Below are 288,358 nucleotides of genomic sequence, written 5' to 3' on the forward strand. Positions count from 1 at the left end.
TCTCTCTCTCTCTCTCTCTCTCTCTTCTAATGGAGTACTCCTCACATTTCCCATTTATGTCCCCTGACCACTTTTGAATTCCCAGCAATGTCTATGCTCAAATTAGGTATTCATCACATTCTGAACATAATGAATGCCTTCATATTTTAAGACTTTTAAAGACTTTCCATTATATGCAACATGACAGTGCTCTTAGAGTGGCCCATATCATGCTGCACAAATTTTTTTTTGCCTGATTTCCTGCTGCCTGTAAGCACCCCAACCTCTACATAACAGTCTAATGTTTGTGTTTCTCAATGTATTTGATTCTCACACCTTCAAGGGCTCTACAAAGGATGCATCCTTTCTTGGAGCAAACTGACCTCAATCTGTCTATTTGACAAATGCCCACTCAATCATTAAGATACAGTTCAAAAGTCACTTCTTTGTGAAGCTTTCCTTGATAGCTGTAGTTGCTTCTTCCTCTGGGCCCCATGGGTACTTGTTCACACTGGAGAACTTGCTTCTTGTGTGGTAATTACCCATGAGCAGAATCTTTCTCTCACATTAAACCATACATCCCTGCTGGACAGGATGACCATGGCTTACTCAATTGTATATCTCAGTTGAGTGCACAACAAATTAGCAGGTGCTCAATTAAATGATGGCAAAGTGGGAAAAGAACACTAATGATTATACACACATCTTTATTTACAAAGCACATCTACCTGATCATCGTGAATGAACTCCCCACCAAATTTTCCACCTCTCTAGTGGATTATTTGTTGTGTTTCTGTCACTGGCTGAAGTGTTGTAGAGCCAACAGGTTGCTTGATGGCTTTGCTACAACAATTGAAGGGGTAGCCCTGTTCTGAGCATAAGCAGGTAATAAAGATGGCAAAATTCTGAGGCATGGAAAAAAAGCTAAATGATAGCTTAGAAGGAAAAAGATGGAAATGAGTAGAGGAAAGTTTGGGAGGAAAAAGAGCTAGATGACCTCACAGTTTGTAGACACAGAAAGAGTAGTTGATGAGCTAGAAATGGAAGAGCTGGGGACCACTGGACAGGGGTCCTGAGTAAGGGAAGCTGAGCTGTTCTATGAAGGTTCTGTTCTCCCCTCCCAGTCTGCAAAAGGCAGTGTGGTGTGGGGTAAGCCTCATTCAGCAATGCTTCAGCCACATGAAGGCCAAGAAGACATGTTGGTATTTTATTAATATTAACAAAACATCAGGAAACAAAGAAGTCTCATTAATTTGAATTCTACTAAAATAAAATTTGTGGTATTTTAAGAGAATGTGATAAAATAAAGCTTTATGCGCTGTGCAGAATTTACTATGCAAATTATAGTATAAATAATTAATCTACTTAAGAAAATCAACTGCTTTCAAGTACCCTCAAGTACTTTAGAAGCACTGATTACATAAAAACAGTGATTAATTTTCTTCTTCAACAAGTGACCCAGTATGTTCTCCATAAACATCTATCAGACTACAGTTGGTATAACATATTTTAAATGATAAATGTGTCTGTAAGTAACAGGACTGCCTTTCTTGAAAGGTATTACAACTTTTCTCCCACGCAAAATCACACTCTACTCGGAAAACACTCATTCGTAGGTTTAGCCCCTTCACTGTTTTAATATATATTGAACCCCTGCTCAATTCCAGGACTTGTGCTTACCAGCTGGGGCTGCAGTAGAACCAAGCTCAAATCTATTTGCAAGTTGCTAAGAGTTTAGTTGGGAGTTTTATGTATGCAAAAATGTCTCTGATACAAAAGCTAAAAACCTAAAAGTTCCACAAGGGAGAGGTATGCACGAGCTCTTTGGGAGTTCCAAGGAGGCAAAGATTAGATTAATTAATTCATTTCCTTTGTTTATCCTTTCTAGGATTTTGAATTTCAGGGGCCATACAGATTAAAAGTATAAGATATTCTCTACCCTCAAGGAGTTTACAGTCTAGAGCAGGGTTGAGTAGAAGAGATTGAGAGCATGTGACAGGGACATGCTGATAATTAATTAGTGTAAGAAGTGGATGATCTCCTACTGCCTGAACTGAGTATTCCTGTCTCCTCAGCAGCAAGGCTGTGTCTTGAGGGATAGATAAGAATTTATCAGACATTGGAGAATGTCTCCTCCACTTTCCCCATCCCCTGCAAGGAAAAATAACCCAGTGAAAGGAAGTAGCATAGAAGATTTCAGAAATATTTAGTAGATGGTGAAGCCATATGATGGGGAAATGAATGGTGATTTGATAAGTAAAGCTGGAAATGTCTCAGTTTTCATGATAGGAATAGAAGTTTGGGGTTGTTATTCAACCAGATCTGAGGAGAATAAAATCTGAGGTGGTCTCGGGCTCCTGCCCAGCTCCCCCATAGTGACAGAACTGTCTGTATCCAGCAAGCCATGAGCACAGTTCATTCATCACCACACTTGCTTAAGTAACCTCTCATACACTTGCCATTGACTTTGGGGGTGAGGACATCAGGTGAAAACCATGGAGGGGCACCTCATAGTAGTTTTAACTGCTTGGTAAATTGAATTAAGCATTCACAGAATCCAAAGAACCATTCTTCCCTACATTTCCCTTGACTCATTCAGATGTTACCCTTTCCCTGATTTTATTGGTGGTGACCCCAAATATGAATTGGGAAGAGTACTCTCAATGTCAGAGTCACCTAACTCCTCCTTGGGGAAATCCACTTCTCCCCACCTGCACTGATATATCATCTGGCCTCGCCTCATAATAATACAGGCCTTGCTCACTTTAGTGGGTACTTTTTCTACCCATAAAAATCATGTTTATTGGGCAACATATGGAGATTCATACCCTTTAAAAGTTTACAGTCTGAAAGAAGAAATGATGATATGAGTGAGAATAAAGAGAGCACCTGAAGGAAGAAGCGGCACATTTTTAAAAATTTTAAATAGAGTATGGAGAAGGAAGAGAGGGGGGAATGCGATGTGGGGATAAAGCATGGAGGGGACACGTGGCAAACCTGCCACCAAATGAAAACTGCAGTAAGGATTGAACAAGCAAAAAAGCTAAAAGCAAAATATAGATTTGAACACAAATGAGCTTTCTTTATCCTTTTTCTTCTTTATGCCTTAATTATAGACTGAATTTTATTCCCACATATGCTGTCTTGGTATTTTTACACTGAAGGTTATCATCAACCAATATTTCCTTTCCAAAATAATGTTTCCTGTAAAAGTTTACAACAAAGACATCCTTTCCCTTTTTTGGGTGGTTTATTCTGAATGAATAAAATATATTTGATTTGTGCTGGGTTTCACAGGTGCTGGTGTCATAGCTGTTGGGCATCGCAGGTGCTGACTTCTGATATTTTCCATGCAGGTGATTTTATAAATAGTCACCAACTGGTGTAGTTCTATATTTCTGTAGATTACATTTATTATTGTTGTTGGGATATTTTAGTAAAGGAAAATATTTGGGGAGATTCTTGGCTGTCTTCTAATACTTCCATTTTACAGATGTATTATAGTTTCTTCGATTTATTTGCTTACTAATTCTGGAAATATAAGTCAATGTTTTAGATATTTTATCACTATAATCCTTCAATGCACACCAGGTCCTGGGTAATGTAGATACACACAAAGACAAAATCCTTCCTTTATACACTGTCCTGAAACATGGAAGCATGGAGTCTAGGGCATTTCTTGTAACATTATAATTTTATGAGCTTGTCTGTTATTTACCAAGTCTAGAAAGAGTAAGATATGGAGCCAGTTAAGTTGGAGGCAAAAAGTGGCAGGATAATTTACTGAGGTACTCAGTTGTGTTTTGTTCTTTCTGCTGTAAAAATGAGGAGTTATTTTTCTCTTTACCATCCCAAGAAGCTTACATTTCTCATTCCCATGCCTGGTCTTCAAACAGCCATGTGATTGTAAATGTATCTATCTTATTGGACTGTCACAAACATTATTTTGCATCACTTAGTTGCAAATATGCAAGTGAGATGGTGGTTTCTATGGTGGTCCCTCAATATCTGAGGGGGATATTTGTTCCAGGACCCCTGCGGATACTCAAATCTCTTATATAAAATGGCATAATACAGTGAATATAGTCAGCCCTCAGTATTTGTGGGTTCCCCATCCACGGATATGGAGGGCAGACTATATTTGTATAATGAACCCATCCAGCACCGCTGTTTCTCAAGGTTCAGGGAAGCAGAATCACTTCTACACATGTGGGAGCAGTTTTACCTGCTGGCACCCTCTAGCAGAAACCTTCTTCCATTTTCCTGTACTCTCCAGACAGTCTGTAAGAGGGGTAATCCCATGGGTGTTCTGCAGCTTCTATTTTTGGTTCTCTAACTGAAACTGTTATTGACCACCTTAGACTTTGGAACCTAGATTCAGAACATGAAGCTTCTTAGAATGGGGGAAGATGAAATATCTCTCCTTCATTTCTGCAGTAGAAATGACAAAACATAAATATCTCTGTATAGTATCCTTACACAAAAAGAAAGGGAAGGTACGGCACAGGGAATACAGCACAGGAAAGATACAGCACAGGGATAATAACTATAAATGGAATATAATCTTTAAAAATTACAAATTGCTATGTTGTACACCTGAAATTTATATAATATTGTACATTACCTACACCTCAATTAAAAAAAAAAAGCTAAAAAATAAGGGAAAGGTAGTACAAAAGGAACAGAAAGTTAGGTTCTACATAAACTATCAACCGTGTAGTTATAACTGGGAGACTAAAGTTAAGCTGGTCACAGTGACATTTTTATGTGCAAGGGAAATTTTTGTGTACAGGAAAAAATTATTTAAAGTTACTTGAATTTGAAGTTAATACTGAATTTATTAAAGTATAAATTTTACAATGTAGTTTTCCTTAACCCCTTAAATTAAACTTACAAATATTTTTATTTATAATAATCATATAAAATAAGAGCAATTATTTTTAAGGGATCCTTTGAATAATTTTTGCTAAATTCAAGTTTACCAAATCTAAGTGTGAACCCCATTAAACAATTTGCCCTATTTACTAGCTTAGTTAATCCCCTTAAACATTAAATTGCATGTATAAATTTGCTACAATTAATTTAATGTCTAAACACTTCACATGTCTGATTTGGTGGACTTAGAACCCTAACAAGCAAACCCTTCCAAATATGAATATGCAATTTCCTATAAATCTAGTTGTTTGTAAGTACATTTATAATTTCAAACTTTTTATACATATCAATAGTTTTAACAGAATTAATAAATTTTATTTTAACTTTCAACTTAAAAAAATCACAAGTAAAATTATTTTTACATTTGGAACTGGATTTCAGATTAATATGTTGGATTTTCTAACATTGCTAACTTTTCTCACACATTACAACCATTAAGAAAAATCAAATATGGAAATTATCTTGACTTTCACACTGAAGTACTAGTACTATGCATTTAATTTATTTCATTTCTATATTCTAAACTTTCCCATGGATAAAAACTATCTACTCATGGGGCTCCCCTGGTGGCGCAGTGGTTGAGAGTCTGCCTGCCGATGCAGTGGACACGGGTTCGTGCCCCGGTCCAGGAGGTTCCCACATACTGCGGAGTGGCTGGGCCCGTGAGCCATGGCCACTGAGCCTGTGCGTCCAGAGCCTGTGCTCCACAACGGGAGAGGCCACAACCATGAGAGGCCTGCATACTGCAAAAAAAAAAAAAAAAAAAAAAAACTCTCTACTCATGAAGAGAATAATTTGACTCATGTGAGTGATGTAAGGTTTATTATTAGCCAGTGATATTTGAACAGGACAGAGGTCTCAAAAGTCATGTGTTTTTAGAGTGTTGCCACTTGTGGCACAGATGGGCACATTGTGTACTTCCTATGATCAATATAACTGCTGGGGACTCAGATTCCTTCCATTTCAGTGAAGTCTGGTTTCTCCTAGATTTAAATTCCCCCTGCATACATCTTCATTCCTACAAATGGTGCAGAAAGCATTCTTCACTACTAGATTGGATTCTTCCTGTCTAGCTTTCAGGACACTTAAAGGCCATTTAATATTTCTCTTTTGTAGAAGAAACCCTGCACTCCTTGTACAATGACAGTTAACTGTATCACAAACCTCTTATATACCTTCTGAATTCTCTATTCTTAGTTTTCCACATCTTTTCTCTCGGCCTAGGCCCCATCCCTAAGTATTTTAGTATCATCCATTGGGTTGTGTATACCTCACTACCATCATCTGACTCAGAAGTCACCTGAATATACTCACGCTACTGAAAAATATAGAGAGGTCTGGGGTGGTCTTCATAAACTGTGGGTGAAGTCTATATCCATAGAAATGAGTTTGTGGGAATATTGTTGGTAAGAATGTAAATTGGTGCAGCCACTATGGAAAACAGTATGAAGGTTCCTCAAAGAAGTAAAAATAAAGCTACCATATGATCAAGCAATTCCACTGCTGGATATATATCTGAAGGAATATAATCACTATTCTGAAGAGATATCTGCACCTCTATGTTCATAGCAGCACTGTTTACCATAGCCAAGACATAAAAACAACTTAAGTGTCCATTGGTGGATGAATAGATAAAGAAAATGTGGAATATGTTTACACTGGAATATTATTTAGACATAAAAAAGAAGGAAATCCTGTCATTTGCAATAACATGGATGGACCTTGAGGGCATAATGCTAAGTGAAATAAGTCAGACTGAGAAAGACATATATTGTCTAATTTAGACATATGCAGAGTCTAAAAAACTGAGCTCATAGAAACAGAGTTCAGATTCATAACTGCCAGAGGTGGGGAAAGTGGGGTAGGGCAATTGGATGAAGGTGGTCAAAAGGTATAACATTCCAACTCTAAGATAAACAAGTTCTGGGGATGTAATGTGCAGCATGGTGACTATAATTAACAATACTGTATGTACATTTGAAAGTTGCTAAAAGGATAGATCTCAAAATTTCTCATCACAAGGAAAAAACGCTTTTAATTATTTGAGGTGCTGGATGTTAACCAAACTTATTGTGTTAATTATTTTTTAATACACACCCACACATATATCAAATTGTACACTTTAAACTTACACAATGTTATATGTCAATTATATCTCAGTATATAATTGACATATATGGGAAAAAATGAAAGAAATAAGTGCATGTGGAAATGAGCAGAGCAAATGATAGAGCCTTGAATGTTGCTGAAGTTTAAAAGTCAAGAGAAGGAGAGGGCAAAAGAAACAGAAAGAGAGGTTAGAGATCATGGGAGAAGGTCCAGGATTAACAAGAAAAACAAGAATGGAAAGAGCTTCAAGAAATGGAGGCAGATGAATAGTTGCAAAGAACTAAAAGTCCTGTGAGATTAAGAATGAGAAAAAGTCTTCAAGATTGGAAAGAACCTAATTGAGAACTGGTCTTGATTTAATTGATGTTCCTGATATTATTGCCAAGTTACCCTCTCAAAAACTAAATGATGGAAATGATTGAAAGTTGACTTCTTGAAGACATTCTAAAGTAATTAGTTGATATTGTTCAAGGCTGAAAGGTGGTCATAATTGCCTTTAAGCATATGAATAAGAATGAACAGTTATTCACCAAGTTTTGCAAAGTGCTTCATGAAAGCAAACATGTTTAAAGCACTTACATATAAGAAAGAGCCATTAAACACAGAGAAGAACACCTTAGAAGCTGTGGAGTATCTGGCCTTAGATGTCTTCAAAAAAAAGCATAGAAAATCACTAGAAGTGTATGTGTGTACATGTATGTATGATCATTTCAGGAAAGCAGGAAAGTGAGATGACATCTAGATTCTTTTAAAAGCCTTATTATTAATTCTTACTTATAAAGGAATTGAATAATGTATCTGAAATGCCAACCAGAATTCCTAGAACACAAAGAGTACTCAAGTAATACTAGTCATCTTGTCACCAGTTCTAGATATTCCTTCATTCATTTCAAAATTTATGTGCATCCACTGTCCTAGGTACTAGGGATAAATCATCGAACAACGTATTATACCAACACTCCTTATATCTTAGTGAAGGAGACAGATTGAAAAAGTAAACAAATATATGAATTAATTACAATTTGTTAGTTGTTATGAAGAAACCAAATAAGGGACAGACATGCAGAACCCCTGAAAGGATAGTGAGGATGACTCCTTCAGAAAGATCTTTAAGAGTGATGCAAACTGATATTTGGTATAAAACCACCTTGACTTCTGTATAGGAATAGATTTGAAAAGGGCACAAGTGGAAGCAGGAAAACTAGTTAAGGAGCTGTTCTAATGATCAAGTTGAGAGGATGGCCACCAGAGCATAGATGAAGAGATTTGAGTTAGATTTGGGAGGCAATATTGACAGAACCTGTTGAAATACTGCATGTGATGAAAGAGAGAGTTGAGGAAAAGAGGTTTATGCCATAGGCAACTTGGTGCCATAGACAGACACAGGCAATCAGGCAGTAGACAAGATCTAAGAGGAGTGTGGGATGAATTGCTGAGTTAGCATTTGCACTCACTGAGGTTGAGGGACATGGAAGACATTTTTGTTGTGATGTCAAACTAGAAGAAAGGTGTCCTATGGAGTTAAAGACAAGAACAGCTGCATTCAGTAATAGAGCAACTTGCAGGTATTCATAGAACAATATGTCAACATATGAAAAAGTGGACACAATCTATTTATGTAACAAGACTACACAGAGTAAACATTTTCTTATCTTGTGTTCTCTATGGCAGTTTAGCACTAGTTACAGCTAAACTGCCATAGAGAACAAAGTTTAAGACTGTAGCCAGAGCTCTGCTTATTCTCCTTTTGCCAGGACAAGGCTAGCTGATTTGTAAGAATTTCAAGTTGCTCTTAGTGAATGACTATAGTCAATAGTGCTTTCATCTAGGGAAAAAAAAAGTCTACTCTTGGCTTGTGTTGAATTTTAACATACAGAGCCCAGCATGAATTTGTAACTTTAGTACACTAGATATTTTTTCTTTCTGGTACAAATATGCTCATGTATTAGAAGTTTTATTTACATTTGACTTGCCTTCAGTCGTTAGACAGAAAAATTAACTAAGGCTCCAAGTCTGAATTGCACCTTTGATAAATGTAGTCACTGGGAATAAAAGATTAGATGTAGTGAATTTATACCAGCTAGAGAGGCTGGCTATGTTTTCATTTTTCTCAAGGCTTTCAAATCATTTCCTTGAACAAAATCAACCAGCTATGCACTTTGAGCACCTTTTGCAGTACTTTTTATGAGCACATTTTTTAAGGTCCATTAAGCCAACATTGTACTTTTACATCTGTATTTTAAGTTTTCCTTTCCTTTTTATTTTTCATGCACAGTTTGGTAGGTAAACACAAATTATTCAAGTGCTGTTTCCATCTGAAATCCTAATACTGAAAACTGGTTGGAGCTAAAAGGACTTCCATGAATCAGTAATAAGCACAGGGAGGTGATGATAAAGTAGATCTAAGATGCCACTGATCTTTCCTAAATAGGCATACATATCTAGGAACAAGGAAAGATAATAATCTTGCTGTACATGTAAAAGAGTTTATATATTTCAGATCACATCTAACTTGTGTTCTAAAGGTCCTTTTGGTACCTTTAGTAAGTACCAGTATGAGTCAATCTCATGACATTCCACAAAGGCAAGCACTGTCCTCACTTTACAGATTAAAATGCTGAAATTTGGAAAGATTAAGTAATCTGACTAGAAAATGACTGGAGCAGGATTTAAATCTAGTCTTCCTTCCTCTATAGCTTTTTTAGTTACTCTACATTACTATATAGGGAGGCTAGATGCCAGCACCAGCCCATAGAATTGGATATAATCCATAAGGGAATTAACAATAGTACTACAGTTACAGCTTTGGAAAACCTAGCTTTATTTCTGGGTTTGGGATTTACTTGTGGGAGTGGGAGCTGGAATTTCTCTGTCCCTAACCCCTGTTGTGACCCCAGCAGCCTGGGACAGCATATCCACTGGGGTTGAAGGTAGACCAAGTGAAGGGTTGACTAATGAGATAGGAGACAGATACCTATTGATTTCCAGCACACCCTTTCTTAGAAGTTACTGAAGAAGATGTTCCTGCAAAATAAGGGAGAAAACTCAGTTCCCATCCAAGAACCCTGGGACTTATGGGTCAGTCCTTCATGCCAGTGTCTGCTGTTGCTTTGTGCCTAAGGCCCTTGGCCTATTCAGAGTAGGGCAATTCCACTGGTGGTTCTTTCCTTCCCTGCCCATTCCCAGAAAATCATCACAAACGTTCTCCAAGCAACAGTACACAGTGTGGTTTCTCATAGTCACCCAGGCAGGCAGCTCTTGCTGGGATCTTGCTGCCCCCAGTAGTGTATTTCAGAAGGCTGAGGTCTTGGCCACTCAGAAAACCTGTAACCCAGGTCCCCTTCCCAGGCTACAGTTTTTGGTTCATTCCAACCTCTACATCTTGTCAAATCATGTCATTTCAGTCCTTTATGGTCCTGGCCTCAAGTTGCAGACTGGTGGTATTAGACTAGCTCTCAACAGAAAACATTCCCATCTACTGCCTTGTGTTTAAAAAAAAGTTTAAAGCTACAAATATTTAAAAATTAATAGAGTTAATGTAAAATGTTGGGTTTCATACTTCTTTTAAAATCACAGGAACTCTAGCAATATTAAGTCCTCAGACCTGGATGGCAACAGCTAGATTCAGCTGAATTGGGTGAGCTTCCTTTAAGTGGGGCAGATACTTCCCAGTTACCACAGTACCTACAACTCCCTATTATCTTATACCCTAAGGGCTCTACTCACTTGTTTCAGGCAGGGCCCTGGAGATATTTGAGTTTGCAACCTCTCCCTAGACCTTCAATCCACAAAGCCCAGTTTATTTGCCTCCTGCCTGGTGGATAAAGAGAGTTCACTTTGAGATACAAAGTCCTTGTTTCCTCTTGAGAAGGGTAAGAGAAGAAAACACACCCATTACTTTTCCACTCATCCTACCACATACAACAGAAGAAACTTGCTTAGAAAAGATGAAACACTTGCATTATGGATACATAACTCAAGTGAGAGTTTGAATTCAGGACTTTCTGCCTCCAAAGTCCAAATGTTTTCCATTAGACAATGAAAAAATGCATTATGAAATAAAGTAGAAGTTAACATTTTTCCCAAAAAGATTTTCATGACTCTATCTGCAAATATTTAAGTTCACCTACAAAAAGAGAAATTCAAATGATTACTTGCCAAAAGGTTGAGCAGACTGTCAAAGCTTGTGGTCTTTTTAAGTTGTCCCAGCCTACCACTTGACAACCAAATTATAATGGAGTCTACAAATATTTTCATTATCTATATCCAATTGATTATATTCCAAATGACTATAATCTGAAGATCGCTGTGTGTATGTGTAATATCAAACACACACACACATAAATCTTTCCCATGGTTGATGTTGCTTTCCCAAGAAGGTGTCTTCCATTAAAATGGACAATAGCCAGAGTATAATATAAATTTCTCTAAAAATATATCATTAGATTTTACTCTTAGAATATTAATGATGAAGGATTTAGACTTTTATATTTGTAGTTTTGGTTTTATGGCCAAAATATAGAAGTTTTAAGAACTTTTAATCTTTTCAATTTTACTTGATAATGACACAAACCTGCTATTGGTTCAAATAAGTCAGAAAACAGAAACTAAAACATTTTCATAATATCTTAAAAAGTTCCCTCCAGAAAGATTTCTTCATTGTTAACAATCAATGTTTCACCAAATATCTTGACAGTTGACATACAAAATTTATCATTACAGATGGTAATCCTAAGTAATCAATAAGACTTTGAATTGTGTACATCATGGTCTATTTAATAAAGTAGGGAAGTATACAACTCATTTTAGAAAGAATTAACTACAAAATCATTAAATTTGTCTCAGCATACTGATTTTTTACAAATAATTCTAGCTTTCTAAGAATTCACTATAGTTGAGGTTGTTAAGAATTTACTATGACACACTTACTTTCAGGTTGCATATGTTGGTTTGACTATTAACAGCGACGAAATCTTTCTGGAGGGAACTTGCATCTACATTCCACAAACCCCTCCCCACATACATCACATGGCTTGTATGAGATTAGACACCTTCTGCAATTCTTGATATTCTGTGCCTTTGCATCAACTCACTGATGCCTTTATAAAGTATGCTCTAAGGGACAAAGAGTCAGTTACAAGGGAACCCCCATGAGGCTATTGGTTGATTTTTCTACAGAAACTTTGCAGTCCAGAAAGGAGTGGCATGATATATTCACAGTCTTTAAAGGAAAAAACCCTGCAACCTAGGATACTCTACCCAGCAAAATTATTATTTAGAATAGAAGGAGAGATAAAGTATTTCTCAGACAAGCAAAAACTAAAAGAATTCAGAAATACTAAACCTACCCTAAAATAAATATCGAAAGGTCTTTTCTAAATAGAAAAGTAAGAATCTATAGGAAAGGGGAAATCACAATAGGAAAGGCAAATATATAAAAGGATTGAAGATCACTTAAATAATAACATAGATTAAAAAACAATCAAAAGACTTTGTAAAAGTGATTATAACTACAATTAACATCAAAAGGATAAACATGAAGATGTAAAATAGGACATCAATATCACAAAATGTGGGGGAGGGAAATATAAAAACGTAGCTCTTTGAGAATGTGTTTGAACTTAGGTAACTATCAGTTTAAAGCACGTAGATATAGCTATGGGTCAACATACTTGAAAACTAGGGTAACCACAAATCAAAAACATACAATAGATTTGCAAACACCAAAAAGAAAGGAATTCAGGCATACTACAAAAGAAAAACATCAAACCATAAAAGGAAAAACAAAAAGAAGAAATAAACAAAGGAGAAATACAAAATCAAGTGAAAAACAAGGTTTAAATTGGCAATAAGTACAAGCCTATCAATAACTACATTAAATATAAATGGACTAAATGCTCTGATCAAAACACATAGAGTGGCAGATTGGATTTAAAAAACAAGAATTGACAATATGCTGCCTACAAGAGACTCACTTCAGGGCAAAAGAGACACAGATTGAAAGTGAAGGCATAGAAAAATATACTTCATGTAAATGGAAATGACAAGAAAGTGGGGGTAGCAAAACTCATATCTAACAATATAGACTTTAAAACAAAGGCTATAAAGAAAGACCAAAGAAGGACATTATATTCAATACAATAACAAAGGGATCAATACAAGAAGAGTATATTATACCCATTAACATATATGTACCCAGTATAGGAGCACCTAAATATATAAAGAAAGTAATAACAGACATAAAGGGAGAAAATGACAGGAATACAATAATGGTAGGAGACTTTAACACCCCCATTGACATCAATGGACAGATTTTCCAGACAGAAGATCAATAAGGTGAAAGAGGTCCTCAATGACACAATGGGCTAGTTTGACTTAATTGATGTCTACAGGACATTACATCCAAAAAAAAGACTTGGAATACATATTCTCTTTAAGTACACATTAAATGTTCTCTAGGATAGACCACATACTAAGTCACCAAAAAAAGCCTAAACAAATTTAAGAGTATAGAAATTTTCTGAAGCATCTTTTCTTATCACAATGGAATGAAACTAGAAATCAACCACAGAAAGAAAAACAGGAAAAAAGTAACGAACACATGAAAGCTAAACAACATGAGACTAAAAAACCAATGGGTCACCGATAAAATCAAAGAAGAAATCAGAAAGTACTTCAAGACAAATGACAATGAAAACACAACCATACTAAATCTATGAGATGCAGCAAAAGCAGTGCTAAGAGGGAAGTTCTTAGTGATTCAGGCCTTCCTCAAGAAACAAGAAAAATCTCAAACAACCTAATCTACCACCTAAAAGAATTAGAGAAAGAAGAACAAACAAAACCCAAAGTCAGCAGAAGGAATAATAAAGATAAGAGATGAAATAAATAAAATAGAGATTAAAAAAAATAGAAAAGATCAATAAAACCAAGAGCTGTTTTTTTGAAAAGATAAGCAAAACTGAAAAACCTCTAGCCAGGCCCACCAAGAAGAAAAAAGAGAGGATCCAAATAAAAGAAGAAATGAAAGAGGAGAAATAACTGATACTGCAGAAATATAAAAATTCATAAGAGAATACTATGAACAGTTATATGCCAACAAACTGGACAACCTAGAAGAAACAGACAAGTTTCTAGAAATATACAGCCTACCAAAATTGAGTCAAGAAGAAACATAGAATTTGAACAAACTGATCACTAAAAGTGAAATAGAATCTGTAAAAAAAAAAAAAAAACCAAAAGAAAGAAACAAACAAACAAACTCCCTGCAAACAAAAGTCCAGGACCAGATGGCTTCACTGGGGAAGTCTACCAAACATATAAAGAAGAATTTATACCAATTCTTTTCAAACTACTTCAAAAGACTGAAGAAGAGGGAACACTCCCAAAGTCATTTTATGAAGCTACCATCACCCTTGATACCAAAACCAGACAAAGACACTACAAAAAAAAAATTACAGGCCAATATCTCTGATGAATATAGATGCAAAAATTCTCAACAAAATATTAGCAAACCAAATCCAACAGTACATAAAAAGGATCACTGAAGAAATCAAAGAGGAAAGCAAAAAATACCTAGAAATGAATGACAATGAAAACACGATTACCCAAAACCTATGGGATGCAACAAAAGCACTTCTAAGAGGGAAGTTTATAGCAATACAATCCTACCTTAAGAAACAAGAAACATCTCAAATAAACAACCTAACCTTACACCTAAAGCAATTAGAGAAAGAAGAATATAGAAACCCCAAAGTTAGCAGAAGGAAACAAATCATAAAGATCAGATCAGAAATAAATGAAAAAGAAATGAAGGAAACGATAGCAAAGATCAATGAAATGAAAAGTTGGCTCTTTAAAAAGATCAACAAATTGATAAACCATTAGCCAGACTCATCAAGAAAATAAGGGAGAAAACTCAAATCAATAGAATTAGAAATGTAAAAGGAGAAGTAACAACTGACACTTCAGAAATACAAAAGATCATGAGAGATTACTACAAGCAACTCTGTGCCAATAAACTGGACAACCTGGAAGAAATGGACAAATTCTTAGAAATGCACAACCTGTCAAGACTGAATCAGGAAGAAATAGAAATTATGAACAGACCAATCACAAGCACTGAAATTGAAACTGTGATTAAAACTCTTCGAACAAACAAAAGCCCAGAACCAGATGGCTTCACAGGCAAATTCTATCAAACATTTAGAGAAGAGCTAACACCTATCCTTCTCAAAATATTCCAAAATATAACAGAGGGAGGAACACTCTCAAACTCATTTAACGAGGCCACCATCACCCTGACACCAAAACCAGAAAAAGATGTCACAAAGAAAGAAAACTACAGGCCAATATCACTGATGAACATAGATGTAAAATTCCTCAACAAAATACTAGAAAACAGAAGCCAACAGCACATTAAAAGGATCATACAACATGATCAAGTGGGCTTTATCCCAGGAATGCAAGGATTCTTCAATATACACAAATCAATTAACGTGATACAACATATTAACAAATTGAAGGAGAAAAACCATATGATCATCTCAATAGATGCAAACAAAGCTTTTGACAAAATTCAACACCCATTTATGATAAAAAACCCTCCAGAAAGTAGGCATAGTGGGAACTTTCCTCAACATAATAAAGGCCATATATGACAAAGCCACAGCCAACATCGTCCTCAATGGTGAAAAACTGAAACCATTTCCACTAAGATCAGGAACAAGACAAGGTTGCCCACTGTCACCATTCTTATTCAACATAGTTTTGGAAGTTTTACCCATAGCAATCAGAGATAAAAAAGAAATAAAAGGAATCCAAATCGGAAAAGAAGAAGTAAAGCTGTCACTGTTTGCAGATGACATGATATTATACGTAGAGAATCCTAAAGATGCTACCAGAAAACTACTAGAGCTAATCAATGAATTTGGTAAAGTAGCAGGATACAAAATTAATGCACAGAAATCTCTTGCATTCCTATACACTAAGGATGAAAAATCTGAAAGTGAAATTAAGAAAATACCCCCATTTACCATTGCAACAAAAAGAATAAAATATCTAGGAATAAGCCTACCTAAGGAGACAAAGGACGTGTATGCAGAAAATTATAAGACACCGATGAAAGAAATTAAAGATGATACAAATAGGTGGAGAGATATACTGTGTTCTTGGATTGGAAGAATCAACATTGTGAAAATGACTCTACTACTCAAAGCAATATACAGATTCACTGCAATCCCTATCAAACTACCACTGGCATTTTTCACAGAACTAGAACGAAAGATTTCATAATTTGTATGGAAACACAAAAGACCCCGAATAGCCAAAGCAATCTTGAGAAAGAAAAACAGAGCTGGCGGAATCAGGCTTCCTGACTTCAGACTATACTACCAAGCTACAGTAATCAAGACAGTATGATCCTGGCACAAAAACAGAAATATAGATCAATGGAACAGGATAGAGAGCCCAGAGATAAACCCACGCACATATGCTCACCTTATCTTTGATAAGGGAGGCAAGAATATACAATGGAGAAAAGAACGCCACTTCAATAAGTGGTGCTGGGAAAACTGGAAAGCTACATGTAAAAGAATGAAATTAGAACACTCCATAATACCATACACAAAAATAAACTCAAAATGGATTAAAGACCTAAATGTAAGGCCTTACATCATCAAACTCTTAGAGGAAAACATAGGCAGAACACTCTATGACATAAAACAGAGCAAGATCCTTTTTGACCTACCTCCTAGAGAAATGGAAATAAAAACAAAAATAAACAAATGGGACCTAATGAAACTTAAAAGCTTCTGCACAGCAAAGGAAACTATAAACAAGATGAAAAGACAGCCCTCAGAATGGGAGAAAATATTTGCAAATGAAGGAACTGACAGAGGATTAATCTCCAAAATTTACAAGCAACTCATGCAGGTCGATATCAAAAAAACAAACAACCCAGTCCAAAAATGGGCAGAAGACCTAAATAGACATTTCTCCAAAGAAGATATACAGATTTCCAACAAACACTTGAAAGAATGCTCAACATCATTAATCATTAGAGAAATGCAAATCAAAACTACAATTAGGCATCATCTCACACCAGTTAGAATGGGCATCATCAAAAAATCTACAAACAATAAATGCTGGAGAGGGTGTGGAGAAAAGGGAACTCTCTTGCACTGTTGGTAGGAATGTAAATGTATACAGCCACTATGGAAAACAATATGGATGTTCCTTAAAAAACTAAAAATAGAACTACCATACGACCCAACAATCCCACTCCTGGGCATATACCCCGAGAAAACCATAATTCAAAAAGAGTCATGTACCAAAATGTCCATTTCAGCTCTATTTATACTACCCAGGATATGGAAGCAACCTAAGTGTCCATGAACAGATGTATGGATAAAGAAGATGTGCCACATATATACAATGAAATATTACTCAGCCATAAAAGTGAATGAAACTGAGTTATTTGTAGTGAGGTGGATGGACCTAGAGACTCATTCAGAGTGAAGTAAGTCAGAAAGAGAAAAACAAATACCATATGCTAATGCATATATATGGAATCTAAAAAAAAAAAAATTCCAGTGTCAGCTGGTTGATTAAAAAAAAAAAATCAGAGAGCCTGGAAATAAGCCCACACATCTATCGTCAATTAATCTACAACAAAGGAGGCAGAAGTATACAGTGAAGAAAAGACGATGTCTTCAACAAATCATGTTGAGAAAGATGGACAGCTACATGTAAGTCAATGAAATTGGAACATTCCCTCACACCATATACAAAAATAAACTCAAATGGTTTAAAGATATACAAAAATAGACTCAAATGGTTTAAAGACTTAATATAAGGCATGACACCATCAAACTAGAAGAGAATATAGGCAGGACATTCTTGGACATAAATCATAGCAATGTTTTCTTAGATGAGTCTCCCAAAACAAGAATAAAGAAATAAAATCGAAAATAAACAAATGGGACCTAATCAAACTTTAAAGCTTTTGCACAGCAAAGGAAACTGTTAGCAAAATGAAAAGAAAACCTACAGAATGGAGAAAATATTTGCAGACATTGCGACCGACAAGGGGTTAATATCCAAAATATACAAACAGCTGATACAACTCAATATTGAAAAAAATAACCTAATCAAAAAATGTGCAGAAGACCTAAATAGATATTTCTCCAAAGGAGATATACAGATGACCAACAGGCATGTGAAAGGATGGTCAACATTGCTGATTATTAGAGAAATGCAAATCAGAACTACAACAGGGTATCACTTCACACCAGTCAGAGTGGCTATCATCAAAAAAAATCTATATAAATAATAAATACTGGAGAGAATGTAGAGAAAAGGGAACCTTCCTACACTGTCGGTAGGAATGTAAATTGGTGTAGCCACTATGGAAAACAATATGGAGTTTCTTTAAAATCTAAAAATAGAGCTACCATATGATCCAGCAATCCCACTCCTGGCATATATTCAGAAAAGGTGAAAACTTTAATTTAAAAAGATACATGCACCCCAATGTTCATAGCAGCACTATTTACAATAGCCAAGACATGGAAACAACCCAAGTACCTATCAACAGATGAATGGATAAAGGAGATGTGTATATATACAATGTAATATTACTCAGCCATAAAGAGAAAGAAATATTGCCATTTGCAGCAACATGGATGGACCTAGAGATTATTATTCTTAGTGAAGTAAGTCAGAGAAGGATAAATATGTGATATCACATACGTGGAATCTAAAAAATAATACAAATGAATCTATATACAAAACAGAAACTGACTCACAAATGTAGAAAACAAACTTGCAGTTACCAAAGGGGAAAGGGGAAAGGGAGGAGGAGGGATAAATTAGGAGTATGGGATTAACAGGTACAAACTACTAATAGTACTTAAAATAGATCGTGCAACAAATGTTTGCTGTGTAGCACAGGGAACTATATTCAATATCTTATAATAACCTATAATGGAAAATCTGAAAAAGTATATATATACATAACTGAATCATTTTGCTGTATACCTGAAACTAACACAATATTATAAATCAGTTATACTTCAATTAAAAAAACATACATTCACCTTATTTTGGATTCAAGGAAGACACTAGGGATTATTCAAGTATGGAAGACCACTTACCCCATATTGTGTTTTTTGAGTCCTTATGTTGTCTGCCTCTTAATGTGTTAAGTTTTGTTTATAAATTGACTATTAAGTAGGTTCCCAAGCAATTAGTTGTCACCTCTCAATTTCTTGCTATTTTCAATTTATCAGACTCAATAAATCTTTTTTCTTAGTCTTAAAGGTTTTTATATGGAAATCAGACAATCAGGATTACAGAAAATCTGAAGGCTTGTTTAGGAATAACCAGCACAGGCTTTCATTTTGGCTCCTAAAGGCTGTAGTTTGTTCCTAGTCTTTGGCTAAATTCTGGAAAGATGGGTTGCTTAGTAAGAGAGTGCTATATAACTGACTTGTTATCTGTATTTGGTTACAATGTGTATGTTATGTGTATTGAGATATAATAATTAATATTTCCCTAATTCTAAAAATATTAATGCATAAATGTACATAAGTAGAAATGAATAAAAGGAAGCTTGTGACCTGAATACATCATTTTTCAGCTGTGACTGAAATAAGTAGGACAGATAGGATTTCGAGGAAATCTCAGGTACAAAGTTTCTGGATTGGTTCCTGGACCATAAAAAAAAGTGATAATTGTGGAAAAACTGATGAAGCTTAAATAGGATCTTAGCTTAGTTAATAGAATTGTATCAGTGTTAACTTCCTAGTTTTAATAAGCATATTTGTTGTATAAGATGTTAACATTAAGGGGAGCTGAATGAAGAGTAGGTAGAACTCTATACTATTTTTCATAAGTCTAATATTATTTCAAAATAAAAAGCTTAAAAATCATAATGAGAACTCTCCAGGAGAGAGTTTGAAATTTAAAGCATGATTTAAAAAACTTAATGATTTAATAAAATGACTTAAAGTAAGAATGTGTATGATGAGTATCACACTAGCATCCTGGAAGATTAAATGGAAACTGTATCTCAAAACACAGGCAAAAATACAAAATAATTGGAACCCTGAGTGAAAAAAATAAATGATTTGGAAGACATATCTAGGATACAAAATATGTTATTAATTAGTATTCTAGAAAAAGGAAAAATAACAGTTGAAGTATAAATAATAGAAGAAAAATACCCTGAGCTACAGAATGGCTATAGCCTTTAGACTGACTCATCAAGGCTGTAGAAGAATTAATGGTGGGGAAAACACACATGCATCTAAATATACCCCATCAAAATTTCCTGAACTCCAAGAATATAAGTAAATATTGCAAGATTCTAGATAAAGGGACTAATGGTTATTTTCATTAGAAAGGAAAACAAACTAGCATATGAATTCTCAATAGCAATGCTAGAAACTAGAATATAGTGAAGTAACATATGTTGGCTACTTAGAGGAAATGACTCCATTCTAAGAACCTATAACCAGAATATATTGATATTTTATTCATCTGAAAATAAAAGGACATCTCAGGCATGTAAGGATTTTGAGAGCATGCCCCACTAAAGGGAGTTTAAATCAAAACAGCAGTTGAGATAGGGAATGACAAAGACTGCAAGAAATTGTGATAAACAATGATATTCATATATGATATATATACAAACACATATATCAAAATTCACTGGAGGGGGTGATGAAAATGTGAGTAGCAGTTGCATTATGAGTGTGTTTTAAACTTCTTTAATCAAAGTCCTATTATGTCAGGAGATATTTGTGAGCAAATGAAGTTAGAAGAGTAAAAAAAGTGAGTCTAAAATACATTTAATTAAGGAGTACAAAATTCCTCACAGGTATTACTTGGAAACATTATATTTGCAATGATTATAGTTTTGGAAAGGTTGTTTATTTATTACTTGCATGTGGCCTTACTATTTTCAGCTCCCTGAACTATCAGTTTTACCTTTTATATTTTAGTTTCTATAAGACTTTCTTGATTCAATTTCTATATTTTTGTTGATTTCTTGAAAAGCTAATGGTGTGTGGTTTTTTGCCCATAGTTCTCATTTAGCATGAATTATAGAAAAAAATGATTTTTTTATACTTGCTGTTCACATAAAATAAAGGCAGAAGATTTTTAACCCTATAGAGAGCCTCTGCTGCCACATGACCGTGACCACCTCCATCTCCCCCTCAACAGTGATAGATGAAATAGTTCCAGAGAGTTAAGTGGAATTAACTTTTTGTAGCAAAGTTTAGGATATTGTTACTTTAGTTTGCCTGAAGGCCAAAAAGATCATTTACCCCCAAAAGGTAAATACGCAGCTACCTCATTGGTAAAACTGGGCCCAATCTGTGGTTCATCTCTAGTTTTACTCTTACCCTATAAAAATCTGATAGCTAGAATCTGATTCTGGCACAGTTGTTGCCCACATGATTACAACCATTTCCATTTTGGAGACATAGAAAGACTTCAGTGGAGGCCTAATTAACCCTGGGATGGAAAATGCCATCTGGAGTTCATGGACAACCAACGCAGGGCATTTAGAAACCTTGATTAAAGACCGCGGTAGAGTTTCCTTTCCATGAAGCAAAACAAAGCAAAGCAAAAATTAAGTTCACATCTATAAGTTCACTAGTTAATTTGATACATCAGTAAATAAAGAAACAAGACTGATTCTTGGATGTTTGCACAGCCTCTAGTTTTACTTTTTTTTCCTAAGGCAACAACTTTAAATTTATGGATTTAATTATTAATTCAATAAACACTTACTGGACACCTCCCATGAAGCTTATACTAATTGGGATGAGGAATCATTTGTTGCAATATGGGGAAATACAGTGGTGGGCATCTAAGAGATCGGGAAGGGATAGGTTCACATGCCTGAGCAATATGGGCTTATTTTCCTTTCTTTCTTTTTATTGTATTTTCAAAAATGTATTCATTGTTTAAGATTCACCCAGTAAGCAACACCTAAAAACTGCCCTCATGCCCACAGCCACATGTACACCTCCACACTTACCACTACAATCCTGATGGCCTCCATCCTATGAATTTATATACAGATAGAAGCATATAATTTTTATATTTGTGATCATACTGTATGATTTGTTCTGTTTGATTTAATGATAAGAGTACTGGTGATAATTCTATAGGTCTTATTCATCCTCTACGTATAGGTCTTATCCTTAAAAAAGAAACTACTATAGGATGCTTTTTGATGGGCATTTATTTTATTCTGTTTTGTTTTCCTATGATGTACATCATTGTAAATATATGTTTGTGCACACATGCAAATATTTTTAAAGAATAGGTTCCTTTTAGTGGACTTGTTAACTGAAAAGATGTTGCTCATTTAACATTTTGAGGGGTCTTGTCAAATTGGTTTCAAACAGGCTTTACCAGTTTACACTTCTATCTATGGTGTATGAAAAAGCTGGTGTCTTGCATCCTTACCAATGCATTATACAGTATTATTCAGTCTAACGGAAATGCAAATTGTTTCAATTTGTATTTCCTTGATTATTCAGAGGTCTTTTTTGCTTTCTTGGACCATTCACATTTCATCTTCTTTGAATTGCTTGTTCATATCCTTTTCTTATTTCTCCGTCCAGTTTTCTTTTCTTTTTCTCATATCAAATTCTTAGACCTTTTTTAAAAACATATTTCTCAATATTAACCTTTTGTCTGTTAAATATGGCACTCATCTTTTTGATTTTGGTCCTTATGGATGTCTTGTAATGCTATAAGATAAAATCAGTTGTCTTTTCCTTTATGGCTGTTGCGTGTAGGCAATTGTTTAGGAAAACCTTCTCCATCTTAAGATCATAAAACTGTATTCCTTTATTTTCTTCTTACGTCTAGTGAGTTGTGTTTTTAAAGAGTAGTTAGGTCAGCTACATAAAGAAGGTTTAGAAAGCTTTTCTGAACATTTATTTGAAGCAAGTTTCCTTGTTTTTAGAAATTGAACAAGAAAGAAAGAGAGTACCTTGTCCTTTTAGCTTCTTGAGGACATAGTCTGTGTCATATCCATTACTACATTTAAGTTTGAACTCATGTTCCCTCTTCTTACCAATTTCCTCTTCCGGTCTGCTGGGAATTGAGGGTTCTCTAGTTAGTTATCTGAAAGATTTCATCCTTCTCACATTTTCTGACTTCTCCTGAAGATTGTGAGACCATGATCCTCTTTAAACCTTCAAGAATGAAGCCTGCTTCCTAGGAAAATCCACAGTCCCTTCAGGGGGAAAAAAAAATGAGAAAAAGAAAAGAAAACATCATAAGGGCCTCCTAAGGACTATAAGTCTAAGACATACAAACGTAAGATATTTTCTTTGCTACTTGTTAAAGAAAGGGACAAAAGTGAAGTGAAAGACCCTTCCTTGCCCCGTTTTAGCGAATCTAAGCAAAACTAACTTCTCTACCCCTCCCTCTGAGTGGAGATCTAATAAAAAAAAGTCAACACTCAGGCATGCTAAAGTAGCAAGTGGCACCCCATCAATTATGTCAGAATTTACTACTTGTAGGTAAAGCTCATTTTTAAAATTGTTGTTCTCTCTGTTGTTCTCCAAAGTCCTGATCTTGAGATAAGCAAAATACTAAAATCTAGAACAGGAAATACAAGAGTCCTTCATCTTGGAACTCTGCTTAATAACCTAGAAAAATCTTTTTGATTAATCTCATTTCAACGGCTTAGTACACTGCATTTAATTTATCTTCAAGAACAAAGTGTTCTGTTTTCTGCATCGTTTCTTCCATCATCTATGGGGCCACTAAAATAAAGGGGAAGAAAAAGAAACTGTTTTAGCAAAGTATTTAATAAATTTAAACAAAAACATGACCTTTATCTTGTCTAAAGACACGAACAAACAAGAAACTCCATGAACAAATCAGTTCTTCATGTAAGAATGGGAAATCGTCAGGAATATTGCATTCCCCTGATTTAATATCCAATTCTGAGCTCCTCTAGACAACCATTCATGAGACAGCTTTGAGCATTGGCTCGGCTTTCATAAGAGGGCCTCTGACTCCCCTGGCCTCTTTAAAAGTGAGCATTGAAGTAAGTCTGATCCCGGTGTTACAGTCACTTGTCAATATCAAATGAAACCTCTGCCACCTACACAGTGTCTGCCTTGTGCTATGTCTTCCTGACTGCTGAGTCCTTTAAGCCATTTGCTTTAAACAGCTGAACCACATGCTGTGGGCTGGGTGCAGAGTGCACTTTTGCTGCCAACCCTCAAGACTAAGAGCGTATACTTCCCAAATTGTCCCAGATAACCTCTTAAAAAAGGCTTTAGTCTCATCATGCTATAAGTATTTGTCTGAACTACTGAAGGGTGATGGAGCTAACATATTACAGAGAAATTAATTAATGGTCACAAGTAACCATTACAAGTCATCTTCAGAGAATGCTTTAGTCTTAGTTCCTTTACACTGTCTGTTAGGATCATATGATGACAGTGATTTTTAACTGTAGAATTCAGTACAAAATATACCTGATCTATTACTTATATGTAAGAGAAATCTGCATTCCACAATTAAAATAATAATGCCACAGCTCATTTTTCTCCTGAAATAATTCTTGGATATTTATTGAATCATGATACTGTTAGGATTTTTAAGCCATTTAGATAGAGGCTCAGAGAAAAAAATTTTGAATCCTCAAATTCCCTAAAATTCATAGCTAATAGTCACTCATGTCACTTAGGAAACTTATTCCTGCTCCTCTCTACTTTTATGTAATGTTGCTTTGGCACTATTCATTTTAAATTGATACTTCCATTTTAGCATTCAGTTTTGTTTGGGGATTTATTTCTCTCATCAGTTTTTAACAACTTTCTTGAGATACAATTCATATACTGTACAATTCACCCATTCCAAGTGTACAAATCAATGATTTTTAATATATTCACAGAGTTATATGACTATTACCACAATCTAATTTTAAAATGTTTTTATTAAATCAGTAGGAAACACTGTACCCATTAATAATGAATCCCCATTTACTGCCCCTTCCTCATTCCCAGCATAAGACAACCACCAACGTGACTTTTTGTTTATAGCTTTACCTATTCTGGACATTTCCAATAGATAGAATCATACAACATGTGGTCTTTTGTGACTGGTTTTCTTTCACATATTTCAAGGCTTCTCCATGTTGTAGCATGTATCAGTACTTCATTTCTTTTTACTGATGAATAATATTCTATTGTAAGAATATACCACATTTTATTTATACACTCACCAAGTTGACAGACATTTGAAGTCTTTCCAATTTTTAGCTATTATAAATAATGCTGCTATAAACATTCATGTGCAAGTTTTTGTGTAGATGTATATTTTCATTTCTTTTGACTATATACCTAGGAGTGGAATTGCTGGGTAATATGGTAACTTTACATTTAGTATTTTAAGGCACTTCCAAACTGGTTTCCAAAGCTGCTGTACCACTTTACATTCCTACCAGCAGTGTATGAGTGTTCGAATTTCACCACATCCTCTCCAACACTTGTTATTATATGTCTTTCTGATTAAAGGCATCCTAGCGGTTATGAAGTGGTATCTAATTGTAGTTTGGATTTACATTTTCCTAGTGACTAATGATGTGTATTTATTTTCAAGTGCTTATTTATCACTATTATATCTTCTTTGGAGAAATGTCTGTTCAGAGACTTTGCCTTTGGGGTATTTATTCTTTTCATTATTGAGTTGAAAGAGTTCTTTATATTTTGGATACAAGTCCCACACATCTTTGATTTGCAGATATTTTCTCCCACTCTGTAAATTGTCTTTTTACTCTCCTTTTGGTGTTCTATGAAGCACAAAATTTTGATGAAATCCAATGTAGCTATTTTTTTTCTTCTGTAGCTTATGCTTTTAGTGTCGTGTCTAAGAAACTATTACTTAACCCAAGATCATAGTGACTCACCCATATGCTTTCTTTTAAGAGTTTTATAGTTTTTGTTCTCACACTTAAGTCTTTGATCTACTTGAGTTAATTGTTATGTATGGTATAAGGAAGAAGTCCAAGTTTGCTTTTTACATGTGAATATCCAGGTTTCCTAGTATCATGTGTTGAAAAGACTATTTTTGTTCCCATTGAATTATCTTGGCACCCTGTCAAAAGTCAATTGACTGTAAATGTAAAGGTTTAGTTCTGGACTCTCAATTCTGTTCCATTAATCTATATATCTATCCTATTCCATTATACATTATCTTGATTACTATAGCTTTATAGTAACTTTTTATTCAGCAAGTTTGAGTCCTTCAACTTTGTTCTTTTTCAGGATTGTTTTGACTATTCTGTGCTACCTGTATTTCCATTTGAATTTTAGGATCAGTTTGTCAAGTTCTCCAAAAAAATCATCTAGTATTTTGATAAAGATTTGAGAGAATCTGTAGATCAATTTGGGGAGTATTGACCATATTAAATCTTCTGATTCATTAATATGGGATGTATGTCCATTTATTTAGGTCTTCCTTAATTTCTTTCAAAAATATTTTTTAGTTCGTGTATAAGTTTCACATTTCTGTTGATATATTCTTAATCTTTTTTTATTGTATTGCACATTAAACTTTTTTTTAATTTCATATTTAAATTGCTCATTGCTAGTGTAGGGAAATATAATTGACAATTTTTTGGGTTACAATTGACATTTTAAATATTAATCTTGTATCCAGAAGTCTGCTATATTTGTCTATTAGTTCTAATATATTGTAGTGGATTCTTTAGGATTTTCTAAATACAAAATCATGTTATTGGTGAATAGAGATAGTTCAATAGATATGTTAAGAGAGTTGTTGGAATGTTGGGACAGGGGTGATCTGCTGCCCTCTGGATAGCATGGTTGTAGATATGAAGCCTAGAATTGCTATAGGCATTTTTCCCACCATAAAGTAAATTAGTCTGATCAATATATATGAAGGAGGACAATGACAAGAAAGTTGCTGGAAACCTGATGATGTCTTAACCTCTGAAACAAACAGCACTGAAGTCTTCCCTAATCATGATATTTGCAGCTACAAGAGCCAAGAAATACCCCTTGTTAAGAGAACTTGACTTGTGAACAAAAGTAACCAATAGTTTTGACTAATTAAAACATTTTTGAGAAGCACTCGTTCTAAGGAACAAGGGTAAAACACTGTGTCAGATAGTGTGTTTTGTCATTATATTTGTGTAGTATATATCTGTTGTGTTTTTTTCTGTTATGTTGTATCATGTATGTCATTTTGTAGCATATGGATAGAAATAATAGAGAAAAAGTGCTGCCAAATTTATAGCTAAAAAATAAAACATCAACAACACAGAATAAAAGTCATTTTTAAGAAAAATCTGGCTTATTGGATGAGGATGAATATGTGGAACTTCAAGATTTATCAACACTTAGAGTGTTTTGTTGCTGATGACATTATGTTTAATTCTACTTAGAAAAGCATGCTTTTCACCTTTATATGAGTGGGCACCAGCTCTCTCCTTGCCCTAAAGTAATTATTTGGGAGTAGGAATTTACAAATAGTTCCAGAAAGGGAAATAGTAATATAAAGATAGACAAAGGATGATTAATTGATTTCCTGAGCCTGTTTGGCAAGAGGTAGGAAAGAAAAAGGAAAACATAGAGGGTTGATGTATAACCTATGGGAATGGAATTAACAGGAAAAGAGAAAAAAGAGCTAATTCATCATGGATCCTAATCCTGTAAGAGAAGAGAAAATAATGATGGGACAATACATTGGATTTCAGAGGGAAAACAAACTTCAAGGACTTTTGTAGCATCATTATGTTTGAGCACTGAGCCACCATGAAACTTCGGAGATCACCAAGTGGAAGCTTTGACTTCCATACTTAGGAATGGTTTTGCACATCCTTGATCCCACTTTTGGTAACTCTCTACTCCTGCTGTAAGACACACTGGTTTATCTCTGCCTGTGGCATAGAGCCCCACCTCCTTTCTCTGGTTCCCTGCTCACTCTTTGGCACAAAGGGAGATGCAATGAGAAGACAACTCTGCCAGAGCACAAGAGCCGAGAGCCAGGCTGGATCCCTGCAGGACTGCAGGAGAGTTCCTCTAAGCCACAGGGCAAAGAGCTTGAGCCTCTTTCTTCTCACTTATTACATAAAAAGACAAAATGGACTCTGTTAGTGCTAATAAGTAGTCTTCAATGGCCTTCAGCTTTTACTATGGACATTGGCAAAAATGAGAAATGCCCAGGCTGCCAGCAAAGTCAGCAGAAGACTGTGTCTGAATAGAGTAGAATCTTAATTTTTTTAATACTTTTTAATTGGGTACCTTGGACCTGCATGCATACAGCACTGCCATTTCATCCACACTTGTATTAGATCCTCATGAATTATTCTGTTGATCAAATGAAGTTAACGAAAGGGCAGTAGTTAAGAATCTCAGAATCCCAACCAAGCCAGTGAGGATATGTTCATGAGGTCATTCAAAGGCAGTGAATGGTAATGATAAGCCACTGCTGTCCATTCCTTGACTATTAGTGGAGTACCACCTGTATGAGTTGATAGAGTCAATAGGTAATTTTTCTGCTATGGAGGAAAGGCTAGAGGAGTGTTAAACAGACTCATCAGACAGACTCAGAAGAATGTACTTGAAGTCTGGCTTTTTCTTGCTACTCACCAGCTGTGTGACCTGGGGTAGCCCACATCTCAGGATTATCCTTACCTGTAAAGTAGAGATGATCATAAAAACTTCCCTACCTTGCATAGGGTTCTTGAGAAATGCAAATAAAGTAACACATGAGAAACTGCTTTATAAACTAGAATGTGCTATCCACTGTCTTTTTTATGACTTTCTATTTAGATTCAGATGTGTGTTTCTAGTTGCCAAGGGATATTTGTTTATGTAATCCGTAGACTATTTTAAAAAGACTTATAGTCAATAATTTCAACCTGTTCACCTATTCAATTGTGTAACATTGTTCAATTCTGCTAACAAAACTAGTATAAGTTCTATCTTTTTTTTTTTTTTTTTTTTGCTGGCACTACTGAGACTTTTATAGATATGCTAATTAGCTGAGAAATGGTAGGAGGCAAGGATAAGGGTAAAACAAATTTGGAAGAGTTAATGAATAGGCCCTAACAGGATAATTAATCCCTGAATAATGGTGGTATTACTTAACAAGACTATCATCAATAAGCTCATTCAGGTCTTGATACTTTCTAGTAATAATGTGGAAGCAAAAGAATACGTGTAACAATGATATTCTAAAATGTACATTTCTTATGAAGTTAGGATGACAATACGTGGTTTAAGAAGAAGTGTTTTTCATGAGACATGTCGGGAAGCAAGGAGCGACTCTGACATTATCCCAAGTCCCCATTTGCACTGACTGCTAAGCAAACTGAGTTCAGAGAGGCTGTGTCTTGTCACAACCCCTGTGGTTGGCACCACCAAATAATTTACTCAACCAGGCAAAGAAAAAAGAAAATCCCAGAAAAACATTTACTGTGTAGGTCAAAGTATCCCTCAGAGCACTCAGTGTGGGAAACAGATGCCCTGGACCCCTGCATCAGCTGTTCTGACTGCCTTTGCAGATAGATCAGAAACATCCAAATTCAAAAGCAATCTTTCTAATCCATAAGGAAAAAAAAAAACAGGGAATTTTTACAAGAATGTGACACTGGAAATAAAGGTATTTAACTGATAGTATTTGAAATGTATTTTGTGGATGAGTATGACCTCTGGTGTTAAACTAGAGAAATTCCAGCACTTATATATCTTAATGACAGAAAGAGAAGCACATGCAATTTTCCAAGAGCTTATTATTGGAGGTTATAGGCCCTTGTATTGTCGCCTTTCTTTCAATCTTTTGTAATTCTCTTCCTCTCCTTCCCTCCTCACTCTCACAAATATAAATGAGTGTTTACTATGTGCTAAGTACTATCCACATGGAAGAATATTGTCTTTGTTGTTCTAACTGCTTAACTTCACATGTTGCATCTATAATCCTATATATGGGGAAAAAAAGCAAAATTATGGTATGCTATATGAAAAGTTTACAGATAAGCTTAAAATCTATTTGTTAATTTTATAAAGAAAAGAGGATTGATGAAAAGGAGAACTTCTTAAATGTGCCCCTGTCATAACCCAATAGTGTAAAATGCCCCAAACAATAAAGTTATGAGGATTCAGGCTAAAAGTAAAACAAAGTTGTCGGGGCATCTTGTCGCTTTTCATCACCATACTAATAGTGGATTATTGTACTCTCCAAATACAGACATTTATTAGCAAGAAGATTTTTTGAGTGTGTGTGACCAGATGATTCCCTGAAACAGAAAGATGATAAATATCTGACTGACTTGCTCTCCTCTTTCTCCATCACAGTGGGTTTTACATTACTATATTATTTCATGAGCTTTTGTAAGGCACTGGCTAGGTGGAAGCACTGGTAATCTGAGTTTTGGTATTCTGACAGCTCCTCATTTTGTTTGCCAAATCTCCATTTCTTTCTTACCTTGTGCACCCTTTCCTCCCCTGATCCCCCTCTGTGAGCAGTGGTTAACTCCATCATTGTCGTAAATCTCAGCAAACACTCTGTTTCTACATGACTAAAGGCACTGCACCTAATCCGGTACTAAGGCATAGAGATATACATGGCAAAAGATACAATAATTTTTTCCCTGTTATTTTATCTATGGAACTTGAAGCTTTGAATTTGCTATTTGAGAAAGTCAGTTTGACAATAGAAGATGCAGCCATTACTTTTTCGTGGTTTTTTGCAGCCATTACTCTTTAGAATGACATTTTAATAACTTTAGAACCTTATATCTAATTTTGTGCTGGTAACAATTATTGTGATATTTGGAGAGGGGATTGATGTAGTCGTTCAACAAAATTTACCAAAGGCTAATGAAAGTATTAATTTACCGTGATAAATGTATTTGATGTATTTAGGTTTGGAGGGATGAGTCAAACTTTTTCACTTAGTCAGCTATGTATAACGATGAGAAGAAGCTCATATAATTTGTTATAAAGTGAAAATGAATGTATTTTGTGCTTGAGTTGAATTTTGTTTCACACCAGAAGGTGAAAATATTTTAATTTGGAAGCTTTCATTGTAATTTCAAATTACTCATTAGAATTGTTTTTAATAGTCATGTTCACCACACAATTCATGCAGATCTACTCTGCTACCACAAAGATTCTATGATCAAAATTCTAAACAAGTTTTATTAAGTTACCAAAAATCATAATGGAATATAAAAATAAAATGCTGTCTCCAGTTTTTAGCCATTCAAATTCTATTTTTGACGAAGACTACAGAGAAATGCAAGTTCTATGGGATTAAAAGCAACCCTCTCCCTTTTTTTCTTCTGGATCTGTTTACTTGCATGCACAAAAAATTAAAATTGCTTAACTCATATCCAAAGGCTATCCTAAAATGAATTATTCACTCCAAGGCACTGAAAACGCAAACTCTCTCTTAGGAGCAGGTACGTGGTAAGCAACTTCAGGGTAGCTGCCGAGTAGAATATCAAGAAATTGGATCCAGCTGAGAATTCCAATTACCTAATGAGGGTGATCGGCTTTCACTTTAATTTCTAACTCGTTAACTTCTATCATACAAATCATGCTTTAAAATCACGATTTAAAAGGGAAACAAATATTCAACTGGCCAGTGTATTTCATTCCCTTTTCTGGAGACGGGAATCTCAACTTACAAAGAAATACAAACGATAATGACTTAAGATGGAGCAGTAACAACGAACCCTTGAAAGGGTCCCCTACCGCTTTGTGTTAGTATATCGCCCAAAAGAAGGGCACATCACGAGAAATTAGTGAGACACAAAGCGTAATTTTTATTAGTTTATTAGCAAATAAATAAATATTACACCTAACTCTAGCAAAACTCCAGCACTGTCCCCAGGCAGCTATTATTCAGTCCGAGTTATTATTAATAATTTCCTAGCCAGGCTATGACTGCCGGTGTGAATCAGCCAGCGCCAGGCCCCTCTCCATCCGCCGCCCCCGCCGCAGTCAGGGCTTGGCACAGAAGATGCTAGGTGTTTGCGCCACAGTGATCTGCCTTTGCTTTGTGTCTGTGCTGCAGGTGTGGAGGAGGAAGAACAGAAGACAAGCTGGTGGCCGGCGGTCGCTGAGCATTCCCCAGCCCCTCGAGCAAACCTCTTCTCCATGGCAGGAAAAGCCCGCGGACCTACCCACTGGGGCGGCCAGAGGGCGTGAGCGCCGTAGCCCAGGACCTGGCGGCCGGGGGCGCCAGCCCCTCATGTTCTGCAGAAGGCGCAAATGTGAGCAAGCAGTGGCGGGGAAAGCCCTCCGCCCCCGCCAGGGGGACCCGGGAAGCCCGCGCGGGCTCCTCCCGCGGACGAAGGGGATCCCCTCCTCCGGCCCCGCCCCCATCCTCCCCAGGCCCAGGCGCCAAGGAGGTTAACCCTACCCGCGCCGCTGCGCATTAGGGCGAGAGCACCGCGCAGCCAATCCCGACTCCCCGGCGCCAGAGACCAGCGGCGTGGGGGAAGATCGGTTAGCCGGGCCCGTTCGGGTCTCGCAGCGGCCAAACAGGGGCTCAGGCCCCGGGGTTCTCACTAAGCCCTGCTGCACTGGCTTAGCTAGTCGTCAAACTTTTTCTCTCCAAAGCGGGTGCCCCCGCAGTTATTTGGCGGGCAGCCGGCAGCCCACTCTCAGCGGGACAATTAGGGAGAAGTGGGCGTGGGGCGAGGAGGCTGCTGTTCTGCAGCTCTAAGAGGCGTGCATGCCGGTGGAGGAGTGGCCCGGGTTCCGCACTGTTCCCTCGCCTGACCCCCTGGCTGGGGTGGCTCAACGTGCTGCAGTGCCCGGTGCAGGGGATCTAGACTACGCGTCCGGCACTAGTTAGGGGGGTGGTGGCACGGGAAGGAGGGGACGCCTTTTTTTCCCTCCTCTCTCTGCAGACCCGCTGCACTACCTGGTGGTGCTCACGGGTGCTCCCAATCAGCAGGTGGAACCCCCGCCCTCACCCTGTCCTGGCCTGCGCTTCCGAGGGTTTTCATCCTGCGGATTCTCCCCCCCACCCCGCCCCCATCTCTCTCTCTCTCACACGCTCCCCTAAACCGCGCGCACTGCAAACTCAGTCTTGGTCCCCGCAGGTGATGTCATGCCCATTGTTTTGGTGAGCCCAACCAATTGGACGCGCCGCCTGGATTCTACCGGAGCCGGCATGGGCCCTTCCTCGCACCAGCAGCAGGAGTCTCCGCTCCCTACCATAACGCATTGCGCAGGGTGCACCACCGCCTGGTCTCCCTGCAGCTTTAACAGCCCTGACATGGAAACCCCATTGCAGTTCCAGCGCGGCTTCTTCTCAGAGCAGCCGCCACCGCCACCGCTCTCCTCACACCTGCATTGCCAGCAGCAGCAGCAGAGCCAGGACAAGCCGTGCCCGCCCTTCGCGCCCCTCCCGCACCCTCACCACCCCCCGCACCTCGCGCACCAGCAGCAGGGCAGCGGCGGCAGCAGCCCATGCCTCCGGTGCAACAGCTGCGCCTCCTCCGGTGCCCCGGGGGCGGGGGCGGGGGATAACCTGTCCCTGCTGCTCCGCACCTCCTCGCCCGGCGGCGCCTTCCGGACCCGTACCTCCTCGCCGCTGTCAGGCTCTTCGTGCTGCTGCTGCTGCTCGTCGCGCCGGGGCAGCCAGCTCAATGTGAGCGAGCTGACGCCGTCCAGCCATGCCAGTGCGCTCCGGCAGCAGTACGCGCAGCAGCCGGCGTCCGCCTCCCAGTACCACCAGTGCCACAGCCTGCAGCCCGCCGCCAGCCCCACGGGCAGCCTCGGCAGCCTGGGCTCCGGGCCCCCGCTCTCGCACCACCACCACCACCACCACCACCCGCACCCGGCGCACCACCAGCACAGCCAGCCCCAGGCGCGCCGCGAGAGCAACCCCTTCACCGAAATAGCCATGAGCAGCTGTAGGTACAACGGGGGCGTCATGCGGCCGCTCAGCAACTTGAGCGCGTCCCGCCGGAACCTGCACGAGATGGACTCCGAGGCACAGCCCCTACAGCCCCCGGCGTCTGTCGGAGGAGGTGGCGGTGCGTCCTCCCCGTCTGCAGCCGCGGCCGCCGCCGCTTCGTCCTCAGCCCCGGAGATCGTGGTATCTAAGCCGGAGCACAACAACTCCAATAACCTGGCGCTCTACGGAGCCGGCGGCGGAGGCAGCGCTGGAGGCGGCGGCGGCGGTGGCAGCGGGCATGGCAGCAGCGGTGGCACCAAGTCCAGCAAAAAGAAGAACCAGAACATCGGCTACAAGCTGGGCCACCGGCGCGCCCTGTTCGAGAAGCGCAAGCGGCTCAGCGACTACGCGCTCATCTTCGGCATGTTCGGCATCGTGGTCATGGTCATCGAGACCGAGCTGTCGTGGGGCGCCTACGACAAGGTAAGTGCTCCAGCCCTTTGCTCACCGTTCCCGGGCCGCAGAGCCGGACACCGGGTGGTTGGGATGGGCGCTGGTGGGAACTCTCTGCCTGCCAGTTCCAAGCTTTTCCCGGACAATCGGAGGTGCCCGCCGGGACGGCGAGCACCGCTGAGACTCGCTCCCGTAATCCGCAAGGCAACTCTGGAGAGGAAGCTTTTCCGCGCGCAAAGTTCTGGAGGCAGTGAATGCCCAGCGAGTTTGGGCACGTTGAAGAAGTGATTTCAGGAGTCGGTGAGGAAAGCATGCTCTGTTCCTCTCCTGGTGCTCACGATGTCGGAGGCCCCTTTCAAACCCAAGCGCTTAAACTCAAGGATAACTTCCTCTCGGGTTTTGAGAGCCACAAGCTGCGCTTGGGTCTGTGTTGTCGAGGACCCCGCTGCTTGGCCTTCCGGGATCTCCTCTCTCACTTTCCTGTGAGGCCAAGTGATCTGACAGATCACAGAGCCGAGACAGGTGCCCCTACCCCCATCCTCCTCCTGGGAATTCAGGTCCCCTTGCTGGGGATTGACCGACCCCCCGGATCTTAAAGGTGGTTAAAAGTGCTTCTTTTTTTTTTTTTTTTTTTTAAAAGTGCTTCTGTCTGTGTTGCAGGCGTCGCTGTATTCCTTAGCTCTGAAATGCCTTATCAGTCTCTCCACGATCATCCTGCTCGGTCTGATCATCGTGTACCACGCCAGGGAAATACAGGTAACTTCGGGGTTCTGCTGTTTATGAATGACTCCAGCCGGGGGAAGTGCAAGGCAGCAAACGCTTTTTCCAAGCTCTCGTGTCCTTGCTTGAGGTTACAGAAGACACACGCTGTATTCTTACCTTAGCACCTGACCTGTTCTTTCAAGAAGTTAAAAACAAAACAAACAGTGCAGCATGTAAATGTGCAGTAGTTTCCAGGATGTATTTGTTAAGCCTTTCAGATTTTCCCCTCTCTTCTTTAGGTAGATCTACTTCTCCATATCAGTCACTGTATTTGTTTTGCTCAAGGCCAGTTATATACTAGCCTTAGTCCGCCAGGTAAATGTGTATTCTTGTCTAATAAACATTTAACAAGATGGGTGGGTCATTATGGAAGATTGTGCCCATGTGTATCACCTTCCATAACTGTAGCTTAGAGAAGAAAATAGGCCCGTGATATTCCTTGCTAATGTATATCAATAAGACAGGAAGAAAACTCTAACCTTTTCTATATCTTACTGTAAAATTGAAGGAAAAAATCTGTTGTAAATTAAGAATACAAATTCTGTATATCTGGTAGTTTGGTAGATTTTCAGGTACAATCATTACATTATTTATTAAAAATGTCACTTAAGAGCAAAGGCCACTGCCCTTGTGAGTGAACTTGTTAGGAAAATGTTTGTTTTGTTTAAATGTAGCCAGGAACTCTATTGTTAGATTTGACTGTTACCATTTCAGAATAGTCCGTCTAAAATTCATGGGTTGTCTTTTAAGTTGTTTATTTTGCTGTAGCTTTCAGTTAAAGGAATGTTAAGGTTTGGGAATAAAATAACTAGAGTTTTCAAAAATTAAGAGAGATTGAGATTTTCCAGTTTAGAACTTACACTAATATGCTTTTTCTGATTTTTTTTGGATCAGGTGTTAGGCATTTGGTGGAACTATTAAACCCTCGAATTTAGGCTGCTTTCCTTTAGGAGTTGCCGTTGAATTTAAATAACTTAGTATTAATTATAAGTTAAATTAATTTTAAGTTAGTAATTTGCAAAAACGTACTAAATATGGAAGAAACCAATTTTAACTATTGCTCAAGCAAAATAAAGATACACATGACCGCACATGAGGGGGGAGAAATTACTTCATCATGCTTTCAAATTTGCAAAGACTTTGAAAAGTGTGATTTTGAAGGAAGGAGGATAGAGAATAAGAATTAGAAAGAGTGAGAATATTTAGAGGTAAGTAATAAAACTGCACTGCCAAAACAAGGCAAACGCGTTTGGACCCTTTAAAATTTTAATAATTCACACATCTTTAATTACTCCTCAGTTTACTATTAAATAATTACACATCTTTAATTCAGCACTAATGATTGTGGGCTTTTGAGATTCTTTCAAACATTTTAAAGTAATACTAAAATGTAACTTAAGCATCATGAGAGTATCTTTTCATTTTGACTTGAAGGGTAGACACTTAAGGCTAGGGAACAAAATAGGTCTAATGGCCCTTTGACTTGGTTTACAGATGAGGTACCTGCAGTCAGAAGAGGTGACCAGCTTGCCAGATTCCACAGTTAGACAGTGCAGAGCGTGACCAGGCCTGTCCTCCCAGCTTCCACCCAGAATGCTTCCTGCTGCACTCTGCTACTGCTTGTTAGCAACCCTGAACGTGGACATGTCTTTGTCTGTGGTTCCTCTCTAAATCCATACATTTGGTATTTGAATAGGGTTAGACTTAAACGGTTTTTCTAAAATCTTCTTAGGTATTTATAAAAATCAAGTAATTTAATTTTTTTTTTTGGCTTCAAGACCAGAGTAGTTTTATTTAATCCACCCTAGAAAGAGACCTTGCTGTTTTGTTTTTTTTCTTAATTAAACATCAGCTTTCGTATTATTCCTGTTCCTTCTGAAAAACACACAGCAAAACAAGCATTCAAGGCGGAGGACATTTGATGGTATTAACACCAAGAACAAAGTGTCTTCCTGAAAATGCTAACCTTTTAAGAATTATGGGGAGATTTTTTTGAAATAACTTATAGGAGTTTGTGAGGACCAAACGTTGGCCATTAACATTGGCCAGATGTTAATTACGTGGTGTAAAAAATTTTTGATAGCATATTAGAACTCTTAAAACTTAGAGAAAGTAATGCAAATAAAAGAAGTCATATTTTTAAAGATCATTTCACACTTGAAAGAATTCCACCCCTGGCTAATTTTGAGGACCATTTCTGTTATACAAATGCATAGATATATTGATTAGAGTACGAAGAGCACGGGTGATAAAAATGAAGACATGAATTCCCCCTCTAAGGGTTATAAGCACAGTGAACCTCTTTATTGTTGGGGCAACATAAACATCACAAAAAGTTATATTTTTATAATTGGAATTATCTGACCTGATACATGGTTTCTGCTAAACCAACCACACTTAAGATAATTTCAAAATGGATGCTCAGGTAATATCATTTAGTTGTTTTGGATGTAGCTTTTACATTCAGTGTTTAATCTAGAGTGATTTTTGTTTTCCTCAAGCTGAAGTTCCAAATTCTTACCTGAGATGCTTTTTTAAAAATATGAAATGGAAAAGGACCAAATAAATGTGGAGACCCTGAGCTGGAAATCAAGAACCAGAAAAAACATGTTCTAATTTATCCAGAGAGTAGTCAGTGATTGCTGCTGAAATAGTTCACTCTGAAACACAGTAAAATCAAGTGCATAGGCTAATGTATCCATGTGTGGAAAATGATGAACTGACCCCTTTTTAACTTATTGATGTCACTGCTATAGATGTACTTCTTTCATAAGTTTTAAGCAAATCGGTACTTCTCAGTTTACTATTAAGAATTCTAAGTATATAGATTAGCTTTGAGTTAAGGAACTCAATGCAGGGCTTATGCTGCTGTTCAGAGCATGTTCTTGGGCATAGCATGCAGTCTAATGTGACACTTCCTCTTTTTCTTTTTAGCAGAGCAGTATGATGATTGGATAGTGAGAGCTAGCTAGCATGGGTTTCTGGTACATGGTAGGATTTCTTACTGCATTCAGGAAAAGTAAGTGTTATAGCCAATGTTCTGGCTCTCTGCCCACCGGAATTGCTTTAACGAAGCTTGGGGAGGCCCTGACATTTCCATGGAGAACCTTGGAAAGCAAGTCAGTGTGACCTTTTATAAAATGTTTATACACAGTCTATCAAAATAGATGGTTCAGGTGAGTCATGGACAGAAGTGCTTGAATTAAAATAGTGTGATGGAGAGGCTTTGTAAGAACTTAGCTCAGTACATTTCAGCTTTGGTGTCATTTTTTCAGTACCACAGACAGCTCAATGCACCAGGCTATAGTTTGCTCATTTCACTAATTACTTTTACATCCCCCCAAAACAAAAATGAAATTACTTTTTTGGGGGGAGGGGTCAGAAAGCTTATATAAAATCAGATTTAGTGGGAGCAGATTTTCAGCTAAGTAGATATTAGATTTTTTCTAATAGACATTTGGCCTTACTTTCTATATTCATCAGTAAAGTCAAAAAATGATGAATAGATACATAAAATAAATTTTAGCAAATGCCTTTGTATCACAACCTTCTGACAAAGGAAAAGTACTATGGGGATTGCTTCATACAGTTTGGAAAGGTCACTTGATACTTTAAGTAGCTTCCCCACCTCAAGTCCAAGGTCAAATAATAGGAAAAACAGAGGCATGATTTCCTGTGACTTTTCTTTTTCTCCCCCCTCTTCTGTAGGGTTGGAAGCATTTGTTTGATGGAATAAGAACAAAACAATGTTCAAGTACTCTTTAAGATCTTCAACATCCAATAAGTTGAATGTAGATTGCACTTCATCTTTTCAACTTTAGTGTACTCGACTTTCTCTTGTGGAAGCAATTTTAGTTGAAAGAGTTGTTTAGTATTTTGAGATAGGCAAATACAAGATTCTAAGTTGGGAAGAAAACCCCCCGGACTGTGATCTTTCTGGTTCTCATGGGATTTGGCAGAATGGAGAGTACTATACTTTAAAGTTGAAAATGGTTTTATTTCCTTGGTTTTGTTTTGGTAATAATGTAATTATAGAATAAATAGCACTAAGGGAAACACTGATTTTCCCCTGGTATCTCTTGCAGTGGAATAACTCTACACATTCTCCCTTAAGTTAGCTTTTCAGAGATGGATGATATACATCTAAAAGTGGAAGAGCAGAGATGAAAATTACCCCTTACCTGTGCATGTAGGCCACACAAAGGGGGAAGGAGTGAGTGTGGGCAGGGACCTCAGCAACCTCTGAAGTCTCCTGGACTGGTTGAGGAGGGGTGGCTACGTGCCCACTGAATAGACTCTGGCTCACCTTGTGGAGAATGGAAAAGAATGCTCGCTTTCCCACTCCTGCAGAGAGCAAGTAGATGCTTCCAGACCATGCAGAAAATACTGCATATAGCTATTATTCTTATTAATAAAATAATAATGACTACACACAGTGAAAATAACTAGTACAGAAGAGCTTAAAATAAATATGATAGTCACATTCTCAATCCAGTGTTTCAGAGACAACCACTTTTAAATTTCTCATACATTTCTCCAGAATTTTCAAAAATGAATATTTAGTTGTGTTTAGAGACACACATACTGTGCTTTTCTTGCTTAATATACCGTGAAGGTTTTTTATTGTCAGCACATGGAAACCCATCTCATTCTTTCTTAGCAACTGTTTATTATCCCATTTTATGGATGCACTGTGGCTTACTGTTAAGCTTTTGCTGTTGTAAGCCATAATAAAAATGAACACTCTTGTATACTATTTAAATCTACTAATTAGAGGATACACATATGGCATATATCCAGCAGACAGATTGCTGAATCAAAGGGAGCTTGTATTTTAAATGGAAAGTACTGCCCACCAGCCCTTTAGAAAGGTCTTCAGAGTTCTCATTCTCGGCTTCCCTACACATTATTTCCCCACAGCATTGTTAACACTGAATGTTATAAAAAGGAATTTTAAATATCTTTGGCTTTGTAAAGTTTACTATCTTCCTGAAAAATCATTGTTTTTTTTTTTTTTGGTGAAAAATTCAAGGACAAAACTCATGGCCTCATAGGCTTATTAGCAACATTTTGCAATATCTAGTGGTGCATGATCTAATCTGCTGACAAAATGACCAATCCTTGTAAAGGTGCCATCAGAAGCAAGTATTGGCCATATTTTTGGGTTTTTTACTTGAAGAAAAGTTAGAGATGAAGGAAGCTAAAAGAGTAGAATGAATGGTCTTTGACTGGTCTTTAGGTCTCTCGTATATCTATAGTATGAGGGAGAGAAGAGTTAACTCTTTGACTGTAAGACTCCAGAAGATCATGAAGTGGATACCTTGCCTGAATTGCTTTGTTGTGTGGTGGTCAGCTCCACAACCGCTGTCTATATTGCCAGCAACTTCTACAGAGTTGTAATGAGACCCTCAGTCCCTTTGACTTCGTGTATACCCTGTAGTAACGAAATCACTCAGGACCAATTTTCTCTGCCTGCCTGTATAAAGATCTCTGCATTATTAATGGGTGTGACACTAAATAAAGCGATCCTGGTGTGTTTACAGAGCAGCATCACAAATGAATGAAGAGTGGAACTTTAGGTTTAGTGCAAGTGGGTTCGCTTGATCTGCCAACTCGTTTCTGGGCCACGTTTTGTACAGCTCGGAAAGGAGACCACTGTGGGCTGTCATTGTCCCAAACCACATCTGGCAGGGTGGACAGAGGGAGCCTGCACTGATTTAACTTCAGGAAGTTACTTTTGGTCAGGGTACAAAGTGGTTTCATGGGGCCATTTTAGTGAGAATTTCCTCTCATTAGGAAATATGATGTTTGCTACTTTGGGAGTATATGTTTAACCTGAAACTCCTTTAGAATTCTCTTTATAGAACTGCAAAGTGTGTGGAGAGGACCTGAATTGTTATCTGGCCCAGGATCCCACCCAGCATGGAAACTCCCTTTATGTCATCTCAGATAAAAGTGGCCACCCAATTTCTGCTTGAACCCTCTTCCCATGATGGTCAGTTTGTCTGTACAAGGCTGTCTATTCCATTGCCAGGCAACTCTTAATTTTAGGAAGATTTTCCTTATGTTGGGAGTGAAGTCTGGTTTTATTCCTTCCCATATTCAACATTGAAAAAGTTTTTGAGCTCTGCTAATACAATGAGGAATAAGACAGTAAGGTTCCTTCCCTCTTGGAACTGACATTCCAAGCAGGCGGGGTTAAGGAGAGAGACAAAAATTAAGTAAAGGAAGAAAATCCTTGGAAGTTGTGATAAGTGTCATAAAGGGGCCATGAAAGGCTGTGATAGAAAATAATTGGGGGCAGAGCGTTATACACATCAGACAGGGTGGTCCTGGGAGCAGTCTCTAAGGAAGTGACTTTTAAGCTGAGACATAAAGGAAAAGAAGTTACCAGCTATTGGTAGAGTCTGGAGGAACAAACTTTTCCAAGCCCTCGTGGCTGAAAGGAGTTTCCTGCACTTTTACAATTGAGAGCGAACCAGTGTGGCCCAAGCAGGGCGACGGTGATTCTGGATGGGGTGAGAGTGGATAGGCAGGGGTCTGATACTGAAGTGTCCTGAGACCATTACAAGAATTTTGTGATGTTTTCTTCAAAGTGCATGAGGCCACCATTAAAGCACAGAAGAGTCATGATCCAGCTTATTGTTTAAGCAGACCTTTTGTTGAAGCTCTGAGGAGATTGGTCTGGAGACCCTTGGCAAGTCACATTTAGAGATGATGCTCACTTGGCTTGGGTAGTAGTGATGGAAGTGAAAAGAAGTGGTCTGATTCAAGATCCAGGTTGGAGGTAGAATGGACATCTTAGTGATTGGGTATGACAGGTGAGGGCAAGAGGTGATGCTAAGATGATTCTCAGGGTTCTGGGTGGAGCATCTGAGTGTGTTATGCTGACAGGGGAGAACTCACATTGAAGGGTAGCATGTGGAATCAGGAATGCTTCTGGTGGAAATGCTTCTGATTATACAAGAGAACCCTGAGTTCAGAGAAAAGGTGTGGAGTGGAAATTTAAATTGGCCAGTAATCAGCGTAGAGACTATTTAAACCCACAGGAATTGATAAAATCACTGAGAGAAAATAGAGGAATGAGAGAAGAGGGTCGAGAGCAGATCAACCTCTGACATCTAGAGGTTGTGTGAAGCAGGAACTAGAGAAAAGAGATAAGAATGACTTGTCCTAGAGGTGGTAATGGGAGTGTTGGAAGGAGGGCACAGAGCTGTTTACTGAATGCCATGAAGTCAGTTAATATCGGGTAGAGAGGTGCCTTTTGGATTTGGCAAGTTCAAGGTCGTTGCTGACCTTGATGAGCAGTTTCAGTGGAATGGTAGAAACAGAACACAGACTGTAATTTCCAGTATAACAGTAATTTGATTCCCCCTCTTCCCAGAATTACAGAGCAAACATTTAAATATTGGTTAGGTCCCTTTAAATGCCCAACTAATTAAATAGTCCCCGTTTCTTTGAATTTTCCCAATCAGGCTTAGAATGTCCCTGATCATATTCTTCTGGACTTACTCTGTTTTGTTGAATTCCCACTTTGAGTAAGGTCAGAAATGTACTCAGTACTTTCAGATGGGATCTGCCAGTGTACTTGTTACCTCCGTTCAACAAAAATCCTCCATTGTGCCGACTGTTATTTAGTCTAAAATGGTCATTGCGTCACCCAAACTGTTGCCAAGTACACTTGTAAAATTGTTACTGAACTGAATGTAGGGCTTTACATTTACTGACTCTGTTAAATAGCATCTTGGTTTCAGGTGAGTGTTTTAGCCTGTCAGAATTATTTGAATCATAATTGTGATGTTTATTTGACAAACACTTACTTAGGTTTGGAAAATGCTGTGTGTGTAGGGGGCTCTGGCATTGGAAAGACCCACATCAGTGCTAAATTCTGTTCCAGAAACATGGTCAATGTTAGTGGCTGTTACCCAGTTTTCACACATCCAACTCTTCCTAGCTTCTCACTAGCCATGACTTTGAAAAGTGTAGCTTGGGTACCCATGCCGAAGGCACGGTCAGAGCTGAGAAGTAGGACCTTCTTTGTAGTTAGCCATCTCTTCATCCATGATATTTGGTTCAGCTTTTCACGTACTAACAACTCTCTGAACCCTGACTATCAGCCAGCCTACGTTTCTCTACAAGAATGTCATGAGGACTGTCAGATCCCTTGCTGAAATCCATGTATTCTGTGCAGTCTCATGATCTGCCAGTCTATTCATGATATCCAAGAAGGAAACAAGACTGATGAGCTTATCATTTTAAGCATTATAATATATTAGGCTTCATGACCAAATGCCTTTTCTCTTAAAAATTTTGTTTTTTTCTCCAGATCATAAAATTAGTAAATATTTATGTTAGAAATCTGTAAAACATAGATAACATGAAAAAGAATATGTTAGTTTAATCTTACCACCCAGAGATAATTATTATTGTGATATAATGTATTTATATGAAGTAGATGGACCTGATATTTGCTATATATCGGGATAAGGAAATTTAGTCTTCTTTTCATGTAATTTTCTATTCATTTCCCCATGCCATTAAACATTCCAATTTTTTTTGCATCATATAGCTATAAGCAATTTATTTTTGGACCCTTAAGAAAAATTAGAAAGACCCTATTTAAAATATTTGTGTAATAAATACCTTTGCAGATGAACTTGTGTAAGCACCTCTGATGATTTCCTAAGGAAAAATTGCCAAGGCAGAAATTACTTAGTTAAAGAATATTATTTAAGGCAATTGAGAGATTGTCAAATGGTCCTTCCAAAGGTTTATATCATGCCTTTCATTTTTAAAGTACTTACAAACCACTTTGTTAAATAACTGACTTGATTATTTTCTGGAGTGTCTAGGGTCCACTTACTGATTAGTATTCTGAGTACTGTCCTACTTTGTGAATCTAGAAATGTGCTTCTCTGGAGTCTCCTATAGCTTCCTATTTCTCCATGATTTTGGTTTCTAAATCTTGGCTAACCAGGTTTGTAAAAGGGTATTCCTGCTTAATAATTAAAGTTTATATAGAAATGATGCAAAAGCAGTATTGGAAGATAACTTTGTCCACAGATATTCCCAGTCTTTGTTATTATAGGAAGCTGTAAAAACCATAATTTCTGAAATTTTTCTCTACAAACTTTCCTGCTGAGCAAAGCAAAGCAATGCAATCAGACTCTCCTTTGAGTTGTTTACTGTTTTTGCAGCATTGCCTCATGGCTTTGTGTGCTGCTTCTGGAGCCCAATCTGTCTGGGCTTGTACCCAGCTCTGCCACTAGTTAGCTGTGTGACCTTGGACATATTACTTAATCTCTCTGTACTTCACTTTCCTTGTCTGTAAAATGGGGAATATAGAGTACCTCTCTCATTGGGTTGTTGTGAGGATTGAGTGTATATATTTGTGTGTATATATATATAAAGCACTTAGAATGCTGCCTGGCATGTGGTGAGGGCTATTTAGGTGTCAGCTGCCGGTTATTGTTAGCTATTTCGGGGTTCGTTGGGGTGGAAGGGGAGGAATTGGAGCCCAGCTTCTCTGGGCTCTGGGCAACAGTGATATTTTTTTCTTCTTTTACAAGTCGTACAGGAGGGAACAGGAAAAAAAAAAAAAGGTGTGCATTCAAACAGTGTTCATTAGTTTACTCACACTTAATCTAGAATAGGGGTATGTGTGTGTGTGTGCGTTCTTTTTAATAAAAACTTTGATCTCCATTAAGGACAGCCAATATTTTTTTAAACTTAGTTTAGATTTTCCCTGGGGCAAGTTGGCCGTCTGAGGAGGTAAGTGTTCATTTTGGTTGTAAGGTTTCAGATCAGTAAACTAGTGTTAGAGTACTATAATGTTAGGGGTCGCCATGTTTTACCAAAATAGCCATTTCTCCTATAAACACACCATAGGTGTGGCTTCTGGCTGGAAGCTTTGTGAGCTACATTAACTCCTTCAGACATCCAGGTCACAGCCGATGGCATCTCCTACTAATTAGGACCCTGGTGACTTAAAAGAATTAAGTGCAGCGCCCTGAAAAGTAAGCAAAGGGAATAATTTGATAATGGAAAATTCTGGTATTAAACCCCTGCTGAAAGAATGAGAGGTAATAAACAGCCAAAGGCATATGTATAAAGGACTGTAACTGACAGCATTTTCTGTCTGTATTCATTGTAGGTGTACAGGATATTTAAATAAAAAGCATTTTTTTTTCTTTTTCTGGATTAGGTTTATCTCTGGAAAGAGTTTTGTTTAGTATGCCACCACCCTCAACCATGCTTGGAGTACCTTGATTGGAAAGAATTGAGAAGAATTTTCATGTGTCAATATGACAAGTAACATCTCAAAATATACTTGGTTCAGTGATTGGGTTTACTTTTTATCAGACAGCTTATATCTTCTCTTCTGTTTCATTTCAAATGACCATTAGTTGAGTCTGTATTATCTCTCTTTTTGAACAATGTGTTATTGTTGGGTGAGTTTTTTTCTTTGCTTTTTGACTTTATAAAAACACATTGAGATTCAGACAGTATAACCGTTGAACTGAACTGTGTAGACAAGTGTTAACAGCCAGTGTTTCACATCTATAATTTTGTCATGTGCTTTCTTGGAGATCTGAGCATCTTTACCTAGTTATGTATCTATCCATAATGGTTATCAAGAAGGTATTAAGATGGGGTTGTTTCCAAGCAATCTGACTATTGAAATTTGGATATGCATCCACTGTTGGTCTTCTTCACTGAGATAGTCTTCTTTCTATCAGGAAGTTTTGGTCTTCCAAGGAAATTTCATTCGGTATTTATATATTAGTTTTGACACATGCATACTGAATTTTGGGGAGGAGGCGTTAAGCACCATAGTGTGGTTGTCGTGGTCTTGGGTAGTGCTTTTTTGAGGATAGCGTCTGCTGTCAGGAGGAGTAAAAAATACACAGGTGCTAATCCTTAAACTGCTTAAATTTTTGTTGAGTGAGTAAGGGAAATTATATGCTAGTATTGGATTTATTTTTAAGGTCACAGGTCATTTAAAATATTGAAAAATAATAATTAGGCTGAATATTTATTCAAGTTGCATACATATAAAATGATGTAAAAGTGATGGCTGCAGGCTTTTTTATAGTCACCTCATGCCTTTTCACAGGTATATCTAGTACTTCCAGACATACACCCAAGCAGAGTTATTGACTGAACACTTAATTTCTTTTATGTGGATTTAGCTATGAAATTTTAAGACGAAAAGTCTTGGCTTCTAGAAACTTACCTTAGGTCAATTTTCATACTGGTAAATCCTCCCATATTTGGAAAAAAATGTTTTTTTTATCAAAGAGCATGAATTGCTTTCTGTCCTTCGAAGCAAAAACAACTGAAGATATATTTATTTAGTGAACATGCTGTTAGTTTTAAGCTTCAGCTTCTTGCTTAAACCTGTGGGTAATATTGTAAATTTTAATGCTGTCGTTGAAAATTATTTTGAATAGAATTTTACTTCTTTCCCATTAGTATTTTAGTCAAGAACCCTCACTATTTGTTCGCATTTGTCAATGTCAGAGAGGGTACCTAATGAAAATGCATTTGGGCAGACTTTCAAAAATTAAGCAGTAGTGATACAAAGAGAAATCTCTAATTTGCTTGTTTTGGGGGTAAAAAGCAACAATACTGTATTAAGGCTGAAAACTATTCAAAATATCTTTGATTTGGAATCCACTGGCTGTTGTAGATTTTTTAAATATCATTTTTTAAAGGCTTAGTCTTCCGTATTTTTTTTTCTTTCAGCATATCTGCTTTACACAGTCTTTTTTATCCTTTTTGACAACTATTCCTATTTTTTGGTTGTTACATTTGGGCCATGTTCTGCTTCACATCTCAGAATGTGTCCCTTGGGTGCTCCTTACATTGGGGGATGAAGATCCATCCCACTCACTGTCATGTTCACTGTCTCGCTTAGTCTGATGCTGTATACACAAATTACTTCAGTGGCAGCTATTTCGAAATCATGAATCCATTAAGTGTGTCTCTTTGCAGTTTTATACAGCTGGCCACAGAGGGAAAGCGGATGTGTGTTTAGGACTTAGTCCCTCAAGCCCATGTCAGAACGTCTTGAGCAGAGACCACACAGCACAATCAGTGGTGAGCATTTTCTCTGCAGCGTTTTCCCAAAAACAAGAGGTCTTTTCTGCACTATTGTGCAGGAACACACGTCACCACAGCAAGATGATCGATGTGATGGAGGGTGGGATGAGGGCTCATCTTCAAGACCTGAATTATGATATGTTGCCACATGGGAACCAAATGCAACAAATACAAAGGAATAGGATCAGATCGGGTGGCTGACAGGGTGGAGGTGACGAGCTCAGATACCCCGGTGATATGTGCTCTAGCTAAATTCCCAGGCTGAATACAAATTTTTATTAATTGGCTCTCATTTCCTCTCTCCTCTCTTGGTATAATGATGACCTGTACATTTACAGTGGGATCAAAAAAGTTGATGACTTTCACCCTTTTTTCTTAAACACAGTGGGGAAAATTACAATGAAGTGCTACAGGTCTGGTCCTCTTTACCAAAAAGATAAGAACAGCAGGATTTTCAAATCATCTCATTGACTTGTTTTAAATTTGCCCATTGGTTCATTTCTTCTGAGGAGCATCCCTTCCTACCCAGCAATCTCTGAGGTCCCTGCTGGGTGTGTTTACATAACCCATCCCTCTCAGCTCCTCCAGCTTTGTTTTTTTTTTATTTTTTTTTTTTGTTTTTAACATCTTCATTGGAGTATAATTGCTTTACAACGGTGTGTTAGTAGTTTCTGCTTTATAACAAAGTGAATCAGTTATACATATACATATATCCCCATGTCTCTTCCCTCTTGCGTCTCCCTCCCTCCCACCCTCCCTATCCCACCCCTCTAGGTGGTCACAAAGCACTGAGCTGATCTCCCTGTGCTATGTGGCTGCTTCCCACTAGCTATCTATTTTACACTTGGTAGTGTATGTATGTCCATGCCACTCTCTCATTTTGTCCCAGCTTACCATTCCACCTCCCTGTATCCTCAAGTCCATTCTCTAGTAGGTCTGTGTCTTTATTCCCATCTTGCCCCTAGGTTATTCATGACCATTTTTTTAGATTCCATATATATGTGTGAGCATATGGTATTTATTCTTCTCTTTCTGACTTACTTCACTCTGTACGACAGTCTCTAGGTCCATCCACCTCATTACAAATAACTCAATTTCGTTTCTTTTTATGGCTGAGTAATATTCCATTGTATATAAGTGCAACATCTTCTTTATCCACTCATCTGTTGATGGACACTTAGGTTGCATCCATGTCCTGGCTATTGTAAATAGAGCTGCAGTGAACACTGTGATACATGACTCTTTTTGAATTATGGTTTTCTCAGGGTATATGCCAGTAGTGGGATTGCTGGGTTGTATGGTTGTTCTATTTTTAGTTTTTTAAGGAACCTCCATACAGTTCTCCACAGTGTCTGTATCAATTTACATTCCCACCAACAGTGCAAGAATGTTCCCTTTTCTCCACACCCTCTCCAGCATTTATTGTTTGTGGATTTTTTGATGATGGCCATTCTGACCAGTGTGAGATGATATCTCTTTGTAGTTTTGATTTGCATTTCTCTAATGATTAATGATGTTGAGCATTCTTTCATGTGTTTGTTGGCAATCTGTATATCTTCTTTGGAGAAATGTGTATTTAGGTCTTCTGCCCATTTTAGGATTGGGTTGTTTGCTTTTTTTGATATTGAGCTGCATGAGCTGCTTGTAAATTTTGGAGATTAATCCTTTGTCAGTTGCTTCATTTGCAAATATTTTCTCCCATTCTCAGGGTTCTCTTTTCATCTTGTTTATGGTATCCTTTGCTGTGCAAAAGCTTTTAAGTTTCAGTAAGTCCCATTTGTTTATTTTTGTTTTTATTTCCATTTCTCTAGGAGGTGGGTCAAAAAGGATCTTGCTGTGATTTATATCATAGAGTGTCCTGCCTATGTTTTCCTCTAAGAGTTTTATAGTGTCTGGCCTTACATTTAGGTCTTTAATCTATTTTGAGTTTATTTTTGTGTATGGTGTTAGGGAGTGTCCTAATTTCATTCTTTTACATGTAGCTGTCCAGTTTTCCCAGCACCACTAAAATTCAACACCCATTTATGATAAAAACCCTCCAGAAAGTAGGCATAGAGGGAACTTTCCTCAATATAATAAAGGCCATATATGAGAAACCCACAGCCATCTTCGTCCTCAATGGTGAAAAACTGAAACCATTTTCACTAAGAGCAGGAACAAGACAAGGTTGCCCACTCTCACCACTATTATTCAACATAGTTTTGGAAGTTTTAGCCACAGCAATCAGAGAAGAAAAAGAAATAAAAGGAATCTGAATTGGAAAAGAAGAAGTAAAGCTGTCACTGTTTGCAGATGATATGATACTATACATAGCGAATCCTAAAGATGCTACCAGAAAACTACTAGAGCTAATCAATGAATTTGGTAAAGTAGCAGGATACAAAATTAATGCCCAGAAATCTCTTGCATTCCTATACACTAATGATGAAAAATCTGAAAGTGAAATTAAGAAAACACTCCCATTTACCATTGCAACAAAAAGAATAAAATATCTAGGAATAAACCTACCTAAGGAGACCAAAGACCTATATGCAGATAATTATAAGACACTGATGAAAGAAATTAAAGGTGATACAAATAGAAGGAAAGATATACCATGTTCTTGGATTGGAAGAATCAACATTGTGAAAATGACTCTACTACCCAAAGCAATATACAGATTCAATGCAATCCCTATCAAACTACCACTGGCATTTTTCACAGAACTAGAACAAAAAATTTCACAATTTGTATGGAAACACAAAAGACCCCAAATAGCCAAAGCAATCTTGAGAAAGAAAAACGGAACAGGGGGAATCAGGCTCCCTGACTTCAGACTATACTACAAAGTGACAGTAATCAAGACAGTATGGTACTGGCACAAAAACAGACATATAGATCAATGGAACAGGATAGAAAGCCCAGAGATAAACCCACGCACATATGGTCACCTTATCTTTGATAAAGGAGGCAAGAATATACAGTGGAGAAAAGACAGCCTCTCCAGCTTTGTTTTCATTGGGGAATCTTCTGTGGGAACACATGCTGTGTTTTGAGATTTCCAGTCGTGTCAAGATTCTCTGTCTGACTCTGAACCTAGGGAACGAGTTGAGGGTACGTGCTGATCTCTAATACCCTTGGGTGCATCACTGTTGTTGGAGGGAGGACAAATAGGCACAGATATAACATTTTCTGGTCACGGTGCATCATATCTGGCACTTGTACTTGGGTTTATGTTGAATGTTAAAACTTTATGTAAAGTAGAAGAGCCACTGCCTCAAGGTATTAGATGCCATCTTTCAGGGCCTGTCACTGTCCACCAGAGTGTGGGAGGCAACACAAAGTATGCCCCACCCCCCAGAGGAAAGTGTAGGAGGAGTGGTCATATAGACACCTTCTAACTGGATAACCACATATGCTTCTGGGAAGCAGCCCAGGGTGGCGTTTAACTCTGGCTGTGGATCCAGACAGATTGGGGTTAGAACTCAGCTTCACCCTGGGTGACCATGAGAAGAAAATTTGACACCTCTCAGGCTCATTTTCTTTATTTGTAAAATGGAAATGAGAATTATACCTATCTCACTAGATTGCTTTGAGGATTCAGTGAGACAGTCTTTATGAAGAACTTTGTGTGATACCTGGCACATTGTAAATGGCACATTCAATAAATGTTAACCCCTTCTATTACTACTCTTCCACCATTGCTATTATTAAGCAAATATTATAGCCCAAGCAGGGAAGCAGAGCCTAGAGTCTAGGAGGATCTCAAAGTGGGAAGGGGGTTGGATAATAATGTATATTTCAAGGTAGTTGAACCACGTTCTGGTTAAGAGGGAGGTTGGGCAGAGAAGGCAAATACTTGATTAGTTAGGGCAGGGGGTTGGCACACTATAGCCCTTGGGCCAAATCTGGTCTCCTGGGTAAATCCAACCTGTTTTTATAAAGAAAGTTTTATTGGCACACACCTGTTTACGTGCTGTATACAGCTACTTCTGCACTACAACTTGCACTACGGGCAGAGTTGAGTGGTTGCAACAGAAACCATTTGGCTGCAAAGCCAAAACTATTTACTTTACAGAAAAAGTTTGCTGACCTTTGAGTTACAGCCCAGGATGGTCAACAAAGACAGAGAGAAATACGCATAGGACTGTCTCTTCTGCCTTTGTTTCATAAGTTACTTTATTCCTTGCTCCAATTTTAGGCTTCTTAAGGTATGTGATGAGCAGAGGTTCAGGTAGACCTGCTCGCACCTGCGAAGTGCAGATTTCTGTAGGGTAGAAGTCTTATGCTGTGATACAAGCCCTCAGTCTCCCTGTACGATCTGCTTTCTGGGATTGAGGTGAATGGCCTGTGGGAATTAGAGTTACATCATCACAACTGAGTAAAATGGCTGTGGTAGGAACTATCAGTACTTTCATGGAGAGTCTGAGTGGGAGCCTCAGAACTCAGAATCCTTTCTGGTAGAGGCCAGTGATGAGACATTGGGCCTGTGTGATCCTTGGTGCTTTGTAAGTTAGTCTCTGAAAAGCTAGGCTGGGGGTGGTTTACATTCTTATGACCCTGTCGGTGTTTGCTGACCTCAATTAAGAAAGGAGGCTCATTTGTTTCAAATTTTGAAGAAAGTGTTTTAACTCCACATTTTATCAAAAAAAAATCACAAATTAATTGGGGAAGCCATACAGAATGTTGGCTTTTTTCTTTAGGTCTGGAATTGTGGCTGTATGTATAATTTATTAATTTGTGGATTTCTGTTCCCCAGTGATTAAAGTTATAATATATTTCATGTGAATCATCTCCATTCTCAGCTGCCTGCTGGACAGCTCCCCTTGGAAGCCCCGCACGCCCTTACCCCCTTACCGTTCGCCCAATCCTCCCTCTTGCCCTCTCATGCTTGCTATCTTCCAGAAGGCACTACCAACCACCTAGGGCCCCACTGAGGACCCTTGCTCTTTCCTCCACTCCTCTCCCCTCCCCACTCCTCACCCCCAGTAGAGTCACCGGGTCCTACAAGTATTTCCTCCTTAGTGTCTTTTGAGTTACCTCTGCTTTCTGGTCACATTCTCAAGGGCCTAGGTTTTGTGTTTCCTGAACTTCAACTTTTCCCAGATCCTCCTACAATCTCTACCTTGTTTACATATCATTAATATTTTATGTTTATATTATTTATAGTATGTATTATATATTATCTGTGATATATATTATATACAATTACATGTACATATATAATTACATATATTGTATATTGATATGTGTATAATATATACTTATATTATGACAATAAAATATAGAATATAACGTACATATAATAATCTAACATATTAGAAAATATATAATATATAATTCAATAATATACATTGTATATATATTATAATATAAATATATAATATATAATAATATATAGTTATATATAATTTATATAAGTATGTTTAAACAACATATAGTATATATAACACATTATTTATTCATATTTTAATATTTGTATTATCTTATTTTTATACTATGTTAATATTTTTCTTTCAGCTCCCTTCTTTTAGCCTCATCTTAAGTAATAATATCTATGAAATTATGTTATAGTATAATTACATATGTGTTCTAATACATAATGAATTAAAACTGTAAGTAAACAACACACAGTCTAGAATCATCTCAGAGGAACATGTCAGAAGAAACTCCTTTTGGGAATTTCTGCCTTGGTTGTTACCCTTATTGTTTTTAATGTGTATGAATGTAGCCTCTCCTCCCACCCCCCTGCTTCTTTCTGATGGTCCATTCCCCCACTGCTACATGGATGTCTGTCCCAAACATAAACCTGATCCTGTCACAACAGTTCTAAAATCCTTGCATGGCTCTCTGTTGTTGTCAGCGGGGACATTTTTTAATGCAGATACTTCACAACACGGTTCTTGTGACGTGGCCCTTGTCTGCCTGTCAGCCCCGCCCAGCCCTGTTTTTATCGCCCAAATAGACCACTTCTGCTCCAGCAAGACTGAATCACTTGCAGTTCTGAAGGATATCACACTGTTCCATGCCTCTGTGCCTGAAATGCCTTTCCAGTTTATTTTCCTGAATCCTGCTGGTGCATGAAAATTCAATTCAAGAATCATCTCTGCCAGGAAGCCTTCCCTGCCCAGCCCCTCACTCACCTTGACTTGTCCTCCCTCCTTATTTTTCTGGCTGCCCCTACTATTTAACACAGTAATAAAAGCCCTGATGACAAATGGAACTTGATTCAAACCCAGTTTTCCCTAATTTTTACCAGTTCCCTCTGACAACCTATCAACAGCTCTGAGCTTCAGTTTCTCATCTGTAAAATGGGGAGAATAGAGCCTATCTCGTGAGGTTATGCAGAGGATTATACTGAGATTACGTGCTTTGCCCAGAGCTGGACGCATAGTAATCACACAGACGGTGGCATTATTATTGTCTTTATTGTACTTGCCATCACTAATCATGACCTCTGTGATCCTCAGTCTCTCATGTATCACTGGGGATAAGGCATCATGGAGTTTGAAGAGGCAGTCAGGCTGGGAGAGAACTGTGAAGTGCCTGGCACAGCATGACCTTCAGGACCCATTCATGGGGGTCATTATTACAACAGCATTTATCAGGCTCTGGCTCAGACCTTGTTGGCTCCCTGAGGGCAGATGTCGTGTCTGATTCTCCTTCCCAGGGCTGAGCAGCCCAGTGAACAGACCTGCAGTGGGTGCATCTAGGGTTCATACATCTTGCTGAGATCCCTATGATAGTGAGCTAGGGTAGTCATCTCATCTGTCCCTGTAGGGTCATCCGTGAAATGGGGATGGCCATCACTACTGCTTTTCAGTTCACTGAAGGATAATTGACCATGTGTGTAAACCAACCAGTCTTAGAAAAGATGGTATGGCAATCTAATACTAATAATAGTTTAATTAATGTGTCTTATCTTAGCATAAGCTCTTTCTAATCTATTGTATTTTCCCACCATAATTTCTATATCACAAAAGAAGTTTAGCTTTCACTATTTGTACTTCATTTTGACTTTAAATTATTAAAACCAGATATTAAAATGAGCACAAGTATAGTTAGATATCATTGTGTGAAGTTGTAGCAGTGCATTTGTTTCTATTCCTCATAACTCTATCAAAAGAGACAGATTTTGTACATTTGGCTGAAAGAAATGTGAAAATGAACCTATCCAGATACAACAATGCTGTGCTTAGGAAGCACTGGTCCTTTTAGGAGGGGGTTGTGAATCACGAGGCTCTAAGAGGTGACAGGTCAGCTTCCAGTACTTCTGTTTGATGGCAGAACCCTCCTCTTTGGGTCTCCCTCCATTCCCTACAAGACGGTGGTGGTGTTTTCCGCTATGCTTGTCCTCTTTTACTTCTTGATCCTTATGAAACACGCTCTTTTTCAGTTTATCTCAAACACCACCACCTCTGTGAAGCCTTGTCTGATTATTTCAGACACTTAATTTTTTTCTTTTTCTGAGCTATGTTTGTATTGATTACCATTCTGTATAGTTGAGTATTTAAGCCTCCTCGAGTTGTTTTCTATGGATATGCTTTACCTTCTCACGGGCAGTTACACAGCTGTTTGCCCCCAAGCTGCTCCATTGTGTGCTGTCATCCGAAACTCTTGTGGACCTAAACCAGAGGAGGAGCGGGGCAGGGGCTAGCTTGCCTCTGCCATCCATGTTTTCTCCTGACAGTGCCAGGCCAGTGCTGGCCAGTGGTAGGAGGTGGTGGTACCTATCCTTTGATTGTGTAGATTTCTCTGTAATCTGATATAATGTGATCATGGCCTTGGATCTGGAGACCTGTACTTGCAAGAGGATGCCAGATTATCATCCTATTAAAAAGTGGGCCATGAGGTTAACGTCCTTTCATGTATATAGCTTTTCCCATATTTTAGTCATGGTTCAGAAATAGGCTTGGGAAATGGTTGCACAGTGAGAAGCAACTTAGAAGCCCAGGGTATACGTTTCCTTTTGGTTTTCCTTTATTAATAATCTGCAACCCTTGCCTTCCATGACTGTTAAAACACGTTTTCCAACTTTTCAATTAGTCTTATTAGGTGACCATCTCTGGCATCCATAATATCTCCAAGCCAACTGTCAGTTCTGATCCTTCTATGATATACAGCCACTTGGGAGCTTTAGTAACTTAAGTAAATTGTTGTCTGTAGTGGATGTTCGCCAGCCTGAACTCAAGTTATAATTGTTCGATGTATAGGTATCTACACACGATTATTGCTACCTCTGGGGAAAATAGTAAATTTCGTCTTATGTTTATTTTCGTGTTGGCATTTATGTGCTCCATGTCCATATGATTACATTAGGAGACTGCTTTCTATGCAAGCTTTCAGGTGCTTGCATAGATGCCTCTTTCTCTGGATGTTAGAGACAAAAAGAGAAAGTTAACACAGAAAAGTCACCTAGGGGAGAATTTCTCTCCCTCTCAGGAGTCAGTAGTTCTCTTGTCTAATGAGAGACTTTTGTTCCCCTTGCCCATTGGTTCAGCTTTCTGCCATAAAACTAAAGGACAGCTGGCATCTGCTCTCACATTACTGGTCATATGTCCATCCCTGGAAATCGGCCACTCCCAGGATTAGCAGCTCACTCTGTTAACCCCATGCGATTGGACTTGTTCATGTTCAGAGCTTCTCTCTGGGCTGTTTGTGTTTAATAGCATGTTCCCTGGCTTTAAAATGGTTGGAATAAACATTTCATGAATGTGTGAACCTCCTTGAGTGTAGCCATTGAGGTCAATAGGAACAAATAAGTATCTCAGAAAAGAGTTTTCCAAATTGCCCAGGTGTTAAGCTGTAATAACCAATCTGTGACCTTTAGTGGAAGAACCATTTAGTTGAGTTTCATGCAGTTATTGGAAGGGTTTGGATAGGGTTTTTTTTAGTCCAAGTCTCCTGTTTCTGAATTTGAGCTTCCAGCCTACAAAAGTCTGTATGTTTTGCCCCTGTATTTTATTATTGTTCTTGCACTCATATGATATTTGATGATTATATCAAAAATTAAATATGATGGCTAAGTTATTGATGAGATGAAAGCAGTAATCTTCAAGGAATATGCAAAAAGATTGACTGCCTGAGGATGAATATGGTCTTAGAAGGAAAGACAAGGCAAAGGGGAGATATTGGAAGACTTGATACTTAATCCTTTTGAGTGGATATGGGGTAGGAATAGAAGACCATGATTAATGTGGAAATTGTTGAGCTATGTAAAACAGAGGTCAGGGTTTGTTAGCTACATGCTTAATAGCTATTCTTTGGAGAGGTCAAATAGCTAGTATGTATCAGAATAACCAATATGTGCTCCATACCTACTATGAACAAAGACTGTGCTGAGTATATTTATATACATTGTCTCATTTTATCTAGATTATAATTCTTATCCAGCTAGTGAGTAGCAAGGCTGAGAATGCAATTCAGATCTAGGACTTCAAAAGTTCTTTTCTTTTCTTTTTGCAGCATGGCCCTTACTTTTAGTTGTGATTTTATCTGAAATATATGAGAAAAATACTATTTTCTGTGTCAGCTATAACCATGAAATAAAGCAACCACTTCTTGAAAACGTATGATGTTCAAACATTTGGTTTACTTTAATGTAGATAAGGGAGATTCTTCCTCTGAATTTTACATTGTGTTACTTTCACTTCACCATAGTTGATACAAGGAGACTGTGGTAGAACAATCTTTATCCGTAATTAATCGTTCTAGAAAATATGTCTTATTTAGTATTTTTCATCTGTCTCTAGGGGTTGTTCAGAAAGAGCCACAGTGTTGGGATAGAAGCCAATGTTCAATTATCCATTAAAGTGAAGTAAAGGATAGGAAAGAACACTGATGAATGTAATAAAATTTTATGATATCCGAGTCTGTGCCTTATCTGTGCTCCACTCTGGGATTCCCATCTTAATGCCCTAATTCAGGTCTCACAACTTTTTCTTTGACATATTTCCCAAGTGTAGCCCCATGTTCAACCAAACCAAGTGGCACGGTAGTTCAGGGAAAGATTTATTGGGAAGCAGACATGTATTCTAGGTGCATGTGGCCAATAAGTTTCCTCTCACACATCAAGTCCTATCAGTTGATTGTCACTGTAGGACAGCTTTGAGATTGATTCTTGAGGCCACAAAAGGGCTGTACTGGTGAGGATCTGGATTGATTAATCATGTCTGCCATGAGTATGGGATGGGGAAGTGAGTGGTGGCCTGTGTGACACATACATGCCATCCCGTCTCAACTATTTTAAATGTATAATTTATGTTCACTTCTCTGTACAAATAAATTATGAATCTCTGAGTAAAGAAGCTATTCAGTTTCAAAAATAATCATTAGGGAATCTTAGTTATGCTTTTTTTACATGCACAGATTTTTCACTATCTTAGGAAGTTTATTTTCATAAATGTGGAATGAATTTGGTGTGGTGAAATGCTCTACCTCATAATATTCAAGGTGTGCAGATATGTTGCCCCATTTGCTATTGTGGAAATTGGAGTCTAATTTAATCAACTGTCAGGCAATTGGTGTTCTCTCTCCTGCCTGCCTGCCTTTGTTTCCTTCCTTCCTCTTCTTCCTTCATTTCCTTCCTTCCTCTTCTTTTTTCTTTTCTTCTTTCCTTCCCTCCCCCTTTTTTAATCTTCTCTCTCCCTTTCTCCCTTTCTTTACAACATTGAACAGAAGTTAAACCCTGGTCATTAAAACCTTAAATTTTTTTCTTGTACTGTTTCTGATTTGAAATGTACAAGTACATATTCATCTTGATTTATATAACTGATACCAACCATGAGAAGCACCTTCAATGCAAATAGCGAATACTGTGGAAGGAAAGTCAAAATCCTCATGGCCTGTAAGTTTCTTCACGATCTGATCTTTCCCACCCCTTCAGCCCCATTATTCATTAACAGCCCCCCCCACCTCTGTACACACACATACACACACACACACACACATAAATACAAACACACACATCAGTGGAACCATCCCAAACTGTTTGGAGAGCCAAAGCTGTACTATTCTTTCAGCTTTCTGTGCTTCTGTGTGTTATGTGCTACACCTTTTGCCTGGAACATACTACTTTCATCCATCTGCCTTTGGACCCAGCTCAGTTTTCCCTCTTGTGGCAAGCTTTTCCTGGCCTCATAGGCTGACCTAGTTGTCCTTCTGTATTGCATCTTTCCATGATCCTACTACTATGTAATACTATCATAAACCATGATGACTCACACAGGTAATATGTGTTCAGCCTTTTCTGTGTGCCAGGGACCGTGCCAAGGGCCATACTTGCATTGTCTTATAGTCATATGATAACTTAGTGAAATAGCTATTATTATTTTATTGAGGAAAGTGAAGTATAGGGAAATAAAGAGACTTGCCCAAGATCACAATGCTTGAGTGCAGTGGAGTCCTTTGAACAAAATTTTACCTGCTGATTTACATAGATTTTTCTCCCCTGCATTGTTGTGAGTTCCTTGATGTCATGGGCTGTCACTGATTTCTGTGTCTCTGCTAGCAGCTGGCATGTCATATAGGCTCAAAATGTTTGCTCCATTAAATTTGATTGAAGTCTCATTTGTAATAGACTACCCCATCATTCATCTCTGCAAATTTTAGAGTGTAGAAACATATAGTAAACTGGTTTTCTTTCTTTATGTTTCCTCCGATTTTTGTGTATTCTCTGAACATTTAAAAATCATGTATCCTCAATTTCACTTATTGGCAATAACCTTAAGTTTTGAATTTAATATGTTCAGAAGAGTTATGGAACTGTAAAATTCCTGTCATCTGAAAGATTGAGCGAGATTGTTTTTCTCATTCTTAATTTCTTTTTCTCTAAAATAACCACCTAAGGAATATAAGGAGGGACAGCTGATATTGTGTATAAGGCAAAGAACTAGTTGGCTAAAATAACAGATAATATTTTCTTTCTGCCTCTCAGATTTATTTTGTCAGGAATTGGTTCCACTCTCTATTTACCACCACTGATTTATCCACAAGGTTGGTGGTTCTGCTTTTTGATAGAGAACCTCCCTTAAGAAGTAGGTAGGTTTTTATTTTTACCTTATTTTCTACAGCCTGCCTTTATGATGCAGTATGATGTTAGGCCAGTTGGCAGTCATGTAATAAGTCCTGAGTATGTGTCATTCCCCAGAGCATTAGAGTGAAATGGACCTAACAGGGACTCTGGAGAACACCAACTTCATTGTGACCCCTCTGGTTATTTCATCTTTATTGGAGCACTAAACAAGAATATTTGTCTGATTTGAATCCAAAGAATACAAATGTATAGTCTTTATTAAAAATCACCAGTACCGGCTGTGACTGACTGTTCAGAGCTAGTCCCCATGATTCGGACTTAATTACAGGCATGGCTAGTTGTGACAGACTTGCCACCTAAGGTCTACCTTGTTATGTTTTCAAATCAGGAAAATAACTTTTTTTTTTTTAGGTGCTAAGCTCTTTTTTTTTTAACATCTTTATTGAAGTGAATCAGTTATACATATACATATGTTCCCATATCTCTTCCCTCTTGCGTCTCCCTTGGAAAGTAACTATTAATATAACAACAGTCATGAAAGAGTAAAGTAGAATGTTTTAAAAAGGAAGTTTTGAGAATTCAACACTAAGCTACAATTAAGAGTTTTTGCTTAACCTTGAGTGTCATCAGACTGGGTTTAACGTGTTTCATAAAGCTCTGTGCAGCTAACTTTGAGGGCTGAACTTAGAAAAATAAAAATAAACAACAACTAAAAAAGATTCTTCCTTGTGGTTTGTACTCAGACTTGGGACTCTTGTTTCTTACACTGCTGGGATGTGTTCGCAGTTGCCAGGACTCTGAGCAGCTGAGCGTGTAGAATCTTGCTGGTGACTTTCTTCTTTCACAGCTTCTCCACTGGTTTCAGCTCCAACAGAGCCTTTTGTTGTACATGAGAAAGGGAAGAAAGGACGCACATCCCAGCACTGCGAGGGAGACTCTGAGCCAAGATTCCCCAACATTTCAGAAGGGATTCTTCCCAGAGACTCTCTAGGTTTTGCCCTTCAGCAGTAGAAGTTTTTTGTTTCTTTTCCCCTCAGATTGTATTTATCATAGGTGAAACAGAACATTACAGCCAAACTCAAAATATTCTTTATTTTCTTCCAAGTCTCATTTTTTTCCCCTTCCTTCCATAGAGGCAAATGCCATTCAGAAATGTGTCTACATATTTCCAGTCCATGCTTTGATGTGTGCACTAAATATATGTGTATTTATAAACAATCTATAGTAGTTGGAATTATTTAAATTTCACAGAGATGTTATGCTGTGTCTGTCATTTTACCACTTGCTTTTTTTCACTCAGCACTGTATTTTGGATGTCTAGTCTCGTTCAGCTACATTAATTACAGCAACTGTTCTTTTTGTACCAATTTCTGACATTTACCTTGAGTTCATTACGTTTTTTCATGACTTCTGTCTTTCTCCTTTCTTTCCTTATGTTGGGCGATGTGAGGATTTTTAAAAATTTATTTTTTCTCTAATTTTTTCTTAAGTTTGTAGCAAATATATATATTTCATGGTGTCTGAAGTCAATCAGAATTTCTCTCCTTCTTTCATGCAATGTAATGACCCTTGGAGGCCTTCATTTAATCTCTCTTCCTCCCTCCATCTATGTCATTGGTGTCCATTTTTCAATTTATATATCGCTGTTCCAACCTCATCAAAATTAGTCATTATGATGATGTTGATGACTAATTATTTACAACCAATTTTTTATTTAGATTTACTAGCATGCTTACCTGTTCCTTCCCTCTTCCAACTCCTTTCTGGGTCCTATTTCCAGAGCTTGTAGTAAATCCTTTAGCAGCCATTCTGCTCTTCATCTTTATGTCTGAAATGTCTTTCACCTTTTTTCCCCCAAAAGAGATTTTACCTATGTATAGAGGTATACAGGCTGACTCTTTTTTCTTTTAGAACTTTGAAGGACATGATAATCCCTTATTCCATACCAACTTCTATTGTAACAGTTTAGATAGAAATTTTTCTGAAATTGAGACAGAGGTATAATGATTCTACATACCCCTGCCTTTCAAGAGAGCATCAGTTAAATCTCAGAGAGCCTTTGTTCAAGGAAGCACGGTTATCTGGAACGTGAGATTGTGTGTGTCGTAATGCCATGATGTCCTTTGGATGATTGAGCTGTACAAGATTGTTTTGGTCTTTCATTAAATGAGTTAAGACTGTGGGGTCTTTTAAGACCTTGTGTCTGCTTCATGTGTGTGTGTGTGTGTGTGTGTGTGTGTGTGTGTGTGTGTATTGTGTGTTGTGTATATCTTTCCTCTCTGCCAGGACTTCTTACTACAACTGATTTACTAAATATAATAATTCTCTTCCTTCAATCTGCTGTTTCCTTCCTTATTGTATATTCTTTGTTTCACCTTAGTTGAATGTTAGTGCCCTAGATAACAAAACTTGTCAATAATACACGGGTTTCTTTGATATTGTTGCTAGCATTGTCTCTGTTTTCTTCCTAAAAATTGTTTTATAACTGGGTAATTATACGATGCGCAGCGGTAGACTTATTATGGACACAAATTCTGAAGCGGGAGTGCTTGGGTTCATATCTCAGACCCATACCTCAGCACCATATAACCCTGGCTTGCTCCCTAGCCCCTCAGTTCCCTCATTCCTAAGAGAGAGATGAAAATTTTATCTACCCTTTTAAGGTATGTATTTAAGATGAATTAATACACGTCCAGGTTAAAGCAGTGCCAGGACCTAATTAACATGTGGTACGTTAAGTACACTTTAAAACAACTTTTAAGTTTCATCTCAAGTACTGTGTGCAATTTGAGGTTCTATACAACCAAAGTTACAACCAAAGTTTTTAATAAGTATTCTGGATGAAGACTATCTAACTTGGAGAAAAGCTAAACAAGGAAGCAGTCTATTTCTGTTACCACAGGGCATTGAATATAATGTGCAAATTTATTTAAGTATTTGCTTCTGCCAGTGAAGCAAGGGGTCTGAGGAGCTACTGTCACCTAAGATCATCAGGGAGTAAAGATGTGACACTTTCAAAATCATAATGTAAATTAGTGGGTAAGCATTTGCTTTATAAATGTTTGATTTGCATCTAACTTTTCAGTTCAGCCTGATGCCCCCATCAAATAATGTGGATTCTGGAGGACCTGAACTTTAACTCCAGGCTTTTCAGTAACTCACCATGTGACTATGACCAAACCCTTTCAATTGCTTGTGCTTTAATTGGACTGTTATAAGGGCTAATGGGCTAATACATGTGAATGGGCTTTTAGCTAGTTTTTTAAGTGCTTGAAATAACTAAGGTGATGATGCTACATTTTAGCCATGTAGCAATTAATTGCTGTAATGCTTCAAGTGAAAATATACAGGTTTTATTTCAGATTAAATTTTTAGAATCAACTGATTCACTCATATTCAATTATTTCCTGGCTTTAGGACATAACACAGTTATTTTATTTTACTTGTGGTTTGTCCCCTATCAACTCCCAAAATGATTTCAGGATGCTTACAAAAATTTATGGACAGTTAACATAAGCATGTCAATGAAATGTTAGTAAAAAATTGACCATGGAGGAATTTTATTCCAGTTTCTTGTTTGCTCTAATCTTGATTTTCCTCCTTTCCAATACTATAATCAGTGATGTCAGTGTCTGTGTCCACCTCTTCTTACCCTTCTTTCAGTTAGGTAAGAGTACATTCATTGGAGGCCACCTGTTCACCCAGTACTGAAATGAATTATGAAAGAAACTAACATTTGTTGAGCAGTCTCATCCAGTTGTCCTTCAGTCCCATGAGAGAGAGTCTCTAATTAGATCTTATCAGATGATGAAATTCAGGCTTAGAAAGTTTAAGTGGTTTTTCTGAGGTCAGAGCTAGTCAGTGGTAGAAGGTCAGAGTGAAGCCTAGATCTGCCTGAGTCTAGCCAGGTTCTAGAGCACAGCCTCCCAAGCAATACACCTTTGTGCTTTCTGTCATATCACTTGGGCTGAGAGAACCAAAAGGAGAAAAATAATTATTCTATCACTGTGGAAGTTCAAAACTAATTTTAGACACAATTTGCATGAATTTCAAGACACTGTGACTATAATTACCCAATAATACATGAGCATGTGTAAAATGCCTGAGTGGCCCGGAGAAGATGTGGGCCCATTTGTGAGAAGCCACGTGAAAGGGGGTTAAGATTTTAAACAAGTTTTAAGAGCAGTAGGGCATGGGTTTATGATAACCTTATATCATTGGACCCCACTGGACAAGTCTAGGATCTTGGTTTGTAGACAAAGCCCTAGTCTAAGTCAGAAGAGGATAATTTCAGAAACTTGTAGCTGGATAAGAATTCTTTCAAAATAGGTACAATTGAAGTTTCTAGAGCTCCTCTCAATAATGACTTTGCTCTAATCTCTCTTTCTTTATGAACTTCCCTTCCTCCTCTTCCATGACTTTCTCATTTTCATATCACAAGTTAATATTTAATTCATGTTCTTGCCCCATTTGAGGATCTGTGGAATATTATTACTTATTCATGGGGTCATTTTTACTGGGGTCTGCAGAGTGGGTGATTGCCTCATAATAATCATACAAGGTTGATTTTATCTTAATTTTTTTTTTTGTAGATGATAAAGCTGAGGTTTAGAGAGATTAAGTATCTTGCCCCCAAATCACTAGCTAGTAAGTGGTCAAGTCAGAAATTAAATCCAAGCTTCTCTGGCTCCAAAACATGTGTGTGTATTTCCTATGAGTCACACTATATGATATTCTGAGCAGTTGGTTGATATTTAAAAGGCATGAACAAAAGCCTCCCACCCAGAAATAATGCTACCACTCAATAATTATTGTGCCTTAAATTCCAGTATTTGAGATGCATCCCTTTGGAATTATTGGCTGCTCTCTCTATTAAGTGTTTAACTTAATGATTATTCTTTATTTTTATAGACCTTTACATAGCACTTTAATGTATATTAAATTAAATGTAGCATACTTTTAGCTGCTCAAATAACAGAAAACACAGCTAACAGTGGCTTAAACAAATAGGGTACATGGTTGCTGGCTCAGTGGCTTAAGATATCAGGGCTGCGATAACCATGATCCTTTTGGCCTTTTTCTTATTGTCACAAGATAGCTGCTGCAGACCCAGGTATCACCTCTATTTAGGGACAGAGGAAGGGAACAAAGAGTGCTTTGCCACCAGATGTCATTTTTATCCAAAAAAGCAAAGACATTCTAGTAAGTCCTCCAGCAACCTTTGGCTTATAACCTCTGGTCACAACTACATCTCATAGCTACACATACCTGAAAAGAGTCTAGATATTTCTAGAATGGAGATGGGCAAGAGAGAAGAGGGAGGGGAATGGCACTGGCTTAGCCAGGGAACAGTGTTGGCCACAATGTATGCTGTGTGTTCATTTCATCATTATAACACTTTCAGAGATGGCTAATAACATTATCTCCATTTTACCGGTCATGGAAATAAGTCCATGAAGTTTAGATGACTTCCCAAAGTCATATAACCAGTCAGACTCTCTGGAATCTGAGCCTTGGTTTCCTGCATTCCGGGCAAGTTCTTTACACCCTTCACCCAGGACGGAGTTAGCAATTCAGTGATTAATATTTTACTGTATTAGTTTTGAAATCCTCCTCCTTGGATGCAGAAAACTCTCAGGGCAGCATGAGTGCACAGGGCTGCTGGCATGAGCAAGAGGCTCCACAAGTGAGGAAAGACCACAGGGTGGGTGATGAGGGAATGACAGACATCAGCATTGCTTGTTTCTTCCCAGTTGGCTCAGGAATGAACATTGAATGTGCATTCTGGACATAGCTTTTCTGTTTTATCCTCCCACAGTCCTGGGCTGAGAGCCTTGTAGGAAATCTCAGTGAAACCATGGACATCTTCTCTCTTCCCCTGTTTGTCCTTTGACCTACTCTGTGGAAGGCAGCTGTGGTCTGAATTCTATGTTGACTTAGTCTTGGCAATGCCTTAATGAAGAAATCCTCATTATTTGTCTTGCCTCTCTAGTGGCTTTTCACTCTATTTCATCCAAAAGCTGTTTCCTGAGGAAGGAGCTTCTTTTTTGGATGAATACATTTTGTGTGTTTTCTTTTGGGCCATTATCCCCCAAATATCCTAGAACTCAACTTGGAAGTTCATAGTCCTGAGTTATATGAAGAGTCCAGGCAATGGCAGTGGAAGGGATGGGTGGGTACTGTGTACTAGTCTATGATGGAGCCTCCTCTGTATTTTCTCAGTATCTTCTTCACACCTTTGTTCTAGCAGTTTCCACCAGCACTGTAATCATTCATTTATATTTCACTTCCTTATCAAACACCAAGAGGCTTTTTAATCTTTGTATTCATAGAACCTTACAAATAGAAGCATTCAGTAACTGAATGGAAAAGAGAGCTCGGTTTTATTGAATATTTGGTTTAAAGGTTAACCAAGAAATCTTATCTTTGTTCATCCTGTTGAAAACAGTTGTGTGAAGTAATGGTTCAGCATCTTGCCTTGGTAAGCAGAATATTTTAGATAAAAACTGTATTCAGTGTATTTGGTTCTGTAGATTGCTGTTTTGAATGTCAGTTACTGTTCTTTAGTTTAGCAGGTTTGCACAAGTAAACTATTTGTTAGGGTGCATTTGAATGTCTCATGACCTCAGTCATCCTCATTTTCCCTTCCTCTCTTCTTTAACAATCATTTTCCCTTATTTTTGTTATTAATTAACTTACATTTATTTATTCACATGGTTCCAAAATGAGTATTAAAAATAATTAAAAGTAAATAAAAAAGTAAAATAATTAAAAGTCTCCCTTCCATCTCTCATCCCCAGCCACTCAGTTTACCTCCCTTAAGCAACACTTCTCATTAAGTTCTAGAATATTCTTTCAAAGATATTTTATGCACATACAAAGATGAATATATGTTCTTCCCTTAACAAAGCTATACAATTAGTAACATATAGAATGCCTTTTTTGTTTGTTTGTTAAACTGAGTGACTTTAAGAAAGTAGACCTGCTTTTGCTGCATCCCATAGGTTTTGGATCGTCGTGTCTCCATTGTCATTTGTTTCTAGGTATTTTCTGATTGCCTCTTTGATTTCTTCAGTGATCACTTCGTTATTAAGTAGTATATTGTTTAGCCTCCATGTGCTTGTATTTTTTACAGATCTTTTCCTGTAATTGATATCTAGTCTCATAGCGTTGTGGTGGGAAAAGATACTTGATATGATTTCAATTTTATTAAATTTACCAAGGCTTGATTTGTGACCAAAGATATGATCTATCCTGGAGAATATTTCATGAGCACTTGAGAAAAATGTGTATTCTGTTGTTTTTGCATGGAATGTCCTATAAATATCAATTAAGTCCATCCTGTTTAATGTATCATTTAAAGCTTGTGTTTCCTTATTTATTTTCATTTTGGATGATCAATCCATTGGTGAAAGTGGGGTGTTAAAGTCCCCTACTATGATTGTGTTACTGTCGATTTCTCCTTTTATGGCTGTTAGTATTTGCCTTATGGATTGAGGTGCTCCTATGTTGGGTGCATAAATATTTACAGTTGTTATATCTTCTTCTTGGATTGATCCCTTGATCATTATGTAATGACAATGCAGACACGATGACCCAAAACCTATGGGATGCAGCAAAAGCAGTTCCAAGACAGAAGTTTATAGCAATACAATCCCACCTTAAGAAACAAGAAACATTTCAAAAAAACAACCTAACCTTGCAGCTAAAGCAATTAGACAAAGAAGAACAGAAAAACCCCCAAATTTAGCAAAAGGAAAGAAATCATAAAGATCACATTAGAAATAAATGAAAAAGAAATGAAGGAAACGATAGCAAAGATCAATAAAACTAAAAGCTGGTTCTTTCAGAATATAAACAAAATTGATAACCCATTAGCCAGACTCATCAAGAAAAAAAGGGAGAAGACTCAAATCAATACAATTAGAAATGAAAAAGGAGAAGTAAGAACTGACACTGCATAAATATAAAAGATCATGAGAGATTACTACAAGCAACACTATGCCAATAAAATGGACAACCTGGAAGAAATGGAAAACTTCTTAGAAATGCACAATCTGCCAAGACTGAACCAGGAAGAAATAGAAAATATGAACAGACCAATCACAAGCACTGAAATTGAAACTGTGATTAAAAATCTTCCGACAAACAAAAGCCCAGGACCAGATGTCTTCACAGGCGAATTCTTTCAAACATTTAGAGAAGAGCTAACACCTGTCCTTCTCAAACTCTTCCAAAATATAGCAGAGGGAGGAACACTCGCAAACCCATTCTATGAAGCTACCATCACCCTGATACCAAAACCAGACAAGGATGTCACAAAGAAAGAAAACTACAGGCCAGTATCACTGATGAACATAGATGCAAAAATCCTCAACAAAGTACTAGCACACAGAATCCAACAGCACATTAAAAGGATCATGCACCATGATCAAGTGGGGTTTATTCCAGGAATGCAAGGATTCTTCAATATACGCAAATCAATCAACGTGATATACCATATTAACAAATTGAAGGAGAAAAACCATATGATCATCTCAATAGATGCAGAGAAAGCTTTTGACAAAATTCAACACCCATTTATGATAAAAACCCTGCAGAAAGTAGGCATAGAGGGAACTTTCCTCAACATAATAAAGGCCATATATGACAAACCCACAGCCAACATCGTCCTCAATGGTGAAAAACTGAAACCATGTCCACTAAGATCAGGAACAAGACAAGGTTGCCCGCTCTCACCACTCTTATTCAACATAGTTTTGGCAGTTCTAGACACAGCAATCAGAGAAGAAAAAGAAATAAAAGGAATCAAAATCGGAAAAGAAGAAGTAAAGCTGTCACTGTTTGCAGATGACATACTATACAAAGAGAATCCTAAAGATGCTACCAGAAAACTACTAGAGCTAATCAATGAATTTGGTAAAGTAGCAGGATACAAAATTAATACCCAGAAATCTCTTGCATTCCTATACACTAATGATGAAAAATCTGAAAGTGAAATGAAGAAAACACTCCCATTTACCATTGCAACGAAAAGAATAAAATATCTAGGAATAAACCTATCTAAGGTGACAAAAGACCTGTATGCAGAAAATTATAAGACACCGATGGAAGAAATTAAAGATGATACAAATAGATGGAGAGATATATCATATTCTTGGATTGGAAGAATCAACATTGTGAAAATGACTCTACTACCCAAAGCAATCTACAGATTCAATGCAATCCCTATCAAACTACCACTGGCATTTTTTACAGAACTAGAACAAAAAATTTCACAATTTGTATAGAAACACAAAAGACCCCGAATAGCCAAAGCAATCTTGAGAACGAAAAATGGAGCTGGTAGAATCAGGCTCCCTGACTTCAGACTACACTACAAAGCTACAGTAATCAAGACAGTATGGTGCTGGCAGAAAAACAGACATATAGATCAATGGAACAGGATAGAAAGCCCAGAGATAAACCCTTGCACATACGGTCACCTTATCTTTGATAAAGGAGGCAAGAATATACAGTAGTGAAAAGACAGCCTCTTCAATAAGTGGTGCTGGGAAAACTAGACAGGTACATATGAAATTAGAACACTCCCTAACACCATACACAAAAATAAACTCAAAATGGGTTAAAGACCTAAATGTAAGGCCAGACACTATCAAACTCTTAGAGGAAAACATAGGCAGAACACTCTATGACATAAATCACAGCAAGATCCTTTTTGACCCACCTCCTAGAGCAATGGAAGTAAAAACAGAAATAATCAAATGGGACCTAATGAAACTTAAAAGCTTTTGCACAGCAAAGAAAACCGTAAACAAGACCAAAAGACAACCCTCAGAATGGGAGAAAATATTTGCAAATGAAACAACTGAGGAAGGATTAATCTCCAAAATTTACAAGCAGCTCATGCAGCTCAATAACAAAAATCCAAACAACCCAATCCAAGAATGGGCAGAAGACCTAAATAGACGTTTCTCCAAAGAAGATATATAGATTGCCAACAAACACATGAAAGAATCCTCAACATTATTAATCATTAGAGAAATGCAACTCAAAACTACAGTGAGATATCATCTCACACTGGTCAGAATGGCCATCATCAAAAAATCTAGAAACAATAAATTCTGGAGAGGGTGTGGAGAAAATGGAACACTCTTGCACTGTTGGTGGGAATGTAAATTGTTACAGCCACTATGGAGAACAGTATGGAGGTTCCTTAAAAATCTACAAATAGAACTACCATATGACCCAGCAATCCCACTACTGGGCATATACCCTGAGAAAACCATAATTCAAAAAGAGTCATGTATCAAGATGTTCATTGCAGCTCTATTTACAATAGCTAGGACATGGAAGCAATCTAAGTGTCCATCAACAGTTGAATGGATAAAGAAGATGTGGATAAAGAAGGTGTGGCACATATATACAATGGAATATTACTCAACCTTAAAAAGAAATGAAATTGAGTTATTTGTAGTGAGGTGGATGGACCTGGACTCTGCAATACAGAGTGAAGTAAGTCAGAAGTAGAAAAACAAATACCATATGCTAACACATATATATGGAATCTAAGAAAAAAAATGTCATGAAGAGCCTAGGGGTAGGACGGGAATAAAGACACAGACCTACTAGAGCATGGGCTTGAGGATATGGGGAGGGGGAAGGGTAAGATGTGATGAAGTGAGAGAGTGGCATGGACATGTATACACTACCAAATGTAGGGTGGATAGCTAGTGGGAAGCAGCTGCATGGCATAGGGAGATCAGCTAGGTGGTTTGTGACCACCTAGAGGGGTGGGATAGGGAGGGTGGGAGGGAGATAGTTGCAAGAGGGAAGAGATATGGGAACATATGTATATGTATTACTGATTTCCTTTGTTGTAAAGCAGAAACTAACACACCATTGTAAAGCAATTATACTCCAATAAAGATGTTAAAAAAAAAGTAGACCACTTTCTTAAATAGTATATAACAATTTTATCATCTTTTTTTTAACAGCATACTATTCCCTTTTGTAGACATCTCTAATTTGTTTAACCCTCTTTCCTGTTAGTGGATATTGAGATTGTTTCTAGTCTTTTGCTAATATACAATCAGTGCTGTAACAAATGATCATACATGTTTGCTCTCACATGGGTAAATATGTCAACAGGACAAATTTCAACTAAGGAAATGAAATTGCATGATCAAAGAATATGTACATTTATGACGTGATAAATTGCCCTCCCAGGGTTTATACTGATTTACATTTCCACCTACAATGTATGAAATTTCCTGTTTCTCCACACCTTCACTAATATAGTGTGTTTTAAAACTTTTAGGTATTGTTCAATATGACAGCTCAAAAACATGGTATCACATTTTCCTCTTATGACTGAAGTTGAGCACCTTTTTTTTAATATAGGTTTAAGAGCTATTTTTAGTTCCTTTTCCATGACCTGCTGTTTGTATCCTTTGTTTATTTTTCCTGTTAGGCTGCTCATCTCTTTCTTAAGGATTTATAAGAAATTTTATACAGTTGGGGAAATTCGTTTTTTGTGGTAACAGTTGTGAAGAGTTTCTGCATGGTTTGGTGTTTGTCTTTTTTATTCTCTTTGTTATAGTTTTGGCCAGGTGCAGAAAGCAAAAGATTAGTGTAGTCAATCCAAAAATGTATCAGTATTTTCTTTTAAGACTCTGGTGTTTTTGTCAGAGTTAAAAGGCCTTCCTAACCATAATAGAAAAGAATATGAAAAAGAAAATACATATGTATGTATAACTGAATCACTTTGCTGTATTCCTGAAACTAACACAACATTGTAAATCAACTATACTTAAATAAATAAATAAATAAAAAGGCCTTCCTTTTAGTGAGCTTGCAAAATAATTCTCACATGATTTCTTCTAGTATGTTAATAGTTTCATTTTTACATCTAAATCTTTCCTCCGCCAGGAATTTTTCTTGATGTATTTGCTATGAGGCATCCTTTCAACTTTATGTTTCTCTAGATGGCTGTTTAGTTGTCCCCAAATCATTTTTTAATAAACTGTGTTTTCCCCACTGATTTGATTGTCTGCCTTTATAGTCCTGTGAAATCCCCAGTGTGTTGGGTCTAGTTTGAACTTTCTTTCCTTTCCCATTGGCCTCTCTGTTATTTTATGTGCAGTACCACATGGTTTCAATCATTAATTTGTTTAATAATCTATCAGAGCTGCTTCTCCCTATTACTGTTTCTTTTCAGAGTTTTTTTGGCTATTCTACCTATACTTACTTTCTTAACAAATACATGCCTAAATTTATTTTATTCAGAATGATTTTCAAGCACCACTATTTTGCTGAGCACTGCTGTGAATTCTCTACCAGAAAGGAAACCCAGGATATGTAAGACACTGTCCCAGATCAGACCATAGAGCTTTCAGCCTCCTTGAAAAGGAAAATCATATGTCAAAGGCAGCTGAGGCTTCTGCAGCTGAGCCCCTCGCTCTCCTGAGCTGGCTGAGCAGAGTTTCCCATGCCATCATGTGACCTGATCACTATGTCAGACCTCTCCCACCTTCTTCCTGCTGATGACTCTCACTGCCAGTTCACCTGGGACAATGAGCTTGAAGTAGATTATTTTTGGAGTATCTGAGCAAATATAAAGCAGTTGCACTGGAAAGTTCAAGCTTGGGGTGGGATATATTCGTAGGGCATATTCTGTTGTGCCTACAATTTACTTTACTCTGGCAAAGACCATTAACCACAGCTCTAGAATTAAAGTAGATGAAACTGTCATGCTTTTGCCCTAAAATCTTTCTTCTTTTATCAACATCAAAATGATAAATGAATATAGAGATGGTTTAATGTGTCATTTTGATTACTTTAACTCCCCCACAAGTTAGCCTAAAAGAGATCATATATATATATATATATATATATATATATATATATATATATATATATATTATATGGATCATATGGAATGTAATGGAGTATTTTTACAGTTGGATTTTAACTCGACATGGAATCAGATGATGAAAACCTGTGATGTTTAGAGTGTTTTCATTTTCTGTATAGAATATTGAGTACATTAACATAGCTCTGAATTTGGTAAATATTATTTTACAGTTAATAATTGACAGCCCTCACCCTTGACTCCAAAAATAACACTTTCTTTTCTTCCTACTTCACAGAAGGGCTTGACCTTCCCGCTGCTCTCCACATTTGGGGTTCCTCAGGACTTGGCCTTGTGTCCTGTCTTCTTCATTTTCTCTAATTTTTCTTTTGATCTCATAAAACTACCTAAATAGTGACACCTTCCAAATTTATTTCAATAGTTCAGACTTCTCCTCTGAGTGACTTGCATATCTTGCTGCCTACTTGGCATCTATACTCAAATGACAGTGGCCAAAATGGAACCTCCCCCCTCCTTGTATCTGACCCATTATATTCAGGAAGTGGCACAGACATCCACTGTGTTTGACAGAGTAGAAACTCAGTTGTCTATGATTCTTTTTTTTTTTAATCACTCCCACATTCAGCCCATTGGCAAATTCTAGCAAGATCTCCAAACTATATTTCTAGTGCACCCACTATATGCATTTCCATGGCAACCCCTACTCACCCTGGTCTAGGTCGGGGGATGCTAACTACAACTAATCAGATGCAATAGAACTTCCTAACTAGTATCCTCCCTTGTAAACTCTGGTTTTCCCACAGCAGTAGGATCAGCCCTTTTATCTGTAAATCACATCATGTCATTCCTCTGCTTAATACCTTTCAGTGGATTCCCACTGCACTTGGACTGAAAACCAGTCTTGACACTATGGCCAACAAGGTCCTGCATGTCTGGTCCATCTTTGGCTCTTCAAGCTCATCTCCTTTCACTCTGCCCCTTGATCGTTAACTTTCAGCCACTCTGGTGTTCTTTCATTTCCTTAAGCATGCTAAGCTTTTATAGCCCATGGCCTTTACATGTGCTATTTCCTCTGCCTAGAATGTTCTTCTCCTGGCAGTTTATATGACTGGCTTTTCTCTTTGTCCAGGTGTTGCCTTAAATGGTACTTCTCAAAATGTCTTCCCTGGTGACCACATCTGCTGTCACCACCAATTTATTGTTCTTTATTTCATCTCTTATGTGTTTCCTTCATCACAGTGTCCACAGGCATAATTACTTCATTAAATTGCTTTAGGACTGCTTTTTTGATTTCGTCTTTCTTTCCTGGTGAAAGTTAGTTCCATGGGGCAGACTCTCTGCTCTAAATCCTACTGTGTGGCTAGTACGTAGCACAGTGCCTGGCACATAGTGAGTATTCAGTACACTGGATATTTAGTAAATAAATGAATAAACTAAAGGAGTAAGCAGCAATTAAGGGTGGGGATTATGTGAAGAGTAGAGGAAATATTTCTTTCTTAACTTTGGCATTGAAGTATGTGCTGTGATAAAACCAAGAATTAAAATCATTTTAGGTGTTGATTAAACCCCTGATAGTAGAAAGCAACTACATGATAGAAATTTTCTCTGGGGATGTTACTGAACTTGTTATGGAATTGCACAATTATGCGGCTGCAATGCCTTAACATTTAATAGGATGTGTTCTGTATCAATTTGGAAAATGTCATAGATTTATTTCGCTTACGTTCTGCATTAGTATTCTCATCTCCCATGTATCATTAGTGTTAGGACCTGTCCAGTGATTAATCAATATTAACTGAGAAATATCAAGGTAGTTCATTTTCCAGGTGTTTATTATTCTCTACTAGGTAGATGTGGATCATGTCCTCAAGGAGCCTCACAGACAAGTAGGGGTGACAGTCTGACAAAAAAATCCTATTGTCCTCTGTGGCAGCATCAATAAGAGGCACATACAGGGATCATGGTATAACAAAGGGGGGAAGTTTTGCAGATTTGTCTGGGGCCTGGACAGTGTCCCAAAGGAGGAGGCTGTGGAATTGGTCTTAAAGGAATAAGAATTTGCTAGGTGGAAAGACTTTCCAGTCCTTAAGACAGAATGTACAAGGACATAGAGGCACAATTAAGGTAGTATGTTCTGAAATCTGCAACCAGAGGAAAATGTAAGAAGAGTAATGGGCAATGAGATTGAATAGATAGGCAAAACCAGATTGCCGAATGGGGGGCTTGGAATGGTTTTAATCTTGACGGCAAGATTATATAATTTACATTTTCAGAAGGTCATTGGAGGATGGAGGATGGCTTCCAGTAGGAGGAATCTGGTGGTGGAGATAAAAGGCAGGGAAGAGATCACCTAGGAAAGTACAGAAAGAAGAGTCAGAGATGGACCTCAGTGGAGCAGGGGCACTTGAATGGGGAGGAGGAAGGTGCTTTTTAAGGAAACTGAGATGGATTCTTCAGCATGGCAGCAAATGAAGAAAGCAATATGTCACATAAGCCAAGAGAAAAGATCTTTTTTGGGAAGGAAGGAGTGATTTATATCAGACAGATCAAGTGAGATGAAAATTAAGATGGAAGGACCAGATCTCATAGTTAAGGTATTTTGAGTGACCCTTAGCAAGAGCTATATTGGTGGGGTGATGAGGATAGAAGCCCCATGGGGGTGTTGAGGCATGAAAGAAAAGTGAGAAAATGAATACCGCTTAGGGCAGACATAGAGCCAGTGGGAGTCCTTGTTTGTTTGTGTTGCTTTGATTTTAATGAACAGTACAGATTTGCTTGTATACTCTGCTGAGAGAGAGAAAGCACAGGAACTAGGCTGTCAGTGCAGGAGAACTGGGTTTCGTGTAACATTGCTTTAAATAGGTGGAACAAAAGAGAAGGGAAATAAGGAGAAAAGGTAAGATGTACTTGAGTTTGTGGCTGAAGTATAAAGTAGAGGTATTTCTGATACTGGGGGAAAGTGTACTGACAGGGGAACAAAATTGGCTCTAGAGGAGAAAGACGATTTTTCAGGGCAGAAGCTATAGGGAGCTGGGGCATGATCACAGGGATGCTAAGTGTTCAGCTGAGTTTGAAGGCGCAGGCATGTGGTGACCCCAGCCCACCTGCAGGTCTTAGATGTAAAGTTACCAGGGCAGGTCCACCAGAATATAAAGGAGGAGGCTGCTGAGAATACCGATGACATAATGGTTGAAGTGATGGTAAAGAATAGAGAGAGCCAGCCTAGTTAGGGAAGTGAGCAGAGGGGTCAATGAAAAGGGGCCTGGAAAAAGAGAGTAGCCTGAGGTCAGAGGAACAAGTGCTCTTATCTAAGTGATGGGAGGAGGGCCAGGCCTGGAAAGGTATGAGACTGGAAGTAATATCTGAGAATTATACATTTCTTTACCACTTACCTGGGAAGGTACTCATTCTGCACTTAAGCTGCTGTTGCCCAGAATGGTGTGGGCAAAGCCTGTCTTGGAATTGTGCTCAGCCGGAGTCTTGGTGCTTGGTCCTTCTTTTGGGGGTGGATTTGATTTTTTGCCAAGTCGTTAAGAGCCATGTTTGGTGAAGAAAGTAGACAAACTGGGTAATACCATTTTTGGTAGAAATGGAAATGTAGATTTAAATAACAATACTGTTTTTCTTATGTGACTTATACTAGGCCCTGATAGCAATTTACAAAGAAAGCAGTGATAGCATCTCTAGAATATGCAGAGCCTCTCAAAGTAACTAGTTGGAGGGATGCATTCTTTTGGACATAAACACCTTAAAAGATTTTGGGGTCACATTCCTTTAGAGTTATAAAGTACCCAGTAAATACTTACTGAGATAAAGTTTAGAAGATGTCTACCATTTTTTCTATACAATCTTTTGTATATCTTTATTAATGAAATCCTTTATGCCAACGTGATATTGAAAGTGGTGAACTGAACAGGAATATTTATATAGCCAACTTGGCAGCTTTATTTATGATCTGTTTCTTTATTGAACACTGGAAAATCTAATTTGTACTGTCTGTTAGCATTTATTTATCAAACACTTTGAGGTCCCTAGATGAAAAGATATGATAAAGGCATACCCAAAGCCATTATGTTGCCATAACTTAATTTGTTAAAATTTTGACAAGGGATTCTGCTTGTTCTCTAACTTTCTGAAGTACCAGAAAGAAGTGATCATTTTTGTCCTCAAATTCCTGTCCTTGCAAAGTAGCGCTGATGGCAGTGTTTGAATAACAGCATGGGCAGTAGCTAGGACCTGCAGAATAATTACCCTAGAATGGGAATTTGTAACCATTTAAGTGGTGGGAAAATGACTCTTTTTTGACCCCAGAGGAGCAGAGATCATAGAATCTAGTCATCCTGGGGGTCTGCTCAGCCACCTTCCTTTGCGACTCACTTACCTGAAAACACACTGTTCTCACTTGGGTTGCTTTCATCTCATGCTTTCTACATAAGTTGGCTACTTACCAAAAGGCAAAGAATATGTCATCTTTCTCAGTGGGGGAGCACTGTCGGCATTCTGGGCAGACAGGTCTTTTTTGTGCGTGGGACTCTTAGAATCTCAGCCTGCTTGGCACCGCTGGCTTCCTGGCTCTAAATGCCAGTAGCCTTCACAAGTCACTGCGGCAGTCAGAAATGTCACCACACATTTCCAGATGCCTTTGGTTGTTTATGGACTAGAGCCTGGGGGACTTGTTTACTGAACAACCAGCAAAGACAGGAAACATTCTTTTCTGTTCCTTTTATGGTCAGTTGGTCTATCTATCTATCGTCTATCTATCTCCTTTTTCTTTCTTTTCATTTTCTTTCATTGTGGAGTGAAGAATGACAGAAATAGGAAAAAGGAAACTTTATTAGAGAAAGAAAGATGGAAAACAAATTAATAATCCAAGGGAAGGCTATGGGAGAGCAGAAGAAAAGAGATAAAAAAATAGAGCAGGAGCGAGGAAGCTGGAAGAAATGTTTTTGCCACATTTGACTATGGTCCCTTGTGATTTCCTCTCAGAAGCCAAGAATAAGATTTCCTTTAAGAACACTCAGGCATTGTTGCATTATAGGGTATAATTGATTGCAGAGGCCCTGTAAATAGATTTCACTGGGAATATGGCTAGAATTGTGCAAGGTTTAGATCCAGACCCTGAAAGAGAAGAGCAACTTGTTATAAGGAAAGTCCTTCTGACTTCATCTAAGGAGGAGATACATTACTGACAGGCCCAAGCCCCTTATTTTAAAATGATGTCACTAACGTGATTGTCCAGGGGCATGGACTCCAAAATATCTTCGGCTCCTGTATAGCAAGTTTGTAATTTTAATTGTTAACAAAATAAAGTTCTCCTTTTGTGCCAATACCAATTTCTTAAAATGGTGTACCTGGCTAGCATTTATTTATTTATTATTTTTAAATTTTTTTATTTATTTATTTTTGGCTGCATTGGGTCTTCATTGCTGCACGCGGGCTTTCTCTAGTTGTGGTGAGCAGGGGCTACTCTCCGTTGCGGTGCGTGGGCTAGCGTTTAGAAGTTATGACCTAGAGCTCGCCATGATTGCTAAAAGTCACCTACCTGTTATGTATTTTAAAAATCTGCACTAACACTTGTGGACCATTCATGCCATACTGAAGCTGATTTTCTACTTTATTTTTTCAGTTGTTCATGGTGGACAATGGAGCAGATGACTGGAGAATAGCCATGACTTATGAGCGTATTTTCTTCATCTGCTTGGAAATACTGGTGTGTGCTATTCATCCCATACCTGGGAATTATACGTTCACATGGACGGCCCGGCTTGCCTTCTCCTATGCCCCATCCACCACCACTGCTGATGTGGATATTATTTTATCTATACCAATGTTCTTAAGACTCTATCTGATTGCCAGAGTCATGCTTTTACACAGCAAACTTTTCACTGATGCCTCTTCTAGAAGCATTGGAGCACTTAATAAGATAAACTTCAATACGCGTTTTGTTATGAAGACTTTAATGACTATATGCCCAGGAACTGTACTCTTGGTTTTTAGTATCTCATTATGGATAATTGCTGCATGGACTGTCCGAGCTTGTGAAAGGTAAGTTTGTTTCTTTTCCTGAGAACATAATTTGTCTTATGGTGTCCTTGAAAGTGGGAGAAAGAATGCATTTTAGACTAGAGGTATGTAGAGACTCACTCTTGAAAATCTGGGGTTCTCTAATGTGCTTCTTTTAAATGAGTGTGACAGAACTTTTCTTAAGATACCTTGCATACAGCAATGTCTTGATGATTATGTATTTTCTTTTCTAATTTAATCAGTTTTCAGTAGAGGGCTGCCTTTATAATCCTTGTCAAAACTTGGAGACCTACAAATTGCATAGGAGACTTCCATCAGAAACATTTGTTTAACGGTAATACTGAATCATTTTGGCACCTCTTTGGTTATAGTATTGATTATTGTTGAGACAGAAATCCAGTGGACAAGTGGGGATGCAAGATGTCTGAACTTCAGGGAATGTCTCAAAGTGGTTTGTTGATTGTAGTGCCTATTTATAATAGTGTTCACGTGATTACTGATAAGGGGCTTATAGGTGTATATTTGGTTTTATTGACCTCTCAACAGTTAGTGAAAAGAGACTGTGTGTATTTGTTTTATTGTCTGAAGAGCTCTGGTGGTGTAGAGCCTACACATGGTCTCAGAACTCAGAAACTGTTCAGTGAGTCTAGGTTAATCAGTTAGAGCATCTGTGATGTTAACCTTGCCATTTAACAAGCAAGCAAAAATAGATTTGTTATGTAAACAGGAGGAACTCTATCATAATGAGGGGGGAACCTCTTGTGACCTTGGTGAAGAAAATTCCAGTTGAAATTAACAATAGACATATAGGAATGACTTAGGAGTTTATAGAACTGTTAAATATTAGGATGTTGGTATTTGTAGTAGCCAGGTATTTTTACATTTAGTTTTTGAAAATCAAACATTCATATACACACACACAAATAGTTTAACAAAGGAAATATCTGTATGAGAATTGTTGCAAAAATAGCAAACTCAGAACACACCTCACCCATTTCTACTTTCCAGAGGCAATCACTTTAAATTCCTTCAGCCATTTCTTTAGTAATTGCTTTCCATATTTCTAAATGGCATTGCTTATTTGCTACCTTTAGATTTTTCATCTAGATTTTTAGGGAAGTTGGGAGTTTTAGTTTTCTTTCACTTTCATGTACATACTTTCCCTAATCTACCCCCCCAAAAAGTAATTTTTCTTCTCAGTAAGTTATGTAAGCACCAATAATCCATATTGCATATTTATATTATTATGACTATGTGAATTGCACTTGTAGTTGAACTATGTAGTATATTATAAACACTTTGCCTTTTCTGCACATTTTAAAAATTTTCTCTGGAATTAACAATTGCCTCTTTTTTTTTTTTTTTTTTTTTTTTTTTTTTTGCGGTACGCGGGCCTCTCACTGTTGTGGCCTCTCCCATTACAGAGCACAAGCTCCGGACGCACAGGCTCAGCGAGCCCGCTCCGCAACACGTGGGATCCCCACGGACCAGGTCACGAACCCGTGTCCCCTGCATCGGCAGGCGGACCCCCAACCACTGCACCACCAGGGAAGCCCCCAATTGCCTCTTTTTATTTGCTCAGTTTTCTATATTGGATTTATATATTGGGGAAAATCTATCCATTTCACCTTGAACTTGAATTTCTGGAGACTTTGTAAACTGCTTCTCCATCGTATTGGGGATTTCCTTTGCCTTGTTTGTATGTTGAGTACCTTTTTTCTTGAACCTCATTTCTCCCTCTTTCTTCATTTATTCCCTCATTTTGGAAACTCCATCTTCCAGTAGCTTCTGAGGAAAGGTACTAGGTAAGAGAGATATTTTTTGAGACCTTTCAGGTATGGCAGCATTCATTCTTGTCTCTTGCTTCATTGATCACTGGGCTGGATAGAAAACTCTAGATTGAAAAGCTCTTTCTCGAAGAATATTGAAGACTTCATTTTCTTCTGGCATCCAGGGTCCTGTAGTCTGATGCTATTCTCATTTTTTAATCCCCCCCTTTTTTTTTCCTGGAAACTTTTAGAATCAGTGATCTAAAATTGCGCCAGGGTATATCATGGTGTTATTCTATTTTAATCCAGTGGGCCTGTTCAATCTTGGAATTAATTTCCTTCAATTCTTGGAACTTTTCTTGAATTATTTAATGATTTTTGTTCCTGTTTTTTTTGTTTATGGATATCAGCCTTCCTCTATTAGTTTTTTCTTATTTCCTTCTGTATTGTCTTCCATCTCTGTTTTCCCTTCATATATAGAGTTAACTTCAATTTATCTTTCAAACGCTTTCTTTTGGAATTTTACTTCTTCTTTACTGTGTATTAATTTTCAGAGTCCCATATTTGATCCTCAAACGCCCATTTTTTAAACTAGCATCATGCTTTTTTTTCATAGATGTACTGTTTTATTTCTCTAGAGATATTAGAGATAATGTTTGAAATTTTTTTCCCTTTATATATTTTTTGTTTCCCCAAAGATGTATTTTTCTGGGTTTTTTTTGTTTGTTTGTTTTTCGTTTTTGTTTTTGGCTTCTGTCTGTCTTAGAAGCTTTCTTTAAGTATTTAAGTAACCTTAGCTGTCCACTCATACTTAAGATTGAGGCACTAAAGACCTATTAGAAGCTTTCTGTACACATCTAGAACTTGTTGACTGCGGACTTCACTACAGGGTAATTTGGGTGGGTGCATGGAACACCGGTTTCAGTATCTTTACGTATTTTTATTTTTTTCTGAACAATCCGACTGGCTCATGGGAAGTGTTTTTACTGTCCTGCCATGAAAGTGGATGCTTAGGTGGCAGTGTTCTGGGAACTGAAAGACGGGGCAAAGAAGGGGTTTCAGCAGTTAATATGTGAACGTGTATTGTCTTCCTAGTTGCAATGGAATAGGCTTACTCTCTCCAGCGCTTAACGCCCTGCAGTCAGCCCATAGACCTTGTGTTTTACCTCTCCAGACAATATATTTGCAGACTTCTTCCAGGTTGGCAAAAGGCATTACCAGTTACACAGAGTGGAAGAGGGAATCTAGATGTCTAACTGCTTTTATGCAGTATTTGAACCTGTCCTCACGTTGAAAGCTCTGTCATTTATCTCCTCTCATAGAGGTACTGGTGCCGAGAATTCCTGAGTCTTTTGTGTGTGTGTGTGTGTAGGCAGGGGCAAGGTTGCTGGTTCTCAGTGCAAATATGATTGCTTCCTGACTTTTCCCCACTGCTGGTCTAGAATTCTCTTTTCTCAAGCTATCACTGGTCAGTTGGCTTTCTAGCTACTTTATTACCGTATTGGCACTCATAACCCCTGTGGGGTTGTGCTTTTTTTGTTTGTTTTCTAGTCATTTTAAGGGGGTCTAGGGAGGGAGCTGAGGCCAGCATGTTTGGTAAGTCCATCTGCTTTTATGAGAAATTTTGTAATGACAAGTTTTTAATATTATGTACCTGAATCTCTTTTAGAACTTCTCTACATAAATATGGCATTTGAGGGATTAAAGTTTTTCCTTTTAAAGAAAGGTAGACTGCTTATGGTAATGCTTTGTTTCCTAGCAATCATGGTATTTAGAGGCTTGTCATATTGTCTGGAGCAGCTGTACCTATAAAGTTTCAAGAATAAATATGGAAAACCTTAGTTGATATACCTATTAGTTTATGAAGATTACTCTTCCTTAAATGTCGTGCACAACAACATAACAATGGAGGTAAAAGCATAATTGAACAACACATACACTTATATGGGTGGTCCCTAGTGCATCTGCTTCCCAAGGGCCAATTCAATAACACAGCTTCAAAATCGTGCACATGTCGTTCATTTTCTTTTCAAAATCGTTCATCTTAGCTTTTTAACCCATTGTCCCTAAACACGGAAAGCCTGAGGCAAGCTGTGCCAAACCTTCTCACATCCCAAAGTATGTGTGCTTTTTAACGTGCTGAGATTGTTAGATGACGGATCATCCTTGTTTTCACATAAAAAGGCACAAGAAAGTGAAAATTGTCTGTTTCGTATCAAGAATGAGAGTCTGCAGCCAACAGTTACCTAAAGGGAACAAATCCATGGGTTGGGGAAGGGAAAGAGCCCACAGCCATGATTGGGACAATCATGGGATTTAGTCCCAGTAGTGCAATTTAGGGGCTCAGTGACCTCGGGTCAACCAGCTTGCTTCTTTTTGCCTTGGATTCTTCATTGCAAAACTGCATGGATTGATAAGCTTTTCTCTTCCAAAGATAACGTTTTATAATTGTACAAGTGTTGAGAAGAAAATCATTAACCAGCATTGTGATAGTAGGAGATTTTCCACATTCTGTTTTTCATTAAACTTCCCATTTTGCTACACACAATCTCTAGACTGTAATGTGTAAGATACAAAGGTATTTTTAAAATTTACTTTGTTTTTCCAAGTTAATTTTGAACATGCTGTAGCCTGCATCTTTCATTTCCTTAGATGTTTACTCTCTGGCCTTCCTTCTGGCCATCCATCCTTCTCTCCTTCCTTCCTTTCCTTTGTGAAATCTGCAATACTTAAATATAATACACAACTCACTTATTATTTGGTTTGGAATTTGGATTTGAATGAGCTCCACCAGGTCCATCTTTGATTCATCCAAATATTCTTTCCCTATAAAAGGGGATTCACACCTGACAGAAATTTTCTTCTCAGCTTATTAGAATAACTCTAAAAATATTTTTTAAAGGAGAGAGATTTTGAGAGAGAGAGAAAGGCAGATGGCTTTCTGGAGCAGTTTGTTTGGCAAACCTATCTGTCTCCTTCTACTGAGCACAGCACATCTAGAGGTTTCTGGAAAATATTATCCACTAACCCTGGCAGATCATGTACCTCTGATTTACCTATAAGTTATAAGAACTCTTCTTTTCTTTTCTTTTTCTTTCTTTTATTTTTTCCCTCTCTCCCTCCCTCCCTCCCTTCCTTCTCCCTTTCTCCCTTCCTTCCTTTCCCCCTTCCTCCCTTCCTTCCTTCTTCCTTTCTCCCTCCCTCCCTTACTTCCCTCCCTTACTTCCCTCCCTCCCTCCCTTCTCCCTCCCTTCCTACCTTCCTTCCTTCCTTCCTTCCTTTCTCCCTTCCTCCCTCCCTCCCTTCCTTCCTTCCTCCCTTCCTTCCTTCTTCCTTCCTCCTTCCTTCCTCCCTTCGTCCTTCTTCCCTTCCTCCCTTCCTTCATCTCTCTCTCTCCCTCTTTCTCTCTTTGATAAGAGGAAGCAGAGCAGGAAGTGTCTGGCATTATTTCTGTGCCCTACACTTGTCAGGAGGAGGCTGCCCCAGACCAGATTACAATATCCCTTCTCTCTCTGATTCTGGTCTGGCCTTGTGTTGAGGTGACATCAGGCCTGCAAAGAACACTCCCTTTTGAAGCAGCCTGGGAAGTGTGGCCTGAGGCTGTTCAGGAGAAACTTCAGGAACATTTATATCTTAGAAGAAGTCTGACTTCCAGAGCTTGTGGTCCTGAAAATTAGGAATTACCCTATCCTGACCTAATCTTTTTGAGGCTTCACTGGCTCTGTAAAGATGGCATAGGTGAGTTGTTCATCCCAAAGTGTGTTTCACTAGACACTGTTTTGGAGGAAGGTTAGTAGCTGTTTTACAAGGGGTAGGACTGGATACCATGGGCCAGTGCTGTATTACATAAAGAAAAGTGTTGTTTTTTTTTTCTTTTTTACTTCTCAGAACATTTACTATGTGAATGTGCATTGAGAATATCCAAGAGGGGAAAAGAACATTTATTTGGCCAACATAGTACTATGTCAACACTGAAGTTTCCAAAGGTTATAGAAAGGGGTTGTAACTTTCTATACAGTTTGAGAATTTTTAGAAATGTTTCTTGGTTCAATATATTCTTTTTATTTTTGCTACAAGTTTTATAATGTGGGAGAGGAGCCAACTTTAGGATGGAGAGGAAGAAGGGGAAAGAAAGGCAAACTGGGAACTTCGTTGGCAATGTTACCAAGCAGAAAAGTGACATTGTAGAAATGTGTAATAAACTAGACATGCTGGCACTGTTTCTGTGTCTGGAAAAGATTCCTTTAGTTAAGACATTAGTAGCTAAAAACACTCTTTTTAATCATCTCATTGTTTTAAACTAAGAGCATTTGTGTGCATTAACTAATAGGCAGTAGTTAGAGTAAATTTTCTAAAAATGACTTAAGAATGCTTTGCTTTTTTTTCAAAGGGGGAAAATTAGAGAAGCAAACAATGAAATTTATTTTAAATAGCTTCTAATAATCTAAACTGCATTTTAGGCGGATTAAGAATAAATTCTTTCCACCACTAAAAACAGATGGAAACACATTTGGTATTTATTTTTTAATTTTCCAAGGCAACCTGAGGAGTGGAGTTTGAATTGTGTTTAGAATCTACTATTCAGTGTCTTAAAAGCATGTTTCATTTCTTCCATTAATCAATTTAGCCTTTTTTTTTTTAACTCTGTCACTAATGGTCACACTGCATTCTTATTAATTGTTTGGAAGGTGATTTCTGAAATGCAGTTGAAACTTATTTTATTATAACATAGAATGTTATATCCTATGTCAAATCATGCCCCATAATGAAACTTTATACAACATATGTTTCATATAAAATAGCTGTTTTTAGCACAAGAATTGGTTATGTCTTCAGATATCAGTATTATGAAGGAGGACTTGCTAAGGAAAGTCCTTGTAGGATTAGAATACCTTATTTTGTAACTAAACAGGTTTTTACACTTTTAGCACCAATTCATAGAGGACATCTGATTTAGGCCTCCATTTTCTATTGAATATGTGCTCTGAATATCATCTAAATTTTGTACATACTAAGGTAAAATGAATACCCTTATTCCTCAGAACCAATAAGGCCAAATTATAGAATGGTAGTTATTTACATCTAGGAAATTAATTAACCATTGTGGTGGTTACCATTTTATAAGTAGGTGTGAACCTGTTACTCTCAAATCATATACATTTGTGACTTCCTCTATATAGAGGACAATTTTACATAAAACTGAACTTTAAGTTTCAATATGTGATAAACTATTTAGGATGATTAAATGATGTAAGTTCTAATTTTCAAGTTTCACAAATGTTTTCATTTGCTTTATTTTTTTAATGTGATATAAGCCAGTTTTTCAAGGAGGAGAGGTAGCTGGGATCTGAAAGTTTCATTTGTTCTATTTGTTTATTTTTTTATTATTTATATAGGATCACATGTAGGGGGATGCGAAATGAGAGGCTACACTTTTAGAACACGAGCTTGTTTTCTTGATCTGCCGTCTATGATTTATTTCTTACATTTTTAGGAGACTCACTCAAAGGCCTGCCCTTTTTCAAGCCCTGATCCCCAGAGATGCCTCATTTCCTGTTGATTTACTTAAATTTGAAGCATGTTACTTGTCATCAAGTTTCTTCAGTAGTTGTAAAACTAGTCATAAACTATGCATCCTGCTGGCACCTTGGTTTATTACAGTATCCTGGATAATTAGATTATTTCTTACCACTTCAAGTTTCAGCTGTTGCTAGGTAAAGTCTACGTGTTTCATCAATGGCTTTGTAATTTGTGGATGATGGTCATGTAATACCTTGTAAACTTATACTTCCAGGGTCTGATTCATACATACAGATGTAGCATTTTCAGGCCCATAAATGAGTCACAACTTTAAAATGGGCCCTTTCAAGTTATAAAAGTCTGCAGTTTGAAAGCATTCATCATGCATCTGTGCCTTGCAAAGCATCAGTGCTCAATGTAATGTTTGCCAAATAAATTGGTTGTTACAGTCTTACAGAAAGCAAGCCAGTGCTCTCTCAAGCGCGATTTTCTCTTCGTTCCTATGTACATAGGGTTTGTTTTTTGGTCTACCTCCTGAGACAACAATAAGGATTAATATTTGTTGCCAAGATGCTTTGAGATTCTGTTCCCATGAGTACAGTTTGAAAATACCAGCAATGGTTATGTTCAAGCAGAAAAAGTGAGAAGCCGAACAGCTTAGAAATCCAACTTCGTTGACCTAGTCGGTTCATCACAGTCCTCCCATCCGGACATCCATGCCGATGTCCAGATTTTATGCAGTATGGGTTCTGAGAGTCTTCCCATTTTGGAAAACCCTTTAGGTCATCCATATAGTACATTACACAGGGTGTGTGTATGCAGTTCTGGGCAGCGTCCTCCTTCTCTCCAGCTTCAGAACCACTGTGCCAGATAAAAAGAAAGAACATAAAGTCTAAATGTAGAGGTCCTGACATTCAAGCTATTTTGTCTTTAAGAAAATTAATATATGTCTTAGACATCAATGGGGCTTGATTGGCAAAAACTCAAGTGTTCCCTACTTGCCTGAAGGATTTTCTACATTCTGTTTCTTTTTAAAGTTTATATCCTTTATTTATTTATTTTTACATCTTTATTGGAGTATAATTGCTTTACAATGGTGTATTAGTTTCTGCTTTATAACAAAGTGAATCAGTTATACAGATACATATGTTCCCATATCTCTTCCCTCTTGCATCTCCCTACCACCCTCCCTATCCCAACCCTCCAGGCAGTCACAAAGCACCGAGCGGATCTCCCTGTGCTATGCGGCTCCTTCCCACTAGCTATCTGCCTTACGTTTGGTAGTGTATATATGTCCATGCCTCTCTCTCACTTTGTCACAGCTTACCCTTCCCCCTCCCCATATCCTCAAGTCCATTGTCTAGTAGGTCTGTGTCTTTATTCCTGTCTTACCCCTAGGTTCTTCATGACATTTTTTTTTCTTAAATTCCATATATATGTGTTAGCATACGGTATTTGTCTTTCTCTTTCTGACTTACTTCACTCTGTATGACAGACTCTAGGTCTATCCACCTCATTACAAATAGCTCAATTTCGTTTCTTTGTAATTTTTATTTTATATTGGAGTATAGTGGGTTTACAATATTGTGTTAGTTTCAGGTGTACAGCAAAATGATTCAGTTATACATATATCCATCCTTTTTCAGATTCTTTCCCCATATAGGTTATTACAGAATATTGAGTAGAGTTCCCTGTGCTTTACAGTATGTCCCTGTTGATTACCTATTTTATATATAGTAGTGTGTACATCCAAACTCCTAGTTTATCCCTCCCTCCCACCTTTCCCCTTTGACAAGCATAAGTCTGTTTTCAAAGTTTGTGAGTCTGTTTCCATTTTGTAAATAAGTTAATTTGTATCTTTTTCTAAGATTCCACCTATGAGTGATAGGTGGAATCTCTGTCTGTCTTACTTCACTTAGTATGATAACCTCTAGGTCTATCCATGTTGGTGCAAATGGCATTATTTCATTCTTTTTTACAGCTGAGTAATATTCCATTGTATATATGTACTACATCTTCTTATCCCTTATATCATTTATTTTTAATGTTACTGTATTGCAAAATAGCACTAGAATAACAAAAGAAATTGAAGAACAAAAAAGTGCCTTTATATGTGATAAAATGTACAAATTTTGAACATTTATAGAGTTTGGACAAATCTGCCTTCTATTATAATGTTGAACTTTTATAGCCTTAGTACAGTTCAGTGGGCTTGCTTAGTGTTATGAGAATTCAGTTAGGGAATGAGGTGGGTGTTAGAATTGTATCCCAGAGCTGGTGTTGTGGTATAGAGCACCTACTGTTCACAGGAGGGCTGCTTGGCTTGACTCCCTTCAGTGCGACTGGATGAACTGTGTCCCTCCTGCTTGCCAACCTGCCCGACCAGAATCTGGTCTATTGATGCTTCCTGAGGCCCCACAGAGGGGATTGTCAATCCTTGAATTCCCCCAGTCTGCCATTTTCAGCCCTGTTTTGTCCCTGATTCAGAATCCCATGGATTAATAAATAGTCTGATCACTGCCAAATTCCTAGGGATGTTGGAAAAGGCCCAGTCATCAAATATTTTAAACATAGCATGGTGGCGAAGTCAAAGCCATTTTGAGTACATGGCCATTATTCAATAAATGTTTGGTGAATAAATAAAGGAATAAAAAAACTTCACACAGAGTTCCACCATAATTTTTGGCTAAAGTGTAAAAAGAAAAGAGGATTCTTGTCATGCTTGTGGGTTTCTTTTTTAACAACTTTACTGTGGTGTAATTTATATACATATTTTAATTGTACAATTCAATAGTTGTTAGTAATTGTTTACACCTATGCAGTCATCACCACTATTGAGTTTTAAAACAGTTTCATTGCCCTCCCCAAAATCTTGTTCCCATTTACATTAAGTCCCTGCTCCCTCCAGTTCCAGGCGACCTCTGATATGCTGTCTGTCTCCATAGATGGGCTTTTCTGAGTGTTTCATAGAAGTGGAATCAGATAATATGTAGTTTATTTTTGCATCTGGATTCTTTTACTTAGCTTAAAGATTTTAATGTTCAGCCACGTTATATAGTATGTATATAGTTTGTTCCTTTTTACTGATGAATAGTATTCTGCTGTAAAGATAAGCCACATTTTGTTCATACATTCACCAACTGATACACATCTAGTCCCTTTTAGGGACTATTATAAATAGGATTACTGTGAACTTTGGTATAGAAATCTGTGTATGAACATATGTTTTTGTTACTCTTAGGTAAACACTTAGGAGTGGCTGCACCATTTTACATTCCCACCAGCAATCAGTAATATATGAGGGTTCAAGTTTCATCACATTTTGACAACATTGTCAGTCATATACATATATGTGGATATATAACACTGTCAGTCATATATATGTGTGTGTGTGTGTGTGTGTGTGTGTGTGTGTGTGTGTGTGTAGTCTTATATAATTATATAACCATTCTAGTGAGTATAAAGTGGTATCTTATTGTGGTTGTAATTTACAGTTCTCTAATGACTAATGATGATGAACATCTTTTCCTGCGGTCATTAGCCATTTGTGTGTCTTCTTTGGCAAAATGTCTCTTTAAATACTTTGCCCATTTTTAAATTGAGTCATTTATCTTATTAAATTTTAAGAGTTCTTTATATATTCTAGCTACCGGTTCTTTATCAGGTATATGTTTTGCAAATATTTTCTGTGACTTGTCTTTTCATTTTCATTCCTGTTTGTTTGAACATGTAGAAGCCATGTATACTTGCCTTTCTCTAAATCAGCCTTGTCTCCCAAAGCCATACAAGAAGAAAGCCACCTACACACACATAGGGGTCTGTGAGCTCTTTGAAGAGACTTGAATCCCTTAAGTTTGCTGCTTCATATGCTTCTCCTTCCTGCCCTTTTCCTACCCTGAAGTCTTGCTTTTCTAGTAACCACTATTTTCTAATAACAGGAAGAGAGGAAGAAGAAAGGGAGATGGTTTTTCAGCTCAACTACCTTTGTAGTTCTTACATTGCTTTAATGATTGTAGTACTATGAAAAATTAAGTCCAGACACTATCTGTCATTTTTACACTTAGGGTGAAGATGTTCCTGACTTGCCTCCCACAGGGATACTTAAGATTCTTCCCCCCCTCCTCCAGTTGAGGCAATAATTTGATTTAATTGATCCACAGCTCTCTTCATGACCAAGGGCAAACATTTGTAACATGTCTGACCCCGTTTTAGGGATGAAGGTAGAGACTGTTAAAAACCAAGCTCCCTCTCTTCTTTGTGTAACCTCGCCAGATTTTATGACAGTCCACAGTCATGACTTTGGAAGAGTGATGCTCTAGCCATGGGCTACCTGACCAGATGACCCTTGTTTGACTATCCTTCATAGGACGCTTTGTATCACAGTGACAGGATATCATAGTAAAAATCACTGGGACATGGCAATTGATATTTGACACTCAGTATTTCACATTGGCTCAGGGACAAAAGATTTTTGAGTGACTAGTACCTAATATCTTTGTGTTCATGTCTCTTCTTATAGATTTCATGTTCTAAAAGCTATCTGTGTTACATAAAATGTACTCTTTTAGTTTATCAAATTGTATTTAATATTCTAACAGAAGATGCAATTTAAAAATAAGTTTTAGCAGACTTTGTGATATCTCTTGTTGTAGCTTTAAAACCTCTTATGAAACGTCATGTAAGAATGATGGCCTGTAAGTACAAAAGCCACAATGTAAGGCTCAAAGTATTCAGCTTGAGTTGGATTGGCAGAAAATATCTTTTGCCAGTGAACATAGTGGAAACTTAAATTTAGTAACCTTCTTGATTTAAAGAAATGGTTCCCTACCATTGCAACAAAAAGAATAAAATACCTAGGAATAAACCAACCTAAGGAGGCAAAAGACCTGTATGCAGAAAACTATAAGATACTGGTGAAAGAAATCAAAGATGACACAAACAGATGGGGAGATATACCATGTTCTTGGACTGGAAGAATCAATATTGTGAAAATGACTCTACCACCCAAAGCAATCTACAGATTCAATACAAGCCCTGTCAAATTACCAACGGCATCTTTCACAGAACTAGAACAGAAAATTTTACAATTTGTGTGGGAACACAAAAGACCCCAAATAGCCAAAGCAATCTTAAGAAAGAAAAACAGAGCTGGAAGAATCAGGCTCCCGGACTTCAGACTCTACTACAAAGCTACTGTAATCAAGACAGTATGGTACTGGCATGAAAGCAGAAATATAGACCAATGGAAGAGGATAGAAAGCCCAGAGATAAACCCACACACCTATGGTCATCTAATCTATGACAAAGGAGGCGAGAGTATACAGTGGAGAAAAGACAGCCTTTTCAATAGTGATGCTAAGAAAACTGAACTGCTATCAATACATGTAAAAGAAAGAAATTAGAACATTCCCTAACACCATACACAAAAATAAACTAAAAATGGGTTAAAGACCTAAATGTAAGGCCAGACACTATAAAACTCCTAGAGGAAAACATAGGCAGAACACTCTTTGACAAAAATCACAGCAAGATCTTTTTTCACCCCACCTCCTAGAGTAATGAAAATAAAACCAAAAATAAACAAATGAGACCTAATGAAACTTAGAAGTTTTTGCACAGCAAAGGAAACCATAAACAAGACAAAAAGACAGCCCTCAGAATAGGAGAAAATGTCAACAAATGAAGCAACTGACAAAGGATTAATCTCCAAAATATACAAGCAGCTCATGCAGTTCAATATAAAAAAAAAAAAACAATCTAAAAATGGGCAGAGGACCTAAATAGACATTTCTCCAAAGAAGACATACAGATGGCCAACAAACACATGGAAAGATGCTCAACATCACTAATTATTAGAGAAATGCAAGTCAAAACTACAATGAGGTATCACCTCACACTGGTCAGAATGGCCATCATTAAAAAAATCTATAAGCAATAAATGCTGGAGAGGGTGTGGAGAAAAGGGAACCCTCTTGCACTGTTGGTGGGAGTGTAAATTGATAGAGCCATTATGGAGAACAGTATGGAAGTTTATTAAAAAACTAAAAATAGAACTACCATATGATCCAGCAATCCCACTACTGATCATATACCCCAAGAAAACCATAATTCAAAAAGACACATGCACCCCAATGTTCATTGCAGCACTGTTTGCAATAGACAGGACGTGGAAGCAACCTAAATGTCCATCAACAGAGGAATGGATAAAGAAGATGTGGTATGTATATACAGTGGAATAATACTCAGGCATAAAAAAGGTATGAAATTGGGTCATTTGTAGAGACTTGGATGGACCTAGAGTCTTTCATACAGAGTGAACTAAGTCAGAAAGATAAAAACAATTATCATATATTAACGCATATATGTGGAATCTAGAAAAATGGTATAGATTATCTTACTTGCAAAGCAGAAATAGAGACACAGATGTAGAGAACAAACGTATGTACACCAAGAAGGGAAAGGGTCGGGTGGGATGAATTGGGAGATTGTGATTGACATATATACACTATTGATACTATGTATAAAATAGATAACTAATGAGAACCTTCTGTACAGCTCAGGGAACTCTACTCAGTGCTCTGTGGTGACGTAAATGGGAAGGAAATCCAAAATAGAGGGGATATATGTATACATATAGCTGATTCACTTTGCTGTACAGTAGAAGCTAACACTACATTGGAAAGCAACTATATTCCAATAAAAATTAATTTAAAAAAATAAAGAAGTGGTTCCCAATATTTCATGTGATTGGGTATATTAGTGATCATAAGCTCTCTGTTTTTGAACAAAACTGGGGACAGGCTAGGTATCTATGGAGAATTATCCTGAATCTCCACTTGCCATTATTTTGAGGTAGTTTTATGCTTGTATCTTAGAAAGCAACACAGAATGAAGCATCCGATACGGAAAGATCAGCTTTGGTTAGTAATTTTAATCTAGTTTAGTGGTGGCCAGCCCTTAGAATTTCTGACTTGTTCTATGTCTGGAAAGGGATGAGTTTCTCTATTATTATGGTAGTCTGCCTACTGTGCTTTCGAGTAGTAAGGTAGTTTTTTTTTTAATAGTTTCTAAGAAGCTCAGGATTGTCAGTGTGAAGTGAGAGGCCACTCTGTCAGGTTCTGTATTCCTGTTTAAAGATTCTCCATTTCTGAAATACTGATAGCTTTTGCTACTCTTCTCATCCACCATTCACCTCCTGTGTCATCTGGATCCCTGTTCTTTTAGCCCTACTAAGGTCATTGGCATTTCTCATGAGGGAACAGGTGTTTGGGGTAGGGGTGTGATGGTGCATGGTTGGATGGTAAAGGGAATGAAGGTGCCATGATAGGCAGGTTTGATGTGGTCTTGAGGAAGAACCAGGAAGGCAATTGTAGTCATTTGTCACTGGCATAATATGCTCAAAACTCTTATCTGATCCTGGTGAGGTGAGGGGATGAGTCTTCTCTCTACTTTAGAGGTATTCTTTGAGTGTCTGTGGTATTCTACACTCTGTGCAAATGGGGATATGAAAGGCCCACGTGAACTCAACTCCTCAAAGATAAAAACAATATCTAGTACCATCTGGAGCCCTACAGCCCAGAGACCTTTAGTATCTGGGTCAGATGAGACCCTACAAGTCATCTAATTCTGTCAGGTCAAGAGCAATACCACTACCATAGCTCCATGAGGACCTATAAGGGAAATAGTTCTACACAAATGTGTACCCATCAGTCAGAAAAATAGAAGGCTGTTTTGTAACAGTTCACGAGTGACTTCATGTATTAAAGTTGAACCCTACAAGAGTCATTATGAAGAATACTACTAATGGGAATAGTGTATGTTAAATGTGGAAAAACATTCTTACATCTTTATTTTATCATCTTCTGGAAACTGGTTCGTTGGCAAGTAGAGTTTTACTGTTTAGTAAGTTAACAGAGGTTAATGAGGAGCTCTGTGTTAATTTAAAATTTCTTTGAAGCAGGGGTAAAAGTAGCACTCAGTGAACTTTTGGAGTGCAGGCACATTGGTCTTGGAAATCTGAAACCTTCATTATGCGCTGGACCGACAGGCAGAAGGCCTCAGGGAAACGTGACAAGCATGGTACAGCACTGCTTGAAACACTTCTCAGTGTTCAGCCTGAAAGTATTTCCATTGACTCTGCGGGAGCACACAGACTTCTGACAGAGCTTCTTGGTCTTTGATCTTGGGCGTTGCTTTATGGGCTCTCAGCGTCTGTGTGGCTCTGATCACTGACTGGGGTTTGCAAGGGGAAGGCAGAGGGAACCCCATCCTGAGGTGACATTAGTGAGGGAGCTCCACAGTGCAGAGAACCATAGGGACAGAAGTTAGTGCCCCTAAAGCAGCATTCCACCTTTCCTTTCACGAAGCTTCCCATGTTCTAAGATCACTGGTGTTGTCCCCTGTGCCACTCAACTTCAGTCCTGCAGTGTGTTTCATGTCACAGGTACTTCCTGAAAGCCTCCTGAACAGTAATAGATAACCTAGCACTACTCCTGTGAGGAATGTACACAGCAAGTACTGCTCCCCTTGGTCTGCAGAACTTCCCAGCATTCTGACCACAGCCTTCTGGAAAAAAAGCCTCATGAGTTTTAAATGACCAGGATTCACTTCCTCATACGATCATATCACATCCTTCAGTGCTGTGCTTACTTAACAAGTCCAAGTAGGTAGGCTCTTTGAAAGATAGCAGGAGATTTTTTTCATGACACTTTATCCAGTTTTACTTTTTATTAGACGTCTTATCTGGATTAGTCTTTGTCTTAATTGGTGGTTCTTATTGACCAGTTGTTATAGCAACAAATATTAGGTTGAATGGAGGAAATGAAAATATTCTTTTCAGGATCCTGAGATATCTAAAGCAGGGCTTTGTAAACTGTGGCCCATGAGTCAGATTTCACCCATGCTTGTTTTCAAACAGACCACAATAAGAACAGTTTTTACCTTTTAAAATCACTGGTTGGGGAATATTGTATGAAAGAGACCATATGTGATCTGTGAAGCCTAAAATATTTACTATCTAGCATTTTACAAAACAAGTTTACTGACCCCCAATCTTAAAGAAACATCATTTTTGTCAAGTTTGTTTCAAGCACAATGTGATAGTATAAATTACAAAGGACTTTTTCTAATTTTACTTTGAGGTTCAGACAATGAATTTATATTTGCCACAGCTTAAATCAGGAAGGTTTTTTTTTTTTTTCAAATAATCTTTATAAAATATTTAGGACTAACTATAAACTACTTCTGGTGACCAAGGATCAAACGTTGACATTGGCTCAAGTATTAAGTACCAGTATCATACAGCTGTTAGTCAGTGACCCAAGCTATATTGACCAGTACCAGGTAGATTCCAGCATAGTTTATTTTTAATGTACGTTAAAAAAAAAAAAAAAACTACCTCCAGTGTCCACCTTAAGATAAGGCAGCAAGATGTGAAAGAAGTCCTTTGATTTGTCATGGGGTCTAGTCTCCTGGGTTTTGACTTCACTGACCTTGGGTAACATCAGTAGAAACACTGAGTCATTAAGAAATCTAATCTGGCCATTGTGGAGGAGTGGATCTTGAGACAGACTTAGAATTGAAGCTGTTAAAACGTGGTCCTTGGCATAATGACTTTCCATTGCCTAAGAAAATCATCTAAAGTCTTCTTGCAGTACTGTTCTCCACAATGTGTAAACTGAGCTGTGGGTCCAGCAGTGGCTCCATGCTGCCTACTGTTGGCACCTTTAAGAGTCAAACAGTCTTTATTCTGTTATATAATGGAGGATCATCATAACAAATCATGATTGCCCTTGTTTTATAGTTTCTGCTTCCAAATGCAGGACTGGTTCTATCAAGTCAGCTGATGGTACTTAACATGGGTCTTCCCATTTGACTTTCTTATACAAATCTCTTCTAAGCCCTCTCATGAGGTTTGCTTGCTATTTCTCTTAAGCTATTTCTCTTTTCCCTAAATATCATATGCATTTCTCAGAAGAATGTAAAGGAAGAAGCTATAATTTGGCTAAGATACCAGCTATCTGGGACAATATCATGGTTGTGATAACATTTTTATATTAAATTAAGAAAGCATTCACAAAACGGGTTTTATAGGATATCCAGAACTTTAATGGCATTTTAGCCTGATAAGAATTTCATATTAGTGTCACATCACACTTCCCCCCTCCCCACCTCCTCATTCCATGTGATCCTTCAACAGTGGCTGTCGATCTGTCTTGTTTCGGCTGCACCTGCTCTGGCCCCAGAGGACTATCTTTTCATAGCAGTTTTCAAGCTAGGTAAAAATAATGTTCCTCTTCCTTACCCAGTGTTTTTGATGAGCAGTTTTTTTCACATTCTGAAGACAGATAGGTGGGATGTGACTAAAAATTGCAACACGCTTCTTTCTCCAAACAAGTTTATTTTTTGAATGCTGCAGATTTTTGTACCTTTCCAATACAGCCTTAAGTTTTCTTAAGCACTTTCCAATCTATTTTGCACATAGCCTTGGATGTTCTGATTTAAGCATATATTACATTTCCTTTTTATAGACTGTCTTTCTTGCAAAGGAAGAAATCCTTTATGGTTACTAGTCAACCAGCCTATGTAGGTGAAATTGTAAAAAAAGAAGAGAAAAGAAAAAAAGCCAACATGTGGTTTAAGTCTTGTTAAGGTAGATTGCATTTTAAAATAAGTATCTGTAATTTGTCCACTTTTATTCAAATTGAAATGAATTTTCTTGGTATGTTTTGAAAGACAGCACAGTGTTTGAACCACCTGTATGCTTCCCAGTTTTTCATTATCAGTATTTAGTCACTGGTAGTCTACTAAAACCATTCCATTCTGCTAATGAGTCTTTTCTAAAATCACGACTGGGCACGAAGGGAAAGCATGACTCAATCAGAAGGAGAGCTCTTGCTGCTCCAGTTGGCATCTCCATATTAAGGAGATTGTTTAGATGTGTCTTAGTCTTCCATAAAGCATAGAAACAGCCTGTGTGTGTGCAAGACTCTTAAGAACCAGGAATGGCTGAGTCTTCGCAAAATAATAATAATAATATATCAAATTATATACATTTATAATTTGAGTACCATCTTTTCAGTACCCTTCGGATCAGTGTGAGGTCGGTCCTGCTTGTCATTGTGGCCTCCATGGTGATGAGGCCAAGTCACTAAGCCTGACTGTGTCGGCCCCTGGAGATTGCTTTGGGCACAGGCATAAGCTCTTTTCTCTGAGCAAACATAAGCGTCATGAGATGGGCCATCATCAGAGACTTATAGATGGTTGGCACAGAACTGACTGGAATGGTTCAGAAAGCAAGTGCTAAGGCCAGTTGGCGTCTTGCCAGGCAAATGATTAGCGCTTTTATAATCGTTAAGAGTCCATGGTTCTACGAGTCCATTATTTAAAAATAATGGAGCTTATTATTATTGATTGGCCAGATACTGTCTTACGGGGTGAAAGTCACAAATCATACACTGTGGCAAATACAGTTGAAACAGAGAAGTACACACATCCCCAGTACCCGGCACACGAGCTGGCACACAAAGCTGGTGTCCAGTAAGTTCATTTACTGTCAGTTGCTAGTCACCTGAAGCAAAGCAGCAAGGCTTGTGTCCCTATTTTCATGGAATGTGGTGTAACTGATCACAGCTCAGCTCCTCCAGGGCAGAATGGTGGCTTTGATTCTCTGTGTGCCTGGTACCAAGCATAGAACCTGGAACCACACCAGCCATCAAAAAATAGTTGTTGGATAAAAGAATAAGTGGTTGATTCTAATTTTTAAGGTCCTTTCTTCAAGTCCCCAGACTTAAGTAGATGGGAACACAGCTCAGCACCTACATATCCCCACCGAAAAACAACACACACACACACAAAACAAACAGGCAAAAAAAAAAAGAAAAAAGCCAGAATCATATGAGTTTATATTGAGGAGACTAATAAAAATCTATTCTCTTCAGGGACTTAGGAAGTGTTTCATAAGTTGTTTACCGCTCAATAAGCTCGAGTTACTCTTATTTATATTAAGACCAATTTCTAAAGCTACTCAGTTATTAAGAGAAAAAAAATGCTACCTATGGGTTCTGGAGCAGACAATGAGATAAGATCAAAAATCCCCACTCATTACTCATTTACATATATATATATATATATATATATATATATAGGCATTTTCAATATCTATATTGGGAGCAGAAATATATAAATGGCATAGTTTTCGCCCTGTAGGAATTTACAATATAGTAAGGTAAATGTGTGAACAAACTCTAACATGAGAGAGAATAAAATAAGCACCATAGCCGAAGGACAAGCACATGGGTCAGTAAATGAGAAGTTAAACACTTATGGGAAGACTTCCCAGAGAAGAAAACATTTGATTCGGGACTTCAAAATAAATAGAATTTCAGCCAGTCAAAAAGTGAGGAAGGCTAGTGCAGATGGAAAGAACAGCATAAATAAGGGTACGGAGCAGGGGAAGTACGGGGCAGAGAGGCCTCTGAGTCCACAGCAGAGGATTTATGAAGAAGGGCTGTGGTTGGAGATTAAGCCCATTTGGGTCTGAGGCACAGGAGATTTCGTCTATAGCTCTGTTCCTTTATACCTCCTTTGTAGTGCTGTGTCCACTGTATTATTTTTTATGAGAACCTTTACTAAATCGGCATTTATTTTTCTTGAGTACCTTTACTTTAAAAGGAAATTTACTATCACTACAGTCAATAGTAAACCCATATTACTTGCTCTAAATAAGTCCAGAAAACTCAATACAGTTATTAAATTCTAATTTGACACTGTTCCCTCACTACTGCTCTGAGCTGAACCTATAGGCTTGTTAAAAAGATCGGCAAATGTCTAAGGCCTGATCTTGACTTACTGACGCTAACTGATGCTTTTTCTTAGACATATGAAAAGGATCACAAGAAGATCCAAATGAAAGTAAATGATTAAAATGATATTCCTGAATCCCGAGTCTCTGTGCTAGTGAAATTCATCTCAAGTACCTCCTAAAACTTTGGCCTGTGTCACTGCCTACATCTTACACTTTCAGAAACTCTGCTAGAGACACTGGAGAGGGCCTGACATGTTTAGGTATCTGAGTAATGTAAACGCTGCCCGCACTTTAGTAGGAAAACCCTGGCAGCCTGTTGTAAAGGGCTCTGGGAACAGGAAAACCAGCCAAGAGCCTATCACGGAATCTAGGCCAGAAGCAAGGGGCCCGGACTAAGAGACCATATTCTTCCCTGTGCCAGGTGCTGAGAAGGTGGTACCAGTGATGTGTGGGGGTCAGGGAGAAGGCTGGGAGAACAATCTGAGGTTCTAACTTGTGTGAAGTGGTGAATGTTGTGGGGATTTAAAGATACACTGAATACAGGAGGAGAAAGTTGAAGAAGCAATGAAGGGGTTTTTTTTGGAGATGCCAAAAAGATGTCGAAAGAAGAGAATAAGGTGGTTAAGACCAGCTTGGTCTTCAACTAAAGAGATGGAAATAAGGGAAGAGGGGAAAAGAAGTTAAGGCTCAAAGAAAGGAAAATTAAGGGAATTCTGATCAGATGACCTTTGGTCTCTGTGAAATGGAAGTTAAAGCTACGTATGGAAAGCAAGCTTGGTGGAGAAATGACAATAATCTAAATTCAGTAAGTGAAAAGATAATGCAGTCTGTTCTACCCAAAGCCTAGGTATGAATAAGGAGCTTTACTGTCGTATTACAAACTCTGCATAAATCTCAAAATATTGCAACCTCAGATTCACATGACAGCTCCTTAGGACATTCAGCTAGGAACGAATACGCTCTGGTTCTTGCACATGTCTGAAGGGTCCCACCTTCCTAATTCTGAGTGACCTATACCAACGACCCAAAAATGTACACATCTGTGTGTCAGAGTCACAGGATTTTGGAATTTGAGGGACGGGAGGGACTTTCAGGTTTACCTTGCCAACTATTAATTTAATTCTTAAATCCTGCCAACCAAACAAAGGGTCATTCAAGCCATGCTTGGAACCTTCAAGGATACCCTTATCAACTCCTGAAAAAAAAACCAAAAAAAATATTCTATCCTCGGACCAACTTATTCTATTTTTAAATATACCAAAATTTGATAAAACAATTTTAGTGCCTTTACTAGCTGGCTAAATCTGAGTTTCTTGGTGTCATCTCCTTCCCGGCCCCCTGCCGCCCCTCCATCCCCGCCTTCTTGAATCCCACTAGAGCAAGAAGTAAGACTCATGCTATGCTGACACCTTGTTTCCTAGCAACAGAGTTTATTTGATACAAATATGGGGTTGTTTCTATTTGATGATGTTTGGAGTATTTTAATTAAATATTTATAGTGAAATACCATTTGAATACAGAGTTTAAGATGCATTGTGTTTCTCTCTTCAAAGCTTCTAAAACATTTTCGTCTCTAAGTTTCTTAAGCATCTCTCCTCATTTTCTACCTGGGATGATACTGCTATGGCTATTTATGTTGGACCCATCAGACCATGAACTCTCTAAGACATTTATTTCTCTTTCACGCATTGCTTCAATTATCCACCTGTCAGCTACATATGACGGCCTGTGCCGTGCCAGGGTCTCGTCCAGGGCCAGGTTGAGAAGGGTGACAGGTTCCTTACATTCTTCTGACATCCTCCTCTGTGGATGAATCAGTAGGCCTTGCCCAGTGCTGGGCACACTGTAACTACTCCATAAATAGCTGACAAATCAGTAGAATGTGTTGGAGAGCAGTTTGGAGGATGATAAGCTCTTTTGCTTCTGGGTAAGAAATGGGAGACAGGTGCTGCAGCCCTACCTCCTATCTCAGACCTCACAGAATTTAAGGTTTTGACACACATTGAAAACCAAATAAATAAACAAAAAGTTGTGCCCCGTACCTAGCCTTGGGGATGTTTGAGTGCCACAGAGATGAAGAGGTGGCTCAGCAAGCAGGGGGAAGGAGCCAATGCTGATCTCCCCTGTCCTTCATCCTGCCCACCAGTCAGCAGCCTTTTCAAGTTCTGCCTTTTACTTGCCTGATGAGCACATGATTTCTGCTTGAGGTCACCTTGACTTGCAGCGCAGCTGAGGCTAAAAGAAGAAAAACTGGTGGTAAAACACTTATTTTCAAAAATATTTGAAGGGACGGCTGAACTGGGGACACAAGTGTGGCCAAGTGCAGGGTTGAACTCTCTCCTCTAGAGCTGTAGGAAGCGGGGGAAATTGGTCCACGTGTATCCCTGGGCCACCTGTCCCGAGCATTTGTCATTCTCTTTCTACCCCTGCTGCTTGCACACCATTGGCAGCTCGATGAGACAAATTCCAGAGCTAGACTGTATTTTCTCTCCAACAATAGCATCTGCTTCAGACCTGTCACAGGGTCCCTTTCCTATCTGATGCCACCTTCACTCTTCATTGTCCTGATAGCAGTAGTTCTGTCTGTTGACTCCTCAGGACAGAGTTGTGCTTTATTTCACAAAGGGACAGAAGGACTTGCCATGCTCTGAGGATGAGTCTTCAGTCTGCTTATTCAGCCTCTGTAAAACTTAGCAAATAATGCTTTTTTCCTAAAAATAACTGGAAAACAAGGATTTTCTTATTATCCTCAGTCAGGAAGAACTAGCCCTGAACTTTGAATTACAGGGAAAAAAAGGAAAGGGTCACATCCCTTTGGTTATGCCCATCAAATGATTGTATATGGCTAGATGTAAACTGTCGTCTCTTTAAAAGAGCTACTGTGATTTGATTCCATAACTTTATTGAAAAGTTCAGCTAGTAGAAGAAATGGAAAAAGCAATAAAGCTTGTCCCATAGCCACTTCTAAATGTATAACAGTCTCTTTTGCATGAAATATTATTGCATTAAATAATAATAGTCTCTTTTGCATTAAAGGAGTTTTTAAAAAATTCATCTTGAATTATGTTAAGGCACAGTGGTAGAGTATGTTTTGCTTTTCCTTAAATTTTCACAAATTCAAAAGGGTGTATACATTTTTATAAGGATTTTAGCTGGACATACTACCTATCAATACCTAAATATGCTTGTAGCTCCATTCAGGGCCTCCTTCCTGAGAACTGAGGTTAAAAAAAATACACATCAAAAAGAGATCTGATTTACTCATGGGCAAACTCACCAGTTCAGTCCCTCCCAGCTCCAATACTGTGCTTTGTGCTCTGTGATGGTTTAGAGGCTGTCAGTAGGAGCTCTAGAGATGGGTTCTCAGTACATTGATCAAGTTTTGTTGCTCCATTTACATTATTTAGCCCAGTCTAGCTACATGTGGTACAGGGATGAGTTATGATAAAGAATAATAGTTCCCATGTTCTCAGGGAAAGGTGCTTATACATAGATTAACTACTAAGACGTCAGCACCATAAGAGAAAGATCCTGACGATGCCTGGTGCCCAGTCATGCTCATTAAGTCTTTGCTTAACAACCCTGGAAAACAGACATCATTACCCCATACACCCTCAGTAGGGGTGATGGTACCTTCAAGGGGGTGAACATTGGTTCTTGGGGGATGAGCAAATTCTGCTCTTTATGTATAAAATTTAAATATACATTAAGTAGAAAATCAGATCTATAGTAGCCTTTGTTATTACAATATCATGTGGGGATTAGGTTAAAAAAGGCTTCTTGATGTATTGAAATGCAGATTATCCTAAAGATGTAGCTAGACAGTCTGTAACTCAGAAAGTTTAGGTGGTCTGACTTTGGTTGAATCCACACTGACTGATCGCGAAGACCACTGTGCATTGCGAACTTGTTAGCTGGCTTTGTTAGCTGTCTGGGAGGGGTTAGCAGCGCAGGCTTTAGCAGCTTTGGACTATTCTATTATGTTCAAAAAGTTTACCCAAATGTTGATAGAGGCGCAGAAGAAGCAAGGAAGGGAAGCTCCCAGTGTTTGTAAGTAGGTTGTTGCCATGTGCAGATAAACGTCCTGCAACGGTGCTCATTGCTAAATTCACTTTACTTGTTTCTATGATAGCCAAGGTGGATTTTCAAAAGGCATTTCAGGGATTCTAAATCTGCATTGTAGATTTGAGGCCCCTGTACACACTTTCGGCCTGTCATCGGTGTAGGTTAAATCCACATAGGCAGACATTGTACACATTTGCTTTCTTCTGCTCATTCATTAATTCTCAACCCTTGAGACACTTAATGCACCCGAACATAGGAGCCACTGAATTCTTTTTTTCTTTAATTGAAGTATAGTTGATTCACAATATTAGCTTCAGGTGTATAGCAAAGTGATTCTGATATATATATTCAGAAATATATATATATATACATATATATATATCTTTTTTTAGATTCTTTTCCATTCGGTTATACAAGATACTGAATATAGTTCCCTGTGCTCTATAGTAGGTCCTTGTTTATTTTGAATATACTAGTGAATTATTATCATTGATTTCTTGTGATAACGCTATTATCTCTAGCTAATGACACAGGTGGAGGTGATTTGTAAGAATGTCATTGCAGTTTTGGATCCTCTGTGTATATGTAGCCAGAACCTCTGGGTTGTGTTTATTGAGAGTGAGACCCAAGAACAGCACACCTCCTTGGTGACACGTGCTTGTCCTCAAAGCCTCCCCACAGAGGTAATTTCCACTCAAGTCACATAAGGACACTCGGTCACAACACCTTTGATGTCCCCGGCTTCTAATGCTCCAAGTTAAGAGCAGATTAGCAAGGGAATCGCAGTTAGGGCATTTTGGACGTAATAATGAACGTAATGATTCGGGAAATTTCTAGGATGTGCAAGGAAAAAAGGGCAAGAGGGGGGTGGCCCTGAAATGGAATGGATTTAAAATTTCAGAGCCTACCAGGCTGATCTTCAGAGAACTGCAAAGGGGAAATATGCTTACATTGCAGCAGCAGTGTTCCAGGTTAAGTTGAAGAATACCGTGGCAGTCGCAGGTATCCGACATTGGAATCAGTTATTAAGGGAAGTAATGGCATGGCCTCTTGAAGACTCTTTAAATATAGGATTGATTTCTTACCTGTCTGGAAAGACGTTGGAATAAGTCTACCTTGAAAATAAATACAATTTGCTGAAGGCTTCTTATGTCCAGTGAGTCTCTGATCTTTTTTGAAGAAACTTATTTGTATTGAGTTAAAGAGAAGCAACACGGTGGTTATAGCACAGAACCTGGAGCTCCATGGACTGACTCTGAATCCCAGCTCTGCTGTCTACCAGCTGTGAGATCCTGAGGAACTTACCTAAACGTCTCTGGGCCTCAGTTTACTCAACTGTAAAGTGGAGGTAGAATGGTACCTACTTCATACAGGTGTTCTGAGGATTCAATAAGTTAATATTTTAAAATGTCATATAAGGGTTTATTAAAATAAAATCTTTTGAAGACTTATTGTGTGAAGAGTTTAGGTTTCTTCATTTAAGAAATTAAAAAGACACTTTTATCCGTGCTTTTGAAGTTGTATGCATATATTACTATCTCCTATCCGCTAGCAAATTATTTAAATAAACTTTGGCATGCGTTTAAAGCGTTTCATATTTAGAGATGCAGATATTTGCACAGTGTATTTGAATTGTCAGGAGAACCCAAAAACACAAAACCTGCCCCACTTTGATACTTTTGGCGCTTTGACAGCTATGGGTCGGATGTTGTGTTAGTGTTACATTTGGTAACCTAAGTGGGCTGCCTCTGAGGATCCTGCTTTTCTGGAAGCTTTCTTATGTGTTTTCCACTCACACACCTCAATTACCTTCTCATTACAACAGTTGCTGGGGTCCTTCTTCTCCTGATTTCTGCTCCCAGACCAGTGTTTCTCTCTCCTTGCTCCTTAAAAGACCCCAACACTTTTTTTTTCTAACATCTTTATTGGAGTATAATTGCTTTACAATGGTGTGTTAGTTTCTGCTTTATAACAAAGTGAATCAGTTATACATATACATATGTTCTCATATCTCCTCCCTCTTGCGTCTCCCTCCCTCCCACCCTCCCTATCCCACCCCTCTAGGTGGTCACAAAGCATCGAGCTGATCTTCCTGTGCTGTGCGGCTGCTTCCCACTAGCTATTTTACGTTTGCTAGTGTATATATGTCCATGCCACTCTCTCACTTTGTCACAGCTTACCCTTCCCCCTCCCCATATCCTCAAGCCCATTGTCTAGTAGGTCTGTGTCTTTATTCCTGTCTTACCCCTAGGTTCTTCATGACATTTTTTTTTTCTTAAATTCCATATATATGTGCCAGCATATGGTATTTGTCTTTCTCCTTCTGACTTACTTCATTCTGTAAGACAGACTCTGGGTCCATCCACCTCATTACAAGTAGCTCAATTTTGTTTCTTTTTAAGGCTGAGTAATATTCCATTGTATATACGTGCCACATCTTCTTTACCCATTCATCTGATGATGGACACTTAGGTTGTTTCCATCTCCTGGCTATTGTAAATAGAGCTACATTGAACATTGTGGTACATGACTCTTTTTGAATTACGGTTTTCTCAGGGTATATGCCCAGTAGTGGGATTGTGGGGTCATATGGTAGTTCTATTTGTAGTTTTTTTAAGGAACCTCCATACTGTTCTCCATAGTGGCTGTACCAATTCACATTCCCACCAGCAGTGCAAGAGGGTTCCCTTTTCTCCACACCCTCTCCAGCATTTATTGTTTCTAGAGTTTTTGATAATAGCCATTCTGACTGGTGTGAGATGATATCTCATTGTAGTTTTGATTTGCATTTCTCTAATGATTAATGATGTTGAGCATGCTTTCATGTATTTGTTGGTAGTCTGTATATCTTCTTTGGAGAAATGTCTATTTAGGTCTTCTGCCATTTTTGGATTCAGTTGTTTGTTTTTTTGTTATTGAGCTGCATGAGCAGCTTATAAATTTTGGAGATTAATCCTTTGTCAATTGCTTCACTTTCAAATACTTTCTCCCATTCTGAGGGTTGTCTTTTGGTCTTGTTTATGGCTTCCATTGCTGTGCAAAAGCTTTGAAGTTTCATTAGGTCCCATTTGTTTATTTTTGTTTTTATTTCCATTTCTCCAGGAAGTGGGTCAAAAAAGATCTTGCTGTGATTTATGTCATAGAGTGTTCTGCCTATATTTTCCTCTAAGAGTTTGATAGTTTCTGGCCTTACATTTAGGACTTTCCATTTTGAGCTTATTTTTGTGTATTGTGTTAGGGAGAGATCTAATCTCATACTTTTACATGTACCTGTCCAGTTTTCCCAGCACCACTTACTGAAGAGGCTTTCCTTTCTCCACTGTACATTCCTGCCTCCTTTATCAAAGATTAGGTGACCATATGTGCGTGGGTTTATCTCTGGGCTTTCTATCCTTTTCCATTGGTCTATATTTCTGTTTTTGTGCCAGTACCATACTGTCTTGATTACTGTAGCTTTGTAGTATAGTCTGAAGTCTGGGAGCCTGATTCCTCCAGCTCCGTTTTTCTTTCTCAAGATTGCTTTGGCTATTCGGGGTCTTTTGTGTTTCCATACAAATTGTGAAATTTTTTGTTCTAGTTCTGTAAAAAATGCCAGTGGTAGTTTGATAGGGATTGCATTGAATCTGTAGGTTGCTTTGGGTAGTAGAGTCATTTTCACAATGTTGATTCTTCCAATCCAAGAACATGGTATATCTCTCCATCTATTTATATCAACTTTAATTTCTTTCTTAAGTGTCTTATAGTTTTCTGCATACAGGTCTTTTGTCTCGTTAGGTAGGTTTATTCCTAGATAGTTTATTCTTTTTATTGCAATGGTAAATGGGAGTGTTTTCTTGATTTCACTTTCATATTTTTCATCATTAGTGTATAGGAATGCCAGAGATTTCTGTGCATTTATTTTGTATCCTGCTACTTTACCAAATTCATTCATTAGCTCTAGTAGTTTTCTGGTAGCATCTTTAGGATTCTCTATGTATAGTATCATGTCATCTGCAAACAGTGACAGCTTTACTTCTTCTTTTCCGATTTGGATTCCTTTTATTTCATTTTCTTCTCTGATTGCTATGGCTAAAACTTCCAAAACTATGTTGAATAATAGTGGTGAGAGTGGGCAACCTTGTCTTGTTCCTGATCTTAGTAGAAATGGTTTCAGTTTTTCACCATTGAGGACGATGTTGGCTGTGGGTTTGTCATATATATGGCCTTTATTATGTTGAAAAGGTTCCCTCTATGTCTACTTTATGAAGGGTTTTTTATCATAAATGGGTGTTGAATTTTGTCAAGAGCTTTCTCTGCATCTGTTGAGATGCCCATATGGTTTTTCTCCTTCAGTTTGTTAATATGTGTATCACATTGATTGATTTGCGTATATTGAAGAATCCTTGCATTCCTGGAATAAACCCCAGTTGATCATGGTGTTTGATCCTTTTAATGTGCTGTTGGATTCTGTTTGCAAGTATTTTGTTGAGGATTTTTGCATCTATGTTCCTCTGTGATATTGGCCTGTTTTCTTTCTTTGTGACATCCTTGTCTGCTGTTGGTATCAGGGTGATGGTGGCCTCGTGGAATGAGTTTGGGAGTGTTCCTCCCTCTGTTATATTTTGGAAGAGTTTGAGAAGGCTAGGTGTTACCTCTTCTCTAAAAGTTTGATAGAATTTGCCTGTGAAGCCATCTGGTCCTGGGCTTTTGTTTGTTGGAAGATTTTTAATCACAGTTTCAATTTCAGTGCTTGTGATTGGTCTGTTCATATTTTCTATTTCTTCCTGAATCAGTCTTGGCAGATTGTGCATTTCTAAGAATTTGTCCATTTCTTCCAGGTTGTCCATTTTATTGGTATAGAGTTGCTTGTAGTAATCTCTCATGATCTTTTGTATTTCTGCAGTATCAGTTGTTACTTTTCCTTTTTCATTTCTAATTCTATTGATTTGAGTCTTCTCCCTTTTTTTCTTGATGAGTCTGTCTAATGGTTTATCAATTTTGTTTATCTTCTGAAAGAACCAGCTTTTAGTTTTATTGATCTTTGCTATTGTTTCCTTCATTTCTTTTCCATTTTTCTGATCTGATCTTCATGACTTCTTTCCTTCTGCTAACTTTGGGGTTTTTTTGTTCTTCTTTCTCTAATTGCTTTAGGTGCAAGGTTAGGTTGTTTATTTGAGATGTTTCCTGTTTCTTATGGTAGGATTGTATTGCTATAAACTTCCCTCTTAGAACTGCTTTTGCTGCATCCCATATGTTTTGAGTCATTGTGTCTCCATTGTCATTTGTTTCTGGGTATTTTTTTATTTCCTCTTTGATTTCTTCAGTGATCACTTCGTTATTAAGTAGCGTATTGTTTAGCCTCCATGTGTTTGTAGTTTTTACAGATCTTTTCCTGTAATTGATATCTAGTCTCATAGCGTTGTGGTAGGAAAAGATACTTTATACAGTTTCAATTTTCTTAAATTTACCAAAGTTTGATTTGTGACCCAAGATACGATCTATCCTGGAGAATGTTCTATGAGCACTTGAGAAAAATGTGTATTCTGTTGTTTTTGGATGGAATGTCCTATATATATCAGTTAAGTCCATCTTGTTTAACTTATCATTTAAAGCTTGTGTTTCCTTATTTATTTTCATTTTGGATGATCTGTCCATTGGTGAAAGTGGGATGTTAAAGTCCCCTAGTATGAATGTGTTACTGTCAATTTCCTCTTTTATGGCTGTTAGTATTTGCGTTATGTATTGAGGTGCTCCTATGTTGGGTGCATAAATATTTAAAAGTGTTATATCTTCTTCTTGGATCCATCCCTTGATCATTTTGTAGTGTCCTTCTTTGTCTCTTCTAATAGTCTTTATTTTAAAGTCTATTTTGTCTGATATGAGAATTGCTACTCCAGCTTTCTTTTGGTTTCCATTTGCATGGAATACCGTTTTCCACCCCCTCACTTTCAGTCTGTATGTGTCTCTATGTCTGAAGTAGGTCTCTTGTTGTGGAAAGCATATATATGGGTCTTGTTTTTGTATCCATTCAGCCAGTCTGTGTCTTTTGGTGGGAGCATTTAATCCATTTACATTTAAGGTAATTATTGATATGGATGTTCCTTTTCCCATCTTCTTAATTGTTTTGGGTTTGTTTTATTAGGTCTTTTCCTTCTCTTGTGTTTCTTCCCTAGAGAAGATCCTTTAGCATTTGTTGCAAAGTTGGTTTGGTCGTCCTGAACTCTCAGCTTTTGCTTGTCTGTAAAGGTTTTAATTTCTCCATCAAATCTGAATGAGATCCTTGCTGGGTAGAGTAATCTTGGTTTTGGGCTTTTCCCTTTCATCACTTTCAATATGTCCTGCCAGTCCCTTCTGGCTTGCAGAGTTTCTGCTGAAAGATCAGCTGTTAACCTTATGGGGATTCCTTTGTATGTTATTTGTTGTTTTTCCCTTGCTGCTTTTAATATGCTTTCTTTGTATTTAATTTTTGACAGTTTGATCAATATGTGTCTTGGCATGTTTCTCCTTGGATTTATCCTGTATGGGACTCTCTGTGCTTCCGGGACTTGATTAACTATTTCCTTTCCCCTAATAGGGAAGTTTTCAACTATAATCTCTTCAAATGTTTTCTCAGTCCCTTTCTTTTTCTCTTCTTCTTCTGGGACCCCTATAATTCGAATGTTGGTGCATTTAATGTTGTCCCAGAGGTCTCTGAGACTGTCCTCAGTTCTTTTCATTCTTTTTTCTTTATTCTGCTCTGCAATAGTTATTTCCACTATTTTATCTTCCAGGTCACTTATCCGTTCTTCTGCCTCAGTTATTCTGCTATTGATCCCATCTAGAATATTTCTGATTTCTCTTATTGTGTTGTTCATCGTTGCTTGTTTCATCTTTAGATCTTCTAGGTCCTTGTTAAATGTTTCTTGCATTTTCTCTATTCTATTTCCAAGATTTTGGATCATTTTTACTATCATTATTCTGAATTCTTTTTCAGGTAGACTGCCTATTTCCTCTTCATTTGTTAGGTCTGGTGGGTTTTTATCTTGCTCCTTCATCTGCTGTGTGTTTTTCTGTCTTCTCATTTTGCTTATCTTACTGTGTTTGGGGTCTCCTTTTTTCAGGCTGCAGGTTCGTAGTTCCCATTGTTTTTGGTGTCTGTCCCCAGTGGCTAAAGTTGGTTCAGTGGGTTGTGTAGGCTTCCTGGTGGAGGGGACTAGTGCCTGTGTTCTGGTGGATGAGGCTGGATCTTCTCTTTCTGGTGGACAGGTCCACATCTGGTGATGTGTTTTGGGGTGTCTGTGGACTTATTATGATTTTAGGCAGCCTCTCTGCTAACGGGTAGGTTGTTTCCTGTCTTGCTAGTTGTTTGGCATAGGGTGTCCAGCACTGTAGCTTGCTGGTTTTTGAGTGAAGCTGGGTGTTGGTGTTGAGATGGAGATCTCTGGGAGATTTTTGCCGTTTGATATTCCGTGGAGCTGGGAGGTCTCTTGTGGACCAGTGTCCTAAAGTTGGATCTCCCATCTCAGAGGCACAGCACTGACTCCTGGCTATAGCACCAAGAGCCTTTCATCCACATGGTGCGAATTCATGTGAAGTTGTTATATTCAGAAGTCCACGGCACTGCCCCTAAGGCCTCCGTGAAGGCTATGGATTTGTGGCCGCAAACGCACAGTTCACTCGCCGACTCTGGTTTGAGGAGTCACTCAAAGCCTTTGGGGCAGAGCCCGTTACCACTCTTGCCAGGGCTCCTGAGGCGAGGCGGCTGGTGCGAGGCATTGTGGGGTGCTAGACAGGTGGCAAAAGCCAAACTCTTTATGGACAAGCCTGGAAAGTGGGGCCGCTGCCACGCACCGCACGCAGGTGTTTCTCCGACCCCAGTGCTTTTGCAGCACCTGCTTTAGATGCTCCTCCTGGTAGCAACTCTCTCCTTTCCTCTTGGCCACTCCCCCATGCACACTGAAGATTTGTTGACTTTCTCTCCACCACATGGCAGTCGTCATTCCTGATGCTGTCAATACCCACATAGATAGCACATCCATTACCCTGGACTCCCGGGATCTTGAGCTTCCTGTCCTTGTCCTCTGTTCTACCTCATTCACCCACGCCTATGGCACCACCCTAGACTAGTGCTTTTCAAGCTTTACTGTGCGGATACATCACCTGGTGATCTTGTTAATTGCAAATGATATTCAGTAGGGCTTTCCTGGGGTCTGAGGTTCTGCACTTCTTACAGGCTTCCAGGTGATACTGATGCTGCTGGTCCAAGGACCACATTTTAAGTAATAAGGCTCTCGACTGTCAAAAGCATCTCACCTGCAAATCCTGTTGGCTCTCCCTTCAAAGTGTTATCCAGCATCCAATTACCTTCTAGTACCTGCCTGCTAACAGTCTAGCCAAATCACCCCCATTTCTCATTCTTGAGGGAAAATAGTTTGTAAAGAATGATTCACACTAAAACACTTTGCTATACACCTGAATAACATATTATTAATCAACTATACTTGAATTAAAAATTTAAATAAAAAGAAGAATGACTCACATAATTGCCTACTACCTGGGCTTTCTGTGGCCACTTTGCCCCTATATCAGATTCCCCACCCAGCAGCCAGAAATCCTTCAACATGCAGATAAGATCAGGTAACTTTCCTCATCAAAACCCTCCAGGAACTTTCCATTACACTTTGAACAAATCCAAAGGCCTTTCCTTCTGGCTGCTTCTCACTGACCTCGTCTTCCTTACACTCCTCAAACCTGCCCCCTCCTCAGGGCCTTTGTACTTCCCTCTTCCCTGAATGCCTTCCCCACTTTTGCATGTGCTTTTCCTCACAACACTCAGCCTCTGGATCAGACGTCACCTCTTCAGGGAAATGGGTCCTGACAACACAATGAAAATTGTCCCCTCTCCCTTCCCAGATGCATTGCTGTCTGTTCCCTTACTGTGCTTTATTTTCCTTCATAGCACTTATTACCTGACATTCTATATAGCAAAATCCATAGTGCATTCTGCATACCAGACAATGTTCTAAGTGCTTTACGTCTGTTAATTCATTAAACTTCTTAATAACCCTATGCGGTAGCTATATTACTATCCCCCCGCCTAGTTTATAAATGAAGAAACTGAGGCACCAAAGGGTTAAGTCACTTATTGAGATCACACAGCTGGAACATAAGGGAGACAGCATTTGTGCTTGGCTATCTGACTTCAGAATCCATGTTCTAAGTCATCCTGCCCTCCACTCTTATGTATGATATAAATATGTTTTTAGAAATATTTTTTTGTTATTGCCGATCTCTCCTACTGGAACATAAGCTCCATGCAGAGCAAGACTTGATTTCTTCTAGTTTCTCCTGTATCTCTAGCTCTTGGAACCCTGCTTGGCTCGTAGTAGGCACTCTAGAATATTTATTGAATGAAGGAATTCTGCTAGTTCTACTCTCTGTAATTAAAAGCATCATTGGGTTATTTAAAGAAATTTATGTAAAAATTAGTATTTTAATGAAAGTCTGGGGCCTTTTCTACATAATAAGAGTCTATGTTACTTTCTTGTCTATTGAGATGATCAAGTGATTTTGTTTTTTATTCTGCCAGTATAGTATACATTAAATGAGTTTTGGTTGTTAAACCAACCTTGTGTTCCTGGGATAAATCCCACTTGGTTATGTTGTATAATTATTTTTATATATTGCTAGGTTTGGTTTGCCAATATGTTTTGATAATTTTTGCCTCCATATTCACAAGAGATATCAGTCTATAGTTTTTTTCTTTTGATGTTTATTACTGATTTTAGTATCAGGTGAATACTAGCTAATAGAATGAATTATGAAATATTCCCTCCTCTTTTTCAGGACTGTTTATGAATAATTTTTATTAATTCTTTAAATGTTTGAAAGAATTTATTGATGTCTTTTTGGCCCTCTCTGACTTTCTGCCCCATTTTACTTATTCTTAAAATTTCTGCCAAATGTGCATACCTGGAATATCAATGGTTATTTGAACTAAGTTTTTAAAACATGGTAGCACTTTTCAGTGCTGTTATGGGATGAAGAATGGCACCCAAATGAGATTTTTTTTAGACTCATGTATTGAATCATTTCATATTGAGAAGGGAGGAAAATCACCTGAATTGCTCATTTCACATCATGTCTAGTATGTGCTTTTTAAGGTTATAGTTTTACCTTTCCAATCTTTTCCCTCAGTTTGTAGGCAGATTTTCTAATGGAAGTACATAAAATTAAGTTCTTTCCATGGGTTGAAGCACTATAAGGCTCTTAAAGGAAAGGACAGTTTCACATTTCATAGACATTTTAATGATTCTTTCCAAATAAACCACGTGGGAACATACTTGTTGCCAATGACCTTAAAGATACTGAAGTCATCTCTGTCCTGCCACTGCACACACCTGTTTCCCTTACTGTTCTCTTCTTACCCTATACCTTTTCCCAGAGCAAACTTGGCCTGGAACTTCTTTGACTTCTGCCTCACCAAGGTCTCTCCTTTCTGCTCGCCATGTACTTTAGAAATCTTGCCATTTCTTGGAAAGATTTTCCAATTAACAGTATCAAAATAATTGACATGTGGGTGCGGTGGGAGTGCTCAGACTACAGGGGAGAAAGAAGAGGAGAGTCATTAAATAGGGCTGGTGGAGGAGGAGGGGGATTGGCCAATGTGAGGATTGGCCAATAGGGTGGGGATAGGGAATTACAGAGGAGGACACCAGATCAAGTGGCTCTGTGGGTATTTTTCTGGCTTATAAATTCCCACCAAACTCATCCCACTCTTGTTCATTAAAACCTGAATAATGTTAATGTTCGTCTCAGGGTTTATAGATTCTCTTCTTGGAAGTTGCTTTACTCCAGCTCACCAGCTGGATAAATGCAGGATATAGAGAAGACTGTTCCTCTTGTGTGCTGATTTCTCCTGCAATATTTCCTCATAGCTGTTAGTATAGGGGTCTTCCCCAGATAAAGAAAGCCTCTTTCTTGAAAAAGTTTTGGAGATTGGTTTGGATGCTATGAGAGAGCCTTGTTAATAAGGTGGGGAATAAACTAAATCACCTGTAGATCTTTGAACAGTTAAGTGTTTTATTGTGCTTAATTTTTTAATGGTGCCTTTTGCCCTACTTAGCGCTGCATCTTAACAGAGTGAATCCATCATAGACGTGTATAAATAAATTAGTAGCATTCATTTTTTTCCTATTATAGATTGTTTATTCATTCATATTGATGCATATATCTGTGGTTTGTTCTTTTCCTTTACTGTATACTATTCCATTTTGTGACTACATCATGATGTCTGGTAAGGAAAGTTCTGTTTGGCTTTTGTTCAGTAGCATTAATTTAAAAGTGCTATTTCAGACCTAAATTGTATGTGCCTTTGTCTCTTGTGAAATTGGAATGCATTGTAATGGGCATTTGCTCTTATGAAAGGGCCATATATGCATGAGAAGATAAGGAAGAGCGGAATGTAGTGCCTCAGGCCTAATTCTGTCACAAGTTGGGAGTAAACTGTATTTATTTCAGTGCATTTAAGGGCTGCTCAATGATTATTCCCTCTTCTGTTTCTTTATATCTTTCATATTTATTCAATGAAAAGATGATAGCTCTTTTATCTGTATTCATTCTCAATTTTACAAAGTAATTTTGTTAGACTGTGGTTTTTCATTTCAGTCTCATTTTTATGAGGATTTTCTCATTAGAATAATGAAAGAATGTTTTAATAACAAATATAAAAAGTAATAAATGCTTTAAAGGAACAAGCATTAAATGAATCCACTACACCCTTTAAAGGGAAATATTAGCTCTTTCAGACATATTTGCAATATGTTGTTAAACTATGGAATAGTTGATATCTCCTGAAGCATAATTCTAATTATGTTCCTTGAACCTATAAAAATATTAGTTTTGAAAACCTTCAAAAACCATGTTTTCAAAATAACCTGCTTTTCTATCTATACAATATTTATTGTATAGATAAATATTTATCTTTAAATATTTAAGTATTTATTTTTAAAGTATTTTTAAAACACATGTAAAATTTTTACAAGATCACCTAAAATAATTTCATCCAGATGTAGGCAGTGTTAATACTCTTTCTTTTCTAATTTTTTTAAAAAATTTCATTCTGTTTATTGGCTTTTCACTTCTCAAGACTCTGTAACCAGGATGTAATCCAAAGCCCCTGATGAAGTCTGGAGGACACACTAGCCTGGCCTGTGCTACCCCCATAACTGCATCTTTAGCCACTCTCTCCTCCTCTGCCCCTCTCATTGCTCCAAATACCACACAAGTCTTTTGTTTGGGCTCCTCAAAAAGCCAAGACTTTTCTTGTCTTGGTGTTTTGGAATGTGCTGTTTCCTCTACCAGCATATTCCCCTTCCAATGTCTTCATTTCTTGTTCTGTACTTCACTTGCAGAATTGAGTCTGTCATACTCCGCCATTCATTCCATCTATATTAGTCTTTATTAGTTTTATTTTATTATTTTTTTTGTCTTCAGATCTCATGCCTACTCTCCCCTTTCCCTTTCCCACAAAAATAGCCATTCAGTTTTATTAAGTATGTGTTTAGAGATACGTCCATCTTTGAAAGATACATCGTGTTTTCTGTGAGTGCATGTGTTTTTAAGTTTCATTAATGGTATTGTGTGATAAATCTCATTCAGTTTCTTTTTCCTTCCCAACACTGTTTTGGGATCCATCCATGTTGCTATTTGCAAATCTAGCTTATTCATGCTAGTTCTGGGTAGCACTTCATTACATGTGTTTACCATACTTATCTTCCCCCAGTGATGGGCACCTATGCCATTCTGGGAACAAACATCCTCATACTTGTTCTTTCATCCACCTCTTCACAAGGTTAATCCCTACTCCTCTTTTAGGTCTCAGTCTTAATGTTACTTCCTCAAAGTCACATTGCCTGGCCTTTAGTACCATGGTACTCCCATTTCCTATCTAAATTAGGCCTGTGGTGGGCTCCTGGGACATTTCTTGAAAATAGTTGTTATAGTTTGCAACTGTATACTTATTTGCATGACCTTTTGTTTTGATGATTGTCTTTCTCACAGACTGTGAGCTCTTTGGCTGTAGGGACTGTAATCTATTCTCTTCATCACTTTTTCCTAGTGTTTAACATAATGCCTTTCACTCAATTGAGGTCATACTATATATGATATTATACCTTTTTAACATTATACTATTACAGTTGTGATATAGAAGCACGTTTTAATATTTAATAGACTTCATTTTTTTAGAGTAGTTTTAGATGCACAGCAAAATTGAGAAGAAAATAGAATTCCCACATACCCCCTCAACTCCCCACACATAGCCTTCCCCACCATCAACATCCAGCACCAAAGTGGTATCCTTGTTACAGGTGATGAACCTTCACTGACACATCACTATCAAGCAAAGTCCATAATTTACATAAGAGTTCACTCTTGGTGTTGTACATTCTCTGAGTTTGGAAAAATGTATAATGACATGTGTCTACCATTACAATAGCATACAGAGTAGTTTCACTACCCTAAAAATTCCCTGTGCTCCACCTATTCATTCCCACCTATCTATTCCTCCCTTCCTACCCCAAACCCATGGCAACCATTGATCTTTCTGTCTTCCCAGTTTTGCCTATTCTTTTATTCAGTGTAATATAGTTGGAATCATACAATACGTAGCCTTTTAAGATTGGCTTCTTTCATTTAGCAATATGCATTAAGGCTCCTCCATGTCTTTTAATGACTTTATACTTATTTTGTTTTAGCACTGAATAATATTCCATTGTCTGGATGTACCACAATTTGTTTGTCTATTTACCTATTAAAGGAAATGTTGGTTGCTTCCAAGTTTTGGCAATTATAAATAAAGTTTTTATAGATATTTTGTATGCAAGTATTATGTGGACATAACTTTCAACTCATTTGAGTAAATACCTGGAAGTGTGATGGATGGATCCTATGATAAAGGTATGTTTAGAGTTGTAAGAAACTATCTTCCAAAGTGGCCATACCATTTTGCATTCCTCCCAGTAACTAATGAGAGCTCCCTTGCTCTACCTTCTCCCCAGCATTTTAGTATTGTCAGTGTTTTGAATTCTAGCCATTCTAATAGATGTACAGGAGTATCTTGTTTTAATTTACAGTTTCTAATCACATGATGTTGCGCATCTTTTCATATGCTTATTTTCCATCTGTATATCTTTTCTGAAGAGGTGTCTCTTCAGATATTTTACCCATTTTTAATTTAATTTTCATATTGTTGAGTTTTAAGAATTCTTTGTATATTTTATGTGCCAGACCTTTACCAAATGTGTGTTTTGCAAATATTTTCTCCCAGTCTGTGGCTTATATTGATAGTTTCATTCTTTTAACAGTGTCTTTAGCAAAGCAGTGATTTTTAATTCTAACGAGGTCCAATTTATCAGTGTTTTCTTTAATGGATCGTGCCTTTAGAGTTGACTACAAAAGTTCATTGCCATGCCCAAGATCACCTAGATTTTCTTCTGTGATATCTTCTAGAAGTATTAAAGTTTTGCATTTTACATGGAGGGCTACAATCCATTTTGAGTTATTTTTCATGAAAGGTGTAAGGTCAGGGCCTATATTCATCTTTTTTTTTTTTTTGTATGTGTATATTCAGTTGTGCCAGCACCATTTATTGAAAGACTATCTTTTCTCCACTGGTTTGCCTTTGTTCCATTGTCAAAAGTCAGCTGACTATTTGTGTGGGTCTGTGTTATGGCCTCACTATGCTGTTCCCTTGATCTATTTATCTAATCTTTCACCAATACCACATGTCTTGATTACTGTAGCTTTATAGTAAGTCTCAAAATCAAGTAGTGTCATTCTTCCAAATTTTTTCTTCTCCTTCAATGTTATATTGGCTATTCTGGGTCTTTTGCCTTTTCATAGATATTCGTGAAATAACTTGCTGTGATTTTGATTGAGAATGTATTAAATCTATAGATCACATTGGGAAGAACTGACATCTCAACAATATTCTGTTTTCCTATCCATGAAAATTGAATATCTTTCCATTTACTTAGCTTTGCTTTGGTTTCTTTCATCAGAGTTTTGTAATTTCCATCATACAGATCCCATACATATTTTGTTAGATTTGTACCTAAGTATTTCACTTTGGGGAGTACTTATGTAGATGGTTTGTGTTTTTAATTTAAAATCCAATTGTTTATTGCATGTATATAGGAAAGCAATTGACTTTTGTATGTTAACCTTGTATACTACAATCTTGCTATAATTGCTTATTAGTTTAGGAGTTTTCTTTGTTCTTGGAGGTTTTCTACATATAAAATCATGCCATCTATGAACAAAGACAGTTTTATTTCTTCCTTCCCAGTCTACACACCATTTGTTTCTTTTTCTTATCTTATTACATTAACTAAAATTCCTAGTACAGTGTTGAATAGGAATGGTAAGAAGGGACATCCTTGCCATGTTCCTAATCTTAGCAGGAAAGTACCTAATTTCTCACCATTATGTGTGATTTCAGCCATAGAGCTTTAGTAGATTTTCTTTACTAAGTTGAGGAAGTTCCTCTCTATTCCTAGTTTGCTGAGAGTTTTTACCATGAACGGGTGATGGATTTTGACAAGTGCTTTTTCTTCATCTTTTTATCATATCATTTAATTTTTCTTCTTTAGCCTGTTGATGTGGTTTCAAATGTTGAACCAGCCCTGCATACCTGAAATAAATATCATTTAGTCATGGTATGTAATTCTTTTTAGACATTGTTAGATTTGATATGTTTTCATTTTGTTGAGAATCTTTGCATCTACATTCTTGAGAGATATTGGTCTATAGTTTTACTTTCTTGAAATGTCTTTGGTTTTATTATTAGGGTAATTTTGGCCTCATAGAATGAGTTAGGAAATATTTCCTCTGCTTCTGTCTCTAGACAAGATTGTAGAGTATTGGTATAATTTCTTCCTTATAATGTTTGGTAAAATTCATTTGCAAACCCATCAGGACCTGATATTTTCTATTTTTAAAGTTATTATTTATTTAATTGATAATAGGCCTTTTCAGATTATCTTTTGTTTTTCCCTTCTGTGAGTTTTGGTAGATTATATCTTTTAAGAAATTGGTCCATTTCATCTAAGTTATCAAATTTGTGGGCATAGTGTTGTTTATTATTTCCTTTATAATCCTTTTAATGCCCATGGGATCAGTATTGATGACTCCTCTTTCATTTCTGATATTAGTAACTTTTGTTTTCTCTCTCTTTTTCATTAGCCTAGCTTGAAATTTATCAATTTATTGATCTTTTCATAGAACAGGCTTTTGGTTTTGTTGATTTTTCTCTATTGATTTCTTATTTTCAATTTTATTAATTTCTTTGATTTTTATTATTACTTTCCTTCTGCTTACTTTGGACTTAATTTGCCCTTCTTTCTCTAGTACCCTAGGGTCGGGGCTTAGATTATGTTTTTAGATCTTTATTCTTTTCTAATATAAGTATCCAGTGCTATAAATTTCCCTCTAAACACTGCTTTCACTTCACCCTAAAAATTAAGATAAGTAGTGATTTCATTTGCATTTAGTTCAAAATATTTTTAAAATTTCTCTTGAGACTTGTTCTAGGACTTTTGTGCTATTTTGGAGTATGTTGTTTAATCTACAAATATTTGGAATTTTTTAGCTATCTTCCTGTTATTGATTTCTGGTTTAATTTCACTGTGCTCTGAGAGTGTCCATAGTATGATTTCTATTGTTTTATATTTTTAAGGTGTGTTTAATGGTCTAGAATGTGGTCTGTCTTAGTGAATATTCTGTGAGCTTGAGAAGAATGTGTATTCTGCTGTTACTGTGTAAAGTATTCTATAAATGCCAGTTAGATCCAGCTGATTGATCATGCTGTTCAGTTCAACTACATCCTTACTAATTTCTGCCTGCTGCATCTTTCAGTGACTAATAGCAAAGTGTTGAAGTCTCCACCTGTAATAGTGGGTTTACCTATTTCTTCTGCATTTTTACCAGATTTTGATTCACTTATTTTGATGCTCCATGGTTAAGCCAATACACATTAAGGACTTTTATGTCTTCTTTGAAAATTGACTCTTTTATCATTATATAATAACCCCCTTTTTATTCCTGATAATACTCCTTGCTCTGAAGTATGCTGTGTCTGAAATATAGATACTCTGGCTTTCTTTTGATTAGTATTGCCATGATATATCTTCCTCTATCTTCTTACTTTTAATTCATATGTGTCTTCATTTTTAAAGTGGGTTTCTTGTGGACAACATATAGTTTGCTCTTGGTTTTTCATCCATTCTGACAGTCTCTGTGTTTTAATTGATGTATTTTGACCATTGACATTTAACGTGATTATTAATATAGTTGGATTAGTAGCTACCATATTTGTTGTTGTTTTCTTTTCATTGCTCTTATTCCTTCTCTTTTTTTTTGTCTTTCACTCTTTTTGCCTTCTTTGGTTTTAATTGAACATTTTATATAATTCTACTTTCTTTCCTTTCTTAGCCTATCAATTATATATTTTTCCCCCCAGTGGTTGTCCTAGAGTTTGCAGTAGACATTTACAACTAATCCAAGTCCACTTTCAAATAACACTACATCATACCTTGTTTTATTGTGCTTTACTTTAGTGGACTTCACAGATACTGCATTTTTTACAAATTGAAGATTTGCGGTAACCCTGTGTCAAGCAAGTCTTTTGGTGCCATTTATCCAACAGCATTTTCTCACTCCATGTCTATGTCTCACATTTTGATAATTATCACAATATTTCAAACTTTTTTATTGTTATTTGTTACGGTGATCTATGATCAGTGATCTTTGATGTTACTGCTATGATACACTAAAATCTCAGATGACAGTTAGCATTTTTTAGAACAATGTATTTTTAAATTAAGGTATGTACATTGTTTTATAAACATAATGCTATTGCACACTTCATAGACTACAGTATAGAGAAAACATAACTTTTACATGCCCTGGGAAACAAAAAAATCCGTGCGACTTGCTTTTTTGTAATATTGACTTTATTGCAGTGGTCTGGAACTGAACCAGCAATATCTCTCAGACATGCCTCTGTATCGCTTCACTGGGTGGTGCGAGTCTGTTATAACAAAGTATTCTTAATTCTTTCCTCCCATCTCTTATATCATTGCTGTCATTTATTTCATTTATCCATAGTATATAATGACCATATACATTGTTGCTGTTATTACTTTAACAAAACTATTGTCTGTTAGATCAATTAAGAATAAGAAAAAAATTTTTTTTCATTTACCTTCACTTATTCCTTCTCTAATGCTTTTTATTTCTTTAAATACATACAGGTTTCTAACCTGTATCATTTTCCTTCTCTCTGAAAAACTTCTAACATTTCTTGCAAGATCACTGACAACAAATTCCCTCAATTTTTGTTGGTCTGAGAAAGTCTTTATTTCTCCTTCACTTTTGAAGGATGGTTTCTCTGGATATAGAATTCTAGGTTGGTGGGTTTATTTCCTCTTCAAGACTTTAAATGTTTCAATCCTCTCTCTTCTTGCTTGCATGATTTCTGAGAAATCTGGTGTACCTCTTATCCTTTCCCCTCTATAGGTAACTTTTTTTATTTCTAAGCCTTTTTTTCAAGATTTTTCTTTATTATTGATTTTCTGTAGCTTGAATATGATGTCCCTACATGTTGATTTTTTGGCACTTATCCTGCTGAATGTTCTCTGGGCTTTCTGGATCTGTTGATTAGTGTCTGACATTAATTTTCGGAAATTCTCATTCATAATTGCTTCAGATGTTTCTCCTTTTCCTTTCCCTCTTCTCCTTCTGGTAGTCCCATTACATGTATGTTATCCCATTTATAGTTGTACCATAGTTCTTGAACATTCTGTTTTATTTTTTTCAGTGTTTATTGTTTTTTGAATTTTATTTTATTTATTTTTTATACAGCAGGTTCTTATTAGTTATCTATTTCATACATATTAGTATATACATGTCAATCCCAATCTCCCAATTCATCCCACCACCACCACCACACCCCCTCCCCCTCTTGGTGTTCATACGTTTGTTCTCTACATCTGTGTCTCTATTTCTGCCTTGAAAAACAGTTCATCTGTACCATTTTTCTAGATTCTACATATATGCATTAATAAACGATACTTGTTTTTCTCTTTCTGACTTACTTCACTCTGTATGACAGTCTCGAGGTCCGTCCACGTCTCTACAAATGACCCAATTTCATTCCTTTTTATGGCTGAGTAATATTCCATTGTATTTATGTACCACATCTTCTTTATCCATTTGTCTGTCAATGGGCATTTAGGTTGCTTCTCTGACCTGGCTATAGTAAATAGTGCTGCAATGCACACTGAGGTGCATGTGTCTTTTTGAATTATGGTTTTCTCAGGGTATATGCCCAGTAGTGGGATTGCTGGATCATATGGTAATTCTATTTTTAGTTTTTTAAGGAACCTCCATACTGTACTCCATAGTGGCTGTATCAATTTACATTCCCACCAACAGTGCAAGAGTGTTCCCTTTTCTCTACACCCTCTCCAGCATTTGTTGTTGGTAGATTTTCTGATGATGCCCATTCTAACCAGTGTGAGGTGATACCTCACAAATCAAAACCTCATTAGTAGTTTTGATTTGCATTTTTCTAATAATTAGTGATGTTGAGCAGATTTTCATGTGCCTCTTGGCCATCTGTATGTCTTCTTTGGAGAAATGTCTATTTAGGTCTTCTGCCCATTTTCTGATTGGGTTGTTTTTTTTTTAATATTGAGCTGCATGAGCTTCTTATATATTTTGGAGATTAATCCTTTGTCTATTAATTTGTTTGCAAATATTCTCTCCCATTCTAAGGGTTGTCTTTTCATCTTGTTTATGGTTTCCTTTGCTGTGCAAAAGCTTTGAAGTTTCATTAGGTCCCATTTGTTTATTTTTGTTTTCATTTCCATTACTCTAGGAGGTGAGTCAAAAAAGGTCTTGTTGTGATTTATGTCAAGGAGTGTTCTGCCTTTGTTTTCCTCTAAGAGTTTTATAGTGTCCGGTGTTACATTTAGGTCTTTAATCCATTTTGAGTTTATTTTTGTGTATCGTGTTAGGGAGTGTTCTAATTTCATTCTTTTACATGTAGGTGTCCAGTTTTCCCAGCACCACTTATTGAAGAGACTGTCTTTTCTCCATTGTATATCCTTGCCTCCTTTGTCATAGATTACTTGACCATAGGTGCCTGGGTTTATCTCTGGGCTTTCTATCCTGTTCCATTGATCTATATTTCTGCTTTTGTGCCAGTACCATACTGTCTTGATTACTGTAGACTTGTAGTATAGTAAGAAGTCAGGGAGTCTGATTCCTCCAGCTCTGTTTTTTTCCCTCAAGATTGCTTTGGCTATTCAGAGTCTTTTCTGTCTCCATACAAATTTTAAGATTTTTTGTTCTAGTTCTATAAAAAAATGCCATTGGTAATTTGATAGGAATTGCATTGAATCTGTAGATTGCTTTGGGTTCTGTAGTCATTTTCACAATATAGATTCTTCCAATCCAAGAACATGGTATATCTCTCCATCTGTTTGTGTCATCTTTGATTTCTTTCATCAGTGTCTCATAGTTTTCTGAGTACAGGTCTTTTACCTCCTTAGGTAGGTTTATTCCTAGGTATTTTATTATTTTTGTTGCAGTGGTGAATGGGAGTGTTTTCTTAATTTCTGTTTCTTATCTTTCATTGTTAGTGTATAGGAATGCAAGAGATTTCTGTGCATTAATTTTGTATCCTGCAACTTTACCAAATTCATTGATTAGCTCTAGTAGTTTTCTGGTAGCATCTTTAGGATTATCTATGTATAGTATCATGCCTCAGTGTTTATTCTTATCTGTCTTCTGTTTTGGAAGTTTCTGTTGACATATCTTCAAGCTTCAGCCTTATCCAGTCTTACAGTGTTTTGTTTTGTTTTGTTTTTAACCTCTGGAATTTCTGTTTGGTTCTTTCTTACAGCTTCCATCTCTCTCTCCTTATACTGTTAATGTGTCTTGCATGTTGTCTATCTTTTCCATCAGATTCCTTAGTATTTTAATTATATTAATTTAAATCCTCATCTGAGAACTCCAACATCTCTGACATGTCTGATATCTGAGTCTGGCTGATGCTTGCTGCTGCTTCTCATTTTCTCTCTTTTTTTACTTTTAGCATGTCTTCTTTTTTTTTGTTTGTTTTTTGTTTTTGTTTTTGTTTTGGAAATCCAGACATAAGATATTGGGTAAAAGGAACTGAGGTAAACTGGCCCATTGTAATCCCCTGTTATTATACAGAAGCCCTATTGATGTGGTAGTGAGGTGTGGAGGAGGGAAGCATTCTATATGCTATGATTAAGTCTCAGTCTTTTAGTGAGCCCAGGTCACTGGGCTATGATCTTCACAAATGCTTCTCAGGTGCTTTTTTCCCCCTTTAGGTGATATAAGAAAGCTAGAGGGGGCTGGAGTTAGGCAATTCCCTTCCTCCAAGTCAGACTTTGGGGACAGTTGGGTATTGCCCTTTCCCCACTTGATTAGACTCTGGTAAAATAGTCATGAGTGCAGCCTTTTGTTAAGGGAAACAAATTGCTCTGGGCTTATTGTAAAATGGTTATTTTTCCCATCTTTCTGTAAGCAGGATGGAATTTTTCTGTGATCTTTCCCATAAGATCCTGGTGGGGCTGCTGGTGGTGAAACTCACCAACTGAGTTTGGCAACTCCTGCCCCAAGCTGAGGCCTCCTGGAGTTGTGTTTATCTTTCAAGCTAGTTCATGCTCAGTCTCCAGCAATTAGTCAATTAGCCTTGAAGTGTTCCTATCAGATACTGGCTTCAGAGCGGGTTTCTGAGCAGTTTCTGTGCCAGGTAAGCTTTGGTTTTCTGTGTCTGCTTGTGGCTCTAGTTTTCAGGGTGGTTATCTGTCCAGTGACCTCCCCTGAATCTAAGAAGAGTTGTTGATTTTCAGTCTTTCACCTTTTTATTGTGAGAATGGGAGTGACAACTTACAAGCTTCTATGTGTTAGACTAGAACCCAAAGGTCTAGAAGCATTATTTTTAATTGCTGAATAGTATTTCATCATGTGGATGTATGTCTAACTCTTGACAAAATTTTGTTTTGAAAGAAGAAAAGATCTTTTAGTTCAGTCAGAGACCCAAGTATAAATATCACAGAATTTTTTGCTTTTTTACCCTGGGAATTCATTTTATTTTGCATGTTTGTAATTCTATTTATTAACTTAGGCTTTTTAGATTCTTCTTCTTAAGTCTTCCCTTCCATACCTTCAGGAGTAAATAGTGAAGTATTTGATGGTAATCATTTTGGAGGCTTTCCATTTTAAATTTTTACATGAATCTAAAAGCAAAAGTTAGTCATTTCTTCTACAAGGAAACTATATTTTGTGTTATCTTCAAGAAGGCACAGTTCATTAACTAAATAAATTAATGAGCATTTGAACTTTTATTTTACTTTTAGTTTTTAAGCTTCTTAGTAAGGATTGCCTTAAATTCTGCTAATCCCCCAGGTGTGGGTCCTTATCACTGAATACATGGAACTGGGTAGCAGGGTAGGTTGCTTGCTTTAATCTGCTTGTGTGTTCTCAGGAAAGCAGCATTTCACTTTTCCCGCTCTAATGGAGTAGTCAACATCATTTCATCATAGGTGAAATATGAAATGACACTCTGCAGCTCATCATACTCTAACTTAAAACTTTTAAAAAAGCTGTATCTATTGGCTGTAGTTTATAAATATCAAAATGGTTAGGCCATTCAGGATGGCTGTTATCTTGCTCTCTCTACACCCCCACCTCGACCAGTCCCTGTTCATTCACATGACTAGCCAATTCTTTTAATTATAGTGCTCAATTATTCCCTGGTAACTGATGAGCCCACCTGACATCAATTCCTCCCAGAATGGTGGTAGCCTCCTTCTCTCCCAAGGAGCAGAGCCTGCTGCCATGTCTTCTCCACCATCTGCTGCACCTGGTAGGGTGTGGCTCCAGCACCCTTTTAAGCTCCCCCTGTCCAATAAGCCATTGATGTTTCTGTTGCTGTCTCTGGGCTCTTTCTTCAGTCTCAAGGCTGGCCCACTATAAGGCTTGTAGGCCTGCAAGGTGCAACTGACACTTTATATTGGTTTTTTGTAGTATTTTTGAGGTTTTCGATGTTTGGTCAATGTAATAGATTTAGGAATTGTTTTCTATCAACCTTGAGATAGTCAGTAACACACTGTGTTGGACCTGAGTGTATGAATATAGTAATAAACAGTTCATATGGTTGTCTTCTTTCCCCTATGGCAGGGGTTCCCAATATTGGTCCGAGGCCTGTTAGGAATGGGAAGGCACAGCAGGAGGTGAGCCGTGGGTGAGCAAGTGAAGTTTCATCTGCCATTCCCCATCTCTCCCCATCACTCGCATTACTGCCTGAGCCATCTCCCACCCCATCCTTGTCTTCCACAAAACCTGTCCCTGGTGCCAAAAAGTTTGGGGACCACTGCTCTATGGAACCATTAAACTATTAGGAGGGCAGAGAATGCCTTAATATCAACAGTCTTGATTTTGCGTGTATAAATATGATTAGATGGATAAGACCTTAGAAAATCAGCCCCCCATGAAATCTGCATTCAGAATCCTGACTTTTGACCTTGATGCTTATTCTGAAACTCACTTGGACTGGGGGTTGTTTATTTTTTATCCTCATAATATACTTTATTTCTCCATTTTTGGACTGGATCTAACATTGACATTTAATGAAAGACATCTGTGTAGTTTTTCATTTGGTTAAAGGAAGGAATGTAAAAACATGAAAGAAAAAAATCAGTGAGTCATGTATTTCAGTTTTTCAGTGTTTTTGCAAATTCTGTAGACATTTTAAAACAATGCTCTCCAGTCGGACTTTCTGCAGTGATGGCACTGTTCTTTTGTGCTATTCAGTATGATAGTCACTAGCCATATGTGGGTATTGAGCCTTTGAAATGTGGCTAACATTTTTAAAGTACAGATTTTAAAATTTTATGTAATTTTAATTAAACTTAAGTAGGCACTTTTGGCTAGTGGCTACCATTTTGGGTAGCACAGACTTAGACTTTTGTTTATTGATTGGTTGGTTTTCTTAATGTCTATAAAATTGGTTGTGTGTGCCTTGTTGCAAGAAAAGTTTAAGGACAAGTCTTTCATCCAAAGAAAGCTATCCAAAAGAGAATTGGCACAAAAACTATAGACATGGTTATATATAGAACCTGAAAGAATTGTCCAAGAGATAGTTTAAAGCATAATAAATTTGGTACACAGATTAAATGGACTTCTTCCCAGAACAGTGGAACAGCAGTCTAGGAATTGAAAACAGTGTCTGCTAACAGGAGGGAGAAAGACAGGGGGCCAGTGGGGAGAGAGAGAGAGAAAGGGAGGATATGGATGAATGTAGGAGTTATTTGTTGAAATTTTAGAAATGCTAAATGAGATATTATTACTGCACTGGCTTTCTAATACGGTAGGGGAAAAAACTAATCTGCTTCTATAGTGAACACTCATGAGTTACAGTTAAATAAACAATGCTCTGCAAAATCTGCTTATTCCTCCATGACAATTAACTTTCAGATTGAAGATGGAAAGACCTAAAAGTAGAAAATAAAAAGTTAAATTTACAGATTTGGATACTACTGAAAGTGTTACATAATTCAGATCCTTTATGATAAACTCAGGGGTTTTTCCAATTATTGGTGGTCCTAAAATACAATTTGAAATTAAAGAATCTACCTTCCTGTAGTATAGTCCAGTGTAAGGGGATCTCCACCCTCATGGGAAGGTGGCAAATTGTGATGCTGGGAGAGGAGGTCAAGCAGCAGTGCCTGGGTGATGTGTAAGGAGTAAAATCTCATCTAGGTGGGCAGTAATTTTTTTTTCCTCTCCAAAGCTTTATTTCTTTCCTTCAACATTTATTTTTCTCTGATTACATTTCTCTTTCTTTTTATCTATCCCAAAGGATTATCATCCAGTTCTATGAGCATAGTAACATATTTAAATGTTTTGACCAGTTAAACCCAAGCAAAACAAAACGCAAAGCCCCATCTTACCTCAGTCAATCTGTTAATATATTTCGTTTCACCTTCATCTACTTCTTAACATTTCTAAAGCAACTGGGCAGATGTTTACTTCCTTGGAGAGAAAAAACAGATTGCCCACAATCTGCCAGATTTCAGTGTTGTGGTCTGGGTGTGACATTTCTTTATATAATGATTCCAGGAGAACATACTTACTATATTTACAGTTTAAAATGTAGGAGCACCACAACAGTAACAAAGAAGGAGGTTGAAAGTTTTAGATAATGAGATGCTTAGCCTGGTTTGTACAGACTGCACTGGAAACTAATTCCTAAAACCCATGTGGGTAGATGGAATTTTGGCCAGGTCAGTGGCATTTGGGAGGATTAAGATAGGAGGAAGTGTTGAATTCCAAAGGTGGGACATGGCAGTATTAAAAAAATATTTCTGTTGCATCTTTTGATGTGCTGGGGACAGAATAGTAAAAGGGCTTAACAGCAAGAATCCTTAATCTCACACCTCACATTATTTATTTATTTATTTTTAACATCTTTATTGGAGTATAATTGCTTTACAATGGTGTGTTAGTTTCTGTTTTATAACAAAATGAATCAGTTATACATATACATATATCTCTATATCTCCTCCCTCTTGTGTCTCCCTCCCAGCCTCCCTATCCCACACCTATAGGTGGTGACAAAGCACCGAGTTGATCTCCCTGTGCTATGCGACTGCTTCCTGCTAGCTATCTATTTTACATCTGGTAGTGTACATATATCCATGCCACTCTCACACTTCATCCCAACTTACCCTTTGCCCTCCCCATGTCCTCAAGTCCATTCTTTACATCTGCGTCTTTATTCCTGTCCTGCCCCTAGGTTCTTCAGAACCATTTTTTTAATTCCATATATATATATGTGTTAGCATACAGTATTTGTTTTTCTCTTTCTGACTTACTTCACTCTGTATGACAGACTCTATGTCCATCCACCTCACTACAAATAACTCAATTTCGTTTCTTTTAATGGCTGAGTAATATTCCACTGTATATATGTGCCACATCTTCTTTATCCATTCATCTGTCGATGGACACGTAGGTTGCTCCCATGTCCTAGCTATTGTAAATAGAGCTGCAATGAACATTCTGGTACGTGACTCTTTTTGAATTACGGTTTTCTCAGGGTATATACCCAAGAGTGGGATTGCTGGCTCGTATGGTAGTTCTATTTTTAGTTTTTTAAGGAACCTCCATACTGTTCTCCATAGTGGCTGTATCAATTGACATTTCCACCAACAGTGCAAGAGGGTTCCCTTTTCTCCACACCCTCTCCAGAATTTACTGTTTGTACATTTTTTGATGATGGCCATTCTGATTGGTGTGAAGTGATACCTCATTGCAGTTTTGATTTGCATTTCTCTAATGATTAGTGATATTGAGCATACTTTCATGTGTTTGTTGGCAATCTGTATATCTTCTTTGGAGAAGTGTCTATTTAGGTCTTCTGCCCATTTTTGGATTGGGTTGGTGCTTTTTTTGATACTGAGCTGCATGAGCTGCTTGTATATTTTGGACATTAATTCTTTGTCAGTTGCTTCATTTGCAAATATTCTCTCCCATTCTGAGGGTTGTCTTTTGGTCTTGTTTATGTTTTCCTTTGTTGTGCAAAAGCTTTTAGGTTTCATTAGGTCCCATTTGTTTATTTTTGTTTTTATTTCCATTTCTCTAGGAAGTGGGTCAAAAAGGATCTTGCTGTGATTTATGTCATAGAGTGTTCTTCCTCTGTTTTCCTCTAATAGTTTTATAGTGCCTGGCCTTACATTTAGGTCTTTAAACCATTTTGAGTTTATTTTTGTGTATGGTGTGATGGAGTGTTCTAATTTCATTCTTTTACATGCAGCTGTCCAGTTTTCCCAGCGCCAATTATTGAAGAGGCTGCCTTTCTCCATTGTATATTCTTGCCTCCTTTATCAATGATAAGGTGACCATATATGAGTGGGTTTATCTCTGGGCTTTCTATCCTGTTCCATTGATCTATATTTCTGTTTTTATTCCAGTACCATACTGTCTTGATTACTGTAGCTTTGTAGTATAGGCTGAGTGCAGGAGGCTGAGTCCTTCAGCTCTGCTTTTCTTTCTCAAGATTGCTTTGGCTCTTTGGGGTCTTTTGTGTTTCCATACAAATTGTGAAATTTTTTGTTCTAGTTCTGTGAAACTGCCAGTGGTTGTTTGATAGGGATTGCATTGAATCTGTAGATAGCTTTGGGTAGTAGAGTCATTTTCACAGTGTTGATTATTCCAATCCAAGAACATGGTATGTTTCTCCATCTGTTTGTATCATCCTTAATTTCTTTCATCAGTGTCTTATAGTTTTCTGCATACATGTCTTTTGTCTCCTTAGGTAGGTTTATTCCTAGGTATTTGATTCTTTTTGTTGCAATGTTAAATGGGAGTGTTTCCTTAATTTCTCTTTCAGATTTTTCATCATTAGTATATAAGAATACAAGAGATTTCTGTGCATTAATTTTGTATCCTGCTACTTTACCAAATTCATTGATTAGCTCTAGTACTTTTCTGGTAGCACCTTTAGGATTCTCTGTGTATAGTATCATATCATTTGCAATCCATGACAGCTTTACTTCTTCTTTTCCAATTTGGATTCCTTAATTTCTTTTTCTTCTCTGATTCCTGTGGCTAGAACTTCCAAAACTATGTTGAATAATATTGGTTAGGGTGGACTACCTTGTCTTGTTCCTGATCTTAGAGGAAATAGTTTCAGTGTTTCACCATTGAAAGCGATGTTGGCTGTGGGTTTGTCATATATGGCCTTTATTATATTGAGGTAATTTTCCTCTATGCCTACTTTATGGAAGGTTTTTGTCATATATTGGTGTTGAGTTTTGTTATTAGCTTTTTCTGCATCTATGGAGATGATCATATGGTTTTTCTCCTTCAGTTTGTTAGTATGGTTTATCACATTGATTGATTTGCGTATATTGAAGAATCCTTGCATTCCTCGGATAAACTCCACTTGATCATGGTGTATGATCTTTTGAATGTGCTGTTCGATTCTCTTTGCTAGTATTTTGTTGAGGATTTTTGCATCTATGTTCATCAGTGATATTGGCCTGCTGTTTTCTTTCTTTGTGACATCTTTGTCTGGTTTTAGTATCAGGGTGATGGTGGCCTTGTAGGATTAGTCTGATAGTGTTCCTCCTTCTGCTATATTCTGGAAGAGTTTGAGAAGGGTAGGTATGAGTTCTTCTCTAAATGTTTGCTAGAATTCACCTGTGAAGCCATCTGGTCCTGGGCTTTTGTTTGTTGGAAGATTTTTCATCACAGTCTCAATTTCAGTGCTTGTGATTGGTTTGTTTATATTTTCTATTTCTTCCTGGTTCAGTCTCGGAAGGTTGTACTTTTGTAAGGATGTATCCATTTCTTCCAGGTTGTCAATTTTATTGGCATAGTGTTGCTTGTAGTAATCTCTCATGATCCTTTGTATTTCTGCAGCGTCAGTTGTTACTTCTCCTTTTTCATTTCTAATTCTATTGATTTGAGTCTTCCCCCTTTTTTTCTTGATGAGTCAGCTAATGGTTTATCGACTTTTTAATCTTCTCAAAGAAGAAATTTTATTGATCTTTGCTATTGTTTCCTTCATTTCTTTTTCATTTTTTGCTGATATTATCTTTATGATTTCTTTCCTTCTGCTAACTTTGGGGTATTTTTGTTCTTCTTTCTCTAATGCTTTAGGTGTAAGGTTATGTTGTTTATTTGAGATATTTCTTGTTTCTTGATGTAGGATTGTATTGCTATAAACTTCCCTCTTAGAACTGCTTTTGCTGCATCCCATAGGTTTGGGGTCATCATATTTTCATTGTCATTTGTTGCTAGGTATTTTTTGATATCCTCTTTTATTTCTTCAGTGATCTCTTAGTTATTTAGTAGTGTATTGTTTAGCCTCCATGTGTTTGTATTTTTCCCATATTTTTTCCTGTAATTGATATCTAGTCTCATAGCATTGTGGTCAGAAAAGATACTTAATATGATTTCAATTTTATTAAATTTACCAAGCTTGATTTGTGACCCAAGATATGATCTATCCTGGAGAATGTTCCATGAGCACTTGAGAAGAAAGTGTATTCTGTTTTTGGATGGAGTGTTCTATAAATATCAATTAAGTCCATCTTGTTTAACTTATCATTTAAAGATTGTGTTTCCTTATTTATTTTCATTTTGTTTGATCTGTCCATTGGTGAAAGTGGGGTGTTAAAGTCCCCTACTCTGATTTGTGTTACTGTCAATTTCCCCTTTTATGGCTGTTAGTATTTGCCTTATGTATTGAGGTGCTCCTATGTTGGGTGCATAAATATTTACAATTGTTATGTCTTCTTCTTGGATTGATCTCTTGATCATTATGTAGTGTTCTTCTTTGTCTCTTGTAATAGTCTTTATTTTAAAGTCTATTTTGTCTGATATGAGAATTGCTACTCCAGCTCTCTTTTGATTTCCATTTGCATGGAATATGTTTTTCCATCCCCTCACTTTCTGTTTGTATGTGTCCCTGGGTCTCAAGTGTGTCTCTTGTAGATAGCATATATATTGGTCTTGTTTTTGTATCCATTCAGCCAGTCTATGTCTTTTGGTTGGAGCATTTAATCCATTTATATTTAAGGTAGTTATCAATATGTGTGTTTCTGTTACCATTTCCTTCATTGTTTTGGGTTTGTTATTGCAGGTATTTTCCTCCTCTTGTGTTTCCTGCTTAGAGAAGTTCCTTTAGCATTTGTTTTAAAGCTGGTTTCGTGGTGCTGAATTCTGTTAGCTTTTGCTTGTCTGTAAAGGTTTCAATTTCTCCATCGAATCTGAATGAGATCCTTGCTGGGTAGAGTAATCTTGGTTGTGGGCTTTTCCCTTTCGTCACTTTCAATATGTCCTGCCACTCCCTTCTGGCTTGCAGAGTTTCTGCTGAACCATCAGTTGTTAACCTTATGGGCATGCCTTTGTATGTTATTTGTTGTTTTTCCCTTAATGCTTTTAATATTTTTTCTTTGTATTTAATTTTTGGTAATTTGATTAATATGTGTCTTGGCATGTTTCTCCTTGGATTTATCCTGTATGGGGCTCCGTGCTTCCTGGATTTGATTGACTATTTCCTTCCCCATATTAGGGAAGTTTTCAACTATAATCTCTTCAAATGCTTTCTCAGTCCCTTTCTTTTCCTCTTCTTCTTCTGGGACCCCATAATTCAAATGTTGGTGCATTTAATATTGTCCCAGAGGTCTCTGAGACTGTCCTCAATTCTTTTCATTCTTTTTTCTTTATTCTGCTCTGAGGAAATAGTTATTTCCACTATTTTATCCTCCAGGTCACTTATCCCTTCTTCTGCCTCAGTTTTTCTGTTATTGATTCCTTCTAGAGAATTTTCAATTTCAGTTATTGTCACACCTCACACACAAAAAAGAAAGTCCATAAGAGCTTTGGGAAGGTGCTTGAATGTTCCCAACGGCTAGTTTAGCCATGCTAACAGCAGCAACAACAAACACCATGTCTGTGATGTCTCCCTCATCCCAGTTTATAGAGAAGTGGTAATGTTTCTATGCTTCAGACGTGCCCTTCACATGTGGTCACTTTGCCCACTGGTCATCTTACTTTAGCACTTGGTCAATAAGAAATTCTACCCTGGTTCTTCCTTTTGAGTTCCGTCTGTTTTCTCTTATTTCCCCTTCTGAAAACTCCCATTGGTCTCGTGAACTGGGCAACAAAAACTCCAAAGCCCTGATCTTAAAGAATCTTCCTGCAGATCTATCTGTGACAAGCTTGGTACTGTGGTGGGTGTGTTGGAAAGGCACACTACATCACTTTCTGTGATGTCTTTGTAGAATATATTAATATCCATAGAGTATAATTAGAGCACATTTTAGGTGTAAAATTAGACATCATAGTGTGTGTTTTTGAATAAACTTCAAAGACACCAGAAGTATATAAAGAAATCTGAAGTTCCATATTCAGCAATATGGTAGTTTTGATATCCTGATAACCTTTTACCAAACACCTGGAGGAGCTGGATGAAGTGGAAATGTACAGCTGGATGTCCAAGAAAGTTAGGGAAATCTCCACATGCCCAAAGAAAAAAAAATTGCGGTAGGAATGCAGGTAAGAAACTGGCTCTCATGCTTCAGCTATTCTGAGGACAGCTTCTAATCTTGATAACCAAGAGGCTTAATGTTTTTAGGTTCTTTTTTTTTTTAAGGGAAAACCACAGTAAAGAATACAATATATATTAGAACATGATACATTGTCACACACACACCACTGAGCAGCAGCTCTTGTAGCAATGTGCAGAGTTCTTACTAAGGATCAATGCTAATGTACTCTTTGTTCTGTTGTATTCCATTCTGTTTTATTATAAAATGCTGGTCATCCTGGTGGTTCTCAGTCTTGGCTGTTCATTCAGGTCACCTGGGAGCTATAACAATATAAGTTGCTGGCTCCCACCCTCTGTGATTCTGATTTAATTGGTCCTGAGTTGTGACCTGGGAGTCAGGGTTTTAAAAGCTCCCTGGGTGATTCTAACACATAGTCAAGGTTGAGAACCACAGCACTAAACTGATTTCACTATCTACTAATAGGGCTTGACAGTGGTTTGAAACACACTGCTCTAAGGGGATATACCTTTAATGAAATGGTAGACTAAGTAGAAAATCTCCCACCACAGAAGGAAACCAAACAAACAGAAAGCATACTATCTCCCAGCCTGGGTGGTATGTTGGGGTCCAAAGTGGTCTCCCCTGAAGAATATATAACCACTGGCTGATCATACATGCTTTTAAATTTACTGCCCGTTGAGAGACCAACATTTTAAATCCCTGGTATGTGACACTCTGAGTCACCTGTTAGAGCAGATGCAAACCTCTCCAGAGGGGCACACCTCAACCCACGTCCAGCAGGAGGTCTTTCCTACCTAAGATGTACACCGTTCCCCACCCCATTCTCAATCATCCAAGGCTGCCAAATGCATAAAGATACAAACCACCAAGAGAGAAAGCAGAAATAACAAACAGAAAAATTGAACACCAGGCCCCTCAAAACTTCAAATATGCAGAATAAGAAATAAATATGTCTAAATTGATTGAAGAAAGATGAAAGCATAAAGCAGAAGTACACTGTCATAAAGACTGGGGAAAACTTTAAAAGTACCAAACAGGAATCTCAGTGGTTAAGTAGATTAGACACAGCTATCTCACAGAGAATTAGTAAACTGGAAGATAGAGCTAAAGAAATATTTCTTGAATGGTGTATATTCTTTAAGTCTAGAATTAGATAGAAAATATGAAAGAAATGAAGAGACACATGGGTACAGTGAGAATGTACAAATACCTCAGATTAGACTTCCAGAAGAAGAAAATAATGAAAATGGTGGTGTGGCTTAGAATTTTTAAAAACTGATGAGACATGAATCCTCAGATTCAGTAAGCCAAATAAATAACAAGAGGGTAAAGAAAAACAAATATATATGTAGACATATTGTAGTAAATTGTAGAACATCAAGTAAAAAATCTTAAAGGGAATCAGAAAAAGAAAAGAAACTTGTCACGGTGATTGCTATCCCTATTTAGGTAGACATCCCAACTTCAAAAAAACAGAAGCTGAAATACAGTGGCATGTCTTCGAAGTGTTGCAAGAAGGTGATCTTCTTGACAATCTAGAATTTTATAACTACCTAAATTCCATTTAAAAACAAGGTCAAAGTAAAGGCATTATTAGATAATCACAAAGTAAGGGTATTTACCACTGACGGATGCTCCCTAAAGGGACTTCTAAAGGATGTCCTTCAGGAAGAAGGTTTAGATTTAAGTTCTACAGCCCATGTAGCACTTGGGGGAAGAGGGTTATTGAACTTAAAGTCTAAAGTTCTTGTTGAAAGCTGTAAGGATAACTAGTAAAAGAAAACTAGAATGCATATAACACCCAAGCAAATGGAGGATAGAAAAATGTGTGGTATGGAGGAAGCATATAACAAATAGGGCAACTAGAAATTCACAATAGTATGATAGAAACAAACCCACAGATACTAGTAATTGCAGTAAATGAGATTATTATTTTTCTTTTAAATTCTACCTATGTAAAGTTGACAAGAGATATATCTAAAGTACATGAACAGGTTGAAAATAAAAGACTGGGAAAAGATACATCGGGCAAATACTAATCAAAAGAAGGTTGGTATAGCTTTGTTAATACCAAATAAAAATAGTGTTTAAAGCAAAAACTTTATTAGGAGTGAAAAAGATCATTACATAACATAAAGGTACAGTTCACCAGAAAGATTTAAGAATTCTAAACTTGCCTATGTATGTCTAATTATATAACTTCAAAAATACATAAAATAATGAACAAATTCTAAGCAGAAGTTTACACATGTACCATCACAGAGGGAGACTAATACACCTCAGCTTTTAATAAATCATGCAGACCAAAAGTCAGTAAGAATATAAATGACTTATACATGATTTGAATAACAATTAATAACCCCTATCTTATAAACATATATTCAGCCCTGTACCCAGCAATTAGTGAATATACATTGTTTCTAATTTTCATAAACTTTCTCAGTAATTGACCAGATGTGATCTGAGAAATATGTCTTAGTAGATTTCCTCGAATTAACATCATTGTATAGTCTGTGTTTCTGGACAATAATGCAGAGAAGTTAGAAATCAAAATTCTAAAGATAAAAAAATTTAAACCAAAAACATCCCACTTTAGCCTTCCTGCTCCCTAGCAATAACTGCTATTTCCATAGCAAAAACCCCATGATAATAATAGGTTTGTATTCTTCCAAACTGTATATCAGTATAGACTTTTAAAATAGATAATTCTTATGATTGCAACATCCTGTGTGTCTTTTAACTCAGCAGGCTATCACAGATAGGCTTCTATGGAAGTACCTACAGGTGTCCTTCTTTAATAGATTACTGATATAACTTTCTATCTAAAACAAGAGCTTCATAAAAGAGGCACATGACCTTGGGTGGACTCTCATTGCTCCCAGTGAACTATTATCTAACAGCCTGTCCTTCCAAAATTCAACTGAGAAAAAATCAAAACTGTCAGCGAGTAGCCAAAAATATAGGTTTTAAAGCTGAAGTGTGCTTTATTCATAGAAAAAATAATTGGCAGTCTCAATGAGAGATTTTTGCCTTTCATTAGACACTATTTTAGTGCAGCTTGGAATCCCGTTTCTCCAATAGCTGCAAATTAGAAAGGGAAGGACACTGCTGAAGTGGGATAGCAGTAGTTAGTGACAACCTGTCTGCATGGGAATAGGACAAACAAAGCAGTGAGAAAGCTACTACATTAGACACCACAGTCTAATGCTTTTTCATTTGGGGACAAACGTCGCTGCTCAGTGCAGTGTCACTATCACAGCAGAACAAATACCTAGAGTCAACTAGAGAGAGAGACAAGTTTTTTTCATGAGTCAAAAAGGAACTCCTGTTCTGTGTAGTCAAGTCAGGAGTGTAAGGCCAACTGGCCCGAGGCAGAGGAACGCAATCAGACTCACAGGTTGCATCAGCCCGGAACGTTCCACACACCCAGCTCTCAGAATTGACCTGGAGCTCCCAGCCACCCAGTTCCAGGAACTGACCTGGGGACTTTCCACCCGGCCCAGCCTTCCCGCCTTTCGAGGGGCGGGACTAACGGTCCCAAGACTGATGCAACCGGCACCAGATATTGCCACGATACCCGAAGAGACCACCAAGTAAGGACTACCCTGCGCCCTCCCGGATTCACCACACCCCTTTCCCTTCTTCCCCTATAAATTCTGCCCAAACCCTCGCCTAGGCACGACTTCTCTGGCCCCTTTCTCTTGGACCAGTGAACCTCGCCCAGGAGCGTTCCCAAGTAAAGCTTGTTTAAGCTCTCCACCGTTTTTGGTGCCATTCCTTACAAGGAGGACTGGGACGTTTAAGTAGTGAATTTTAGAAAAAAATATGTAACCAGTCAATATGATTTGATGCAGAAAGTTAGCTGGTTATTTGGGATTCAATGATCAGGAAGTCCCCTATGTGGGCTTTGGCAAGACTCTGCATCAACCTGGACTTCTGCTTCCTGGGATTCAGTGGCTGCGTCTGTGCTTCTCAGCTGAGGTAGATTCTCCTCCTTCCTGCTGTCATTCAGCAACATCCTCCTTGAGTGCCTTCTGGAACAGGCCTTGCCAGATGCTGTCACAGCTGATGGATGCAATTAAAGAATACTTGGACCAAGGACCCAACTCGAGGGCTCACAGTCTAGGAGGAGAGCGGGAGGATGTGCTGCACCAACAACAATCTAAATTGGAAAGGGACATGTGCCCAAGAAAGGGACAGAAAATGCTATGATGGTATGAAAGTGTCATTTGAACAGGACCTTAAGAATACGTAACAGTTGTGAACCAAGGGATTGATGTGGGACAGATTGAAGAGAGAATACACAAGTTAGTTGTTCTGTTTGGGAACATAGTATGTAAAGTCAGAAGGGCAATTTGGAGACTCATTTAGTGGACCCCAAATGCCAGCATAAGAGATTTTTAAAGTGTTTGCAAGAAAAGAATGACTGATTATTTAAATGCCCAAGCACATGGGGGTCTTTAATATAGTACTAACAGTCGATTTAAAATGTTTCTGCTTCAGTGGAAGTCTTGTAGGTTATTTTCAGCATTTGGTCACATAATGTTCATTTTTCTCATGGAGAAAGAACTTTAAAATCATTATGAGCTGCTTCATGGGGACTATGTAAGGAATGTCTTGCTTCCTGAGTCTACATTGGTTTGAAGAGTTAAAAAAGAACATGAACACAAGGATCTCAAGTTATCCATTGCATAAAATATTTAATCTCTTATGAATAAGTGGATTTTACTAAAATTATTTTTCTGCCCTCAAGGTGCTCTCAGGAAAGTAGTTTAATGAAGGGTACTGATTTTAGAAGCTTTTAAAATTTTTGTAGTAGAAGTAATCTGTGAAGACCTGTGAAATAAGTCCGTGGGTAGCAAGTCTTGAAACCCGGATGCCAGTTGGCAAAGCTCAGATTTACTTAAGAGGGGAAGCCTGAGTGTGTGGTTGGAAGTAAGAAGACCTGGGTTCTAATTCCTGTCTGATGATCATTACTTTTCTTACCTTGGACAGTCAGTTCACATGTCTAGGCCTGTTTCTTTAGCTATTATTGAGACAGTTGAACTGGATGGCTTGTAAGATCCATTAATCAGTTCATAAGTGTAGGAAAGTAAGACAATAAATAAGTAGAGAATAAACTTCAGAGAGAAGAAATTTAAGTTTTAGTCATTAGTGTATTCCAATTTTCTCTAAACTGAAAGTAACAGAGAGGGGATTAGTTTCCTAATTTAATTATTAAAATTTTTTATTGAAATATAGTTCGTTTACAATGTTGTGTTAGTTTCAGATGCACAGCAAAGTAATTCAGTTATACATATATAGATATATATTCTTTTTTTATATTTTCTTCCATTATAGTTATTACAAGATATTGAGTATAGTTCCCTGTGCTATACAGTAGGTCCTTGTTTATTTTATATATAGTAGTGTGTATGTCAATCCCAAACTCCTAAGTCTAAGTTATTTCTCCATCTTTTTTTTTAAACTTCATTTTTTGGCTGCGCACACAGCTTGTGGGAGATCTTAGCTCCCCGACCAGGGATTGAACCCGCTCCCTCAGTAGTGAAAGCACAGAGCCCTAACCGCTGTACCACCAAGGGCACATCCTGTTTTATTTAATAAGTGTTTTGTTGATTGCCATTTAAAATCAGATGACTGTGTTACTTCCCAGCCTTATCAACTAGTTCACGTTCTTCAGAGGCCTTTGTTACCTTTTGTCCTGTGGATTTTGTAATCAGACCCTTCGGAGCTAAGCCGTATTTCCATTTATCTGTGGCATACATACATGGAAATAACTTGGGGTATTAAATACAGCAATAACAGCTGTTTTGAAATTGTTTTCTGTTGCAGTACATAATCTATAAGCTGGTTACAGCATTTTGTCACTTAATCTTCATTTTCCACAAACGGAAAGAATTTTAGAATCATTAGGTGCTGCTTCATTGGGATTGTGTAAGAAATATCTTTCTTCTAGAGTCAAAATTGAACTGAAGAGTTAAAAGAAGAACAAAAGCACAAGAATCACAAATTAATATATAGTATCCTACACATTAAGGAATTTGTCATTTTATCTTGGGAAAAGGGGTTAATGACAATTTTAATTAATTTGATAGGTTTAGAATTATTGAACCAAAACTAATAAAAATCAGATTTTCTTTGCATTCTCTAAATTTCATTAATTTGTTAATGTTGAGACTCATAAGCAACCAGCAAATTGCTACATATTACAACACAAAACAATACAAACTAGAAGTGAGAACATGGGGATAAGTATTCTCAGTAATGTATTTATCTTACTATTTGGCTACATGACAAAATGCACCTGTATTAAGTTTGATTTATCCTGCCTTTATGTTCCTATTTAAAGCAAATAACTTCCAAAATTGAAATCCCTTTAGTGATTAAGCATATAGAATTTAAACTTGTTGAAATTTAGTGTTCAAACAATTATTGGGCTCCTACTAGAACCAAGTATTGAGCTAGTCAGTGGGATTTAAGAGACTTTCCCCCTTTGGATTCTTAATGACCAGTGGAAGAGGCAAATAAATAACAAAATAAAACTATAATTTAACACAAATGCTGTGACATCTGTAAGGACTTGTGCCTCAGGGAAGTAAGGGATACTTCTCAGATGGGATGGATGTTGAAGATGGAGTAGTGAGATAAGGACAATTAGAAGCTAAGGGACAAAAGCAGTGGAGTTCGGCATGTAACTGGTGATGGGAAGAAATGGCAAGAATGGTGGGTTGGACCAAGTTGTATATGGCCTTGGATATTATGCTAAGGAGATGGGACTTTTCTTTTTAACAGGGCGCAAGCCATCCAAGGTTATGAGACAAAATAGCATTGTTAGATTTATGTTTTAGAAACATAACTCAGGGACCAGAGAGAGGAGGAGGATGCAGAGAGAGAGGCTGGGAAAATGTCTATTGTAATTGACTAAGCCTCCATCATCCCAGACCTAGAATACAACAGTGGGAATGGGGAATCTTTCACTTGTTCATTCACTAAAAAAATCTATTGTTTACTATGCATCAGTCAAAATACTAACCAGCACTGGGCATGTAACTTTGAACCAGAAACAGTGTGCACCCCTGTGGACAAGTGGTGGGTGGTAAAGTGCAGTGCAGGAGCCATGAGCCCATCCAGAGGAGGCTGCCTGACCCACTCTTAGGAGGAAGAGGGGCATAAGTGTTAAGACATGACTTTGTAGACTGGATTCGAAGGACCAGAAGCCAGGCTAAAAGGGGGATTAAGGTATAAGAAGAAAGGACAGCATGTGCAGAAGCCTGGAGGGGTGTGAGCAACGTATATCCCATGAATTGTAAGTTCTTCAGCTGGAGTTTAGAATCCAAGTGTGAGACAAGCAGGAATTAAGACCGGAGAGGCCAGGTGGAGAAGAAATGGCTCAGTTTAGGAACGTTTGCAGGTGGATGCCTCAGAACGTCACGGTTCCTTGATTGTAGGGATGAGACATAAAGGTCACCCCAAATTGTCTGATTCGGGGCAGCTTGGTGTCTGGAGATACCCTTGACAGAGAAGAGGGGTCTGGATGGAGGACAGCAGTGTGTTGCAGAAATGGCACAGATTGGAAGCCATACTATTTATATGTCTCAGTGCTGACTGACCTGAGCTTCCCCAGAGGCTGGTGTGCACCCCAACTGTCGTGGTGAACACTGTACTTCTTGTCTCTCCTTGGAGCCAGGGGGATTAGGACACAGACCTGCAGGAAGCCTGCTACTCCTCTTAGCCAACCCCAAAATAGCCCCTGAAATAGTTTTCTCCCTTGCACCCCACATTGCACTGAGCTCAGTGTGTGTCTTCATTACCTATATACATCATGTTCTGTTCTTAAGCCACCATATGTCTGTGCTGGTCATTCTCAGAAAACAAAGTTCAGTGGTTCCTGAGCTGAATATGATGGAGGTCACAATTCTGAATACAGTAGCAACATATATATATATATATATATATATATATATATATATATATATATATATATTTGTAGGTTTGAAAGATATGCCCTAGACAGTATATGAAGTGACACCTGCCAAGTGATTGCAGGATAAGCATGCCTTATATTAATAATGTGTGTATATAAACTGAGAATCATATAATCCTTAATATAGAAAGGAAAATATCCCACAGTAAACCTTATCTCCATTGACTAACTCAGAAAAAAAAAGGTGTGGCAGTTATTCCTGAATTCCTCTTTAATTTTAGAAGTCAACACTTGTATAATGTGTTCAGCTGACTTTACATCAGTGAGAGATTTTATGAAACTTATTTTTAAGTAAAATATACAAGTTCAGAAACAAACATTCATTAAATCAAATGAAGCAAAAGAAAACCGTTGTGGGTTGCATGATTCTTCACACTGCTTCAAAACTATTTCTATGCAGGCTAAGTAGCTGCATAAATAGAATATTCACACCATAGAAACATCTGTTTTGAAATAATGTCGATATATATCAAAAGATACAGAGTAGTAAGAGATCATCTATGCACCCATTCGCATGACTTTTTTTTTTTTTTGGCCATCAGTATACATACCACTAAACAACATGCAGGATTATCTTGTAAATATATATGGAGCCTGCTTCTGTCATTTTTTCAATAGTATGCCATGTGAGCAGAGTTTGAATACTGACAATGAGAGAACTCTGGTGTTCAGGTTGTCTGATTTGGAAAGCAGTCAACCCAAAAGACACCTGCCCTGATATAATCTTTTTGTGGATTCCTCCTGGGGTACCAGCTGAGTCCCACCATATGAGCAGTATCATGCAAAGGGACTAAAGTAGGTCTGATAGAAAGAACAGGGGCGCTTTGCCCGCCAGTGGAGACTAGGGGTAATCCTTGACTCCCTGTGGATTTCAGAACTGTTGGGTAGGGTACTTTGCCTGCCCTGCTGGCCCCAGCACCTGGCGCAGTCTCTCTGAACTCAGGAAGCATTGCATGTCTGAATGAATTAATATACACAAGGTAATCCAAATTCAATTTATTTCTTTAAAATACTTCTTTATCCAAGAAGCATAACAAGAAAATAAGTAACCAAATGACGATGGAACATGGAATATCATGTAAACATATATATAGATATAGATATATATATAGATATATATATATAGTTTAAGGTCTTGGAAGTCAGGGAATATATTGTACTTCTTTACCCAATTTCACTTTGGTGGAGAGAAAGTTCAGTGTGAATGTTACTGCTGAATTAAAACAACTGTGTTATTAAAGCATGATTATGTGTGTTCTGTGGTTCTCCTACTACTGTGTGGCCTGCTTGTCCTCACTGTCCAATATGGCAGCCAGACACCCCACATGGATATTTAATTTTAAATTGGTTAAATTGAAGATTAAAAACTCAGTTCTTCATTTTCATTAGCCACATTTCAGATCTTCAGTAGGCATCTGTGGCTAGTGGCCACTGAATGGGACAGCACAGATAGTGAACATTTTCACATTTTTTGCAGAAAGTTCTTTTAAACAGTACTGTGATATAGTTCATGCTTCCTATTCTAATTTGTATGTTTTCAGGTTACATATTTCCTATATGCTGCCTCACAGCGAATGTAGAACTCATGCAAATACTTTATCCCCTGGGGCACTCTATGGTTACCAAACTAGGCACACGGTAATTTTTAACCAGATTTGTTAGGATGGAGGAGAAAGCTAGTGATGAGCGATTGACTTTTACCTCCATAGCTACCCCTTCATCATCTAACTTCATCACACACAGTACTCTGCTTTTAGATCCAGCTGTTGCACTTGGCTGCTATAAGCCCAGTTTTGTCATTTAAGCAGAGGGAAACGTTTCTGGCTTGGTAGGTTCGCATTTGGCTAGTGCAGTTTAACAGGAATAGAGTTTAAGGAGAACATACCATTGCCATGTGATAATACTACAGAGATGAAGAGATGACTGACAAGCATTACACTCCTAGGCTTAAGCTCATGGGTTTGTTTGATTGTTGTAATTTTGATCCTTGATGGCTTTTGGTTACATGCACACAGCACAAGTGCAGAGGTCATTTTCCACCCAGGTTTCCATTTGCAGTATTCCTTTTTATTGATTCCTGAATTCTCTGGTTAAAAAAGTGAATCTCACCCATTTGGCAAGCTAAAATTATGATTCTTTAGGGGAAAAACGTCTGCTTCTGTATCTGGCATCAGCGATCATCTCCAGTGTATTTGGAGAGCTGAGTGTATAGCCCACTTTACTGAGTGTACACAGTACGTGCCTTGCTTCTGCAGGTGGTACACATACAGCCAGGAGGGGTTTTGATTACCATTTTAAATTCTGAAAATACTAAAAATTGAAGGATAATGAAAGACTTTTGAGTTGTTTTTTCTTGTTTTTCTTTTTCTGGAGTAGTTGGAAACTGTAGTAGGAACTAGTGAAGGCTATGAGATCGATTTGTGCATGTTGCTAGAAAATGAGGCTGATTTTAATTTTTTTAAGTGAGTAAAGTTTTTGAGTTTTCCTGGCTTATGTAGCGATTTTTCTCCAATCATTTATTTACGTTTTCCCTGTAGAGCTTTACATGTAATAATTTCCACTATTTTTTATTCACTTTCGTCACTTTTGGCCTTTCTTCTGTGTCACCGCTCTCTCCTCTCTTCCCTTCATCTCTTTCCCCTTTTATACTCTGCTTGTAAAAAAGTATGTTTTCTAGGCTTTAACAAGACATATCATTTCTTTTTTTTTTAATTTAACATATTTTGGGGGGTATAATTGCTTGACAATGTTGTGTTAGTTTCTGCTGTATAACAAAGTGAATCAGCTATATGTATACATATAACCCCATATTCCCTCCTTCTTGCATCTCCCTCCCACCCTCCCTATCCCACCCCTCTAGGTGGACACAAAGCACCAAGCTGATCTCCCTGTGGTATGCAGCTGCTACCAACTAGCTGTCTATTTTACAGTTGGTAGTGCATATACGTCCATGCCATTCTCTCATTTCATCCCTACTTACCCTTCGCCCTCCCTGTGTCCTCAGGTCCATTCTCTACATCTGCAACTTTACTGCTGTCCTGCCCCTAGGTTCTAAAGAACCTTTTATTTACTTTGTTTAGATTCCATATATATGTGTTAGCATATGGTATTTGTTTTCCTCTTTCTGACTTACTTCACTCTGTGTGACAGACTCTAGGTCCAAACACCTCACTACAAATAACTCAATTTCGTTTCTTTTTATGGCTGAGTAATATTCCATTGTATATATGTGCCACATCTTCTTTATTCATTCTTCTGTTGATGGACACGTAGGTTGCTTCCATGTTCTGGTTATTGTAAATAGTGCTGCAATGAACATTGTGGTACATGACTCTTTTTGAATTATGGTTTTCTCAGGGTATATGTCCAGTAATGGGATAGCTGGGTCATATGGTAGTTCTATATTCAATTTTTTAAGGAACCTACATACTGTTCTCCATAGTGGCTGTATCAATTTACATTCCCACCAACAGTGCAAGAGGGTTCTCTTTTCTCCACACCCTCTCCACCATTTATTGTTTGTAGATTTTATTGATGATGGCCATTCTGGCCAGTGTGAGGTGATACCTCATTGTAGTTTTGATTTGCATTTCTCTGATGATTAATGATGTTGAGCATTCTTTAATGTGTTTGTTGGCAATCAGTATATCTTCTTTGGAGAAATGTCTCCTTAGGTCTTCTGCCCATTTTTGGATTGGGTTGTCTGTTTTTTTTATATTGAGCTGCATGAGCTGCTTGTATATTTTGGAGATTAATCCTTTGTCAGTTGCTTCATTTGCAAATATTTTCTCCCATTCTGAGGGTTGTCTTTTCGTCTTGCTTGTGGTTTCCTTTGCTGTGCAAAAGCTTTAAAGTTCATTAGGTTCCATTTGTTTATTTTTGTTTTTATTTCCATTTCTCTAAGAGGTGGATCAAAAAGGATCTTGCTGTGATTTATGTCATAGAGTGTTCTGCCTATATTTTCCTCTAAGAGTTTTATAGTGTCTGGCTTTATATTTAGGTCTTTAATCCATTTTGAGTTTATTTTTGTGTATGGTGTTAGGGAGCATTCTAATTTTATTCTTTTACATGTAGCTGTCCAGTTTTCCCAGCGCCAGTTATTGAAGAGCTTATCTTTTCTCCATTGTATATTCTTGCCTCCTTTATCAAAGATAAGGTGACCATATGTGTGTGGGTTTATCTCTGGGCTTTCTATCCTGTTCCATTGATCTATATTTCTGTTTTTGTGCCAGTACCATAATGTCTTGATTACTGTCACTTTGTAGTATAGTCTGAAGTGTGAGCGACTGATTCCTCCAGCTCCGTTTTTCTTTCTCAAGATTGCTTTGGCTATTTGGGGTCCTTTGTGTTTCCATACAACTTATGAAACTTTTTGTTCTAGTTCTGTGAAAAATGCCATTGGTAGTTTGAGAGGGATTACATTCAATCTGTAGATTGCTTTGGGTAGTATAATCATTTTCACAATGTTGATTATTCCAATCCAAGAACATGGTATATCTCTCCATCTGTTTGTATCATCTTTAATTTCTTCCATCAGTGTTTTATAGTTTTCTGCAAGCAGGTCTTTTGTCTCCTCAGGTAGGTTGATTCCTAGGTATTTTATACTTTTTGTTGCAATAGTAAATGGGAGTGTTTCCTTAATTTCTCTTTCAGATTTTTCATCATTAGTGTTTAAAAATACAAGAGGTTTCTATGCATTAATTTTGTATCCTGCTACTTTACCAAATTCATTGATTAGCTATAATAGTTTCCTGGTAGCCTCTTTAGGATTCTCTATGTATAATATCATGTCATCTGCAAACAGTGACAGTTTTACTTCTTTTCCAGTTTGGATTCCTTTTATTTCTTTTTCTTCTCTGATTGCTGTGGCTACAGCTTCCAAATGTATGTTGAATACTAGTGGTGAGAGTGGGCAAACCTTTCTTGTTCCTCATCGTAGTGGAAATGGTTTCAGTTTTTCACCAGTGAGAACGATGTTGGCTGTGGGTTTGTCATATATGGCCTTTATCATGTTGAGGTAAGTTCCCTCTATGCCTACTTTCTGGAGAGTTTTTATCGTAAATGGGTGTTGAATTTTGTTGAAAGCTTTTTCTGCATCTGTTAAGATGATCATATAGTTTTTCTCCTTCAATTTGTTAATATGGTGTATCACATTGATTGATTTGCATATATTGAAGAATCCTTGCATTCCTGGGATAAACCCCACTTGATCATGGCGTATGATCCTTTAATATGCTGTTGGATTCTGTTTGCTAGTGTTTTGTTGAGGATTTTTGCATCTATCTTCATCAGTGATATTGGCCTGTAGTTTTCTTTCTTTGTGACATCTTTGTCTGGCTGTGGTATCATGGTGATGGTGGCCTCATCAAATGAGTTTGGCAGTGTTCCTCCCTCTGCTACATTTTGGAAGGGTTTGAGAAGGATAGGTGTTAGCTCTTCTCTAAATGATAAAATTTGCCTGTGAAGCCATCTGGTCCTGGGCTTTTGTTTGTTAGAAGATTTTTCATCACAGTCTCAATTTCAGTGCTTGTGATTGGTCTGTTTATATTTTTTGTTTCATCCTGGTTCAGTTTCGGAAGGTTGTGCTTTTCTAAGAATGTGTCCATTTCCTCCAGTTTGTCCATTTTATTGGCATAGAGTTGCTTGTAGTAATCTCTCATGATCCTTTGTATTTCTGCAGTGTCGGTTGTTACTTATCTGTTTCCATGTCTAATTCTATTGATTTGAGTCTTCTCCGTTTTTTTCGTGATGAGTCTGGCTAATGGTTTATCAAGTTTGTATATCTTCTCAAAGAACCAGCTTTTAGTTTTATTGATCTTTGCTTTTTTTTCTTTGTTTATATTTTATTTATTTCTGCTCTGATCTTTATGATTTCTTTCCTTGTGCTAATGTTGGGGGTTTTTTTGGTTCTTCTTTCTCTAATTGCTTTAGGTGTGAGGTTAGGTTGTTTATTTGAGATTTTTCTTGTTTCCTGAGGTTGGATTGTATTGCTATATACTTCCCTCTTAGAACTGCTTTTGCTGCATCCCATAGGTTTGGGGTCATCATGTTTTCATTGTCATTTGTTTACAGGTTTCTTTTTGATTTCCTCTTTGATTTCTTCAGTGATCTCTTGGTTATTAAGTAGTGAATTGTTTAGCCTCCATATGTTTGTATTTTTTACAGACTTTTCCCTCTAATTGATATCTAGTCTCATAGCCTTGTGGTCAGAAAAGATACTTGATATGATTTCAATTTTATTGAACTTACTGGGCTAGATTTGTGACCCAAGATATGATCTATTCTGGAGAATGTTCCATGAGCACTTGAGAAGAAAGTGCATTCTTTTGTTTTTGGATGGAATGTCCTATAAATATCGAATAAGTCCATCTTGTTTAATGTATCATTTAAAGCTTGTGTTTCCTTATTTATTTTCATTTTGGATGATCTGTCCATTGGTGAAAGTGGGGTGTTAAAGTCCCCTACTATGAATGTGTTACTGTCGATTTCCGCTTTTATGGTTGTTAGTATTTGCCTTACGAATTGTGGTGCTCCTATGTTGGGTGCATAAATATTTACAATTGTTATATCTTCTTCTTGGATTGATCCCTTGATCATTATGTAGTGTCCTTCTTTGTCTGGTGTAATAGTCTGTATTGTAAAGTCTGTTTTGTCTGACATGAGAATTGCTTTTCCAGCTTTCTTTTGATTTCCATTTACATGGAATGTCTTTTTCCATCCCTTCAGTTTCAGTCTTTATGTGTCACTAAGTCTGAAGTGTGTCTCTTGTAGACAGCGTATATATGGGTCTTCTTTTTGCATGCATTCAGCCAGTTTGTTTCTTTTGGTGGGAGCATTTAATCCATTTACATTTAAGGTAATTATTGATATGTATCTTCCTGTTACTATTTTCTTAATTGTTTTGAGTTTGTTATTTTAGGTTCTTTCCTTCTCGTATTTCCTACCTAGAGCATTTCCTTTAGCATTTGTTGTAATGCTGGTTTTTTGGTGCTGAATCCTCTTAGCTTTTGCTTGTCTGTAACGGTTTTAATTTCTCCATCAAATTAGAATGAGGACCTTGCTGGGTAGAGTAATCCTCATTGTAGGTTATCCCTTTCATCATGTTAAATATGTCTTGCCAATCCCTTCTGGCTTGCAGAGTTTCTGCTGAATGATCAGCTTGTTAACCTATGGGGATTCCCTTGTATGTTATTTGTTGTTTTTCCCTTGCTGCTGTTAATGTTTTTTCTTCATATTTAATTTTTGATAATTTGATTAATATGTGTCTTGGTGTGTTTCTCCTTGGATTTATCCTGTATGGGACTCTTTGCACTTCCTGGACTTGATTGACTATTTCCTTTCCCATATTAGGGAAGTTTTCAACTATAATCTCTTCAAATATTTTCTCAGACCCTTTCTTTTTCTCTTCTTCTTCTGGGACCCCTATAATTTGAATGTTTGTGTGTTTAATATTGTCCCAGAGGTCTCTAAGGCTGTCCTCAGTTCTTTTCATTCTTTTTTCTTTATTCTGTTCTGCATAGTTATTTCCACTGTTTTATCTTCCAGGTCACTTATCTGTTCTTCTGCCTTAGTTATTCTGCTATTGATTCCTTATAGAGAATTTTTAATTTCATTCATTGTGTTGTTCATCATTGTTTGTTTGCTATTTAGTTGTTCTAGGTCCTTGTTAAACGTTTCTTTTATTTTCTCCATTCTATTTCCAGGATTTTGGATCATCTTTACTATCATTACTCTGAATTCTTTTTCAGGTAGACTGCCTATTTCCTCTTCTTTGTTTGGTCTGATAGGTTTTTTCCTTGCTCCTTCATCTGCTGTGTGTTTCTCTGTCTTCTCATTTTGCTTAACTTACTGTGTTTGGGGGTCTCCTTTTTGCAGGGTGCAGGTTCATAGTTCCCATTGTTTTTGGTGCCTGTCCCCAGAGGCTATGGTTGGTTCAGTGGGTTGTGTAGACTTCCTGGTGGAGGGGACTAGTGCCTGTGTTCTGGTGCATGAGGCTGGATCTTGTCTTTCTGATGGGCAGAACCACATCTGGTGGTGCGTTTTGGGGTGTCTGTGAGCTTATTATGATTTTAGGCAGCCTCTCTGCTAATGTGTGTGGTCATGTTCCTGTCTTGCCAGTTGTTTGGCATAGGGTGTCCAGCACTGTAGCTTGCTGGTTTTGGAGTGGAGCTGGGTCTTAGCATTGAGATGGAAATCTCTGGGAGAGCTTTTGCCGTTTGATATTACATGGAGCTGGGAGGTCTCTGGTGGACCAGTGTCCTGAACTCAGCTCTCCCACCTCAGAGGCACAGGCCTGACACCTGGCTGGAGCACCAAGATCCTGTCAGCCACATGGCTCAGTAGAAAAGGGAGAAAAAAAGAGAGAAAGAAATTGAGAAGGACAGGAAGGAAGGAAGGGAGGGTGGGAAGCAGAGAGGGAGGGAGAGAGGGAGGAAGGATACAAGGGAAAAATAAAATAATAAGAAATAAAATTATTAAAATAATTTTTTTAATTATTATAAATAAAAACATTAAAATGTATTTAAAAAATAAGAAATAAGAGAGCAGCCAAACCACAAATCAAATCCACCAAGGATAACAAGTGCTAAAAACTATATTAAAAAAAAGAAACAGACAGACAGAACCCTAGGACAAATGGTAAAAGCAAAGCTCTACAGACAAAATCACACAAAGAAAAGCGAACTATATATATTTTTTTGTTTTTTTTACATCTTTATTGGAGTATAATTGCTTTACAATGGTGTGTTAGTTTCTGCTTTATAACAACGTGAATACATATACATATGTTCCCATATCTCCTCCCTCTTGCGTCTCCCTCCCTCCCACCCTCCCTAAATATATCTATATGTTTTTAAAAAAGAGAGCAGCCAACTCAATAAACAAATCTACCAATGATAATACACTCTGAAAACTAAACTATAATAATAAAACCAGAAATCAGTCAATCGCATACAGCCAGCTCCAAGTCTACAGTTGCTCCCAAAGTCCACTGCCTCATTTTCGGGATGATTCGTTGTCTATTCAGGTATTCCACAGATGCAGGGTACATCAAGTTGACTGTGGAGATTGAATCCCCTGTTCCTGAGGCTGCTGGGAGAGATTTCCCTTTCTCTTCTTTGTTCGCACAGCTCCTGGGGTTCAGCTTTGGTTTTGGACCGGCCTCTGCATGTAGGTCGCCTGAGGGCGTCTGTTCTTCGCTCAGACAGGATGGGTTAAAGGAGCAGCTGACTCGGGGGCTCTGGCTCACTCAGGCCGGGGGAAGGGAGGGGCACGGAGTGCGGGGCGAGCCTGCGGTGGCAGAGGCCAGCGTGACGTTGCACCAGCCTGAGGCGCGCCATGTGTTCTCCCGGGGAGGTTGTCCCTGGATCACGGGACCCTGGCCTTGGAGGGTTGCACAGGCTCCCGGGAGGGGTGGTGTGGAGAGTGACCTGTGCTCACACACAGGCTTCTTGGTGGTGGCAGCAACAGCCTTAGCATCTCATGCCCATCTCTGGGGTCCATGCTGATAGCCGCGGCTTGCACCCGTCTCTGGAGCTCGTTTAGGCGGCGCTCTGAATCCCCTCTCCTCAGCACTCCGAAACAATGGTCTCTTGCCTCTTCGGCAGTTCCAGACTCTTTCCCGGACTCCCTCCCGGCCAGGCGTGGCACACTAGCCCCCTTCAGGCTGTGTTCACGCAGCCAACCCCAGTCCTCTCCCTGGAATCCGACCGAAGCCCGAGCCTCAGCTCCCAGCCCCTGCCCGCCCCGGCGAGTGAGCAGACAAGCCTCTCGGGATGGTGAGTGCTGGTCGGCCCTGATCCTCTGTGCAGGAATCTCTCTGCTTTGCTCTCTGCACCCATGTTGCTGTGCTCTCCTCTGTGGCTCCGAAGCTTCCCCCACCACCGCCAACCCCCGTCTCCGCCCGTGAAGGGGCTTCCTAGTGTGTGGAAACCTTTCCTCCTTCACGGCTCCTTCTCACTGGTGCAGGTCCCGTCCCTATTCTTTTGTCTCTGTTTTTTCTTTTGCCCTACCCAGATACGTGGGGAGTTTCTTGCCTTTTGGGAAGCCTGGGATCTTCTGCCAGTGTTCAGTAGGTGTTCTGTAGGAGTTGTTTCACGTGTAGATGTATTTCTGATGTATTTGTGGGGAGGAAGGTGATCTCTACGTGTTTCTCCTCTGCCATCTTGAAGGTCCGCCTCCCTAGAGAATTTGTAATTTTATTTACTGTGTTGTTCATCATTGTTTGCTCTTTAGTTCTTTTAGCCCTTGTTAAACATTTCTTGTATTTTCTCCATTCTATTTCCAAGATTTTGGATCATCTTTACTATCATTACTCTGAATTCTTTTTCAGGTAAACTGCCTATTTCCTCTTCATTTGTTTGGTCTGGTGGGTTTTTACCTTGCTCCTTCATCTGCTGCATATTTCTCTGTCTTTTCATTTTGCTTAACTTACTGGTTTTGGGGTCTCCTTTTCGCAGGCTGCAGGTTCATAGTTCCCGTTGTTTTTGGTGTCTTCCCCCAGTAGGTAAGGTTGGTTCAGTGGCTTGTGTAGGCTTCCTGGTGGAGGGGACTGGTGCCTGTGTTCTGGTGGGTGGGGCTGTATCTTGTCTTTCTGGTGGGCAGGGCAGCGTCCAATGGTGTGTTTTGGGGTGTCTGTGACCTTATGATTTTAGGCAGCCTCTCTGTTAATGGGTGGAGTTGTGTTCCTGTCTTGCTAGCTGTTTGGCATGGGGCATCCAGCACTGGACCTTGCAAGACGTTGGGTGGAGCTGGGTCTTAGCCTTGAGACCAAGATCTCTGGGAGAGCTCTCGCCAACTGATATTACATGGGGCTGGGAGGTCTCTGGTGGTCCAATGTCCTGAACTCGGCTCTCCCACCTCAGAAGCTCAGGCCTAACACAAGGCCGGGACACTAAGACCCTGTCAGACACATGGCCAGGTCCATGGGGATTTTCTTGCCTTTTGGAAAGTCTGAGGTCTTCTGCCAGCATTCCGTAGGTGTTCTATAGGAGTTGTTGCACACGTAGATGTATTTTTGATATATTTGTGGGGAGGAAGGTGATCTCCATGTCCTACTCCTCTGCCCTCTTGAAGGTCCCCCTCCTCCTCTTTCCCAGCCTCCAAGCCCCAAAGAGGGAGGAAGAAGACGTTTCCAGTCCTAGGGAAGGGATTCTGGCTCAGTCTTCTCGAACCAGAGTTGGCCAGTTGGGGCACCACCCAGCGGGGCCCTGGCCCTTTTCCAGACATACTGTTTCAACTGCAGACCTCTGAGGACTTTACACAGTGGAGGATTGACAGGCCCTTGGTGACCGTGGGTTGGGTTTGAGGAAGGTCTGTTCCCCACGTGTTCCTCCTTCATGAACCTAGACCTGGGTTTTAATTCCGTTCACGACGTTTTGGTGTTGCAGTCTGTATTTAAGCTGGTCATGCTCAATCAAGCAAGATGCAATTAGCAGGCCCTCAAAGATGAATTGTTAGAATTGAAATAGGAAAATTTAACTGGTGAACCCTGCAAATGACCTTCTCAGAAAGTGTACGATCCATCACCTCAGCCTTGCTGAAGTCACCTTCAGCTCAGTGTCCCTGAGAGCTCTCTCTGCTCTCTTCTTGGTTTGGTGGCTCAGTTTTCTGACTCTCTGCTGCTTCTCTTCTCTCTCTGAGAAATTAAAGGACATCCAGGAATGTTTTGCTTCCCTAGAAACATAGCCTGGAACTGTGAAGTGCTGGAGGCTGAAACTTCTTGTCATCATAGGTTCTAAGTTGGAATTTTCATTTGTTGTATTTTGAAAACTCAAGCTTTAAAATCAGTTCATGATAATTGCCTACTGTTGTTGTGGTAACTTAGAGCTGGTCTGATTGGGATCACTAGGATATATTCTTTTCCAGTTGACTGAGAGCCCTAAACAGATGTTAAAAATTTCTCAGGAATGCATGATAGATGCTGGGACACAGAAATGTACCATCCCCGTCCCCTGCACCCCTGAGGATTGAAGTCCTAGTGTCTGTGGGAGGGACGGCAGCTGAGGAGTAGGGGAACAGTATGGCATAGAAAGGTTGCGATATTTCTCTTTTTTCTTGTTTGGACTTCTTGTTGCTGAACAATCCGTCTTTCTTCTTACTCTCTTTATTTTGTTGACTGATCCACCCTCACCCCCTGCTACTTTTGCTGTGCCAGGATAACGCCTGACTTACTGCTTCCTCTCCCTCCTTCCTTTCCCCAGTCCTCCTTCCACTCTTTCACGTCTCAGTGGTACCAATCACTGTACTCATTGACAGTGACAACAGAAGGGAGCAAACCCGAAAGCTGCCTATGCTCGGAAAAGCCCCAGTGTTTGCCACCTCACCTGCGTGCAAGAAAGCACACTTGCAAAAGCAGTGACTTTTCTTTGTGTCTGCTTTTCCATTAATAGAGAGGGATTTGGTCAAGTAGAACACAAACACAGTCTTTATGTACTGATCAAGTAGCATTTGGCTAGTACTTCGTGATCTCAGTGCTGGCAGCCACCTGGGAGGTAGATGGGTGAGTCTCACAATAGAAGAAAGGGAGGCTCAGACATTAAGACTTGCTGCTTTGGGTAAAGAAGCTAAGGGAGGCGGTGGGCGATCACTACCTCTGAATATAGAGCAACCCTTCCTGGACTCGATCTCAGAGTGAGTAAACAAGACCCTGACATCTATATCCTCAAATGCTGGTTCAATTCCAACATGGCCTGGTTAGAAAAATCCACAGGGACTTTTTTGTTCTTACAGGTTTACAAGGTATGTTCTGGTATTTGATCTAGAGAACCTCAGAGGGTTGAAATGTGAAGATATGCAGCTACCTTAGATCTATATTAATTGGATCTAGAATGGAATGCATGTCCAGACCCACACATATACACACTCTCTCACCTCAGATGATACCCCTAAGATGCTTGGTAACACCTGAGGCTGCAGGTGTAGGAGTGGCCCTGGGCTTGTGTGTATCAGTTGTAGTGGCTGTTTCTTCAGTGGAACAGCCTGTTCTTCCAGGATGCCCAGGAGAGGGGCTTTCGCCTGAAGGTATTCTCAGGAAAGTCCCCTCACAAGCTGACTCTGGCACTGGTCGGCCCAAACTCAGCCAGGCAGCCATGGGGATAAATTAGTGTGGCACTGCCACCTAGTGACGGTCTGCTCGCCGCTCTTCCCAGAAGGGAAGTAAATAGCTCTGCAGGCTGTCACGCTGATGGAAAATCATGGAGGGTTGAGGGTAGAGGGGCTTCTAAAACCACAGCCTGCCAGGCCAGTGTAGACATGCTCTCTCTGCTATTAGTAGAGCCTGGCGTGTGTCAGACATGAATTGTACTAAGTGATTTTGGTAAGGGAGTGCTTGAAAAATTGACTTTCTTGTAAGGAAATCTTGGGCCTGACCAAGTGTGTCTCCAGGTCTGTCTCCTGGCTTCCACCTTCCCCTTAGAAGAGCAGTGTGTGGAGGATGCTTGGCACATAGCAGGAGTGGAAGGAATGGACCTCGCTCCAGAAAAATTAAAATAACTATTGGTTGGGGAAGTTAGTAAAGAAACAGAGAAGGAAGAGAACCTTGGTGGAAATGCAAGCCATGGTTATAACATTGCTCTGGAACTTGGTATTTTTTTGATAGCCTGGGGAGTAGCCAGGGCTTAAGAATATAATTTGTGCCAAATTCCATGGTTTTCTAGTTTCACTGCACTCCAGATGTGTTGAAATGAAGCTAGCTCCAGATTTTCTGATGGCTGTTGCACAGTGCCAGCTGCCCTGAAACTCTGGACCACCGGTTCTCACTGGGGGTAGTTTTATTCCCGGGAGCCATTCCAGAGAAGGGGTTTTTTGCTGTCAATCAGTGGGGCCAGGGATGCTCTGTATTCTGTTTGTATGAGACATTCCCACCCAACAAAGAACTGTTCTGTATCCCATTTGACCTTAGACTCATCTGGTAGACACTCTGTGTACTAAAAACCTATTTATAATCTTCTTAGTTTAGACCTAAATCCATTTAAAATATAAACATAAAATATTTTTGCTCAATTGAAACATATGCTTGATTTTTAAATAATGTTATTAGTGTGTAAATTGAGGGAAAATTGTCATTTGTTTTATTTGGAATTTGACCAAAAGTTTTTCACTTTTAGAAAATCATATTAGGTATGACCATGCCCCTGTGGCATTTGAATTCAGAACCATACACTTTCATCAGACTGAACTGTATTCAAGTGCTTTTACATATAGGTGCAAACAACTGACTGCTTCTTAAATCTTCTAGGTTAGCCTTGCCCGAGCATTTAGATATTGAAATACATTATTTATTATAAATTACTTCTCTCTTATTTTTCTATATTACATTTAGGATATTATATTGATTTTTGTTTTATAAATCATGTATATAGATAAGTTGTATTATTTGAATTATATTTCAAGATCTTAAGCAAGAGCATCTTAAGGTGCACTAGGATTGAGAACTGCTGCTTACATCGAGTTCTGCATTCAGGAAATCTCTCATGATGGACACTTATGCCCTGGGCTCTTCCTCCATCTTCGTTTTTAGGAACCAGACTTAATCTCCATGGCTCTCTGACCTGAAAGTTCTTTCCTAGAGCTGGGCATATTTCACTAACCCCCTTTATCAAAGAGAGCCTGAATGCTGATAAGTCTTTTCAGGTCTGTTTAGCTTATGTTGATGTGATACCATCGTGTTCCTATAGGTCTTTAACATAGATAATCGTCAAATAATTATATAGATATGCGATCTAAGACTGTTAACTTATTGACAGATGTCATTTCTGAACTCACTTATTCTAACAGAAATGAAAATGCATAAATGAATAATAGAGAGTCAGACAATAAAACATTTTGTCATCTTTTTAGGGAAACATAAGGAATGTAATTCTTCAAATTTGAAAATCTATATATGTTCTGTTACACACTCTTTTCCTTTTGGGACTTTGAGCTGTATTTCATAGGAAGCTTATGCCCTTAGACATACCCACTGATGGTCTCTACCCAAAGATCAATCTTCTGTATCTGTATTGTGAATGAAATACACACACACACACACACACAGGCACGGAGGAAAGAGAAAGGGAGAGGAAGGAAGAGGGAAAGTGGAAGTGTGGGGGAAAGGAGAGAGGAAGAGAGAGAAGTGTTTAGTTTTTTGACTTTTCTAAATTAACAGAAGAGAAGAAAAAATTCCAAACGTGCAAGGTTAAAGGAGCAAAATAAATTTAAAGTAGAAAACTCATTTTGGTGTTTTAAAGAATTAAGCAGTTAATAAAAATTGAATCTGGCTTATGCCCAATTGAGTTAGGTTTTATAGGTAACATTACACAGCCTGTCTCTGCTGCTTTTCTCTGGATACTTGTTGGTATTGAAGGAAGTCTATATGGGGATCCCCAAGGTCCTAAAGTCATGTCTGTGTTTTCATAACTCAGCGATAGGGAAAAAGTAGGAGTATGAAGAAGGGATTAGGAGAAAGTCACACAGATTGGGGCAATTCAAATTGAGCTGAAGGGATTTCTGTAAATTATTTGAGTAGTTTTATACACATAATTAAAGTGTTTTCACTTTAGAGCACCCTTACTCAGAGAGGTTTTTAGTAAAGGGTTTGGACCTACAAAATTTTACATTTTTATTTTTTAGTTTAAAACTATAATTTTAGGTGTCAGTGTTATATTGGACACTCATGTGGTTACTTCTAATCTATTATATACATTTTTTCTTGATCTACCTTTGCCACTCATATTCACATTTATTACAACTTGTATATTACCTTATTATTTCTTGCAGTTTTCCCCCTCTCTGCATTTTAGGTTTCTCATGAATGCTTACTGTTTTTTATCCATCTTCATGTTCCCAGTGCCTCCGAAAGTTCTGTTATACATATAGAAGCTCAGCATGTTACTGAATGAGAACTTCTGAAATAAAGCTAATAGTTAGTTCTCAGCTTTGACAACACATACAAATTACCAGAGGAGCTTTAAAAAAAATCTCTGTCATGACCCCACCCCAAGAGTTCTTGGCTTCATTGATTGAGGATGGGGCTTTTGCATAGGTAATTGTCAGTGCTTCCCAGGTGATTCTAATATGCAGCTACAGGTGTGCCCCTTTGATACGGATCAGTGGCAAATAAGAGATACATGTTACCCTTCCTTTCTGAGCCATTTGGCACTCAGCACTTTTCTCCTTTGAACCTAAATATGTCCCTTCATTGGACTTCTTTGTATATGTTTTAATTAATTGGATCACTTATTTGCTTTTGCTTTAGGTGAAAACTCCATGCACATATTTGGAGCTTGGAGGGAGATAATTTATCATGCTTCTCTGGGTCTTCAATTGGCAGACAGCAAATTATCAGCTTCATTACTGATGTGAAGCAGATCTGGATACCACCACTTGACCTATATCCCAGTGGGCTGCCTGGTGTTCTGATGATTCACCACTGAGTTAGATGGAGTCATAGCTGAACCTTTATACCCTGTATTGGATCACCCCTGGCCTGGGAAGCTTACCATATAGAGAACCAAATACACCTGCTCTGTGGGCAGGCAGAGCAGAGAGAGGGCTGGAATTACTCCTGTTCAGTTCCTTTTCCCAGATTCTCCATCCTTCCCCTCTACAAATCTGGGAGAAATAGATTGCCTCCGCCTTCCTCTCCCCCCCCACCCCCCCCACACACGTTAATACAATTAAATAATGTTAGAGGCAACCATTTTTGGTATTTATTTTTTTTTAATTTTATTGAAGTATAGTTGATTTTATTTACAATGTCAATTTCTGCTGTACAGCAGAGCGACTCAGTTATACATATATATACTTTTTCATATTCTTTTCTTTTATGGTTTATCACAGGATATTGAAATCATTCCCTGTGCTATACTGTAGGACCTTGTTGTTTATCCTTCCTATACATAATAGTGTGCATCTGCTAATTCCAAACTTGTAGTCCTTCCCTCTCCCACCCCCTCCCCCTTGGCAACCACAAGTCTGTTCTCTATATCTGTGAGTCTGTTTCTGTTTCATAGGTATGTTCATTTGGGTCGTATTTTAGATTCCACATATAAGTGCTATCAGATGGTATTTGTCTTTTTCTTTCTGACTTACTTCTCTTAGTGTGATAATCTCTAAGTCCATCCATGATGCTGCAAATGGCATTATTTCATTCTTTTTTATGGCTGAGTGATAGTCCATTGTACCTGTATGTATATGTATGTATATATATGCCACATCTTCTTTATCCATTCGTCTGTCAGTGGACATTTAGGTTGTTTCCATGTCTTGCCTATTGTAAATAGAGCTGCTATGACCATAGGGGTGCATGTATCTTTTTGAATTATAGCTTTCGAAAATTATAGCTTTTATATAGTCTGGATATATGCTCAGGAGCGGGATTGCTGTATTATATGGCAACTCTATCTTTAGTTTTTTGAGGAACCTCCATAGTGTTTTCCATAATGGCTGCACCAGTTTACATTCCCAACAACAGTGTAGGAGGGCTCCCTTTTCTCCACACCCTCTCCAACATTTATTATTTGTAGATTTTTTTAATGATGGCCAGTCTGACCGGTGTGAGGTGGTACCTCATTGTAGTTTCGATTTGCATTTCTCTAATAATTAGTGATGTTGAGCATCTTTTCATGTGCCTCTAAACCATCTGTATGTCTTCTTTAGAGAAATGTCTGGTTAGGTCTTCTGCCCATTTTTGGATTGGGTTGTTTTTTTGTTATTGAGTTGTATGTGCTGTTTGTATAGTTTGGAAGTTAAGCCCTTAACAGTTGCACCATTTGCAAATATTTTCTCCCAGTCTATAGGTTGTCTTTTCATTTTGTTTATGGTTTCCTTTTTGGTACAGAAGTGTGTAAGTTTGATTAGGTCCCATTTGTTTATTTTTGCTTTTATTTCTATTGCCTTGGGAGACTGACATAAGAAAACATTGGTACAATTTATGTCAGAGGATGTTTTGCCTATGTTTTCTTCTAGGAGTTTAATTGTGTCATGTCCTATATTCAAGTCTTTAAGCCATTTTGAGTTTATTTTTGTGTATGGTGTGAGGGTGTGTTCTGACTTCATTGATTTACATGTGGCTGTCACACTTTTCCAACACCACTTGCTGACAATACTGTCTTTTCTGCATTGTATATTCTTGCCTCCTTTGTCGAAGATTAATTGTTCATAGGTGTGTGAGTTTATTTCTGGGCTCTCTGTTCTGTTCCATTGACCCATACGTCTGTTGTTGTGAGGCAACCATTTTTAATGTTTATCTGTGATCTATTTTTCCCCTTTGAAACTTTCAAAGATCATCTCTCTATTCCTAGTATTTAAAATTTTACGATGATCACCTTCGGCACAGGTCTTTCATTATTCTCTGTGCAAATACTAAGTAGAACTTTCCTTTAGAGATACCTGCCTTCCAGTTTTCCTGGAAAACTAAAGAAATTTTAAAAAATTATCATTTCTTTCCTTCCACTTCTATGTTCTCCTTTTGAAGTTAGTTGTTAGATGCTCTGTGTTCTCTGAGAATATATCTTCTTTGTTCTCCCTTTTCCCTTCTCTTTTTGTCTTTTTGTTCTACTTTCTGGGAGATTTCTACCAATTTATATTCTAATTGTATTGCAATTATTTTTTTATAATAATTTTAAGTTTTTTAAAAGTCCCTCTTTTTTATTCTTTAATTGCACTTCTTTGTAGCATCCTGTTCCTTTTATGGATGTTATATTTTCCTTTAGTCCTTCCATGATATAACTTAGAAAGTTCAGGAGTCCCACACCTCATCACTCTCCATTGTTTGGAGATTATTCTGTTTCCTCCCTTTTCCCTTCTTTCTTTCCCATCCCATTTTTGTCAGTATCTTTTTTATAGAAAGTATACTTCCAATGTCTGCTGATCGTTTGCTAGTCTTTCACGTTCAAGAGTGGGAATTGGAAACTTTGTATGGAGAGAGGAGCTTAGTGTCTGGTGAAATCCACTATGGGTGGATAAGTAGAAAGCTGCATTTTTCATTAGAAAATGCTTGCTGTTAGTAATGAATGTCTTTTCACTGAAACTATTCTGTTTCTCCAGAGAGAAATATATTCTTTCTCTGTATTAGTAAGTTCTAATATAGGGTCAAGAACAGGGAGTGAAGAAAGTAAACTGGGAATGTTGTTGTTCAGCTTGGAAACTTGAATTTAATTACCACATTTTCAGCCCCAAACATCTTTCCTGACCTTAGCTGGGGCCTGGATCAAAATCTCCAGTGTTTGCTCAGTGAACAAACCTCTATCTCATGTTATTTGTCTAGCAATACCAGGCAGGGGCAAGCACCTGGGCATCTATTATGCCGTATACTTAGACATCATAATTTCTCCTGTTTTCAGCTTTGGACTTTAACCACTCATTGCATGACATCTGGTTTCTCCAAGTTATGAACCTTCCATGGGTTCTATAATAATCTATGCCTTTTAATTTTGGGTATTTAGGCCATTTATATTTAATGTGGTTACAGATACGTTTAGGTAAATCTGTCCTCTGGCTACTTGTTTTCTATTTGTCCCATCTAGTCTCTGTTCCTTTTTTCCATTTCTGCCTCCTTTTGGATTGCTTATCTTTTTTATTCTTTCTTATATCCTTTATAAGATTATCACTTATTACTCTTTGATGTATTATTTTAATGATTCTTTTAAGAGTTATAGCATACCTATACACTTAGGTATACTATAACTAAATTGTCACAGTTTTATCTTCCCCTGACATTGTATCACTTACTACAGTCTACCTTCAAGTGATAATGTACCACTTTACATATAGTTTTTTCACTTCTCCAACCTTGCACTTTTACTTGTGCATATCGATCAGTAAGTACTTGGATGAATATTCAAGGAGACCTTTCTACAGATCTCTGGATCTCTCTCTGTGCAGATGTTTCCTCTCTGGTTTTTCGCCCTATAAACTCATGGCTTCCCTGTATTCCCAGCTCTGTCCTCAATTTGGGGAGACCTCTGGGCTCTGCTGATTTCCATAACTGAGCTACATTCTGGAATCTTTCTTGAGGCATTAAGCTGGGGCAATTTTATGACTCACTTTGGCTGTTTACCATCTCTCAGGGATCATTGTTCTTTGTTTCTAGATTATCTATGTCTTGTTCACTATTGTTTCAAATATTTGTCTGGTTTTGTAGTTGTTTCAAGAAGCAGCATGAATTCATCCTTTGTTGTTCCATCTTGGCTGGAAGCAGAATTCCCCATGCCCTTTTGTTTGTATAAAAATGTGTTATTTTTCATTCTCTGATTTCTCTTTTCTTTCTTTTTTTTTTTTCTTTTTTGTTATTGTGGGCTTATACCTTTTTTAAATTGCCTTACTATCATTTTAGCAATATTTCAGGAGAGAATGGTAGATTCAGGAGGGAGAATTGATGATAGATTGATCACATGCATTTGAATCTCCATAATACTTTTCACTATATAACTGAGGCTGACATTTGAGATCAGAGCTGAAAATTAAGGTATTTTTGCTATTCATAGTATTAATAGTATGTTTAATGGAAAAGGATTAATAAACATAGTTTGTCAGCTGTAAGCTTCCATTGTTGAATATTTTTTACATGTGTAAAAATAACTTATAAGTTGCCTACAGGTCTTGGAACATAACATGACAAATCTGATTAATATTGATTGATGGTAAAGACTCATTTCTATACCTTTTTTGTACTTGTATATTTGTGATCCTGAAGGCCTAACATGTGGCCAAGGGCCAGTCAGTTTGAGAAAAAATGTTTCATATTGTCATATTAATTAATTCAATAAACACCAATTCTCTGCTCTATTCTTCTAAGTGAAGATAAAACAATGAGTAAGGCATAATCTTTGTGCTCAAATTCTTTATAATTTAGATTCTCGGGGCATGTTTGATAAGCAAAGTATACATTATATGTGTTATGACCCATGTTGACATTGACTGATGGCATGAGAGATATCTATAAGAGGCTCCCAGGATACAGAGAAAGGACCTATGGTCCAGCCTAGAGTACCATGCTAAAAATGCTATGTGGAGTCTGGAAAAGGGGAGTTATGAGCAGATTCTCAAAGTACAAATCAGGGCCAGGAAGGTGGGGGAGGGTGGTTTTAGTCAGAAGGAAATGTACCTGTAGAGAAAGAGCTGGAGAAGAGGATGGCATAACTGCCAGCTATTACTGTGGCCAGAGCTCCTGTTACTTATGGAATGGTGCTGTGAGAGAGGCAGGAGTGATGGGCAGAGGCTGCTTCATTGAGCAGGAAGAATTCAGTAATGCTCTTGGAAAGATCACCCTTGTGAATTTAAACAAATATTATGGAAAGCTGCCATATTTGGGATTTAAGAAACAGTGGTAGACCCACAGTCAAGAATGAATGAAGAAATGAATGGAAACTAAGAAAAGGAACATTTTACTTCTTTTAAAACATTAAACCTGATCTTACAATCTTTAAGTCTCTAAAACATGTAATGCTGTAAAACAGCAGTAAGTCCTCTCCCTAAACGCTAAAGTCCTTTTTTAAAAAAGCTTGCGATCATTAGGCATTCCTTACACCAATTTTAATCTTCTTTAATATATTTTAATTAAACAAGCATTCATATTCATTAGAATTTGAATTTTGCCATGTGAGTCATTTCTTCAAGTCTTTCCCAGAATAGCTCCCCTTGTGGAGAAGGTCGGAATTGTCTGAGTAAGTTTGTGACGTGAACTTAAACTGTAAGAAACGTTTTGAAAATTTTTAACCGTTTAAATTGTATATACTAATCGTTCGCAGTGGTGTGACTCTGGCATAAATTCAAAACCTGGAAGTGTTCTAAGTGAAAACGTCATCCTGTTGATAAGTCTAATATTTGTTTCTGAGTTGCCAAGAAAGAAACCTTTATTGTTCTAATAGTAGGTAATGTGGTCCTAATTACCTGCCTCTTCTTGACTAGTCATGACTAAGTATACCTGAATGTAACAAAAACATGAGTATGAAATGTTATATTTCCATTCTGAGCCATTTTTCAGGTAGGTTAATTATTTATTAAGCAAAAAAGATAATTTACCATTGAACCCCAAGCCCTTAAATACCAACTCCTAGAAAGATATTTGTTTCTAATTAGGCCCTTCAATACAGCTTTACAGTATCTGACCCAATATAACATGCATAACATATAACAAATAATAACTGAATGATATAATGACATAATACTTGAGAATGGTGAAGAGTTTAATGAGGATGGAAGCAATTTGTATTTAAATTGTATTTAAAACTTGTGTACTTATCAAACGTAGGTAACTAAAGAAGAGTCAGTGAATGCTTTTTATTGTAACTTTCAAAGTCATTTACTGCTCTAAACTTTGAAAACCAAATCAAAGTGCTTCAGGAAGAACAGATGAGAAAGACTTTCACACCCTTGCCAAAGTTGAGAAGATTTACCTATGGGCACCAGCAGTGAAGGTGCCCCTTTAAAGACCTTTGTTTACAGTATGAAATCTCAAACTCCTCTTTGTAGTTGCTCTACCAAAGGAACACCATGTGCCTAGAGATGTGTTCTGGTCACTAGCGATGTAGCAATAACTTGAGGTTATCACTCAGACGTGGTCACATTTTCTAAGTGGGTAGTGATTGAGGACACTTTTTTGATATAGAAAGGGTGAAGAGTATAGCTTTTTCAGCCAGAAAGGTTGTCCATGTCTTAAAACATCAATGTAAAATGAGAAAATGAAAGTCAAGTGTTGAACACATAGTGAGGGCTCAACACATATTTCATATGCACCAGGGAATTAGGGCCATTGGCTCTTATACATATCAAATCTTTGTGTAAATCATGATTTGTTAAGAAGAAACTTTGTCTCACAATTAAAGGTTGAATAGGCCATGAAGCTTTTGCCTCCCCTCTCTCACGTAGCCCACATCCACACCAGGGTAATAATGTATTCCCTATTTCAGGCAACTGCTTGATGAGGACTATTCATAGAAAGCCCCAATATCATGAGTGGGTTATTCATCCAAAGCTTACTTCTAAGGGTCTTGTTTGAAATAAAAACCACATGGCCCCATGGAAGTCTCATCACACAGGCATAGCAGGCTCCCCGAGCAGTCCACAGAGCCTGGTAGCTCATGTTGTAGCCGAACTACAGCATGGATCGCATCACCCTAATCCTATGTACATGTTATTTAACAGAGTTTCTCAGAGGAAGTGCACTCATCTGTCTTCCTTAAAAGCTAGGAATTGATCTTGTTTTTGAATTATAGTTGATTTACAATGTTGTATTAGTTTCAGGTGTACAGCGAACTGATTCAGATAGATATATATTCTTTTCATATATATATATACACATATCTAGATTCTTTTTCAGTTTCTTTTCCATTATAGGTTATTACAAGATATTGAATATAGTACCCTGTAATATACAATAGATCCTTGTTGTTTATTTATTTTATGTATATTAGTGTATATCTGTTAATCCCAAACTCTTAATTTATCCCTCCCCTTTGTTAACCATAAATTTGTTTTCTATGTCCGTTTTTTTTGTAAATAAGTTCATTTGTATCATTTTCTTAGATTCCACATATAAGTGATATCAGATGATATTTGTCTTCCCCTGTCTGACTTACTTCACTTAGTATGAGAATCTCTAGGTCCATCCATGTTGCTGCAAATGGCATTATTTCATTCTTTTTTTAAGGCTGAGTAATATGAGTACATCTTGACCTTCCTTTTGGCAATGACAGCCTCTCCACCAGCCATCCTGGGAAGAGGGGACTCTGCATCTAAGTCATAGTGGCAGTTCCCTGGGGTAGAATGGTGGAGGTTGCTGCCCTCCCACCACCAGAGAATCACAGGATGCCCCTCAGCAGGGCTGGCTGCCTGTGTGCGTGCCCTTCCATTTTCTTTTTGAAGATACGGTGATGCCGTCACTCTTCCTTACTCTGGGGTTCCACTCACTCCAGGCAGAGATTTCTCTTTCCCTAGACCAAAGTAGCAAAAAATACCATTTCTTAGTTCTCTCTTCTTTGTTAGAAAACAAAGGTACCAAAGTGTTAAGCATAGGCCTTTCTGTATCCAAAGACAGAGGCAAGATCCACAGTCTCCCCTTCAGAGGTGTGATACTGCAGAGGAAAGCTTATACTCTATAAACTTCCTGCACTTTGGGCTATAGATGCAGAAGCCTTGGAATGATATGAAGAACAGAAAAAAAAAGAGAGAGAGAGAGAATGCACTGGCCCAATGTAGGTTGTATATGGAATCAATCCTGGGGCTTGGGTCATGGGGCAGCCTCCTTGCCTCCACAGCTCTGGCTACACAGACATATTCTCGAGCTGAAAGGCAGGACTGAGTGAGTGCAAGCTAGGGGATTATCAGCATGCTTTGGAGGGCAAGAAATAAGGAAGGGAAAGCCATCCCCAGTGGTATCTGAGAGCTGGGAAGAAAGGGTGGTCCTTACAGAAGTTGGATGAAGAGCAAGGAATGTCTCTAGTGACCAGAGAGAGTCTGGGGTGTGACTGCCATGGAGGAGGGCTACTCTGCCCCATGACTACACAGAGCATGCATCCAGGGCAAGTTTCTCTAAAGTCACAACTTGCATGGCCTCACAGTTGTATGCATGGTGGATAATAGTGCCCCACGATGGGCCAGGGTTACTGTTTAACACTGATACTTCAAGCAAAATTTTATATCTGTTTCTGATATAAAAATCCTTCTTCTCATTAGAAAAATTTGACACCTCATAGAATAATGAGGATAAATTGCATCCCTCTCCCTCTTTTTGACTATAAACTCTTTGTGTGTATCTGGTGAGGTAATAACTTATATTAAGCTCCAGTTCTGGGCATGGATTATGCAATCAAAGGTACATTTTCCATCTTCAAGGAGGATGGCTAGTACAGGACCTCCAGGTAGACAGTTACAATGTAGTCCTGTGATGGAGGAATATATGGGATACTGAGGGAGCCCGAGAAATGGGCTGGGAGGAGCGTAGACAGAAGAGGCTCCCACCTGAACTTATTTTGAAAGATGACTAGGAGTTGGCCCATTAAGAAATAAAGGTAGCAAAGGGAACACCGTGGCTCCTTTTGGTACAAAGGTGAGGAGGGAGATCGGGGCACTGCATATTGTTCCACCAGTTGGGCACATCAGTGGGCATCAAGGAAGGATGAGATGTGAGCAAGGCCAAAGCAGGATTGAAAGATAAATGTGCGTTAATCAACTTAAACCAGTGAGAAAAGCAATTTTCATATTTTACAGTTTCTCTTTCAGATTATTTTTAAAGTTGAGAAATTCTGATGTCTTTCAGATTGCTTAGGTAGAACTCCACTTTTATTTATAATAATGAGCTTTGAAAACCTCTAAATAGAGCATTTTATAGACGCTACTTAGTAAATTCACTGTATTGAATCAAGCTGCCCTTGGAAGCCCTACTCCAGATTAATTATGAAGGACTGGCTTTGTTTGCTATTTTTCAGGTACCATGATCAACAGGATGTTACTAGCAACTTCCTTGGAGCAATGTGGTTGATATCAATAACTTTTCTCTCCATTGGTTATGGTGACATGGTACCTAACACATACTGTGGGAAAGGAGTCTGTTTGCTCACTGGAATTATGGTAAGTGTCTTTTCGCTTTCTGTCTCTTTGATGAACACTCAAGAAAGTACTTTAGACCATTCCATCCATGTGCATAAGTCATAGTACGCTACTTCAATTTCCAAACATCAGGAAGGCAGCATAAATAAATCAGTTCTCTGTTCAGAGAGAACATCAACAGTTCTCATCCTAATTCTCTTCGTTGTGAAGCTCCATTGAGGACAGAGTGCTGCTAGAATGCTCTTTGTGGGCTATGTGCTAATTTGATGAGCAAATTTGATCTTAGAGCTTCAGCTTCAAGGTCAGAAGTTCTTTGTTTAAGTCTGAGTTCTGCCATTTCCTATTAGCCATGTGAACTTGAGTGAAATCCTCTTCTGTGAAATGTACTTCTCTCAACTGTAAAATGTGGACCATAATAACTATCTTGCAATGTGTTGAACGGTTGAAGAATTACATTTTTTTCCAATTATATAATTAGATAATATTTATCATTTTAACAAATACTTGTTGAGTGCCGATTATGGCGCTGGCCTAGCAACTGAGAATATAGTAGGAAAGGGATGAACTCTCTCTGTCCTGCCTTCATGGAGCTTACAGGGGAATGCCTACTTTTTAAAATAATTAACAAATGATTGTTATTTACATTTGTGACAAGTATGTAAGGAAGTAAGATTTCTGATCAGATTTGGGGGGACTGAGGGAGAAGAATGGGATCTACTAAGAGAAATAAATTCCTGGAAAGTTGACTCTTAAACTGAGGTGGGAAGGGTAGGTAGCGAGGCAAAGTGGGGGGAAGGAAGGGCATTCCAGGAAGAGGAAATAGTTTATTTGAAGAGAGTGAGGCAAGGAGGAGCTTGGTACGTTGATGTAAGGCCACCAGGCCAGGAGTGTACAGAGTAAAGAGGAAAAGTGGCATGAGGCTGGGGGTGGGAGGCCAGATCTTGGGGATCTCTTGAGTGAGGTTTGCTGCCTGTGGTGATGTGTCACTCTTCTGGGACACCTAGCAGGCTCAGACATGTTCCTTGCCCCTTACACACTATGATGTGGCCAGGGCTGGTGTGTACCCTTTGTTTTAGATGTCTGAAAATGAAAGGCTAGCAAATTGTCTAAAATTTATTATTATGTGGTGTGAACTTTGAAATGTCTAAGCCAGATGCACCACTTTTAGTGACCTAGGTTCTCTCCATTCCTTATCTTCTTTTTATCGTTGGATTACAGCAAAGAGCATTATCCTGATACTTGTTTGGTTCCTGCCTACAGAAGGATGTGAACTAGTACTGGAAGCTCCTTAGTCAGGAAATTCCCAGAATGTCTGAAGTTAGGCATCTCTGCCCAATGCCTTCGTTGTGTCCACCCACAAGTTGGCAGGAGGGGAACAGGCTCCCCATGCGAGGGCCTTTGAATGGTAGCCAGGGCAGCGTGTACCCTTGTAGCAGCTGCCTTGGAAGATTGTTCCAAGAGTCAGAACTAGCTGGGAGGACTGAGTGCCCATGACATACATAGAGTGGGAACATTCTTCTCCCACTTAGTAGCACTGAATAGCTAGATGTGAAAATAAAACCTGGGGGCTAATTTTAAGGTTACAGTAGTAACAAGATGACCATTCGTAGAAAATATAATTCGGGGTCATAATTTAACATTGTTTGCTTGTAAAAGAAAAGTACAGTTTTGTGAATTTTAGTGATTTTTTTTCATTAAAATTGGTATGGTCCTTTATGTTTACTCTTGGATCACTTCCTTTTTCCTCAAAAGATAGCATTTTATTATATAGTATAATGCTTTGGGAAATAAAATTTGCATGGATGTATTTTTGGAGGGCCCATAACAAGCCCACAAGGGACATGAATGATGCTATTTATAAACACAGAACTGGTAATTGCAGAGTCTTTCCCCTTATGCTTCTTAGAAACAAGTTCCTTGGTTTTGCTTTTTGGCAAGATACCTCCCTTTTATTCTTGAATCAGGTATGACTCAGGGTTTATGCAAACCTCTTCATTTGCCACGGATCAGAGCCAAGTTTGAGGCTAACCTTGCCTGGATCTTGTAATACTTTTATCTTTCCTTGATTTTTTTTCTCTGTCCCTAATGTCTCAAGAACAGCTCCTGCAAAATCTCATCTGATGGCACAAATTTTATATTTAGTTCATTGAACTACTTCCTTGCTTAGATGTCACTGGTGATCTTAGTTTATTTTTAGAAAATATTTTATAAGCCACTTTTAATTTATATGGACACAAAAATGTTATATGCAGTGAAATTTACAGTGACTTCACTGCTGTCCTCTAAGCTCATGGTGAAAACAGGCCCTCTGTCCTTAAGCTGAGGAGCTCCATTCCATCTCCCTCTTAAGGAACAGACATTTCTTAATTGACCCGATCAAAAATTGTTTACTTGCATATAGAGAAATTGAGTGCTCTTTGACTAGCCTAATTGAAATACTGTGTAGAGTTGCATTGTCTCTATCCATCGGCCAAATAAATTCCCACAGAGTCAGGCCACAGAGCAGTCTTCTGGGGGTGAGCTTCTGGGAATTGGTTATATCCCATGTAAATTTCCTGGGGATGAAGAGCCTATGTATTGCAGTTACCTAGAAACTATTACAGAGAGTGGCTGACAAATATAGTTTCCTAAGACATAAATTTTTTTCAGAGTCTATAGAAAAGGTTAGTTTCCTTTAGATGAACTGTGTTTCTCTTTTGTGAGACAATTTTTTTTTTTTTTTTTGCTTTTGATATCAGGAAGTTTAAATACCAGTTTGTTACTTTGGGATTGTCTAAGCTAGATATGACTTCTTTTAAAATTTCAGGCTTTTTTTTTTTCTTTCTTTCTTTTTCCAGCCTATTCTCCCCGGGACTTTTGCAATGCATGTTTAGGTAAAATACATATTGTCACATTTCTCATGAGTCGTCTCTCTGGCCTTTAATAAATTGTGAAAAAGAAACGCAATTCACAATACTCCTGGGAGAGCACAGGGTCATCCCTGAATCATCTTGTGTATTGTCTCTGAAGTACTATGATTCTTTGTGTTCTTTTATATTTCAATTTTCTTGTTCTTGTGTTTAGGAAATTTTGATAGAATTTATACCTTAATGTGGTTTTTTTTGCACTTTGAAGTAAAATACAGTTGATCTGAATGCTAATACCTACAAAGCTTTCCTATTTCAAAAATGTAGACATAAAGAAATTAACACTGCATTATTTCTTCATAAAGCTAATGAATTATTTCATAGGATCATCTTAGATGTTCACATTTCATTGGTAAAAACTCAAAATTAAAATGTAATTTAAAATTTTTAAATAACTTAATTTATGTCATGAGTTATATTTTTGGGAGCCAAGGACATTAAGATTTAGGACATTTCAGCCATGGTCTTGGCAGAAATATTGTTAAACCATGAGGAGAGAGAGTTTTCCAGAATATTTCTAAGAGAGAAACAAATGGTCTTATCAAAAAATAACTTCTCCTTGCCTGAAATGTAAATTGTAAATCCAAGACAATCATGCAAAGCTTTTTAAATGAGTTTTAGGTTGTGTTTACAATGCTATACATAGATGATTATGAAAATACTAAAACAAGTGGACTTCATATACTGAAATGCCTGAACAAGAATTCCATTGTGATAGATCAAACAAGTCAAGTAGAAATTTTTGTTTTACCAAGACCTAACTAATATTAGAGCTTAAGAGACAAAGATCTCTTCCTTTCCCCTGGGTATTATTTTAAAAACCTAAGATCATAGGATTGCCTAATAGACAAGGTCCCTCATTACCCTTCAAGACAAAACTATTATGGTTGCAATTACTTACTTTTTCCTTATTCTTCTATCCTTCCTCTTTTTTAAAAAATGTTATTGAAATATAGTTTTTTTACAACGTTGTATTTCTTCTGTACAGCACAGTGACTCAGTTATACATAATATATATTCTTTTTCATATTCTTTTTCCTTTATGGTTTGTCACAGGATATTGAATATAGTATAGTTCCCTATGTTATACAGTAGAATCTTGTTGTTTACCAATCGTATATATAATAGTTTGCCTCTACTAATCCCAAACTCCCAATTCTTCCCTCCCCTATCCCACCCACCTTGGCAACCAAAAGTTCGTTCTCTATGTCTGTGAGTCGGTTTTTGTTTTATAGATATGTTGATTTGTGTGGTATCTTAGATTCCACATGTGATATCATATGGTACTTGTCTTTTTCTTTCTGACTCACTTTGCTTAGTATGATAATCTCTAGGTCCATCCATGTTGCTGCAAATGGCATTATTTTATTCTTCTTTATGGCTTAGTAGTATTCCATTTTGTGTGTGTGTGTGTGTGTGTATATATATATATATATATATATATATATATATATATATATATACCACATCTATATGTGGTATATATATATACCACATCTTCTTTATCCATTCATCTGTTGATGGACATTTAGGTTGTTTCCATGTCTTGGCTATTGTAAATAGTGCTGCTACGAACCTAGGGGTACTTGTATCTTTTTGAATTATAGTTTTGTCTGGATATATGCCCAGGAGTGGGATTGCTGGATCATATGGCAACTCTACTTTTAGTTTTCTGAGGAACTTCCATACTGTTTTCCATAGTGGCTGCACCAACTTACATTCCCACCAACAGTGTAGGAGGGTTCCCTTTTCTCCAAACCCTCTGCAGCATTTGTTATTTGTAGACTTTTTAATAATGGCCATTCTGACTGGTGTGAGGTGGTACCTCATTGTAGCTTTGATTTGCATTTCTCTAATAATTAGTGATGTTGAGCATCTTTTTCATGTGCCATCTGTATGTCTTGGCCATCTGTATGTCTTCTTTGGAGAAATGTCTATTTAGGTCTTCTGCCCATTTTTTGATTGGGTTGTTTGGTTTTTTTGGAGATTAAGCCCTTGTTGGTCACATCATTTTCAAATATTTTCTCCCATTCCATAGGTTATTTCATTTTGTTTATAGTTTCCTTTGCTGTGCAATGGCTTTTAAGTTTGATTAGGTCCATTTGCTTATTTTTGTTTTTATGTCTTTTGCCTTGCAAGGCTGACCCAAGAAAACATTGGTACAATTTATGTCAGAGAATGTTTTGCCTATGTTCTCTTCTAGGAGTTTTATGGTGTCCTGTCTTATAGTTTAGGTCTTTGAGCCATTTTGAGTTTATTTTTGTGTACGGTGTGAGCGTGGGTCCTAACTTCATTGATTTACATGGGGCTGTCCAACTTTCACAACACCACTTGCTGAAGAGACTATCTTTTCTCCATTGTATATTCTTGCCTCCTTTGTTGAAGATTAATCATTTATAGGTGTGCAGGTTTATTTCTGGGTTCTCTATTATGTTCCATTTATCTGTGTGTCTGTTTTTGTGCCAATACCTTGCTGTTTTGATTACTGTAGCCTTGTAGTATCATCTTAAGTCTGGGAGGTTTATGCCTCCAGCTTTGTTCTTTTTCCTCGGGATTGCTTTGGCAATTCTGGGTCTTTTATGGTTCCGTATAAATTTTAGAATTATTTGCTCTATTTCTCTGAAAAATGTCATGGGTAATTTAATAGGGATCACATTGAATCTGTAGATTGCTTTGGGTAGTATGCTCATTTTAATAGTATTAATTCTTTCAATCCAAGAGCATGGGATAGCTTTCCATTTCTTTGAATCATCTTTAATTTCCTGTATTAATGCTCTGTAGTTCTCAGCATATAAGTCTTTCATGTCCTTGGTGAGATTTATTCCTAAGTATTTTTTTTAGTGCAATTTTAAAAGGGATTGCTAGTTTGCATTCCCTTTCTTATACTTCATTATTAGTGTAAAGAAATGCAACCAATTTCTGTATGTTAATCTTGTATCCTGCTACCTTGCTGAATTAGTTTATCAGTTTTAGTAGTTTTTGTGTGGAGTCTTTAGGGTTTTCTATATATATTATCATGTTATCTGCATAATGACAGTTTTACCTCTTCCTACGAAACTGAATAACTTTTATTTCTTTTTCTTGTCTGATTGCTGTGGCTAGGACTTCCACTACAGTGTTGAAGAGAAGTGGTGACAGTGGGCATCCTTGTCTTGTTCCAGATTTTAGGAGGAAGGCTTTCAGCTTTTCACCATTGTGTATTATACTGGCTGTGGGTTTGTCATAAATAGCTTTTATGTCGACATATGTTCCCTCTATACCCACTTTCATAAGGGTTTTTATCATGAATAGATGCTGAATTTTATCAAATGTTTTTTCTGCATTTGTTGAGATGATCATGTGGTTTTTGTCTTTTCTTTTGTTGATGTGGAGTATCACATTGATTGATTTGTGTGTGTTGAACCATCCTTGTGAACCTGGGATGAATCCCACTTGGTCGTGGTGTATGACATTTCTTATGTGCCATTGGATTCACTTTGCTAATATTTTGTTCAGAATTGTCACATCTATATTCATCAAAGATATTGGCCTGTAATTTTTTTTGTTGTTAGTGTTTTTGTCTGGTTTTGGCGTCAGGGTGATCGTGGCTTCATAGAATGTCTTTGGGAGTATTCCTTCATCTTCAATCTTTTGGAAGAGTTTGAGAGGAATCAGTATAAGTTTTTCTTTGTATGTTTAGTAGAATTTCCCAGTGAAGCCATCTGGTCCTGAACTTTTGTTTGTAGTGAGTTTTTTATTACTGATTCGATTTCATTTCTAGTGATTGGTCTGTTCAAGTTATCTATTTCTTCTTGATTCAGTTTTGGTGGGCTGTATGTTTCTAGAAAGTTGTTCATTTTTATGAAGTTGTCAAATTTGTTGGCATATAATTGTTCATAGTATTCTCATGTTTTTTTGTATTTCTACTGTATCTGTTGTGATTTCTCCTCTTTGATTTCTTATTTTATTTATTTATTTGGGTCATCTCTCTTTCTTCATGGTGAGCCTAGCCAGAGGTTTGTAAATTTTCCTACCCTTTCAAAGAACGAGCTCTTGGTTTTATTAATTTCTTCTATTGTTTTTTAATCTATTTTATTTACTTCCTCGCTGATCTTTATTATCTCCTTCCTTCTGCTGACTTTAGGTTTTGTTTATTGTTCATTTTATAATTCTTTTAGATGGGTTAGATTGTTTGAGATTTTTCTTGTTTCTTAAGGAAGGCCTGTATTACTATGAACTTCCCTCTAAGAATTGCCTTTGCTGAATGCCATGGATTTTGTATGGTTGTGTTTTCATTGTCATTTGCCTCAAGGTATTTTTTAATTTCTTCTTTGATTTCAGCATTGACCCATTGGTTTTATAGTAGCATGTTGTTTAGTCTCCATGTAATTGTTTTTTTTTCTCATTTCTTTTCTGTGGTTGATTTCTAGTTTCATGCCATTATGGTCAGAAAAGATGCTTGAAATCATTTCTATACTCTTCAATTTGCTGAGGCTTGTTTTGTGCCCAAGCATGTGGTCAATCCTAGAGAATGTTCCATGTACACTTGTAAAGAATGTGTATTCTTCTTTTTCTGGATGTAATGTTCTAATTAAGTCTAACTGTTATGTTGTATCATTTAAGATCTCTGTTGCCTTATTGAGTTTCTCTCTTGAAGATCTATCTTTTGATGTGAGTGGGGTGTTAAAGTCTCCTAATATTATTGTATTCCTGTCAATTTCTCCCTTTATGTCTGTTAGTATTTGTTTTATGTATTCGGGTGTACATATATTGGGTGCATATATATTGACAAGTGTAATATTCTCTCCTTGTATTGATCCTTTTATCATTATAGAGTGTCTTTCTTTATCTTTCTTTATAGCCTTTGTTTTAAAGTCTATTTTGTCTGATATAAGCATTGTGCCCCCCCACTTTCTTGTCCTTTCCATTTGCATGAAATATCTTTTTCCATCCCCTCACTTTTAATTTATCTGTGCTTTGCCCTAAAGTGTGTCTCTTGTAGGCAGAATATTGTAGGATCTTGTTTTTTTATCCAGTCTACCACTCTGTGTCTTTTGATTGGAGCATTTAGTCCAGTGACATTTAAGGTAATTATTGATAGATATGTATTTACTGCCATTTTAACCTTGTTTTTCCATTGATTTTATATTTCTTCTTTGTCTTTTTCTTTTTGTTTTTCCTTTTGTAGTTTAATTATTTTCTTTTGTATTATGCTTATGTTCTCTTCTTTTTGGTTTTTGTGACTCTATTGTATATTTTTGATTTGTGCTGTGTTTGTTAAGTATGATAACCCCTTTCTATATCTACTTGCTTTATACTGGTAGTCATATAGGCTCAAACACATTTTAGAAAAAAAAAATCTACATTTTCTTATTCTTTTCCCTCACATTTTATGATTTTGATGTCCTATTTTGGATCTTCATTTTCATCCTTTTTCTGTTCATTGTGGTTATTGCTTTCACAGAATTTTTTTGATTTTTTTTAATCTGTGTACTGTCTTATTTAAGTGATTTACTTTCCAATTATGATTTTCTCTTTTCTACAGATTCTTGCTACTTTTCTATTTAGAGAAGACCTTTCCATATTTTCTTTAGGGTAGGTTTAGGATTGCTGTATTCTTTTAGTTTTTACTTGTCTAAAAAATTATTTATTTCTCCATCTATTCTAAATGATAATCTTGCTGGGTAGAGTATCCTAAGTTGCAGATTTTTCCCTTTTAGGACTTTGAATATATCTTGTTACTCCCTTCTGGCCTGCATCATTTCTGTAGAGAAATCCACTAATAGCCTTATGGGGGGTTGCCTTGCAATTAATTCTTTGTTTTTTTTCTTGCTGCCTTTAGAATCCTCTTTAACTTTTGCTATTCTTATTATAATATGTCTTGGTGCAGGTCTATTTGGGTTTATCTTGTTCAGGACCCTCTGTGCTTCCTGTATCTGGATATCTGTTTCCTTCTTTAGTTTTGGGAAGTTTTCAGCCATAATTTCTTCAAATACATTTTCAATTCTCTATTCTCTTTTTGGGATCTCTATTATGTATAGATTGGCATGCTTTATGTTATCCCATAGGTCTCCTATACTGCTTTCTTTCTGTTTTCATTTGGGTTTCTGTCTGCTGTCCTGATTGGGTGATTTCCATTATTCTATCTTCTAGATCACTAATTTGTTCTTCTGCATTATGCATTCTGCTATTAATAGCCTTTAGTTCAGCTTTTGTTTCTTCAAATGAATTCTCTAATTTTTCTTGGCTCCTCCTTATAGTTTCTAGTTCCTTTTTACAGTAATCTGCATTTCTGTCAATAGCCTTTCTTAATTCCTTCAGATTTTTCATTATCTCCTTTTTGAACTCGATGACTGTTAGACTGAAGAGAGCTGTTTCATTGTTTGTTCTTTCAGGGGAATTATCTTGACCTTTTAATTGGAAGTGGTTTCTCTGCTTTCATTTTACTTATATTTCTGTTGCTCTATGAGTTTCGGAAGAACAATTATCTACTGTGGTCTTGGAGGACTATTTTTATGTGGGAACGTCCCTGACGTCCCTGTGTAGCCTGCATATCAACTCATTAATATTTTTCGGTGTGAAGGCTGTTTTTAGTATGGATGACTGCCACCTCTTTCCTCAGTGTATTCTGGCTGTTATCCCCTTGATAGGAGGTGTGACTGACGTTGTGGTGACCAGAGCCTGCACTGGATATTGAGCAGGGCCTCCTCTTTGCTCTGTGGCTGTCACTGACCTGTCCAGGGCAGAATCTGCTCCCTAGTTGTTGGAGTAGAAGACCCCAGCTCCATTTCTGAGCTGCATTTCTGATATGCAGGGTGAGGTAGACAGGATTGGACTGCTCCCACGGGGAGAGAAACCACTGAGTATTCCTCCACTGGGTCTGTTCACCCGTGAGTGTACTCTGCTATGTCACTTTCATCCATTGAGCAGGCTCACAAAGCACACTGTTGTTAGCACTGCCCTTGGCCCCTCTGTAACCATGGGTATGCTGACTATCAGCCCTGGTGCTTCTCAGTCTTTGTTTTTCACAAAGCCACCAGCACAGGTCCGCTGAAGTCAGGTCCCAGGACTGCAGTTGTCACACACCTGGACCCACTGTGGGAGCTATGGAGGCATCTCAGACCCTGGCCCAGCCCAGACCCCACGTGTACGTGCCCACAAAGCCCACAGCTGCTAAGGCCAGACCCGTCCCAGCCGTGGGAGCACCAGTTGTCCGTTCAGATGTTCCACAGGCACTGCGTTTACAAAGCCAGCTGCGGAGGTGTGAATCTGCAGTTTGCACAGCCGTGGGCAAAGACTTCAGCTCTGCTTCCTAAATTGCACAGCCCCTTTCGTCCTACCCCATTACTTGGAGATCTTTCTTGTCCTTTCAGATGTTTGAGGTGTTCTTCTAGTGTTCAATAGGTGTTCTGTGAGAAATGTTCCATTTGTACATGTATTCTTGATGTATTTGTGAGAAGAGGTGAGTTCCATGTCCTACTACTCCGCCATCTTGATTCTGATCCCCTGTCCTTCCACTTTTTGAGGAGGTGCTGAGGATTTATTGTTTTGGATGTCATGATAAACTCTGGGATGAAGTTTAAATGGCTTTATCCTTTTGGTTGAAGGCAGGCAAATAACAGTGTTACATCATGGTGTCTTAGCTTTTTGTCAGTACCAGCTAGTTTCTCAGTATCTCCAACTTTATAATAAAGTAGTTGATTTGCTTAGCATTTAAAAAGTTACCCTATCTACCATTTTATATCTGTACATAAAGATACAACACAAGGGCTTCCCTGGTGGCACAGCGGTTGAGAGCCCGCCTGCCGATGCAGGGGACACGGGTTCGTTCCCCAGTCCGGGAAGATCCCACATGCCACGGAGCGGCTGGGCCCGTGAGCCATGGCCGCTGAGCCTGCACAGCCGGAACCAGTGCTCCACAACGGGAGAGGCCACAACAGTGAGAGGCCCACGTACTGCAAAAAAAAAAAAAAAAAGATACAACACAAGCTGAATGCTATCATTTTTCCTTACCTATGGGTATATATGTTTGTTTCAAGAGTAGAATACAGCCTCATTGGTAAGAGTATCTCTAGTCTTATATTAAAATGAAAGTCATTCATTTTTAATTTTTGCTTCTCTACTTTTGTAAAATTATGACATCTCCTGTTGGCCCTTTAACTATTTAGAGTATGGATGACTGAATTTTTTGGCATAAATTATTTTTAAATATGGAGTAATATCTGCACAGTCCTAGGGATACTGGTTATTATCTGATAAGTGGTCCTCTACTGATAGTGACCTGTAAGCCCTAGATTTCAACAAGTCCACTATGTATTTCTCAACAAAAGTGAGGTGACTTCAGATATGACCAATTTAAGCTTCTTCCATCCCATCAGTAATTCTGTATAAACAAAAGCAATGCATAAAGGTTTTCCACTTTGTAATAATTTAAAAATCACACCAGTTAATTTTTTAAGTTTTATTCAGGGAGCAAAAATAAAACAGTAATCACTTTTTTACACCACATTAGGATAAGAACACTTCATAATTGTCATCATCAAATTTACCAGGTATCAAAGAGTCTTGATTTAAGGTCACATGGCATCTCAGTCAATTGTCAGAGTTCAGTAGTTTTCACCCTGAAGGATAGTAACACTACCATGTTAATTCAATCAGAAGATATTCCAAAAGAGAGCCATAAATTAGCCAGAGCTTATAGTAAGAGAATGACTGGTATTAAAGAAGGCTAAACCTAAAGTATGATTATATTCCTGCTACTTCCTGTCTTTGCATTTAAGGATTACTTTTACCCTGCCAGTAGAAGTAGGAGCCCTGAAAAACTAGACTAGAGCCATTCCTTGGTGTTGCATGTGTGAATAAGGAAAAAAAATATCCCAGGATCTTTTATATGTCTTGTACAATTTGATATGAGGTGTTTAATATCAAATAATAACCTTGAAGAGGCTTTTACCTTACTTTTTGTTTTCTGGTACTTTCTGGCATGTTCATTGAATCTCATCAAATAAAGCCTCATTGAAGAGAGCGTATCTTTAAATTCTTACCATAATTTCTGTTTTGTGCAGAGCAGCTGGAGGGGATGATGGGCCTTTTCAGTCCTAAAGCTAAATTCCCCACCATTGCCCTAAGCAGACCTTCACTTCTCCCCAAGAAAATTTCTTAAGAAATAAGACAGCTGCTTTTTTCCAGGTACAGGCAAGTATAGCTGAAAGTTGTTGTGACCTTCTAGTATTCGACTCATATTGTCTCTACAATTCCACCTACATTTTCTAAACTATCAGCACTTTGAATTGGCAGAGCTGCCCTTCCTGTCTCTGAAATGCGTGCACTCACATTGGCACCATTGCTAATAAGGAGATTTAAACCTGAGGATGACTCATTGTTAATGACCCGTCTTATGTACCACTTCCTCTTTCCAGCCACCAAAGCACACAAGAAGGAGCTAACCAAGCAAATGACTCTGAAGGAGAGTTGGGGTTCCTAAACCCAGGTTTTATCACTGAACTCAAAAACCCACACACACCTTCTCCCCTCTTCCTTAGGATGAGAACATTTTAACTGACCTCTGCCCTCCTATCAACAATACAGTTGACCCTTGAACAACACCAGTTTGAACTGCCTGGATCCACTTATTGCAGATATTTTTCAGTAGTAAATTCTGTAGTACTACACAATCCATGGTTGATTGAATTCACAGCTATGGAGGGCCCACTATAAGTTATACTCGGATTTTCAACAACAAGGAGGGTGGGCATCCCTAACCCCCTTCTTGTTCAAGGGCCAACTGTATTTGAAGATACCCAGAGGGAATGTATCTTCAAAGTTATCTTGAATGTTGTTTATTTTCATAACCTAAAGAGATCTTGTAAAACTCCAATGGGATATTATACTGAAGCTGAATGTTTTATAGAATCCTTCTTACTTGCCAGAAATGCTTGTTCTATGTATCTTTATGAAAGAATAATTGTCAGGCAAGTGCACTAAAAAAGGTATTTATTTTTCTAGGATATTGAATCAGTCAACCCCAGGGACAAAAACATGGGTAATGTTTTCAAGTACTCATTTTACCTTCCCTTTGAAGAACAAGTTAATATTTTAAAATGCAAGTTAATCTTTAACTTAGGTGCATTTTCAGTAGAAAGCATGATTTTTTCAAAATATGTTAAGAAATTTTCATTAGTGATAGGCAATCAATCAGCTATCAAACTAAAGTTTGGCCTTTTAGGAGCTATTGTAAGACCCAGGATGATAATTAATTTAACACTGGAATAATTGGAACTTTAGCAATTTTTGGCAGAATGCTTCTCTGTGATGGTGAGTATTCTGGAATTTCCCCCCAAATTATAAATTTTATTATTATTATGTTGAATCTTTGGCAGATGCCTTTTTAAATAAGAAAAGAGTCAAAACCTTTCCCCAGTGTGCTATTAAAGGAATTTTCCTCTCCATAGCCTTGTGTATTAAGTTATTAAAGCTTGATCCCAAAGTGGTATTTCAAAATCATTCTTAAAAGTGTTAGTAGGATCAGCATCACCAGTGATCTAAAGTAAAAATATGTCACTTCTCTGAATTTTTCAAACACTGTGTGATAAATGATCTTGGGGAAAACGAGCTGCTTGAACTTCTTTTAAATTCTAGGGACCGACATGGCTTTCAATGTATGTGCTATATTAGAGAAGAATACAACAGAGAAGGGCACTACATCTTAATTTATTTTTTTTATTGAAGTAGAGTTGATTTACAACGTTGTGCTAATTTCTGCTGTACAAAAGTCACTCAGTTATACACGTATATACATTCTTTTTCATATTCTTTTTCATTATGGTTTAACACAGGTTATTGAATATAGTTCCCTGTACTATACAGTAGGGACCTGGTTGTTTATCCATTCTAAATGTAACAGTTTATATCTACTAAACTCAAACTCCCAGTCCATCCCTCTCCCTCCCCACCTCCCCCTTGGCAACCACAAGTCTGATGTCTATGTCTGTGAGTCTGTTTCTGTTTTGTAGATAGGTTCATTTGTGCCATATTTTAGATTCTACATATAAGTGATATCATATAGTATTTCTCTTTCTCTGTCAGACTTCACTTAGTATGATAATCTCTAGTTGCATCCATGTTGCTGCAAATGGCATTATTTCATTCTTTTTTATGGCTGAGTAATATTCAATTGTGTATATCTACCACATCTTCTTTATCCATTCCTCTGTCAATGGACATTTAGGCTGTTCCCATGTCTTGGCTATTGCAAATAGTGCTGCTGTGAATATATGGGTGCATGTATCTTTTTGAATGTAGTTCTGTCTGGATATATGCCCAGGAATGGGATTGCTGGATCATATGGCAACTCTAGTTTTTTTAAGAACCTGCATACTCTTGTCTGTAGTGGTTGTACCAATTTACATTCCCACCAACAGTGTAGGAGGGTTCCTTTTTCTTCACACCCTCTCCAGCACTTGTCATTTGTAGACTTTTTGGCCATTCTGACTGGTGTGAGGTGATACCTCATTGTAGTTTTAATTTGCATTTCTCTAATAATTAGTGATGTTGAGCATCTTTTCATGTGACTCTTGGTCATCTGTATGTTTTCTTTGGAGAAATGTCTATTTAGGTGTTCTGCCCATTTTTCGATTGAGTCGTTTTTTTTTTCTTTTGGCTGCATTGGGTCTTTGTTGCTGTGTGTGGGCTTTCTCTAGTTGCAGCAAATGGGGGCTACTCTTTATTGCAGTGCGCGGGCTTCTCATTGTGGTGACTTCTCTTGTTGCGGAGCATGGGCTCTAGGCACATGGGCTCAGTAGTTGTGGCTCGTGGGCTCTAGAGCACAGGCTCAGTAGCTGTGGTGCATGGGCTTATTTGCTCGTGGCCAGTGGGATCTTCCCGGACCAGGGCTTGAACCTGTGTCCCCTGCATTGACAGGTGGATTCTTAACCACTACGCCACCACGGAAGTCCCTGGTTTTTTGATATTGAGTTGTATGAGCTGTTCGTATATTTTGGAGATTAAGCCCTTGTCGGTCGCATTGTTTACAAATATTTTCTCCCATTCTGTAGATTGTCTTTTTTTTTTTCACAGTTTCGTTTGCTATGCAGGCACTACATTTTAATTTGGCAGCATCTAAGACTCTCCAGGTGTTGGGATTCAACTATAGCTTATGCATTCTGATTGTCATTTGTCTGTTCACTTTGATCTGGCACAACGAACATTAACACTTACTTATCTTTTCTAAGGACAAGGCCTCTCTCCCCCACTCCTCCTCTCTCTCTTGCAACATCTAATTTGTTAGAAGGAAAGATGATAAACTAGCCAAGGAAAACCTAAACCTTTGACTGTAATGTATTGGCATCATAAACACCATGTTTTGTTTTGTTTTTTATTTAGTTTTTAGTTGTCTGAGCATCTTGAAGTGGCAAGTTAGTGATTTGCTTAGCTTTTTCTTAATAACATAAATGAAATGAGAGAAAAGTAACCAGGATACATTTTCTGACTTTGGTGAAAGGACTATGACTCATCTTGTTAAAGGCATGCAGGGATCTTAATTTCAGAGAATAACATATGTTAGTCCCAACTGTTTCTATATCCATTGTGATCATGACAAGATTTGGACAAAATGTTGTAAAAGCATATTTACTTTCATTCTATTCATTTTATGGAACAGAATAGTGCAGGAAATAGACACTGAGTGGACAATAACATCGTGCCATTACTTAAATTACTGTAACAATTAATGTGTTGGCAGGAACTTACCTTGCACCTTTCAGGGGTAAGCCAGCTTCATTTTGCATAACTCTAAAAGTTTTTTTTTTTTTTAAGTTACTTTTTTGAAACCCGATTCTATACATATCAAAACTTCTTATGATTTATTAAGAACCTGGGGAGGTATAAGACTTACATATAAGGAGTAATGGACTTTGAAGAAAAAGAGGTTTCTAAGTGGCTCTTGGGGTACAATTTAAAGGGTACAGTTAGGATAATGGAGTGAGGGATATAGGCAATGGTTTCACTAATTACTTAACTGTCAGATTCACTTGCTTCTCTAGTTTACAACAGAGGTAATCATTTAATACACAAGACTTTGGTGAGCTAGAGAACACTCAGCAAGAAATGGGCTGGCAGTGGGAAAAAATATCACTCAAGAATAAGCACAAATAAAAAATCAACTTCCAAACGCTCTTGATACCAGTGATTTTCCACTCCTGTTGGGATTTTGATTTCTTTCCAGAAGAATTGCAGCAGTGGCCTCCTGCCAGAGGAGAACAATATTCAGCTTATAGTGCCAACTGCCACTTAGAGCTATCTCTCCAGTGGTAGAAGCCCCTCAGATTTTTATATCTGCTGCTTATTGAAAAGCTCTTGACTTTCCCTTGGCTCACTGATCGAGGAATGTCTGGGAGCCTACATACAACAGGTGATCCCGTTCCTGTCAAACAAATGCCATCACACTGTGGGTAGGTACAGAAGGCTAGCCTGAGTGGCCACTGATTCCTTCCACCAATTCAGGCTAGCCTCTCATCAGTATACTGCAACTTATTTAGATTTTGCGGCAGGTGTCTGAAAGTCAACATAACAGGTGTAGATGCTTCCAAAGGCCATTCTTTTCTTTCATTGGTATCCAGCCATATAAATCACTTGCTTTCATTGTCTATACACAGCCCAAAATATCAAGATAGCTGTCACACAGCCCATACATTTCTGACCTTGTCCTCTCTGTCCTCTTCCTTTATGCTCCTTGTTTATCAGAATGTCTTCATAAGTGAAATGACTCTGGTAAGAACCTTTACCTCGTGTTTAAATTAGAAAGTAAGTAATGGAGTTTGCCATTTTCTTTCCATATCATCCTTCACTTAAAGCAGTGACTTTGTGTTGGAATCACGTGGAGAGCTTTAAAAGATTCTAGTCACATTTAAGTTTAAAAAACACTGATTTAAAAGTTGCACCAGTTATAGAATAAGAATAATGTTTTGCCTTATTTTGGTGACCATATTCCTCAGTTTTTAAACATTCATACTCTAAGAGTACTTGTTTTGCTTTGAAATACAGTGCTTCATATTGTGTCATGAATACGGAAGTGACCACAAGTAAGAATATATGTGATCTTACATATACAGAAAAGTACTATGAGATGAGGTAAAGGGTGGGAAGTATACCAATGCTACTCTGAGTTCATAATGGAATAATCACTTACTCTGCCTTAATTGCCTCATCTCCAAAATCTGACAGTTAAACCAGGTAGGTCTAATACCTTCTGGCTTCTTTCTCTGATCCTATCATCAGTACCACTTCATTTCTGAGGATACTGATTTCTCCATAGAGCTAGGTGGAAGGGGGATATTTAAACCCTCTGGAAATATTATATTTAAACAGTATCAACTTACTAATAAGGCCATGTTTCTATGATTGTAATTATCCAGTTGTAGCAAGACAGGGCAAGTGTATTTATTTTCTCCCTTTCTCCTCAGTCTTGTCCCTTCTGCCAGATTTGTTGCAACAACTCATTCAGTGAGACCAAAAATTCCTTCTTTGGTTAGTAACTGAATGGCTGAGTTACATTTATCAATTCAAATGGAGATGATTATAATTAATTATTTAATAAAACAAAAGTAAGTATGAAGAAAGATCATTTTCCTAGATTGAGTTTTTTTAAGGATAATAAAGATATGTAAAGGTTAGGTTAGATGTTTTCTTAAACTACAAACTGTTGTCATTTTTGAAATGTGTAAGCATTTGTTTGTATAAGTAATATGTATTCATTGTAGAAAATGTGGACTCTTCAGGAAAGCACAAAGAACTAAATAACTTACTGGTATTCCAACCACTGAGAGAGATGCTCTTTTCACAGCTGGGCTTATTTCTTTGCTTCACAAATATGAATTCCTTTTAAAAAATAAAATTAGGAGCAAATTATGTATACAAGTTTCTGACTTGCTTGTTTAAATATCATATTGTCTTTAAACATTATAGATATAAAAATATATTCATAATATATTAGGGAAATGCTATAAGTAATAACCATTCCCTCAAACTTAGATATAACTCATGATTTTTAGACCTATTGGGAATGAGGAAAACCAGGTTACCTTGTGTGAATTTGAGACTCTTGGATGGCTATACAGTGAGCATCCTAACCATCTTAGCTAACATAAAAGGGATGCTATTTAAAAGTAGCTTAAAAGGATTCCAGTCTGTTGAAAGATCCCCACATACTGTAAAGTCTCATTGTTTGCGGCCCTCTTCTGTGGGTCCTGCCTGTGCCCTGTGGCTCATTGTTGTCTGCCTACTGAGACGGCTAGGCAATCTTGATTGTCTGTGGTCCTTCCAAGGTTGAGATTCTGTCTGGAGATCTGGACTTCCTCGCCTGGGCCCTCCTGTAGGTGCCCCAGCCTTGCCTCCTGACCCTGCATGTAGTCACTGGTCTTTCAACCAAGAAGACCCCATACCTCACAACTTGGAATTTGTTTGTATAAGTAATATGTATTCATTGTAGAAAATGCATGCACCTTGATCATGGAGCAGGAAGGCTTTAATCTCTGGGGCACCATACGGTGTCACACGACTCTTCCTAAGAGATCAGCACAATAGCCTATAATTCAAAAAAGGACCACTGTTGAGCTTTTCAAAATAAAGGTAGCCCATTCCTTTCTTCATGCTGGTAAACCTCTAGAACAGTAAGGCTGTTATCCCTGACCTTCAGCACTTCACGTATGTCTGTTGTCCAGGTTCAGATCACTGTGATCCTTTCTGTTTTGCATGTGGACACGTTTGAAGTCGTGCACATAATGCATCAATTTCCATTCCTGGCTTTTCACAGTTGATTGTCCTGAAGACCTGCTGGTCTTATCTTCACAGAAGATAATAGAATATTATTTTTAGAGAATAATTATTTCCTCTCTGTACATTTATGCTAATTCACTAATTTGTATATCCATGTATAACTGATTTGCTCTGTTTTTAAGTCCCTGAAAGTTCAGCAAGTTGCTGTTTTACCATTTATTTCTTATGATTAAAATGTGTTCGATACAAACACATTTGTTCTTAGTTCACCTATTTTAAGTTTTTTACCATCAAGCTAAAGGCATGTTACTTGTTCGTATTGGCCATGCGGTTTCTGTCATATTGATGGAAGACACTGATACCTATCTGAAGATTAAAAACTGTAGTAATGTACTTAGTACAAAACATTGTTTAATGTGCTTGAGACCAAAAATAATAACTCTTCGGGGTTCTTTTCTCTCCTGGTTTTCAGGGTGCTGGTTGCACAGCCCTGGTGGTAGCTGTGGTCGCAAGGAAGCTGGAACTTACCAAAGCAGAAAAGCACGTGCACAACTTCATGATGGACACTCAACTGACAAAAAGAGTAAGTTACCACCCTTGTATCTTCAAGGGGAATATTAGTGTTTTTTCTTTCTTTGGCTTAAATTTTCATTTTATTTCATGTTGGAGTATATAGTTGATTTACAATGTTGTGTTAGTTTCAGGTGTTCAGCAAAGTGATTTAGTTATACATACACATATATCTATTCTTTTTCAGATTCTTTTCCCACATAGGTTATTACAGAATAATGAGTAGAGTTCCCTGTGCTATACAGTAGGTCCTTGTTGTTTATCTGTTTTATACATAATAGTATGAATATGTTAATCCCAAACCCTTAATTTATCCCCTCCCACCCCTTACCCCTTTGGTAACCATAAGTTTGTTTTTGAAGTCTGTGAGTCTGTTTCTGTTTTGTACATAAATTCATTTGTGTGGGGCCTTCCCTGGTGGCACAGTGGTTGAGAGTCCGCCTGCTATTGCAGGGGACATGTAACGCCAAAAAAAAAAAAAATTGATTTGTATCATTTTTTTAGACTCCATGTATGTGACATCTATGGTATTTGTCTTTGACTTACTTCACTTAGTATGAGAATCTCTAGGTCCATCCATGTTGCTTCAGATGGCATTATTTCATTCTTTCTTATGGCTGAATAATATTTCAATGTATATATGTACATCATCTTTTTTTTTTTTTTTTTTGTGGTATGCGGGCCTCTCACTGTTGTGGCCTCTCCCATTGCGGAGCACAGGCTCCGGACGCGCAGGCTCAGCGGCCGTCGCTCACGGGCCCAGCTGCTCCGCGGCATGTGGGACCTTCCCGGACCGGAGCATGAACCTGCATCCCCTGCATCGGCAGGCGGACTCTCAACCACTGCACCACCAGGGAAGCCCCCACATCATCTTTATCCATTCGTCTGTAGATGGATATTTAGGTTGCTTCCATGTCTTGGCTATCGTAAACAGTGCTGAAATGAACATTGGGGTGCACGTATCCTTTCGAACCATGGTTTTCTCCAGATATATGCCTAGGAGTGGGATTGCTGGATCTTATGATAGCTCTATTTTTAGCTTTTTAAGGAACCTCCATACTGTTCACAGGGCTGCACCAATTCACATTCTCACCAACAGTGTAGGAGGGTTCCCTTTCCTCCACACTGTCTCCAGTATTTGTTGTTTGTAGACTTTCTGATGATGCCCATTCTGACTGGTGTGATAACTCATTGTAGTTTTGATTTGCATTTCTCTAATACTTAGTGATGTTGAGCATCTTTTCATGTGCCTCCTGGCCATCTGTATGTCTTCTTTGGAGAAATGTCTATTTAGGTCTTCTGCCCATTTTTGGATTGTTTTGTTGTTGTTGAGTTGTATGAGCTGTTTGTATATTTTGGAGATTAAGACCTTGTCAGTCGCATCATTTGCAAATATTTTCTCCCATTCTGTGTGTTGTCTTTTCGTTTTGGTTATGGTTTCCTTTGCTGTGAAAAAGCTTTTAAGTGTAATTTGGTCCATTTGTTTATTTTGTTTTCATTTTCATTACTCTAGGAGGTGGATCCTAAAAGATATTGCTGCAATTTATGTCAAGGAGTGTTCTATGTTTTCCTGGAAGAGTTTTATGGTATTTGGTCTTACATTTAGGTCTTTAATCCATTTTGAGTTTATTTTTGTGTACAGTGTTACAGAATGTTCTAATTTTAGTCTTTTACATGTAGCTGTCCAGTTTTCCCAGCACCACTTACTGAAGAGGCTGTCTTTTCTCTATTGTATATTCTTGCCTCCTTATTGTAGATTAATTGAACATAGGTGTGTGGGCTTATTTCTGGGCTTTCTATCCTGTTCTGTTGATCTATATTTCTGTTTTTGTGCCAGTACCATACTGTCTTGATTACTGTAGCTTTGTAGTGTAGTCTGAAGTCAGGGAGCCTGATTCCACTAGCTCCATTTTTCTTTCTCAAGATTGCTGTTGCTATTCAGGTTATTTTGTGTTTCCAAACAAATTTTAAGACTTTTTGTTCTAGAACTGCAGAAAATTGGGAATTTCAAAGGGATTGCATTGAGTCTGTAGAGTACCTTGGGTAGTATAGTCATTTTGACAGTAATTGATTCTTCCAATCCAGGTACATGGTATATTTTTGCAGCTGTTTGTGTCCTCTTCAATTTCTTTCATCAGTGTCTTATAGTTTTCTGAGTACAGGTTTTTTACCTCCTTAGGTAGGTTTCTCCTAGGTATTTTATTCTTTTTGATGCAATGGTTGATGAGATTGTTTCCTTAATTTCTCTTTCTGACCTTCAGTTGTTTGTTAGTGTATAGGAATGCAAGAGATTTCTGTGTATTAATTTTGTAACCTGAAACTTTACCAAATTCATTGATGAACTCTAATGGTCTTCTGGTATCATCCTTAGGATTTTTTGTGTATAGTGTCATGTCATATCATGTTTACTTCTTTTCCAGTTTGGATTCCCTTAATTTCTTTTTCTTCTCTAATTGCTATGGCTAGGACTGCCAAAACTATGTTGAATAAAAGTGGTGAGAGTGGACACGCTTGTCTTATTCCTGATCTTAGAGGAAATGCTTTCAGCTTTTCACCATTGGGTATGATATTAACTGTAGGTTTGTCATATGTGGCCCTTATGTTGAGGTACATTCCCTCTCTACACACTTTCTGGTGAGTTTGGTGAGTTTTTATCATAAATGGGTGTTGAATTTTGTCAAAAGCTTTTTCTGCATTTACTGAGATGATCATTTGGTTTTTATTCTTCTGTTTGTTAATGTGGTATATCACACTGATTGATTTGCAAATATTGAAAAATCCTTGCATCCCTGGGCTAAATCCCTCTTGATCATGGGTGTATGATCCTTTTAATGTACTGTTGGGTTCAGTTTGCTAGTATTTTGTTGAGGATTTTTGCATGTATGTTCATCAGTGATACTGGCCTGTAAGTTTCTTATTTTGTGGCATCTTTGTCTGTTATCAGGGTGATTATGGCCTCATAGAATGAGTTTGGAAGTGTTCCTTCTGCAATTTTTCAAAATAGTTTCAAAAGGATAGGTGTTAACTCGTCTCTAGGTGTTTGATAGAATTCGCCTGTGAATCCATCTGGTCCTGGACTTTCATTTGTTGGGTGTTCTTTAATCACAGTTTCAATTTCAGTGCTTGTGACTGGTCTGTTCATATTTTCTATTGCTTCCTGGTTAGGTCTTGGGAGATTGTACCTTTCCAAGAATTTTTCCATTTCTTTGAGGTTGTCCACTTTATTGGCATATAGTTGCTTGTAGTAGTCTTATGATCCTTTGTATTTCTTTGGTGTCCGTTGTAACTTCTCCTTTTTCATTTCAATCATTTCATTTATTGATGTGAGCCCTCTCTCTCTTTTTCTTGATGAGTCTGAGTAAATGTTTATCAACTTTGTTTATCTTTTCCAAGAACCAGCGTTGAGTTTTATTAATCTGTGCTATTGTTTTCTTTGTTTCTATTTCATTTATTTCTGCTCTGATCTTTATGATTTCTTTCCTTCTACTAACTTTGGGTTTTGTTTTTCCTTTCTCTAGTTGCTTTAGCTGTAAGGTTAGGTTGTTTGTTTGGGATTTTTCTTGCTTCCTGAGGTAAGATTATATTGCTATAAACTTCCCTGTTAAAGGTGTCCCATAGCTTTTGGATCATCATGTTTTAATTTGTCTCTGGGTTTTTTTTCATTTCCTCTTTGATTTCTTCAGTGATCCATTGGTTGTTTAGTAACACATTGTTTAGCTTCCACGTGTTTGTGTTTTTTATAGTTTTTTTTTCCCCCTTGTAGTTGATTTCTAATCTCATAGCATTGTGGTCGGAAAAGATGCTTGGTATGATTTCAGTTTTCTTGAATTTATCAGTGCTGGGTTTATGGCCCAGTATATGATCTATCCTGGAGAGAGTTCCATGAGCACGTGAGAAGAAAGTGTACTCTGCTCTTTTTGGATGGAATGCTCTATAAATATCAAGTAAGTCCATCTGATACAATGTGTCATTTAAGACCTGTGCTTCCTTAATGATTTTCTGTCTGGATGATCTGTCCATTGCTGAAAGTGGGGTGTTAAAGTCCCCCACTATTATTGTGTTACCGTCGATTTCTCCTTTATGGCTGTTACCATTTTCCTTGTGTATTAAGGTGCTCCTAAGTTGGGTGCATATATAATTGTTATATCTTCTTCTTGGATTGATCCCTTGATCATTATGTAGTGTCCTTCCTTGTCTCGTGTGACAATCTTTTATTTTAAAGTCTATTTTGTCTGATACGAGAATTGCTACTCCAGCTTTCTTTTGATTTCCATTTGCATGGAATATCTTTTTCCATCCCCTCACTTTCAGTCTGTATGTGTCCCTAGATCTGAAGTGAGTCTCTTGTATACAGCATATAGATGGGTCTTGTTTTTGTATCCATTCAGCCAGTCTGTGTCTTGGTTGGAGCATCTAATCCTGTGTATGTTCCTATTGCCTTAATTGTTTTGGGATTATTTTCATGGGTCTTTTTTCTTCCTTTCCCATTTTGTTCTCTTCTGATTTGATGACTATCTTTAGTGTTGTGTTTGGATTCCTTTTTCTTTTTTGTGTGTATATCTGTTGTAGGTTTTTGGTTTGTGGGTACCATGAAGTCTTGATATAGCAGTCTATAAGATTGTTTTAAGTTGCTGGTCTCTTAGTTTCAAATGCATTTCTGGTATCCTGCATTTGAACTCTCCTCTTCACACACATGCTGGTTTTGATATCATATTTGTGTGTGGATTATTTCCTACCTTTACTGTATGTTTGCCTTTACTGATGAGCTTTCCCATTTGTAATTTTCTTGTTTCTAGTTATGTCCTTTTTCTTTCCCACCTAGAGTTCTTTTAGCATTTGTTGTAAAGCTTTTCATTTCTCCATTGAATCTGAACGAGAGCCTTGCTGGGTAGAATATTCTTGATTGTAGCTTTTTCCCTTTCATCACTTTGAATATATCATGACACTCCCTGCAGAGTTTCTGTGGAGAAATCAGCTGATAACCTTATGGGGATTCCCTTCTTGCTTTTAATGTTTTCTCTTTGTCTTTAATTTTTGTCAATTCGATTACTATGTGTCTTGGTGTGTTTCTCCTTGGGTTTATCCTGTATGGGACTCTCTGCACCTCCTGGACTTCAGTGAGTGTTTCCTTTCCTATGTTAAGGAGGTTTTCAGCTATTATCTCTTCAAATGTTTTCTCAGGGTCTTTCTCTCTCTCTTCTCCTCCTGGGACCCCTATAAGGTGAATGTTGGTGCATTCACTGTTGTCCTGAGGTCTCTGAGACTGTCCTCATTTCTTTTCATTACTTTTTCTTTATTCTGCTTTGACGCAGTGATTTCCACCATCTGTCTTCCAGCTCACTTATCTGTTCTTCTGCCTGATTTATTCAGCTACTGATTCCTTCTAATGTATTTTTTCATTTTAGTAATTGTACTATTCATCTCTGGTTATTTGTTCTTTATCTAGCTAGATCTTTGTTAAACATTTCATATATGTATCTTTTAGGTTTGTGCCTCCACTCTTCCCACGATCTTGGATCATCTTTACTATCATTATTCTGAATTCTTTTTCAAGTAGCTTGCGTATCTCCACTTAACCTAGTTGTTCTTTTGCGGTTTTATCTTGTTCCTTTGTCTGGAACATATTCCTCTGCCGTCTAATTTTGTCTAACTTTCTGTGTTTGCAGTCCGACGGGCTGCAGGATTATGGTTCCTCTTGCTTCCGGTGTCTGCCCACTGGTGTGTGGTGCTGGGTCTTGTCCCTCTGGTGGGCAGGGCCATATCAAGGGGTGCATTTTTAGGCAGCTGTGCACTCAGGAAGCTTTTAAGCAGCCTGTCTGCTGTTGGGTGGTGCTGTGTTCTTGCCCTAAGGTGTCCCAGCACTGGAGCCTTCAGGCTTTTGGGTGGGGCAAGGTCTTGGCATCAAAAATGGCAGCCTCCAAGACAGCTCTCACCTATGAGTGCTCCCAGTACCTCTGCCACCAGTGTCCTTTTCCCTGCAGCGAGCCACAGCTGCCCCTCCACCTCCCCAGGAGACCCTCCAAGAGCAGCAGGTAGGTCTGCTCTAGGCTCTAACAAAGTCACTGCTTTTTCCCCTGGCTTTCGGTGTGCACAAGACCTTGTGTGCATCCCCCAAGAGTGGCAGTTCTGCTTCCCCCAGTCCTGTGGAGTTCCTGCGATCAAGTCCCACTGACCTTCAAAGCCAAATGCTCTGGGGGCTCCTCTTCCTGATGCCAGTCCTGCAGACTGGGGAGCCTGATGTGGGGCTCAGAACCTCTGTGATATAATTATTTTCCACTTTGTGGGTCACCCACCCAGTGGGATTGTATGGCAAATGCACCCCTCTTACCATCTTGTTGTGGCTTCTTCTTTGTCTTTGGAAGTAGAATATCTTTTTTGGTAGGTTCCAGTCCTTTTCTATTGATGGTTGTTCAGCAGTTAGTTGTGGTTTTGGTGTTTTCGTGAGAGGAGGTGAGCTCAGGTCCTTCTACTCTGCCATCTTGTCCGGGGCTCCTGTTTTCTTTCAGTGTTGGGCAATAATAGTTTTTACTTTGATCTCTGAAGCTGAAATGATATGGTTTAAAGTGAAGGCATTCTTGGAGTCAGTTCCATTTCTTCACATTGAGAATAAACTCTTCCTAACTTTAGGTCAGTCAGGATGTAATTGGAAAACCTTGGTATTTACTCAAGTATAAAAATAAACCACATAAAGCTAAAAGAGGCATACTTAACATTTAAGTTTGCAGCATGCAAGAGGAGACCAATATTGGATTGAGTAGGAAAGAATATACCATCCATGTATTATAAAAATTGTATGGGAAGGTGATTCAACTGATATTTTACTGAGCTTCTGTGAGACAGTCACTGTTCTAAAGACTGGGGTTGCAAAGACAAAAAAAACCCCACTACCTTTAGGACCCCAAGGTAGGGGGAGAGAGATGTTGAAAATGGTATGGCATCCAGACAGGAGAAAACAGTCATCACAGGTTTTGCAGAGCTCTCACTCTGTGCCAGCCACTGCTTTAAGCATGTCACCTTAGAGCGCTGGCTGGCACACTTGTTTCATCCTTACAACTTTCTGAGTGAAGTGCTAGGATCATAGCCATTATACAAATGTGGAAGCCAAGACCCAGAGGCTAGGTATCCCATGTACAAAGAAAAAGATTTGTATCACGCTAAATTTTTAGCCTCTCTTCATAATCACTTGAGACACCAAAATAACAAAATTATTTTACAGCAGTCATCTTGCTATATAACCACTCCTCAACATGGAATCTGATCCGTCTGCCATTGAAATAACAAAATACGTTGTCATACTTTTTACCCATAAAAGAATCAAGAAAGGTCTCAAGCAGCATTCTAATTGTAGTGTTTTTACTCACTCTACATCTTATCTATCAGACACTATTTTGAGACTTCATTGCAGTCAGTAGGTCCACACAATTCTAGATGAGCAAAGACACTTAGTTGCCACCATGCTTTCAACCTGGATTTACCACTTTGGAATGTCTTCTGCTTTACACAGGTTTCTCTCATTTTCTTCAGTTCCTGAATTCATTCTCTAAATTCGTGAACATTTCTAAATGTTACAGGGTAGCACACAGAGGGTGGAAGGAGAGAGGTAAAAGAGCTGAGTTGAAGGTTGGGGTTCTTGTAACCCTCAAAGATATCCTAGGAAACGAAAATACGTGCGCATTACATTATTAGTCCAGATCTAATCCAAAATTGTAGTACATGTTTCGTGTATCTTAAGGATCAGAAGTTGTGCAATATCAAAAAAAAAATCTCTTCCATAAATCCCTTGTATAATCCAAATAATTTTATCATGACGATTATGTTTTCACAGGAATTAAGTTAATGCCACACTTAAGATACTATGTAGAAAAATACCTTACAACAGTGTATAATCCATATATACCCATGTATTGATAAATCTTTTCAATAGAAAAAAAACTGGTGACAAAATCCACATAATGAAAACTTTTTAAAAAACAACTTAGCACATTTAGACAGATTTCCCCATGTTTTATTTTGAGAAGGAAAAAAAGTAATTTCTTTACATTTACCTTGGGATATTGATATTCCATATCTTTATTATTGAAATATTTTATTATTATTATTATTTTTTTTTTTTGCGGTACGCGGGCTTCTCTCTGTTGTGGCCTCTCCCGTTGCGGAGCACAGGCTCCGGACGCGCAGGCTCAGCGGCCATGGCTCACGGGCCCAGCCGCTCCGCGGCATGTGGGATCTTCCCGGAACCGGGGCACGAACCCACGTCCCCTGCATCGGCAGGCGGACTCTCAACCACTGCGCCACCAGGGAAGCCCTGAAATATTTTAACAGTTGGAAAAGACAAGGACTTTGATTTAAAAATCTGCCATTTAACATTGTTGTATACTGCTTTTGCTGAGGATGTATGTGAGAATCACAGAAGTCTCCCAGTTTCTTTCAGGAGACACTCCAGGTTGATTTTACAGTTTAGCTACTTTAGCTGAGGGTCCCTCAACCTCAGCACTATTGGCCTTTTGGGCTGGATATTTGTTGTATGGGACTTTCTTGTGCATTGCGGCATGTATAGCAGCACCCTTGGCCTCCACTTGCTAGATGCCAGCAGCACGTCCCCTAACTTGTGACAACAAAATTGCCTCTAGACTTTGCCACATGTCTCCTAAAGGGACAAAACCTCTACAGTGAGAACCACTGGTTTCGCTTGTTATTCCCCAAAGATTTGGAGACGGGGACAAGTCCCCTTAACAGATACTTTTTGACTATCCTGAATTTATTGTCATCTTCTTCCTGGGAATAATGTATTCATTTCACAAAAATATACTTGGACCTAATGTAGTCAGGGTTCTGAGTTAACTGCTATAGTCCAGGGATCAGATCATTTTAAGCTTTTACAATGCTGTTCCTTCAGTAAATCAGATGAAAGTTCTGTTTCTACCTGCTTGGCGGAAAAGATCTATGGATCTAGATGACCTTCCTTTAGTTCTTGGGACTAGAACTCCTCATTTCCCCAATCATCAGGTTTTCTGATGTTACTGCTTTTCTGTCGTAAGTTCTTGTATACATTTGATAAACTCCCTGTAGATAATGTTGAATTAGGAGTCATATTGTTGGTAGAAAGCTTTTTCAGTAAAAAGTACTGTTCTAGTTTCAAAATTCACATTCTCCATCATGCTTATGATGCTTTATTAATTCTGTTATCTCACTACTATTGCTTAAAAGCGCAGCTACTTTGAAGTATTTCTTGCGAACAGGGTCTCTAATAGGTCTGAGAAAGACACTCGAGCAGGCAGACACTCGAGCAGGCTTGATGACAGGTCTATTTTTATAGGCAAAATGTCACTAAGTACCAAAGCAAATGTTAAAATGGCATTAAAATCAAACATAAATTTCTGGTTTATGATTCCCATTCCGTTATTATACTCAATATAACATGAAAATAATAGCCCTTTTATGGTTCTCTCTGTATTATTTTATACAAAGTTAGTTATCAATTAATGAGTGTCATTGATTCCATTTGGTTATTTATGGAATTTTTGAATAAAAAAATCTAAAATAATTTCTGGATAATAACCAAGAATAAACAAGGACCTAAAAGCCATACATAGTTACTAAGATGACAGATTAAAAATGAAAATATCCCCTGAAACACTACATCGAAGTTTCTGGATGGTCAACAGGAATAGTGGCCACAGACATTTTGAAATCTTAATATGACTTTTTTAACATTCGTATTGCTTTTCTTTAAATGATAGATTATTCTTCCAGGAAGAAATGGAACCTTCCAAGCCTTCCAGTGTGTGTTTTAACTAAACTGAACAATTTCCATGAAAAATTATCCACCATGTACAAAGTTTGAGGAACAATTTTATACAGAAATCATTTCTCTGTGGGACTACATTAACCACATAAAATACTATGTTTGAAAGTAGAACACACAATTCACTGGGCACTAGCATTAATGGAGGATTGTCCTATATAATTCCAAAAGTTTACATGACACTCTGCAATTCAAAAATGGCCAGTAGGTCCATGTAACCGAAATAATCTAAGGATTCCAAAATCCAAGCATAATAGCAATAACTTATCAGTAGGCTTAGTAAGACAGAACCAGCTATTTAATCGATTCGTAGCATATGACCTTACAGACGCAATGTGTTTACCATGCTAAAGTTTTAGGAAATATATTATTATTACTATTCATTCAGGTTTGAACCAAAAAGAAATCTTGGAGTTTGGCTCTCTGGCTACTTTCATTTTGGAAAGAAACTTTGAGAACCCAGGCATAATATTTAAAGTCGCTAGATGTACCATGAAGGATAATTATACATATTAATGTCCACTGTGGGTGTTTCCAATCCTGTTAAGAATTCTCAATAAGATCCATAATAAGAACACTATTATGTAATTATATGTAATTATGTAATTTTGTTTCTTGCATATCTCTTAACAAGTGAACAGAAATTCTAGAGGATTTACTGTGTAACTTTTATATCCTGCTTGGCTACATATCCCAGTGGGTTAAAATATAAATGCATGGAACCCTTGACCTTGCCTTGTTCCATTCACCCCGCCACAGGTACCTGGTCTCAAGGAGAACTGGGCTGGCAAGAAAGGTTGGTGCCCTGAGCACATCCAGCCCCGCTGCTGCAGGGGCAGTGAGAGCACATGATGTCCTACTAAGCTGCATAGGCTTAGTGGCCTTGACTTTGTCCCCCAGGCATCCTGGAGGCATCACCCACAGCATATAGAGCAGCATTTTACTGTAATTATCAGAATGAGAGGCAAGAAACTCTCCTGCCTCAGAAAAGCCTCTGAAGGGAGAGGCAAGAGGAAGAAAAAGAAAGTAGTAGAAAGCAAAGGAAATCTATAAACAAAGTAGCCTGCTAAATAACTCTAATTGTATGTATCATATAGGGTTGAACGAAGCAAACATTCAGTTAACAGTCAATCAGCTTTAAGAGCTTTTGTGGTTTCGAAAGTATTGTTTCACATAAAAACTATATTTTACCTTACTACCTATAGCTTTAATATTTACCTAGGAGCCAGCAATATAACATGTCACGTCCTTTATACCTATGAAAGAGGGTTGAAGGCATCTAGTGGCTGTTACTACTTTTAATAGTATAAATGGCTTATAGGGCCTTTGTTTTCTCAAATATTTCTGATTATTTTATGCCTTTCAAAATTTTTCTGATAAAAGACTTGCATTTGACTTGACCACTAATTTTTTTTTTGCGGTATGCGGGCCTCTCCCCTTGCGGAGCACAGGCTCCAGACGCGCAGGCTCAGCGGCCATGGCTCACAGGCCCAGCCGCTCCACAGCATGAGGGATCTTCCAGGCCTGGGGCACGAACCCGTGTCCCCTGCATCGGCAGGCGGACTCTCAACCACTGTGCCACCAGGGAAGCCCCTAATTTTTTTTAAATTTTTATTTTATATCGGAGTACAGTTGATTGCAATGTTGTGTTAGTTTCAGATGTACAGCAAAGTGATTCAGTTATACATATACATGTATCTATTCTTTTTCAAATTCTTTTCCCATTTAGGTCATGAAAGACTACTGAGCAGAGTTCCCTGTGCTGTAGTAGGTCCTTGTTGGTTATCTATCAATATTTTAAATATAGCAGTGTGTACATGTCAATTAGTGAGGTAGAACAAATGTTATTTTCCTTTATCCCTGTGTGTCTTTGGGGGTACAGGAAATGGAGAGAGGAAGAGAAGTTTCCTGTTAAGAAAGGGCCCACTTTTCACTTTCCTTGTTCTGTGAAGTAGAGGAAATAAGTTATATTTCAGAGTAGCACTGGGCCATTAATTGGCAACATATAATACAGCTACTAATTATTGAGAGATATCTGTGAATCCCTCGTACCAACTCTCATGGTATCTAGCAAGTGATAGAGACTCAATACATTTGTTGAATTAATAAATGGAAATGCTCTGTCCCCTTTAGATCCTAGGTCTCTTCTTTAAACCTGTACACCCTTCATATCAGGAGGGTCCTTTGGTTGATAAATATGCATCTATGGTTATGATTAGAAGTTTTTAGGATACAAATTACTATGGTGCCAAATTTAACACCATAACACTTTTTAGTACCAGCTATGCCAAAAGCACTGAGCTAGGGAGAAACAATGACGTGACCTCTAAAACTTTGTAAATGCCCTGGAAAGTGAAGCAGGGGCTCCAGAGTTACATTGTTACATGACTATAGAGCAGGGTTCTTAACTGCAAATAAACTTTCATCTCAGTGATCACAAATGTGCAGACCTACTTCTCCTCTCCCCTGTTTTCCCCGTAAGTAAGTTTGGATTAGCATTTTCATGTAACAACTCCCGTCCTTCAAACCTGTAAAACACTGAGATGTTTCCACCCTCTGTTCCCTTTCAACCCTATGAGGAACCGAGGAAACAAATCTACTGTTATCAGTAGAGGATAAGTTTTTCTATGTTTGGATATATTGTTTTGTTTCTGCTGTATTGAAAAGTAAAGTAGCAGTTAAATAAGATGCTTTGAGAGATTTATTCCTGTATTTGAAAGGGAGTTAGTTAGTTAGAAAGGGGATGTTTCGCCATACATGGATATATTTCACAGTTCTTAAAAGCAGCTGTAGGGATTTCATTTTCAGATGAGGAGTCAATTATTTTTCAGCCTGTCATCTACATTGCATGTTTAGTGAATACGAATCCTACAATATAAGGTCCAGGGGTTATCGCCCACAGCAGTACACTCTGAAACTGAGGTTCCCTACGCCCTTCCAGCCATTCCCCCACCGTCCCAAAGAAAAAGAATCATTTAAAATACATTAAGGACAAGCACTGGATCACCTTTGAAAATTTTATAGACTTTAGATGAGAATCCAAACCAAAATTAATTGCTGTGTTCTATTCCAAACACTGCTATGTTGAACTGCTGTGTTCTTGTCTCATCACTTCTTACCCAGTTTTCTCAGTGCCTCGCTGGTCTGTGTTCTAGGTTCTTACTCTGTGTCTTGAGCTGATAAAATCAGGGAGGGAGGATATACCAAGGCCCTTACCAGTCCTCCAGGCAGTATATCTGCTCAGAGAGCTGAGACGTCCAGTAGCCAGCCCTTCTCCTTGCTAGCAGGGAAGGGCCTGTCCCAACCCCAGGCAGTGCTGGCTAGTCACTTCGCACTCCTCTCTCTTTAAAAGCAAGGTCCTCCTACAAAGCTACAGTCATCAAGACAGTACGGTACCGGCCCCAACACAGAAATACACATCAATGGAACAGGATAGAAAACCCAGAAATAAACGCACACACCTATGGTCAATTAAGCTATGACAGAGGAGACAAGAATATACAATGGAGAAAAGACAGTCTCTTCAATAAACGGTGCTGGGGTAACTAGACAGCTACATGTAAAAGAATGAAATTAGAACACTCACTAACACCAGAAATAAGCTCAAAATGGATTAAAGACCTAAATGTGAGCGCAGACACTGTAAAACTCTTAGGAAGAACATTCTTTGACATAAATTGCAGCAAAATCTTTTTTGATCTGCCTCCTGGAGTTATGGAAATAAATAAATAAACAAATGGGACCTAATTAAACTCAAAATCTTTTTCACAGCAAAGGAAACCATAAACAAAACGAAAAGACAACCCATAAAATAGGAGAAAAACACTTGCAGACGATGCAACTGACAAGGGATTAATCTCCAAACAGCTCATGTGCCTCAATATCAAAAATAATCCAAAAGTGGACAGAAGACCTAGATAGACATTTCTCCAAAGAAGATATACCGATGGCCAGGAGGCACATGAAAAGATGCTCAACATCACTAATTATTTACAGAAATGCGAATCAAAACTACAGTGAGGTAGCACCTCACACAGGTCAGAACGGCCGTCATCAATAAGTCTACAAACAACAAATGCTGGAGAGGGTGTGGAGAAACGGGAACCCTCCTACACTGTTGGTGGGAATATAAATTGGTAAAACAGTGGAGAGTAGTATGGAGTTTCCTTGGAGTTTCCTTAAGAAAACTAAGAATAGAGCTACCATATGACCCAGCAATCCCACTACTGGGCATATACCCAGAGAAAACCATAATTCAAAATGATACATGCACCCCAATGTTCATCGCAGCACTGTTTACAGTAGCCAAGACAAGGAAGCAACCTAAATGTCCATCAACAGAGGAACGGGTAAAGAAGATGTGGTACAGATAAACAATGGAATATTACTCAGCCATAAATTAAAAAATGAAATAATGCCATTTGCAGCAACATGGATGGACCTGCAGATTATCATACTAAGTGAAGTAGTCAGAGAGAGAGAGAGAGAAAAACAAATATCATCACATGATGTTGCTTATATGCAGAATCTAAAAGACAAATGATACAAATGAACTTATTTACAAAACAGAAACAGCAACTTAGAGAACGAATTTATGGTTACCAGGGGGAAAGGGTGGGGGTGAGGGATAGATTGGGAGTTTGGGACTGACATGTACACACTACTGCCTATAAAATAGATAACCGCCAAGCACCTACTGCATAGCACAGGGAAGTCGGCTCAATATTCTGTAATAACGTAAAAGGGAAAAAAATTTGAAAAAGAATGGATACTTGAATGGTTATAACTGAATCACTTTGCTGTACACCCATAACTGACACATCATTGTTAATCAACTATACCCCGATATAAAATTTAAATGTTTTAATTAAAAATAAAAGCAAGGTCCTCCAACCTCAGCAAATTACACTACCTCCAGTTCCTTACCTTTGCAAAGGAGACCGGTGTCAGATGGAAGAGCCTTCTGAATGGTGACTCTTACCTTGTGAGGAAGAGAAATGATTCCGTAAGAACGAAGAGCAAGAGTTCACTGGAACACCTCTTAACTTCACTGCGGACAAGTCACTTACATGCACCGCTGGTGCTCAACACCCCGTGTTTCGTCTTTCTGTTGGTTGGAGAATGTTCTCCATGCAGAGTCTAATGAATATCCAGAGGAAGTCACAACTAAAAGCAGTCTTCAGAAACCAGCCATTTTCTTAAAGTGGGTTCTAGCCATACAATTTCACTCAAAAAGAAAACTCAGCGCCATGAAAAAGGGTTCACCATCAGCCACCCAACCTGATGTTTTCTCTACTAAAGTGAAAAAATACACATACATACTTGGGCCATAGTTTTGGTAAATTATAATACTCTTCCTTATTGTTAATCTAAGTGCTGAAAAGGAGTTTAACAATGATTCTCTCTAACCTTCTCATGTTAGAGGAAACTAAAATCCTGCCAGGTTAGCTTGTCTCCTTGACCTGACTTGGTTGGTCCACAGTCAAGAACTTAGAACCCATTTCTGCAGCCCAGTTCACTGTTCTGTCTTACCCCACCACACTGCCTGTCTTTAAAAAGTTGTCTTCCTCCACCCAGCCCCCCTCTAGCCTGCAGCTCTCCTTGTGAGACACCCTTTATCGATCACTTAAAAGAATTAAATGACTCAACTTCCCAGAATAATGTAGCTAAGCACAAGTGAAAGCTCTGGGTCATCAGTTCTTGTCTTATGAGCAAGGAAGAGGACTTACCAACTTGCAGGAATCTTTGAAGACTTGAAAGTGTCAAGAAAGCAAGTGATTGAAGTCTCACTAGGAAGTATTCACACCTTCCATCAGCTGCAGTAAGTCTTGGCAGTGTTACTTTCATGCCTTTATCCTTTAGGTTTGTCCTGTCCATGTGAAACGCAGTGTACTTAAATTACCAACAAAATCATGACAACACAGACTCTCTGTCAGTTGATTAAAGTGTGCTAACAAGCATGCAATTTGCTAAGTCACCCTGGGAGGCTGGATGACTGGGTCTTCTTGTACGTTCAGCAGTGGAAACATGCCCTTCCTGTAGTGCACAGCCAGAAATGATGAGCAAGCTTGCAAAGGACAGGGTTAACCTTGGCCTTCTGGCATTTTGCCTTTCTCCAGGGAAACGAAGAACATGGAGAGAGCAACTGTGATACAAGGTGAAGAAAGCAGCACCTCTTGATTTTTAAAAAAAAAGGTAGTTGAAAGGTTCCTCATGGGGTAGAGTTACAGTAGAAGTTAGCCGCGAAAGAGATCATTAGCCCCTCATATTTCAAGGTAAGCATTCCCAGACAGATACAGGTACTTTTAGACAGGCACAGAGTCAAGAAAAAAATTTTTGAGATACAGTTACTAAACAGAGCTAGAGCTTACCATGATCATTGGGATGTAGAGCATGACAGCCAGCCAAGTTGCAAAGGATTCTGCTCTGGAATTTATCAACTGCTGTGTTTGTTTCTTTTCCTAACAGGTGAAAAACGCAGCTGCCAATGTACTCAGGGAAACATGGCTAATTTACAAAAATACAAAGCTAGTAAAAAAGATAGATCATGCAAAAGTCAGAAAACATCAACGGAAATTCTTGCAAGCTATTCATCAGTAAGTACCTTCTCCTCTTTCATTCTGCATCTGTATCTCTGGGTTTATAATTCTTGCACCTGCTTATTCTTCTTTCACACGGGAGGGGAAAAGAGAACATTATCATGTTTGTCCCCAGAAGACGTTATTTGGCACTTTAATAATTCCATAATTTTTCTCAGGATTTCATTTGTCAGTTCATTTGATGGTTAAAAATCATTTATTATTGGGAGAATAGCCACATAATATATTAATTAAAGGGTCTATTCAGTCTCGTTTTTTAGATAGAAGCAATAATTTCAGTTAAAATTGTATTTCTTGATTTACTTATTCATATAGTTTGCTCTAAGATGTTTAGTTTGTATCTACTACAGACTCTTTAAAGAAATTAACATACTGCCAAGCATCTTTATATGAAGGTAGTACGTACAATTGACTTAATACTCGAATTTTTAAATTAGTTTTTACTCAGAACTTGGGGGATTTTCTAGATGCTATGTGTTCATTATAGATTTTAGAGTTCCTGTAGCTCTTGCAGTCATTATTCTGACTTTATCGAGGCCACTGTTATTCAATTTGTTTAAGTCCTTCGTGCCATTTTATTGTTATTGTTATACCTACCATCATAGACTTGTAAAATACAAATCTCTATCTAGCAAGTTTCAATGATAATTTGAAAGGACCAGGTCTTTCTCCCCCAGGCTGGCAGCATCCTTACCGTAAGTACATTATGCGGGTGTCAGTTATGATGCCATGCAGCCTTGCTCTTAATGCCATTTCTGTATGGGGCAGGGCAGACGCATCACATTTTGTGGGTCAGAAAAGTGGCTTTTCTCATGCAACCTACCAGGGTAATCATGGAAAGGTAGGTAAATACTAGGTATCCTCATTATAAAGGGAGATGTGTTTTCTTAGAGCTAATTAGTACAGCAGACAGGAAGTTCTGAGGCTGAAGTGTTAATTTTACATATTTAGGGAATTCATATGTATATTACACTCACATTCCGTTGAAAATCACCAAGCATTCATCTTTTACCTCTTCATCTGCCATCCACTCTCCTTCTTAAATAGGTATCACTGAAAATGTGGAATATGTCTATAATTATAGACATACGTGTACTTGTATAGAAGTTGCTACCTTTCTTAATGAAAATAAAATCCAAGCACCCTGAGCTCTAAAATAGGAGACTCTGCATATATGGTAGAGTAGCTGGTCCTCATTGCTACTCTTAGCAATTCACGCATGTTCTTTCCCTTGCTGCCACCAACACCAAAGTGACATTATTTCTCCTTTAGCTCTGTGACTTGACTGGACACACAACTATGCATTTTCCCCATATAAGGAAAAGAATTTTAAGCGAGTACTCTTTCAAAGTCTGGGAGAGAGTAAAAGTGAAAAACACAGAGAGCAACATTGTGTTCGATCTGGCTCACAAGCAGGAATTTGCTCCCTGGAGCTCACAGCTACCTTTATAACCAGGTGCCACCACCTAGGACCACTCGCCTCCACATCTTGACTCCTTGAAGCTTAGACTTAAGAGAGTGGGTCCCCTGAGAGATGCTGAGCCTTTACCTCTCCCTCAAGGGTCACCTGGTAAAATTTCCTGGTAGAGTGATCATTCCTACAGCCCCCAAACCGTACAACACAATAACCCCAACATTCATACAAGAGGTACACATGGTATACACATGGTATATTGTGGAGAAATCATTCTTTGTATGTTTTGATACTAACCTATATTGTTCAGATCTATTAAAAAGAAAACTTACCTTTGCGGGTGTGAGAAAATGTGGTGTCCCAGGATGCAAAGGATGTGAGATGACGTGGAAGTAGGCAAGTGGGTCAGTCTTTGGGTTGAGCATCCACACATCCCATTTCCTCCAGGATTGTATTTGTGTCCCTTCCTGTTAGTGTAACTTACCTGTTCAATATGTAATGAAACGTGACTTGCCTTTGATGCCATTGATAAATTTCCTTATAACCAAAAAAAAAAAGCAAACGCTTTGACAATTTTTGTCATATAATTCTGTAGCCATGTGTAAATAGTGGGTATTTCTATATTTATATAAATTGTCATAGAACTCTTAAGTTTGGAATACATTCACACTCAAAACCCTGGGGGACAATTTATGGGTGGTCATTATAAAACTTTTTCAACTTTGCTTTAGGTTTGAACATTCTTATAATATAAAATGTTAGGCAGGGGCTTCCCTGGTGGCGCAGTGGTTGAGAGTCCGCCTGCCGATGCAGGGGAAACGGGTTCGTGCCCCACTCCGGGAAGATCCCACATGCCGCGGAGCGGCTGGGCCCGTGAGCCATGGCCGCTGAGCCTGCGCGTCCGGAGCCTGTGCTCCACAACGGGAGAGGCCACAACAGTGAGAGGCCCGCATACCGCAAAAAAAAAAAAAAAAAACAGGCAAAAAATCTTTGGTGAAACTCAGTGTAAAAACTGTCCCTAGGCCATTGGCATATTGCTACAAGCTGTACTGACATGATCTGAAGGGTTTCATAGTGTAGGTTACATGGATTGTTCAGCATGCTGTTTTTGGGTAGAGTAACAGAGGAAACCACATGTGATTCTTCTGCTTCTTTCAGACATTTCTCATTGTTTCTTCTGTAGCCTTGTGTACTTCTAAAGTAGATGAGCTTTAAGCAACGCAAAAATGTTCTGAATTGTTTTATAAATTAGTCTTGGGGCTGTTGGGTTTCCTTGAGGTGGGAGGGTACTTATACTTTGTGAAAAGTAGATGGGCTGGGTGTGGCTAGGTTATGCTAATTACGCATAATTATCTTTCACTGAACTTAATGAGTGAAGCCATACATGAAAGCACACAGGGCTCGATTCCTAAGGGCAAGGCCTTTACTGCCTTTACTGCCCCAGCCTTGTCAGGCAGCACCGGGTGAAATCGGACCTTGCCACTTGAGGGAAAATGTACCAGTTGACTTGCTAGAGCTCTCCTGGCCTCTGCTCTCCTCTGATTTGTCCAGAGAGCTTTTGCAGCAGCTCTCTCCCCCTTCTACCAGCCTCCTCTATCTCAACTCTCCTTCTCTTTTCCCAGCCTCTCTCCCAGACACATGACCTTGCTAGTCTCTGTTGGATGCCTAACTCTGCAGGCCTGTGTCCTCTCTTCAGTAACGTAGCTGTCTTTGGGGATCGTCACTTAGTGCCATGAAGCATTCTGTTTCTGTAACTTTTACCACTTTTTCTGGTATCAACTTTACAGTTTCTCATTCTTCGGTCTCAGCTAGAGACCCATCAATTAACATGAACTTGTCTCACAGCCAAGAAATCCAATAAATGTGATGTCTATAACAGAGAGTGTTAGGTTAACCCCCCTGTCAGAAGACCAGGCTCCTCAATAGCCCCGGCTTCTCAATAGACCAACTTGGAAAAGATATACCCCCCTCAAAAAATTATAATCCTATTGTTTAGAATATTATCTTTATAACCATATCCTATTGATACTAGGCAAAAATGTCTCCTATTGTTTACTTGAACAGCATGTTTCAAAGAGGCCAAGATGACTTTACACAACTTCTTCCTTCCGAACTCTAGTTCTGGAGGAAGCTATGTGCTTTCAGGTGGGGAAGTATAGTAGCGATGCAGAAGGATGATAACATAATGGAATAGCATTTCTTTCTGATCGATATGCCAAAATCCTGCAGAATCTTAACAGGACCTTCCAGCTAATGAATCGAGCCCCCTGTGCATGAATGAACACCACTCTGTGTTATTTTGTTCCAGAATATTTTACAGTTTCTTTTCTTTTGTTTTGTCTTTTTATTTCAACAAAATGAAAATAGAGCTCGGAAGTAAGTTGTGTGAGCCGCTCCTCTCAACATTCGCAGAATTTTCTACTGGCTGCATGCACCCAAGCGGATCCTTTATTTGTGAATTTTAGTAGTCTGATTGCTGCTATGGAAATGTGTTCCAAAATCATGATATTTTCCTGTGATAAGTGAAGTTCACAAGGAAGAAATCAACATATGTTTCTTATTCTTCTTTTTTGGGGGTGAGGGCGGGTGGGGGGAAGAAGTAAAAAACACAACTGCATGTTACCTTTTATTCTGGCAGCTGCAGCTTACGTAGGCTTTCTGTACCAGTTCTCCTACCTTTCAGGCAGTTCAACCAGGCTAGTAGGGCTCAGGGCTCTGCTGCCCTCACAAGTTGCTGGAGGCTTCCGCTCTGGTGTCTCCGAACTTCATGTGCCAGCTCTGCTATGACTTACCTAAATTTGAAAAGAAAGCTTATGATAAATCCCTATCATAAGTGGATTTAAAAATATATCACTCCCAGCAAGGAAAGTGAGGTAAAGGTAACATCAGTCGACAATTGAAACACTGGTATTGAATTCTAGCCACAAGCTGTTGCCTGCAGAAAGCTCTGAGCTGAGATTCTCCTCCCTCTTTTTTTTAAAAACAGGGGAAGAGCAGGTGTTTGTTTGTTAGGAGATAAAAACAGGATAGGACTAGCCTGAGACATTTTTCTTATAATAATCAAGAATTGGAAGAGAATTAAAGGGAATAACTCTCCATCTGTTCTAGTATTGTTTAATGTCTTGCTTGAGTATCATTTAGTCATCTAGAACACCTCTGTTGGTATAAATCCAGCACTTCAAAAACAAAGTCCTAATCTAACCCTCGTCTTTTCATACATGAAGAAACTGAATGTCAGGTTAGGGCCAAGGCGGACAGAATACATGTCTGACACTTAGTCTTTCTAGTACATTTCTCTGTAATGACCCACACATGTTTAAAGTTGATTTGCTTGGTTTTTTTGTTGTGTTTGGGGTTTTTTTGGACTTGTTTTTAAAAGGCACACATCAAGAATTGTAACCCTTGTAAGTACTTAGAGAAACATTTCTCAACAACATATTAGATTTAAATATATGTTTGTAAATTTCTTTTAGACTAAAACATACTCAATCACTATAATAACATAAAAAGGAGCCAGTTAAATTAGTTCCAAGTCTTCTAATAAAGAAGCACATAGTCACAATCACAAGTTCTAACCTTAAACTGTTTTAGACTGTTAAAGATCATGTTGTAAGCAGGTGTCAGTTCAACTCTTACTGGCAGAAGGCACTGTCTCTTCACTGTGGAGCAGATTTGGTGACATATTGGATATCCACATTTCAGAACAAGATCACTGAGCATCGTGAACATGTGTTACAAAAATCTCCCTGGCAGTAAAATCTTGCCCTGTGAATTTTTTTTTTATCCCTTTAACCAATTACCTTTCATTTAAATTGGGACATACTCAAGCGTACTCTCTCCAACATTAACACTATACTTTGTAAAGGACTCGTCATCAAAGTGATAAGGTTAGCGTGGGTTTTTCACAAAGCAGCTCAGAGAGACCTGCTTCTCTTTTGGAGCATGGCTTTGAATTGTTGGCTTAAAGGACAATCAACTACTTTTCTCTGGTTGGAAAATCTTAATTTCTTGCTACATAACAAGCACTGAGTAAATGTTTGTTGAAATATTACTGTGAATAAGTTAAGGAATAGTAGGTACTCATTCAGAATTTGTCTTTAAGAAAACCAGCTTTTTGACTGTCAATCAGATATACACATTGATATTTAAAAGTTTTTTATGACTAAAAGTTTCTATATGACTATCCAGTAGAAGGATCCCACCTGTCAGACACTTTAATTGTCCTGTGCCTTTATCTAGAATAAAAATTAAAGGAAGTTCTCCCAAGGAAATGGTCTGGCTTCCCTTCAAATTCAATGGCAGTTTAAGATAAAAGTCACGTGAAATACAATGACGAATAAGAGAATTATGTGTTTGGAGTTATCTTGCTGCTGGTTGAATAAAAGTTTTATTTTTGCTAATGAGAATCTCACTTATCACTGTGTTTCATCAGGTTCAAATACCTAACCCAATCCATTTCAGACTAAACAGGGCTAACACCTGTATCTAGTCACATAGGCATAGGAAGGTGCTTACTGCTTCCAACATTGATAAAATTCCAGTTGCTTTGCATTTTTCTTCCTATGTCTATTTGTCACGATACTGGGTCTTTAAGGAATGTTTTGGTTTTTCTCATACGGTTAAATCCTTATGAGCCTTTCTCAGTTCAACTTTAACTACCTAGTAAATAGTTGTCCTAAGGACACCTCATCTCTTTCTCTCTCCCTTCCTTTTTGCGGTGTTGGGGAAGCATGCTTCTCATTGTACCAGATACATAACCAGTTTGGACTTTATGCCAAATATTCGAGGCATTATCCATGCAGTTATTTGCTCTTGTCAATTTTGTGCATGCTCTTTGGAAGGCTTACGATAGTCGTAGGGAAGAAAAGGAACCTTTCTGACTCAGATTCTGTCTTTTAGATTAAGAAGTGTAAAAATGGAGCAGAGGAAACTGAATGATCAAGCAAATACCTTGGTGGACCTGGCAAAGGTAAGCTGGGGTTCAGCCCTCATGATTGCATCTATTGGAACTAACCACTGCATAGAAATCAATAATGCTTCAGGAGGAGGCCACCCCAAACTTATTTAACAAATCAAACCAACAAACTATGCTGACATGATGGCCCAACTTATAAGAATTCTTCCGAAACTCTTACTTAATATGCACTTTCCCTACATACATTGTTCAACCCCATTCTAAAAGCTTTCCTACTTGCAGTGATTTGGAAGTTCAATAAGAAATGTAAGTGGACTATGAGATAGTACTTTGGGGATGCTTATATGTAGTTTAGTCTCATCTCTATGAGAGCAGAACCACATCCTGGGCTTTACTATGAGGTTCAGGGCTAAATAGGACTCATCAATAAAATTATTTTTTATATATTTTAAGCAACAGGCTTTCTATCCTGTACCAGTACCAGTACCATACTGTCTTGATGACTGTAGTTTTGTACTATAGTCTGAAGTCAGGGAGCGTGATTCCTCCAGCACCTTTCTTCTTTCTCAAGATTGTTTTGACTATTCAAGGTCTTCATACCACTTTTTAAAAGGACATTAATAATCCCCAATTCTTCTATCACAGTTAAACGCTTTATCTGGTTTATTTTTGGTTGTTCCTCTCAAGTGAAGTCCACTTTCAAAATGTGAATATTTGTCAATAATGACAACATTACCTTTCAATGTTCTAAATTCTATAGGAGGCATTAGAATAGATTTATGTATAAGTGTTGAGCCTGTTAACATGAATCCTTTGAAAGAGGCAGCTCTCTGTTGGACCTGTGTTCTGCTGTTTGTTTGCTATAACTGCTATGTCCTTTATAAAGCCTCCAGTATATTCTCCAAAAATTACATCTATTTGTCCTAGTCCCATGAAATAACACACTTAATTATATTCATTTTTTAATGTATATCAATAATACATACTGTATAAATATGTTGAAGATGAATATTTGATCTCTTATACATAGAAGATGATAAGTGAAGTATTTAATGACTTACCCCTGGGAGGTCATATATCATTCATTTAAGCTGGGCAGCACACACATTCGAGGCCTGAAGATGTGCTCCGTATTTACACACATTGTTCTCACTGGGACACATCATGGACAAAGATGGGGCAGGTTCTTCCACCACTCCTAGATCAAATGATAAAAGAAATTGGGTACTTTTATGAAAAAATAAGAGACCCCTTGAAAATAATATATATATTATATATCATTTCACTATATGTAATATAGCATATATAAATACATAGTATATATACTACTATATATAATAGGTATTCTCTTGAAGTAAAATTATATATCTATGAGGCAAGATGCTGTATCTTTTAATTATTTTTTGTTTTGACCGTGTTGGGTCTTCGTTGCTGCGCGTGGGATTTTTTCCTCTAGTTGCGGCTAGTGGGGGCTACTCTTCGTTGTGGTACGTGGGCTTCTCATTGTGGTGGCTTCTCTTGTTGCAGAGCACGGGCTCTAGGCACGCGGGCTCAGGAGTTGTGGCTCACGGGCTCTAGAGTGCAGGCTTAGTAGTTGTGCAGGCGCATGGGCCTAGCTGCTCCGCGGCATGTGGGAACTTCCCAGACCAGGGCTAGAACCTGTGTCCCCTGCATCTTTAACCACTGCGCCACCAGGGAAGCCCCTCAATTATTTCTTTAGCGCCATGCTTATTATTATGTTTGCAGGACTATCCATGCCATAAGGGTTCAGTATTTTCTGAACAAATGGATGTTGCTCATATAGTCTCAAGACTATGTATCAACAGTAAAAATAAAGTTAATGCACTCTGTCTTCCTGGCCAAACTCAAAGGAGGTGCCTGTGTTCCAAACAGTAACTCCCTTATTTAATCAGTTCTTCGTCATTTATCACCATTAAGAGGTTGTTAAGCAGGATAAGAGCACATATTATAGAGGGAAATAAGACAGGAGGGCAGGCTTAGCCAAAGGGGTCTAGGCTTGGGAAAGGCTGCACTGGGCTAAGGTTAATGTCTCCAGCCTTCCCTTCTTAAGCACTCCCTTCCCTCTCTGGCTCTGAGCTGATCAGCCCTGAGGTCTTCTTTCCCCGTCTCCTGGCTATTTCTGGAACTATAACTGGGAGTCAGAGTTATGAATACCCTTTGATCAGGACAACCAATTGCAAAATTCTCTAGGGCACCAAAAGCATTTTCCTATTTCAAACCACTTAGTTCTGATTCAGCCATAGCCAACAAGGTGGATTGGTAACTTTAGTGTCTCCCCTAACTTTTATTCTCTCAGTAGTTATCTATAAAAATGCTATTTGACCCAATGGAGAGCCTGTAATTTGGAACATAGGAGAGCAAAAAGATATTTAGGAATTTTTAATTGCTTTAAGTTACTAAATTACTTGATCAAATCAGTTTGTCCTAAACTTCATTCATATTCCACGCTCAAAATTTCTGCTACATCCTAATACCATCTGTACTATTATGTATTGTTCTTTAAATCGGCTTGTTTTTAAAAATCAGCCTTGCCCTAATTAGTATTACATGTTGCAAAATGAATTTGACATGCTAACTTTTCTAACGACTATTAGAATATATACATAAATATGAAATCAAAACGTGTCTGTCTACCTGCACACCACCTAAAATCCTTGGACATACCACCAGCAGTACCTGCACACCATTTTCTGCAGCTGGGTCAAATTAAGGCCTAAGATCTTTTCTTTCCTAAATCCTGGCATTGAACGGACACACTGAATTTGCTTTGCCAGGTCAAGTGTTCAGTTAGCTGACCCCACTGCTGCATTGCATGTCACCGAAAGGAGACCAGCCCTCAAGCTCTGAGAGTTGATAGTTTGCTTCCAGGGCAAGTGAATTAAAACTTCGCTCTTCATCTCTCTATTCTCTCAATCCTGTTTTCTAGACCCAGAACATCATGTATGACATGATTTCCGACTTAAACGAAAGGAGTGAAGACTTTGAGAAGAGGATCGTTACCCTGGAAACCAAATTGGAGACTTTGATTGGTAGCATCCATGCCCTACCTGGGCTCATAAGCCAGACCATGAGGCAGCAGCAGAGAGATTTCCTTGAGGCTCAGATGGAGAACTACGACAAGCATGTCCCCTACGATGCTGAGCGGTCCCGGTCCTCGTCCAGGAGGCGGCGGTCCTCCTCTACAGCACCACCAACTTCATCAGAGAGTAGCTAGAAGAGAATCAGTTAATCACAAAATAAGACTTTTTGCCATCATATGGTCAATATTTTAGCTTTTATTGTAAAGCCCCTATGGTTCTAATCAGTGTTATCCGGGTTCTGATGTCAGAATCCTGGGAACCTGAACACTAAGTTTTAGGCCAAAATGAGTGAAAACTCTTTTTTTTTTTCTTTCAGATGCACAGGGAATGCACCTATTATTGCTATCTAGATTGTTCCTCCTGTAATTTCACTAACTTTTTATTCATGCACTTCAGACTTTACTACTACATTATATGATATATAATAAAAAAAAGTTAATTTCTGCACATACTTGTTTGGTCACTTGAGATTTCTAAAGGTTCACTTTTCACATTATTTTCAAGGTGAAATGACTGATTATCACCCGATGCATGTTGATCATTTTTATTTCCCACTTTGCCAATTGGAAGAAACTTTTCAATTACTCCATACCCTAGTCACTAAGACTTTTCTCTCATTATGAAATATTAGCGTCAAAACCATCTGGCCCAGCCGGCTTACTATTCTTTTTGAGTTCACCATGTCTCATTTCTAATTCATTTTGTTTCCAAATTATGTGGAAAGTGATGCTGGTACATCAAAGACTGTATATAAACTAGGGGCACAGATGCTTTCAAGAATTATTTTATTCCCAGTTTTACCAGCAAATTTACTTGAAGAAAGTATCAGGGTACACCACTGTCTATGAACTAAGGTTGCAGAAATTTAGATCTAAACTACTTATTTCATCTCTTCACATGTATTTATTTATCATGAGGGACCCGTGATGCACTCTTAGCGTTTGGATTACACACATGCTTATTCACATATACATGTGATTGCGCAGCTCCTAATAGCATAATCAACATAAGTGAGTGTAACTCTTAACATGTCACATACCACCTGGCAAATGGTCTGTACTCTTGGTCTGTGCATGTTTTGTACAGGGAGGTGAATGGCAGCTAGTAAATTTCACAAGTTTTATTAGGCTTGTTTCACTGGCAGTTAAGATGGGTTTCTGTGAAAGGGAACTGGTCAGTTACTGCTGCAAACACATCTCTTTCCAAATTTACTCTAAGAATCCAGTGGATTTAGAAAAACCACCTTTGAGGTGACAGCAGTGTGGATTTCCCTCACATGGTGGTCTGGAGAGTCCACAGGAAGAGCTGGTCGGTGGTAAGGGTAACACATCATAAAAATAAGGCTTCATTTGGACAGCTCTTAAACCAACCCTCTTGGGTTGGCCTAAACTTAAAAATGACTCCTTCATTTTCAGAGAAATCTGCTTTTGCCCTCTTCTCCTTTATTCTGCACCACACCCTTTGGTGTCTACCTTACGACATTGCAAGTTGCTAGTATACCAAGTATTTTTCTTCTTTAACACAAAACTAGAGCTATACATTCATCACCTTGCATAATTTAATGAACAAAATCACTTTCATAACTATTCTCTATAACTGAGGCAAAAATCAAACATTTCCATTCAACATCAAGGACATAAAAGTATGATTCCTGTAGATTGCTTGAGAATCACTTACCATTTATTACCCATCCAGAGTGGCTGAAAATGAAGCTCTTTCACGCGTCTTATATATGTCGGTGTAGGACAAAGCCTGGAAGTAAGGGAAAGAAAAACTATTAGAGCACTGCTTACCAGAACATACTGCTGAGTTAAACGAACTGCAAAATCCTACTCCCTCAGGATTTCTACTTCATGGATGAAATAAAAAATGTTCTTTTATTTATTCTGGGTAACATACAAGAATATATCAAGTATTTGGTGTGAACACTGGATGTAAGGAAGAGATATTGTGAAAAGATGATTAATTTCTTGCAATTGTTGCAGCTAGTTCTTGTATATGCCATCTCTACTGTGACTGAAAGACCAAATAGCAGAGAATTCAGTTTAATTATCATCTTACTGATCAGTTAGCCCCACCATCCCAGAATACTAGAAGATTAGGGCAAGAATAATGTATTGTTCCTCTGGCTGAAGAAGAGAGAAGAGAGAATGTGAGTTTTAATTTAGATTTCATTGTCTGCTGTTTATTCTCCTATTCCCAATTAACTGCAGCTCATGTAGGATGTAATTCTTTAGTCCAAAATTGATCTTACTTTTCCTGTTTCTTTATGCAAAGTATATGAAGACTGGTGATGATTCAACAAAAGTGTATGATCTCTTGTTTCTGTATTTTAAACAATACCAAATAACCACAGTTTTGAAGAGGAGGTGAGGACTCATCTGTTGCATAGACGTGGTCAGCAATTTGCTGAATGAACCCAACTCTACCTGATATTACCAAGCCTCTCCCCACATGGCTTTTAACATTAAGAAAGATCCTCTGAGGGCTCCTTAGATAACCAGTCTTTAGTGAGATCTATGACTTTCTCTAATTTATACTTTGTTTTCCAAAATTTCTAATGTTAATTGAGTCTGTTACACTTCAACCGACCACATCATAGCCTGTCTTTTCTCTACAGCCAGTACCAGAACATATGACCACCACAAATCTTTGTGAATTACAATAGCACCACCTTCCTCAATAATTTTCTTCATTTCCCCTACTTATACACAGTGTCATGGGTTAGCCACTAGAAAGAAGACTCTATGCTCACAAAAAAAAATGATGAACCGAAGTCATAACAGGTAGTAGAGCTAGGAAATTTCATATGCTTTCTCCCTAATTTCACCTCCATTGGCAACAGTTTTCCAAGAGACTCTCCATCAAGGTATCTGTAATGATCAAATAATTATATTCCAAAACAATATGGGAACTGGGAGAAAAATCTGTTGGTTAGGTTTCATTCAAATCTTGAGAGATGGATTAAAGTTTTACATCCCTACTGTCTTTCAACTTTGCCCAGTCTTGAGAAGTAGAATGACAAAATGGAAAGAATAGGGGGTTAAAACAAGTCAGAATTGGGTTTGCAACTGCGATCTGCTTCTTGCTATAGCTCTACGTACTTGAACAGCCTTAATCCTTCTGAGCCCCCTTTTTCTCATCTACAAAAGGAATATAAAAAGACACAGATATCAGTGGAGCTCTGTAAAGCCTTGCATCTATTTTACCAAATGATGGTAGATATTCTTAATGCTATTTCCAATATAAGGCAATAAATATTAAACACCCCTAAAATATTACCTACCTTATTATAATTTCAATACCTCGCAGTAGAAGTTATAAATTCTCCCCCTCACCTAATTAATTCTTAGAACAAGTTACTGGACTCTGGATTCATTTATTAATCTCCTGGTGCTATCACTGTTTTTTGTTTAATGTGGTCCTAGAATATCAACAGGTATACATGCTCTTTGTGATTCTGTCATACTCTTACTTCTTCTTGCCATCCCAGAAAATCTCTTCACAAAAATGATCAAGAAATGCTGATGGTGATTGTGCCCTATGCTTAGGACTTGGAATACTTGATTACGGGTGTGCTGGTACCATCAACCAAGACTTGGACCAAAGGGCTCACTTCCTTTTCCAAATCCATCCCTGTAGGCTCAAGTCTATGAGCCTTCACATACTTCTCCCTGTCTGTGTAACCCTCCCTTGACACAGCATGTGTGTTCTCGCTGAACTGTCAAGGCAGTCCATTCAGAAAAAATGATCAGACTGGTGGTTTGACAAACAGAGTCCTGGAAGATGTGAGGCTTGGAGCCCCTGCATCAATGGGGATGACACATGGAATTCTTCCCTCACTGTCACTGTTGTGAGAAGCCCTGCTGGGCATGACCTATTTCAGTTTCTTAGGCCAGGAAGCAACAACAACAAAAAAGCCCTGTCAGTGATGCTTTCTAATACTTCTTCTATTAAATATGTCACAAGTCAGTGAACCCAGAAATGGAAAATATAATGTCACAGATATTTCTTATTTTGAACTGTTAGAAATACTTTGAATTTTTTTCCCCCCAACCTAGGCTTTTCTCCGGTTATGGGTTTTCCTCTGACCCAATGTTCTTGCTGTCCCTACATGGTAGTGGGGGAGGGGAAGCAGCTACAAAAGTAATTAGAAACCAGTGGGCCTGCTCATCCTGGCAGTGTTAGGACCACTGGATTGGAGCTTGCTCAACTTCAGATCCAGCTAAAAGTGGAGTGTGAGGAAGGTAGTGGTCCACAGACCGCAGCCAAGTAGGAAGCTGAACAGAGGGATACTTCCACTCCAGGCCTCCCACTTTCTTAATAACTTGCCTCCTCTACTCCTTGTTAGGAAAGCAAGTCTTGCCTGTCTCCATAGCCCAGCTATTTAGTTATCAATTTCCTTGCGGTCATCTACCGTGGCCAAAAAAAAACAAAAAAGAAAAATCTGGAAACAAGATATATCTTGTTAATCAATCCTAACACTTAAAAAAAATATTTGGGGACAGGGAAACCTAGTGCCCTTAGCTAAGGTAAAAGAAGGAAAATACTTGAGGACTTTAACTCAAAGAAAAAATGAACATGCACTGTGGGATGTTTTGCAGATATGAGGGACAAGGGACTCAGGTCACAGAACAAACTGTGTTCCCACCCATGCTCTGAGGCAAGGCCACCTATCACCTCTGCTAAAACTGGGCAGTTACTGAGCCCTCAGTCATGCAGGCCAACACCTCATGTGCTTATAGAGACTGTGGCCACCAGTCCTCCTCAGATGGAGGGTGAGGGATGAGATGTGACAGTAAAATAAAGATATCGGCATCTTCACTGTAAAGAAAGAATCAAAACTGCTTTAGGAAGAAGACATTTGGTACAGCATACAACAAAAATCTAACACCTTCTGGTCATAACATTCTAAATCTACATTATTCTGTCTAAAAGCCCAGAATCTTCACCATGCCACCAACTATCCCTTTTAGGGGGCTAGAGTAGATGCAGCCTGTCTGTTCGGTTTTTACACACATAATGTGATGACGTGTCACTCTGAGTCTGACTACCTATCATCCCTCTATCTCATTCATTCTCACTTTCATTTGTTATACTGCTTATAAATGGAATTGTTAGGTCAAACATTCATATTTTGGGGAATATAAGTCCAAAATTAGCCTTTCTGTTGGATAAAACCACGGTGCTTCAGAGAGAAAACTGACAGTGACTAGATAAAAGGCTTTAAGTGAGCCAATATTTTTATTTTTGAATTTGTAGAGGGAAAAACATACTATAAAGAAGTTTTGGCATCCCTTAAATATGACTGCAATAGGGCATTTTCACTTACTTACTTTAAAACCTTAATTTTATATTACTTGTATATGTTCTAAACCATGTTCAGGGAGTTTGAGGATTATAATTAACAGCACTGGCAACAAAGGTGTTATTGCTCTTAAATCAGGCTGCAGTGGAGAATAAAAAGGTAACAAAAATTTTCTAGTGATTCGGCAATATCCCCAGTGTGAAATCCTTTGTACCTGCGTTAGATCCCTGTCCCCTCTCTTTTCTAGAAAGAATCATATTAAGAGGATACTTTTTCTGTATCAATAATAGAGAGGACATGAAAGATTAGTAAAAAGCCAAATGCTGCTTTTTTTTTTTTTTTTTTTTTGCGTTACGCGGGCCTCTCAATGCTGTGGCCTCTCCCGCCGCGGAGCACAGGCTCCGGACGCGCAGGCCCAGCGGCCATGGCTCACGGGCCCAGCCGCTCCGCAGCATGTGGGATCTTCCCGGACCGGGGCACGAACCCGCGTCCCCTGCATTGGCAGGCGGACTCTCAACCACTGCGCCACCAGGGAAGCCCCAAATGCTGCTTTTTAAGAAGCAGTGTTCGATTTTATTTGAAGATTAAATGTTTAGAGGAAAAACCCTTTGCAACAGTATTTAATGAAAACTTATTTATAAAAAGGATGAAAATAAAGGTATAACATGTGTTTTCATTTCTGGCTTTGATAATTAGAAAACTATAAATTAAAATGATTTTGGAAAAACAAAAAACCCCAGCAAGAAAGCACAAAAATGAGAAAGCACAAAGCAAGCAGTCCAAAGTAAAATGTAACATGACAGCCTGACAAGTGCACAAGATGGTTTAATTTATACTCATCAAGAACAGAAACTATAAGATTGAGTTCAACACAAAATGCATCCATGTGCTTTTTAGAAAAGACATAAAATTATAGAAAAAAGTTAAAACCCAAATTACAGCAGATAATTTAGGCTAGTGCAAACAAACAGAAACAGTGGTAGCAATATTCATTTCAGATTAATGGAATTTAAGAGAAACAATAAGAAGTTATAAGAGCAAGACTATGTTAGATTGATCACTGAAGAGGAAGCGGACATGAATTGTATGCACTAAAGAGCAAAGCATGTAAAGGAAACCTATCAGAAATAAAAGAAAAAACAGTTGTTGTGGTAAATTTTAAGATCCCTTTCAGCCTGGAGGGATCAAATGAACCAAAAATTAATAGTCATGGTATCAAGAAAAATAAATATTATCAGAATTGGCCTAAGAACTAACAGAAACATGAAAGATGTACTTTTTAATAAATGACCTGGAGGAACTAGGTAGGCATTTTTAAAACGATAATACTAGTCCCATACTTTACATTATACAAAAGATTAAACTCCAAATGAATCAGAGAGCTCAAAGTGAAAACTAAAACTACTCAAGTATTAGAACACAACATGGATGAATTTCTCTAAAACCTAGGTGTAATGAAAGGTTTTCTAGGCTCCAGAGGCAATAAAAGACTGATTAATTTGGCTACATAAAAATAAAAGAACTATTGCATAGCAATAGAAGAAAAGATGGTAACCAAACTTAAAAGAAGGTGATTAAACTGGAAGAAATATTTGCAACATTTATCGCAGACAAGGGACCAAAATCTCTAACATAGAGAAAGAATTCCTAAAATTGAGAGAAAAAGTTCTAAAACCCTGATAGAAAATAGAAAAATGGGCAAAAAACAGATGACTTACCAAAAAGGGATATAAACTAATTCTTAAACAGATCACAAGATATGCATTTCATTCATAAAAGAAATGCAAATTAAAACTATACTGATATACCACTTCTCACCCATTAAACTGGCAAAAATTAAAAGTTTGACAACCTAGTTTTCTGGGAAGTGGGTATACAAGCACTTCAATACTTTGCACATGGGAATGTCAAAGGGTCCAACCCTCTGGAAGGAAATTTGACAGTATTTAAGGAAACTACAGTGGATTTCTTTTTGAACCAGAAATCCTTCTTTTAAGTTTTTTCTCTGAAGATTTAACTTCAACATTATGAAAGTATATACAAACAAGGTCATATATTATAGCATTACTTGTAATTGCAAAACATCAGATACAATGTAAATGCCGACATTTTAAAATGGTTGTTCAAAATGGAATACTATGCAACTGTATAAAAGACCAACGAAGATCTCCCTGAACAAATAGGGAATGACTTCCAGGATTTACTGATAAATGTCAAGAAAGCAAAGTGTAACCGTATATATATGTAACGATATATATATATATATGTATAAAAAGAAGGAAAAATAAGAAAAATACACCTATTTTTGCAAAAAGAAATACTGGAAGGAAGAGCCAGAAAGTAATGAAACTACACCTACAGGGCACAGGTGGAAATAGGGTGGAAGGGATGGGGAGGAGTAGCTGACACTTATCCGTGCATATTGTTAACAATTTTTACTTTTTGAATCATGTTAATATTTTTGTGCTCAAAAAATTCTATCAACAAGAATATGGGAAAAACCCTGAAACAGAACACAAACAAAATAAGCCTCATTGTATTTCAAAAGAAAAATAGAACCATATCAAAGTGCGTGTGTTGAGGGGGGGGAAACCTTAGTAATAATTTACAATTTACTAGTCATATATTTACAGAAAAGCTGCAAAAAACAAGAATTCCCTTATATCCCTTACTTTGCTTTCCCTAATGTTAACATCTTACGTAACCAGAGTATACTTATAAAAACAAATTAACGGGGCTTCCCTGGTGGCGCAGTGCTTGAGAGTCCGCCTGCCGATGCAGGGGACACGGGTTCGTGCCCGGTCTGGGAAGATACCACATGCCGCGGAGCGGCTGGGCCCGTGAGCCATGGCCGCTGAGCCTGTGCATCCGGAGCCTGTGCTCCGCAACGGGAGAGGCCACAACAGTGAGAGGCCCGCATACCGCAAAACAAACAAACAAACAACAAAAAAAAAACAAATTAACGGGCTTCCCTGGTGGCGCAGTGGTTGAGAATCTGCCTGCTAATACAGGGAACACGGGTTCGAGCCCTGGTCTGGGAGGATCCCACATGGCGCAGAGCAACTGGGCCCGTGAGCCACGACTACTGAGCCTGTGCTCCACAACAAGAGAGGCCACCATAGTGAGAGGCCCATGCACCGCGATGAAGAGTGGCCCCCGCTTGCCACAACTAGAGAAAGTCCTCGCACAGAAACGAAGACGCAACACAGCAAAAATAAATTAATTAATAAACTCCTACCCCCAACATCTTTAAAAACAAAACTAAACAAAACAAATTAACATCGGTACAGTATCAACTAATCAACAGACCTTTAAGAACCTCAGTCTAAAGAAATTTATTAGGCTTGCTTTTCACAGTAGAGTGGGTTAGCGTTTCTGAAACTATTTTCTGTATAGTGGAAGGTTGAGAAAATGAGTAAATCTATTGAGGACAGTGGGACCAGGTTTCTCACTGTTGAAGAAGGGAGTTACCAGTGCAGAATGGCATTAGGCTGGGAACAACCTTGTGCCACTGCAACGGAATTGGAGGCGTCAGTATGGGCTCATGGATACAGAAATAGATAGAGATATATTTTTAAATAAACATATGTTTGTGTGCTTGTTTCCTAATTCTGTTTACCGAAAACACCTAGAAGCAAAAAAAAAAAAAAAAAAAAACCCCAAACCTAGTGCTCCAATCTTGTATTCTTAAAACAAGTCTCTGCTAAACACTGAATACCATCCTCCTTGTAGAAATGCAGATTCCAGGAATAGGGCAGGGAAGTTTCAGATAAGCCTGGACATCTTATGCCTGAGAGTAAGAAATATTCAAGTGAGAACATGAGGACATAAAAGGCACAAAGGCCAGCCTGAAGATGCACACATCATAAAATCATAAATCTGGGATAACTGGAGCATCAAAAATACTGAATATTAATAGTTTATAACCCATCAAATTAAAACAGAATGCATGAATCCATGCTTGATAAATAAAAAAGCAATACTCTTCCTTATAGTGGGTGAAAGTTTGTGGAGAACAGTGTGGATTTTTACAAAGTGTCAAAATACCTCCCAATACATTATTCTACTAATTACAAAGGGTTAATTGTAATTTTACTGTTGAAAGAAAAAAAGTAAAGAAAAACCTACTGACCACTTCCTTAACCAAGGAAACAAAGTAATATCACCAATAATGGTTCAGGCCAATGTCATATGCCTCCTGATATGATGCAATAAGGAGGGTGCATCATGTGTGTGATATTCCTGCCAAAAATGCACACCTGAATCTAGTGATGAGGAACTAGCAGACAGTCCAAAAACACAGACCCCAAAAAATTGCAAATTGATTTTTTTAAAAAACCAACCTATACTCTTCAAAACTCTCAATTTTAGAAAAGACAGTGAAAGCCTGAGGAAATATTCCAGATTAAGAGAAACTGAATATATATAACAACTAAATGCTAGTCATGTTTCTGGATTTGATCCTGGACCAGGAGAAAAAAATTATGAAGGACATTTACAGGGAAAACTGGCAAAATCTGAATACGGACTATGGATTAGGTAATAGTTTTGTATCAATCTTAAATTTTCTTATTTTGCTAAAGATATTGTGATTATAAATGACAAGGCTTTGTTCTTAAAAAATACACATTTAAGAATTTTTCATAAAGGAGCTTAATGTCTTCAGCTTACTCCCAAATGGTCCAGAAAAATATCACCTGTCGTGAGGCAGAAAACGGGGAGGGAGTGGGGGGTTGAAGGGAGACTGATAAAGCACTATGGAAAAAAATGTTAACAATTAGGGAATTTAGTTAAAAGCTATACCAAAGTTCTTTGTATTATTTCTACAACTTTTCTGTAAGTTTGAAATTATATCTCAATTCTATCAAAAGGAAAGTATAGTCAATAGGGGGCAGATATAATAAGAAGAGTTCTTTACAGAAAATAAAAAGAATGGGATAGGTCTAATACAGTCGTGGAAAGCTCTCCAAGGCATAGTATTATAGTTTTCTTTTTAAACTTGGAAAACGAATTAATTATTACCCCACTTACGTAACACACAAAACCATACATGTCTCTGCATTCATATTCATATGTGCAAAGGCTATTAGATTGCTACCTCTCCTCTGGGGCTCAGTTCAAATACTCCTTCCTCTGTAGCCTTCCCTGCTCATCCCAGTTGAAAATAAATGCTCCTTCCTCTGGGCAGACAGTTTCCACATTTTCCTCGTGTGCTTAACACACCCTGCCTCTTGCTGCAGCTGAGACATACAAGACCTCTCACCCATGAACGGAGAACAGACTCGTGTTTATCTGGGCACCCCTCAAAGAATCAAAGCCTGGTGAATTCTACGTGCTACGTGCCCGTGAATGCTTGTTAACTGAACAGAAATATGTTGGCCTTGCAGCCAGTATCCTAGCAAGGATCCTCGATCCTGATTAGAAGAAAAATATTCCTTGTCTCCTATCAGTGCATTTGGAGTTCTAAGTGTTCTCAAGATATTATCTTGAGCAGTCAGTTGCTCTTCACCTAGAACTTGATCTGGAGCTCCTGCTGCTTGGAGCCCTCCAGCAGGCTGAACGCGGCTGAACCACACCACGGCCAGGCTCCAGGGATATTTGCTTTCAAACACTTAACATTTGCTTTGTGTTACCCTTTTATTAGGAAGATTAAAATGGAAAGGGAAGCAAGTGAGGCAGGGCTTTCTTCTTTTCTCTCTGCAAGAACAGCTTGTTTCCATGACATTTATACAGGGAGCTTTTTCTAAATGACAAGCAGATTGTTAGAAGATGTTATTTTCTGTCTCTTTGCTTTGGATCTTCACGTAGTGGGTGTAATGTAAGAGAGACAGCCTCACTAGGAGGGTGACTGTCAGGTATATGGATTCGGCAGGGGATCGGGTAGGGGTTTGTTGAATCTATTCTGTTGGGGTTGCTATAGCAGCAGCCTAACAGATTCTGGCTAGAAGTTGTAAGATGTATTCGTGTTGTTATTTTTTACATGGAGTAACATTTCTGCAGATATAAGTGTCTGCTCTTTTTAGCCTTTCCTCTTAGTGAAGAAAATTGAAGGCTCAAAGAAGAAGCCATCCGGGGAGCAGCAAGAAGTCTGAGCACCCAGACCCAGATGAAGTGGCCAGGTTTAGGCTGAGGTCCGGGCCTGTCTTCTGCACAAAAGAGGTCAGCCTGGAGGCCATGACAATGGACGAAGGGAACGCCAGTCCCTCCCCGCCTGACCCCAGCCACACTCCGTGCATGTAAGGGGTTACCATCACCTCCCATGCGCATCACACTGTGCTCGTTACAAATTTGCTTTCCCTCATGTCACCCTTTTGAGAGAACTCAGGAGACTGGCTTTATTTTACATCACACATCTCTCCTTTTACTAAGTCCATCACCATTCTCACTGTTACTGCCTTGGTTCAGGCCTCATCACCATTCCCATGGGTTTGGCCACTGTGTTTCTGAGATCTTGGAATCCTCTGTGGGGGTGGGGGCCGGCATGGGGGAGAGGGGAGATAAACTACCCTACAAAACAAACTTTCTTATGTCATTCCTCCTCATGGAAGAACACAATTGGCTCCCTGCTGTCTACAAGACAAATCCTAAACTTCTTAGGCTCTTCACACCTAGTTCCAAATGTCCTTTCTCCCTTGCACTTTCCCTGACTGTGCTAGCTGCCCCTACCCCCGAGCATCCTACAGTGTGTTCCTCACACACATTATGCATGGAATTACCATTATCTGCCCACAGATTTTTGTTAGTTTGGTCAGTAGAGCTTTTAGAAAATAATTTTGAGCTTGAATAACTCTAAACAGGCATACACTCTTCCGTTTACCACAGGCTCCTTTGGTATCTCTGCCTACCCCCGCTCCTCTTGGCTTATTTATATCACTTGCTTGGCCCCTGAAGGCATTGAAATTTATGCCTCTTGATCCAGAACTGCATTTCCTTCCTGGGAATTAAATCCCCACCATCATGATCTAGAACAAATATCACCTACCAATTTAAAACATGGCACGACTTGCCCAGGAAGGTGGGCTGCTGCATTTGCTGGGCTCCCTCCCACTCTCCTCATTCCTCTACAACAGCACTGATGTATTATTATAATTAACATAAAATTATGTTTATGTCCTTCTACTCAAACCATATTGTCAGCTTCCTCAGAAAAAATCAATCTTAAACTATTCTATATACACACTGACAGGCAGAGTGCTGGACTGTGTGAAAATTTGTTAGATAAATGGACACCATTTTACAGGTGGCAAAACCAGGTCTCAAGCGGTTAAGCATATTCAACGGCACAGACCCAGTAATGGGCAATGCCTGAAGTTGAGTCCTGGTCTTCTAACTCTAAGACCAGGTTTTTCACAGGTTCCCACACTCCCAGAGCCTCAGAAGCAAAAAGGTCACCATTCCTTTGTTCTAGTTAATTGTCTTCACTGTGTATAGCTGGGTCCTTACATCAGGGAGGTCTCTAAGCTAAAACATTAAGTCCATCTGACATTTGTGGTAGAGAGACTAGCAATAAAATATAAATATTCCCAAACATTCTCCTTCCCTCACCTTCTAAGTAGTAGTTTGGCTCTGGGTCTACTGTTGTATCTTCAAGGACAATGGAATGAAGCAGGAATGAAGGAACAAGCCCAAAGAAGGGGGTAGATGGTTCTAAGAGAGTAACTTGAGGAATGTGGAGTAGAAAAGATTGAGGAGTGAAGACGTGAACAGATGGGAAGGGAAATAAGAGAAGCTACTGAGTCATGTGAGACTTGGTAAACCATGGCTCAAGAAAAGTTTGAGGAAATTTTCCTGCACATGGAGTTGTTTAATTTTCTGCCTCACCTCTCCCATGAAGAATGCCATCTTGTAGAGGTCTCTATGACCTCTCCTCCAAGCCCTCGGAGTCCTATTTGTGTTTGTCTGGGATATGCCACAGTGCTGTGTTATGCAAAACAATAGCATCAAATCTCAGAGCCATTCGTAACATATTTACTTATTGTCTCATGTCCAAACTTAAGAATGAAGTAGAGAGGAGGTGGCATGTGAGGCAGATACCATCAGGGACAGATTAATGTGGTCTTCTTCAGGAACTGACCTTTTATCATTATGAAGTGACCCTAATCATCTCTAGTAATTCTTCTTGTCTTGAAGTCTTCTTTGTCTGAAATCATTCGAGCTAATCTATCTTTCTTATGATTAGTGTTTGCATGGATATCATTTTCCATATTTTTACTTTCCATTTGTCTGTGTATTTACTTCTAAAGTGAATCTCTTGCAAACAGCAAATAATTGGGTCCTGCTTTTCTTTTTTTTTCTTTTTTTTTTTTTTTTTTTTGCAGTACATGGCCTCTCACTGTTGTGGTCTCTCCCGTTGCGGAGCACAGGCTCCAGACGCGTAGGCTCAGAGGCCATGGCTCACGGGCCTAGCCGCTCCGTGGCATGTGGGATCTTCGCGGACCAGAGCACGAACCCATGTTCCCTGCATTGGCAGGCAGACTCTCAACCACTGCCCCACCAGGGAAGCCCCTTGCTTTTCATTTTTAATCCAGTCTAATAATCTCTGCCTTTAACTGAAATCGTTGGTCCATTTACATTGAATGTAATCACTGATGTGGCTGAGTGTAAGTCTACACCTTGCTGGGGTTTTTTCTCTGTGTTCTATCTGGTTTTTGTTCCTCCTTTCCTATCTCCTTTTCAGTTAATTGAATAAATTTTAGTATTCCATGTTAAAAAAAAAAAAAAACTTAAGAATCATCTTATTAGATATTAGAGCAGAGGTCCAGAAAAACCACATGATTTGTTGAGTTTCTTCCAAAGTCAGAAGAGATAATTAAAAAAAAAATTTTTTTTCAGACGTTGAGAAAGGGCAGCCTGAAGATAAAATAGAAGAGCTAGGATCCTCCAGGATGCTAATAAATAAATTACAAGCAAGGTGAATTAAAGAAAAAAAAATCTTTTGTGTGAAAAGCCAAAGTTTTCAACCATGAAACACATTGCTCTTCTGTTGGATGGGATTTGTAAACCACGTTTTATCAACCCCCTGCATCTCTGCTCCTCTATCTAAAGTAGGAACAAATGAAGCAATGCCTAAAATTCCTGTGTAGACAATAAAACTCTTCACTAATATGCACAGAACCATTACTATTTGTTTCACCAGCTTTCTCCAGTCTATCCATTTTTTAATCAACTTAAGATCATGGCAAAGACATCCTGATACCCATGTTTCTTGAAATTTTTCACTCAGTAACTACATTTTCCCTCCTTTACATATCATACAGCATAGTGCAGCTGCATAAAGAGAAAACACTTTTACATTATAATTGAAACGATGTTTCAGACATGGCTCAAAGAGGTGAGGAGAAATACTCTGAAAGGCAGGAGGTGACAAAACATTCAAATCAGACATGAGCCAGCTGAAGGCATGTATGGTATACACACATTTAAGGATGTTGGGTTGAATAATTCAGCAATATACTGGTTGGCTAGTATGTTTGACTTCCTCCATTTCTGCCATCAACTGACTGTGTGACTGCCCAGAGTATTCAAGCTTTCTAGTTCTCTAATTTTTCAAGTATACTATGTTCATACATTAGAGTACTTAATATTGTGTTAAGGCATTAATTCTCCCTGAACTGATCTATAGACTAAGGTTATCTCATTAAAACCTCAGCAAGGGGGGACCTTGAAGATGGCGGAAGAGTAAGACGCGGAGATCGCCTTCCTCCCCACGGATACACCAGAAATACATCCACACGTGGAACAACTCCTACAGAACTCCTACTGAAGGCTGGCAGAAGACCTCAGAGCTCCCAAAAGGCAAGAAACTCCCCACGTACCTGGGTAGGGCAAAAGAAAAAACAGACACAAAAGAATAAGGACGGCACCTGCACCAGTGGGAGGGAGCTGTGAAGGAGGAAAAGTTTCCACACACTAGGAAGCCCCTCCGCGGGCAGAGACTGCGGGAGGCGGAGGGGGGAGTTTCGGGACCGTGGAGTAGTGCACAGCGACGGGTGCGGAGGGCAAAGCGGGGAGATTCCTGCACAGACGATCCGTGCCGACCGGCACTCACCAACGCGAGAGGCTTGTCTGCTCACCCGCCGGGGCGGGCGGGGCTGCGAGCTGAGGCTCGGGTTTTGGTTTTGGACAGAGCTCAGGGAGAGGACTGGGGTTGGCGGCTTGAACATAGCCTGAAGGGGTTAGTGCACCACGACTAGCCGGGAGGGAGTTCGGGGAAAAACCTGCACCGGCCGAAGAGGCAAGAGACTTTTTCTTCCCTCTTTGTTTCCTGGTGCGCGAGGAGAGGGGTTTAAGAGCGCTGCTTAAAGGAACTCCAGAGACGGGCGCGAGCCGCGGCTAAAAGCGCGAACCCCAGAGACGCGCGCGAGCCGCGGCTGAGGGAGCGAGCCCCCGAGACGGGCGCGAGCCGCGGCTAAAACCGCGGACCCCAGAGACGGGCGGGAGACGCTAAGGCTGCTGCTGCCGCCACCAAGGGGCCTGTGTGCGAGCACAGGTAACTCTCCACACCCCTCTTCCGCGGAGCCTGTGCAGCCCGCCACTGCCAGGTTCCCGGGATCCAGGGACAACTTCCCCGGGACAACGCACGGCGGGCCTCAGGCTGGTGCAACATCACGCCGGCCTCTGCCGCAACGTCATGCTGCCTCTGCCGCCGCAGGCCCGCCCCGCACGCAGTGCCCCTCCTTCCCCCATCCCCCAACCCCCGGCCTGAGTGAGCCGGAGGCCCCGAATCAGCGGCTCCTTTAACCCCGTCCTGTCTGAGCGAAAAAACAGACGCCCTCCAGCGACCTACACGCAGAGGCAGGGCCAAATCCAAAGCTGAGCTCCTGTGAGCTGTGAGAACAAAGAAGAGAAAGGGAAATCTCTCCCAGCAGCCACAGAAGCAGCGGATTAAAGCTCCACAATCAACTTGATATACCCTGCATCTGTGGAATACCTGAATAGACAAGGAATGATCCCAAATTGAAGAGGTGGACTTTAGGAGCGAGATCTATGATTTTTTTCCCTTTTCCTCTTTTTGTGAATGTGTACGTGTATGCTACTGTGTGAGATCTTGTCTGTATACTCTTGCTTCCACCATTTGTCCTAGGGCTCTATCCGTCCATGATTTTTTTTTAAAAATTCTTTCTCTTAATAATTAAGTTTAATTGTAATAACTTTATTATACTTTACCTTCGTTCTTTCTTTCTTTCCTTCCTTCCTTCCCTCCTTTAGACAACGAATCACCCCAAATTGAGGAGGTGGTCTCAGGGAGCAGGATTTATGATTTTTCCCCCTTTACCTCTTTTTGTGAAGGTGTATGTGTATGCTTCTGTGTAAGATTTTCTCTGTATAGCTTTGCTTCCAACATTTGTCCTAAGGTTCTATCCGTCCTTTTTTTTTTTCTAAATATTTTTAAATTCAATAACTATATTATACTTTATTTTATTTTTACTGTATCATCTTTCTTTCTGTCTTTTTTCCTTCTTTCCCTCCTTCCTTCCTTCCTCCCTCCCTCCCTCCCTCCTTCCCTCCTTTCTTTCCTTCTTTGCTTCTTTCTTCCTTCCTTCCTTTCCTCCTTTCCTTCTTTCTTTACTCATACTTCTACTAATTCTCCCTACTTTTTCTCCCTTTTATTCTGAGCTATGTGGATGAAAGGCTCTTGGTGCTCCAGCCAGGAGTCAGGGCTCTGCCTCTGAGGTAGGAGAGCCAACTTCAGGACACTGGTCAACAAGAGACCTCCCAGCTCCACATAATATTAAACGGTGGAAATATCCCAGAGACCTCCATCTTAACACCAGCACCCAGCTTCACTCAACGACCAGCAAGCCACAGTGCTGGACAACCTATGCCAAACAACTAGCAAAACAGGAACACAACCCCACCAATTAGCAGAGAGGCTGCCTAAAATCATAATAAGGCCACAGACACCCCAAAACACACCACCAGATGTGAACCTGCCCACTAGAGAGACAAGATCCAGCCTCATCCAGCACAACACAGGCACTAGTCCCCTCCACCAGGAAGCCTACACAACCCACTGAAACAACCTTAGCCACTGGAGACAGACATCAAAAACAACGGGAACTACGAAAGTGCAGCCTGCAAAAAGGAGACCCCAAACACAGTAAGATAAGCAAAATGATAAGACAGAAAAACACATGGCAGATGAAGGAGCAAGATAAAAACCCACCAGACCTAACAAATGAAGAGGAAATAGGCAATCTACCTGAAAAAGAATTCAGAATAATGATAGTAAGGATGATCTGAAATCATGGAAGTAGAATGGACAAAATGCAAGAAACAGTTAACAAGGACCTACAAGAACTAAAGACGAAACAAGCAACGATGAACAATGCAATAAATGAAATTAAAACCACTCTAGATAGGATCAATAGCAGAATAACTGAGGCAGAAGAACGGATAAGTGATCTGGAAGATAAAGTAGTGGAAATAACTACTGCAGAGCAGAATAAAGAAAAAAGAATGAAAAGAACTGAGGACAGTCTCAGAGACCTCTGGGACAACATGAAACGCACCAACATTCGAATTATAGGGGTTCCAGAAGAAGAAGAAAGAAAGAAAGGGACTGAGAAAATATTTGAAGAGATTATAGTTGAAAACTTCCCTAATATGGGAAAGGAAATAGTTAATCAAGTCCAGGAAGCACAGAGGGTCCCATACAGGATAAATACAAGGAGAAACACGCCAAGACACATATTAATCAAACTGTCAAAAATTAAATACAAAGAAAGCATATTAAAAGCAGCAAGGGAAAAACAACAAATAACACACAAGGGAATCCCCATAAGGTTAACAGCTGATCTCTCAGCAGAAACCCTACAAGCCAGAAGGGAGTGGCAGGACATACTGAAAGTGATGAAGGAGAAAATCCTGCAACCAAGACTACTCTACCCAGCAAGGATCTCATTCACATTTGATGGAGAAATTAAAACCTTTACAGACAAGCAAAAGCTGAGAGAGTTCAGCACCACCAAACCAGCTTTACAACAAATGCTAAAGGAACTTCTCTAGACACGAAACACAAGAGAAGGAAATGACCTATAGTAGCGAACCCAAAACAATATATAAAATGGAAATAGGAACATACATATCGATAATTACCTTAAATGTAAATGGATTAAATGCTCCCACCAAAAGACACAGATTGGCTGAATGGATACAAAAACAAGACCCTTATATATGCTGTCTACAAGAGACCCACTTCAGACCTAGAGACACATACAGACTGAAAGTAAGGGGATGGAAAAAGATATTCCATGCAAATGGAAACCAAAAGAAAGCTGGAGTAGCAATTCTCATATCAGACAAAATAGACTTTAAAATAAGGACTATTAAAAGGGACAAAGAAGGACACTACATAATGATCAAGGGATTGATCCAAGAAGAAGATATAACAATTGTAAATATTTATGCACCCAACATAGGAGCACCTCAATACATAAGGCAAATACTAACAACCATAAAAGGGGAGATCAACAGTAACACATTCATAGTAGGGGACTTTAACACCCCACTTTCACCCATGGACAGATCATCCAAAATGAAAATAAATAAGGAAACACAAGCTTTAAATGATACATTAAACAAGATGGACTTAATTGATATTTATAGGACACTCCATCCAAAAACAACAGAATACACATTTTTCTCAAGTGCTCATGGAACATTCTCCAGGATAGATCATATCTTGGGACACAAATCAAGCCTTGGTAAATTTAAGAAAACTGAAATTGGATCAAGTATCTTTTCCGACCACAACGCCATGAGACTAGATATCAATTACAGGAAAAGATCTGTAAAAAATACAAACACATGGAGGCTAAACAATACACTATGTAATAATGAAGTGATCACTGAAGAAATCAAAGAGGAAATAAAAAAATACCTAGAAACAAATGACAATGGAGACACAACGACCCAAAACCTATGGGATGCAGCAAAAGCAGTTCTAAGGGGGAAGTTTATAGCAATACAAGCCCACCTTAAGAAGCAGGAAACATCTCGAATAAACAACCTAACCTTGCACCTCAAGCAATTAGAGAAAGAAGAACAAAAAAACCCCAAAGCTAGCAGAAGGAAAGAAATCATAAAAATCAGATCAGAAATAAATGAAAAAGAAATGAAGGAAACAATAGCAAAGATCAATAAAACTAAAAGCTGGTTCTTTGAGAAGATAAACAAAATAGATAAACCACTAGCCAGACTCATCAAAAAAAAAAGCGAGAAGACTCAAATCAATAGAATTAGAAATGAAAAAGGAGAAGTAACAACTGACACTGCAGAAATAAAAAAAATCATGAGAGATTACTACAAGCAACTCTATGCCAATAAAATGGACAATCTGGAAGAAATGGACAAATTCTTAGAAATGCACAACCTGCCAAGACTGAATCAGGAAGAAATAGAAAATATGAACAGACCAATCACAAGCACTGAAATTGAAACTGTGATTAAAAACCTTCCAACAAACAAAAGCCCAGGACCAGATGGCTTCACAGGTGAATTCTATCAAACGTTTAGAGAAGAGCTAACACCTATCCTTCTCAAACTCTTCCAAAATATAGCAGAGGGAGGAACACTCCCAAATTCCTTCTACGAAGCCACCATCACCTTGATACCAAAACCAGACAAGGATGTCACAAAGAAAGAAAACTACAGGCCAATATCACTGATGAACATAGATGCTAAAATCCTCAACAAAATACTAGCAAACAGAATCCAACAGCACATTAAAAGGATCATACACCATGATCAAGTGGGGTTTATTCCAGGAATGCAAGGATTCTTCAATATACGCAAATCTATCAATGTGATAAACCATATTAACAAATTGAAGGAGAAAAACCATATGATCATCTCAATAGATGCAGAGAAAGCTTTCGACAAAATTCAACACCCATTTATGATAAAAACCCTCCAGAAAGTAGGCATATAGGGAACTTTCCTAAACATAATAAAGGCCATATATGACAAGCCCACAGCAAACATCATCCTCAATGGTGAAAAACGGAAAGCATTTCCACTAAGATCAGGAACAAGACAAGGTTGCCCACTCTCACCACTCTTATCCAACATAGTTTTGGAAGTTTTAGCCACAGCAATCAGAGAAGAAAAGGAAATAAAAGGAATCCAAATCGGAAAAGAAGAAGTAAAGCTGTCACTGTTTGCAGATGACATGATATTATACATAGAGAATCCTAAAGATGCTACCAGAAAACTACTAGAGCTAATCAATGAATTTGGTAAAGTAGCAGGATACGAAATTAATGCACAGAAATCTCTGGCATTCCTATATACTAATGATGAAAAATCTGAAAGTGAAATCAAGAAAACACTCCCATTTACCATTGCAACAAAAAGAATAAAATATCTAGGAATAAACCTACCTAAGGATACGAAAGACCTGTATGCAGAAAATTATAAGACACTGATGAAAGAAATTAAAGATGATACAAATAGATGGAGAGATATACCATGTTCTTGGATGGGAAGAATCAACATTGTGAAAATGACTCTACTACCCAAAGCAATCTACAGATTCAATGCAATCCCTATCAAACTACCACTGGCATTTTTCACAGAACTAGAACAAAAAATTTCGCAATTTGTATGGAAACACAAAAGACCCCGAATAGCCAAAGTAATCTTGAGAACGAAAAAAGGAGCTGGAGGAATAAGGCTCCCTGACTTCAGACTATATTACAAAGCAACAGTAATCAAGACAGTATGGTACTGGCACAAAAATAGAAAGATAGATCAGTGGAACAGGATAGAAAGCCCAGAGATAAACCCACGCACATATGGACACCTTATCTTTGATAAAGGAGGCAGGAATGTACAGTGGAGAAAGGACAGCCTCTTCAATAAATGGTGCTGGGAAAACTGGACAGGTACATGTAAAAGTATGAGATTAGATCACTCCCTAACACCATACACAAAAATAAGCTCAAAATGGATTAAAGACCTAAATGTAAGGCCAGAAACTATCAAACTCTTAGAAGAAAACATAGGAAGAACACTCTATGACATAAATCACAGCAAGATCCTTTCTGACCCACCTCCTAGAGTAATGGAAATAAAATCAAAAATAAACAAATGGGACCTAATGAAACTTCAAAGCTTTTGCACAGCAAAGGAAACCATAACCAAGACCAAAAGACAACCCTCAGAATGGGAGAAAACATTTGCAAATGAAGCAAGTGACAAAGGATTAATCTCCAAAATTTACAAGCAGCTCATGCAGCTCAATAACAAAAAAACAAACAACCCCATCCAAAAATGGGCAGAAGACCTAAATAGACATTTCTCCAAAGAAGATATACAGAATGCCAACAAACACATGAAAGAATGCTCAACATCATTAATCATTAGAGAAATGCAAATCAAAACTACAATGAGATATCATCTCACACCAGTCAGAATGGCCATCATAAAAAAATCTAGAAACAATAAATGCTGGAGAGGGTGTGGAGAAAAGGGGACACTCTTGCACTGCTGGTGGGAATGTGAATTGGTTCAGCCACTGTGGAGAACAGTATGGAGGTTCCTTAAAAAACTACAAATAGAATTACCATATGACCCAGCAATCCCACTACTTGGCATATACCCTGAGAAAACCAAAATTCAAAGAGAGTCATGTACCAAAATGTTCATTGCAGCTCTATTTACAATAGCCAGGACATGGAAACAACCTAAGCGCCCATCATCAGATGAATGGATAAAGAAGATGTGGCACATATACACAATGGAATATTACTCAGCCTTAAAAAGAAATGAAATTGAGCTATTTGTAATGAGATGGATAGACCTAGAATCTGTCATACAGAGTGAAGTAAGTCAGAAAGAAAAAGACAAATACCGTATGCTAACACATATATATGGAATTTAAGGGAAAAAAATGTCATGAAGAACCTAGGGGTAAGATAGGAATAAAGACGCAGACCTACTGGAGAACGGACTTAAGGATATGGGGAGGGGGAAGGGTGAGTTTTGACAGGGCGAGAGAGAGTCATGGACATATACACACTAACAAACGTAGTAAGGTAGATAGCTGGGGGGAAGCAGCCGCAAGGCACAGGGATATTAGCTCGGTGCTTTGTGACAGCCTGGAAGGGTGGGATGGGGAGAGTGGGAGGGAGGGAGACGCAAGAGGGAAGACATATGGGAACATATGTATATGTATAGCTGATTCACTTTGTTATAAAGCAGAAACTAACACACCATTGTAAAGCAATTATACCCCAATAAAGATGTTTTAAAAAAAAAAAAAAAAAAAAACCTCAGCAAGTATTTCTGTAAAATTTGACATGCTGATTAAAAAATGGAAAGGCAAATGACCTAATATAGCCAAAACAACATTGAAAAAGAAGAAAAGATCTGGAGGAGTCAAAGTACCTGATTTCAAGATTTGTTTGAAATCAGTGTGATATTGACATAATGGTATAATATATAAATCAAGGGAACAGAAGAGAGTCCATAAAGTTACAAATAAATTTATAAATATTCAGAGAATATATGTAATGTATATGTGTGTGTGTGTGTGTCTACACATGCACCAAGATAATTAAACAAGGAAAGGGTAATTTTTCAACAAGTGGGACTGAACAGTTAGATATCCATATTTTTAAAAAGTAAAACTGACCCTTATGTCATAACACACATAAAAATTGGGAACTAGAGCAATTGTTTTTAATTTTCCAAAACACCACGGGGTTTGGTAGTCCAAAGACGAATTATCTATCCATAAGTTTCTGTATGCTCTCTAATGGGTTTCCTGACAATTCTGTTCAAAGTAAATGAACACTACCATGAGTCCAATGCCCTTCTTAGAGAAACTAATTTCTATGAAAGCATCAATGGAGATTCTATTTTTTATGCTACATACATTTTATAAAGAAAAATGCCACTGTTATCCAGAGAAAATGCTTTTCAATTTCATGGACTTATTATTAAACCCACATTTGCTATTTATTCTATCATCATAGTCTTTAGCAACAGTGAAAAGCTTTAGAAGTGTTTGGGTTTTAATGTTATTTTTGTTACCTTCATAAAACTAGCAATTTAGGGCACTCTGGCACCCAAAGAAGCTGACAGCTACTGACATTGCAAATTTAAGAAATGCTGTACTTGGTATAGTTAAAAATCATCCAAGCATGTAAACTTTGCTGAATGACCATTCTGATGTGCTTAACTATGCAAGTGATTAGCTTCTTTATTGCCATAGTCCATCATTTTCAATGATCTCTAAGAAAAAATAGACTGATTTGCTAACTTCATGCAAGGCAGTAAGAGATAGTCATGGATCAGTGATTTAAGAAAATATTGGCAAAAGTTAACAACCACTTATTAGGACATTCCTATGTGCTTGATACTGTATTGGATGTGAAATCCAAAAATGGGTAAGACATATTCTCTTATGTAGGAATCCAGATATGTGTCTCTGTGGAGTTCAGGTAAAATGTACCTGGATTAGCTTAGATTAATGCTGTAATTGCTTCAGTTTTCTACTCAGGCTCTAACAATGTGATCTTGATCTGACAGATAAAGTGAACTGGGAATCAGATCATCTAATCAGGAGTTTGTATGACTTTCTTGTCACATCACATCTTACCTATCTCCCTGACTAGAATGTGGGGCCATTCACTGAGGAAACAGCATCATTTATCTCTGTATTCCCAGGCTTTAACAAAGTACCTGTCACTAATTGGCACTAAACTAACACTGTTGAATGAATGAATGCTATACTGTAACTCCAACCATCTAAGAAGTTATAGTTGTGGTTCTTAGTCTTTTCTGATTCATGGACTCCTTTGAGAACTGTAGGGAAGAAAACATTTTTACCAGAGACAAATGCATGTAATACAACATTATGTAGGTGATTTTAGGGGTACCCCGAAGCTCACTTCTGGTATACATATTAATAATTTTATAGAGAATTTTAAAACTACTAATGTCTTCCTGTCTATAAACTAATAATTTGCTATTTAATCTTCTGATTTATATATTCATAGTTGCATTTAACTTGTTAGATCTCTTAAAATCTTTTTTGGAATAAAAAATGCTCTAGAAGGCTACTATCCAAATTATATTAGTTATACTTCCAGCTCTGTCATTAGCCAGCTGTGTGGCTTTGGATAAATTCCATAAATAATCTGGGCTTCAGTTCCAGACCTGTAAATTAAGGAGGTTGAACTAAGATGATTTCTAAAGTTCCTTACGGTTCTGAAATTCTCAGTTCCAAAGGATTGGAGTTTCCCTGATGAAGAAAAGGACATGTGCATTATAAATCTGCCTCGACAGGGAAGCACTGAATATCATAAATACTCAATGATTTTTTTTTTTTTTTTTTTTTTGCGGTACGCGGGCCTCTCACTCTTGCGGCCTCTCCCGTTGCGGAACACAGGTTCCGGATGCGCAGGCTCAGTGGCCATGACTCACGGGCCCAGCCACTCCGCAGCATGTGGGATCTTCCCGGACCGGGGCACGAACCCGTGTCCCCTGCATCGGCAGGCGGACTCTCAACCACTGCGCCACCAGGGAAGCCCTACTCAATGATTTTTAAAAGGTTTTTAAAGTAAACTCTTTGCAGATATCTGCAGGAGTCCAAGAATCAGATCTATAGCTTAGACATGTATCAATTTGCAGGACTCTTGAGATTTCCATTGTGTAAGGGAGCAAATACCCTCTCTCCCCAGTGGTTATTTGACTTTTAACATAATCCATATACTGGGACTAGTTCATCAAAATTACTTCTGAATCCCAAGTCTAAAATAAGGGATGCCCTATAGAAAATAAGGTTTGAGCAAGAACAGTCACAAGAACTGATGATGATATTCAAAATATAGTGTACTTCCTGTGAGACTAAAATCTTTTCTTGGCATCAGATACAATATTTTGTGACATCAGTGCATGCAGGACTGTATGCTGTTAAATTCATTTTTATAAAATGCCACTTACATTGTTTCTCTCCTTAACTCCAAAATCCTGAGTGTCTTACCACTCTCCCGCAGGATAAAGTCCTAAGTTCTATCTGTGCACATGAAACCCACCCACCATCTAGCCCTAGCGGACACTGGCTCTCCCTGTTCTCCTAAAACAGCATTCTATTTTAGATAAGTTCATCAGCCAAATCCTGCCAGTGTCTCCAATCTTGATTCCCTCCATGCCACACTCAGGCTATGATCCTTTCTTACAGTCAAAGTCCTATTAAACACAGAGTTCTGTTTTCAGTAATGGTAGACAAAGAAATTTGAGCAACCCTCTTACTGAAACTATAACTAGAAAAAAATTATTTAAAAAATCTATTTGAAGTTCTTACAGAGTTAATCAATCAATCAATAAAATTTTTAAAAGTGAAGAATTACAAGTCAATATCTGCAAGACAAAGGAAAGCTGGATAATTGAGTAGAACACTGGGAGCTACTTTTGCCCACATTATCTGCCAATTCTGTAATTCCACACTGAGAAGCTGAGCAGAGCTTTTGACAATCACAGTAAAAAAGTAACAGGGATTAGAGTTCAGGGCATACAAAGGAAGAGGGCGAGATTGACATCTTAGCAATAGGGGTGGGCTAGAAATTGACCCTGTTTCAGAGCCTAAACCACAGATGGATATCACTTCTGATTCTAACAGAATTAAGGTTATTCAGATTGTTAGTACCCATCTTTCTGTGATTAAAAAAAAAAGTAGCTCTTCTGCAAGGGATGATAAAACAGAAAGCACAACTTTAGGCTCACCATTATCTCTAAATCATTTCATATACTATATCCTGAAGCCAATTATAAAAATCACCAGCTATAAAAGAGAGAGAACAACATTTTACAAAGCCAAGAAAAACAATAAATTATAGAAATAAACCCATAGGAGACCTTCAAAATGGAGTTATCAGACATAAATTTTAAATGAACTCCATACAGTTGACCCTGAACAATGCAGGGGTTAGGGGCACTGACCCCCAGTGCAGTTGAAAATCCACACATAACTTTTAACTCCACAAAAACTTAACTACTACAAAAAAACAAAAACAAAAACACCTTAACTACTAATAGCCTACTGATGACCAGAAGCCTTAACAGTAATGTAAACAGTTGATTAACACATATTTTGTATGTTATATGTACTATATACTGTACACTTACTATAGAGTAAGATAGAGAAAAGAAAAGTTTAAGAAAAACATGAGGAAATACATTTACAGTATATATATGTATTTATTTTAAAAATTCACCTATAAGTGGACCCACACAGTTCAAACCTGTGTTGTTCAAGGGTCAAGTGTATGTTCAACAAAACAGAAGATAGAATTTTTTCATAGAAAAGAAAGAAAAAAGAATCAACTGAAAATCCTAAAACTGGAAAATAAAATAACTGATATTAAGAATTAAACAGATAAAATTAAAATCAGATAAGACATCATGAAAGGGAGATTTAGTAAAGTGGAAAAAATGTCAGAGAAAATGTCCATGATGCAGGGTCAAAAAAAATTTTTAAGATATAAACACTGAAAAGAGTGTAAGACACAAAAATAGTATGAGAAAAAGAAATGTAATAAGAATGTAGGGAGAAAATCTCATACGCACATAATTAGAACCCCAGATAAAGAGAGTTAATGGAAAATTGGAAAGAAACAATATTTTAAAGTATAATGGATGAGAGTTTTTCAAAACTGAGAAACACATCATCACAAATTGATGAATCCCAAGCATGATGTACACAATTAAAAAAAAAAACACTAAAATACATTACAGAAAACTGTAGAATTTTTTTTAAATGAAGAGTTTTTTTTTAACTAGAGTAATAAAAGATTTTACCTCCAAAGAAGCAAAAATGCAATTGATAGCTAACTTTGACAGAAGCAAAGAAATGATAACTACCAATCTAATATTCCACAACCAGCAAATATTTACCTTCAAAAAAATGTAAAAGAAAACATTTTTCTTGAAAAATTAAAAGAGAAGTATTTTAATCAAAGGAGTACTATGGGGATTTCCTTAGGCAGAAAAAAAAAATTATGCTAGAGAGAAGCTCTGACATCTAAGAAATGAAGAGTAGTAATCTAAAGGTTTGATGAATGGGAAATATAAATAAACACTGACAGTAGAAAACATTAACAAAAATGAATTATGAGGTTTAAACATATGTATTTCATTAATATACACCCTGAAACAATATTGTTTAAGTAAGAAGTGGGATAAAGAGAATTTAAGAATTTTAAGATCCTTACATTCTCAGGAAAGGGATAAAATACAAATTTATAATAAACATTTAGAAGTGAAGGACACATAATCACTAGGATAACTATTAAAAGTAAAATAAAAAATGGTGTACAAATGACAAGTTAATAGAAGATAAAAGGGTAGAATATAAAAATTAATCCAGAAGAAGGCAAGAAAAAATGATAAACATCATTAAATATAAAGAATGTTAAAGTAGATTTATAACCATATATATCAGTATTATATTAAATTAAATGTACTAAATATCCAAATTTTTAAAAATCATCAAAATATTTAAAAATATTAAACCCGATAGTATGCTACTTCTAGAGACAACTCAAAAATATAAGAATACAGAACATTTGAAATTAAAGGGATGGAAAAGGATACCATAAAGAATACTGAACCAAAAAAGCCTATGTAGCTGTATTAATCAAAGAAAGTAGAGATTTTTTTCACACTTCTCTCAGTTGTCACTGAGGTCAAGCAGACTAAAAAAGAAAAAAAAAAATCAGTATGGCTATAAAAGATTTGACCAACATAGTAGCAAGCCAGACAAAAATGAATGTCTAGTAAGCTACTGACAAATACATATTATTGGCAAGGACACACAGAACACTTACAAAAATTGATCTTATACCGTCCCACAAAGATAGTCTCCAAAACTGTCAAAGGATTGAAGTCATACAGAGTATGCACTCTGACCACAGTGGAATTAAGCTAGAAATTACTCTTTTAAAATGTAACTAAAAAGCTCCACATCTTTGGAGGTTAATCAAAACACTGCTAAACAAACAATGAATCAAAGAAGAAATCACAATGGAAATAAAATTTGTGAAATGGATGGTTTTTAAAAGGGGCAAAATTTTTAGGATGCAGGTGAAGTTATCTAAGAGAGAGAATTGCACCTTATCATTTATGCCTTACATTGCTTTCATATATTAAAAGTTCTTACTAGAAAATTAAGATGCTGAAAAATCAACACTACAGCTATCTATCTTAAGAAATTAGAAAAAGAAATGCTAATCAAATTTAAAAATAATAGAAGGCAGAGCATAATAAAGAGCAGAAAGAAATAAAAAAATCAAAATTACAGTGAAAAGAATCAGTTAAAAGATGTTTTTTGAAAGGATCAATAAAATTGATAAAACCTTAGTGAAAGTAATTTAAGAAATATGAAATAGAGGGAGATAGAGGATAAATAAGCAATACAGAGAATAAAAAAAAGGTTACAGGTCATATACTATAAACATTTATGTCAATAGACATCAAAATTCAGATGAAATAAAAATTCTTACAAAAAATAATCTACCAAAACTGACTTGAGGAGACAAAGAAAAAAAAATGCCTACCCTAATATAATTATTAGGGAATTGAATCTATAATTTAAAACATATCCATGAAGAAATACCCAAACCAAGATGGCTTTACCAATGAATTCACTAAGTACTTATGGAAAAATTACCACCAATTGTCCTTAAGCTTTCCCAGAGAATAGGAAAAGAGAAAAACTTTCCAGATCATTTTATGAAGTTAGCATAATCTTGAGGTCAAAACCTGTCATGCATATTAAAAAGAAGAAAAAGTATAGGCTGATTTTAAAGTAATAGGTGAAAAATACTTTTAAAAATATCAAATTCAGCAACATATAAAAAGGAAACTTTATCATGAAGAGGTTGAGCTTATTATGGAAATGAAAAGATGGTTCTATATTTGAAAGCAATCAATGTAATTCACCTCATTAACAGAATAAAGGAGGAAAAATATACTATCATCTCAATTGATTCAGTAAAAGCATTTGATAAAATCCAACTTCCATTCATATTAAATTAAAATATAACTACTAGCAAGCCGGGAAAAAAATTTCTTGAGTTAAAATGTTAGAAAATTTTCTTTATAAGATCAGAAATTATACAGGAATGCAGACTAATACCATCATTGTATTAAACATTGAACTGGATGTCTGCTAAGTGTTATAAAGCAAGAAAAAAAGGTAAAAGAATCAGAATAGAGGAAATAATACTGTTATTTTTTAAAGTCATAATTGCATACATAAAAACTCAAAGGAAAATACAGACAAATCATTAAATTAATAAATGTACCCAGTAGCATTGCTGGTCACAAGGCTAATGTCTAAAAATTACATTTCTTGTACCAGCAACAAATAATTAGAAAATGAAATTTTAAAATAGATATAATTTACAATAGTGCCAAAAGTATGAAATACCTAAAATAAATCTATAAAAACATATGTAAGAACTCTAATAATAAAGTCACAAAACATTATTGATAGTAATTTAAGAAAAAAAAACATGGAACAGGAGAAATATTCTCTCTTTATTTTTAAACCAGTTTGACTCTCTTTTTTCAGTGTACAAAGAACTCTTTTTTTTTTTTTAATTAATTAATTTATTTTTGGCTGCGTTGGGTCTCTGTTGCTGCATGCAGGCTTTCTCTAGTTGCATTGAGCGGGGGCTACTCTTTGTTGCCGTGCCCAGGTTTCTCATTGCCGTGGCTTCTCTTGTTGTGGAGCACGGGCTCTAGGTGCACGGGCTTCAGTAGTTGTGGCACGTAGGCTCCGTAGTTCTGGCTCCCGGGATCTAGAGCGCAGGCTCAGTAATTGTGGTGCACGGGCTTAGTTGCTCCGCGGCATGTGGGGTCTTCCCAGACCAGGGATCGAACCTGTGTCACCTGCATTGGCAGGCGGATTCTTAGCCACTGCACCACCAGGGAAGTCCTGATAGTAATTTTTAAAGGTCTTACGTAAGTGAAGAGATATTCGTGTTAATGAATTAGATAACTCATTACCATGAGGATTACTGTCAGTCATTTCTCCTCAAAATGATCTAAGTTTCAAAGCAATCTCAATAAAAATTCAAGCAGCCATTGTTTGGTGGGAAGTGACAAGCTACAGTTTACATGAAAATTAAAATGGCCAGGAATATTCAAGACATTTCTGAAGAAGAAGAGATTATTTACCCTATCAAGTTTTAATTTTTTAATGTAAGAAAACAATGGAGCATATAGAAGATTATAATGGAGTAGAATCTCATAATTTGAATTACAAAAAAATCATAAGCAGAATAAAAGTACTACCCATAAAAGAAAAGATTGCCAAATTGAGCTATATCAAAATTAACAAAATCTTTAAAAGATATCATTAAGATAATGAAAAAGCAAGCCACAGTATAGAGAGATAACATTTGCTGTACTCATAACCAGCTAATGGTTCACATTCTGAATTTATAAAGACTTCCTGTCAATAAAAAAGATGACTGGGCTTCCCTGGTGGCGCAGTGGTTGAGAGTCCGCCTGCCGATGCAGGGGACACGAGTTCATGTCCCGGTCCGGGAAGATCCCACATGCCGTGGAGTGGCTGGGCCCGTGAGCCATAGCCGCTGAGCCTGCACATCCAGAGCCTGTGTTCTGCAACGGGAGAGGCCACAACAGTGAGAGGCCCACGTACCGCCAAAAAAAAAAAAAAGATGACTGACATTCCAATGGAAAAATAAGGAAGACATGAATAGGCACTTCACAAAAGAGGATATTCAAATGGACAATACATATTTTAAAAGGTCCTAAACCTTAGATTTAATAGGGAACGGGAAATTTTAAATGCAATAATATTACATGTATACATACACAAGATTGCCAATAAAAATTATTGATAATATCACAAATATCATATGCTATCACTTATATGTGGAATCTTAAGAAATGATACAAATGAACTTATTAAAAACAGAAATAGACTCACAGACATAGAAAACCAACCTACAGTTACCAAAGGGGATGGCGGGGGTTGGGGGGAGATAAGTTAGGAGTTTGGGATGAACGTATACACACTACTAAGTATAAAATAGATAAGCAACAGGGACCTACTGTATAGCACAGGAAACTACACTTAATATCTTGTAATAACCTATCATGGAAAAGAATCTGAAAAAGAATATATATAAGTTGGTACAGTCACTTTGGAAAACATTTTGTCAGTTTTTGCTTAGAAATAACATTGCTCTAGGACTAAGCAATTCTGCGCTTTGGCATATATTCAACAGAAATGCATGCATACGTGTAACAAAAGACTTTTGCAAGAATATGCATTGCAGCATTATTTATCCTAGTTATAAATTAGAGATAATCCAAATGTCAATCAACCGAAGAATAAATTGTGGTGTATCCATACGAGATACTATCAAAATGGAAAACTACAGCTACATCCAATAACATTGATGAATTTCAAAAACTTGATGTTGAGCAAAAGATGCCAGCCACAAAATAGTAAGCAGTGTATTATTCTTGCACATAAACTTCAAAAATAATCTGTGGGAGTAGAAGTCATGATAGCAATTACTAAGAGGAGCTGTATACTAATAAGAAGAAGCACAAGGAAGCCTTCTGTGGGCTAATAACATTCTATTCCTTATAACATCAACCCTGAAGATGGAAGAGGCTCTCAGGGCCTGCCATATATTGGATACTGATACATGAAGGTTCTTTACCCCTGCATGCCTGTCAGGACCGTTCATTGTATAACTTGTATAAGTTAAAACGTAAGGACAAAAGAATGGTGCCGTATGGCTGGCAAGGTATTTAAGGTAAAGGTCCCAGGCTTGGTTGCCTCCCATGCTGATATGATCTAGTCAGTCAGTCTTTGTCAAACTTGTAATCAAAATGCAACTCTGTGTGGTGATTTGCGGCATCAGAACATGCATCTGAGTATCTGAGGTCTCTGTGATGAAGCTGCAGTTACCCTCTGATCTGAATTCTTCTTTAAATCTGGGTAAATCATTCATTTGCATACTTTTCTGTATGTCTTTTTACTTTACTTTTACTATGAAAAAGTTTAAGAAAACTAACCCTCCTGTAGGTCCTAGCTTTAAATATATCTGTAGTTTCTAGCTTTCTCCCCAATTCTATTTCTTTGGGAGTTTTACACTTCCTGTGTCCATACCCACAGTACAAGTTAGCTATCTGTACAGCTCTTCATTACAGTTTTTGTCACTTGGTGGTCACAGTTTTCCACAAGGAAGCATTTTTCTTAACTCACAATAGTTACGAGAAATTCAAACAGAAAAGGTCACGTAGGCTGAGTTGAGTAGGAGATGTAAGGCGGTTGGCTAGGCTCACTCACTAAGTATTAATTCCTTCTGCATACCAGCCTAAAGGTACAAGCGATTCTAAACCACCTTCCTGCAGAATTTCAAATTTTTACATGTCATGGACTTGGTTGCCTAAACAAGTCCTAACACTGATCGTAAAATCCCCAAATGCCAATTGCCTATATGATCATAATAATTTTTCTATTTCTTATCTTCCCTAATCAAATGTAAGCTACTTGCCATCAGTTTGGTTCCTAGCAAGCACTGAATAAATTTTAACAAAATAAATAAAATAGATAAAAATGGAGTATGTTTATTTATTTTTAACTTACTTAATTCTGACACATCAAGAATTCTTCTAGGGTTAATGAAAGCTTAGAGATCTTTACGCTTAGGGTGGTCATACATCTTGGTTCACCTAGGACAAGTCCCAGTTTACATATGCTGGCCCATGTTCTTATTATCTATTTCACTTTTAAAAATCTCAGTTTGGACAGACGTGTAAGTGGTTACTCTGCTTAACCAAATGGTATGTATCAGTTAACTATAGCCACGATAATATTATTTAACAACCACAAAATGTCAGTGCCATACAATAGTAATGTTTAGCTCTCTAGTATGTGCATTGGTTAGCAGTTTGCTAATTTTTGCTGGGATGACTCATCCTCTTTCTCAAACCCAGTGGCTAATATTGGCATCTTCTCATGGTGAAGGTAGAGAGCACAACCAAATGCATAATACTTCCCAAGCTTTCCATCATGCTATACTCAATAACATTCTATTGACTAAAGTAAACCACGTAGGAATTCCAAGTTAAAGGGCAAAAAAATATACCCCACCTCTTGTGGAAGGAGCTGCAAGGTCATATGGTAAAGAACCTGGACACAGGGAGAATGCAATCTACTCTAGCTCTCCATATTGCAAATATTTACTACCATGCTTGAGAGATCCATGAATGAGACCTCCTACACTGCAAGCTTGTCACCTTGCATATTGCTGTATTACACTCCAGTGTCTTTCATATAACTATGTGTGAGGAACTTTATCACAAGCTGAAGCTATCTGTTTTTTAGAAAGCCTTTAAGCTTAATAGATAACAGTGACAGTGGTAGATGTGTAATGTTTTCCTCTGAGAACCCTGTCTGTAATTGTACACCAATTGCACGTGAATGGGGTTGACAAGTCCCCGAACAAGCCCGATTTTTCTTCTGATGTCTATTCCAGAACATTCACTTTCCCCTCAGCCCTTCTGACAAACAACAGAATCAGAGCCAGAAGTAACCGAGCACAGCCCGAAGTACAAAAAGTTACACTTTTCCTTCAAAGCAGACCAGAATTGGACAGCATTGATGGATTTCTCCTAATCTGTATAAACCACGTTCTACTGATAACTGAGGAAAATTTCATGTTCATTTCACTGAAATGTACCAGAGACCAGCAATATTCCAAGACCCTATACTCTCCCTTCCAGTGTAAGGAGCTGGATTTACATAGTTTCCCTATGCCCACTTGCTGTATGATTCTTATTTGGTCCTTCAAGTGGGAGACCATCTAACAGGGAGGAACTTCTCTAGCAATAGCTATCATCTTTTGCTCCTCTTCCTATTTCCTATCCATGGGGAAGATAAAAGGATGTGTGTACATCCAAGATGTCAATTTTCAAGGCTCTGAAAAATTAGCTAAGTACATATTGGCCCTCATAGCTGATCATTCTAGCTCAACAGATAGAAGCAATTACCCAGAACCTATCAGATCAAATTAGATGGGATGGTTAGAGCACAGCACTGGAACTGGCAGATAAGTAATTAAGTTAGGTTCTACCATTAAGTTGATGTGAAAAGTGAGGTCATGAGGCCTCCATTTCCTCATCTGTATCAGTTTGTACTGAACAGTTTTCATGATTCCTTTGAATTATCTCTGAATTTATGGAGTCAATGATATACTCATCACATAGCGCCAAATGTGGATGCCCTAATTTCACTGGGAAATAAATACCCAGTCATTATGATATCCTGGACAAGCAGAGAGATTCTAATATTTCTTAGAAGGAAAATTTTCTTCCTTCTCACCCTGTTTCCATTAATTAATTTTCTAAACAAATCCCACAACTCTCCAATTAGAAGCATGTTGTTTCCTGTTATTAGTGTCAAAATACTAGCCCCTTCACTTACACAATTCCTCTGGGAGGTTGGAAAATGGAAAAGACTGAATGGATAAATGAACATTGACCAAAACAAGAATGGTGTGCCAAAATCCTCTCCCCCCTACCTCAACACTATTCATTCATTCATCCAAACATTTCTGGAACTAGGCAGCAAAGGAAGATTGAGAATGCAAAGATGAATAAAGAAAAAGAGAAAAGCAATTCTTTCAAAGAGTACAGAATCCAATAGGCAGATAAATTCACAAATAATGACCAGTGAACTATAGCTGTCACACATATTGCTATAAAGATTCATAGAAACGTCATGGAGGTCCAAGGAGTGGAAGACCTAACCACAAGTAATTTTTCAAGCCGTTATTAACACTCCTATTTTGAGTTATGCTTCACAAAGTCTTTGACACCAATTATTTTATTCTCCAGCATCCTCTGGTGGAGATATGATGCTTTCATTACAAGTTTCCTACTTGTGCAGAAAAAGAAGCCAAGGCCAAGAGAGATTTAATATCTTGCTTTTAAATATTACTGGAATTATACAGATACTACACTATAAAAAGGTTATAAAGATAGTCCTAACTTTAAACTAGTAATCACACACCTAAGAATTCAGCTGCTTTGACTCTCCCTCAAGACCAAAAAATAGATTATGAACATTAAAAAGATTTTCCTATAAAGATAAACATAAAGGATTTTCTGTCATTAATAAAGATAAATTATTATTGTGCTAATAAAAATGCATTAACCAAAAATCTGGATTCCGAAAGCAGCCAGTTTAGTCACATGTTGTATTCAATTTAGAACAAAAAATAAAGAATATTTTACATAAAACTATGTTCCAACTTGTGTATTTATTTTTCCCAACTTTTAATGTATTTTTTTCAGATCTCTAGAAACTTGTCTTCTTGGCACTGTGCATGGGGAGCAATCAGAGAGTTTGATTATTGACCTTTTCTCATAAAAACTATACTTAACTTCTTCCAGTGCATCCTCCCTACTCCAGATTTTAACAATAACTTGTAAAATTTTTGCAAGAAAAATCGCAACATTTTAAGAGAAAAAGCAAAACTTTGTGTTGCTTCCATAAATGGTACAATCCTAAGAATAAGTGTAAGAAATACACTAAATATATTCATGTTTGATGCCACAGTTTTAAGCGTAAGCCAGAGTAAAGGAAACATTATTTGCGAAATGCATTGGTGGTTCCTGCTTTAAGTAAATCTGTGGATATAAGGTCATGCTTTGCATTGTATTAATATTTTCCACTCTAAAAGAAAACATCCTAACTTCACTGGAATGATGCTGTACAGTAGATACTTAGCACCAGACAGAATAGGGGAGGGCAAAAATTAGGGTGATGTAAGATAAAAGCCACACATTATTCAAAAAAGATAAATATTCTCTAAAATTACAGTATAAGTCAATAAGAAAATGATATCCAATTGACAAACATGTACCCATGTACAGAGAAAGAACCTGCTTTACTCCAAATTTTCAGGCCTTTGTCTGTTAGAGGAAGTGAGTGAAAACTTTGCAAATAGTTAATATTACTATTTTTCAGTAACTTCAAAGTATTATTATTAATTTCAGTTTATTAGGTGCTTATTTATGCCATGCATAGTACCAGGCACTTTATATATCATTGGATTTTAATTTGATTTTTTCACAATTATCACTGTAACAGAAGAGAAAATAATCACAGGTTAATTGATGTGTCCAAGATGACATAGCCAATAAGAGAGTTAGGATTTGAATTAACTAATTCTAAATAGTTTTGTTATTTTCACCACACTGTACATCTCTTTTGTTTGAATGTATGCGTATATATGTGTGTATTTGTATGTGTTTTTCCTTTAGTTGCCTCATCACAGACTATAACTTTAGATTTGTGTGATTATTTCATTAATATGTTACCTTTCTAGTTTTGAAGATTGACAGGAGCAAGGATATTTCACTTACCATCAAGCCTCTACCATCTAGCATATTGCAGGGCACATGATAACTATTCAGTAAGTATTCTTTCATGATTGGTCCTTAAGATTCAGGCCAGTATTCTATGAACTATGTCATGATCCTGCTGTTGAAACACTACAAAGCATTCAAGATCCTACAGGAATGCTACCTTTACTCTCAAAAGAGCTCGGACGATGCAATGACAATGAAAATAAATCACCATCATCATGGATTAGCGAGAGAATTTTACCAATATGCGGGGAAACACCCTGAGAAAACACAATTCCAATACTTTTTCAGTTTTAAGAAATAAAGTATTGACTTCTCAGTGAGCAGATTATTTCCAAATTTCCAAACTGGGTAATCACACTCACCAATAGGTATTAAAAGCTTGAAAATCAGAGTTTAAAAGTTCAATGTATCAGTTTCCCTGATTCATGTCCCCCTTTGGCATAACATAGCATTACCTCCATGCTTTATTCTTTTCCAGTCAGATTGGAAGGAAAAATGATTTAGCCATTAAATATAATGCCCACTATCAGAGTGAGGTCAGTCACAAAAGGACACATGATTGAGTGCCAGTGGCCCACTTAACTCTGACAGCCTCTTTCTAGGTGCTTAATGTGGCCATGGCTCCCCCAGTCTGGCACCACTTTGACAGTGATCGTTTTTAAACAAGACATTAATAACATCCTCAACTTTTGACAGTTCACCTATTCGAAAAACCATACATTCACTTACTGGCCCGGACATAATGAATAGCACTTTGCAAACTTTCTGGTAATGAATTCTGGCCAAAAAAAGGAGAAATATCTCCAGGAAATTGATTTACGTTCCCCTTACAGAGATACTAGGTACCTGGCTATAATTCTGCTCAAAACTTATTTTTGAGTTTACTAATATGACCATACATATAGAGAACATTTCCACCATAATCTATGCTATTGTGGTATAAATTACTTTTTTTTGGAAATAGACCCAAAGGTAAAGAAAATGGACTATTTTATTGAATATTCTTAGATATAGCAATATTATCTTATTACTTTAATTCCTCCAATAATCCTGGTAGGCATTCACTATTATCCCATGTTACAGACGAGGAAACATTCAGAGAAATGAAGAAAACTTTCCAGTTTACTGATATGTTAAACAGTAAAGTCCATACTCAGTCTAAAAAGCCTAGTTCTTTTCATGAACCAGGTTCTTTCTTCACCTACTCTTTTCTTCTGAACTAGGTTTGCAAACCATACTATATTCCCATCTCACACTGCCCTTTACTGTGGTCACTTTTGTAAGAAGCTCTCTTTCCTCAGGCTCCACTCTGCCAGGACAGAAGAATGTAGACTTCTATGTAAGGGCATTTGGCAGGGCTTTTCCCCCCAAAAAAAACTTTGTAGGGGAGCATGAAGCTCAGTAGCCATAATTACCATGTGATATAGACATAACTATTCAAATTGTGGTGCTTTGGGAAACTCAAGCAGGAATAACTGAAGCATTAAATAGAGAACAGGATTAGGATTAATGAGGGGCATGGCAGCACTGTTCATCATTCTAAAAAATAATGGAACTAACCAGATGTCTACTGATAGTAGATTGAAGAAATAAACTGAAGTCCATCATTTAATGGAATATAATACAGGAATAAATATGAACCAAATATAGCCCACCACATTAAAACAAACTGATGGCAGTTAGGGTTATTTTCTAGCATGACCACGCATTCATGGATTTACTCACAGTGATGGTTAATTTTATGTGTCAACTTGACTGAGCCATGGGGTGCCCAGACACTGGGTTAAACGTTGTGCTGGGTAAGTCTGTGAGGGTGTTTCTGGATGAGACTAACATATGTTTTGGTAGACTGGATAACGCAGATTGCCCTCCCCAAAATGGATGGGCTTCATCCAATTTGCCGAAGGCCTGAATCAAACACAAATATGAGTAAGGGAGAATTTGTTTTCTACTTTTGCCTGTCTTCTAGCTGGTACATAGGTCTTCTCCTGCCTTCAAATTTTAACTCAGATTAGAAATTACACCATTGGCTCTCTTGATTCTCAGGCCTTTGGACTTGGACTGCAACTATACCATTGGCTTTCCTAGGGCTCCAGCTTGCCAAATGCAGGTCTTGGGACATTTTAGCCTCTGTAATCAAATGAGTAAATTCCTCACAATAAATCTCTTCACACACACACACACACACACACACACACACACTATTGGTTCTGTTTCTCTGGTGAACATTAACTAATACACTCACATAGAAGTTTTCTGGACATCTGTCAGAATCACCATCTAGAGGAGGATTTGGTCCAGAGCCCTGGGTCAGGGGGAAACCACAGAACTCTGAAGCACCTGGATCTCTAATCCCACGAAAAAAGAAACCAGAGGGAAAGGTTTTGAAAACAAGGGGAACAGTCTCCAACAAATAAACTAAAACTAAATCAGCAAACAAATTAAACAAGCAAGGAAAAATTGCTAAGAGAGAAAGAGTCTCAGCAAATCAGTCAAACAAAAGAAGAATAAATGCAAAATCTTACAACAATCAACTTCAATGGTGAGAGAGAAGTAGATGATAACAGTGTAACCATGAGGAAGTTGTGAATGTAACAGAAAGACAGAAGGCATGAGACCTTCAATAAGCATTCATTCATTCAACAGATATTGAGTGTGTGTTAACTAGAAGGCTCTACTAATCCTGGAAGGGCACTAGTGAATAAGAATACACTAGAACTTGCTTCCCAAGTTTTGAAACAAGATGGTCAGTTTGGTTTGAGACAGGTCTAGTTTAACTGAAGGTGAATCATAGTATCCAGGTGAAGGTGTCTATATACATTAGGGACTGGAGTCTGGGAGAAAGATAAAGAATAGAAATTCAGATTTTGGAGTCCCTAAGAAATGAAAGTTGAAATCATAAGAGAAAAGATAAAGGATTCTCTGACAGGAAAATAAATTAGAACTGAGAACTAAACATGAGAGAAGGTCTGCAAATTAGAGACAGGAAGAATGAAAGGGGTCAAGGAGAAAGGAAAAAATATCTACCAGAGACACAGAAAACCAGGGTGGACAAGCTGGCAAAGAAGGCAAAAGAGGAAAAACTTTCAAAGGTCAGAGGATGATGAGGAGAGTTTTCCAAAAGGCAGAGAAGGAGAAGAGTGGAACAACAAAGACTTAGATGCCAGGGGATCTCTAAGAGGCAGTGTTACCCTCTGCCATGTGACTCATGGGAAAGCCAATATGCCACCAGTTATGTCCAGAAATTCCAGAGTGGAGGGAAGTTGTGTGGCAGTTCCTCTGAGGGGTCTGGAAGGTAGATGGCCTTGCAGAGTTTCAAGGTCTGCATGCTGCCCTAAAATAGAGGTGGATCAAGAGAGATGGGTCTGAGAGGAAAGCACAGAGATCTCTGAGCCTCAGCAGAATGTATTCCTTTGAAAAGATACTGAGGGGTGACAAGTCCAAGGTGACAGGAGGCAGTGTAGAGAGCAGTGCAAAGGGGTAACAGTGACCACAAACATTGAGGTTAAGATCCAATGCCAGCAAGAACTGGTGGAGAATGAGAACGAGTTGCTCACCACTCCCTCATGCCCTGACGTTATGTAGGACTCCATGAAACCTGAAATCTAGAAGAGAAGGAGAAGATGGGGAAGAGCTCTGATTTGATTGAGAAAATATGAATTTACCACAAATTAGGTTGAGTTAAGTTTCCATGATTTGGCAGAATGTGGCTCACAGTAGAAATGAAGGGAAAAAAATCACCGTAACATAGAGGATAACACAGAATCTAAAGACTGGCTGCTTGAGTTCAAATCTCAGTCCCATCGCTTACTAGCTGTGTGAACTTGAACAAGTCACTTAACTTCTCTATGCCTCAGCATCTTCATTTATAAAAAGGATTAAGAACAGATGTATCCCATAAAGCTTTTTATGAAGATTGAGTTAATAATTGTATACTCATAGACTCGTTCTTGGCAAGTAATGTGCTTTTTATTGTGTTTGATACTATCGCTATTACAAAAGCACTGGCATTTTGTTTATGTCTTACATAGCTAATTAGAAGAGTAGTAGTCAATAATATTTTTAAAAAAAGAGAATGAGCGACGAGAGGAATCCACTAGATTTAAGGGTGAGAAAAATCCACATGGACTTTGAGACTCAAGCTGCAGCCAGTGGTAGAGGTAGAAAACAGTTTGTACAGGTTAAATGGGGAGTATAGAGGATGAGCAGGTAGAGGCACAATAGAGCTTAGTCGTTGGACATGTCTGTCTGTGGAAAGAAGAGAGAATGTTTCTAAGCCAGCTTGGTATTAGATTTTGTGTTCATCATAAACGTTTCCCAGCATCCTGGTCCACAGGATAATAATGTATGTGTATTACATTATTTCTTACATGCATAACCCAAAGGGTGCTTTTATAATTATTCCAGGATTGGGGAATTGGAGACAGACTATGATGACTGCCTTAACATTTAGGTACCCACAGTGGCAGAGTTTGCTGGCTGCTCCCTTTTTTTCTCTCATGGTCATAGGTAGCCTACCCACTGCAGTCTTTCTTGCAGTCAGCTGGGTCTCCTGAGTGAGTTCTTGCCAAAAGCATATGAGGGGAAGAGTTCTGTGTTGGATTCAGGCCTGGCTGACAAAACCTAACATGGTCTTTTCCTCTGGCAGCTGCCAGGAGTGAAGACAACTCCCAGGGCTGGCTTGAAGCTCTGTGTGGAAAATGGCAGAGCCCCTACCCGTTACCACCCTGAAAGATGGCATGAAGGAGGATGGCCTGCCAACCTCTTCCCCTGCTCGTTCCTATTACAACAGTGAGAAATAAACTTCTATTGTGTTTGGACAACATACAATTTGTCGACTATCATCAGTTATTACACTCTAACTAGTTAGTGAAAGTTAAATAGAGAGATTTCTACCTATGTAGTATTGATACTAAAAAACATTTATACAAGTTAGATTTAGTCATTCTGGTTGAAAATGAAATTATGGCTATGTGTATTTTCAAAAGTTTTCCCAAACTTCAGTAATTTTTACAGCAGCTTCACCATTTTTGCTGGATTGAAGTTATCATTTTTATCCCCAGCCCTTGGAACATCTGGCTCCTGGTAAGTACTCGATAGTTATTTGTTAAATGGAAAGAAAAAAAATATATATATATATATATATATATTTCACCTGTACTTAATATTTTTCTTTCAATAGGTTTACATTTTGAATTGAAATACCCACTTTAATATTGTATAAGCAAAATATGTATGTGTTTACAAATACATATATGTGAGAATAAGTATATACGCAGATGTATAGATATAAACATAAATATATATGAAATCATGGGTTTGCTATTCCAGTTGTTTCTTCCAGTTCATATTTAAAAAACTAAAATTCTAGTACAATTAAAATTAAAAATCTGTTCTTACAACCAAATTGATTTTGCACACTACCAGAGGGGGATGTACCACACTTTCAGAAACACCAATTTAATGTAATTAACTTACTTACTGTGCAATCTACAAATGCATTCTCCTCCTCCATGTCATGGAGTAGACCCATCCCTATGAGGTAATAAAGTTCACTTCCAGAGAGAATGTAACCATCAGAGGGAGGTCCAGTGAATTCCTAAGTATGATACCACCTACTCGCTAATAATAAATATGGATGTGATATATACTAATGTCTTGGAATCAGGTACAGCACTTACTAATTTGTATTTAGTTTGATGAATTTTATGAATCCTGAACCTTATTTTTTGCATGTTTCCAGGTAAAATGAAGTATCCTAAATCATGATTATAGAACTTAATTTTCTACATTTGTAGATAGGTCAGTTGCTTATTTTAAAAAAAAAAACACTAAAAATAGATTTCAGAGAACAGTATCATGGAAGTTAGGTTTATATATCATGTTGCTTTGAAAAACAACTTTTTTAAATGGTGATCTCTTCAAGTAACCTAGACTTATTTGAAGAATTTAAGAAAGGAGAATGCAGCTCTACTGGTACCTTGATTTTAAGCCACTGGCAATGACCTTCTGAACTACAGAACTGTAAAATAATAAATTTGTGTTAAGTCAAAAAAAAAAAAAGGAATTAGTCTGAAAACTGCCTGCTATTATAACATTTCAGCAGAATATTTTAAATTTTATAATTATTTCAGAAGAATAGTTTTAAATGTTTAAATACTTTTAAAATATAACATTTTTAAATATACATTTTTTGACCCAGACATTCCACTTTAGAAATTCTTAGAGGGGGAAGAAAAAGTGCCAATGTATAAAGACAAAGGATATTTATTGAATCACTGCTCATAGTGGGAAACAATCTGAATATCCAATACTAAGAAAACAGTTGCATAAATTATGTTATATCCATCCTAGAACATATAATGCAGGCATGGAATAACAACAAGTTAGATCTCTATCCACTCTCCTGAGGGCTCTCTATTATACATGGATAAATGAAAAATGCAAAGAGTAGAAAAACATGTACAGTTGGCTCTCATTTTTATAAAAAACATTGTGCCTGGATTTATTTTCAATGAGTAAGAATAATGGTAAAGGTACATACTAGGTTATCATAGGGAAGACAAAGGAGAGAAAATAATTTAATTCTTCATACATTTTTATATTATTTTAGTTATATAATAACCATATATTTTTTTAATGAAAAAAATCTGACATTAAAAATAATTTCCTTTCCAGTAGCAAGAAAAGGCCTAATTGTTTTTAGGGATGCCTTTTACCTTTTTTCCTTGCTATTAAAAAATAATTTTGTATAATTAGGAAAGTTTATTTTCTAGTAATCATATATTCATGCCTATTTAATAATTACTATGTACTTTTTATACATGTGTTATTTATTAAATGCCACAAATTTACAGGTTTACCATAAAGGGTGACAAAACTATTGAACAAATGTAAGTTTATACTAAGTTCATAACACAGTTTGGAAAAACAGCCAAGTGCGCTGCCACTACACTAAAGCTGTTCTTGTTGACTTCTAATCAATCCTGTTGAGTGAAGCTAATTAAAATATCACTAGCTTTAATGATGTTCTCCTAACAAACCAGCATTTTAAGAGGGAAACTCAAGTGCAAACTGGATTCGTTTTTAACAATGCCAGAGCCAGTTCAACTTAAGGCCTTTTATTATGGATGGGTGACCGGTCTGGGAAGTGATAAATGAACATTGTGAAAAAGAGCCAAAGTTTGAAAAGGTACGACTCCATTTAGGCACACTCAGAAGTGCAGGAAATTATAACTGTTTATGTACATATATAGCCACTGAGAAAAAGTATTTGGAAAGAGAACATTAGATTTGGAATGCAGCAAAAAACTGGATACCTTAATTTGGTTTGAAAAGTGCTTATTGAGAGCATAATACATTCATTCACCTGTTTATCCCACAAACATGTTGTTTAAATTTCATATTACCTTGTCCATTTCTGTACTACAAGGATAAAGCAATGAAAAAGATGAGCTCTGTCACAAGTCCAAATGCCACCATTTAAAGAAACACAAAGTGTCACCCCTTTCTCAAGATGCTTTACTGCCATCCACCTGAAAGCTGTTATAAGAAATACACAGATCTAAGATGACTACAAATATGAATGGCTACCCTGGAGTTGTACAGTGTCCAAAGTATACAATATCCCAGGAATTGAGGGTACAGAGATACATAAGATAACAGATATACCATAAGACAATTTCAATACAATGGTGAGTGTCTAAGTCAGAGATATATACCAGGGGCTAGGAGGGTCCTGTCTAAAAGTCTGGGAAATGCTTTCTTGAAGAGATGACAATTGAGTTGGGCCAACTTTTTCAATTTTAACACACTTTAATCTAAATATGAAAAAATGGTCAGTCTCTGATGGATCTGGGCCAGAGTAGCACAGGGTCCTTGAAGAAGGTCTTTAGGTTAGAGAGTGGGTAACTGTGGCAGGGAGGTGCCATCTTATCATGAGAAAGTGACTTACTTCAATATAAAGAGCAAGCCCCAAACATTCTCTTTTTCTCCTCCTCTTCTATGAGAAGTCTCAACTTTGGGGGAGCTACTCCATGAAGATTCCCCAGATCTACCATATTAATACTATCCTCTTTGGGAATGACTGGGTAGCTGGGAGGAGAGAAGGGGAAGGCAGAAGTTTGCAGAATAAGAACTTTGTGCCTCTGCAGAGAAGAAATTGTAACCATGCCTCAGTATAACACAAGTGACCTCTACTTTTAAAAGTTGGCTGAGAATGAGGAAATCCATTTGTTTAAAGAGATATTCTGTGAAAGCAAGGAGGACATGAACAAGAGCATTGCTTAACAAGAAATGTACAATTTTTTTCCCTAGCATGATCCAAGTCAAAGAGTTTTAGAGCATCAAGCCTCTGTTCACAGCTCAGAGACTGGGAAAAAAAAAAAAAAAAAAAGGGTGGGCTTCCCTGGTGGCTCAGTGGTTGGAGTCCGCCTGCTGATGCAGGGGATGTGGGTTCGTGCCCTGGTCCGGGAGGATCCCACGTGCCGCAGAGCGGCTGGGCCCGTGAGCCGTGGCCGCTGAGCCTGCGCGTCCGGAGCCTGTGCTCCGCAACGGGAGAGGCCACAACAGTAACAGGCCCACGTACCGAAAAAAAAAAAGGGTTTTCTCATTTTTCTTATGCTTTTCCACTTAGGAACATTTTTTAAAGTATGGTTCCAATCCTAACATAAAAGCATTTATTTCTTTTATTCAGCAGCTTATATATCACCAGAAGAAGAAAGGGGAGAACTTGTTTTGGGTGGACTCAACCCACTTGTTGATATGATTATCAACAGCAAATACATTTGAGCAGAACGTGTATGGGTGCTGCGCTGGATTTCAGTCACTGTGGGCAAGAATCTTACCAGGAACCAGGAAAAAAGCCATGATGAGGCTTGAGGAAGGAGATAGGGCTATGTTTCTATATCACTGCTCTTAGAGGTACTCAAAGTGTTGGATAAAAAAAATTTAGGATGATTTGGTGAGAAGGTACAAGACAGAATTATTTGTATCAGTTTTACAGGTGCTGGAAATAAATACTAAAAAAGAGGCTAGTTTAGTCACAGAATGAGACACTAACAGGAATATGTCTTCCTCCCCATATAATCTCACCTCCCTCTGTCTGTTTACTGGATAATACTATTTTTAATTTTTTAAAATATTTTACTAATTTATTGATCATCCTTATTATTTTTACAGGAGTTTTAAATAGTAGTGAAAGATTGAGTTGCTGGGAAAATGTGAGGCCTACTATACTTGATGACTAGTAAGTATTTAGCCACATTTTCCTTTCATCAACTAAACACATCTTATATTTTTCTAAGCACTCATTCATTCCATTGGTGATCATCAACAATTATATATATCGAACTATAATTGTACAAAGACACTCGACGTATTGAGGATGCCATTGCCCCAAGATTTTCTGTAGAGTTATTTTGATAAGCAAATTTTGGCCATAATTTTACTAATTGTAAAATCATGTGCTGTGCCAGGGATTAGGCCACCAAACTCTTAAGAGAGCAGCAGTACCTGAATGGTAACCACTGTGGACTTGTGCTCTTAACTCTTCACAGGAAAGTGGAAAAAAAGTGCCCATGGGAGAGACAAATACAACCAAGGCCTCAACTATGACTGAACAAAAAGTTTTACCCAAATACAAATTCCTATCTAGAACTTAAGGTTTATAAAGTTGTCTTTATTTATTTTGCGGTACGCGGGCCTCTCACTGTTGTGGCCTCTCCCATGGCGGAGCACAGGCTCCGGGCGTGTAGGCTCAGCGGCCATGGCTCACGGGCCCAGCCGCCTCACGGCATGTGGGATCTTCCCAGACCGGGGCATGAACCCGTGTCCCCTGCATCGGCAAGCGGACTCTCAACCACTGTGCCACCAAGGAAGCCCTAAAGATGTCTTTAAATATCTTGTTTTGAATCATCCAAGAGTGATCTAGTCTAGAGCCATCATGAAAAGGATGCTCCCTTCCCAGTCTGTGTATAATCTGTAAAGCCCTAGTGGCCAGAACTTTCCCAAGCTTGTTGTAAATATCTCCTTTATGCTGGAGGAAAAACTACTTCAAGGACTCTAAATCCTTTCCTGGCTATCTCAATGCTGGAGTGGATCCAATGTTTTGTGAGAGTCTGGCTAACTCTGAATGTACCAGGAACATACCTCAGGATAACTAGAGTGGCAGGTAGAATAAGTCCGAGAGGAGCAGCAAGTGCATTTCATCTGGGGGACAGAAGAGAACACTCTGGGAGAATTCTAACTTCAGTAATAAATTATATATTAAAAAGTTATATATAGGGACTTCCGTGGTGGTCCAGTGGTTAAGACTCCCCACTTCCACTGCAGGAGGCACAGCTTCAATCCCTGGTCAGGGAACTAAGATCCCACAAGCCACGCAGCATGGCCAACGTAAATAAATAAATAAATAGATAGATAAAATTTTTTAGAAAGACACCTACATTTACTGAGGGCTCGATTATTTTTAAAAAGTTACATATAAAAAAAATTTACTAGCAGGCTTGTGATCAACCAAAAGAGCAAAATGAGGCATTCATAGAGTGGGTTTTCATAATCTCATCTAGAATTGCTACTCCTCCATGTCACACCACCAAATTATAGCCAGAAGAGGGACACGGGTTCTTTTTCTTTTCCTTTCCTTTTAAATGGGCAGATTCCAGCCTTGGAAACACCAGGGAAATAAAGAGCCCATCTCTGAGTGTGGAGTTTTGAGAAACTGATTCTAACTTAAAAGCTTTAATTAATTGCCCCACATCAGGCTACCAATAGGTTAATGCTTTTGTTTTTGGCAACATCACCTTTATAAAAAATACATGGTGGAAAATGTGAATAAATAAACCAGAATGATGAATGTACTCACATTTAAAGGTGGAAAGAAGAGAAGAGAAACATTTTCAAACACCACATGGGAGAACTTAGTATTTCCCGCTCAGAAGGTTCTCATCATATATCTTGCCCATCTGATCAACTATGTTTACTATTTTAGTTTTCATTAAGTCTTAACACAAAGCTACTTAGGCTAAATATGCAAACAAACTTTAGGATGATTTCCTGCAATCCCAGTAATTGCTTTTCCCATTTTTTGAACCAAACATAACAATATAACCCCATGGTACATATTGAGGGGCTTTTAAAACAGAATTTATTTTTTACATCACTTTTAGGTTCACAGAAAAATTGAGTGGGAAGTACAGAAAGCTCCCATATACCCCTGCCTTCACATATGCATAGCCTCCCCCATTATCAACACACCACATCGGAGTGGTACTTTTTTTTATAATTGATGAATCTACATTGACACATCATTATCACCCACAGCCCGTGGTTTACATTAGGTTCACTCTTCGTACTGTATATTCTTCGGGCTTGGACAAATGTATAATGACATGTATCCACAATAATGTCATACAGAACAGTTTCACTGCCTTAAAAATCCTGTGTTCCACTATTCATCACTTCCCTCCCCCCATTCCCTGTAAACATTGATCTTTTTACAGTCTCCATAATTTTGCCTTTTTCACAATGTCATATAGTTGGACTCATATGGTATGTAACCTTTTCAGATTGGCTTCTTTGTCTTACTAAGATGCATTTAATGTTTCTCCATGTCTTTTCATATCTTGACAGCTCATTTCCTTTTAGCACTGAATAATATCCCATTGTCTACATGTATCACAGTTTATTTAACCATTCACTAACTGAAGGATATCTAGGTTCCTTCCAGCTTTTGGCAGTTATGAATAAAGTGGCTACAAACATTGGTTTGCACGTTTTTGTGTGGACATAAGATTTCAACTTCATTGGGTAAATATCAAGGAGTGTGACTGCTAGATCCCATAGAAAGAGTATGTTTAATTTTTTTAAGAAACAGACCAACTGTCTTCTAAAGAGGCTGTACCATTTTGCATTCCAACCAGCAATCTATGAGAGTTCCTGTTGCTCCACATCTATACCAGCATTTGGTGTTGTCAGTGTTTTTGAATTTTGGCCATTCTAAATAGATATGTAGGGGTATCTCATTGTTAATTTGCAATTCCCTAAATACATAGGATGTTGAACATATTTTCTCATGCTTATTTTTCCATTATATATCTTCTTTGTAAGGTGTCTATTCAGGACTTCTGCCCATTTTTTAACTGGGTTCACCTTCTTAGTGTTGAATTTTAAGAATTCTTTGTATATTTTGGATATAAGTCTTATCAGATATGTCTTTTGCAAATATTTTCTCCCAGTCTGTGGTGTGTCTTCTTAACCTCTTGACACATTGAGTTTCATTTCTCATAGAAAAAGGTGCTTATTTGGGAGAATAGGATATTTCTTTGGCAGTCTGTCTCTTCGAGTTACACTTCATATATCCAACTGATAATTCTAGAAGTCGTATTTTCTGACTCCTCCCACATCCAGAAAAACAGATATTTTATCCAACCTCTAGTTATCCTGTTCACAAATTAATTTTATTAGACTTTTCCTTCTCAAACTCTTTTGTTCCTCAACCACTTCATTTTCTCTTTTTCTACCCATTTCAAAATTGACAGGTTTTAACATCCAGCCTACATTTGCCAAAGGTCAGCAGTAGTTTGATCTTTGCCAGTGAGGAGTAGGAGAAGACAACTAAGTTGGAAAGAGAATTTCTGTCTACTCTTTCAGATGGGGTACACATCACCTCAAGCTGCCCAGCTATATTTGACCCTCATGGCAAGATAAGTTCTTATGGTTTATTACTGGGACAGCCACAAAGAAGTATCACTTTAGCTTTAAAGCTATGGATTCTAGAGAAAAAAAAAAGCATACATCTCTGATGGGGAAGAGAACTGAGAGTAATTCTTCTTTTACAATGCCTCATTAGAGCATGAGAGAAGCCTTGACAGAGAGCAATGGCAATGACCACAGGAAGGAACAACGCAATTAATTTTAAAAAAAAAAGATTAATTCACAGGGGTATTCCACAGCCTGGGCAAGGTAGGATAGACGATAACCTTATATTAGTTTGCCTAGAATGAAAATCAACTGTTTTTCTTTACTAATACTCACAAGGTTTCAGGGCAAGCTGCTACAGTTTAGAGTTAGGTAAGCAAAGCACAATACTTAACATTTCCTAGAATAAGTGGGTGAAGTCCAAAAAACATCTCTGTCAGGTCTGAGATAGTTTAAATGAGTTCCTGCTTGAAACAAAGAAAGCTGATCTTCCCTGCCAACTCTACTTTTCTTTGTAAGAGTGTGGTCCTTCGTTATGCTTGTAGTTGAACACTGAATATTTCAAGAGAGAGCACTTTGGCTGCTAATGGCAAAGAATTACCCAAAAACTCACATGCAAGATCCCATAAGAATCAAATCATCATCTTTCAATTGCTGACCCTTTCCAGAATTGTATTATGTAACTACTAAGTTGATGAAGACACACAAAATCTTGCCCAGGTCTACATAATCAGACCATATTGAGAGACCTATAGGTAGGGGTAGAAAGAGGAAGTTATCCAGAAGCAACCCATGCTTCCTGTCAAAAAACTCCAGAAGGATAGACCTCCCCTTCTGAAAAACGAATTAAAAACAAAATTCCTAATATGGGGCTCATAAAAATTTCCCCCCACATAACAGATAGAGGACAATTACCATGAAGAAAAGCATTTGGCTTAATATAACTTTCTCTAAGAAAAAAAAAATGAAGACAATGCCTAGCTCATACCATCATTAATCATTAATAAGGGACACAAGTCTGTGACCTGACAGTAGAATCTGATCCACAGAAGTGTGCCATTGGGCTTCATGAAATAACGTATGTAATATATGTAAAGACATTTCCTTTTTAAATCTGAATTTCTTGTTTATTTCAGTAAACTGGAAAATCTGGCAATATTTGGTCCCTATTTCCAAGTGCAGACCAATGGGCTGGATCTGAGAAGGAGCCACTCCCTAAGGTGGGCTTATGGTACCCACCATCACTCCCTATATTATTATCACAAGCTCATTCTCTCATCTGTGGTACCCACCTGATCCCTGTAGAAATTTGGATCTGTAATTCCTAAAATATAAAAAACATGGACTTGATGAAGCCACAGAAGTCTTAAAAAGTGATTTATAATTAAGACTTTTTTAAAACTGCAAGCACTGGGACTTCTGGAATGGTAGAATGAAGACCTCCATAAGTCTGCTCTTCCATAAAAATCAATAAAAACACATGCGAATTTTTCAAAATCAACTTTTTAGGAACTCTGCAAATTAACCAAAGGCTCGCAATAATGTGAGGAGCAATTTGTTCAAGAAAAACTGCAAAACTTCACTAAGAATGGCAGTGAAGTTAGGGCATATTAACTTGGCCTACTCCCATCCCTCTCTTGTAAGTTCCATGTAACCTTGAAAGCCGGTAGTATTGCATCTGCAGTAGCTGTAAAGCCTGCAGTCAGGCTGCCATCACAGGGGGATTAAGGGGCCTTGACACTCCTCAAGTCCCATCACCAGGGCATTGTTGCTATTTGGTTTATCTCATGGCTTCCCAGAAAAAAATTTTTAAATAACTTTTCAGAACGTTGTCATTATTTGACGTGACTTGAAGTTTACTCTGCAGAAAAAGCCGCATCCCTAGGGTGTTTGTCAAAAACAATATATGGCAATTGTTTAAAAATGCAGCTGCCTAAAGCCATGATACTAGTTGAACAAACAAGAACCTGACCCTAAAACATTTGAAAGGAAGATCTGAGTAATGAGATATCCACAGTTGACTTTGAGAAGCTCTGACATATTTCTGGAGATCTACAAGACCACACAAATGTTCAGGGCTATGCATATGACCAGGAAAGACCTGATAGGGTGCTAAGCTCTTTCTTCTGGTGGACCTTGAGACCCTGCACAAGCAGAAAGTAAAGGTTAAGGTAGACTTGCAAGCTGCCTTAGTGTTAAATGCATGGTCCAACACACACATGCAAAATCTTCAACAAAGACTAAAAGACTTATTGATTCAAGGCATTTAAGAAATCTCTATTCAATCATTAACTGACTGAGTAGAGACTTCAGTGGCCACAATCTACAGGGAATATAGACTTACAGAATAAATTTTGACCTTGGAATCCTTGTTTTTTTCTGAGAACGGGGTTTAACCAAGGACTTGTTACTTAAGACACTGGCTATTAAGACAGAGGTCCTTCTACATGTATTGTGACTCCTACTAAACATTTGCTCTGATTTGTGACAATTGCATAAAAAGGTTTATTTAGCATTATTTGTGGAATTGGGGACTTGGAGGAAATTTAGATATTTGTGTGAGGGAAATGGATAAATAAACTATGTGAAGGCATTCTACAGAAGTACTGTGCAGCAATTAGAAGCAACAAGCTAGATGGACATAGATAGTAAAATGGATGTGTCATAAATGGCCAAAAGGGCATGAAAAAAATAAAACAGATTGAGGATTGAGGGCTATAAGCCCTCACACATGCACAAAAATAACAGCATTTATTTTGCAATAATTTACACAAATAAAGGATATACATAAAACACTGAAAGATGATGCCTATAGAGTAGAAGTGGCAAATGAGAATGGAAAATAAATACGGGAGGATGTTCAGGGACCAGTCAAGGTCATGAGTAATGACCTGAAATATCTGATTGACTCAACCTCTGTAATCAAGGAAGGAAAAAAGAAAGAAGGAAGAAAGAGGAGGGAAGGAAGGAAAGAAGAAAAGAAGGAAAGGAGGAAAGATAAATATTGAGAAAAGAATAAAAAATAGAAAATACTGAAGGAAAACAAAAAGCCATGATGGGAAAAAAAAACTACATTTGAGGTCATAAATCTTATAAAATTTTATAGAAAATCAAATCAAATCAGAGTTAGAATACCCTGGGGATATGGGGTTTCTGGACATCTGGAAAGCAGAGGCAAAGATATGATCCATGGACACCTGGATGGTGGGGTTACCCTTTATCCTTGTCTGTTTCCCACCTCCAGTGATAAGCATATGGCCTTCCTGGTGCTCAGTATGGTTCAAGAACAAGGAAAATCCCATGTGTCAAACTTTCCCTTGAATAAGAGTGTATAATTTTTACTGTAAACACTTTTGATAATGGTGATATAAGCCTGAATATAAAAGGGAATGGCCTAATGAGAATTCTAATTTTTGTTAACTCTGTCAAGATTTTGCCTTCATGGAATACCTCATTGGGAAAGTTCATACCAAGTTAAACTTCACATTAGTAAAATTTATCAATATTTTAAATGATAGGTTCTGCCTTCTAAAATTTTTTCTTATCTCAAGATTGTTAAAAACAGTTACAACATGGAAAAAATTTTAACACCTTCTAGGTATTGCTGCACTGGTCAAGTTATTTACAAATTGTAGGGAGAAAATGTTATAATCCAGTATACACTAAAATATGGATTGTATTTGCTCATTTGGTTGAGAGTTTGGCTACAAACAGGGTCACTAATTATTATGAGAGTGAGTTTTGGCCTTAGAATCACATGTACCCTTCTGAGAATGGCCTTATTCTTTAAGGTATTTTGTACTAGACAGAGGTCTTTCCTGTGTATACTATGTATCATGATTCAGCCCAACTGCTTTTCAAATAACGCACTCTCCTCTACCTCTCCAAATAAATGAAAACTTTGAAATATTAAAACTTGTACCTACCCATTTTACCATAAGCAAAAACATAAAAATATAGCGAAAGAGCTATAGTGACAATCAGCTAGGAAGATAAAAAGCTAAATGGAGTTTTCAGTTTATTTTATGGGCAGGTATCATGTGCTCAGGAGCAAATAGAGGAAGACACAAATGAAAAAAGAAAAAAGAAACTTTGTGGAGGAAGTAGGCTCTCAAGAAACTCACAAATGAAGGAAGAGATAGGGCTTGGTCAGAGAGATGTAACAGTGTTCTAAGTCAGGGGCATAGCAGAGATGTCTCTGGAAGAGTAATATGTAAGATGGGGGTTAATAGGTGAGGCTAGAAATAGCATACAGGCTAAGCTGGTGACTGGGGGGGGGGGTAAAAAAAATTCAATAAATGGAACAAGTTAGCCCTAAGCAGTCACCACAGACCACAGACCAAAGAAAAGGGTCAGGATCTTGAGAGGCTTTAGAAATGACTGATTGGAGTGGACAATTTGGGCTGAAGCCCAGGTTGCTGGCTGTAAGCAATAAAAGGCCAAACAGTCCAGTAAAGAGAAGATTTAGTCAATAAATAGTAAGAAAAGAACTTACTAAGTGCTGAGAACCCCTGCAGCTTACTTATGTTTTCCAAAAGTCAGAGCTTGGTTCAATATTTTCTCACCAATATACATAGATGTCTGTATCCTTGAGGAAGACTTTATTTCTTTGTAGTTAGCAAAATTACCATGGTGCCTACTAACAGTGCCATGCATTCATTATACTCAGTTGGTGCAGTTTGAGTTCCAGAATGAATTTACCACATTTTACTAAATTTCCTGAGCTAAATGCTGAATACTTTCCTCAGGCCAAGCCTTCTTTAAGTATCATGAGAGTGGACTAAAGTACTGTAAGCGTTCTCAAAGCCGCAGTATCAGAGACTTCTCAGACCAAAAGAAACAAAAATTGTTTTTTATACAAAAATATATATCCCAAGCTTTATCCCCATTCTTTGTTCTGCCTAGGTTTTTTACAGCTGCATCACCAAGCTATAGCATAATCGTTAATTCAACGTGTGTTGGTAAGTGCAAATACACTTCTGAATAATGCTGGTATTTTTGAAGCATAGCTGCTCAGTAAATTCGGTGTGGAATGAAACAAGTATGCCCTCGGAACCTCTGATTAAAAACTCATACACATTATACACATTTATTTATTACATACATTTATTTATATATGGGTAGGGAGGATTGATTGTGCCTCTTTGGGGTCTAACTACTATGAGCTTAGTGAAGTAAACCATAAAGAAGAAACTTTCAAAACCCATACTTAAGACTTTTTATGTTTCTGTTTCTGGATCACAGGAGCTTGGAAGTCACCACTCTGTCCTAACAACAAATAGAAAGCTAAGCAAACTGAAAAATCAACAGCTCTTCTTAAATACCTACGAGTGGAGAGGACACCAGGCAAAACACTGCCCCAAGACTGGAGAGAGAGACAGGCAAATAGAGTCATGGCTTATCGGAGCAGAGGCTCATGAGCAGAAACTCCCATGGGAACAGGTGCCAGGGTAGGAAAACCTGAACTGTAATTGATGAATTGTTGGAGGCTCAGTGAGGACAACTCTGAGAATTAAAAACTTCAGGGGAATCTGGTCATGGGGGTGGGAGGCACACAATATTGTACGATTTACCTGCAGGAGCTTGACCAGGTTCTCATGTAAATACCAAAGAAAAAAACCTCCTCAGCCTTCAGGCAGGGGTAGGAGAAAAGGGACTATTTTGAAATATGCCACAGCACTCTGTTCTTCTTAACAAGGCCTGACCTCAGGGGAAGCTAGTTAACCAGAGCCTAACCTGCTGGGGTCTTATCAGAGCCTAATGACCTGGGGAAAGGAAATACCCAACTTCAACCCCCTCTAGCCATCTTGTCCCCCTTAAGGGAGGAGGAAAAAAAATGAGAAACACTTTTGAAGTTCACTGAAAGACTGAGACAATTATAGGACTTTAGAACATTTCCTCATCCCCCACACCATACCACCATATTACTAAAAGCCTATTACAGCATTTATTTTACCTGTTACATCATGTCTGGCTATCAAAAAAAAAAAATTACAAGGCATACCAAAAGTCAAAAACACCATTTGGAGAGACAAAGCAAGCGTCAGAACCGGACACAACAGTGATGTTGGAATTACCAGAACAGGAATTTAAAACAACAGTGTAAGGGATCTAATGGACAAAGGAGACAGCACGTAAGAAGAGATGGGTAATGTGAGCAGAGAGATGGAAATCCTAAGAACGAACCAAAAAGAAATGCTAGAGATCAAATACACTGTAACAGAAATGAAGACTACCTTTAGGCTTATTAGTAGACTGGACATAATTGAGGAAAGAATCTCTGAGCTAGAGAATATAGCGATAGGATCCTTAAAGACTAAAAAGCAAACCAGAATATTATATCCAAGGATCGTGGAACAACTGCAAAAGGCATAACATACACATAATGGGAATACCAGAAGGAGAAGAAAGAAAGGAACAGAGAAATATTTTAAACACTAATGCCGGAGAATTTTCCAAAATTAATGTGAAACACCAAATCCAAGATCCAGGAAGCTCAGAGAACATCAAGCAGGATAAATGCCTCCCCAAAAATGAAACCAAGGTATATCATTTTCAAATTACAGAAAATCAAATCTAAAGAAAAATTCCTGAAAGAAACAAGAGGAAAAAAACACCTTACTTACTCATAGAGGAACAAAGGTAAGAATTACATTCGGCTTCTCAGAAATCATGCATACAAGAAGAGAGTGGAGTGAAATAATTAAAATTTTCAAAGAAACTAGAATTCTGAACCCTGTGAAATTAGCCTTCAAAAGTGAAGGAGAAATAAAGACTTGTTTAAACAAATAAAAATTGAATTTGTTGCCAATAAACCTGCCTTGCAATAAATGTTGAAAGAAGTTCTTTAGAGAGGAGGAAAAAATATAGATTAGAAACACTGACCTACATAAAAAAAGGAAGAGCATTGAAGATGGAATAAGTAGAGGTAAAACAAAATCCACCCTTAGACCTTGAGTAAAATGAGAAGTATGAGTGTGGGAATCACCCAACGATATTGAGAAGCAAGTTTGTCTACTTGGGTATCATTTAGATGTTAGGAGTAACCGTCATTTCCCAAGTTGTGGCAACAATGTGGAAGGATGAATAAGCAAAGGAAGAGAGATGAGAAAGAAGTTTTTCTATAAAAACTGTCTAACCTTTCTGTAGTAATGGAAATTCTAATTGATCTTCCTGTTGCTACCTTTCTCCCAGTTCTACTTCATATACATTACCCAGACTGACTTGATCCACATTCCATACGCTTGTAAAAAAGAGAGGAAATGTGGTAACATGAGAAAACAAACAAGGAACCTTGGTTCTAATCCATGCTCCATTTCTAGCTTGGTCATTTACAAGAGACACAGGTTACTTTGCTTCTCTGGGCCTGAGTTTCTTCACCTATGAAGTGGGGGCAGTAAGTTAACCTAGATAATAGTCTCTGAAGACCCCTGTACCTCCAAGATTCTTTGTTCTGTTCTAATTAGGAGAAAGTCCAACGCTTATAAAGAAAAAATTAGGAGAAAGTCCAATGCTTATAAATTAGGAGAAAGTCCAATGCTTATAAAAAAAAATTCTTAAAATGTGTTTCTCTACTAGAATTCTGGAATTGATTTCACAGATATCATGAAAATATTTATGGGAGAGAAAAAGGTAGTAAAATAGATCTTTGTTCATATAGATTAATTGCAATCAAGATGCTTTGGTCTGATTAAGAGAATAAAACATAAAATATCCCCTTATGGGGCTTCCCTGGTGGCGCAGTGGTTGAGAGTCCACCTGCCGATGCAGGGGACACGGGTTCGTGCCCCGGTCTGGGAAGATCCCACATGCCACGGAGCGGCTAGGCCCGTGAGCCATGGCCGCTGAGCCTGCGCGTCTAGAGCCTGTGCTCCGCCATGGGAGAGGCCACAACAGTGAGAGGACCGCGTACCACAAAAGAAAAAAAAAATCCCCTTATGAATTCAATAGGAAGAGGAGAACAAATTATCTCAGGCTATCAGCATACTAAATTCCAGCCCCTGATATATTTCTTATTTAAATCAATTTTTTTCTCACCATAAAACTTTTAGACTTCTAAATAAAGATATGAAGAGTTTCCTGATTTTTCTCACTAGAAGAGACTTCTCCATCTTCTCAGTTCCTGCTGGCCCTCACATCACTCTCATGGCCTGTATCACTTTCTACATTGCATTATAATTATATGAATACAAATGTGATCTTTCTTGGTAGACTATGGGCATCTTTTGCTTCTTATTTATCCCTGGTGGCACATTACTCAATGTCTTGCAAATAGAAAAGAGTCATTATGAATGAGTGAATGAACAAATGAGGAGAGGAAAGGAAGAAAGGAAGGAAGGAAGGAAGGAAGGGAGGAAGGAAGGAAGGAAGGAAGGAAGGAAGGAAGGAAGGAAGGAAGGAAGGAAGGAAGGAGGGAGGGAGGGAGGGAGGGAGGGAGGGAGGGAGGGAGGGAGGAAGGAGGGAGGGAGGGAAGGAAAGGGAAGGGAAAGAGGAAGGAAGGGAGGAAACAATAAACACATATGTAGTAATGAATCAGACGGCATCTAGTTCCCTAAAAGAACTAATGACTTGTAACCATAGGAACAGTGCGAATAGTGAGGAGAACTGCACCCAGTGGGATGCTCAGCTGATTAAAAAGATAGGACTTGAATTCTCTCCTTGGAGAAGAAATTATCAGGCACATGTTGAGCCTGGCCCGGCTTATTTAAGATGTTAGAATGCCTTGACATGCCTGGTAACATCTCAGGGATAGGGGTTCTTATATTTAACAGTATTCAGTAGGCATCTCAACCCACCCTCTCCCCTTAGACTCCAGTCATGAATATCGCACCTCAATCGTTCTTATTCTTTCCTCTCAACTCACCAGCATTTCCCATCATTCTTCCTTAAAGACAGTGTTTAACCAGAGCAGGACAAGATTTAGACTTGATGAAAGCTGAACCTCCCCACCACTATATCTCTTGGTATCAGAATCTGCAAGAGTAAAACCTATTTAAACTAAAAACAAAGCAAAAACACCTTAAAATTATAGTTTCTATTTCTCCAAACAAGTATTAGTGTAACTGTAAAGATCAACAATGTGTTGGGCACAGGAAAGGAAGAAAATAACCGTACGGTTTACTTCTTAAAGACAAACCTTAAGATTTCATTCTTAAAGACAAATCTGTCATTTACGGATACAAACTAAATAATAGCAACTTTCATTGCAGAGAATAGGAAAGAAATACTAAAATGCAACACCTTCTTGCCCACCCCGGTCCTTGCCATGTGACTAGGAAAGACAGAGAAACACTATTAACAATAAAATTCAAAGTTTACCTCGCACCAAAGTCAACTCAAATTACTAAGTTCTGCTTTGACCCGAGAGCATATGGTATTATGTTCAATTACAAACTATTAAATGATTCTTTTGTGGAAGAAAATTGCTATTCTAGGCTAGAAACACTCTAAAGTTGGCAACATCTCAGAGGACAGAACCACTACTTTGTACCCCAACTCCCCCTTGAGTCCTCCACACATTAGTTTTGGTTATCAAGCTGTCACAACAATGAGCAAGCTGGTAGTCAATGTAGACATCTCTAGACAAGGAAATTGAACCTCCAGTGAAATTCAAAGTACCTCTTGAAACTTAATGAACACATTACCCATTCGAACAAATGAAAGCTTAAATTAGGTTGCTCCAGGATCTCAATGTTAAGTATGTGTACAATTCAATTACTCACCCCAACATTGTCCCCATAACATTTTTCATTCCACTCCCTTCTCAAAAAACGAAGCCCTAGGCAAATGAGGTAATGATGGAATGTTATGTGGGTTTTTAGTTGGAGCATTTAGTCAGCACATCAGAGGGAAAGATCAGAGGAGGTCAGAAGCAAGACTTCTTTGCTTTCTGAATGCAGCAGCTGCTTACAAGGGCTGGCTGGGACCTCAATGAAACTTGAACCAGTGGACAATAGGACTGAAGCTGAAAAGCCCAACCCCAAGAGTTATGTCTGGAGCTCAGAGAATCACACTGTTGGACCCTGCTTCCTTTGCCATATATCAGCTCAACCTTGGTTCCTGTCATCGGACAAATTTTGTTCTATTCATTTTCGAAAGACCTCAGCAAGGGATCTTCCAGGCAGATTCCAGCAGACTGCTGGATTCAGGACTACACTAACACATGGTGCTAGAGACAAAAACAAAACCCCAGACCTCCAAAATCAAAAACATGCAAGCCAAGCGCATTTCTTTGGCTTAAATTATTTGGATAATGTCCTGGATTGGCTAGTCACTTACCAGTAGACACTAACCAAAAGTAAATCCATCAATCTTCTTGAACTCTGAGGTGTCAATACTTGACCTTCACTCAGAGTGACTCAGCTGTCACTTTTCAAAAATCCAAAGGGCTTTGTGTGGGATCAAATACATTTATACATAAGTATTTGAGGAGACATAGAGACTGACAGTGGCCATCTGCAGGCATATAAGAAAGCACAGAACCTGGGTAACTGAACAAGTGAAACTTCCTTATTGAAAGTAGGATTAATCACAGGATGATTCAATATATAAAAGTATGGATGAAACCAAGCAGACACAACATAGAGAATAAAGAAGAAACCTGGGTTCTGATCCCAGGTTTGTTACTGTGGTGAGATCATTAGAAGTCATTAATCTCTTTGGTCTCTAGTTTTCTATGTGTAAGAGTAAAGAAGGTGAGCTATTAGTATTGATGTAGTTATGTTTTATGCCTCACCAGCTCCAGAAATGGAATTGAGGTTGACAGAAGCTGGACTGGAAGATTGCTAAATTTACTTTTAGCCCTTATATGATTTTAATTTTAAAAAACCAACAAATTGAGAAAAAAATAGTTCTGGAGACAAGACTTCTATAACAAGAAGTGAGATCTTCAGTCACCGAGCACATATCACCATAGGAAAATGTCTTGGGATATCAGTTAGGATGAGTTTGACCTCAAGAAATAGAAATCCTCAATGCACTTTATTAAATAGGAAGGAAATGGTTTCTCTCACACTGGAATGGTTTCTCTCTCTCTCAGATTTTCAGAAGTCATGCCACTAAAAAATGTTCTCCAAGACCCATAGTTCTTGACATTCTGCCACGCTGTCACCTTCAGCAAATGGGCCTTTTCTCCCACTAGCTCTTCTTATGCTTACCAGGTGGCTGCAGCAGATCTAGGAACTATGTCCTCACGACCACGTGCAGCAGGAAAAGAGGAGCCATGTTTTCCCTATTTTGTGTGTCTCATACCAGCTAGGAAAACAATTCCCAGTAATTCCCAGCAGATTTCCACCAAAGTCTCAGGATTTTTACATATGCCTTTGCCCATACCAACCATTTGAAAGTAAAAACAAGACCACCAAGTTTGACCTAGTATCAGTACGATCATAGCTTCATGCTTTGGCCTTGGAAATGTGTCTGGATGCCCCTGAAGGACAGGGCTGTGGGAAAATGGGGCTATTAGCAAAGAATTGGGGAATAGCTTTTGAGAGGGAACCAAAACTGCTACAGAGAAGGTCTCCAAACCATCATAATAATGCCTTATTTTAAAGGAATTAGCGAGATCAATGATCCATTATTATAAAATTGGATACTGCTCAAATTCACCACTTATCTAAGAAGGATGTGCTTCACAAATTAAGTATAGTCAGAAGGAGGATTTCTGCCTCTTAACAGTCTCTGATAGATCAGTAGGAAAAATTTTAAAAATAACATAATAGATGTCAACTTGATCTTTCCTACATAACCATCTTGCATCTTATTGGAACAGAGGCATGAAGAGAACGGAAGAGAGGAGATTAAGTAACACAAACTAGAGCTAAAGGAGTCCTGAATCAAGGTAGATACAGAGAGAATAATAAAGGGGAGGAGGATTCAAAACATGGGCAGCAGGCAGAACTGGCAGCTCCTAGGGGGAGACTGGATATGATGGTAAAAGAGGAAGGGGTCTTTAAGGCAATGGACAAGGAGAAAGAAAAGGAAAAAAGAGAAGAAAAGAAGAACAACAACATTTCCAGGGAAGGAATGAGAGAAGATAATAAATCCAAGTTTGTGGACTGTTAAATTTGAGGCCGTTTGAGTCTGTGTTTGGAGTTCAGGTCAGATGTACCCTTAGACCAAGCATCTTTCTATAGGAACAGAGTAAGAGAAGAGAAGAATGGGTAAGGACAAAACTCTGAGGAAGACCTACACTGAAGCAATGAACAGAGGAAGAGAACTGTTCAGAGAGAGATACAGGAACTAGAAGAGAAATATGTCATGAAAGTTAAGGAGATAAATCTTTAAAGAAAAAGAGTAGTATATACGAATTGAAACATGGCTCCAAAGTCATCAACTGATTTTAGCCATAAAAAAATAGTTTAATGGGATCTGGCATCATAGATGTGGAAGTAAGACCTCAGTGGCTTCAGGAGTGAATAATATAAGAGAATGAGGACTAGATATGGAGTGGCCAGAGGGAGTCAGAATTAAAGGAGGACATTTTAAGAATGGACAGACACAAGCATATATATAGGCTGAACCCAAGGAGCCTTAGAGAGAAAGAGGTCTAAAGACCCCAGGAGAGGAAGTAATGATCACATTTCATAATACAGGAAACATTTTTAAAAGTCACTTCTAACAGACATTGATTCATTCAACAAATTCTGTTTGAGTCCCTATTATCTCAACACTGGGATACAGCAGGGAATAAGCAATAAACAGTAATTTCCAGTAAAAAGATCCTAGTGACTCAAATTCATTCAAATAAGAAGCCGATAATACAAATCTTTTCTTTACAGTTCTAAAACTCGTGGATCTTGCTAGGAAAATGTGGTAAAGCGTTAAGCATCGTCTCACTGGAGAAGCCCAGAGAATGAAAATATATTCATTCTCTGTTTTGAATACCTGTTCACAGTACAGTTCTTTGAGGCACAAGCATCGCTAGCAGCCTCTTTCCTGAGGACAGTGGAACACTGGGTCCATTTAAACCAAGCAGAGGGGCTTCTTTAAGACTAGGAAATCTGAATTGGACTAGACAGTCTGATCCTGTGACAATTATTCTTGTTCAGAAAGGCAGAGCGGGATCTTCATGGTAGCAGTTACAAAGCCAATGGCAAAAACGAAACACAGAGGTCAAGCCTCCAATGCTTCCTGTGGGTGTCACCCACCTGACTAACAACCTCAGACCAAGAAACCTTAGGAGACCTTGTAACAATTGATGCCACCACCTCTCACTCTTGTCTTCGTCAGGTCCATCCTAAAGGCAGCAACACGAGCCCCTCTGAGGAACTACACTCCTTATTCTAAGCCCCTGCTATTCTGACCATGCTCCCCTCCTCCCTCCTCCGTGACTTGACCGCCTCAGCATATTTTCTCAAGGACTTCTCCTCTCTCCCGAATCCTCACATCCCAGTGTGTCACTTCTCTAAACCCAGGGTTATTCACTGCCCTGTTCCCACCCCAGGCATTTGCCCTCACCATTGCTTATGCTCAGAACACTCTGCCCTGAGAAAGCCTCAGGGCTCACTCCTTACTTCACTGAGGTCTGTTCTAATATCTTCTTATCAGAAAGGAATTTCCTGATCTTTCTGTGAAAAATAGCAACCCAGTTGGTCTCCATCACCTGCCAGATTATTTTCTTCATAGCACTTTTCACTACTTATCACATCTATTTGTTTTCTATCCCTCTCCAGCATCCTAGCATTAGAATATAAATTCTATAAAGGCAGGGATTTTTTTTTGTTCACTGCTGTATCTTTAGGGCCTGTACTGGAGCCTGACACATTAGCAGCTGCTCAAGAATTATGTATCAGATGATGCTGCCTCACCCCAGGACATCACTAACACTTCCATGGGGCTCATTCTTCCTCTTCTTCAACATCATTTCCTCCAGGATGATTTGCCTGCCCTTTTCACTTTTACCTGCCTCCAAATCCAGGCTCAGTCCAGCACCTCTTCATCCAAATCACCTGGTCACTGAGTAAAGCAAAAGATCACAACTTTCAAAATGTACTGTGACTCACAAAACAGGTGATCTGTACCAAAACAAAATTTCAAGACAAACTAAGCTGGAAATGTTTTAACATCAGCCCACTCAGATTCATATTTTATAAGACACCAGACCAACTGATTTAAAAGTAAGTCCAAAACACGGGCTTCCCTGGTGGCACAGTGGTTGAGAATCTGCCTGCTAGTGCAGGGCACATGGGTTCAAGCCCTGGGTCGGGAAGATCCCACATGCCATGGAGCAACTAAGCCTGTGCGCCACAACTACCGAGTCTGCGCTCTACAACCTGCGAGCCACAACTACTGAGTCTGCATGCCTAGAGCCCTTGCTCTGCAACAAGAGAGGCCACCACAATGAAGCCCACACACTGCAGCAAGGAGTAACCCATGCTCACTGCAACTGGAGAAAGCCTGTGCACAGCAACGAAGACCCAATGCAGCCAAAAATAAACAAATTAACTTAAAAAAAAAAAAGTAAGTCCAAAATAAACACTACCAAAATGGAAATCCACTCTAAAACTTTGTTCCTCCAAAAAACAATGGGAGTACTGGCAAAAATGATCACAGTCAACTTCTTTAGAACCCTGGAAATTAACCGAAGCCCTGCAAAAAACTCCAAGGAGCGTTTATTCAAGAAAAACGTTTGAATCCCAGTAAGAACAACAAGCTTTGTGACTCCCTACCCCTGTCCTCAGCTCTGTGTTAGTTTGAAAATCAATAGCTAGGAAAATCACAACCACACAAGCTAGGAAAGCCATCAGCCTAACGGATGCTGGCCGATCACCTGCACCAGGTGAATTATAGAAGGTAAGACCACTCGGTGGTCCAGCAACTCACCTAGTTTGCAAATTTCAAAGACTCTCTGCCAGATCTCACTTTCTAATTTCCGCCTTAAAACCACCTTATGACAAATCCAAGCACTCATACCCCTCTCCCACCACCACCAGTTCAGTAAAAAATATTATTCCAACTTCCCCTTTTGTAGACATCACTGGGACTCAGTCAACGTAGTGCTCTCCTAGTTCATCAAGTCCAATAAACCAAGATTTGCATGACCAATGGGCTTCCCTGCTGGTCTTTGGCAGAGCCTTGGACTTCACCCTACCGGATATTATTTTCTTGTCTCTCATTCTCAGCAGCCTGTCAGTCAGGGGGTACTTTTCTATCTCTACATCACCACGTGGAGCACAAATCCTGGAATATAGTAGACACTAAGGAAATGCTTACTAAATGACTGAGTTTGTTCAAGACTGAAAGTTGGGAGATTTAAAATGTAGCATCTGGAGTTTAGTTTGCATTTTGTTTCAACAAGAAATTAAATACCTTAGCCCACATGTCTTTGCCTACTCAGTGAAAGAATAGAAGCAAAGGCAAAGAACACAGAAACAGAACAAAATGCCAACAATGTTCGCTTGAAAGAATACAGAGCAGCATGCCAACAGGACCGACCTGAGTCCTGCTGCATGCTGTTGGGCAGAGACCGCATCAATCCTCTTGCAGACATTGGGTCACAGGATTCACCTCATTCACCCCAATGACACTGCACACATTGAACATGTGCTAAATTTGACGCACTTATGATGTCTGTTTCTTAGGAGGCAAACATTATAGATGCAACCAAGTTAACAGAGAAGAGAGAAACTGGAACGCCCTCTCTCACCACTCCTCTTTTTTTTTCTTTTTTTTTTAATGCAGACGTTATGGTCTATCTTTCATTTTCACCCTTTTTATAGAGACATGGGTAAAAAATACATTTCTCTATCCAAGACAAACAACAGTGTAGTGATGAACACAGCTGACATTAACCGTTAGGGTTGGGAGTCAGTAGGCAGTGACAGAGACATCACAGACCCCGACATGCCACTTCTAATGGGACACAGGTGCCATCCAGATCTGGTGCCACCATCCCTCCCTGGTTCCTAAGAGAATCCAAACAACATACAAAACAGAAATAGACCCACAGACATGGAAAACAAACTTATGGTTACCAAAGAGGAAAGGAAGGAGGGATAAATTAGGAGTTTGGGATTAAAATATACACACTGCTATATATAAAATAGATAATCAGCAAGGACCTACTGTATAGCACACGGAACTATACTCAATATTTTGTAATAACCTATAATGGAAAAGAATCTGAAGAAGAATAGATACATAGATACATATATACATAGATAGATAACTGAATCACTTTGCTGTACACCTGAAACTAACACAATTGTAACACTTCAATTAAAGATTTAAAAACAAATAAGCAACAAGGAAAATTGTACAGCACAGAGAAACATAGTTGTTATTTTGTAATAACTTTAAGTGGAGTATAATCTATTACAGAATCACTATCTCATACATCTGAAACTAATACTGTAAATCAACTAGACTTCAATAAAATAAAATAAACAACATATATTGTTATATGGGCTTTCCTAATATTCAGATTTTATCTTAAATTTGATGGAGGAAGGGGAAAAAGAAATTAAGAAATGGGTGGAGAAAGCAAAGGGAAGAAAGAAGCATCATGAAAGCCAAATAAAATGAATAAAATGTGTCTGTGGACCACCAGTTCTCACCCTTGCTCTAGTCTACCTACTGCTTTCACAGACATGGAAATTCACACTAAGAGAAGAAACATGACTGGTCAGTGTCAGGAACGAGAACCCAGGTTGCTTTCCTCCTAGGCATCTCCTTTTAATACATCGTCTTAGTCTTGTTTTCACATAACCATAATTTTAGTCACGCAAACATTTTCTTTTGGCTATTTGTAACCCATCTCCAGAAAGGCAGCATGCTCACAGAGTAATGCCACTCTCTGACAGTTAAGGAAAGAAGAACAAAAGTGGGGAATATATTTCTCTCCATGTGAAAGTACTCAATGAATGCTCAGCTCCTAACAGATCTACTTCCTGAATCTTTTACAATATGACCCAAGGGGCTAGAGAGTGCTCCTAGTGAACAGTTTTTATTACCCTATCTTACCATCAAGCTCAGCCTGGCACAGTAATTTTCTTCTGAGCCTCTCACAGCATTTTTGACATTTCCATCTCATGTGCTAAGTAAGCTTGCACAGGAAAATATTAGTCATGCTGAGGAAAGTGAGGAGCGGATACTAGAAAACTTTAGACCAGGTAGAGAGGAATGAGAGCACAGAGGGGGAAAAAAAAAAACAAACAGAAACAAACTCAGTGCATCAGGTCTCCTCTCCTTTTTTTGTTTTCCTGTAAAAGCTTATTCATAAAGCTGCTTCTGAATACCTGTCTCCCAAGCTGTCTCTAAATAGGGGTTATTTTAGCAGGGAGTTTAATTTTACAAACTCTTTCTGAAATTGCATAATCTCTTAATTTCATAGCTCTTTCTGACACTATCTAATAACTGCTTATCCTTTTCAGTAGCTGGGCCCTTTTTGATCCTAAATTAAGTTAAAAGAATTTAGGAGGGGTTGGAATTTTATGTCTGACAGAAAAACAGGCTAATTAGTACTTGGAAGGTACCAAGCTAGAGCCAAAATGTTCTGACCAGGGCTTGTATAAATACAGAGATGAACCCCTCTTCCCAATACATTTTTTTATTTCTCTATTAGTGGATCAAACAACCATCACTGGATCATGACTAACTACTAAATATTTCTCAATATTAGTTAGAGTCATCTGGGGGAGTGTTAAGAATGTAATTTCCTAGGTCTTACCCTAGACCCCATGGATTAGCATTCTCCAAGAGTAGATCTTGAAATACTCCATCAATTTTGAATGAAGTCATGGTTAAGGAGGTGGCTGCCCCCACAGACCTGTCTTCCAGTTTTTCTATAGAACGCTGAGCAAGTCATTTAACCCCTTTGCACATTTACAGACTGGTTATAAAATAGGTATCACCCACCTCTACTCACCAGCATGTTATAAGGTTAAATAAATAGCTATCAAGTGTTACATACTTATCAACATGCACAACTATAATTTCACATGACACTGAAAGTATCTTTCCATGATTGCTATTTGAGCAATAAGCTTTGATAATTAACCATAAGGTTATCAAAAGAGGTAGAATTTAATATTCTGAAACATTTGACTAAACATACAGGGTTCAAAACAAGAAATGAAACACAGTTGACTGAGGACAAGTAAATTAAAGCTGAAAACAAAAAATGCTGCTGCTTTTGATTTGAAAAATCTGTAAATTAAATTTAATTGTATTTTTTAAATTTAATTTTAAAAGTAGACTTATCCTGAAAGAAGTATGAGTAGAGAGCAAATTGTCCTTACCCTATTTCAAGTTTCTATTTTTCTAACCTTATCTAGGCTCTCCCTAGTGTAGCAGTTTCACATCATTTCCATAAATTGGTCATCTGAACCAGTTCCCATTTTCCAGTCTTCATATATTGTACCTTCATGGATTTCCCAGTAGAGCATTACTCTGTATTACAAAGTTACTTGTCCTGGGAGATTATCTTAATTACTATTTTTTAATTGAAATATAGTTGATTTACAATGTTGTGTTAGTTTATGATGTACATCAAAGTGATACAGATATAGATATATAGATATATAAATATATCTATAGGTCGGATTCTTTTCCATTGTAAGTTATTGTAAGTTACAAGGTATTGAATATAGTTCCCTGTGCTATACAGTAGGTCCTTGTTGCTTACTGGTTCTTGATAATATTATATCTGGTAAATCTATTTCAAGCATTTCAGATAGACTATCATGAAGGAAAGAGTGATACCTTTCAAGAGTTTTAATGTGACATCCATGGATAACATCAGTTCAATCAGTCGGTAATATATCTGTATTGATTACATACTAAATGTCAGTCATTACCTTGGCAATGGAAATAGTCAAGAACAAGGACACCAAGTTCTCTGCTCTCATAGACCTCTCATGTTAGTGGAGGTAGATGATACACTAACAAAATGAATAAAGAGCCCTATGCAGATACTTAAAATAGGATAATTTAAGAGAGAGAGTGGGTGCTACTACTGTTCAGGTGAGTAGAGAAGATCTCACTGAGGAGGTAATATTTAAGCCAAGACTTAAGTGAAAGGAGGAAAATCTAGGATATTGGAGAAAAAAAGAAACTGCAGGGTAGAAGGACCGGACCAGTGTAAAGCTTTGATGGCTGAAATGAGCTTTGCACAGTTCAGGAAGAGAAAGAAGGTTGGTATGTCCAGATCAAGATGGGGCCAGACAAGTGAGCAGCTTCTCAAACCAGAATAAATATATATTTTGGATATAAAGAATAATTGTGTGACAATTCATGAAATCTGAATAAGATTTGTTGATAAGATAACAGTACTGTCTTAATGGTAATGTTTTCAGTTATGATCACTAGACTATGTTTATGTAAGAGATAGTCCTTATGTTTAGAAAATACACACATGTTTAGGAGTACAGGACTACAATTTGCTCTCAAAAGTTCAAATTATGTACACACGCACACACTTAACATTTAAGGAATCTGGGTGAAGGATATACTGGAATTCTTTTCATTCATTTGAGAACTTTTTGAGCAGTCCAAAATTGTCTCCAAATTAAGTTTAAAAATAGAGAAAAAAATGGCAATGTAACACATATCTATTAGATTGGTTAAAATCAAAAAGACTGAAAGTACCAAGTGTGGTCAAGGAGGTGAGATAATTGGAACTCCTTTTAGAAAAGCTCTTTGGTAATATATATGAAAGCTCAGTATATATGCCTATCCTATGATCTAACAATTCTACTTCTAGGTATATACACAACAGAAAAGGTCATATCTATTCACTAAAATACATGGATAAGAATAATCAAAGCAGCACTATTACTATTCACAACAGTCCCCAAATCGAAACAACCCAAACATCTCTTAACATGGAAATGGAGAAATTAATCAAAATATATTCATATAATAGTCATACAATGAGTGACTTAGAGCTACACACAACAATATAGGTGGATCTCATAAACATAATGTTGAATGGAAGATATTAGAAACAAAATAACACATACAACATGGTTCTGATAATATAAAGTTCAAAAACAAGAAAAGTACCCCATCAGTAGAGTAGAAAGGGACACAAAGGATCTTGTAATTGTGCACTTCTTGGTCTGGATCCTGGTTATCTGCATGTGCTCAGTTTGTGAAAATTCATTAAGCTGCACACTTATGCAAACTTATAATACTGAAGTGTAAGAAGTTAATGAGAGGACATCCATAAGCAAAATTACACTTAAAACCAAACTTCACTTTATATAAAACTTAACTGAAAATGAATAACAGACTTAAATGTAAAGCTATAAACTTTTACAGAGCAACAGGAGAAAGTCTTCAGAATGTGGGGACTAGGAAAATATTATTAGACTTGACACCTTAAAGCATGATCCATAAAAGGAAAAATTGCTAAGTTGGATCTCATCAAAATTTAAAAGTTGCTCTGCAAAGAGAATGGAAGAAGTGTGAGAAAATATTTGCAAACCACATATCCAAAAATGGACTTGTATGTAGAATATATAAAGGACTCTCAGAACTCAATGCCAAAGACCAATTAATCCAATTAGAAGAAGATTAAATATATGAATAGACATTTCATTGAAGAAGGAGTATAGATGACAAACAAGCACATGAAGAGATGTTCAAAATCATTAGCTGTTAGAGAAATGCAAATTAAAACCCAAATGAGATATCACTATACATCTAATAAAATGGCTGAAATAAAATTTAGTACTAACACCAAATGCTAGCAAAGATGTGAAGAAACTGAATTATTCATACATCACAATGTCATAGCCACCGTAGAATAGAACATAGCAGTTTCTTTACAAAAGTAAAATATGCCTTAGCCATAGATCCAGTAACTGCACTTCTGGGAATTTATACCAGAGAAACAATTACATATGATCACAAAATATCCTGTACACAAATGCTACTAAAAGCTTTATTCATAATAGCCCCAAACTGGAAACCACTCAGATGTCCTTCAAGGGGTTAAACAAACCGTGGTATGTACATACCATGGAATACTAATCAAAAAAAAAAAAATATATATATATATATATAAGAAAATACTGATAAACACAACTAGTATGAATTTGCTAGGGAGTAATGTTGAGTGAGTGAAAAAAGCCAATTTCAAAATGTTATACACTGTATGATTCCATTTAAATAACACTCTTAAAATAACAAAATAACAGAAATGGAGGACAGAGTAGTGGTTACAAGCAGTTAAAAAAACAAACAAACCCAAAAGCATGTAGTGTAGGGGGAAATTCTCTTTTAAAAAAGAATTTTGAAGTAGATTAATAAAATTTCTATCACTTAAACCAGAAGAATTTGTCTAGTTTCAAAGGAAAATGGGTTTAATCCTAGAATTTCATGCCAAGTAAAAAATTATTCAGTTTTGAGAACAAAATAAAGACTTTCACATATACAAAGAAGAAAAGAAAAAAAATTACTAGCAGAGAATCTCTCAAAGTTCTTAGAATGTAAAATTTTTGCTTCGTATATGTGAGCAAGATTTTACCTGCACGATTGGTTGATACTGTAGTAATTGTCTAGTCACTAGTACAATTAATAGAAGGGAAACAAATAATGAATTTAAAAGGATGAACTTAGTTGAAAAAAGCTATAGTCATTATTGTTTAGTCTACAGGGTTTATTTGTAAACAAGAACAACCATACTCTGAAGCAAAAATTCCAAAGAATATTAAGATGGTAGATTAACTGGAGGTGAGAGAAGGGGATGAAGAGGGAGTTAGGAGACATACAAGAATGCTGAAATCTTGACTTAATTGGAGGAAAAAAATATTCTAGGTGTTGATAGAAAATATAAGTTTATAAGTTTATTTGTGTGCTTTTATAACACGCAAATGTATGTTTCATCAGAGTACAATCCTTATACAATTGCTATAGAATATCATGACCCAGAATTGTATGACACTTAAGGTTTGTTGAATACATGATGAGTGAATATGTAAGTGAACATATAAATGAATAAATTTATTTTGGGGTTACACTTAATAGTTTGAAATTATTTCAAACATCAGTAATCAAAATAAATGCCAGTGGGTTTAAATATTCACTATACACCTTATATTTAACAGTCAAGTGACTTCCACGTATCAGTCATTTTGTTAGCACTTTATAAGTACATTATTTAATTTAATCCTCACAACTTATGGAGTACTCTATAAAGTATATTACACTACTCTATAAGTATATTAGATAGGAGTGCTCTATATTAGTACATTACACATGAAGAAACAGGCTCAAAAAAATTTAAGTAATTTGCACTAGATCTTATAGCTATCAAGGAAAAAGACTGAAAATGCAAATCTGGGAAATCTAACTTCAGAGCACATGTTCTAGACAAAGAGATATTCTAATCACTAAGATTGAGTTAACATATTAAAAGATTTAACAATCATGAATTTTTCTATGTTTAACAACAGCTCTGAAATAGAGAGAGGAAAACAAGACTTAAAAAATACCAGAGAATGTGACAAATCTAAAGATCTTGTTCAGAAATCCCTATCAAGAAAAAAATCAAGACAATAGACTTCAGTAAGAAAATTTACAAGCCTGGTATTTTAAAGATTTGGTAGAGTGTTCTTGGAACTCTCTGAAGCTGGTACATTTTTAGGTGGGTAGAAATTTGACTATCTTTCCCATATATTTTAGGGTTGTCAGCGTGTGATTCATTAGAAAGGCAACATTCAACAGTCCACTAGTGTTAACCAAAGGACAGAATGTAGTTGTTCTCATAGCTGAGACGTATTACAGTGAAAGGATATCACCAAGGAAAAGAGGCATGGGTGAAGTCTAGAAAAATCCATACGTAAGTTTCCTTATGTTCTCTCCTTCCTGGGAGGGGACACTCAGAAGAACAGAACGTGCTCTTTCCTCCAGCAATGAAAAGTGCAGTTACATGTGCAATGTTTCTGCCTAGTGAAGCCCATTATAGACTCAGGGTCAAGGTTTTCATGGCCGGGGGGGGGGGGCTACTCACATATCTTCTTTCTAGCACATTCCAAAATTTCAAATTTCCAGATGGAAAGCAGGTATGCAGCATAAATCAGAGTGATTTCATAGTCTACAGCACATTGAACTACCTTTAATAGTGTGGAGGATGGGTCAAGTGCCAAGATCTGAGATGCCAGCCAAGAACCAGCCTGTAAGTAGGTCCTTCTGAAGAGAGCAGCTTCAGCCCTGCTATGTTAACTCTTTTCTGCACATTGGTCTGTTTAGTTTTCTATCTTATTTTTTAACATCTTTATTGGAGTATAATTGCTTTACAGTGTTGTGTTAGTTTCTGCTATATAACAAAATGAATCAGCTATATGCATATGTATATCTCCATATCCCCTCCCTCTTGCATCTCCCTCCCACCCTCCCTATCCCACCCCTCTAGATAGTCGCAAAGCACCGAGCTGATCTCCCTGTGCTAGGCAGCTGCTTCCAACCAGCTATCTATTTTCTATATGGTAGTGTATATATGTCCATGCCACTCTCTCACTTTGTCACAGCTTACGCTTCCCCCTCCCCATAACCTCAAGTCCATTCTTTAGTAGGTCTCTATCTTTATTCCCGTCTTGCCCCTAGGTTCTTCACTTTTTTTTTTCTTCCTTAGATTCCATATATATATATGTTAGCATATGGTATTTGTGTTTTTTTCTGACTTACTTCACTCTGTATGACAGACTCTAGATCCATCCATCTCACTATAAATAACTCAATTTCATTTCTTTTCATGGCTGATTAATATTCCATTGTATGTATGTGCCACATCTTTATCCATTCATCTGTTGATGGACACTTAGGTTGCTTCCATGTCCTGGCTATTGTAAATAGAGCTGCAATGAACATTATGGTACATGACTCTTTTTGAACTATGGTTTGCTCAGGGTATATGTCCAGTAGTGGGATTTTTAGTTTTTAAAGGAACCTCCATACTGTTCTCCATAGTGGCTGTACCAATTTACATTCCCACCAACAGTGCAGGAGGGTTCCCTTTTCTCCACACCCTCTCCAGCATTTATTGTTTGTAGATTTTTTGATGATGGCCATTCTGACAAGTGTGAGGTGATACTTCATCGTAGTTTTGATTTGCATTTGTCTAATGATTAATGATATTAAGCATCTTTTCATGTGTTTGTTGGCAATCTGTATATCTTCTTTGAAGAAATGTCTATTTAGGTCTTCTGACCATTTTTTGATTGGGTTGTTTGGGTTTTTTTTGATATTGAGCTGCATGAGCTGCTCGTATATTTTGGAGATTAATCCTTTTTCAGTTGCTTCATTTGAAAATATTTTCTCCCATTCTGAGCGTTGTCTTTTCATCTTCTTTACGGTTTCCTTTGCTGTGCAAAGCTTTTAAGTCTCATTAGGTTCCATTTGTTTATTTTGTTTTTATTTCCATTTCTCTAGGAGGTGGGTCACAAAAGGATCTTGCTGTGATTTACGTTATAGAGTGTTCTGCCTATGTTTTCCTCTAAGAGTTTGATAGTTTCTGGCCTTACATTTAGATCTTTAATCCATTTTGAGTTTATTTTTGTGTGTGGTGTTAGGGAGTGTTCTAATTTCATTCTTTTACATGCAGCTGTCCAGTTTTCCCAGCACCACTTATTGAAGAGGCTGTCTTTTCTCCATTGTATATTCTTGCCTCCTTTATCAAACATAAGGTGATCATATGTGAATGGGTTTATCTCTGGGCTTTCTATCCTGTTCCATTGATCTATATTTCTGTTTTCACTCCAGTACCATACTGTCTTGATTACTACAGCATTGTAGTATAAGCTGAAGTGCAGGAGGCTGATTCTGCCAGCTCCGTTTTTCTTTCTCAAAATTGTTTTGGCTATTCAGGGTCTTTTGTGTTCCTATACAAACTGCGAAATTTTTGTTCTAGTTCTGTGAAAAATGCCAGTGGTAGTTTGATAGGGATTGCATTGAATCTGTAGATTGCTTTCAGTAGCATAGCCATTTTCACAGTGTTGATTCTTCCTATCCAAGAACATAGTATACCTCTCCATCTGTTCGTATCATCTTTAATTTCTTTCATCAGTGTATTACAGTTTTCTGCATACAGGTCCTTTGTCTCCTTAGGTAGGTTTATTATTAGATATATTATTCTTTTTGTTGCAGTGGTAAATGGGAGTGTTTTCTTGATTTCACTTTCAGAATTTTTGTCATTAGTGTATAGGATGCCAGAGATTTCTGTGCATTAATTTTGTATCCTGCTACTTTACAAAATTCATTGATTAGTTCTAGTAGTTCTCTGGTAGCATCTTTAGGGTTCTCTATGTATAGTATCATGTCATCTGCAAACAGTGACAGTTTTACTTCTTCTTTTCCGATTTGGATTCCTTTTATTTCTTTTTCTTCTCTGATTGCTGTGGCTAAAACTTCCAAAACTATGTTTAATAATAGTGGTGAGAGTAGGCAACCTTGTCTTGTTCCTGATCTTAGTGAAAATGGTTTCAGTTTTTCACCATTGAGAATGATGTTGGCTGTGGCTTTGTCATATATGGCCTTTATTATGTTGAGGTAAGTTCCCTCTATGCCTACTTTCTGGAGAGTTTTTATCATAAATGGATGTTGAATTTTGTCAAAAGCTTTTTCTGCAACTAATGAGATGATCATATGGTTTTTATCCTTTAATTTGTTAATACGGTGTATCACAGTAATTGATTTGCATATACCGAAGAATCCTTGTATTCCTGGGATAAACCTCACTTGACCATGGTGTATGATCCTTTTAATGTGCTATGGGATTCTGTTTGTATTTTGTTGAGGTTTTTTTGTTTTTTTTGCGGTACGCAGGCCTGTCACTATTGTGGCCTCTCCCATTGCGGAGCACAGGCTCCGGACGTGCAGGCTCAGCAGCCATGGTTCACGGGCCCAGCCGCTCCGTGGCATGTGGGATCTTCCCGGACCGGGGCACGAACCCATGTCACCTGCATTGGCAGGCGGACTGTCAACGACTGCGCCACCAGGGAAGCCCTGTTGAAGATTCTTGCATCTATGTTCATCAGAGATATTGGCCTGTAGCTTTCTTTGTGACATCTTTGTGTGGTTTTGGTATCAGGGTGATGGTGGCCTCATAGAATAAGTTTGGGAGTATTCCTCCCTCTGCTATATTTTGGAAGAGTTTGAGAAGGATAGGTGTTACCTCTTCTCTAAATGTTTGATAGAATTTGCCTGTAAAGCCATCTGGTCCTGGGCTTTTGTTTGTTGGAAGATTTTTCATCACAGTCTCAATTTCAGTGCTTGTGATTGTTCTGTTTATATTTTCTATTTCTTCCTGGTTCAGTCTCGGAAGGTTGTGCTTTCCTAAGAATTTGTCCATTTCTTCCAGATTGTCCATTTTATTGGCATATAGTTGCTTGTAGTAATCTCTCATGATCCTTTGTATTTCTGCAGGGTCAGTTGTTACTTCTCCTTTTTCATTTCTAATTCTGTTGATTTGAGTCTTCTCCCTTTTTTTAATTGATGAGTCTGGCTAATCGTTTATCAATTTTGTTTATCTTGTCAGAGAACCAGCTTTTAGTTTTATTGATCTTTGCTATCATTTCCTTCATTTCTTTTTCATTTATTTCTGATCTGATCTTTATGATTTCTTTCCTTCTGCTAACTTTGGGGTTTTCTTGTTCTTCTTACTCTGATTGTTTTAGGGGTAAGGTTAGGTTGTTTATTTGAGATTTTCCTCTCAACAGGCTTCCTGGTGCCTAAGTGGACAGGGAAAGCACTGGCCCCATTCCCTTCTGTTCCTTCAGGCCTCTCCCCCACTTCCCCCCCCAGGGTCTCCCCTGTCGCCGCTGGACCCCTAACTGTGGGTGGGTCCCGCTGCATGTAGGAACTCCTTCCCTCCTGCAGCCACCCTTCAGGGGTGCTGGTCCTGGACGTCTGGCCT

At 38.0% G+C, this 288,358-nt stretch overlaps 1 protein-coding gene across 1 annotated transcript; it reads left to right on the forward strand.

The window, feature by feature from the left end:
* Positions 1-32,295: 32,295 nt before the first annotated feature.
* On the forward strand, positions 32,296-212,501 carry KCNN2 (potassium calcium-activated channel subfamily N member 2). Its single transcript, XM_065873410.1, has 9 exons — positions 32,296-32,317; positions 33,155-34,437; positions 35,068-35,163; positions 77,788-78,206; positions 166,877-167,018; positions 186,126-186,236; positions 202,497-202,624; positions 208,941-209,010; positions 211,904-212,501. The coding sequence occupies exons 1-9, from the start codon at positions 32,296-32,298 to the stop codon at positions 212,189-212,191; spliced, it is 2,559 nt and encodes an 852-aa protein (XP_065729482.1). The 3' UTR covers positions 212,192-212,501.
* Positions 212,502-288,358: the final 75,857 nt, after the last annotated feature.

Source organism: Phocoena phocoena, chromosome 3 (genome assembly GCF_963924675.1).
Source record: "Phocoena phocoena chromosome 3, mPhoPho1.1, whole genome shotgun sequence".
In the NCBI taxonomy this organism is placed as follows: Eukaryota; Metazoa; Chordata; class Mammalia; order Artiodactyla; family Phocoenidae; genus Phocoena; species Phocoena phocoena.

Bases quoted from the DNA above. Each gene is read 5' to 3' on its own strand.
- KCNN2 (XM_065873410.1), top strand. From the start codon at position 32,296: ATGTTCTGCAGAAGGCGCAAAT. The intron at 186,237-202,496 runs GTAAGTTACCAC...TTTTCCTAACAG, and splicing joins ACACTCAACTGACAAAAAGA to GTGAAAAACGCAGCTGCCAA. The intron at 202,625-208,940 runs GTAAGTACCTTC...TCTGTCTTTTAG, and splicing joins TTCTTGCAAGCTATTCATCA to ATTAAGAAGTGTAAAAATGG.